Below are 288358 nucleotides of genomic sequence, written 5' to 3' on the forward strand. Positions count from 1 at the left end.
CCAAAATACCCAAGAGAAAGAGAATATTTTGTGCATAAATGTATCAAGATACTTGCCAAAAGAAAAAGAGGAAACAAATTTCCTCTATGAGGAAACAAGGAGAATCGGCCAAGGCAACCAAGAAGGGAAACAAAAGAGGAAACTAATCCCTTGTGGATTGTATGAGATGGGCGCCTACATTGATATGTATGGGTAATAAAAGATTGCTCATAAAGGCTTGGATAATAAGAGGAAACTACTTCTTTCCAAGGCCAACCCCTCTCCTATAAATAGGACCCTCATTCCCTTCATTTTATTCATTCAACATAAGTTAGAGATTGAGAGACTCTCTCTCTAGACATTGTTGGCCGAACTCCTCTCTCTCTCTCTAGTTTATTTTCGATTTTTTCTTGTCTTGGCACCTAGTTCCTCACTCGACCTAGTGTTTAGCTCTGCGACTTCGAGACTAGTTCTTAAGTCGTAGCGTTTAAAAGTGCCCACTCACTGATTCCTTCTTTTCGAGTGATTTAGTGATAGAAACTTTCGTGGTTGCTCGAGGTGCCGAGGAAAGAAAGACAGACGTGCTGCTAGGGGAGACGAGCGTTCCGAACTTTCCAAAAGCTTCTTCAAATTTCAAGCTTCAAGAAAGGTTAGTAAACTCTTAGCTCATATTGGTTTTTAATTACATGTACTTGCACTTGTCTAGGTTAGTAAAAACTGTTTTACTTGTAAAAGAAATTTTTTAAAATTCCACCGCTTACCGAAGCGTTAATTATTTTCTCAAACCCTAGATCGATTCCAACAAATGGTATCAGAGCTATGGTCAAAGATTAGCATGTACATGTTTTTAAAATTATGAGCTTGAAAATCGTTTTCGAAAGTTTACTAATTTTGTGACAAGTTAGAATTGTAATCTTAGATTTTTTTTTAATTTAATGCTCTTGTCTTTAAATTAAAAAGCATGTTGATTTTCTATGAGTTTCGGATGTTTTTAAAACACGTTAGAATCAGTTCTAAAAGTTTTTAATTTTTTATATTGAAAAACGTGTTTTAAAGGTTTGAGAAATTTCGAGTAAAATTTTGTGACTAGTTTTGATATCTTGCTAGTTTCTTATTTCTTTTATTCTATGTTATTACCCTGCTAATAAAACAAAAATAAAAGCTTTAAACAACATCTTAAAACGTTCCGTTACACTCGATTCTTTTTCGCACCTAAAAAGGACCAAGCTTTAATTTATTTCTTTTTCTTCGAGCTGGAGTAAACCCGCATTAAAAGTGGCATAACTCTCTGCTCAGAAATCGAAATTTAATGATTCTTAAATCAAATTAAAGCTCTGTCTGTCCTCTGTCCAATTCCACTGGTTTCGGCTCAAAAGAACATCGGAGCCGCCAGATATGGCGATTTTACTCCGAGGTGCGCGGCTGTCTGAAACTCCAGTTTTTTAGAAATCCGGATTTTCAAACCCCACTACCATGAGTTATAGAACTCTAATGAGAAAATTTTCTTGAGCAAAAATGTTTTTCATATGATTATAAACATGATGTGTAAGATTAAAAGTTTTGATTTTTGAAAGATTAATTGAAATTGAATTTTACAAAACTAGTTTGAATTTTGAAAACCGTTTTCACTTTCAAACTTGAAAAATATTTTGTCATCCAAATCAAATAATCTTTCAAAATGTTTTCAAAACTATATCTATATCACATATGTTCAAAATCTATATGCTCTTGAAAATTTGAGTGGGAGGTCTCCTTGTAGACAAGCCGAAAAATAAAAGGATGTGTAATCTCAAACTTTCAAGTGTTCGAGTGAGTTGAAGTTCACACTTCCCTCACGCACTTTCCCGAAATAGAAAATAGGAAAAGATCGAGTATGTACCTTGCGCTTTTATGCACTAATACTGCTCTGAACATGTCGATCTAGGATTCTCTTCTAGTTGTCCGCTCTGTCGCTCTCTAACTAGGAAATTTGTTTCCGAACTTATAAGAGTCGATGAACCAACTCCAAAAACTAAGTGGGAGGGTTATATTCGTTGTTTGTAACCCACGATCCCCAACACTAGTGAAAGATGCAATAACGTGGGACTAAGAGCCGCTCTTGCGACCCTCACTTAAATGTGAGTACTCCAAGGCGTTATTGCTTCGATCATTGCTCAATGAGCTACGTCCGAGAGTGATGCAATGATGACAAGGCCTCCCCTTGGGGGATTGTTTTTCAAAGCTGATCTTTTGGACTAAGTGGTTGGTTACACACTTAGGCTCAATCCCTAGTAATCCTCCCTTGAGGCTCTGCGAAAGGATGTGAGTGATCAAACCAATTTAAAAGGTGGCTAGTCAAAATAGATGTATTGACATCTTGGCTTAGCATTAATGATGTGTCATTTACTTATAAATGGAGATTTTTTGCGGCCTTCTCTTGAGGGAGTAAATTATCGTTTGGTTTATAACACCTTTGGATTTTACAAAAGTCTTAATAAAACTTAAATCCTAAACCAAAGACTAATCGTAAACTTGTTTCAACTTTTATAGGCAATATGTCTCTCAACCCTCTCTCTACAATTCTTTCCTCGAATAAACTCGAAGGCGACAATTACGTCGACTAGAAACGTAACCTCGACATAGTCCTTACTGTCGACAAGCACAAATGGGTTCTCACCACCCCCTGTCCTCAAACGAATGATGATTCGACGCAAGAGGAGAAAGACGCCCTAGCGGCCTGGCTTCGATCCGATGAGATTGCGAGATGCTATATTTTGGCATCGATGAACAATGTGTTGCAACAACAACATCGTGATTACGAAACTGCCACCGATATGCTCTACAATCTCCATGAGATGTTTGGAGGGCAAGGACGTCAAGCTAGGCAACAAGCGGTCCGACAATTCATGAACTGTCGTATGAAGGCTGGAACTCCCGTTAGAGATCATATGATGCTGATCATTAGCTATCTAAACGAAATGGAGATTCTTGGATCTGAGATTGATGGAGAGACTAAAATAGATATGATCTTGGAAACTCTCCCCGAAACCTTTGATACCTTCAAATTGAATTATTCCATGAACAAGCTGGAGTACACTGTTACCGAGCTCATGAAGGAACTTCAAACCGCTGAGGCACTCACTAAGAAAAAGAGGGCTCAAGGAGAAGTACATGCTACTGCCTTTACCTCTGGATCTAAGAAGAGACCTCGCAATGCCGAGAAGAGGAACCAACCTAAGGTTCAAACGAAGAAGAAGGCGCCAAAGGCTCCGAAGGTGGACAAGTCTAAAGCAAGTGCCACCACTGCAACGAGCCTGGTCACTGGCGTAGGAACTGTCCCTCCTACCTCAAAACCAAAGCAAAAGGTATTGTACTTGTTACTGAAGCCTGTTTAGTAGCTGATAATGTATCATCGTTGATTATTGACTCCGCTGCTACTAACCATATTTGCTGCTCCTTGACTGGTTTTAGGAAAAGCAAAAGCTTAGAGGATGGCGACTTCTGCTTCAAGTGGGGTGATGAGAGCGTGGTGTCTGCGAAGACTGTGGGATCCGTGACGCTATCTTTTGAAGATCGAACTTTAAATTTGAATAATGTTTATTATGTTCCTTCCTTTGGGAAAAACCTAGTATCTATTGCTCAACTTTTCGAGCAAGATTATTATTTAAAGTTTATAAAGAATGGAATTCGTATTTCTTTTTCTAATTCTTTTGTCACTGATGCATGTATGAAGAATGGTCTTTCTTACATCTATCCCACTCAACCTTCTCTTTTAGACACCGAAATAGATAACGATCTAATTAGGGAGCCAAAGAGGATCAAACTTTCTGAATCCTCCGATCTAACAAAATCAACATACCTCTGGCACTTAAGACTTGGTCATATCAGTCTAGATAGGATTAAGAGACTTGTGAGGGATGGTCCACTCCAAGCCTCTGCAATAGGTTCACTACCTACTTGTGAATCCTGCATAGAAGGAAAAATGACTAAGCGACCTTTCTCCGATAAGGGTCGAAGAGCCACTGAGTTGCTGGAACTAATACATTTTGATGTATGTGGTCCGCTCAACCAACAGGCACGTGGAGGATACGAATACTTCGTTACCTTCACTGATGATTACTCAAGATATGGGTTTGTCTATTTGCTTAAACACAAATCCGAGACCTTTAACGTATTTAAGGTCTTTAGGGCTTTAGTGGAAAAGCAAACTGGCAAAGTGATCAAAACCCTTCGATCTGATCGAGGTGGTGAGTATATGTCTGGAGAGTTCGATGACTTTCTTAAAGAAGAAGGTATCGCTTCTCAGCTTACCGCACCTGGCACACCTCAACAAAACGGAGTGTCAGAGAGAAGAAACCGAACTCTTATGGAGATGGTTAGATCAATGATGAGTTACTCATCACTCCCGCTTTCCTTTTGGGGATATGCCCTCGAAATAGCCGCTTACATTCTGAACCAAGTTCCGTCTAAAACGGTTCCTGGTACTCCTTATGAACGATGGACTGGCCGTAAAGTGAATCTTGGCCGCATCCGAATTTGGGGTTGCCCTGCACACGTGCTGAGGCAAAAGACTAGCAAGTTGGCTAGTAGGTCAGAATTGTGCCTGTTTGTAAGATATCCGAAGGAAACCAAAGGTTTTACTTTCTATAGTCCCGAGGACGATAAGACTTTCGTTAGCACGAATGCTCGTTTCCTTGAGGAGGACTTTATGAAGGATGCGAAACCTAGAAGCAAAATTGTGCTTGAAGAAAAGTTGGGTGAGGAAGCTTCTACCTCATCTGTAAGAACTGTTCTTACCCCAACTGAAACACAACCTAACTCATCAGAATCTCGTCAAGTAGTACTTCGACGTAGTGGGAGGGCTGTTCAACAGCCTGACAGGTACATGTCTTATGGAGACTCTCTTGTAGCCGTCTCCGACATGGATGACCCTGTTTCCTATAGCCAAGCGATGGCTTGTTCTGAATCAAACCTTTGACTTGACGCCATGAAAGTTGAAATGCACTCGATGTATGTCAACAATGTCTGGAAACTTGTAGACCTTCCTGAAGGGATTAAACCCGTAGGGTGTAAGTGGATATACAAGAAGAAAAGGGGTCCTGATGGGAACGTTGAGACGTTCAAAGCACGACTTGTGGCGAAGGGTTATACCCAACAAGAAGGGATTGACTATGAAGAAACCTTCTCGCCAGTCGCGATGCTTAAATCTATCCGCATACTCCTATCCATAGCTGCAGCTCTCGACTATGAGATCTGGCAAATGGATGTCAAGACAGCCTTTCTGAATGGCAATCTTGACGAGCTCATTTACATGGCTCAACCAGACGGTTTCGTGGATAAAGGTCAAGAGACCACGGTTTGTGAGTTGCTTAAATCCATTTATGGAGTAAAGCAAGCATCTAGGTCATGGAATATTAGATTCGATGACACTGTAAAGAGCTTCGGCTTTGAACAGTCAATAGATGAGCCTTGTGTTTACAAGTTAATACACGAAGGCAAAGTTGTGTTTCTGGTACTATATGTCGATGATATACTACTCATTGGTAATGACGTGGGTAAGTTATCTGAGGTTAAGGTCTGGCTGGCAAAGCAATTCGATATGAAGGATCTAGGAGAAGCCGCATACATTCTGGGAATCCAAATCTTTCGAGATAGGAAAAACCGGAGCCTGTCGCTCTCTCAAGCATCTTATATTGATAAGGTGATGGATCGCTTCTCGATGCAAGACTGCAAGAGGGGTGAAACACCCTTTAGGCATGGAGTTTCACTCTCTAAGGACCAGTCTCCCAAGACTGCACAAGAGATTGAAGACATGAGGAAGATTCCTTACGCCTCTGCCGTAGGAAGCCTCATGTATGCTATGCTTTGCACTAGACCTGATATATGTTTCGCCGTTGGCGTAGTTAGCCGTTTCCAATCCAACCCTGGACCCGAGCACTGGATTGCTGTTAAGCATGTTCTTAAGTATCTTCGAAGAACTAGGAACTTGATGCTTACATACTCAGGTACTGACCTGACTATGACGGGATATACCGACTCCGATTTTCAAGCGGATAAGGATTCCAGGAAATCCACTTCGGGATCTGTGTTCATCCTTACTGGTGGAGCTGTTGTGTGGAGAAGTATTAAGCAATCTTGCATTGCTGACTCCACAATGGAAGCGGAATATGTGGCTGCTTGTGAAGCATCCAAGGAGGCTGTATGGCTTAGAAAGTTCCTTAAGTATTTGGAAGTTGTTCCAAACGTCGACGAGCCCATGACCCTTTATTGTGATAATAGTGGGGCTGTCGCTAACTCAAAGGAACCTAGAAGCCATAAGCGCTCTAAGCATATTGAGAGGAAATACCATTTGATTCGAGAGATCGTGCAGCGCGGAGACGTGGAAGTGAAGAAGATCTCAACGGTGGACAACCTCGCAGATCCATTCACCAAGGCCCTAGCGAACAAGGTCTTCGACCAACATCGTGAGGGATTAGGCACGAAGGACTACACACACCTTCTTTGAGTCGAGTGGGAGTTTGTTGTCAATGGTGCCCACAAGAAGAGTTGTAGTCTTTATTTTGTACATTTGATGTAATAAAGTCTCATGAAGACTCTTGCTTGTAATTGCCTATCTATTCATTAATAAAGTTGAAACGTTCATTCATTCTTTCTTTGTTTGAAGCTTTATGATAAAACCTTAGTCTTTTAGTCCATAAACAAACTTAACAACTTACGAAGAGACAAATGTAGATTTGCATGAACAAACTCTTCGTAGTTTGCTTAAAACGATATATTCGCAATCTTCGGGTCAAAGGACTATTGACCTCAGTATGATTGTTAGAAGAATCTATGATGTCTGGTTATGAGGCATTGAGAGTTTGGGACTCTATAGTTCTTCTAGGTATCTTTCGAAGATACTGAATTGACCAGTGCACTTCTAGAGACAATATAAGAACAAACCATTTAACCTCTTATGTCTCGAAATCACTATGTATGAATTGCATCATGCTTACCTTAATCCTGAAATGAGATATGTCATTTCACACCTTAGTATTCTCATTTGAGAAAGTCAAAGTTTGGACTCACTATGTGATTCCGAACAAGGCCTATTGGTGAAGTACTAAGTTATGAGTCTGTCATGAGTAACTTTGTGAAGTTCTCATAGATATGGAATTCATGTACAAGATTGCTGAAATGCAATGTATGTCACCTCATGCTTTGTTCCTTGGAGTGTGAATAAATGAACTGGCCAGTGTCCAAATTGAGTCCTGACTCTTTTGGATGAAACAATGTGACTTGTTAGCTCCTCGTCAATACATTGTTTCTAACTTATTCACAAGCGACAAAGGAGTTGAGGAAATAACAGCTAGAAGGTTAAAATGGTAATTTAGTAAATCCCGACTAGCTGATGACATTCATGAAGGGTAAACATAGATAATATTCAGTGGATCCGCTCATCATAATTAGGTCGAATTCTTGAGTAGAAAATAAATTCATTTGAACCGAGAGTTTTTCAGTGTCAGCTCTTTAGAGGAGTCAGTTGGCATTAAGCTAAACTTGGAAAAGGTTTGTGAACTTTTGAGTCCAAGTGTTTAGCTCAAGCTTTGTTCATTTGGGTCCATGAGGTCACTGTCACGAATCACATCGATAGGAATAGTTCAACTGGAAGCTAAGTCAAAACAAGAACGAAAATAGTTAAAAGGGTATTTTTGTCTTTTGAGACAAAAGGATGAAATGAATGTCAATAAATTTTTTGACAAGTTCATTTGATGACTTAATGTCACTCGGCCATAACTTGTTTATTGGGCCTTGTGGATTAATTTCATTTCATAAGAATTTTATTGAAAATTCTTAATGGGCTTTTCTCATGTTGTCATGAACAAATGAAGAAGCTTCTAGAAGCTCCTTCTAGATGAGAGATGGGCGCAAAAAATACCCAAGAGAAAGAGAATATTTTGTGCATAAATGTATCAAGATACTTGCCAAAAGAAAAAGAGGAAACAAATTTCCTCTATGAGGAAACAAGGAGAATCGGCCAAGGCAACCAAGAAGGGAAACAAAAGAGGAAACTGATCCCTTGTGGATTGTATGAGATGGGCGCCTACATTGATAGGTATGGGTAATAAAAGATTGCTCATAAAGGCTTGGATAATAAGAGGAAACTACTTCTTTCCAAGGCCAACCCCTCTCCTATAAATAGGACCCTCATTCCCTTCATTTTATTCATTCAACATAAGTTAGAGATTGAGAGACTCTCTCTCTAGACATTGTTGGCCGAACTCCTCTCTCTCTCTCTAGTTTATTTTCGATTTTTTCTTGTCTTGGCACCTAGGTCCTCACTCGACCTAGTGTTTAGCTCTGCGACTTCGAGACTAGTTCTTAAGTCGTAGAGTTTAAAAGTGCCCACTCACTGATTCCTTCTTTTCGAGTGATTTAGTGATAGAAACTTTCGTGGTTGCTCGAGGTGCCGAGGAAAGAAAGAGAGACGTGTTGCGAGGGGAGACGAGCGTTGCAAACTTTCCAAAAGCTTCTTCAAAGTTCAAGCTTCAAGAAAGGTTAGTAAACTCTTAGCTCATATTGGTTTTTAATTACATGTACTTGCACTTGTCTAGGTTAGTAAAAACTGTTTTACTTGTAAAAGAAAATTTTTAAAATTCCGCCCCTTACCGAAGCGTTAATTATTTTCTCAAACCCTAGATCGATTCCAACAGATCCACCACCAGGAACGACACGATGTGGATGACCTCGATCCCCAGAAGTCTCGAAGGTCACTGGGAGGTCGATGATACCCTCTGTCCTCACCATTTCCCTGGAGAACCTGAAGAGTGGGGTTAAGATTGAGGTCGGTCTTAGCCCGATTAGCTTCATCCTGTCCAAAGCTGATTTAACTATGATGTCGGCCGAGCTGCCGTTGTCAATCAGGATTCTTCGGATGAGGTTGTTAGCAACAGGTGCTGAGACGACTATCGCGTCATTGTGTGGGTGAAGCACTCGCACCACCTCGTGGTTGGTGAAAAACATGGACTCAATGAGGGTCGGAGGTGGAATCACGTACGTGTGGTTGATGTGGTGGGCTATTTTCCCATGAGAGACTTCTCGCACGTACTTCTTCCTCTGCGTACTTGAGTCCCCTAGCTCGGGTCCTCCCATGATCGAGCCCACAATGTGCATTTGTGAGCTTTCCAATTCGTTGCTTGCCATGCAGTCAGTAATGGTGACCGTCGTCTGACCCTTCTTTTCCTGCCCTTGGCGCTCCCCGCCTGTTGCGGCCTTCCCGATCGTTCTTAGGACGTATTCCTTCAATTTCCCATCATGGATGAGGGCCTCAATCTGACACTTGAGTTGGTAGCACTCAGACGTCAAGTGCCCGTGTGTTGGAATCGATCTAGGGTTTAAGAAAAAGTTTAACGCTTCGTTAAGCGGCGAAATTTTAAAAATTTTCTTTTTAAGTAAAACTAGTTTTTACTAACCTAGACAAGAGCATGTACATGTAAATAAAAACTAATATGAGCTATTAAAGTTACTAACCTTTCTTGAAGCTTGAACCTTGTAGAAGCTTTTGGAAAGTTGCAACGCTCGTCTCCCCTCGCAGCACGTCTCTCTTCCTTTCCTCGGCACCTCGAGCAACCACGAAAGTTTCTATCACTAAATCACTCGAAAAGAGGGAATCAGTGAGTGGGCACTTTTAAACACTACGACTTGAGAACGAGTCTCGAAGTCGCAGAGCTAAACACTAGGTCGAGTGAGGACCTAGGTGCCAAGACAAGAAAAAAATCGAAAATAAACTAGAGAGAGAGAGAGAGGATTTCGGCCACAAGTTCTAGAGAGAGAGTCTCTCAAATCTCTTAAACTTGGATGAATGAATTGTGAGGAAATGAGGCTCCTATTTATAGGAGAGGTCTCACCTTCAATAAGGTAGTTTCCTCTTCTATAGAATATCACATATTCATGAGAAAATATTGCCTTATTTCCTCATGAGTCACTCGGCCAAGGCAGCCTTCTAGAAGGCTTGGATTTGTTTCCTTTTTTGTTCCTTGCCTTGCCTTTGACTCACTTGGCCGAATTCCCTTAAGCATCCTCATGCAAATTTGTTTCCTCTTTTTCTTTTGGCAAGTATCTTGATACATTTATGCACAAAATATTCTCTCTTTCTTGGGTATTATGGGCGCCCAACATTTCTAGAAAAGACTTCTAGAATTTTCTTCACTTGTTCATGACAACATAAGAAAAGGCCCATTTAGAATTTTCAAATAAAATTCTTATGAAATGAAATTAATTCACAAGGCCCAATGATCAAGTCATGGCCGAGTGAAATATGTCACAAAATGACCTTGTCAAAAAATTTATTGACATTCATTTCATCCTTTGTCTCAAAAGACAAAAATACCCTTTTAACTATTTTCGTTCTTGTTTTGGCTTAGCTTCCAGTTTAACTATTCCTATCGATGTGATTCGTGACAGTGACCTCATGGACCCAAATGAACAAAGCTTTAGCTAAACACTTGGACTCAAAAGTTCACAAACCTTTTCCAAGTTTAGCTTAATGCCAACTGACTCCACTAAAGAGCTGACACTGAAAATCTCTCGGTTCAAATGAATTTATTTTCTACTCAAGAATTCGACCTAATTATGATGAGCGGATCCACTGAATATTATCTATGTTTACCCTTCATGAATGTCATCAGCTAGTCGGGATTTACTAAATTACCATTTTACCCTTCTAGCTGTTATTTCCTCAACTCCTTTGTCGCTTGTGAATAAGTTAGAAACAATGTATTGACGAGGAGCTAACAAGTCACATTGTTTCATCCAAAAGAGTCAAGACTCAATTTGGACACTGGCCAGTTCATTTATTCACACTCCAAGGAACAAAGCATGAGGTGACATACATTGCATTTCAGCAATCTTGTACATGAATTCCATATCTATGAGAACTTCACAAAGTTACTCATGACAGACTCACAACTTAGTACTTCACCAATAGGCCTTGTTCGGAATCACATAGTGAGTCCGAACTTTGACTTTCTCAAATGAGAATACTAAGGTGTGAAATGGCATGTCTCATTTCAGGATTAAGGTAAGCATGATGCAATTCATACATAGTGACTTCGAGACATAAGAGGTTAAATGGTTTGTTCTTATCTTGTCTCTAGAAGTGCACTGGTCAATTCAGTACCTTCGGAAGATACCTAGAAGAACTATAGAGTTCCTAACTCTCAATGCCTCATAACCAGACATCATAGATTCTTCTAACAATCATACTGAGGTCAATAGTCCTTTGACCCTAAGATTGCGAATATATCGTTTTAAGCAAACTACGAAGAGTTTGTTCATGCAAATCTACATTTGTCTCTTCGTAAGTTGTTAAGTTTGTTTATGGACTAAAAGACTATGGTTTTATCATAAAGCTTCAGACATGGAAGATTGAATGAACGTTTCAACTTTATTAATGAATGAGTAGGCAATTACAAGCAAGAGTCTTCATGAGACTTTATTACATCAAATGTTCAAAATAAAGACTACAACTCTTCTTGTGGGCACCATTGACAACAAACTCCCACTTGACTCAAAGAAGGTGTGTGTAGTCCTTCATGCCTAATCCCTCACGATGTTGGTCGAAGACCTTGTTCGCTAGGGCCTTGGTGAATGGATCTGCGAGGTTGTCCACCGTTGAGATCTTCTTCACTTCCACGTCTCCGCGCTGCACGATCTCTCGAATCAAATGGTACTTCCTCTCAATATTCTTAGAGCGCTTATGGCTTCTAGGTTCCTTTGAGTTAGCGACAGCCCCACTATTATCACAATAAAGGGTCATGGGCTCGTCGACGTTTGGAACAATTTCCAAATACTTAAGGAACTTTCTAAGCCATACAGCCTCTTTGGATGCTTCACAAGCAGCCACATATTCTGCTTCCATTGTTGAGTCAGCAATGCAAGATTGCTTAATACTCCTCCACACGACAGCTCCACCATTAAGGATGAACACAGATCCCGAAGTGGATTTCCTGGAATCCTTATCCGCTTGAAAATCGGAGTCGGTATATCCCGTCATAGTCAGGTCAGTACCTGAGTATGTAAGCATCAAGTTCCTAGTTCTTCGAAGATACTTAAGAACATGCTTAACAGCAATCCAGTGCTCGGGTCCAGGGTTGGATTGGAAACGACTAACTACGCCAACGGCGTAACATATATCAGGTCGGGTGCAAAGCATAGCATACATGAGGCTTCCTACGGCAGAGGCGTAAGGAATTTTCCCCATGTCTTCAATCTCTTGTGCAGTCTTGGGAGACTGGTCCTTAGAGAGTGAAACTCCATGCCTAAAGGGTGTTTGACCCCTCTTGCAGTCTTGCATCGAGAAGTGATCCATCACCTTATCAATATAAGATGCTCGAGAGAGCGACAGGGTCCGGTTTTTCCTATCTCGAAAGATTTGGATTCCCAGAATGTATGCAGCTTCTCCTAGATCCTTCATATCGAATTGCTTTGCCAGCCAGACCTTAACCTCAGATAACTTACCCACGTCATTACCAATGAGCAGTATATCATCGACATATAGTACCAGAAACACAACTTTGCCTTCGTGTATTAACTTGTAAACACAAGGCTCATCTATTGACTGTTCAAAGCCAAAGCTCTTTACAGTTTCATCGAATATAATATTCCATGACCTAGATGCTTGCTTTAGTCCATAAATGGATTTAAGCAACTCACAAACCTTGGTCTCTTGACCTTTATCCACGAAACCGTCTGGTTGAGCCATGTAAATGCGCTCGTCAAGATTGCCATTCAGAAAGGTTGTCTTGACATCCATTTGCCAGATCTCATAGTCGAGAGCTGCAGCTATGGATAGGAGTATGCGGATGGATTTAAGCATCGCGACTGGCGAGAAGGTTTCTTCATAGTCCATCCCTTCTTGTTGGGTATAACCCTTCGCCACAAGTCGTGCTTTGAACGTCTCGACGTTCCCATCAGGACCCCTTTTCTTCTTGTATATCCACTTACACCCTACGGGTTTAATCCCTTCAGGAAGGTCTACAAGTTTCCAGACTTTGTTGACATACATCGAGTGCATCTCAACTTTCATGGCGTCAAGCCAAAGGTTTGATTCAGAACAAGCCATCGCTTGGCTATAGGAAACAGGGTCATCTATGTCGGAGACGGCTACAAGAGAGTCTCCATAAGACATGTACCTGTCAGGCTTTTGAGTAGCCCTCCCACTACGTCTAAGTACTACTTGACGAGATTCTGATGAGTTAGGTTGTGTTTCAGTTGGGGTAAGAACAGTTCTTACAGATGAGGTAGAAGCTTCCTCACCCAACTTTTCTTCAAGCACAATTTTGCTTCTAGGTTTCGCATCCTTCATAAAGTCCTCCTCAAGGAAACGAGCATTCGTGCTAACGAAAGTCTTATCGTCCTCGGGACTATAGAAAGTAAAACCTTTGGTTTCCTTCGGATATCCTACAAACAGGCACAATTCTGACCTACTAGCCAACTTGCTAGTCTTTTGCCTCAGCACGTGTGCAGGGCAACCCCAAATTCGGATGCGGCCAAGATTCACTTTACGGCCAGTCCATCTCTCATAAGGAGTACCAGGAACCGTTTTAGACGGAACTTGGTTCAGAATGTAGGCGGCTGTTTCGAGGGCATATCCCCAAAAGGAAAGCGGGAGTGATGAGTAACTCATCATCGATCTAACCATCTCCATAAGAGTTCGGTTTCTTCTCTCTGACACTCCGTTTTGTTGAGGTGTGCCAGGTGCGGTAAGCTGAGAAGCGATACCTTCTTCTTTAAGAAAGTCATCGAACTCTCCAGACATATACTCACCACCTCGATCAGATCGAAGGGTTTTGATCACTTTGCCAGTTTGCTTTTCCACTAAAGCCCTAAAGACCTTAAATACGTTAAAGGTCTCGGATTTGTGTTTAAGCAAATAGACAAACCCATATCTTGAGTAATCATCAGTGAAGGTAACGAAGTATTCGTATCCTCCACGTGCCTGTTGGTTGAGCGGACCACATACATCAGAATGTATTAGTTCCAGCAACTCAGTGGCTCTTCGACCCTTATCGGAGAAAGGTCGCTTAGTCATTTTTCCTTCTATACAGGATTCACAAGTAGGTAGTGAGCCTATTGCAGAGGCTTGGAGTGGACCATCCCTCACAAGTCTCTTAATCCTATCTAGACTGATATGACCAAGTCTTAAGTGCCAGAGGTATGTTGATTTTGTTAGATCGGAGGATTCAGAAAGTTTGATCCTCTTTGGCTCCCTAATTTGATCGTTATCTATTTCGGTGTCTAAAAGAGAAGGTTGAGTGGGATAGATGTAAAAAAAAGACCATTCTTCATACATGCATCAGTGACGAAAGAATTAGAAAAAGAAATACGAATTCCATTCTTTATAAACTTTAAATAATAATCTTGCTCGAAAAGCTGAGCAACAGATACTAGGTTTTTCCCAAAGGAAGGAACATAATAAACATTATTCAAATTTAAAGTTCGATCTTCAAAAGATAGCGTCACGGATCCCACAGCCTTCGCAGACACCACGCTCTCATCACCCACTTGAAGCAGAAGTCGCCATCCTCTAAGCTTTTGCTTTTCCTAAAACCAGTCAAGGAGCAGCAAATATGGTTAGTAGCAGCGGAGTCAATAATCCACGATGATACATTATCAGCTACTAAACAGGCTTCAGTAACAAGTACAATACCTTTAGCTTTGGTTTTGAGGTAGGCGGGACAGTTCCTACGCCAGTGACCAGGCTCATTACAGTGGTGGCACTTGTCTTTAGACTTGTCCACCTTTGGAGCCTTTGGCGCCTTCTTCTTCGTTTGAACCTTAGGTTGGTTCTTCTTCTCGGCATTGCGAGGTCTCTTCTTAGATCCAGAGGTGGAGGCAGTAGCATGTACTTCTCCTTGAGCCCTCTTTTTCTTAGTGAGTGCCTCAGCGGTTTGAAGTTCCTTCATGAGCTCGGTAACAGTGTACTCCAGCTTGTTCATGGAATAGTTCAACTTGAAGGTATCAAAGGTTTTGGGGAGAGTTTCCAAGATCATATCTATTTTAGTCTCCCCATCAATCTCAGATCCAAGAATCTCCATTTCGTTTAGATAGCTAATGATCAGCATCATATGATCTCTAACGGGAGTTCCAGCCTTCATACGACAGTTCATGAATTGTCGGACCGCTTGTTGCCTAGCTTGACGTCCTTGCCCTCCAAACATCTCATGGAGATTGTAGAGCATATCGGTGGCAGTTTCATAATCACGATGTTGTTGTTGCAACACATTGTTCATCGATGCCAAAATGTAGCATCTCGCAATCTCATCGGATCGAAGCCAGGCCGCCAGGACATCTTTCTCCTCTTGCGTCGAATCATCATTCGTTTGAGGACAGGGGGTGGTGAGAACCCATTTGTGCTTGTCGACAGTAAGGACTATGTCGAGGTTACGTTTCCAGTCGACGTAATTTTCGCCTTCGAGTTTATTCGAGGAAAGAATTGTAGAGAGAGGGTTGAGAGACATATTGCCTATAAAAGTTGAAACAAGTTTATGATTAGTCTTTGGTTTAGGATTTAAGTTTCATGAAGACTTTTGCAAAATCCAAAGGTGTTATAAACCAAACGATAATTTACTCCCTCAAGAGAAGGCCGCAAAAAATCTCCATTTATAAGTAAATGACACATCATTAATGCTAAGCCAAGATGTCAATACATCTATTTTGACTAGCCACCTTGTAAATCGGTTTGATCACTCATATCCTTTCGCAGAGCCTTAAGGAAGGATACTAGGGATTGAGCCTAAGTGTGCAACCAACCACTTAGTCCAAAAGATCAGCTTTGAAAAACAATCCCCCAAGGGGAGGCCTTGCCATCATTGCATCACTCTCGGACGTAGCTCATTGAGCAATGATCGAAGCAAAAACGCCTTGGAGTACTCACATTTAAGTGAGGGTCGCAAGAGCGGCTCTTAGTCCCACGTTATTGCATCTTTCACTAGTGTTGGGGATCGCGGGTTACAAACAACGAATATAACCCTCCCACTTAGTTTTTGGAGTTGGTTCATCGACTCTTTTAAGTTCGGAAACAGATTTCCTAGTTAGAGAGCGACAGAGCGGACAACTAGAAGAGAATCCTAGATCGACATGTTCAGAGCAGTATTAGTGCATAAAGGCACAAGGGACATACTCGATCTTTTCCTATTTTCTATTTCGGGAAAGTGCGTGAGGGAAGCGTGAACTTCAACTCACTCGAACACTTGAAAGTTTGAGATTACACATCTTTTTATTTTTCGGCTTTTGTCTACAAAGAGACCTCCCACTCAAATTTTCAAGAGCATATAGATTTTGAACATATGTGATATAGATATAGTTTTGAAAACATTTTGAAAATTTATTTGATTTGGATGACAAAATATTTTCAAGTTTGAAAGTGAAAACGGTTTTTCAAAATTCAAACTAGTTTTGTAAAAATTCAATTTCAATTAATCTTTCAAAAATCAAAACTTTTAATCTTTACACATCATGTTTATAATCATATGAAAAACATTTTTGCTCAAGAAAATTTTCTCATTCGAGTTCTATAACTCATGGTAGTGGGGTTTGAAAATCCGGATTTCTAAAAAACTGGAGTTTCAGACAGCCGCGCACCTCGGAGTAAAATCGCCATATCTGGCGGCTCCGATGTCCTTTTCAGCCGAAACCGGTGGCATTGGACAGAGGACAGACAGAGCTTTAATTTGATTCAAGAATCATTAAATTTCGATTTCTGAGCAGAGAGTTATGCCGCTTTGAATGCGGGTTTACATTCCAGCTCGAAGAAAAAGAAATAAATTAAAGCTTCGTCCTTTTAGGTGCGAAAAAGAATCGAGTGTAACGGAACGTTTTAAGATATTGTTTAAAGCTTTTATTTGTGTTTTATTAGCAGGGTAATAACATAGAATAAAAGAAAAAACAACATGCATAAAACGATTCAAGTAAATAAACGAAACTAGCAAGAAAATAAAACTAGTCACAAAATTTACTCGAAAATTCTCAAACCTTTAAAACACGTTTTTCAATATAAAAAATTAAAAACTTTTAGAACTGATTCTAATGTGTTTTAACATCATCCCAAACTCATAGAAAAACAAAATGGTTTTTAATTTAAAGGCATGAGCAATAAATTAAAAAAAATCTAAGATTACAATTCTAACTTGTCACAAAATTAGTAAACTTTCGAAAACGATTTTCAAGCTCATAATTTAAAAACATGCACATGCATTCCTTTGACCATAGCTCTGATACCATTTGTTGGAATCGATCTAGGGTTTAAGAAAAAGTTTAACGCTTCGTTAAGCGGCGGAATTTTAAAAATTTTCTTTTTAAGTAAAACTAGTTTTTACTAACCTAGACAAGAGCATGTACATGTAAATAAAAACTAATATGAGCTATTAAAGTTACTAATCTTTCTTGAAGCTTGAACCTTGTAGAAGCTTTTGGAAAGTTGCAACGCTCGTCTCCCCTCGCAGCACGTCTCTCTTCCTTTCCTCGGCACCTCGAGCAACCACGAAAGTTTCTATCACTAAATCACTCGAAAAGAGGGAATCAGTGAGTGGGCACTTTTAAACACTACGACTTGAGAACGAGTCTCGAAGTCGCAGAGCTAAACACTAGGTCGAGTGAGGACCTAGGTGCCAAGACAAGAAAAAAATCGAAAATAAACTAGAGAGAGAGAGAGAGGATTTCGGCCACAAGTTCTAGAGAGAGAGTCTCTCAAATCTCTTAAACTTGGATGAATGAATTGTGAGGAAATGAGGCTCCTATTTATAGGAGAGGTCTCACCTTCAATAAGGTAGTTTCCTCTTCTATAGAATATCACATATTCATGAGAAAATATTGCCTTATTTCCTCATGAGTCACTCGGCCAAGGCAGCCTTCTAGAAGGCTTGGATTTGTTTCCTTTTTTGTTCCTTGCCTTGCCTTTGACTCACTTGGCCGAATTCCCTTAAGCATCCTCATGCAAATTTGTTTCCTCTTTTTCTTTTGGCAAGTATCTTGATACATTTATGCACAAAATATTCTCTCTTTCTTGGGTATTATGGGCGCCCAACATTTCTAGAAAAGACTTCTAGAATTTTCTTCACTTGTTCATGACAACATAAGAAACGGCCCATTTAGAATTTTCAAATAAAATTCTTATGAAATGAAATTAATTCACAAGGCCCAATGATCAAGTCATGGCCGAGTGAAACATGTCACAAAATGACCTTGTCAAAAAATTTATTGACATTCATTTCATCCTTTGTCTCAAAAGACAAAAATACCCTTTTAACTATTTTCGTTCTTGTTTTGGCTTAGCTTCCAGTTTAACTATTCCTATCGATGTGATTCGTGACAGTGACCTCATGGACCCAAATGAACAAAGCTTTAGCTAAACACTTGGACTCAAAAGTTCACAAACCTTTTCCAAGTTTAGCTTAATGCCAACTGACTCCACTAAAGAGCTGACACTGAAAATCTCTCGGTTCAAATGAATTTATTTTCTACTCAAGAATTCGACCTAATTATGATGAGCGGATCCACTGAATATTATCTATGTTTACCCTTCATGAATGTCATCAGCTAGTCGGGATTTACTAAATTACCATTTTACCCTTCTAGCTGTTATTTCCTCAACTCCTTTGTCGCTTGTGAATAAGTTAGAAACAATGTATTGACGAGGAGCTAACAAGTCACATTGTTTCATCCAAAAGAGTCAAGACTCAATTTGGACACTGGCCAGTTCATTTATTCACACTCCAAGGAACAAAGCATGAGGTGACATACATTGCATTTCAGCAATCTTGTACATGAATTCCATATCTATGAGAACTTCACAAAGTTACTCATGACAGACTCACAACTTAGTACTTCACCAATAGGCCTTGTTCGGAATCACATAGTGAGTCCGAACTTTGACTTTCTCAAATGAGAATACTAAGGTGTGAAATGGCATGTCTCATTTCAGGATTAAGGTAAGCATGATGCAATTCATACATAGTGACTTCGAGACATAAGAGGTTAAATGGTTTGTTCTTATCTTGTCTCTAGAAGTGCACTGGTCAATTCAGTACCTTCGGAAGATACCTAGAAGAACTATAGAGTTCCTAACTCTCAATGCCTCATAACCAGACATCATAGATTCTTCTAACAATCATACTGAGGTCAATAGTCCTTTGACCCTAAGATTGCGAATATATCGTTTTAAGCAAACTACGAAGAGTTTGTTCATGCAAATCTACATTTGTCTCTTCGTAAGTTGTTAAGTTTGTTTATGGACTAAAAGACTATGGTTTTATCATAAAGCTTCAGACATGGAAGATTGAATGAACGTTTCAACTTTATTAATGAATGAGTAGGCAATTACAAGCAAGAGTCTTCATGAGACTTTATTACATCAAATGTTCAAAATAAAGACTACAACTCTTCTTGTGGGCACCATTGACAACACCGTGATCCTAGTGGTACTCGCAAAACTTGCTTCGATCCCGCTTTGTAGGATCCTTTGTAAGAGGAGCGGGGCTTCTCAGCTTGTCGTGGTGGAAAGCTAGGATCTGTTCTTGCGAGGTGTTGAGAGGAGTGAATGTCGATAATTTTTGGAAGCTGTCAACATGCGAGGTCCTCGGCCCGGGGAAAGAGCGACCGTTAGGGGCTTGGCCTCCTTTATTCCTCCACTATCGAGGGTCAGGTCGATCCCCGTCGTGGTCGTCACAGCGGTGACCACCTTGTCCCCCAGCTTTCCGGCCATCCCATCCGTGGAGGTAGTCCTCGATCCCCATGTAAGTGCGGGCTCTCGACATGAGCTCCGCCATGTCCCTTAGGACTTTTCCGACTATGGACTTGAGGAAGTCGCTCGTGCGAGCTCCCTCAGTGAACCCCTCCACTTTCTGGGATTCCTCAGTGATACGGCCGAGATACTGTCTTAATATCTCATCTCTCTCTTGTCAGATGGACAGGACGTACTTCTTTGACTTCTTATGTGCCATAGAGTGGCGAATCGAGTGAGGAATGCTTCTCGAAGGGCTCAGAAGGACTGGATGCTTCCTAGCACAAGGTGGCATCAGATTGTCCCTGCATGGAAATCCACGTCTCATAGTGCTGGTTGTGGAAGTTTGGGTCCGTCTGCCCATCGTATGGAGGAATGGACGGAAGCTTAAAGTTTCCGACACACAACTGCGCCAGGATCTGAGCGGCGAATGGTGAGTAGGATTCTTCTATGCCGCCATAGGGTCTTTGGCCCCCTGACTCCCTCATTTCAATGATCTGATTCTGAAGGCTTTGAATCATTGTCACCATGTCGAGCCCGTTAGCTGGGCTGACGGCCGGAGCCACGAGAGTCACCGGTCAGCGTTCGTTGGACGCTTGGTCCTCAACGTTGGCCTGAGGCCGACCTAGAGTAGCGGCAGGCAATGCGTCCCTATGGGAGTTGAGCCTTTGGCAAAGGACCTTGCCTCGGGAGTTCCTCTGGGCCGTTAAGTGCTCCCGGAGGTCCCCGCTTCGTGCCTGGCGGTGAACGTCTCGGCTGTCGGCCCGATCATTGCCGAGGGCGGCTCTCTCCCCGGCAAGGGGCCGCATTTGGCTACCTCTTGAAACCAAGGGGAAGGCCCCTAAGAATGGGAGCGCGAGCATTGGCGTGTTGGTGGGGCCGGCCCGGTCGTGGCATCCCTTGTCCTCTCGAACCGGGAGCGTACGAGGCTAGGGGTTGTCTCATCGGTTCTCAACTCCCCCTCATAGTCGGGATCAGAGTCATCGTGGCTGGGACCACCCTCGACGGTGTAGCCGAGAAGGTTAGCAATGAGCGCACCATCCATGCCTGGTTGGTCTAGCCATACCTCAGGCTAATCGCTCCGGTGCCCGTGGATGTAGTTTAAATTTGACTCATCTTTCGAGAGTTGTAGTGATTGTAGAAAGGGAAGTTGGAAGGGAGTGTGTCGTCAAGGTCGCGAGATCCCGTCTTTCTAGCGCAAAAATGTTGACGCTCATTTTTGGACAACGATTTAACTCCCATAACGATTCGACCCAAGGCTTCGAGCGTCGAAAAGACTTACTATCCCAAGTCTTCTCTAGCAGTGATGGTGATTATACTCGTCGTTATACATGCAAGGGGGTAAACAAGAGGCTATCAAAGGAAAACAGAGGGGTTGCCTCTGTTTACCTCTCCGACGATGAACATTAGTGCGGTTGAGGTGGTTAAGAGGAGTTTAGTGTTTAGATGGCTAAAACTTGAGAGAAACAAGTGAAGTATGAGTTCAACAGTGTTTCAATACTCAATTTCGAATTACCTGATTCGAGAGATCGCACCTCATATTTATATGCGACCAAGGAGTGGTTTGAAGACTCATTGGCCGTATGAAAGCTAGGGTCGGCCATCGACCGGCTATGGCTTGGGCCGGCTGATAGTTGGGTGTGAGTCTGGCTCGGCCATTGGCCGAGGATCACCCGGGCCGGCCAGTGGCCGATGGTGACCCAAGGTCGGCCGACTGCCGAGGGAAGGACCTAAGGCCGGCCAATAGACGTAACTGGCCCTTGGGCCAGCCATTGGCCGAGCATGCCCTAAGGCCGACCAATGGTCGACGCAGGCCCCTAGGCCGACCATTGGCCGAGCATGCCCTAGGGCCGACCAATGGCCAAGGTAGGGCCGTTCATTGGCCGAGCATGCCCTAGGGATGGCCAATGGCCGAGGCAGGCCACTAGGCTGGCCATTGGCCGAGCATGCCCTAGGGCCAGCTAATTGCGGAGGCAGGCCCTTGGGCTGGCCATTGGCCGAGCATAACCTAGGGGCGGCCAATGGCCGAGGTAGGCCCTTGGGTCGAACGTTGGTCATCTTGTCCTCGTTTCACCGGACTGGAACGGGCCGGTAACACTCTTTATTCCCATCGTTTAGTGGGGCCGAGCCTCCTAGTGGCAGAGACGAACAAGTTGTATGCGAGTAGTTTTTTGTGCAAGTGTTTAGCGCATTGCATTCCTTAGGAGTTTCATTTCTTAACGCACTTGTCTTAGCACTTGTTTTTTAAGATTTTCCCCTTTTCGGCGCACTTGTCTTAACCCTTACTTTTATATGAATTTTGGAGCAGTTTCCCTTTATATGAAATATATATATATATATATATATATGATATTTTGAACAAGTCTTCTCATTTTGATCGTGCGTTCTTATTCCGATTAGCCATGGCGTGTCTCGGTAGGTATGCGTCCTTGTCGATTGTTTCGACAAGTCTTCTTCCTTTGCATGATTTAGCTCCCCTCCCCTTAGCGATTTGGCTCGTTCCCTTTGCGGGGTGCGCCACGTAGGCATCTTAACGTGCGTTGCATGGGCGTCTTTAGCCTGCATCTCTTGGATGTCTTATGGTGCGTCGCAGAGGCATCTTAGGGTACGCCATGTATGGCGACTTTAAGCCTTTATTCCCGTTTGTGTTCGGGTTGAGACTTAGGTTTTGTTTTGGTGGAGCATACTTTCTTGACGATTTTCTTATGTTGCTTATGTCACTAGCCCCCCAAGTTTTTGGCTTAACAAGCTATACCTTGATAACCAAAAAAACTTTGATAAAGTGGATTTTGAAAGGAAGACCTCGAACTTTATAAATATTGCTAAAAATTTAAAATCCTAAAACATTGGCTCGTAGGCCGTATTGAATGTGGGAAATCAAAGCAATAAAATGGGGGAAGTGCTAGCTACTAATAGTATTGCCCCAAGTGTTCCGCATTCCACGGGTGACGGATCGGGGTCATGTCCATGTATTCCATGTAATAGGTCCCGTCATGTATTACTTGGCAGATTCTGTAGGGTCCTTCCCAGTTTGGGCCAAGGATGTCGGCGCCTTATACTTGGGTATTTTGAAACACTTGCCTGAGTACAAGGCTTCTGATAGCAAAGGTTCGCCTTTTGAACTTAGAGTTGTAGTATTTTTCGACTTTGCGCTTTTGTGCAGCCAGGAGGGTAAGTGCCTCTGACCTCTTTTTGTCGATAAAGTCTAACTCTAGGTGCATGGCCTCATCATTATTTTCCTAGTTCAAAGTCTCAACTCGGAATGTGGGGATCTCTATTTCGACTGGCACCACAGCTTCAATCTCGTATGCGAAGGAGAATGGAGTTTCCCCAGTGGCATTCCGTGCGGTCGTTCGATAAGCCCACAGGACGAATGGTAGCTCTTCGGCCCAGGCGCCTTTCTTGTCTTTGAGCTTCTTTTTTAGATTGTTTTTAATAGTCTCGTTGACTGCTTCCACTTGGCTGTTGGCCTATGGATGACATGGCGAGGAGAACGTGTTATTGATGTTTAGTTGATCGAAGATATCTCTTATTCGTGCATTGTCGAATTGTGTGCCATTGTCGGTCGTAATCGAGGCAGGGATGGCATGCCGGTAGATCATGTTCTTCAAGACGAAGTTCATCGTATTTGCCTCGGTGATTTCAGAAAGCGGCTCGGTTTCCACCCATTTGGTGAAGTAGTCAATGGCGATGATGGTGTATTCGTATTGTCTTGGCGCCCTCGGGAGCTTGGCAATGATGTCCATGCCCCATTTAGCAAAGGGTCATGGAACGATGATGCTGCTCAGTGGAGTCGATGACTGTCTTGGGATTTCGAAGAAGCGCTAGCACTTGTCACAGCGCCTCGCCCATTCACATGCACCTTTCTTCATGGTAAGCCAAAAATAGCCTTGTTTATGTGCTTTGAGCGCAAGGGATATCCCAGCAGCGTTGTTCTCGTAGATGCCTTCGTGTATTTTGCGAAGGCTCTTGGTCGACTCGACGCTATTGAGGCATCGGAGCAGCGGCGTTGAGTAACCTCGCTAGTAGAGTATGTCATCTCGAAGCGTGTACTTGGATGCTATTACTCTCAATTTATCGGCTTCCTTACGGTCTTCAAGGAGTTCTTCTCTTCATAGAAATTCGATAATCGGGCTCATCCAAGTTGGCTGAGATGTATCCTCTATTGTTCCAACTTCGTCTCATGAGAATGATGGTCGTGGGAGAAATTGGATTGGGATAGTCCCTAATCCATATTCATCGATGCCAGATCCGACGCGAGCAAGAGCGTCAGCCTCCGAATTCTGTTGTCTTTGGAGAATCTCGAACCAAGAGAAGGCATCGAGTTTGGAGTTTATCTTTGCCAGGTTGGCGACCATGTTGGGCTCATTGGCGGTATAATCACCTTTACCCTGATTTACGATCAACTGTGAGTCGCACCGTATTCACAGGTTTTTGGTGCCGAGCTTTTGTGCTAGCTCTATCCCTATGATAAGGGCTTCATACTCGACCTCATTGTTGGAGGTCTGGAAACCGTAGTGGAAGGCGTACTGTAACTCTTCCCCATCGGGGTTAGTTAGTATGATTCTGGCGCAAGCCCCCGAGCATTAGATGCTCCTCCTATGTGCAATTCCCAGATGGGACCCGTTGGGTCAACCTTTCTCTTTCGTACCATCACGTCGTTGGTTGAGTCATTTTCCACTCTTCCCATATCGGGAGTGTAGGACAATTCTGCGACAAAATCGGCTAAGGCCTGACCCTTTATAGCCGCTCTTGGGTGGAACTCGATCCCGTACTCGCTCAATTCTTGGGACCAGATCGCCATGCAAGTCGATGTTCCCTTTCGAAGAACTTTACTGATCGAGTACTCAATTCGCACCGCGATAGGGTGAGCTTGGAAATATGGGCGCAACTTTTTAACTGCCTTCACGAGAGCTAGTGAAAGTTACTCTATCTCGGTGTAGCGGGTCTCTGCATCAAGTAAGGCCTTGCTCACGTAGTAGATCGGCCATTGGACCTTATCTTCATCACAAATATGAACGGTGCTTACGGATCTTTGGGAGACGGTGAGGTATATGTATAGCACCTCGCCCCTTTTGGTTTGGAGAGGAATGGTGGGGACCCGAAGTAGGCCTTCATCTCTTGGAATGCCTTTTCGCAGTCATCGGTCCACTCAAAGCCATTCGTCTTCTTTAGAGCTCTGAAGAATGTTTGACACTTGTCAGCTGCTTTTGACACAAAGCGCGTCAGTGCAGCAATCCGACCAGTCAGGCTTTATACCTCTTAGATCGATGATGCCTTCTGTCATGACTCTCTCCCCAATGAACCCAAATAAGGGTGTTTGGGTCGGAGTTGGGCGTAGCCCCCCGAGCTTCATGCGCTCTAGCGTGGTCTTGAAGATTATGTTGGTGGCACTGTCGTTGTCGATGAGAACCCTCTTCACCAGGTTATTAGCCACCTTTGCTTTGAGAACTATCGCGTCATTGTCTGGATGCACAACTCGCTTGGCCTCTTCATTGGTGAAGTACATCGTCTCTTGAGGCACGGACGGAGGTTCCTCGTAGATGAGGTTGATGTGCATAGCGGCGTCTTCTTGTCGGGCTGAGTCTCCACCTTGTGGACCACCCGGTATGGTGGTTACGACATGAAGCTATGGATTGGTCGCAGCAGTAGCTGTGGCTCGGTCGCCAGTAGCAGTTGCTCCTCCTCCTTTGCTAGATTGTGGTCTGCTTGATGTGGGGCCCGCAGTGCTAATCATGCGCAACATGAACTCTTTTAGCTCACCCCGTTGGATCAGAGACTTGATTTTCCTTTTGAGATTGTAGCATTCCAAGGCTAGGTGACCGTATTCCTAATGGAACTTGCAATATCTGGACCGGTACCGAGTTACGGGATCTTTCTTCATTGGAGCCGGAGTGGTGAACTTGCCACGTGCCAAAGCCAGGATTCAATCCGGCATTGTGTTCAACAGTGTGACGATGAGTAACCCTTAAAATCTTCCGCACGTCGCGGTTTTTGGGGCACAAGGGGTTGGCTATTAGAAGCCTGACACCCCTTATTTCACCTTTTGCGAGAGTCGCCTTCCTTGTGGCTAGGTTCGTCTTGACGACGAGAGCTTTGATCGTTGCTCTTGCAACCGTCGAGGTAATCTTACTCCCATGAAGGTCTTGGCTCGAGTCATTAACTTGTCCATGGTAACAGGGACACGGCCGACAATGGAGTTGAGGAAGTCACTTGTGCACAAGCCTTCAATGATGGCGCAAAATGCGTTACCATCGCAAAGCAGTCGACCTTATTTGATTCTTTAGTGAATGGGACGAGGTATCGCCTAAGTGTCTCGCAACTCTCTTGCCAGATCGACCACAAATACATCTTGGTCTTCGTTTGGACCATAGACGTACAGAAACGTTCCAGGAACATATCCTTCAGGTCTTTGAACGATTGGATGCTTTCCGGCCTTAAGTTCTTGAACCACTCGAAGCGGTGTCCGGCGAGTGTAAGACTAAAACCTTGGCACATGACGCCGGGAGCAACACCCTGCATTGTCATCCAGGTTTCATAATGCTGGATATGGTCAGTGGGATCCGTTTTCCAATCATAGGGAGTGAGGTTCGGGAGTTTGAAATTTTCCGTGCATACCTCAGCCAGTATCTGGGCCGTGAAAGGCGAGAAATTCTCCTCGACGACCCCATAGGCGCTTCCGCCTACTCCATACTCTCGGAGATCTCGTACTTCATTTCGAAGATTGTGGATCCTTGTCACCACAATGAGACCGGTAGTCGGAGTAACTCCCTATTCGGCAGGAGTCACTTGTTGCCTCTCATTGGACCCTTGACCCTTCCGGCGGTTCCCGTTAGTTGGGGTTATCGAGGAGATGTTTGGCCGAGAGCTTAGTCGCTCTCTTAGGTCATCGCCACGCTCGTTGCATTGGGCAGTAAGCTGATCCCTAAGATCCATGCTTGCTGCATGGAGGTGCAGGCTTCATCTAAAACGACGCGCTCTTTACATGCCCTGACTTTCCGCAACATTCTCCCTTTGACCAAGTCGGTCATGGGCCGAACATCTGGAGTTTCCCTCTTGGGAGGCTGGAGGTGCATCCCTTGTCTCGAATGATGGATCCGAAGGACCGGCTTCATTCACGGCGGGGAGTTCCCTTTCCTTTGTGAGAGAAGTCTCGATATCCTCCAAATTATCAGTGCCCTCGTAATCTGGGTCGCGGTCGCGACTTCCCTCATTGAGATTCTCGGGATCCCCATTGGGGATAACTGTGTTATGCGTAGGTCGTTTTGCAGCCAGGCGGTTGTGGTACCTCGCATTCTTTGCCTTAAGTCGGTGGATATTCTCTTCCAACTCCATGATGCAGTCGTCCCGGCTATATGGAGACATAGATGGTGAGCGGGTCGAGCTCTCTTCAGGGAGCGACTCTTCGTCATCATGCGCTTGGGAGCGCTAGAAATATTTTTTGGTCCCAGTAGCGTTATTAGGAATGCATGGGTTAATTACTCATCTTTTCTCAAGTCTGAGAAAGCCGAGTTATCATAAGAAAAGAAAAAGATGAATAGAAGGAATTTCGGGCTGTGCAACTCGGGAAGGCCCCTTCTTCTAGCACCAAAATGTTGTCACATGAAAATGAAGAATGATTTAAAGCATCGGGTGGTTCCACCCAGGGCCGGAGGCCGTACCCGAGCCTGGATGTGAACTCGAAAGTCTTGAGCTGAGGTTTCCTCCAGTCGGATCGAAGGGTTTTTGTTGGAATCGATCTAGGGTTTAAGAAAATAATTAATGCTTCGGTAAGCGGCGGAATTTTAAAAATTTTCTTTTACAAGTAAAACAGTTTTTACTAACCTAGACAAGTGCAAGTACATGTAATTAAAAACCAATATGAGCTAGAAGTTTACTAACCTTTCTTGAAGCTTGAACATTGAAGAAGCTTGTGGAAAGTTTGCAACGCTCGTCTCCCCTCGCAGCACGTCTCTCTTTCTTTCCTCGGCACCTCGAGCAACCACGAAAGTTTCTATCACTAAATCACTCGAAAAGAAGGAATCAGTGAGTGGGAACTTTTAAACACTACGACTTAAGAACGAGTCTCGAAGTCGCAGAGCTAAACACTAGGTCGAGTGAGGACCTAGGTGCCAAGACAAGAAAAATCGAAAATAAACTAGAGAGAGAGAGAGAGGATTTCGGCCACAAGTTCTAGAGAGAGAGTCTCTCAAATCTCTTAAACTTGGATGAATGAAATGTGAGGAAATGAGGCTCCTATTTATAGGAGAGGTCTCACCTTCAATAAGGTAGTTTCCTCTTCTATAGAATATCACATATTCATGAGCAATTTCCTTTTTTTTTCCCTTTGAGACACTCGGCCAACTCAAGGCTTCTAGAAGCCTTGATTTGTTTCCAATTTTGTTCAAGGCCTTGCCTTGTCTCTCACTTGGCCGATTCCCACTTTTTCTTTTGGCAAGTATCTAAATACATTTATGCACAAAATAAACTCTCTTTCTCTTAGGTATTTGGGCGCCCATTCTCATCTAGAAGGAGCTTCTAGAAGCTTCTTCATTTGTTCATGACAACATGAGAAAAGCCCATTAAGAATTTTCAATAAAATTCTTATGAAATGAAATTAATTCACAAGGCCCAATAATCAAGTTATGGCCGAGTGACATTAAGTCATCAAATGAACTTGTCAAAAAATTTATTGACATTCATTTCATCATATGTCTCAAAAGACAAAAATACCCTTTTGACTGTTTTCGTTCTTGTTTTGACTTAGCTTCCAGTTTAACTATTCCTATCGATGTGATTCGTGACAGTGACCTCATGGACCCAAATGAACAAAGCTTGAGCTAAACACTTGGACTCAAAAGTTCACAAACCTTTTCCAAGTTTAGCTTAATGCCAACTGACTCCACTAAAGAGCTGACACTGAATTTGTTTTCTACTCAAGAATTCGACCTAATTATAATGAGCGGATCTACTGAATATTATCTATGTTTACCCTTCATGAATGTCATCAGCTAGTCGGGATTTACTAAATTACCATTTTACCCTTCTAGCTGTTATTTCCTCAACTCCTTTGTCGCTTGTGAATAAGTTAGAAACAATGTATTGACGAGGAGCTAACAAGTCACATTGTTTCATCCAAAAGAGTCAGGACTCAATTTGGACACTGGCCAGTTCATTTATTCACACTCCAAGGAACAAAGCATGAGGTGACATACATTGCATTTCAGCAATCTTGTACATGAATTCCATATCTATGAGAACTTCACAAAGTTACTCATGACAGACTCACAACTTAGTACTTCACCAATAGGCCTTGTTCGGAATCACATAGTGAGTCCGAACTTTGACTTTCTCAAATGAGAATACTAAGGTGTGAAATGGCATGTCTCATTTCAGGATTAAGGTAAGCATGATGCAATTCATACATAGTGACTTCGAGACATAAGAGGTTAAATGGTTTGTTCTTATATTGTCTCTAGAAGTGCACTGGTCAATTCAGTACCTTCGGAAGATACCTAGAAGAACTATAGAGTCCCCAACTCTCAATGCCTCATAACCAGACATCATAGATTCTTCTAACAATCATACTGAGGTCAATAGTCCTTTGACCCTAAGATTGCGAATATATCGTTTTAAGCAAACTATGAAGAGTTTGTTCATGCAAATCTACATTTTTCTCTTCGTAAGTTGTTAAGTTTGTTTATGGACTAAAAGACTAAGGTTTTATCATAAAGCTTCAAACAAAGAAAGAATGAAAGAACGTTTCAACTTTATTAATGAATAAGCAATTACAAACAAGAGTCTTCGTAAGACTATATGACATCAAATGTACATAAATAGACACTACTACTCTTCTTGTGGGCACCATTGTAAACAGTTTCGATCAGTTTGCCAGTTTGCTTTTCCACTAAAGCCCTAAAGACCTTAAATACGTTAAACGTCTCGGATTTGTGTTTGAGCAAATAGACAAAACAATATCTTGAGTAATCATCAGTGAAGGTAACGAAGTATTCGTATCCACCACGTGCCAGTTGACTGAGCAGACCACAAACATCAGAATGTACAAGTTCCAGCAACTCAGTGACTCTTCGACCCTTATCGGAGAAAGGTCGCTTTGTCATTTTTCCTTCTATGCAAGATTTACAAGTAGGTAGTGAACCTATTGTAGAGGCTTGCAGTGGACCGTCCCTCACAAGTCTCTTAATCCTGTCTAGACTGATATGACCAAGTCTTAAGTGCCAGAGATATGTTGATTTTATTAGATCAGAGGAATCAGAAAGTTTGATCATCTTTGGCTCCCTAACTAGATCATTATCTATTTCGGTGTCTGATAGAGAAGGTTGAGTGGGATAGATGTAGAAAAGAACATTCTTCATACAGGCATCAATGACAAAAGAAGTATAAGGAAATGAAATACGAATTCCATTCTTAATGAGCTTTAAACAATAATCTTGCTCATGAAGACGAGCAACAGATATTAAGTTCATCCAAAAGGAAGGAACGAAATAAACATTATTCAAGTTTAAAGTGCGTTCTTCGAAAGACAGCATCACAGATCCCAAAGCCTTCGCAGACCCAGGCTCCCATCACCCCATTTGAAGCAGAAGTCGCCTTCCATTAAGCTTTTGGTTTTCTAGAAACCAGTCAAGGAACAACAAATATGGTTAGTAGCAGCGGAGTCAAGAATCCACGTTGATACATTTTCAGCTACTAAGCATGCTTCCGTAATTAGTACAATACTATGTTCCTTTGCTTTTAGATAGGCAGGACGGTTGTTCTTCTCAGCGGTGTGAGGTCTCTTCTTAGATCCAGAGGCGGAGACTTCGTGCTCGGTATCACGTGTCTCTCCTTGATTTGTCTTACCCTTAGTCCAACCTTCAGCAGTGTGAAGCTCCTTCATAAGCTCGGTAACAGTGTACTCTAGCTTGTTCATGGAGTAGTTCGGCTTGAAGGTATCAAAAAACTCAGGGAGAGTTTCCAAGATCATATCTATTTTGGTCTCCCCGTCAATCTCAGATCCTAGGATTTCCATCTCATTCAGATAACCGATGATCAGCATCATATGGTCCCTGACATGAGTGTCAGCCTTCATGCGACAGTTCATAAACTGTATGACTGCTTGTTGTCTAGCCTGACGCCCTTGCCCTCAAAACATCTCATGGAGATTATAGAGCATGTCGGTGGCTGTCTCAATGTCACAATGTTGCTGCTGGAGCATACTAGTCATAGATGCTTAGATATAGCACCTCACAATCTCATCGGAGCAAACAATCCACCGAGGGGAGGCCTTGTCTCATTGTCTCACTCTCGGACGTAGCTCATTGAGCAATGATCAGAGCAAAGCGCCATTGAGTACTCTCATTTAAGAGAGGGCCACGAGGGTGAGTCTTAGTTTGGAAACAATTACACTTTTCATTGGTGTTGGGGATCGTGGGTTGTAAAGAACAAGTATAACCCTCCCACTTAGTTTTTATAGTTGGCACATCGTCTCTAATACATTTCTGAAACATGTTTTCCTAGTACTTAAAGAAATAGAGTGGACTTCTAGAAAGGAATCCTAGATCTTCATGTTCAGTGTTAGTGCATAAAGGAACAAGGTACTGTTGGAATTGATCTAGGGTTTAAGAAAAAGATTAAACGCTTCGGGAAGCGGCGGAATTTTAAAAAATTTCTTTTCAAGTAAAAACAGTTTTTACTAACCTAGACAAAGAAGCAAGTACATGTAATTAAAAACTATTATAAGCTAAGATGTTTACTAACCTTTCTTGAAGCTTGAACTTTGAAGAAGCTTTTGGAAAGTTTGCAACGCTCATCTCCCCTCGCAGCACGTCTCTCTTCCTTTCCTCGGCACCTCGAGCAACCACGAAAGTTTCTATCACTAAATCACTCGAAAAGAAGGAATCAGTGAGTGGGCACTTTTAAACGCTACGACTTAAGAACGAGTCTCGAAGTCGCAGAGCTAAACACTAGGTCGAATGAGGACCTAGGTGCCAAGACAAGAAAAAATCGAAAATAAACTAGAGAGAGAGAGAGAGAGGATTTTCGGCCAAGTTCTAGAGAGAGAGTCTATCAAATCTCTTAAACATGGATGAATGAAAAGTGAGGAAATGAGGCTCCTATTTATAGGAGAGGTCTCACCTTCAATAAGGTAGTTTTCTCTTCTATAGAATATCATATATTCATGAGCAATTTCCTCTTTTTCCCTTGGAGACACTCGGCCAACACATGGTTTCTAGAAGCCTTGATTTGTTTCCTATTTTGTTCAAGGCCTTGCCTTGTCTCTCACTTGGCCGATTCCCACTTTCTTCTTGGAGGAAATTTGTTTCCTCTTTTTTCTTTTGGCAAGTATCTTGATACATTTATGCACAAAATAAACTCTCTTTCCTTGGGTATTATGGGCGCCTATTCTCATCTAGAAGGAGCTTCTAGAAGCTTCTTCATTTGTTCATGACAACATGAGAAAAGCCCATTAAGAATTTTCAATAAAATTCTTATGAAATGAAATTAATTCACAAGGCCAAATAATCAAGTTATGGCCGAGTGACATTAAGTCATCAAATGAACTTGTCAAAAAATTTATTGACATTCATTTCATCCTTTGTCTCAAAAGACAAAAATACCCTTTTGACTATTTTCGTTCTTGTTTTGACTTAGCTTCCTGTTTAACTATTCCTATCGATGTGATTCGTGACAGTGACCTCATGGACCCAAATGAACAAAGCTTGAGCTAAACACTTGCACTCAAAAGTTCACAAACCTTTTCCAAGTTTAGCTTAATGCCAACTGACTCCACTAAAGAGCTGACACTGAAAATCTCTCGGTTCAAATGAATTTGTTTTCTACTCAAGAATTTGACCTAATTATAATGAGCGGATCCACTGAATATTATCTATGTTTACCCTTCATGAATGTCATCAGCTAGTCGGGATTTACTAAATTACCATTTTACCCTTCTAGCTGTTATTTCCTCAACTCCTTTGTCGCTTGTGAATAAGCTAGAAACAATGTATTGACGAGGAGCTAACAAGTCACATTGTTTCATCCAAAAGTGTCAGGACTCAATTTGGACACTGGCCAGTTCATTTATTCACACTCCAAGGAACAAAGCATGAGGTGACATACATTGCATTTCAGCAATCTTGTACATGAATTCCATATCTATGAGAACTTCATAAAGTTACTCATGGCAGACTCACAACTTAGTACTTCACCAATAGGCCTTGTTCGGAATCACATAGTGAGTCCGAACTTTGACTTTCTCAAATGAGAATACTAAGGTGTGAAATGGCATGTCTCATTTCAGGATTAAGGTAAGCATGATGCAATTCATACATAGTGACTTCGAGACATAAGAGGTTAAATGGTTTGTTCTTATATTGTCTCTAGAAGTGCACTGGTCAATTCAGTACCTTCGGAAGATACCTAGAAGAAATATAGAGTCCCCAACTCTCAATGCCTCATAACCAGACATCATAGATTCTTCTAACAATCGTACTGAGGTCAATAGTCCTTTGACCCTAAGATTGCGAATATATCGTTTTAAGTAAACTACGAAGAGTTTGTTCATGCAAATCTACATTTGTCTCTTCGTAAGTTGTTAAGTTTGTTTATGGACTAAAAGACTAAGGTTTTATCATAAAGCTTTAAACAAAGAAAGAATGAATGAACGTTTCAACTTTATTATTAAATGAATAAGCAATTACAAGCAAGAGTCTTCGTAAGACTATATGACATCAAATGTACATAAATAGACACTACTACTCTTCTTGTGGGCACCATTGACAACAAACTCCCACTTGACTCAAAGAAGATGTGAGTAGTCCTACATGCCTAATCCCTCTCGAAGTTGGTCGAAGACCATGTTCGCTAGGGTCATGGTGAATGGATCTGCCAGAGATCTACTTCACCTCCACGTCTCCGCGCTGCGCGATCTCTCGAATCAAATGGTATTTCCTCTCAAAATGCTTAGAGTGCTTATGGCTTCGAGGTTCCTTTGAGTTAGCGACAGCCCCACTATTATCACAATAAAGGGTCATGGGCTCGTCGACGTTTGGAACAACTTCCAAATACTTAAGGAATTTTCTAAGCCATACAGCCTCTTTGGATGCTTCACAAGCAGCCACATATTCTGCTTCCATTGTGGAGTCAGCAATGCAAGATTGCTTAATACTTCTCCACACAACAGCTCCACCATTAAGGATGAACACAGATCCTGAAGTGGATTTCTTGGAATCCTTATCCGCTTGAAAATCGGAGTCGGTATATCCCGTCATAGTCAGGTCAGTACCTGAGTATGTAAGCATCAAGTTCCTAGTTCTTCGAAGATGCTTAACAGCAATCCAGTCCTTTGACCCTAAGATTGCGAATATATCGTTTTAAGCAAACTACGAAGAGTTTGTTCATGCAAATCTACATTTGTCTCTTCGTAAGTTGTTAAGTTCGTTTATGGACTAAAAGACTAAGGTTTTATCATAAAGCTTCAAACAAAGAAAGAATGAATGAACGTTTCAACTTTATTATTAAATGAATAAGCAATTACAAGCAAGGGTCTTCGTAAGACTATATGACATCAAATGTACATAAATAGACACTACTACTCTTCTTGTGGGCACCATTGACAACAGGTACATACTCGAACATTTTCCAATTTTCTATTCGGGAAAGTGCATGAGGGAAGTGTGAACTTCAACTCACTCGAACACTTGAAATTTTGAGATTACACATATTTATTTTTCGGCTCGTCTACGAGGAGATGTCCCACTCAAATTTCAAGATCATATAGATTTAAAACATATGTGATATAGATATAGTTTTGAAAACATTTTGAAAACTTATTTGATTTGGATGACAAAATATTTTCAAGTTTGAAAGTGAAAACGGTTTTTCAAAATTCAAACTAGTTTTGTAAAAATTTCAATTTAAGTAAATTTTTCAAAAATAAAAAAAAAAATTAATCTTTCACATTATGTTTATTATCTAATGAAAAACAATTTTTCTCAAGGAAATTTTCTTATTAGAGTTCTATAACTCGTGGAGGGGGATCCGAAATCCGGAATTCTAAAAAACTGGACTTTCAGAGCAGCTGAACACCTCGGAGTAAAATCTGCATAACTTGCGGCTCTGACATCCTTTTGACCTAAACTAAATTTCATTTGAAAGAGAACAAAGAGACCTTTAATTTGATTCAAGAAACATTAAATTTCAAATTTTGAGCAGAGAGTTATGCAACTTTTACTGTGGGTTTTTCTCGAGCTCGAAGAAAACTGGAAATAATTAAAGTTTGGATTTGAGTGCAAAAGAATCGAGTGCAACAGAATATTTTAGAGAGTTGATAAAGATTTTATATGTTTTTTTATTAACATGGTAATAACATAGTATAAAAGTAAATAACAACAAACGTAAAACGAAACGAGTAAATAAACGAAACTAGCAACACAATATAACTACTCACAAAATTACCCGAAATTTCTCAAACTTTAAAAACACGTTTTTTCATTATAAAAAATTAAAAACTTTTAGAATTTATTCTAATGTGTTTTAATAACATCCCAAGATCATAGAAAATCAACATGATTTTTAATTTAATGACATGAGCAATAAATTTAAAAAAAATCTAAGGTAACAATCCTAACTTGTCAAAAAAACGAGTAATCTTTCGAAAACGATCTTCAAGCTCATAGTTTTAATCACATGTACATTCTTATCTTTGACCATAGCTCTGATACCATTTGTTTGAATTGAGGTAGGGTTAAGAAAAGATTTAACACTTCGAGCAAGCGGCGGAAAATAAAAATTTTCTTTTAAACAAGTAAAACGATTTCACTAACCTAGACAATGAGCAAGCACATGTTATTATTAAAACTATCTAAGATCTTACGCGTTTACTAACCTTTATGAAGCTTGATCATTGAAAAGCTTGTGGAGGTTGAATCGCTCGTCTCCCCATGCAGTTCGTCTTTCTTCGTTCTTCGGGAACTCGAGTAACCACGAAAGTTTCTATCACATAAATCACTCGAGGTAAGAAGGAATTAGTGTATGGGCGCTTTTAAACACAAGGACTCAAGAACAAGTCTTAGAGTCGAAGAGCTAAAATAAAGGCTAGGTCAAACGTGGACCTATGTGCCAAAATAAAATTGGAAAGAGTTAGAGAGAGAGAGAGAGAGAAGTGGGCGGCCACAATGTCTCGAGAGAGAAGCTCTCAATCTCTTAATTGTGTGGGATGAGAAACAATGAGAATGAGGGACCTATTTATAGGAGAAGGATTATCTTCATAAAGGTAGTTTTCTCTTCTATAGAATATCACATATTCATGAGCAAATATTCCCTCTTTTCCTCTTATGCCACACAGCCAAGGCTTGTATGCAAATCCTTGGATTTGTTTCCTCTTTCGTTTTGCTTCTCTCTTGCCTTGTGTATGCCGCCCACTTTCTTTCCTCGTAGGGGAAATTTGTCTCCTCTTTTTCTTTTGGCAAGTATCTTCATACATCAATGCACAAAATTTGGTCTCTCTTCCTTGGGTTTGGACGTGCAAGCCTTCTAGAAGATGCATATAGATTTTTCTTCATTTGTTCATGACAACATAAGAAAAGCCCATTAAGAATTTTCAAGTAAAATTCCATGAAATGAAATTAATCCTCAAGGCCCAAATTCTTTAACTTGGCCATGTGGTTTAATTCATTTTCATCATATGACAATGTCAAAAAAAACTAATTTATTGACATTCATTTCGTCCTATGTCCAAAAAGACAAAAATACCATTTTGACAATTTTCGTAAAACTTGTCTTGTTCTTGTTTTGACTTAGCTTCTTGTTTGACTAATCCTACTCGAAATGACTTGTGACAGTGACCTCATGGATCCAGATGAACAAAGCTTGAGCAAACATACTTGGACTCAAAAGTTCACAAACCTTTTCCAAGTTTAGCTTAATGTCTCTACAAGTGCACTGGTCAATTCAGTACCTTCATAAGATAGCTAGGAAGAACTATAGAGTCTCGAACTCTCAATGTCCCATAACCAGACATCATAGATTCTCCTACCAATCATACTGAGATCAATAGCCCTTTGATCCTTAGACTGTGAATATACTGTTTTGAGCAAACCATGAAGAGTTTGTTCATGCAAATCTATATTTGACTCTTCATTTGTTGTTAGGTTTGCTTAAGGACTAAAGACTATAGTTTATCATAAAGCTTAAAACAAACAATGAAGAATGAATGAACGTTTCAACTTTTATTAATAATTCAGCAGTTACAAGCAAGAGTCTTCGTGACAACACAAACATCTAAGCCATCTATTGTACGGTGGCTAAGAATTAAATGGCCTAAGAAAAGTGCCTTATCTTCTTTGTTCAAAGTGGGAGATTGTTAGGAATATTGCCCACTGAAGATAATAAATAAACATTAATGAATACTGAATTGGATAAGAAGTTTACTTTATTAGCATCATATGATTAGTGGGTTCTTTTCTGAATCAAAATCAATAACAACTATTATCCATAACCTCCGCATTAAATTGAATCACATGCTAGGCATCTGAGTTTGGGAGGTGAGCTAAAACATAGTCGATGATTGATTCATGTCTGGGTAGCTAAATCTAAAATCATATATGTGGAACACAAGTGAAGGTTGATCACTTAGTTGGAGCATTCTTCACTTGTGGTAAATGTACAACCTGGACAGACTTTGGTTGTAGATGTGTCGTTTAAGTACCGTTATATCACACTAGCCGGGGTCGCTTATGATGGTCACAGTGAGACTTGATCTAAATCTTAAAGTGATCATAGACTTCTAGGTCATATCGCCGGGTTCTTTGACTCATTTCATTAAAGGCTATTGAGACGCTGATTAAACTTATGTCTTGGGAATACGGAATATGATATGAGCGCAAAATGATTCACAGATACGGAATCCAGCTTTCCTTAAAGAATGTAAATGTTCACTCACCTAAGAGTTGATTCCAGAACCAATAGATTGCGGGCCCTTCCGAAGTAAGTTACGTTCGACTGAATCTTTCGCTGGGGAAGCAACATGCTTGGGGTATATATGTATCGAGAAATGTATAACAGAATGATTGAATGAACTAACTAGATCAGTGGACACTCATCATGATGCGTAAATATAATTCTAGTAATAAGGAGAGTGCAGTCTTGGATTACTTTGTGGAGTACTGAACAAGAGAAATGACTATTTTGTCTTTCAATCAAATTTGTAGGAGCTTTTGTTACTAGGTCCATAGTCCCCGATTCGTCTTTGACTAAGGTGGATAAGAACTCTCTAGTAATAATAACGATAAAGATAATTTATTATTATTATAATCTCATGTTGGAATCGATCTAGGGTTTAAGAAAATAATTAACGCTTCGGTAAGCGGCGGAATTTTAAAAATTTTCTTTTACAAGTAAAAACAGTTTTTACTAACCTAGACAAGTGCAAGTACATGTAATTAAAAAACAATATGAGCTAAAAGTTTACTAACCTTTCTTGAAGCTTGAACTTTGAAGAAGCTTTTGGAAAGTTCGCAACGCTCGTCTCCCCTCGCAACACGTCTCTCTTTCTTTCCTCGGCACCTCGAGCAACCACGAAAGTTTCTATCACTAAATCACTCGAAAAGAAGGAATCAGTGAGTGGGCACTTTTAAACGCTACGACTTAAGAACGAGTCTCGAAGTCGCAGAGCTAAACACTAGGTCGAGTGAGGACCTAGGTGCCAAGACAAGAAAATATCAAAAATAAACTAGAGAGAGAGAGAGAGGATTTTCGGCCAAGTTCTAGAGAGAGAGTCTCTCAAATCTCTTAAACTTGGATGAATGAAATGTGAGGAATGAGGCTCCTATTTATAGGAGGAGGATTACCTTCAAAAGGTAGTTTCCTCTTTTCCTATTGCCTTGCACGTCCAACATGCCTCATGAAGGCTTAGGATTTGTTTTCTCATTTGATTTCCTCTTAGTTGGCCGAAAATGAACTTTCCTTCTTAAGGAAATTTTTTTCCCCTTTTTCTTTTGGCAAGTATCTTCATACATCAATGCACAAAATAAACTCTCTTTCCCACTATGGCATGAACGAAATTCAGCCTTATTTTCCTTGGGTTGGACGAAATTTGAGCTTCTAGAAGGAGCTTCTAGATGTTTCTTCATTTGTTCATGACAACATAAGAAAAGCCCATTAAGAATTTTCAAGTAAAATTCTATGAAATGAAATTAATCCTCAAGGCCCAATTACACTAATATGGCTGAGTAATATTTATTTCATTTGTCATCATATGACAATGTCAAAAAAATTTATTGACATTCTTTTCGTCCTATGTCCAAAAAGACAAAAATACCATTTTGACAATTTTCGTAAAACTGTCTCGTTCTTGTTTTGACTTAGCTTCCAGTTTAACTATTCCTATCGATGTGATTCGTGACAGTGACCTCATGGACCCAAATGAACAAAGCTTGAGCTAAACACTTGGACTCAAAAGTTCACAAACCTTTTCCCAGTTTAGCTTAATGCCAACTGACTCCACTAAAGAGCTGACACTGAAAATCTCTCGGTTCAAATGAATTTGTTTTCTACTCAAGAATTCGACCTAATTATGTTGAGCGGATCCACTGAATATTATCTATGTTTACCCTTCATGAATGTCATCAGCTAGTCGGGATTTACTAAATTACCATTTTACCCTTCTAGCTGTTATTTCCTCAACTCCTTTGTCGCTTGTGAATAAGTTAGAAACAATGTATTGACGAGGAGCTAACAAGTCACATTGTTTCATCCAAAAGAGTCAGGACTCAATTTGGACACTGGCCAGTTCATTTATTCACACTCCAAGGAACAAAGCATGAGGTGACATACATTGCATTTCAGCAATCTTGTACATGAATTCCATATCTATGAGAACTTCACAAAGTTACTCATGACAGACTCACAACTTAGCACTTCACCAATAGGCCCTGTTCGGAATGACATAGTGAGTCCGAACTCTGACTTTCTCAAATGAGAATACTAAGGTGTGAAATGGCATGTCTCATTTCAGGATTAAGGTAAGCATGATGCAATTCATACATAGTGACTTCGAGACATAAGAGGTTAAATAGTTTGTTCTTATATTGTCTCTAGAAGTGCACTGGTCAATTCAGTACCTTCGGAAGATACCTAGAAGAACTATAGAGTCCCCAACTCTCAATGCCTCATAACCAGACATCCTAGATTCTTCTAACAATCATACTGAGGTCAATAGTCCTTTGACCCTAAGATTGCGAATATATCGTTTTAAGCAAACTACGAAGAGTTTGTTCATGCAAATCTACCTTTGTCTCTTCGTAAGTTGTTTAGTTTGTTTATGGACTAAAAGACTAAGGTTTTATCATAAAGCTTCAAACAAAGAAAGAATGAATGAACGTTTCAACTTTATTAATGAATAAGAAATTACAAGCAAGAGTCTTCGTAAGACTATATGACATCAAATGTACATAAATAGACACTACTACTCTTCTTGTGGGCACCATTGACAACAAACTCCCACTTGACTCAAAGAAGATGTGAGTAGTCCTACATGCCTAATCCCTCTCGAAGTTGGTCGAAGACCATGTTCGCTAGGGCGTTGGTGAATAGATCTGCCAGAGATCTACTTCACCTCCACGTCTCCGCGTTGCGAGATCTCTCGAATCAAATGGTATTTCCTCTCAATATGTGTAGAGCGCTTATGGCTTCGAGGTTCCTTTGAGTTAGTGACAGCCCCACTATTATCACAATAAAGGGTCATGGGCTCGTCGACGTTCGGAACAACTTCCAAACACTTAAGGAATTTTCTAAGCCATACAGCCTCTTTGGATGCTTCACAAGCAGCCACATATTCTGCTTCCATTGTGGAGTCAGCAATGCAAGATTGCTTAATACTTCTCCACACAACAGCTCCACCATTAAGGATGAACACAGATCCCGAAGTGGATTTCCTGGAATCCTTATCCGCTTGAAAATCGGAGTCGGTATATCCCGTCATAGTCAGGTCAGTACCTGAGTATGTAAGCATCAAGTTCCTAGTTCTTCGAAGATACTTAAGAACATGCTTAACAACAATCCAGTGCTCGGGTCCAGGGTTGGATTGGAAACGGCTAACTATGCTAACGGCGAAACATATATCAGGTCTAGTGCAAAGCATAGCATACATGAGGCTTCCTACGGCAGAGGCGTAAGGAATCTTCCTCATGTCTTCAATCTCTTGTGCAGTCTTGGGAGACTGGTCCTTAGAGAGTGAAACTCCATGCCTAAAGGGTGTTTGACCCTTCTTGGAGTCTTGCATCGAGAAGCGATCCATCACCTTATCAATATAAGATGCTTGAAAGAGCGACAGGGTCCGGTTTTTCCTATCTCGAAAGATTTGGATTCCCAGAATGTATGCGGCTTCTCGTAGATCCTTCATATCGAATTGCTTTGCTAGCCAGACCTTAACCTCAGATAACTTACCCACGTCATTACCAATGAGTAGTATATCATCGACATATAGTACCAGAAAAACAACTTTGCCTTCGTGTATTAACTTGTAAACACAAGGCTCATCTATTGACTGTTCAAAGCCGAAGCTCTTTACAGTTTCATCGAATTTAATATTCCATGACCTAGATGCTTGCTTTAGTCCATAAATGGATTTAAGCAACTCACAAACCTTGGTCTCTTGACCTTTATCCACCAAACCGTCTGGTTGAGCCATGTAAATGCGCTCGTCAAGATTGCCATTCAGAAAGGCTGTCTTGACATCCATTTGCCAGATCTCATAGTCGAGAGCTGCAGCTATGGATAAGAGTATGCGGATGGATTTAAGCATTGCGACTGGCGAGAAGGTTTCCTCATAGTCAATCCCTTCTTGTTGGGTATAACCCTTCGCCACAAGTCGTGCTTTGAACGTCTCGACGTTCCCATCAAGACCCCTTTTCTTCTTGTATATCCACTTACACCCTACGGGTTTAATCCCTTCAGGAAGGTCTACAAGTTTCCAGACATTGTTGACATACATCGAGTGCATTTCAACTTTCATGGCGTCAAGCCAAAGGTTTGATTCAGAACAAGCCATCGCTTGGCTATAGGAAACAGGATCATCCATGTCAGAGACGGCTACAAGAGAGTCTCCATAAGACATGTACCTGTCAGGCTGTTGAACAGTCCTCCCACTACGTCGAAGTACTACTTGACGAGATTCTGATGAGTTAGGTTGTGTTTCAGTTGGGGTAAGAATAGTTCTTACAGATGAGGTAGAAGCTTCCTCACCCAACTTTTCTTCAAGCACAATTTTGCTTCTAGGTTTCGCATCCTTCATAAAGTCCTCCTCAAGGAAACGAGCATTCGTGCTAACGAAAGTCTTATCGTCCTCGGGACTATAGAAAGTAAAACCTTTGGTTTCCTTCGGATATCCTACAAACAGGCACAATTCTGACCTACTAGCCAACTTGCTAGTCTTTTGCCTCAGCACGTGTGCAGGGCAACCCCAAATTCGGATGCGGCCAAGATTCACTTTACGGCCAGTCCATCTCTCATAAGGAGTACCAGGAACCGTTTTAGACGGAACTTGGTTCAGACTGTAAGCGGCTGTTTCGAGGGCATATCCCCAAAAGGAAAGCGGGAGTGATGAGTAACTCATCATCGATCTAACCATCTCCATAAGAGTTCGGTTTCTTCTCTCTGACACTCCGTTTTGTTGAGGTGTGCCAGGTGCGGTAAGCTGAGAAGCGATACCTTCTTCTTTAAGAAAGTCATCGAACTCTCTAGACATATACTCACCACCTCGATCAGATCGAAGGGTTTTGATTACTTTGTCAGTTTGCTTTTCCACTAAAGCCCTAAAGACCTTAAATACATTAAAGGTCTCGGATTTGTGTTTAAGAAAATAGACAAACCCATATCGTGAGTAATCATCGGTGAAGGTAACGAAGTATTCGTATCCTCCACGTGCCTGTTGGTTGAGCGGACCACATACATCAGAATGTACTAGTTCCAGCAACTCAGTGGCTCTTCGACCCTTATCGGAGAAAGGTCGCTTAGTCATTTTTCCTTCTATGCAGGATTCACAAGTAGGTAGTGAACCTATTGCAGAGGCTTGGAGTGGACCATCCCTCACAAGTCTCTTAATCCTATCTAGACTGATATGACCAAGTCTTAAGTGCCAGAGGTATGTTGATTTTGTTAGATCGGAGGATTCAGAAAGTTTGATCCTCTTTAGCTCCTTAATTAGATCGTTATCTATTTCGGTGTCTAAAAGAGAAGGTTTAGTGGGATAGATGTAGAAAAGAGCATTCTTCATACATGCATCAGTGACAAAAGAATTATCAGGAAACGAAATACGAATTCCATTCTTAATGAACTTTAAACAATAATCTTGCTCAAGAAGACGAGCAACGGATATTAAGTTCTTCCCAAAGGTAGGAACAAAATAAACATTATTCAAGTTTAAAGTGCAGTCTTCAAAAGACAGCGTCACGGATCCCACAGCCTTCGCGGACACCAGGCTCCCATCACCCCATTTGAAACAGAACTCGCCTTCCTCTAAGCTTTTGGTCTTCTTGAAACCATTCAGGGAACAACAAATATGGTTAGTAGCAGCGGAGTCAAGAATCCACGTTGATACATTATTAGCTACTAAGCATGCTTCGGTAACTAGTACAATACTATGTTCCTTTGCTTTGAGATAGGCGGGACAGTTCCTTTTATCGGCCTTGTAAGGTCTCTTCTTAGTTCCAGAGGCGGAGGCTTTTTGCTCAGTAGCATGTGCCTCTCTTTGATTCCTCTTTCTCTTAGTGAGACCTACAGCAATGTGAAGTCCCTTCATAAGCTTGGTAACAGTGTACTCTAGCTTGTTTATGAAGTAGTTCATCTTGGAGGTATCAAGAGATGCGGGGAGAGTTTTTAAGATCATATCTATGATGTTCTTCCCATCAATCTCAGATCCTAGGATTTCCATTTTATTCAGAAAACTAATGATCAGTATCATGAAGTCTCCAACAGGAGTCCTAGCTTGCATATGACAGTTCATAAACTGTCGGACTGCTTGTAGCCTTGTTTGACGCCTTTGCCCTCCAAACATCTCAAGGAGATTGTAGAGCATGTCAGCGGCAGTCTCGATGTTACGATGTTGCTCTTTCAGCATATTGTTCATAGGTGCCAAGATACAGCACCTCACAATCTCATCGGATCGAAGCCAGGCCGCTAAGGCGTCATTGTCCTCTTGAGTCGATTCATCATTCGTCAGAGGAGGACACGGGGTGGTGAGTACCCATTTGTGCTTATTAATGGTAGGTATTATGTCGAGGTTACGTTTCGAATCAACGTAGTTTTCGTTTTCGAGTTTATTCGAGGAAAGAAAGATTGAGAGATGTTTGAGAGACATATTGCCTATATAAGTTGAAACAAGTTTATGATTAGTCTTTGGTTTAGGATTTAAGTTTTATTAAGACTTTTATAAAATCCAAAGGTGTTATAAACCAAACGATAATTTACTCCCTCAAGAGAAGGCCGCAAAAAATCTCCTTTTATAAGTAAATGACACATCATTAATGCTAAGCCAAGATGTCAATACATCTATTTTGACTAGCCACCTTGTAAATTGGTTTGATCACTCACATCCTTTCGCAGAGCCTCAAGGGAGGATACTAGGGATTGAGCCTAAGCGTGCAACCAACCACTTAGTCCAAAAGATCAGCTTTGAAAAACAATCCCCCAAGGGGAGGCCTTGCCATCATTGCATCACTCTCGGACGTAGCTCATTGAGCAATGATCGAAGCAATAACGCCTTGGAGTACTCACATTTAAGTGAGGGTCGCAAGAGCGGCTCTTAGTCCCACGTTATTGCATCTTTCACTAGTGTTGGGGATCGTGGGTTACAAACAACAAGTATAACCCTCCCACTTAGTTTTGGAGTTGGTTCATCGACTCTTTTAAGTTCGGAAACAGATTTCCTAGTTAGAGAGCGACATAGCGGACAACTAGAGGAGAATCCTAGATCGACATGTTCAGAGCAGTATTAGTGCATAAAGGCACATGGTACATACTCGATCTTTTCCTATTTTCTATTTCGGGAAAGTGCGTGAGGGAAGTGTGAACTTCAACTCACTCGAACACTTGAAAGTTTGAGATTACACACCTTTTTATTTTTCGGCTTGTCTACAAGGAGACCTCCCACTCAAATTTTCAAGAGCATATAGATTTTGAACATATGTGATATAGATATAGTTTTGAAAACATTTTGAAAACTTATTTGATATAGGTGACAAAATATTTTCAAGTTTGAAAGTGAAAACGGTTTTTCAAAATTCAAACTAGTTTTGTAAAAACTCAATTTCAATTAATCTTTCAAAAATCAAAACTTTTATTCTTTACACATCATGTTTATAATCATATGAAAAACAATTTTGCTCAAGAAAATTTTCTCATTAGAGTTCTATAACTCATGGTAGTGGGGTTTGAAAATCCGGATTTCTAAAAAACTGGAGTTTCAGACAGCCGCGCACCTCGGAGTAAAATCGCCATATCTGGCGGCTCCGATGTCCTTTTGAGCCGAAACCGGTGGCATTGGACAGAGGAAAGACAGAGCTTTAATTTGATTCAAGAATCATTAAATTTTGATGTCTGAACAGAGAGTTATGCCACTTTTAATGCGGGTTTACTCCAGCTCGAAGAAAAAGAAATAATTAAAGCTTGGTCCTTTTTAGGTGCGAAAAAGAATCGAGTGTAACGGAACGTTTTATTTTGTTAAAGCTTTTATTTGTGTTTTATTAGCAAGGTAATAACAAGGCATAAAAGAAATAACAACAAGCATAAAACGATTCAAGTAAAAAAGAGAAACTAGCAAAGCAATATAACTAGTCACAAAATTTTACTCGAAATTTCTCAACCCTTTAAAACACGTTTTTCAATATAAAAAATTAAAAACTTTTAGAACTGATTCTAATGTGTTTTAAAAACATCCCAAACTCATAGAAAATCAACATGCTTTTTAATTTAAAGACAAGAGCATTAAATTAAAAAAAAAAAAACTAAGATTACAATTCTAACTTGTCACAAAATTAGTAAACTTTCGAAAACGATTTTCAAGCTCATAATTTTAAAAACATGTACATGCTAATCTTTGACCATAGCTCTGATACCATTTGTTGGAATCGATCTAGGGTTTAAGAAAATAATTAACGCTTCGGTAAGCGGCGGAATTTTAAAAATTTTCTTTTACAAGTAAAAACAGTTTTTACTAACCTAGACAAGTGCAAGTACATGTAATTAAAAAACAATATGAGCTAAAAGTTTACTAACCTTTCTTGAAGCTTGAACTTTGAAGAAGCTTTTGGAAAGTTCGCAACGCTCGTCTCCCCTCGCAGCACGTCTCTCTTTCTTTCCTCGGCACCTCGAGCAACCACGAAAGTTTCTATCACTAAATCACTCGAAAAGAAGGAATCAATGAGTGGGCACTTTTAAACGCTACGACTTAAGAACGAGTCTCGAAGTCGCAGAGCTAAACACTAGGTCGAGTGAGGACCTAGGTGCCAAGACAAGAAAATATCAAAAATAAACTAGAGAGAGAGAGAGAGGATTTTCGGCCAAGTTCTAGAGAGAGAGTCTCTCAAATCTCTTAAACTTGGATGAATGAAATGTGAGGAATGAGGCTCCTATTTATAGGAGGAGGATTACCTTCAAAAGGTAGTTTCCTCTTTTCCTATTGCCTTGCACGTCCAACATGCCTCATGAAGGCTTAGGATTTGTTTCCTCATTTGATTTCCTCTTAGTTGGCCGAAAATGAACTTTCCTTCTTAAGGAAATTTTTTTCCCCTTTTTCTTTTGGCAAGTATCTTCATACATCAATGCACAAAATAAACTCTCTTTCCCACTATGGCATGAACGAAATTCAGCCTTATTTTCCTTGGGTTGGACGAAATTTGAGCTTCTAGAAGGAGCTTCTAGATGTTTCTTCATTTGTTCATGACAACATAAGAAAAGCCCATTAAGAATTTTCAAGTAAAATTCTATGAAATGAAATTAATCCTCAAGGCCCAATTACACTAATATGGCTGAGTAATATTTATTTCATTTGTCATCATATGACAATGTCAAAAAAATTTATTGACATTCTTTTCGTCCTATGTCCAAAAAGACAAAAATACCCTTTTGACAATTTTCGTAAAACTGTCTCGTTCTTGTTTTGACTTAGCTTCCAGTTTAACTATTCCTATCGATGTGATTCGTGACAGTGACCTCATGGACCCAAATGAACAAAGCTTGAGCTAAACACTTGGACTCAAAAGTTCACAAACCTTTTCCAAGTTTAGCTTAATGCCAACTGACTCCACTAAAGAGCTGACACTGAAAATCTCTCGGTTCAAATGAATTTGTTTTCTACTCAAGAATTCGACCTAATTATGTTGAGCGGATCCACTGAATATTATCTATGTTTACCCTTCATGAATGTCATCAGCTAGTCGGGATTTACTAAATTACCATTTTACCCTTCTAGCTGTTATTTCCTCAACTCCTTTGTCGCTTGTGAATAAGTTAGAAACAATGTATTGACGAGGAGCTAACAAGTCACATTGCTTCATCCAAAAGAGTCAGGACTCAATTTGGACACTGGCCAGTTCATTTATTCACACTCCAAGGAACAAAGCATGAGGTGACATACATTGCATTTCAGCAATCTTGTACATGAATTCCATATCTATGAGAACTTCACAAAGTTACTCATGACAGACTCACAACTTAGCACTTCACCAATAGGCCCTATTCGGAATGACATAGTGAGTCCGAACTCTGACTTTCTCAAATGAGAATACTAAGGTGTGAAATGGCATGTCTCATTTCAGGATTAAGGTAAGCATGATGCAATTCATACATAGTGACTTCGAGACATAAGAGGTTAAATGGTTTGTTCTTATATTGTCTCTAGAAGTGCACTGGTCAATTCAGTACCTTCGGAAGATACCTAGAAGAACTATAGAGTCCCCAACTCTCAATGCCTCATAACCAGACATCCTAGATTCTTCTAACAATCATACTGAGGTCAATAGTCCTTTGACCCTAAGATTGCGAATATATCGTTTTAAGCAAACTACGAAGAGTTTGTTCATGCAAATCTACATTTGTCTCTTCGTAAGTTGTTTAGTTTGTTTATGGACTAAAAGACTAAGGTTTTATCATAAAGCTTCAAACAAAGAAAGAATGAATGAACGTTTCAACTTTATTAATGAATAAGAAATTACAAGCAAGAGTCTTCGTAAGACTATATGACATCAAATGTACATAAATAGACACTACTACTCTTCTTGTGGGCACCATTGACAACATCTCACAGCTGTAAATTGTTTTAGCGGCATTCATTCAGAAATTTGTCTTTTTTTCCGAATTAAACATTTATTGTAGAATTAATTATTTATTGTTAGATCAAGTAAATAATTAATTGAATTTTAAGTTGGGCATTATGGATACTTTAAAATTCAAAATTCCTAAGCCCATGACCATGAAGTTGAGTGCCTACTATGGGTATTAATTACCTAATATTCTCTTTATAATTAGTTGCTAGATTTGTGGAAAATAACTCAGGTAACTAATTAAATAAGAGAGAGAATAATAATTGTTGAGATATTCTCTCTCCATTACGTAAGGAAATAAGATATTGTCCTTTATTTTCTCTCATAATTAATTTCCTAATATCAAAGAGAATAATAATCGTAGAGGAATTCTCTCCATTAAATAAGGAAATAAGATATTGTCCTCATAATTCTTAAATATCTAGATTCCTTAAATATACAAGAATAATAAGGAAATACAATATCCTAGATTCTGATCTGATGGATGAGAGAAAAAGAAGGATTTCTAATCAAGATCCAACGGTTCATGCTTAACTACAAAATAGGAAATAATAAAGGAGAATAAAATATCTCTAGGAGCTTCCTAGAATAACTCATTTCTACCGCTATAAATAGGGATCAAGGAGAACACAACATACACAGAGATGGATGAATTTTCTACTCTCTCCCTCCCCCTCTAAATATTGTGATTCCATTCTTATAAAAATAAGAGTAGATCTGAAACTCCAAAATCAGATCTTGTGAGATTAATAATGTGTGCCCACACTGTATTTCTTGTTCATCCAGAGATTATGTTTCAGAAGACTACGGAGTCATCCAAGTAGATTGAAGAGATTCATGGATATCCCAGAGATCAGATCGGAGCTCAAAGATTAGAGAGAAACCTATTCATAAACTTAAGGAGAAACCTGTAAGTTTTTTGATAACTCGTCCATTTAATTCGGTTGCTTGAAAATTGCTCTCATGATTTGATATTAAATTATTAGCTAAGTAGCTTAATTAATTTATTCTGCAAGGTTATTATGAGGTGAATAATCACCAACAAACACAACCATCAATCCTGAAACCCTAAGTCACAAGAAAAGCCCTAAATTTCATAATTCAAACCCTAAAATCTGGATTCAAAATTGGGGAAAAAATAATTTTCTCACCTAATTTCTTTTCGCCGGCTCTCTCATTCCTCTCTGGCGCTTTCTCGGTCCGGCGGCTCTGAGATTCAGTACTTTCCTTCTCGCACGAACCTCGTGAGTGGTTTCTCTTCGATCGGGACGCGCGCACAATGGAAGGAGCTCGGCTGCTTGAGGTCGCGCAAGAAAGTGGTTCAACGATCTGAAATCGTGGTGGTTTGCGAAGCTTGGTTGTGTAGTTGTTCGCAAGCTTGAGTTTTATGTTCTCTTTTTTTTCGTATAATCTATTCTTATAGGACTAAGTCGAAAAAGACGAGTAAAGAAGAAGAAGTAAAGTCAAAGAAGGAAAGTGTTATAAGAATCTATGATGTCTGGTTATGAGGCATTGAGAGTTGGAGACTCTATAGGTACCTTCCGAAGGTATTGAATTGACCAGTGCACTTTTAGAGACAAGATAAGAACAAACCATTTAACCTCTTATGTCTCGAAGTCACTACGTATGAATTGCATCCTGCTTACCTTAATCCTGAAATGAGACATGCCATTTCACACCTTACGTATTCTCATTTGAGATAGTCAGAGTTCGGACTCACTATGTGATTCCGAACAAGGCCTATTGGTGAAGTACTAAGTTGTGAGAATGTCATTGTTGTCAATGGTGCCCACAAGAAGAGTAGTAGTGTCTATTTATGTACATTTGACGTCATATAGTCTTACGAAGACTCTTGCTTGTAATTGTTTATTCATTAATAAAAAGTTGAAACGTTCATTCAATCTTCTTTGTTTGAAGCTTTATGATAACACCTTAGTCTTTTAGTCCATAAACAAACTTAACAACTTACGAAGAGACAAATGTAGATTTGCATGAACAAACTCTTCGTAGTTTGCTTAAAACGATATATTCGCAATCTTAGGGTTAAAGGACTATTGACCTCAGTATGATTGTTAGAAGAATCTATGATGTCTGGTTATGAGGCATTGAGAGTTGGAGACTCTATAGTTCTTCTAGGTATCTTCCGAAGATACTGAATTGACCAGTGCACTTCTAGAGACAATATAAGAACAAACCATTTAACCTCTTATGTCTCGAAGTCACTATGTATGAATTGCATCATGCTTACCTTAATCCTGAAATGAGACATGCCATTTCACACCTTAGTATTCTCATTTGAGAAAGTCAAAGTTCGGACTCACTATGTGATTCCGAACAAGGCCTATTGGTGAAGTACTAAGTTGTGAGTCTGTCATGAGTAACTTTGTGAAGTTCTCATAGATATGGAATTCATGTACAAGATTGCTGAAATGCAATGTATGTCACCTCATGCTTTGTTCCTTGGAGTGTGAATAAATGAACTAGCCAGTGTCCAAATTGAGTCCTGACTCTTTTGGATGAAACAATGTGACTTGTTAGCTCCTCGTCAATACATTGTTTCTAACTTATTCACAAGCGACAAAGGAGTTGAGGAAATAACAGCTAGAAGGATAAAATGGAAATTTAGTAAATCCCGACTAGCTGATGACATTCATGAAGGGTAAACATAGATAATATTCAGTGGATCCGCTCATTATAATTAGGTGAATTCTTGAGTAGAAAATAAATTCATTTGAACCGAGAGATTTTCAGTGTCAACTCTTTAGTGGAGTCAGTTGGCATTAAGCTAAACTTGGAAAAGGTTTGTGAACTTTTGAGTCCAAGTGTTTAGCTCAAGCTTTGTTCATTTGGGTCCATGAGGTCACTGTCACGAATCACATCGAGTAGGAATAGTTAAACTGAAAGCTAAGTCAAAACAAGAACGAGACAGTTTTACGAAAATTGTCAAAAGGGTATTTTTGTCTTTTTGGACATAGGACGAAAAAAATGTCAATAAATTTTTTTTTGACATTGTCATATGATGACAAATGAAATAAATATTGCTCAGCCATATTAGTGTAATTGGGCCTTGAGGATTAATTTCATTTCATAGAATTTTACTTGAAAATTCTTAATGGGCTTTTCTTATGTTGTCATGAACAAATGAAGAAACATCTAGAAGCTCCTTCTAGAAGCTCAAATTTCGTCCAACCCAAGGAAAATAAGGCTGAATTTCGTTCATGCCATAGTGGGAAAGAGAGTTTATTTTGTGCATTGATGTATGAAGATACTTGCCAAAAGAAAAAGGGGAAACAAATTTCCTTAAGAAGGAAAGTGCATTTTCGGCCAACTAAGAGGAAATCAAATGAGGAAACAAATCCTAAGCCTTCATGAGGCATGTTGGACGTGCAAGGCAATAGGAAAAGAGGAAACTACCTTTTGAAGGTAATCCTCATCCTATAAATAGGTGCCTCATTCCTCACATTTCATTCATCCAAGTTTAAGAGATTTGAGAGACTCTCTCTCTAGAACTTTGGCCGAACTCCTCTCTCTCTCTCTAGTTTATTTTCGATTTTGTTTTGGCACCTAGGTCCTCATTTGACCTAGAGTTTAGCTCTGCGACTTCAAGACTCGTTCTTAAGTCGTAGTGTTTAAAAGTGCCCACTCACTGATTCCTTTTATTTCGAGTGATTTAGTGATAGAAACTATCGTGGTTGCTCGAGGTGCCGAGGAAAGAAAGAGAGACGTGCTGCGAGGAGACGAGCGTTGCAAACTTTCCAAAAGCTTCTACAAAGTTCAAGCTTCAAGAAAGGTTAGTAAACTTCTATACTCATAATAGGTTTTAATTACATGTACTTGCTCTTTGTCTAGGTTAGTAAAAACTGTTTTTACTTGAAAAGAAATTTTTTAAAATTACGCCGCTTCCCGAAGCGTTTAATCTTTTTCTTAAATCCTAGATCAATTCCAACAAATGGTATCAGAGCTATGGTCAAAGATTAGCAAGTACATGTTTTTAAAATTATGAGCTTGAAAATCGTTTTCGAAAGTTTACTAATTTTGTGACAAGTTAGAATTGTTATCTTAGATTTTTTTTTTAATTTATTGCTCTTGTCTTTAAATTAAAAAGCATGTTGATTTTCTATGAGTTTGGGATGTTTTTAAAACACATTAGAATCAGTTCTAAAAGTTTTTAATTTTTTATATTGAAAAACGTGTTTTAAAGGTTTGAGAAATTTCGAGTAAAATTTTGTGACTAGTTTTGATATCTTCCTAGTTTCTTATTTTTACTTGAATCGTTTTATGCATGTTGTTATTTCTTTTATTCTATGTTATTACCCTGCGATTAAAACACAAATAAAAGCTTTAAACAACATCTTAAAACGTTCCGTTACACTCGATTCTTTTTCGCACCTAAATAGGACCAAGCTTTAATTTATTTCTTTTTCTTCGAGCTGGAGTAAACCCGCATTAAAAGTGGCATAACTCTCTGCTCAGAAATCGAAATTTAATGATTCTTGAATCAAATTAAAGCTCTGTCTGTTCTCTGTCCAATGCCACCATTTCGGCTCAAAAGGACATCGGAGCCGCCAAATATGGCGATTTTACTCCGAGGTGCGCGGCTGTCTGAAACTCCAGTTTTTTAGAAATCCGGATTTTCAAACCCCACTACCATGAGTTATAGAACTCTAATGAGAAAATTTTCTTGAGCAAAAATGTTTTTCATATGATTATAAACATGATGTGTAAGATTAAAAGTTTTGATTTTTGAAAGATTAATTGAAATTGAATTTTTACAAAACTAGTTTGAATTTTGAAAAACCGTTTTCACTTTCAAACTTGAAAATATTTTGTCATCCAAATCAAATAAATTTTCAAAATGTTTTCAAAACTATATCTATATCACATATGTTCAAAATCTATATGCTCTTGAAAATTTGAGTGGGAGGTCTCCTTGTAGACAAGCCGAAGAATAAAAAGATGTGTAATCTCAAACTTTCAAGTGTTCGAGTGAGTTGAAGTTCACACTTCCCTCACGCACTTTCCCGAAATAGAAAATAGGAAAAGATCGAGTATGTACCTTGTGCCTTTATGCACTAATACTGCTCTGAACATGTCGATCTAGGATTCTCTTCTAGTTGTCCGCTCTATCGCTCTCTAACTAGGAAATTTATTTCCGAACTTATAAGAGTCGATGAACCAACTCCAAAAACTAAGTGGGAGGGTTATATTCGTTGTTTGTAACCCACGATCCCCAACACTAATGAAAGATGCAATAACGTGGGACTAAGAGCCGCTCTTGCGACCCTGACTTAAATGTGAGTACTCCAAGGCGTTATTGCCTCGATCATTGCTCAATGAGCTACGTCCGAGAGTGATGCAATGATGGCAAGGCCTCCCCTTGGGGGATTGTTTTTCAAAGCTGATCTTTTGGACTAAGTGGTTGGTTGCACACTTAGGCTCAATCCCTAGTATCCTCCCTTGAGGCCCTGCGAAAGGATGTGAGTGATCAAACCAATTTACAAGGTGGCTAGCCAAAATAGATGTATTGACATCTTGGCTTAGCATTAATGACGTGTCATTTACTTATAAATGGAGATTTTTTGCGGCCTTCTCTTGAGGGAGTAAATTATCGTTTGGTTTATAACACCTTTGGATTTTCAAAAGTCTTAATAAAACTTAAATCCTAAACCAAAGACTAATCATAAACTTGTTTCAACTTATATAGGCAATATGTCTCTCAACCATCTCTCTGTCTTTCTTTCCTCGATCAAACTCGAAAACGAAAACTACGTAGATTCGATAAGTAACCTCGACATAATACCTACCATTAACAAGCACAAATGGGTACTAACCACCCCGTGTCCTCCTCTGTCGAATGATGATTCAACTCAAGAGGACAATGACGCCTTAGCGGCCAGGCTTCGATCCGATGAGATTGTGAGGTGCTGTATCTGGGCATCTATGAACAATATGCTGAAAGAGCAACATCATGACATCGAGACTGCCGCTGACATGCTCTACAATCTCCTTGAGATGTTTGGAGGGCAAAGGCATCAAACAAGGCTACAAGCAGTCCGACAGTTTATGAACTGTCATATGCAGGCTAGGACTCCTGTTGGAGACTTCATGATTCTGATCATTAGTTTTCTGAATAAAATGGAAATCCTAGGATCTGAGATTGATGGGAAGAATGTCATAGATATGATCTTAGAAACTCTCCCCGCATCTCTTGATACCTCCAAGATGAACTACTTCATAAACAAGCTAGAGTACACTGTTGCCAAGCTTATGAAGGGACTTCACACTGATGTAGGTGTCACTAAGAGAAAGAGGAATAAAGGAGAGGCACATGCTACTGAGCAAAAAGCCTCCGCCTCTGGAACTGTGAAGAGACCTTACAAGGCCGATAAAAAGAACTGCCCTGCCTATCTCAAAGCAAAGGAACATAGTATTGTACTAGTCACCGAAGCATGCTTAATAGCTGATAATGTATTAACGTTGATTCTTGACTCCTCTGCTACTAACCATATTTGTTGTTCCTTGAATGGTTTCAAGAAAACCAAAAGCTTAGAGGAAGGCGAGTTCTGTTTCAAATGGGGTGATGGGAGCCTGGTGTCTGCGAAGGCTGTGGGATCCGTGACGCTGTCTCTTGAAGACCGCACTTTAAACTTGAATAATGTTTATTTTGTTCCTACCTTTGGGAAGAACTTAATATCCGTTGCTCGTCTTCTTGAGCAAGATTATTGTTTAAAGTTCATTAAGAATGGAATTCGTATTTCGTTTCCTGATAATTCTTTTGTCACTGATGCATGTATGAAGAATGCTCCTTTTTACATCTATCCCACTCAACCTTCTCTTTTAGACACCGAAATAGATAACGATCTAATTAGGGAGCCAAAGAGGATCAAACTTTCTGAATCCTCCGATCTAATAAAATCAACATACCTCTGGCACTTAAGACTTGGTCATATCAGTCTAGATAGGATTAAGAGACTTGTGAGGGATGGTCCACTCCAAGCCTCTGCAATAGGTTCACTACCTACTTGTGAATCCTGTATAGAAGGAAAAATGACTAAGCAACCTTTCTCCGATAAGGGTCGAAGAGCCACTGAGTTGCTGGAACTAATACATTCTGATGTATGTGGTCCGCTCAACCAACAGGCACGTGGAGGATACGAATACTTCGTTACCTTCACTGATGATTACTCAAGATATGGGTTTGTCTATTTGCTTAAACACAAATCCGAGACCTTTAACGTATTTAAGGTCTTTAGGGCTTTAGTGGAAAAGCAAACTGGCAAAGTGATCAAAACCCTTCGATCTGATCGAGGTGGTGAGTATATGTCTGGAGAGTTTGATTACTTTCTTAAAGAAGAAGGTATCGCTTCTCAGCTTACCGCACCTGGCACACCTCAACAAAACGGAGTGTCACAGAGAAGAAACCGAACTCTTATGGAGATGGTTAGATCGATGATGAGTTACTCATCACTCCCGCTTTCCTTTTGGGGATATGCCCTCGAAACAGCCGCTTACATTCTGAACCAAGTTCCGTCTAAAACGGTTCCTGGTACTCCTTATGAACGATGGACTGGCCGTAAAGTGAATCTTGGCCGCATCCGAATTTGGGGTTGCCATGCACTTGTGCTGAGGCAAAAGACTAGCAAGTTGGCTAGTAGGTCAGAATTGTGCCTGTTTGTGGGATATCCAAAGGAAACCAAAGGTTTCATTTTCTATAGTCCCAAGGACGATAAGACTTTCGTTAGCACGAATGCTCGTTTCCTCGAGGAGGACTTTATGAAAGATGCAAAACCTAGAAGCAAAATTGTGCTTGAGGAAAAGTTGGGTGAGGAAGCTTCTACCTCATCTGTAAGAACTGTTCTTACCCCAACTGAAACACAACCTAACTCATCAGAATCTCGTCAAGTAGTACTTCGACGTAGTGGGAGGGCTACTCAAAAGCCTGACAGGTACATGTCTTATGGAGACTCTCTTGTAGCCGTCTCTGACATGGATGATCCTGTTTCCTATAGCCAAGCGATGGCTTGTTCTGAATCAAACCTTTGGCTTGACACCATGAAAGTTGAAATGCACTCGATGTATGTCAACAATGTCTGGAAACATGTAGACCTTCCTGAAGGGATTAAACCCATAGGGTGTAAGTGGATATACAAGAAGAAAAGGGGTCCTGATGGGAACGTCGAGACGTTCAAAGCACGACTTGTGGCGAAGGGTTATACCCAACAAGAAGGGATTGACTATGAAGAAACCTTCTCGCCAGTCGCGATGCTTAAATCCATCCGCATACTCCTATCCATAGCTGCAGCTCTCGACTATGAGATCTGGCAAATGGATGTCAAGACAGCCTTTCTGAATGGCAATCTTGATGAGCGCATTTACATTGCTCAACCAGACGGTTTCGTGGATAAAGGTCAAGAGACCAAGGTTTGTTAGTTGCTTAAATCCATTTATGGACTAAAGCAGGCATCTAGGTCATGGAATATTAGATTCGATGAAACTGTAAAGAGCTTTGGCTTTGAACAGTCAATAGATGAGCCTTGTGTTTACAAGTTAATACACGAAGGCAAGGTTGTGTTTCTGGTACTATATGTCAATGATATACTACTCATTGGTAATGACGTGGGTAAGTTAACTGAGGTTAAGGTCTGGCTGGCAAAGCAATTCGATATGAAGGATCTAGGAGAAGCTGCGTACATTCTGGGGATCCAAATCTTTCGAGATAGGAAAAACCGGACCCTGTCGCTCTTTCAAGCATCTTATATTGATAAGGTAATGGATCGCTTCTCGATGCAAGACTCTAAGAAGGGCCAAACACCCTTTAGGCATGGAGTTTCACTCTCTAAGGACCAGTCTCCCGAGACTACACAAGAGATTGAAGACATGAGGAAAATTCCTTACGCCTCTGCCGTAGGAAGCCTCATGTATGCTATGCTTTGCACTAGACCTGATATATGTTTCGCCGTTGGCGTAGTTAGCCGTTTCCAATCCAACACTGGACCCGAGCACTGGATTGCTGTTAAGCATGTTCTTAAGTATCTTCGAAGAACTAGGAACTTGATGCTTACATACTCAGGTACTGACCTGACTATGACGGGATATACCGACTCCGATTTTCAAGCGGATAAGGATTCCAGGAAATCCACTTCGGGATCTATGTTCATCCTTAATGGTGGAGCTGTTGTGTGGAGAAGTATTAAGCAATCTTGCATTGCTGACTCCACAATGGAAGCAGAATATGTGGCTGCTTTTGAAGCATCAAAAGAGGCTGTATGGCTTAGAAAATTCCTTAAGTATTTGGAAGTTGTTCCAAACGTCGACGAGCCCATGACCCTTTATTGTGATAATAGTGGGGCTGTCGCTAACTCAAAGGAACCTAGAAGCCATAAGCGCTCTAAACATATTGAGAGGAAATACCATTTGATTCGAGATATCGCGCAACGCGGAGACGTGGAGGTGAAGTAGATCTCTGGAAGATCCATTCACCAAGGCCCTAGCGAACATGGTCTTCGACCAACTTCGAGAGGGATTAGGCATGTAGGACTACTCACATCTTCTTTGAGTCAAGTGGGAGTTTGTTGTCAATGGTGCCCACAAGAAGAGTAGTAGTGTCTATTTATGTACATTTGACGTCATATAGTCTTACGAAGACTCTTGCTTGTAATTGCTTATTCATTAATAAAAAGTTGAAACGTTCATTCAATCTTCTTTGTTTGAAGCTTTATGATAACACCTTAGTCTTTTAGTCCATAAACAAACTTAACAACTTACGAAGAGACAAATGTAGATTTGCATGAACAAACTCTTCGTAGTTTGCTTAAAACGATATATTCGCAATCTTAGGGTCAAAGGACTATTGACCTCAGTATGATTGTTAGAAGAATCTATGATGTCTGGTTATGAGGCATTGAGAGTTGGAGACTCTATAGTTCTTCTAGATATCTTCCGAAGATACTGAATTGACCAGTGCACTTCTAGAGACAATATAAGAACAAACCATTTAACCTCTTATGTCTCGAAGTCACTATGTATGAATTGCATCATGCTTACCTTAATCCTGAAATGAGACATGCCATTTCACACCTTAGTATTCTCATTTGAGAAAGTCAAAGTTCGGACTCACTATGTGATTCCGAACAAGGCCTATTGGTGAAGTACTAAGTTGTGAGTCTGTCATGAGTAACTTTGTGAAGTTCTCATAGATATGGAATTCATGTACAAGATTGCTGAAATGCAATGTATGTCACCTCATGCTTTGTTCCTTGGAGTGTGAATAAATGAACTGGCCAGTGTCCAAATTGAGTCCTGACTCTTTTGGATGAAACAATGTGACTTGTTAGCTCCTCGTCAATACATTGTTTCTAACTTATTCACAAGCGACAAAGGAGTTGAGGAAATAACAGCTAGAAGGGTAAAATGGTAATTTAGTAAATCCCGACTAGCTGATGACATTCATGAAGGGTAAACATAGATAATATTCAGTGGATCCGCTCATTATAATTAGGTGAATTCTTGAGTAGAAAATAAATTCATTTGAACCGAGAGATTTTCAGTGTCAACTCTTTAGTGGAGTCAGTTGGCATTAAGCTAAACTTGGAAAAGGTTTGTGAACTTTTGAGTCCAAGTGTTTAGCTCAAGCTTTGTTCATTTGGGTCCATGAGGTCACTGTCACGAATCACATCGAGTAGGAATAGTTAAACTGAAAGCTAAGTCAAAACAAGAACGAGACAGTTTTACGAAAATTGTCAAAAGGGTATTTTTGTCTTTTTGGACATAGGACGAAAAAAATGTCAATAAATTTTTTTTTGACATTGTCATATGATGACAAATGAAATAAATATTGCTCAGCCATATTAGTGTAATTGGGCCTTGAGGATTAATTTCATTTCATAGAATTTTACTTGAAAATTCTTAATGGGCTTTTCTTATGTTGTCATGAACAAATGAAGAAACATCTAGAAGCTCCTTCTAGAAGCTCAAATTTCGTCCAACCCAAGGAAAATAAGGCTGAATTTCGTTCATGCCATAGTGGGAAAGAGAGTTTATTTTGTGCATTGATGTATGAAGATACTTGCCAAAAGAAAAAGGGGAAACAAATTTCCTTAAGAAGGAAAGTGCATTTTCGGCCAACTAAGAGGAAATCAAATGAGGAAACAAATCCTAAGCCTTCATGAGGCATGTTGGACGTGCAAGGCAATAGGAAAAGAGGAAACTACCTTTTGAAGGTAATCCACCTCCTATAAATAGGAGCCTCATTCCTCACATTTCATTCATCCAAGTTTAAGAGATTTGAGAGACTCTCTCTCTAGAACTTTGGCCGAACTCCTCTCTCTCTCTAGTTTATTTTCGATTTTGTTTTGGCACCTAGGTCCTCATTTGACCTAGAGTTTAGCTCTGCGACTTCAAGACTCGTTCTTAAGTCGTAGTATTTAAAAGTGCCCACTCACTGATTCCTTTTATTTCGAGTGATTTAGTGATAGAAACTATCGTGGTTGCTCGAGGTGCCGACGAAAGAAAGAGAGACGTGCTGCGAGGAGACGAGCGTTGCAAACTTTCCAAAAGCTTCTACAAAGTTCAAGCTTCAAGAAAGGTTAGTAAACTTCTATACTCATAACAGGTTTTAATTACATGTACTTGCTCTTTGTCTAGGTTAGTAAAAACTGTTTTTACTTGAAAAGAAATTTTTTAAAATTCCGCCGCTTCCCGAAGCGTTTAATCTTTTTCTTAAACCCTAGATCAATTCCAACAATCATGACTAAGTTTGTGAAGATCTCATAGATATGGAATTCATGTACAAGATTGCTGAAATGCAATGTATATCACCTCATGCTTTGTTTCTTGGAGTGTGAATAAATGAACTGGCCAGTGTCCAAATTGAGTCTTGACTTTTTTGGATGAAACAATGTGACTTGTTAGCTCCTCGTCAATACATTGTTTCTAACTTATTCACAAGCGACAAAGGAGTTGAGGAAATAACAGCTAGAAGGGTAAAATGGTAATTTTGTAAATCCGGACTAGCTGATGTTATTCATGAAGGGTAAAAACTGATAATATTCTGTGGATCCACTCATTACAATTAGGTTGAATTCTTGAGTAGAAAATAATTTCATTTGAACCGAGAGAATTTCAGTGTCAACTCTTTAGTGGTGTCAGTTGACATTAAGCTAAACTTGGAAAAGGTTTGTGAACTTTTGAGTCCAAGTGTTTAGCTCAAGCTTTATTCATTTGGATCCATGAGGTCACTGTCATGAATCACATCGAGTATGAATAGTTAAACTGGAAGCTTAGCCAAAACAAAAACGAGATAAGTTTTTCGAAAATTGTCAAAAGGGTATTTTTGTCTTTTGAGACATATGATGAAATGAATGTCAATAAATTTTTTGACATGGTCATTTGATGACAAGTAACACTCGGCCAAAATTAGATTTATTGGGCCTTGTGGATTAATTTCATTTCATAAGAATTTTATTGAAAATTCTTAATGGGCCTTTCTCATGTTATCATGAACAAATGAAGAAGCTTCTAGAAGCTCCTTCTAGAGAGCATGATAGGCGCCCAAATACCCAATAGAAAGAGAGAATATTTTGTGCATAAATGTATCAAGATACTTGCCAAAAGAAAAAGAGGAAACAAATTTCCTCTAAGAGGAACAAAGAGAATCGGCCAAGGCGACTAAGAGGGAAACAAAAGAGGAAACTAATCCCTTGGGGATTTGCATGAGGTGGGCGCCCATTTTGGAGAAATGGGTAATAAGGGATTGCTCATAAAGGCTTGGAAAATAAGAGGAAACTACTTCTTTCCAAGGTCAACCCTTCTCCTATAAATACCCCACCTCATTCCTCTCATTTCATTCATTCCACATAAGTTAGAGATTGAGAGCTTCCCTCTCTAGACCTTGTGGTGGCTGATTCTCTCTCTCTCTCTCTCGTTATTTTTTGTTTTTGTTTTGTCACCTAAGTCCTCATTCGACCTAGCGTTTAGCTCTGCGACTTCAAGACTTGTTCTTAAGTCGTAGTGTTTAAAAGTGCCCACACACTAATTCCTTTTCTCTCGAGTGATTTAGTGATAGAAACTTTCGTGGTTGCTCGAGTTGCCGAGGAAGGAAGAGAGACGAGTTGCGAGGGAGATGAACGTTGCAACCTTTTCCAAAAGTTTCTCAACGTTCAAGCTTCTAAAAAGGTTAGTAATCTTTAATGCTCATATTAGTTTTTATTTACATGTGCTTGCTCTTTGTCTAGGTTAGTAAAAACTGTTTTACTTGAAAAAGAAAATTTTTAATTTTCCGCCGCTTAACGAAGCGTTAAACTTTTTTTAAACCCTAGATCAATTCCAACATGGTGTGTATATGTAAATTGAAGAACTCAATATACGGACTTAAACAAGTATCCTGTAAATGGTATCTCAAGTTCAACAATACCATTCCATCTTTTGGAGTTCATGAAAACATTGTTGATCGATGTATATCTCTAAAGATCAGTGGGAGTAAGTTTATTATCTTGGTTTTGTATGTTGACGATATCTTGCTTGCTACTAATAACCTTGGTTTATTAGATCAAACCAATGAGATTCTCTCTAACAACTTTAAAATGAAAGATATGGGTGAGGCATCTTATGTGATCAAGATATACATATTGTTGTCAATGGTGCTCACAAGAAGAGTAGCAGTCTCTATTTATGTACATTTGATATAATATAATCTCACGAAGACTCTTGCTTGTAACTGCTGAATTATTAATAAAAGTTGTCACATTCATTCATTCTTCCTTGTATGTTTTAAGCTTTATGATAAACAATAGTCTTTAGTCCTTAAACAAACCTAACAAAAAATGAAGATTCAAATATAGATATGCATGAACAAACTCTTCATGGTTTGCTTAAAACAATATATTCTCAATCTAAGGATCAAAGGACTATTGATCTCAGTACGATTGTTAGGAGAATCTATGATGTCAGGTTATGGGGCATAGAGAGTTGGAGACTCTATAGTTTTTCTAGGTATCTTCTGAAGGTACTGAATTGACCAGTGCAATTCTAGTGACAGGATAAGAACAAATCAATTAACCTCTTATGTCTCGAAGTCACTACATATGAATTGCATCGTGCTTACCTCAATCCTGAAATGAGACATGTCATTTCATAGCTTATGTATTTTCATTTGAGAAAGTCAGAGTTTGGACTCACTATGTGATTCTGAACAAGACCTATTGGTGAAGTACTAAGTTGTGAAGATGTCATGAGTAACTTTGTGAAGATCTCATAGATATGGAATTCATGTACAAGATTGCAGAAGTGCAATGTATATCATCTCATGCTTTGTTCCTTGGAATGTGAATAAATGAACTGGTTTCCAAATTGAGTCATGACTCTTGTTGTCGGTCGTTTTCGGAAAACCCGAGACGCCAAGAAGGCACGTCGCTCAAAGGGCCGATGGTCAGCCGGAGGTCCTGAGGAGCGGCAAATCTTCAAGCCCTCGCCTAAACTCTTGACTCCTCGAGTCGAGCTTCGCTCCTCGAGTCGAGCCTTGAGTCAATCTCCTCGAGTCGAGCTTTGCTCCTCGAGTCGAGTCTTGAGTCAATCTCCTCGAGTCGAGCTTCGCTCCTCGAGTCGAGCCTTGAATTGTTTCTCAAGTCGAGCCTCGAGTCATTCTCGAGTCGCTCCTCGAGTCAAGTCGCTAGTCGCTCTCGTCGAGTTGAGCCTTGCTCCTCGAATCGAGTCACTCTCATCAAGTGGAAATCTTCATATTTCACATGGAAAGAATGATATTCGAAGGCCCGCAAGAACCCGACAAGACGAGCCGTTCATCACGTACACAACACGCTACGCCGGCCAGCCGTGCAGCAGACGGCGCGCCGCGCCCGATGACCCTCGCGCCGCGCTCGGTGACCCGCGCGCCGCGCGCCGCGCTTTGTGCGCCGCACGCGCCGTGTGCCTCCACTTAATGGCATGCGCGTTCCTAGTCCCACATGGACGAAAAAGGGACCTTCTAAGGCTCCCAAACACCTATATAAACCCCCTCCCATTGAGGGGAAAGCCATCCAATAATTTCTATTCATCTCTGAACGACACGCTCGATTTCTTACTCTTCTCTGCTTCTCTGGATGCCATATTTGGCCTGAAGCAGATCTCTTCTCCCTCCCTCGTTCTCAAAGGTTCCGAAGCACTCACGGGGACTTCCCGGACGTCGCTCCCTTTGACCGAACATTCTCCAGTGCTCAAGCACGCCCCTAGGGTTCTCGACTAGAGTTCCCCTCGCGCGTCTAACACACTAGACGCGTACGCGATCTCCGAAGTTTTGAGACGCTGCCGAGGACTCCTCGCGCCCCGTCTCCTTCGTCGAGCACGCCTCTCCACCAAGGCTCCGCGCCTCATACTGCGTCCTACACGCTAAAACTACGTTCTGACCTGATCCCACGCACGTGTACGTAGGCAGCCGACAACCAAGGCACGGTCACTCCTCCTCCTCACCCCCTACCTCTCCTGAGAGGCGGGTTGATTGGAGAAAACCCTAGCTCGAGACTATCGAGTTCACACTCTTGGCCCGGGTGCGATCACTTGGTCCGGCCTTGGATCGAACCGCTCGAGGTTTTAAATAGTTGTTCATTTTCGTGCGACAACATTTTGGCGCTAGAAGGAGGGGACTTCCCGACCTATTCAGCCCGAAATCCCTTCTATTCATCTTCTTCTTTTCTTCTGCGAACTCAACCTTCTCGAACTTGAGAAACGATGAGTAGCCAACCACCCGTACGTTCTGAGGGCGTGAACAACCCCGAAAACGTCGCTAGGACCAAGAAATACTTCTTGCGCTCCCGAGCGCATGGTGACGAAGAGTCTCACCATCTCCATCTCCTGATAGCAGGGACAACCGCATCGTGGAGTTAGAGGAGAGTATCCGCCGACTGAAGGCGAAGAACGCAAGGTACCACAGCCGACTGGCTGCGAAGCAACCTATGCGTGACACGACGATCCCCAACGGGGATCCTGAGAACCTCAACGAGGAAAGCCGCGACCCTGATTATGAGGGTACTGGTGGGTCGGAGGATATCGAGACTTCTCTCACGAAGGACGGGGGACTCCCCACCGTGTTTGAAGCCGGTCCGTCGAATCCCTTACCCCGAACAGGCGATGCGCCGGTAGCTTCTCAAGAGGGGAATTCTCGACGTTCGGCTCTCGACCGACTAGGTCCGAGGGAGAATGTTACGGAAAGTCAGGGCGCGCGGAGAGCGCACCGCCGCAAGCAAAGCCGGCGCCTCCGTACGGCCAGCCCTGATCTTAGGGACCACCTCACTGCTCAACGCATTGGGCGTGGCAATGATCTGAGAGAGCGATTAAGCTCCAGACCCAATATCCCGCTGGCAGCCCCAACTAACGGGAACCGCCGCGCAGGACAAGGGTCTAACGAGAGGCTACAGGTGACTCCTCCCGATCAAGGGGTTACTCCAACGACCGGTCTCGATGTGGTCACTATGATCCACAACCTTCGAAATGAGGTACGAGATCTCCGAGAATTCATCACCTTTCACTACTCAGATACTGGCTGAGGTTTGTACGGGGAATTTCAAGCTTCCGAACCTCGCTCCCTATGATGGGAAAGCAGATCCTGCTTACCACATCCAGCACTATGAAACCTGGATGACGATGCAGGGTGTTTCTCCTGGTGCCATGTGCCAAGCTTTTAGTTTGACCCTCGCCGGACCCGGCTTTGAGTGGTTCAAAAACTTAAGGCCAGGAAGCATCCACTCGTTCAAAGACCTGAAGGACATGTTCCTAGCACGGTTCGCTACGTCTATGGTCCAAAAGAAGACCAAGATGTACCTGTGGTCAATCAGGCAAGAGAGTGGCGAGTCTCTTAGACGATACCTCGCCCGATTCACAGAAGAGTCAAACAAGGTCGACCGCTTTGACGACAGTGACGCAATTGCCGCTATCATAGAAGGCTTGCGCACGAGTGACTTCCTCAAGTCTGTCGTCGGCCGTGTCCCTTCCACCATGGCCGAGTTAATGACTCGAGCTAAGACCTTCATGGGAGTCGAAGACTACCTCGACGGCTGCAAGAGCACTAATCAAAGCTCTCGCCGCCGAGAAGAACCTAGCCGCGAGTAGAACGAACCTCGTAAAAGGCAAAACAAGGGGAACCAGGTTCCTAGCAACCAACCCCCTGTACCTCAGAAACCGCGACTTGCGGAAAACTTCAAAGGGTACTCGTCATTCACGCCGCTGAACACAGCGCCGGAAAGGATCTTGGCTCTGGCACGTGACAAGTTCACGCCCCCGGCTCCAATGAAGAAGGATCCCGCAACTCGCGATCGATCCAGGTATTGTGAGTTCCATCGGGAATACGGTCATTTGACCTCGGAATGCTACAACCTCAAAAGGAAAATCGAGGCTTTGATCCAACGGGGTGAGCTGAAGGAGTTCGTGTTGCGCATGATTAGCGCTGCGGGCCCCACCGCGAACAGACAGCAGTCTGGTCAAGGAGGAGGAGCAGCCGCTTCTGCCAACCAAACCACGGCTACTGCCAACGCCAACCCGCAACTGCACGTGGTAACCACCATACTGGGAGGTCCACAAGATGGGGATTCGGCCCGACAACGGAAGAAATTCCTTAGGGCCGTGTCTCAGGAAGACGCTGCTATGCACGTCAACTTCACATATGAAGAACCTCCGTCCGTGCCTCACGAGACGATGTATTTCACCAATGAAGAGGCCAAGCGAGTTGTGCATCCGCACAATGACGCGATCGTTCTCAAAGCCCAAGTGGCCAATAACTTGGTGAAAAGGGTTCTCATCGATAACGGCAGCGCTGCCGATATACTTTTCAAGTCCACCCTAGAGCGCATGAAGCTCGCGGGGCTGCGCCCGACTCCAACCCAAACGCCATTGTTTGGGTTCACTGGGGAAAAAGTTATGACCGAGGGCGGGCATCATCGACCTGCCGGTCACCTTTGGGACCTCTGGAGGAATCGAAGCCGTTCACATGGTCCCATTCCTAGTGGTCGATCAGGAGTCGCCTTACAACTTAATCATCGGGCGACCCACGTTGAACCAGCTAAGGGCAATCACTTCCACGTATCACCTACTGGTGAAGTTCCCCACCGAAGGAGGAATTGGCATTATGGCTGGAGACCAATCCCAAGCCAGAATATGCTACGTGCAAGGAGTTGATGGCAAGTCCGCGGGAAAAGCGGTCAACACAATCTTCCAACTGGAAGACGATTACCCATGCAACCCAAGGGATGCAAGGAAGTTCGGAGAACTTGACCCCCGTGATGAAATCGAAAGACTTAAGGTGGAAACCTCCGATGATCTTGTGCCAATCGTCCTGGACGAATCGAAGCCTGATCAGGTTGTAAAAATCGGCACCCGACTTCCACTCGCCATCAAAACTCAGCTTACCGCCTTCCTTAGGGAGTTCAAGGATGTTTTTGCATGGACTCATGCGGACATGCCCGGAATCGATCCCGAGGTAATAGTGCACCGACTGAACGACGACCCAAAGGTCGCCGAAAAAGTGCAGGCTAGATGAACGTTCAACCCAGAACGATACCTGGCCATAAATGAAGAGGTCGAGAAACTCCTCACCGCAAACTTCATTCGAGAAGCTAAATACCCCAAGTGGGTCGCCAATGTGGTAATGGTAAAAAAGCCCAATGGGAAGTGGCGAATTTGTATAGACTACAAAGATCTTAACAAAGCCTGCCCTAAGGACTGCTTTCCACTCCCGCGCATCGAACAACTGGTGGACGCCACGGCCGGCCATGAACTTCTAAGCTTCATGGATGCCTATTCAGGCTACAACCAGATTCGAATGCACGAGCCCGATCAAATTAAGACGACCTTTGTCACCGATCGAGGTCTCTACTGTTACAAGGTCATGCCTTTCGGCCTTAAGAACGCGGGAGCAGCGTACCAACGCTTGGTAAATCGGATCTTCGCCGATCAAATCGGCAAGACGATGGAAGTGTACGTGGACGACATGCTCGTTAAAAGCCTACTGGCAACCAATCACGTACGCGACCTTAGGGAGATGTTCACAATCCTCCGCCGATATAAAATGAAGCTCAACCCCAATAAATGCGTATTCGGGGTTGAATCCGGAAAGTTCCTCGGTTATATCGTCAGCCGACGAGGCATAGAAGCGAACCCGGAAAAAATCAAGGCACTCCTTGAAATGAAGTCGCCAAGACGAGTTAAAGAGGTACAAAGCCTGACCGGTCGGATTGCCGCTCTGACACGCTTCGTGTCTAAAGCCACCGACAAGTGTCAACCGTTCTTCAAAGCTCTGAAGAAGACGGACGGCTTTGAGTGGACGGACGAATGCGAAAATGCCTTCCAAGAAATGAAGGCTTACTTTGGGTCCCCACCATTCCTCTCTAAACCGAGAGAGGGCGAGACGCTATACGTGTATCTCGCCGTCTCCGAAAGAGCTGTAAGTGCTGTCCTTGTCCGCGAAGAAAACAAGGTCCAGTGGCCGATCTACTACGTGAGCAAAGCCTTACTCGACGCGGAAACGCGCTACACCGAGATTGAGAAACTTTCTCTGGCTCTCGTAACGGCAGCTAAGAAGCTACGACCGTACTTCGAAGCTCACCCAATTGCGGTGCGAACTGAGCATCCAATCGGTAAAGCTCTTTAAAAGGGAACATCGACTCGCATGGCGATCTGGTCCCAAGAATTGAGTGAGTACGGGATTGAGTTCCACCCAAGAACGGCTATAAAGAGGCAGGCCTTAGCCGACTTCGTGGCAGAATTCTCCTACGCTCCCGATATGGGAAGAGCGGAAGCCGACCTTAGCGACGATACGCTAACTCGGAAAAGGAAGGTAGACCCAACGGGTCCCATCTGGGAGTTATACGTAGACGGAGCATCTAATGCTCGGGGGGCTGGCGCCGGAATAATCCTGATTAATCCCGACGGGGGAAAACTGCGATACACCCTTCACTACGGCTTCCAAGCCTCCAACAATGAAGCAGAATACGAAGCGCTCATTGTAGGGATAGAGCTGGCACAGAAACTCGGCTCCCATAACCTGCGAATACACTACGACTCGCAGTTGATCGTAAACTAGGTTAGAGGAGATTACACCGCCAAGGAACCCAACATGATCGCGTACCTGGCTAAGACAAACTCCAAACTCGATGCCTTCTCTTCGTTTGAGATTCACCAAATCCCGAGAGAACAAAATTCGGAGGCTGACGCGCTTGCTCGCCTCGGATCTGGCATCGACGAAGACGGATTGGGGACCGTACCCATTGAATCTCTCCCACGACCATCCGTCTCCCGAGACGAAGTCGGGACCATAGAGATGGCATCTCAGCCTACTTGGATGGACTCAATTGTCGAGTTTTTGCGAAGAGGGGAACTCCCCGAAGACCGCAAGGAAGCCGGTAAACTGAGGGCCTTAGCATCCAAATACACGCTCCGTGAAGGCACACTCTATAAGCGCGGTTACTCGACACCGCTGCTCCGATGCCTCGATAGCATTGAGTCAACCAAGGTCCTCCGCGAAATCCATGAGGGCATCTGCGGAAACCACGCCGCTGGAACTTCCCTTGCCCTCAAAGCGCTTAAGCAAGGCTATTTCTGGCCTACCATGAAGCGAGATGCTTGCGAATGGGCAAGGCGCTGCGATAAATGCCAGCGCTTCGCGGAAATTCCGCGACAGCCCCCGACCCCGTTAAGCAGCATCGTTGTCCCACGTCCCTTTTCTAAGTGGGGCGTGGACATCATTGGCAAGCTCCCTAGAGCGCCAAGGCAATACGAGTACGCCATTATCGCCATCGACTACTTCACTAAGTGGGTAGAGGCCGAGCCGCTTGCCAGAATAACTGAAGCAAACACGACTAACTTCATATGGAAGAACATCATATGCAGGCACGGTATACCCACCTCGATTGTGACCGACAACGGAGCACAATTTGACAACGCGCGAGTAAGAGATATCTGCGATCAACTGAAGATCAGCAAGACCTTCTCCTCGCCGCGTCATCCTCAGGCCAACGGCCAAGTCGAGGCAGTCAACAAGACAATCAAAAGCAACCTGAAAAAGAAGCTCGAAGACAAGAAAGGCGCCTGGGCCGAGGAATTGCCATTCGTCCTATGGGCATATAGGACAACCGCGCGAAACGCCACCGGCGAGACGCCATTCTCCCTTGCATATGGGGTCGAGGCCGTGGTTCCAATTGAAACCGAGGTACCCACGTTCCGAGTCGATACATTCGACGAAGCGGACAACGACGAGGCCATGCGCCTTGAGTTGGACCTGATCGATGAAAAGAGAGCGGAAGCATTCAGACGCCTCGCCGCACAGAAGCGCAAGGTCGAAAGATACACACAAGGCGAACCTTTGCCGTCGGAAGCCTCGTCCTCAAACGAGTGTTCCAGAACACACAAGTCCAAGGCGCCGGCGTCCTAGGCCCGAACTGGGAAGGCCCTTACAGAGTCCGCAAAGTCATTCACGACGGGACATACTACATCGAGCACACTGACGGAACTCCGATTCGCCACCAGTGGAACGCGGAGCACTTGAGGCATTACTATCAGTAGCTAGCGTCCCCCGCTTTTTTATCGCTTTTATTTCCCATTTTCAATAAGGCCTACGAGCCAATGTTTTAGGATTTTAATTTTCTCGCAAGTTTTTTCGCAAAAGCAATAAAACTCAAGTTTTCCGTTCTAAATTTTGTTTTATACAAGTTTTCTGGTTATCGAACAATTAACTTATAACCCAAAAACTTGGGGGGGCTAGCTATGGTAAGGAAACTCTCAAAAGAACACGCTCCACCAAAAAACCTAAGACGCCTACACGGCGCACGTAAGACGCGTAAAGGCACAGCCCGTAAGACGCCTACATGGCGCAACCTAAGACGCCTACATGGCGCACGTAAGACGCGTAAAGGCGCAACCCATAAGACGCCTACATGGCGCAACCTAAGACGCCTACATGGCGCACGTAAGATGCGTAAAGGCGCAGCCCGTAAGACGCCTACATGGCGCAACCTAAGACGCCTACATGGCGCACGTAAGACGCGTAAAGGCGCAACCCGTAAGACGCCTACATGGCGCAACCTAAGACGCCTTCATGGCGCACGTAAGACGCGTAAAGGCGTAACCCATAAGACGCCTACATGGCGCACCTAAGACGCCTACATGGCGCACGTAAGTCGCGTAAAGGCGCAACCTGTAAGACGCCTACATGGCGCAACTTAAGACGCCTACATGGCGCACGTAAGACGCATAAAGGCGCAGCCCGTAAGACGCCTACATGGCGCAACCTAAGACGCCTACATGGCGCACGTAAGACGCGTAAAGGCGCAGCCCGTAAGACGCCTACATGGCGTAATCTAAGACGCCTACATGGCGCACTTAAGACGCCTACATGGTGCAACTTAAGACGCCTACATGGCGTAACCTAAGACACCTACATGGCGCACTTAAGACGTCTACATGGCGCACTTAAGACGTCTACATGGCGCAACCTAAGACGCCTACATGGCGCACGTAAGACGCGTAAATGCGCAGCCCGTAAGACGCCTACATGGCGTAACCTAAGACGCCTACATGGCGCACGTAAGACGCGTAAAGGCGCAGCCCGTAAGACGCCTACATGGTCCGTGTAAATGTCGCAGTGTACTCCATACAGATAATGCCTCCAAAGTTTGAGTGCAAAAACCATAGCTGCGAGCTCCATATCATGCGTTGGATACCTTGTCTCGTAGTCCTTGAGCTGTCGAGATGCGTAGGCGATCACCTTGCCCCGTTGCATCAGCACTGCTCCTAGGCCTTGTTTCGATGCGTCACAATAAATTGCAAAACCTTCAGTTCCTTGTGGGATTGCAAGGATTGGAGCTATCGTTAGGCGCTTCTTTAGATCTTGAAAACTGCTTTCACACTTGTCTGTCCATTCAAACTTGGTTCCTTTTCGCGTTAATTGCGTCAGAGGCATGGCTAACTTAGAAAATCCTTCCACGAATTTCCTATAGTAGCCAGCTAAACCTAGGAAACTTCTTATCTCCGTTACTGTTTTCGGCCTATTCCAGTCCTTAACTGCTTGGATCTTCGCTGGGTCGACCATAACTCCTTCCTTCGAAATGACATGACCCAAGAAGATTACTTTGTCAAGCCAAAATTCACACTTCGAGAACTTGGCATAAAGCTGTTTTTCTCGGAGTTTCGCTAGAACCATTCTTAAATGCTGCTCATGATCCTCCTGAGTCTTCGAGTATATGAGGATATCGTCTATGAAAACGATCACGAACTTATCCAAGAACGCCTCAAACACTCGGTTCATTAGATCCATAAATGCTGCAGGAGCATTCGTCAATCCAAAGGACATGACTAAGAACTCATAATGCCCATATCGCGTTCGGGACGCTGTCTTCGGAATGTCTTCACCTCGGACCTTAAGCTGATGATAGCCCGAACGTAGATCAATCTTCGAGAAAATTTGCGCTCCTGCTAATTGATCAAACAAATCGTCGATACGAGGAAGCGGGTATCTATTCTTGATAGTCACCTGGTTCAATCCTCGGTAGTCGATGCATAATCTTAGAGAACCATCTGCTTTCTTCACGAATAACACCGGCGCTCCCCACGGAGAGTGACTTGGACGGATGAAACCTTTATCCAACAACTCTTGTAACTGCGTCTTAAGCTCTTTCAACTCTGCTGGAGCCATCCGGTATGGGGTCTTCGATATCGGTGCAGTTCCAGGAATCAATTCTATGCAGAATTCGATCTCCCGATCAGGTGGTAATCCTGGTAGATCTTCAGGAAATGCGTCTAAAAACTCCTTTACGACTGGAATATCCTTCGGCTCTACCTTCTGTTCCTTCGATACATCTCTTACGCTTGCTAGAAATCCTGCACATCCACTCTGTAGCATCCTCAAAGCTCTCATAGCTGACACCATTGGAAGGGCTGGTTTCCGAGATGATCCATGAAAGTAAAACGATTCACTCCCAGGAGCTTGAAACTTAACCTCCTTCTTATTGCAGTTAATCACTGCGTGATGCTTGCTTAACCAATCCATCCCGAGTATAACATCATAGTCAACCATTTCAAGTTCAATCAGATGAGCCATCAGCTCTCTACCTTGAACGTGAATTGGTACGTTTTTGAACCATAACTTAGATTCGAACAGATCTCCTGCCGGACTGACAGTTATGAACGGGTAGGAAAAATTCAACTTTTCACTTCCTAACTTTTCAGCTACTCTAGATGCAATAAATGAATGCGTAGCACCTGAATCCATGAGTACATAAGCTGAAAGATTTCCCACAGAAAGCTGACCTGTAACTGCAGTAGACGTTCCTGCACGCACATCATCTTCACGAATAGTGAACACTCGAGCATTGGCTTTCGGTGGGGCCTTGGCTGGTACATCTCCTTGTCTCGGGTTTGGACAGGTCCTGGAATAATGTCCCACTTGGCCACAATTGTAACAAGTAACATTATTGGCTCGGCACTCGCCTGAATGTCGGTTCCCACACTTCGCACATTGAGGGATGTTCTGATTGTCAGGTCTGGCGCGCTTGTTATCGACGTTCTGGTCACCTTTCTGGAAGCGCTTACCTTTTCCATACGAGTTTCCGTCTCCCGACTGATTCCTCTGTTGAGGCTGATTTCCATAGTTCGTCGGATTACGGCGTCCTGACTGCTGCTGGAAACGATTCCTCTTGAACTGATTCCCTGTATTCGAACCAGCTTGTGGTGGCGGCACTATAGTAAGAGGAGTTGGAGCAGAAACTGCCACGTCTCCATGCCAAGCGTCGATCCTCAACGCCCTTTGAACCGCACTAGCGTAGGTTCTTGGCCCAGTGTCTCCGCTCTCTACCAGCTTCACGATTCCAACGTTCAAACCATGCATAAACTTCGTCTTCCGTGCTTGATCGGTCGGAACCACGGACGGAGAAAACTTTGCCAGCTCGTCGAACTTCGCAACGTATTCCGCTACTGGCATCTTCCCTTGACGCAGATTCATGAACTCTCGAATCTTGCCGGATGTGCTTGCCTCGCTCAGGTATTTCTCATGGAAGAGGTTGATGAAGTGTACCCATGTCATAGTCGTTACATCCTCTGACATGACAGTTACCTCCCACCAGCTTCGAGCCTCAGAGGTCATCTGGTAGATCACGCAAGCTACGCGCTCCGCGTTGGACAATTGCATATAGCTGACGATCTGTTGGATCTTCTTGATCCAATTCTCAGCCGTTACAGGGTCTGGACCTCCTTCAAACACTGGTGGCTTCTGCTTCCGGAATCGTTCGTACACTGGCTCTCCTATAACAGGGGCTACATCAGGAATACGGTAGTTCAGCTCCTCCGCTCTCACTACCGGTAAGGCTGGAAGAGGTTCTTGAGGTTGGTTCTCGGCAGCTAGAGGAGGATCCGGTGGAACCTGCTGATCCATTCGCTCAAGCAGCAATGCCATCAAACGATTCTGTCTCTCCGTTTGCTCATTCCTTTGCTGCGCTTCTCTAGCCTGTCGTTCCAACGATTGCTCTATCCTTGCGATACGAGCGTCAAGACTTTCCCCTTCTTCCGCCATTACTTCCAGATTCTAAAGGAATCACATGACAATAGCCAGGTCAGAAACTGAACGACGCCAGAAAGCTCAAGATAGCATAACATATACTTCAACGAATCCAAACAGGAAACACAGCACACCGACACATTGATACCCTCATACTCCTAGTAACCATAAAAAAAAAGTCACACATGTAGACACTCAGACCGTAAACAAGATGCTCAGTCAACTAATAGATCTCACAGTCTACAGAAACGACTAAACCTGTGGCTCTGATACCAAAAACTCTGTCACGACCCGCAGGACACCTGTCGCCCTCGGATCGCGACCTTACTCGTAACATTTTCATAACCATTTATATTTTCAAACGAAATGAACATAAAACATTTTCAAACGTCATTTACAAAACATTTATTAAACAAACAGCGGAAATAAAATTAATTTACATATAAGGAATAACAAGGGTTCCTAGAGCTAGTCCGCTAAAAACTGGTAAAATTTTTCGCTTTTAGAAGAGTTACAAAAATGCGGACTACCCTAGCTTGCTATCCATAAGCACAGGCCCATAATCGTGCTAACCGAGTTTCAAAACGTAAAAAGAGGTTCGGGCCGATTATCTAAACGTTATGATATAATAAAAGATCTTTCAAAGCTATATAAAACTTTCACGAGCATATAAGCTCGGTTTTCAAAAACCTGATACCCATTTCCCAAAAAGATATTTCCTATGCCACAGGTCGTCATGAGATCTACCTTGACTAGCACTCCTGCTTCGCCTGAGCTTTTCCTTTATCTACAAGGAGAGGGATTTAAGGGGTGAGTCACACCGACTCAGTAAGCAGGATATCTAACCTAGCACTACATGAGATGCATGGTTGCAGATGATAAAATGCAGATAACAGCAGGTGATAAATTCAGAAGAATAAAGAAGTTCAATCATTCAAACAGGATAACAAAAATATCATTCAAACAACATAGACATATTCAGTTTTAGAACCCCGTTCTAAAACAATCAAACACATAATCATATAGGAATCCGGCTAACAACCGTCTTCCTAGAAACTCATCCATCTCGCTCATACCGGCGCCTTACATCAGTGGACTGGCCAATCAACACTTCAGTCCGCAGCCGTTCATGAGAGATGAGTAAACCATTCTGAGAACTTGAGCCTAGTCCTCAGAAGGCCGAAGTTTTAATGTCTGGGATCCACTAGCACATGTAGGAGGGCCTTGACGCGCGTATGGTAGAGGGGAGCAAACCCTCACCAATCCCTGGTTGGTCCAGGGTTTCATATTTCCCTCAGGACAGGTAAGCCACTCATCGACTTACCTGAAGCCACTCATCGACTTCCCATTAAAGGGCCTTCAGGAATGCCACTCGCTACATTGCCGACAAGAGTTCGTTATGTTTTACAGGAGCTGTCTACAGCCTACCTGCCTATCTTAATACAGGAGGAGATCTTATCGGGATAAAGCCCGTCATTAACATTATTAATTTCACTGTATGGCTCTTTAAGTATTTTACAAGGAGTTGTCGACAGCTGTGAGGCTGGACCTTCTCCTAGAACAGTTCCTCTCGGGATTGAATCCTGAGGACACCGTCTTTCCTCCTCCTGTTGTCCTCTTCATCAGGACGAAGGGGTAAAACCTATAACAGAAGCTCAACATAGCTTAAAAGGCTTCAAGGTTCTTAACCCGCTAACCGTTTAACCCTATCATTTTATTATCTTATTAGTTAGTGGCCGAAGCCTTATTCGGTCATCTTGTCTAACTGAGGGTTTCTCTTTGTTTTAGGATTAAACGAAGAAACATAAACAATTATTCTACTAGGCACCATTCCCCTTTTTGGCGCCTCAAACTTAAATCCCACTTACCCGGAATAGTTCGTCGGAGAACTCGATGAATTCCGGAGGACACTTTGCTTTACACGCTTCCCGAGACCTTTAGCACGTCCTGGAGCGTCGAGAGAAGAGTTAATCGAGCTTTAATTTCGATAACTCTTTCTTAGAATCTTCAAAACCGGCTTCGTCGCCTTCGCCTCGTCCGGTTTCCGTTCGTCCGTCTAGATCTGTAATCAAGTCATCGAATCCGATAACGAGTCAATTTCACAATTTCAAACTCGTACCAAAATTCCCAAACTTGTCAACAAACCAAATAACTTGTCACAAAATCCACATTGACTCAAACCTGAACCAAATCAAGTCGAATCCACACTAACCAAAAACCGTTCTCAACAAACCGGAAAATTCAGCATCTCATACACATCATCACAGCCTCATAACAACATAAAATCCAGGATTCAAACCACAATATTCAACAACCACACGGCTATGTTCACATAAACACCAAAATTCGTCCAAAAATTATTTCAATTCCAACAGCGATTCTCAAACAATTCCTGGACATCAACTTGCTAAAAAAAACGTCTCAGAATCACTAAACAACCTTCGAAAATTCAAGAACCCAAACTTAGATCTTCAAACCCTAGCTTACGGGATTTTCGGCCAAAATCAACAAACCCAGAAATCCGAATTCAAAACTTCAAATTCAGGTCATATACATCAACAATCGAGTCCAATTAACGTATGAAACCAATCAATTTCACTAAAATCCTCATTGAAATCGAAAACCCCCAAATTTTCAATTTCAAAAACCCTAAATCTCAAAAATCAATTCGGGTTTAGCTTTTCTTACCGAAATTCTTGCGAATCCGGAGTCCTCGTCGTTGTAACTCTCGTTCCCGGCGTCTCTTCCTCAGGCGGTGGTCACGGCGAGCTCGCGGCGGCGTCACTTCGCTCGGTCGAGGCGCGCGCGATGGCTCGGCACCACGTGACGTGCGAAGGCGAGAGAGAGAGAGAAAGGGAAAGAGCGAGAGACGGTGGCGGCGTGGGTTGAGCGACCGAGAGAAATGGCTCAGTGATGGTTGTCTGGGTTTTTTTTTTCGTCTGGTTCGGCTGAGAGAAACGCGAAGAAGATGAGGGAAAAAGAGAGAGAGAGAGATCGAAAATGAGAGTGAGAGAGAAGGAAATGAAATCCACGTGGCAAGTCCCTCTTGAGCCACATATAGACATGTGGCCCACGTCCTGATGGCCACGTATCTCTCCAGACAACCCCTCAGCAAGATTTTCTTTCAGTTTCGTCCCTCAAAACGTTGCACATAAGTCCTTTCAAAATAAAACTTCACAACTTCGTCCTTGATTAATTGAAAATAATCTCGAAAAATAACCGAGAAAATTCTCATTAATTCTCGTTACCTTGAATATATTTAAGGGATTTCAGAATTTATTTTCACTCTTGAGATTTTTAATCTCCGAGTACATTCCGAGTAATTTTATTCAGAAAATAATATCCGGTTTACTCGAATATCTTTATTCCGAAATTTCATCACCCTCAAATATTATTTCCTTCGTTCTCAAGCACTTAACTTTATTCCAACATTCATGCTTTCAAAAATCTCTTTCCTTATATTCGGATTATCGAAACTCACCATTTCCTTATTGTGAATTCTTATAATTCATTCAACACGGAGAGAGAAGAAAATTTCCTTTATTTATTGATAAGAGGAAATTTTTACAGAAGCTGACGTGTACAAAAGTCGGGTCTCACAACATGGCACACGTAAGACGCGTAAAGGCGCAGCCCGTAAGACGCCTACATGGCGCAACCTAAGACGCCTACATGGCGCACGTAAGACGCGTAAAGGCGCAGCCCGTAAGACGCCTAGATGGCGCAATCTAAGACGCCTACATGGCGCACTTAAGACGCCTACATGGCGCAACTTAAGACGCCTACATGGCGCAACCTAAGACGCCTACATGGCGCACTTAAGACATCTACATGACGCACATAAGACGCCTACATGGCGCAACATAAGACGCCTACATGGCGCAATCCAAGACGCCTGCATGGTGCGCTTAAAACGCCTACCTAGCGCGGCCTGATACGTCCACTTGACGCAATCCGGCACACGTAAGGCGCCTACGTAGCATGGCTGACCCGCAGTTGAAAATACTTAAAAACGCGATTCCAACTGACGTCGAAGGTCCCGCGCTTCGCTCCGGAAGACCTCCGTCGATCGAGTCGCCACTTCGAGGGCTTGACGTTCCGTCGTTAGCTCCTCAGCCATCTTCGCCACCGCCGCCTGAGCGCGGTCGCACTTGCCGCGGGTAACTCCCTATTCCACGCGAGCATCCTGAAGCTGCTCGCGGAGACTCGCAAACTCCGCCTTTGAGTGAGAACCTTGCTCGGCGTGGGCCAGCTGAGACTTCGCTTGAGCAAGCTCTTCCTGGGCACGGCTCATCCGCCTGATGAGATCGTGAAGGATCTTCTCGCCCCGGGTCGCTCGAGCAAGCACCTGAGAAGGCAAAAAGATAATTTAGCAAAAGAAAGGTTCATCACAAACGAGGCAAGGGAAACTTACTCTCTGTGCATCGGAAACGCCGTGACGAAAGAACTCCACGTCGCTGCTAGCCACGACGCTCTTCCACATCTTCATCAAAGATTGAGCGAGGCCCAGGGAACATTCCCCCCTAACCTTCGCAGCCTCCACGTCAACCATCGAGTTTACGCGCTTGGAGTCCGAAGACGTGTCGGGTAAAGCCGAGGAGGAGGGTCGCTTCAAAGAAGCGCGAGGACCACTCCCCGTCCGATGATCGGTATCGGGTTTCTCCCGACCGTTCCGAGCGGCAATCCGGCAACGGACCGCCGCCAACGACTTCGGGTCCCGAGAAGCCTTCGCTAGGCGCGCTCGAGCCCTTGCCCTAGCCGAAGAGACTACAAAAGCAACAAAAGTCAAAGACCTAAGCTAAAAACAAGAAGCAAGAAGTGTGAAACGTCGACATACCTTGCGGATCGCCACTCGAGAGAGATGAAGCGGCACTGGGGGCACTCTCGGTCCGTTGGCTAGGTGGAAATGGCGGGAACCACCCGGTAGAAGCCATCAGCTCAGGGGAACGAAATCGTTCGACGGCTTTCCGAGCCTCCGATATTCCCCGGATCTCCTTCACAAAGTCGAGGTCATCGGCCCCTACGTTAGCAGAAAACTCGGCCAAGGGGCCGAACCGGAGCGGCGCGTCGCCAAAAGCCTCCGCCGAGACCCACACCCATGGTCGTCGATTATACTTCTCTGAATCGACGATCAGCTTAGTATTCCGGCGATCGCGGGCCACAAAGAAACTGGGTTGCCCGGGCGCAGGGAAGACCGCGATGAGGTTGCGAAAATCACTCACGGTCATTACCCGCTCAGTCTGGCAATGCCACTCCATGTGGCACATCGCCACTATACGGTAGAATGCCGGGCTCATCTGACATGCGTGCACCCCCAGACGGGCGAGAAGCTGCTGAACGATGGGTTGAAACAGCAGCCGTAACCCGCAGTTGAGACTTGCAACTGAAACTGCGGCAAATCCACGACGAGGCCGGAAAGGACGGTCGTCCTGTAAAGGACGGAGAAGCGCCATGGACGACGGAATGGCAAATGCCTCCCGGAGACCAACGAATGTCCGGTAGGTGAGCGAGCTCGAAGCATCGACCCCCGAACAATCGAAGTCCTCGGGAGCAGCAAGGCCCTCCTCGGGATACCACTACGTCCTAGCAAGCGACCTCGCCGATACTAACGCCTCAGCGTCAGGGGTCTCGGGCTGAGAACCCCCTGGCTCCACGGAAGGGTCCCTGCCCTCCGACACGACCGCGGCAGCTACCGACAGTACCTCGGGACACTCCGATGCGAGGCCTTCGGCCCCCGAACGTGTCTCTGACTCACCTTCGGGATCTTCAGACTCGGGACCAAAGTCGTCCACGCAGTCTATCTCGTCGAGAACCGACTCTAGCGGAGTCACCGCATCCGCGTCCGTAATATCTCCCGGCACGCCTTGAAAGTCCAAGTCGGACTGCGGCACGTCGAAGCGAACTTTGTCGCGAACCCCCTCGCCAACTAAGTTGATCACGAGGTGAGGGGCAGGCTCCCCGGACGTGGGATGATCAAACTCCCCACCTGTATCGCCCCAGTTGGCGCGCACTCTTCAAGAGGCTGAGCAGCGGGAACGGTCGCACCCAGCTCGCCTTCCTCCAGCCACTGCTCTACTCCGCTTGGATTTTCTTCCACGTGCAGAGGAACTTCCCTTAATCCCGCGAAGAGATCATCCTCTGCGTGTTCAGAACCCTGAAATAAGAGAGAGAAATCAATCTCGGGACTCTCAGCTGAGAAAAGGGGAGGGACACCCATAATGCAAGCGTAAAAAAAGAAAACAAGCGTAGAAAAAGAGAAAAAATAAAGTGAGGAATAAAGGGAAGGGGGAGGTCTATTTATAGACTTCTAGGGGGGTAGGAGTCGAATTCCTACTCCCACAAGGAGCAAAATCGGAGTAAAAACTCCAAAAAGTCGGAGTTCTCCCGCGCGGGGCGAACCAGCCCCGCGCCGCGCGCCAAGCCCGCGCGCCGCACGGGTCATGCAGCATTGACCGCGCGCCACGCCGTCCAAGGCGTGCGCCGCGCCGTCCAGGGCACGCGCCGCGCCGTCCAGGGCACGCGCCGCGCCGTCCAGGGCGCGCGCCGCGCGGCCCTCGAAAAAAAAAAAAGAAAAAAAAAAGAGAAAGAGAAGAGGAAAAGATTTTTCCTAGGGGTCACAAGACACGGGAAATATTTTCCTCAAACACCCAACTAGAAGAATAAAAAGTTCATCGCTGGGACGCCTCCCGAGCGACGAACTTGGGGGGCTAATGTTGTCGGTCGTTTTCGGAAAACCCGAGACGCCAAGAAGGCACGTCGCTCAAAGGGCCAATGGTCAGGCCGGAGGTCCTGAGGAGCGGCAAATCTTCAAGCCCTCGCCTAAACTCTTGACTCCTCGAGTCGAGCTTCGCTCCTCGAGTCGAGCCTTAAGTCAATCTCCTCGAGTCGAGCTTCGCTCCTCGAGTCGAGCCTTGAATTGTTTCTCGAGTCGAGCCTCGAGTCATTCTCGAGTCGCTCCTCGAGTCAAGTCGCTAGTCGCTCTTGTCGAGTTGAGCCTTGCTCCTCGAATCGAGTCACTCTCATCAAGTGGAAATCTTCATATTTCACGTGGAAAGAATGATATTCGAAGGCCCGCAAGAACCGACAAGACGAGCCGTTCATCACGCACACAACACGCTACGCCAGCCAGCCGTGCAGCAGACGGCGCGCCGCGCGCTCTATGCGCCGCGCGACCTGCGCCGCGCCCGATGACCCTCGCGCCACGCCCGGTGACCCGCGCGCCGCGTGCCGCGCGTTGTGCGCCGCACGCGTCGTGCGCCTCCACTTGATGGCATGCGCGTTCCTAGTCCCACATGGACGAAAAAGGGACCTTCTAAGGCTCCCAAACACCTATATAAACCCCATCCCATTGAGGGGAAAGCCATCCAATAATTTCTATTCATCTATGATCGACACGCTCGATTTCTTACTCTTCTCTGCTTCTCTGGATGCCATATTTGGCCTGAAGCAGACTCTCTTCTCCATCCCTCGTTCTCAAAGGTTCCAAAGCACTCACGGGGACTTCCCGGACGTCGCTCCCTTTGACCGAACGTTCTCCGGTGCTCAAGCACGCCCCTAGGGTTCTCGACTAGAGTTCCCCTCGCGCATCTAACACACTAAACGCGTACGCGATCTCCGAAGTTTTGAGACGCTGCCGAGGACTCCTCGCGCCCCGTCTCCTTCGTCGAGCACGCCTCTCCACCAAGGCTCCGCGCCTCATACTGCGTCCTACACGCTTGAACTACGTTCTGACCTGATCCCACGCACGGGTACGTAGGCAGCCGACAACCAAAGCACGGTCACTCCTCCTCCTTGTTGGAATCGATCTAGGGTTTGAGAAAATAATTAACGCTTCGGTAAGCGGCGGAATTTTAAAAATTTTCTTTTACAAGTAAAACAGTTTTTACTAACCTAGACAAGTGCAAGTACATGTAATTAAAAACCAATATGAGCTAGAAGTTTACTAACCTTTCTTGAAGCTTGAACTTTGAAGAAGCTTGTGGAAAGTTTGCAATGCTCGTCTCCCCTCGCAGCACGTCTCTCTTTCTTTCCTCGGCACCTCGAGCAACCACGAAAGTTTCTGTCACTAAATCACTCGAAAAGAAGGAATCAGTGAGTGGGCACTTTTAAACACTACGACTTAAGAACGAGTCTCGAAGTCGCAGAGCTAAACACTAGGTCGAGTGAGGACCTAGGTGCCAAGACAAGAAAAAATCGAAAATAAACTAGAGAGGGAGAGAGAGGATTTTCGGCCAAAGTTCTAGAGAGAGAGTCTCTCAAATCTCATAAACTTGGATGAATGAAATGTGAGGAAATGAGGCTCCTATTTATAGGAAAGGTCTCACCTTCAATAAGGTAGTTTCCTCTTCTATAGAATATCACATATTCATGAGCAATTTCCTCTTTTTTCCCTTTGAGACACTCGGCCAACTCAAGGCTTCTAGAAGCCTTGATTTGTTTCCTATTTTGTTCAAGGCCTTGCCTTGTCTCTCACTTGGCCGATTCCCACTTTCCTCTTGGAGGAAATTTGTTTCCTCTTTTTCTTTTGGCAAGTATCTAAATACATTTATGCACAAAATAAACTCTCCTATTTCTCTATTAGGGTAGGCGCCCAAGTCTCTCTAGAAGGAGCTTCTAGAAGCTTCTTCATTTGTTCATGACAACATGAGAAAGGCCCATTAAGAATTTTCAATAAAATTCTCATGAAATGAAATTAATTCACAAGGCCCAGTTAATCATATTATGGCCGAGTGACATTAAGTCATCAAATGAACTTGTCAAAATTTATTGACATCCATTTCATCCTTATGTCTCAAAAGACAAAAATACCCTTTCGACAATTTTCGTTCTCGTTTTGGCTTAGCTTCCAGTTTAACAATTCCTATCGATGTGATTCGTGACAGTGACCTCATGGACCCAAATGGACAAAGCTTGAGCTAAACACTTGGACTCAAAAGTTCACAAACCTTTTCCAAGTTTAGCTTAATGCCAACTGACTCCACTAAAGAGCTGACACTGAAAATCTCTCGGTTCAAATGAATTTATTTTCTACTCAAGAATTCGACTTAATTACGATGAGCGGATCCACTGAATATTATCTATGTTTACCCTTCATGAATGTCATCAACTAGTCGGGATTTACTAAATTACCATTTTTCCCTTCTAGCTGTTATTTCCTCAACTCCTTTGTCGCTTGTGAATAAGTTAGAAACAATGTATTGACGAGGAGCTAACAAGTCACATTGTTTCATCCAAAAGAGTCAGGACTCAATTTGGACACTGGCCAGTTTATTTATTCACACTCCAAGGAACAAAGCATGAGGTGACATACATTGCATTTCAGCAATCTTGTACATGAATTCCATATCTATGAGAACTTCACAAAGTTACTCATGACAGACTCACAACTTAGTACTTCACCAATAGGCCTTGTTCGGAATCACATAGTGAGTCCGAACTTTGACTTTCTCAAATGAGAATAGTAAGGTGTGAAATGGCATGTCTCATTTCAGGATTAAGGTAAGCATGATGCAATTCATACATAGTGACTTCGAGACATAAGAGGTTAAATGGTTTGTTCTTATATTGTCTCTAGAAGTGCACTGGTCAATTCAGTACCTTCGGAAGATACCTAGAAGAACTATAGAGTCCCCAACTCTCAATGCCTCATAACCAGACATCATGGATTCTTCTAACAATCATACTGAGGTCAATAGTCCTTTGACCCTAAGATTGCGAATATATCGTTTTAAGCAAACTACGAAGAGTTTGTTCATGCAAATCTACATTTGTCTCTTCGTAAGTTGTTAAGTTTGTTTATGGACTAAAAGACTAAGGTTTTATCATAAAGCTTCAAACAAAGAAAGAATGAATGAACGTTTCAACTTTATTAATGAATAGATAGGCAATTACAAGCAAGAGTCTTCATGAGACTTTATTACATCAAATGTACAAAATAAAGACTACAACTCTTCTTGTGGGCACCATTGACAACAAACTCCCACTTGACTCAAAGAAGGTGTGTGTAGTCCTTCATGCGTAATCCCTCACGATGTTGGTCGAAGACCTTGTTCGCTAGGGCCTTGGTGAATGGATCTGCGAGGTTGTCCACCGTTGAGATCTTCTTCACTTCCACGTCTCCGCGCTGCATAATCTCTCGAATCAAATGGTATTTCCTCTCAATATGCTTAGAGCGCTTATGGCTTCTAGGTTCCTTTGAGTTAGCGACAGCCCCACTATTATCACAATAAAGGGTCATGGGCTCGTCGACGTTTGGAACAATTTCCAAATACTTAAGGAACTTTCTAAGCCATACAGCCTCTTTGGATGCTTCACAAGCAGCCACATATTCTGCTTCCATTGTGGAGTCAGCAATGCAAGATTGCTTAATACTTCTCCACACAACAGCTCCACCATTAAGGATGAACACAGATCCCGAAGTGGATTTCCTGGAATCCTTATCCGCTTGAAAATCGGAGTCGGTATATCCCGTCATAGTCAGGTCAGTACCTGAGTATGTAAGCATCAAGTTCCTAGTTCTTCGAAGATACTTAAGAACATGCTTAACAGCAATCCAGTGCTCGGGTCCAGGGTTGGATTGGAAACGGCTAACTACGCCAACGGCGAAACATATATCAGGTCTAGTGCAAAGCATAGCATACATGAGGCTTCCTACGGCAGAGGCGTAAGGAATCTTCCTCATGTCTTCAATCTCTTGTGCAGTCTTGGGAGACTGGTCCTTAGAGAGTGAAACTCCATGCCTAAAGGGTGTTTGACCCCTCTTGCAGTCTTGCATCGAGAAGCGATCCATCACCTTATCAATATAAGATGCTTGAGAGAGCGACAGGGTCCGGTTTTTCCTATCTCGAAAGATTTGGATTCCCAGAATGTACGCGGCTTCTCCTAGATCCTTCATATCGAATTGCTTTGCTAGCCAGACCTTAACCTCAGATAACTTACCCACGTCATTACCAATGAGTAGTATATCATCGACATATAGTACCAGAAACACAACTTTGCCTTCGTGTATTAACTTGTAAACACAAGGCTCATCTATTGACTGTTCAAAGCCGAAGCTCTTTACAGTTTCATCGAATCTAATATTCCATGACCTAGATGCTTGCTTTAGTCCATAAATGGATTTAAGCAACTCACAAACCTTGGTCTCTTGACCTTTATCCACGAAACCGTCTGGTTGAGCCATGTAAATGCGCTCGTCAAGATTGCCATTCAGAAAGGCTGTCTTGACATCCATTTGCCAGATCTCATAGTCGAGAGCTGCAGCTATGGATAGGAGTATGCAGATGGATTTAAGCATCGCGACTGGCGAGAAGGTTTCTTCATAGTCAATCCCTTCTTGTTGGGTATAACCCTTCGCCACAAGTCGTGCTTTGAACGTCTCGACGTTCCCATCAGGACCCCTTTTCTTCTTGTATATCCACTTACACCCTACGGGTTTAATCCCTTCAGGAAGGTCTACAAGTTTCCAGACTTTGTTGACATACATCGAGTGCATTTCAACTTTCATGGCGTCAAGCCAAAGGTTTGATTCAGAACAAGCCATCGCTTGGCTATAGGAAACAGGGTCATCCATGTCGGAGACGGCTACAAGAGAGTCTCCATAAGACATGTACCTGTCAGGCTTTTGAGTAGCCCTCCCACTACGTCTAAGTACTACTTGACGAGATTCCGATGAGTTAGGTTGTGTTTCAGTTTGGGTAAGAACAGTTCTTACAGATGAGGTAGAAGCTTCCTCACCCAACTTTTCTTCAAGCACAATTTTGCTTCTAGGTTTCGCATCCTTCATAAAGTCCTCCTCAAGGAAACGAGCATTCGTGCTAACGAAAGTCTTATCGTCCTCGGGACTATAGAAAGTAAAACCTTTGGTTTCCTTCGGATATCCTACAAACAGGCACAATTCTGACCTACTAGCCAACTTGCTAGTCTTTTGCCTCAGCACGTGTGCAGGGCAACCCCAAATTCGGATGCGGCCAAGATTGACTTTACGGCCAGTCCATCTCTCATAAGGAGTACCAGGAACCGTTTTAGACGGAACTTGGTTCAGAATGTAGGCGGCTGTTTCGAGGGCATATCCCCAAAAGGAAAGCGGGAGTGATGAGTAACTCATCATCGATCTAACCATCTCCATAAGAGTTCGGTTTCTTCTCTCTGACACTCCGTTTTGTTGAGGTGTGCCAGGTGCGGTAAGCTGAGAAGCGATACCTTCTTCTTTAAGAAAGTCATCGAACTCTCCAGACATATACTCACCACCTCGATCAGATCGAAGGGTTTTGATTACTTTGCCAGTTTGCTTTTCCACTAAAGCCCTAAAGACCTTAAATACGTTAAAGGTCTCGGATTTGTGTTTAAGCAAATAGACAAACCCATATCTTGAGTAATCATCAGTGAAGGTAACGAAGTATTCGTATCCTCCACGTGCCTGTTGGTTGAGCGGACCACGTACATCAGAATGTATTAGTTCCAGCAACTCAGTGGCTCTTCGACCCTTATCGGAGAAAGGTCGCTTAGTCATTTTTCCTTCTATGCAGGATTCACAAGTAGGTAGTGAGCCTATTGCAGAGGCTTGGAGTGGACCATCCCTCACAAGTCTCTTAATCCTATCTAGACTGATATGACCAAGTCTTAAGTGCCAGAGGTATGTTGATTTTGTTAGATCGGAGGATTCAGAAAGTTTGATCCTCTTTGGCTCCCTAATTAGATCGTTATCTATTTCGGTGTCTAAAAGAGAAGGTTGAGTGGGATAGATGTAAAAAAGACCATTCTTCATACATGCATCAGTGACGAAAGAATTAGAAAAAGAAATACGAATTCCATTCTTTATAAACTTTAAATAATAATCTTGCTCGAAAAGTTGAGCAACAGATACTAGGTTTTTCCCAAAGGAAGGAACATAATACACATTACTCAAATTTAAAGTTCGATCTTCAAAAGATAGCGTCACGGATCCCACAGCCTTCGCAGACACCACGCTCTCATCACCCCACTTGAAGCAGAAGTCGCCATCCTCTAAGCTTTTGCTTTTCCTAAAACCAGTCAAGGAGCAGCAAATATGGTTAGTAGCAGCGGAGTCAATAATCCACGATGATACATTATCAGCTACTAAACAGGCTTCAGTAACAAGTACAATACCTTTTGCTTTGGTTTTGAGGTAGGCAGGACAGTTCCTACGCCAGTGACCAGGCTCGTTGCAGTGGTGGCACTTGTCTTTAGACTTGTCCACCTTCGGAGCCTTTGGCGCCTTCTTCTTCGTTTGAACCTTAGGTTGGTTCTTCTTCTCGGCGTTGCGAGGTCTCTTCTTAGATCCAGAGGTGGAGGCAGTAGCATGTACTTCTCCATGAGCCCTCTTTTTCTTAGTGAGTGCCTCAGCGGTTTGAAGTTCCTTCATGAGCTCGGTAACAGTGTACTCCAGCTTGTTCATGGAATAATTCAACTTGAAGGGATCAAAGGTTTCGGGGAGAGTTTCCAAGATCATATCTATTTTAGTCTCCCCATCAATCTCAGATCCAAGAATCTCCATCTCGTTGAGATAGCTAATGATCAGCATCATATGATCTCTAACGGGAGTTCCAGCCTTCATACGACAGTTCATGAATTGTCGGACCGCTTGTTGCCTAGCTTGACGTCCTTGCCCTCCAAACATCTCATGGAGATTGTAGAGCATATCGGTGGCAGTTTCATAATCACGATGTTGTTGTTGCAACACATTGTTCATCGATGCCAAATATAGCATCTCGCAATCTCATCGGATCGAAGCCAGGCCGCCAGGACGTCTTTCTCCTCTTGCGTCGAATCATCATTCGTTTGAGGACAGGGGGTGGTGAGAACCCATTTGTGCTTGTCGACAGTAAGGACTATGTCGAGGTTACGTTTCCAGTCGACGTAATTGTCGCCTTCGAGTTTATTCGAGGAAAGAATTGTAGAGAGAGGGTTGAGAGACATATTGCCTATAAAAGTTGAAACAAGTTTATGATTAGTCTTTGGTTTAGGATTTAAGTTTTATTAAGACTTTTGTAAAATCCAAAGGTCTTATAAACCAAACGATAATTTACTCCCTCAAGAGAAGGCCGCAAAAAATCTCCATTTATAAGTAAATGACACATCATTAATGCTAAGCCAAGATGTCAATACATCTATTTTGACTAGCCACCTTTTAAATTGGTTTGATCACTCACATCCTTTCGCAGAGCCTCAAGGGAGGATACTAGGGATTGAGCCTAAGTGTGCAACCAACCACTTAGTCCAAAAGATCAGCTTTGAAAAACAATCCCCCAAGAGGAGGCCTTGTCATCATTGCATCACTCTCGGACGTAGCTCATTGAGCAATGATCGAAGCAATAACGCCTTGGAGTACTCACATTTAAGTGAGGGTCGCAAGAGCGGCTCTTAGTCCCACGTTATTGCATCTTTCACTAGTGTTGGGGATCGCGGGTTACAAACAACGAATATAACCCTCCCACTTAGTTTTTGGAGTTGGTTCATCGACTCTTATAAGTTCGGAAACAAATTTCCTAGTTAGAGAGCGACAGAGCGGACAACTAGAAGAGAATCCTAGATCGATATGTTCAGAGCAGTATTAGTGCATAAAGGCACAAGGTACATACTCGATCTTTTCCTATTTTCTATTTCGGGAAAGTGCGTGAGGGAAGTGTGAACTTCAACTCACTCGAACACTTGAAAGTTTGAGATTACACATCTTTTTATTTTTCGGCTTGTCTACAAGGAGACCTCCCACTCAAATTTTCAAGAGCATATAGATTTTGAACATATGTGATATAGATATAGTTTTGAAAACATTTTGAAAATTTATTTGATTTGGATGACAAAATATTTTCAAGTTTGAAAGTGAAAACGGTTTTTCAAAATTCAAACTAGTTTTGTAAAAATTCAATTTCAATTAAACTTTCAAAAATCAAAACATTTTAATCTTACACATCATGTTTATAATCATATGAAAAACATTTTTGCTCAAGAAAATTTTCTCATTAGAGTTCTTTAACTCATGGTAGTGGGGTTTGAAAATCCGGATTTCTAAAAAACTGGAGTTTCAGACAGCCGCGCACCTCGGAGTAAAATCACCATATCTGGCGGCTCCGATGTCCTTTTCAGCCGAAACTGGTGGAATTGGACAGAGGACAGACAGAGCTTTAATTTGATTCAAGAATCATTAAATTTAGATTTCTGAGCAGAGAGTTATGCCACTTTTAATGCGGGTTTACTCCAGCTCGAAGAAAAATAAATAAATTAAAGCTAGGTCCTACTTAGGTGCGAAAAAGAATCAAGTGTAACGGAACGTTTTAAGATGTTGTTTAAAGCTTTTATATGTGTTTTATTAGCAAGGTAATAACATAGAATAAAAGAAATAACAACATGCATAAAACGATTACGGTAAATAAAAGAAACTAGAAAGACAAAGTAACTAGTCACAAAATTTACCGAAATTTCTCAAACCTTTAAACCACGTTTTTCAATATAAAAAATTAAAAACTTTTAGAACTGATTCTAATGTGTTTTAAAAACATCCCAAACTCATAGAAAATCAACATGCTTTTTAATTTAAAGACATGAGCAATAAATTAAAAAAAAATCTAAGATAACAATTCTAACTTGTCACAAAATTAGTAAACTTTCGAAAACGATTTTCAAGCTCATAATTTTAAAAACATGTACATGCTAAACTTTGACCATAGCTCTGATACCATTTGTTGGAATCGATCTAGGGTTTGAGAAAATAATTAACGCTTCGGTAAGCGGCGGAATTTTAAAAATTTTCTTTTACAAGTAAAACAGTTTTTACTAACCTAGACAAGTGCAAGTACATGTAATTAAAAACCAATATGAGCTAGAAGTTTACTAACCTTTCTTGAAGCTTGAACTTTGAAGAAGCTTGTGGAAAGTTTGCAACGCTCGTCTCCCCTCGCAGCACGTCTCTCTTTCTTTCCTCGGCACCTCGAGCAACCACGAAAGTTTCTATCACTAAATCACTCGAAAAGAAGGAATCAGTGAGTGGGCACTTTTAAACACTACGACTTAAGAACGAGTCTCGAAGTCGCAGAGCTAAACACTAGGTCGAGTGAGGACCTAGGTTCCAAGACAAGAAAAAATCGAAAATAAACTAGAGAGAGAGAGAGGATTTTCGGCCAAAGTTCTAAAGAGAGAGTCTCTCAAATCTCTTAAACTTGGATGAATGAAATGTGAGGAAATGAGGCTCCTATTTATAGGAGAGGTCTCACCTTCAATAAGGTAGTTTCCTCTTCTATAGAATATCACATATTCATGAGCAATTTCCTCTTTTTTCCCTTTGAGACACTCGGCCAACTCAAGGCTTCTAGAAGCCTTGATTTGTTTCCTATTTTGTTCAAGGCCTTGCCTTGTCTCTCACTTGGCCGATTCCCACTTTCCTCTTGGAGGAAATTTGTTTCCTCTTTTTCTTTTGGCAAGTATCTAAATACATTTATGCACAAAGTAAACTCTCCTATTTCTCTATTAGGGTAGGCGCCCAAGTCTCTCTAGAAGCTTCTTCATTTGTTCATGACAACATGAGAAAGGCCCATTAAGAATTTTCAATAAAATTCTCATGAAATGAAATTAATTCACAAGGCCCAGTTAATCATATTATGGCCGAGTGACATTAAGTCATCAAATGAACTTGTCAAAATTTATTGACATCCATTTCATCCTTATGTCTCAAAAGACAAAAATACCCTTTCGACAATTTTCGTTCTCGTTTTGACTTAGCTTCCAGTTTAACAATTCCTATCGATGTGATTCGTGACAGTGACCTCATGGACCCAAATGAACAAAGCTTGAGCTAAACACTTGGACTCAAAAGTTCACAAACCTTTTCAAAGTTTAGCTTAATGCCAACTGACTCCACTAAAGAGCTGACACTGAAAATCTCTCGGTTCAAATGAATTTATTTTCTACTCAAGAATTCGACTTAATTACGTTGAGCGGATCCACTGAATATTATCTGTGTTTACCCTTCATGAATGTCATCAACTAGTCGGGATTTACTAAATTACCATTTTACCCTTCTAGCTGTTATTTCCTCAACTCCTTTGTCGCTTGTGAATAAGTTAGAAACAATGTATTGACGAGGAGCTAACAAGTCACATTGTTTCATCCAAAAGAGTCAGGACTCAATTTGGACACTGGCCAGTTTATTTATTCACACTCCAAGGAACAAAGCATGAGGTGACATACATTGCATTTCAGCAATCTTGTACATGAATTCCATATCTATGAGAACTTCACAAAGTTACTCATGACAGACTCACAACTTAGTACTTCACCAATAGGCCTTGTTCGGAATCACATAGTGAGTCCGAACTTTGACTTTCTCAAATGAGAATACTAAGGTGTGAAATGGCATGTCTCATTTCAGGATTAAGGTAAGCATGATGCAATTCATACATAGTGACTTCGAGACATAAGAGGTTAAATGGTTTGTTCTTATATTGTCTCTAGAAGTGCACTGGTCAATTCAGTACCTTCGGAAGATACCTAGAAGAACTATAGAGTCCCCAACTCTCAATGCCTCATAACCAGACATCATAGATTCTTCTAACAATCATACTGAGGTCAATAGTCCTTTGACCCTAAGATTGCGAATATATCGTTTTAAGCAAACTACGAAGAGTTTGTTCATGCAAATCTACATTTGTCTCTTCGTAAGTTGTTAAGTTTGTTTATGGACTAAAAGACTAAGGTTTTATCATAAAGCTTCAAACAAAGAAAGAATGAATGAACGTTTCAACTTTATTAATGAATAGATAGGCAATTACAAGCAAGAGTCTTCATGAGACTTTATTACATCAAATGTACAAAATAAAGACTACAACTCTTCTTGTGGGCACCATTGACAACACTCCTCACCCCCTACCTCTCCTGAGAGGCGGGTTGATCGGAGAAAACCCTAGCTCGAGACTATCGAGTTCACACTCTTGGCCCGGGTGCGATCACTTGGTCCGGCCTTGGATCGAACCGCCCGAGGTTTTAAATAGTTGTTCATTTTCGTGCGACAACAACTCTTTTGGATGAATTAATGTGTGACTTGTTAGCTCCTCGTCAATACATTGTTTCTAACTTATTCACAAGCGACAAATGAGTTGAGTAAATAACAGCTAGAATGGTAAAATGGTAATTTTGTAAATCCCATCTAGCTGATGATATTCATGAAGGGTAAACATAGATAATATTATATGGATCCACTCATCACAATTAAGTTGAATTCTTGAGTAGAAATAAATTCATTTGAACCGAGAGATTCTTAGTGTGAACTCTTTAGTGGAGTCAGTTGACATTAAGCCAAACTTGGAAAAGGTTTGTGAACTTTTGAGTCCAAGTATATTAGCTCAAGCTTTGTTCATTTGGATTCATGAGGTCACTGTCACAAGTCATTTCGAGTAGGATTAGTTAAACTAGAAGCCAAGTCAAAACAAGAACTAGACAAGTTTTACGAAAATTGTCTAATGGGTATTTTTGTCTTTTTAGACATAGGATGGAGTGAAGGTCAATAAATAAGTTTTATGTGAAAATTCTTAGTGGGCTTTTCTTATGTTGTCAAGAACAAGTAAGACATCTAGAAACATGTTCTAGAAGCCCTATGAAACCATCCAACATAGAGAGAATAAGAGACTTATTTTGTGCATTGATGTATGAAGATACTTGCCAATAGAAAAAGAGGAAATAAATTTCCTCTACAAGGAAATGGTTTTGGCGGCCAAGGCTAAGGGAGAAGCAAAAGAGGAAACAAATCCAAGGCCTTCTAGAAGCCTAACGTTGCATCTTCCCAAAAGCTTCTCAACGTTCAAGCTTCTAAAAAGGTTAGTAAATTTACAATGCTCATAATAGTTTTTACTTACGCGTACTTGCTCTTTGTCTAGGTTAGTAAAATTGTTTTACTTGTCAAAAGAAAAATTTTAAAATTCCACCGCTTACCCGAAGCGTTACACTGTTTCTTAAACCCTAGATCAATTCCAACATATTAAACACACAATTAAGCAATCATCAATAGAATAAAGATCAATCGATTTGACGTAAAAATCATGATAAAAAATGGGTCCATAAAAGAAAGATAAAAGGAGAGAAAGAAAAATTAGTTGCGATGAAGACAGTGAATCTATCTCAAGCCATCAATCAACTGTCTCATTCTCGAGAGTGCTTTAAGAATCCCCTTTTCACCCAAACACATCTAAAGTTATATCTTACTCCAAATTTTATGTTAGGTCATACCCATGTTTTTCGATGCGCCCGGTCCATAAACTATATACTTTCTCAATTTTCATCCCAATTGGTAGTTAAAACAAAAATCTCGACATAGAAGCAATAGGTGGGCAATGTATCGCGTGACAGGCGATAACGATGCAATGTATTGTCATGTGTTCTATAAGCAACATTTTACTTGCGCCTTTAAGCTCACAGAAGTCTTTTAAGTGTACTATCTCTAACGTTTTTATTCTTTTGCTTGGAGTACATTATCCTTATTCTTTCTCAAAATCTTGTGATCAATGTGTTCCTAGCTGAGTTCATCAAAACAATGATTCAAGTTGACTAAAATGAAACAATTAAATTCATCGTTAACTTTCATCAATCCTGAAAAAAAATACTCCCAAAACAAGATAAGATTGTGATAGATAAATGAGAATTTTACATGCTTATACACGCCAATCTCTGTGAGTCTTAGCGTTAAAAAAACTGTAATAAAGTTTTGAGAACAAAGTACTACGGTATGATATTTTTCAAAGAGAGTCTCTCTTGCTCTGCTATGGTCAAGTATTGAACAAAACATAACATACTGCACACCCAAGAGAAGAAAAATCTGAAACAATTGTCAACAATAAAAAAAACGTAATTCAATATTAGACAATACTTATGAATAGTGGTAGATATGTATGTTAGGAAATATTTCCTATGATACGATTGTTGGGTTAGTGCCTATAAGTAGATGTAAATTATGTATTTACTTAACTGTAATTAGATTTTATTCAAAAGCCATTTTATGTAAAGTTGAATTCATATCAATAAAATGAAACATTCGTTCTTATTAATTATGTCATGAAACAACTTACAGCATGCAAAGATTCAAATACAAATCTGCATAATATCTCTCTTAATGATTTTGTAAAAGTAATATTCATAATCTTATGAACAAATGGACAATTGATTCTTATAGATGATTGTTAGGAGAAATCACGATATTTGAGTCCCATATAGAGTTGGGACTCTATAATTCTTCCTAGATACCTTATGAAGATATTGTATATGATCAGTGCACTTTTTAAGACTTAAGCCATGATCATTTAACAGGTAGAGTCTCAAAATCACTATGTATATGAATACACTCAAGTTAACTTAAATCCTAAAAGAGAAATAATAACTTATTATTAGTCATATTCATTTGATGATTCAATGATCAAGGTTCTTCTTTAAGAATTTATGATTAGGCCGTTGGTGAAATGCAGTCATTTTGGGGTAATGAGTTCTATATAATTAAAATTTATGAACAAGTTGCTAAAATGCAATGTATATCACATCATGCTTTGTTCTTTGTGTTGGAAAATAAATTGGTATCAGACAAGAACAATCGCTCTGATACCAATTGTAGGATAATTACATCCATAAAGGTTTAATTACGGTTCTCATGTATTGAACACGAAAGATCGTTTCAATTTTACTGGGTTACAAATCTCTTAACCCTAGAATATGTTCACAAATGCATAATAAATGAATACATGAACAAACACTATTCTTTAACATAAATAATAATAACCCTGATACTCAAAATTATTCAATAACAACAAATCTAATATTTGAAAAAACACAATCAACACATTACCATAAGAGGATTTCGGATTACATACCTTTCGGCTCAGCTACAGATACTCTATGAGCCTAACTTTCTGGATCTTCACGCTCTCGGATTATTTGACTGCTCCTCTTTCTCGGATCGTCGAGTCCTCGATTGCTCAGGCTGATCGATACTGTAATCTTCCAAGATGTAATCTCCGGAAGGATAGAGACCAAGGTGTGAGGCAACTCTTTACTCACTAATTATTTCAACAAGGTGTTAGAATAATTATTTCTTTATTTGGGAAGTGGGTTGAACAAATTCTCAACTACAGGAAGAGAGAGAAAACGTCCAAGCCAAGGGGAGATGGGAGGTGCGAATTCCAAGAGTGGAAGTCACTGTATTGGGTGTTTTCCTGTTACTTTAAGCCTCTATTTATAGATTTCAAGCTTACCAAATAGAATATGCAATTTCCTCATTTGATTTTATCTTATTCTATTTAATATGAGATAATTATTCTCTGAATAGAGCAAATCAAATATCTTCAATATACTTTAATAAATAAAATATTCAGATCCTGTCTAATATTTATTTACTACTTGTATTATAATATATCATTCAGGAAACTGAACAGTATAGAATATCTCCAAGATATTCTCATTAAATAATATAATTAATATATTCTTTGTTTCTCACAATAAGATATATTATTCTATAATTAGAATAGTGGATAATACCTTCATAATATTCTCATAAATAGTTACTATATTAAAGACTCACCAAATCGGATCATATTTAATATATAATATTACTTTCCTATTTAAAAAAAAGCTCCAATACTATCGGGCTCTAATCAAACAAATCCAATGTCCATGTACTCTATTGTACACGTCTACCACAAGTCTTACTGGGCCTTCTGAGAAGATTTAAATTGTTCATGAACAAGTCCATTTAAATTTTAGTAATATTCAAAAGTTACTTAACAATTAATAACTTACTCGTAAAGTGCTTTATTACGAATGCGAAAGATATTGCAACCATGTTGCAGTAGTGAGTGTATAGTCAAGTTCACATATTTACTACAAGAGTATTCTAACTCATTATACCAGAGTCGACTCGGAGAATACGTACCTAATAACTCAAAGCTAGACGAACAATGTTACCTCTCTTCTTTCGTTTCATCATATCTTGGTGATATTCCACAAAAATTCCAAGACTGAACCTCTCGAAGTTATCAGAATTATATGTACTTGATCATTAAAGATAAGTGTTCACTTATATAGTCAGTACGTAAGTATCTACCCTCCAGGTTCAACTCGTGACATGGTATACCCTTGAATTACTTTTGAGCCCTGAGTTCCACTGATTCCGTAGCAAAAGATTTATTTGCTGCTCAAAGCACAAAGGTGTCGACAATCGATCAATTCTAGATATAGCTATCAGATGAGCAAACATTGACTTTCTTTATTGAGAGCTGGATTCCACTTTTGATGTTTCCATTCCATCACTAATTATACCCCAGTGTCTCAAAACATAAGTATATAAGCATCATTGTAGCTGTGAACTTATGAATCAAAGAGCCGAGTATATAACCTTGATTTTCAAGAGCACCTCGGGATTTAGGTTGATGCATATTGTGACCATCATTTATACTTGTGATACGTCTTATCATAACGATTGCTTAAACGATGTACTTAACTGCAACATGTCTATATCATGTATGGTACCCCATACAGAATGCTCATACCTGTCAGATCCAATCTACATCGAGCTGCCTATGTGATTTTCTATCAAGCTACCCAGGCATAGACTAACCACAGACCAATTTAAGCGCTCCACTAAAGACTTATATCTTTCTCATATCTGATGTAGAGATATAATCTCATTTAATGCAGAAGGATATTGATAAGTCGAATGTTGCTACTTATTCAGGTTTGCAACTCATCTTTGATATAATTGACTATGAATTTATATTTTTTTTAATATTAAGCTTTAGGTAATTACAATAATACCTTAAGGTTGATTATGATGTTGTCAATGGTGCCCACAAGAAGAGTAGTAGTGTCTATTGATGTACATTTGATGTCATATAGTCTTACGAAGACTCTTGCTTGTAATTGCTTATTCATTAATAATAAAGTTGAAACGTTCATTCATTCTTTCTTTGTTTGAAGCTTTATGATAAAACCTTAGTCTTTTAGTCCATAAACAAACTTAACAACTTACGAAGAGACAAATGTAGATTTGCATGAACAAACTCTTCGTAGTTTGCTTAAAACGATATATTCGCAATCTAAGGGTCAAAGGACTATTGACCTCAGTATGATTGTTAGAAGAATCTATGATGTCTGGTTATGAGGCATTGAGAGTTGGAGACTCTATAGTTCTTCTAGGTATCTTCCGAAGGTACTGAATTGACCAGTGCACTTCTAGAGACAAGATAAGAACAAACCATTTAACCTCTTATGTCTCGAAGTCACTACGTATGAATTGCATCATGCTTACCTTAATCCTGAAATGAGACATGCCATTTCACAGCTTAGTATTCTCATTTGAGAAAGTTAGAGTTCAGACTCACTATGTGATTCCGAACAGGGCCTATTGGTGAAGTACTAAGTTGTGAGAATGTCATGAGTAACTTTGTGAAGTTCTCATAGATATGGAATTCATGTACAAGATTGTTGAAATGCAATGTATGTCACCTCATCCAAATTGAGTCCTGACTCTTTTGGATGAAACAATGTGACTTGTTAGCTCCTCGTCAATACATTGTTTCTAACTTATTCACAAGCGACAAAGGAGTTGAGGAAATAACAGCTAGAAGGGTAAGATGGTAATTTAGTAAATCCCGACTAGCTGATGACATTCATGAAGGGTAAACATAGATAATATTCAGTGGATCCGCTCATCATAATTAGGTCGAATTCTTGAGTAGAAAATAAATTCATTTGAACCGAGAGATTTTCAGTGTCAACTCTTTAGTGGAGTCAGTTGGCATTAAGCTAAACTTGAAAAAGGTTTGTGAACTTTTGAGTCCAAGTGTTTAGCTCAAGCTTTGTTCATTTGGGTCCATGAGGTCACTGTCACGAATCATATCGATAGGAATAGTTAAACTGGAAGCTAAGTCAAAACGAGAACGAAAATAGTCAAAAGGGTATTTTTGTCTTTTGAGAGAAAGGATGAAATGAATGTCAATAAATTTTTTGACAAGTTCATTTGATGACTTAATGTCACTCGGCCATGACTTGATCATTGGGCCTTGTGAATTAATTTCATTTCATAAGAATTTTATTGAAAATTCTTAATGGGCCTTTTTCATGCTGTCATGAACAAATGGAAAAGCTTCTAGAAGGCCTTTCTAGAGCATAATAGGCGCCCACTACCCAAAGAGAAAGAGAGTTCCTTTTGTGCATTAATGTATGAAGATACTTGCCAAAAGAAAAAGAGGAAACAAATTTCCTATTCAAGGCAATGGGAATTTCGGCCAAGACAAGTCAAGGGAGAAGAAAAATAAAAGAGGAAACAAATCCAAGGTGTCATGAAGGCTTATGTGGCCGTGTGACTTGGATAGGAATGGGAAATAAAGGTTTGCTCATAAAGACTTGGAAAATAAGAGGAAACTACTTCTTTCCAGGTCAACCCTTCTCCTATAAATAGGACCCTCATTCCCCTCATTTTATTCATTCCACATAAGTTAGAGATTGAGAGCTTCTCTCTCTAGAACTTGTGGTTTCCGAACTCCTCTCTCTCTCTCTAGTTTATTTTCGATTTTTCTTGTTTTGGCACCTAGGTCCTCACTCGACCTAGTGTTTAGCTCTGCGACTTCAAGACTTGTTCTTAAGTCGTAGTGTTTAAAAGTGCCCACTCACTAATTTCTTTATTTCGAGTGATTTAGTGATAGAAACTTTCGTGGTTGCTCGAGGTGCCGAGGAAAGAAAGAGAGACGTGCTGCGAGGGGAGACGAGCGATGCAAACTTTCCAAAAGCTTCTTCAAAGTTCAAGCTTCAAGAAAGGTTAGTAAACATCTTAGCTTATAATAGTTTTTAATTACATGTACTTGCTCTTTTGTCTAGGTTAGTAAAAACTGTTTTTACTTGTAAAAGAAAATTTTTAAAATTCCGCCGCTTACCGAAGCGTTAATTATTTTCTTAAACCCTATATCGATTCCAACAAATGGTATCAGAGCTGTGGTCAAAGATATGCATGTACATGTATTTTAAAATTATGAGCTTGAAAATCGTTTTCGAAAGTTTACTAATTTTGTGACAAGTTAGAATTGTTATCTTAGATTTTTTTTTTAATTTATTGCACTTGCCTTTAAATTAAAAATCATGTTGATTTTCTATGAGTTTGGGATGTTTTTAAAACACATTAGAATCAGTTCTAAAAGTTTTTAATTTTTTATATTGAAAAACGTGTTTTAAAGGTTTGAGAAATTTCGAGTAAAATTTTGTGACTAGTTTTGTTGTCTTACTAGTTTCTTAACAGATATGGCGATTTTACTCCGAGGTGCGCGGCTGTTCCGAAACTCCAGTTTTTTAGAATTCTGGATTTTCAGCCCCACTACCATGAGTTATAGAACTCTAATGAGAAAATTTTCTTGAGCAAAAATGTTTTTCATATGATTATAAACATGATGTGTAAGATTAAAATGTTTTGATTTTTGAAAGTTTAATTGAAATTGAGTTTTTTACAAAACTAGTTTGAATTTTGAAAAACCGTTTTCACTTTCAAACTTGAAAATATTTTGTCATCCAAATCAAATAAATTTTCAAAATGTTTTCAAAACTATATCTATATCACATATGTTCAAAATCTATATGCTCTTGAAAATTTGAGTGGGAGGTCTCCATGTAGACAAGCCGAAAAATAAAAAGATGTGTAATCTCAAACTTTCAAGTGTTCGAGTGAGTTGAAGTTCACACTTCCCTCACGCACTTTCCCGAAATAGAAAATAGGAAAAGATCGAGTATGTACCTTGTGCCTTTATGCACTAATACTACTCTGAACATGTCGATCTAGGATTCTCTTCTAGTTGTCCGCTCTGTCGCTCTCTAACTAGGAAATCTGTTTCCGAACTTATAAGAGTCGATGAACCAACTCCAAAAACTAAGTGGGAGGGTTATACTTGTTGTTTGTAACCCACGATCTCCAACACTAATGAAAAGTGCAAGTGACGCCAGACTAAGAGTCACCCTCGTGGCCCTCTCTTAAATGAGAGTACTCAAGGACGCTTTGCACTGATCATTGCTCAATGAGCTAAATCCGAAAGTGAGACAATGAGACAAGACCTCCCCTCAGCGGATTTTTTTTCAAAGTCATTCTTTTGGACTAAGTGGTTGGTTACACACTTAGACTCAATCCCTAGTAATCCTCCCTTGAGGCCCTGCGAAAGGATGTGAGTGATCAAACCAATTTACAAGGTGGCTAGTCAAATTTTGGTGTATTGACATCTTGGCTAAGCATTAATGATGTGTCATTTACTTATAAATGGAGATTTTTTGCGGCCTTCCCTCGAAGGAGTAAATTATCGTTTGGTTTATAACACCTTTGGATTTTATAAAGTCTTAAACAAACTTAAATCCTAAACCAAAGATTAATCATAAACTTGTTTCAACTTTTATAGGCAATATGTCTCCCAACTCTCTCTCTTTCATCCTTTCCTCGAACAAACTCGAAAACGAAAACTACATAGACTCGAAACTTAACCTCGACATCATCCTTGCCATTAACAAGCACAAATGGGTACTCACCACCCCGTGTTCTCCTCTGACGAATGATGATTCAACTCAAGAGGACAAAGACACCTTGGCGGCCTGGCTCTGCTCCGATGAGATTGTGAGGTGCTATATCTTAGCATCAATGAAAAATGTGTTGCAACAACAACATCGTGACATCGAGACTGCCGCCGACATGCTCACCAATCTCCATGAGATGTTTGCAGGGCAAAGGCGTCAAGCAAGGCAAAAAGCAGTCTGACAATTTATGAACTGTCGCATGAAGGCTAGGACTCCTGTTGGAGACTATATGATATTGATCATTAGTCATCTGAGTAAAATGGAAATCCTAGGATCTGAGATTGATGGGAAGAATGTCATAGATGTGATCTTAGAAACTCTCCCCGCATCTCTTGATACCTCAAAGATGAACTACTCCATTAGCAAGCTAGTACACTGTTACCAAGCTTATGGAGGAACTTCACACTGCTGTAGGTCTCACTAAGAGAAAGAGGAATCAAGGAGAGGCACATGCTACTGAGCAAAAGGCCTCCGCCTCTGGAACTGTGAAGAGACCTTACAAGGCCGATAAAAAGAACTATCATGCCTACCTCAAAGCAAAGGAACATAGTATTGTACTAGTTACCGAAGCATGCTTAGTAGCTGATAATGTATCAACATGGATTCTTGACTCCGCTGCTACTAACTATATTTGTTGTTCCTTAAATGGTTTTAAGAAAACCAAAAGCTTAGAGGAAGGCGAGTTATGTTTCAAATGGGGTGATGGGAGCCTCGTGTCTGCGAAGGCTGTGGGATCCGTGACGCTGTCTTTTGAAGACCGTACTTTAAACTTGAATAATGTTTATTTCGTTCCTTCCTTTGGAAAGAACTTAATATCTGTTCCTCGTCATCGTGAGCAAGATTATTGTTTAAAGTTCATTAAGAGTGGAATTCGTATTTCGTTTCCTGATAATTCTTTTATCACTGATGCATGTATGAAGAATGCTCTTTTCTACATCTATCCCACTCAACCTTCTCTTTTAGACACCGAAATAGATAATGATCTAATTAGGGAGCCAAAGAGGATCAAACTTTCTGAATCCTCCGATCTAACAAAATCAACATACCTCTGGCACTTGAGACTTGGTCATATCAGTCTAGATAGGATTAAGAGACTTGTGAGGGACGGTCCACTCCAAGACTCTGCAATAGGCTCACTACCTACTTGTGAATCCTGCATAGAAGGAAAAATGACTAAGCGACCTTTCTCCGATAAGGGTCGAAGAGCCACTGAGTTGCTGGAACTAGTACATTCTGATGTATGTGGTCCGCTCAACCAACAGGCACGTGGAGGATACGAATACTTCGTTACCTTCACCGATGATTACTCACGATATGGGTTTGTCTATTTGCTCAAACACAAATCCGAGACCTTTAACGTATTTAAGGTCTTTAGGGCTTTAGTGGAAAAGCAAACTGGCAAAGTGATCAAAACCCTTCGATCTGATCGAGGTGGTGAGTATATGTCTGGAGAGTTCGATGACTTTCTTAAAGAAGAAGGTATCGCTTCTCAGCTTACCGCACCTGGCACACCTTAACAAAACGGAGTGTCAGAGAGAAGAAACCGAACTCTTATGGAGATGGTTAGATCAATGATGAGTTACTCATCACTCCTTCTTTCCTTTTGGGGATATACCCTTGAAACAGCCGCCTACATTCTGAACCAAGTTCCGTCCAAAACAGTTCCTGGTACTCCTTATGAACGATGGACTGGCCGTAAAGTGAATCTTGGCCGCATCCGAATTTGGGGTTGCCATGCACACGTGCTGAGGCAAAAGACTAGCAAGTTGGCTAGTAGGTCAGAATTGTGCCTGTTTGTGGGATATCCAAAGGAAACCAAAGGTTTTACTTTCTATAGTCCCGAGGACGATAAGACTTTCGATAGCACGAATGCTCGTTTCCTTGAGGAGGACTTTATGAAGGATGCTAAACCTAGAAGCAAAATTGTGCTTGAAGAAAAGTTGGGTGAGGAAGCTTCTACCTCATCTGTAAGAACTGTTCTTACCCCAACTGAAACACAACCTAACTCATCAGAATCTCGTCAAGTAGTACTTCGACGTAGTGGGAGGGCTACTTAAAAGCCTGACAGGTACATGTCTTATGGAGACTCTCTCGTAGCCGTCTCTGACATGGATGATCCTGTTTCCCATAGCCAAGCGATGGCTTGTTCTGAATCAAACCTTTGGCTTGACGCCATGAAAGTTGAAATGCACTTGATGTATGTCAACAATGTCTGGAAACTTATAGACCTTCCTGAAGGGATTAAACCTGTAGGGTGTAAGTGGATATACAAGTAGAAAAGGGGTCTTGATGGGAACGTCGAGACGTTCAAAGCACGACTTGTGGCGAAGGGTTATACCCAACAAGAAGGGATTGACTATGAAGAAACCTTCTCGCCAGTCACAATGCTTAAATCCATCCGAATACTCCTATCCATAGCTGCAGCTCTCGACTATGAGATCTGGAAAATGGATGTCAAGACAGCCTTTCTGAATGGCAATCTTGACCAGCGCATTTACATGGCTCAACCAGACGGTTTCGTGGAAGAAGGTCAAGAGACCAAGGTTTGTGAGTTGCTTAAATCCATTTATGGATTAAAGCAAGCATCTAGGTCATGGAATATTAGATTCGATGAAACTGTAAAGAGCTTTGGCTTTGAACAATCAATAGATGAGCCTTGTGTTTACAAGTTAATACACGAAGGCAAAGTTGTGTTTCTGGTACTATATGTCGATGATATACTACTCATTGGTAATGATGTGGGTAAGTTATCTGAGGTTAAGGTCTGGTTGGCAAAGCAATTCGATATGAAGGATCTAGGAGAAGCCGCGTACATTCTGGGGATCCAAATCTTTCGAGATAGGAAAAACCGGACCCTGTCGCTCTCTCAAGCATCTTATATTGATAAGGTAATGGATCGTTTCTCGATGCAAGACTCCAAGAAGGGCCAAACACCCTTTAGGCATGGAGTTTCACTCTCTAAGGACCAGTCTCCCAAGACTGCACAAGAGATTGAAGACATGAGGAAAATTCCTTACGCCTCTGCCGTAGGAAGCCTCATGTATGCTATGCTTTGCACTAGACCTGACATCTGTTTCACCGTTGGCATAGTTATCCGTTTCCAAACCAACCCTGGACCCGAGCACTGGATTGCTGTTAAGCGTGTTCTTAAGTATCTTCGAAGAACTAGGAACTTGATGCTTACATACTCAGGTACTGACCTGACTATGACGGGATATACCGACTCCGATTTTCAAGCGGATAAGGTTTCCAGGAAATCCACTTCGGGATCTGTGTTCATCCTTAATGGTGGAGCTGTTGTGTGGAGAAGTATTAAGCAATCCTGCATTGCTGACTCCACAATGGAAGCAGAATACGTGGCTGCTTCTGACGCATCCAAAGAGGCTGTATGGCTTAGAAAATTCCTTAAGTATTTGGAAGTTGTTCCAAACGTCGACGAGCCCATGACCCTTTATTGTGATAATAGTGGGGCTGTCGCTAACTCAAAGGAACCTAGAAGCCATAAGCACTCTAAGCATATTGAGAGGAAATACCATTTGATTCGAGAGATCCCGCAACGCGGAGACGTGGAGGTGAAGTAGATCTCTGGCAGATCCATTCACCAAGGCCCTAGCGAACATGGTCTTCGACCGACTTCGAGAGGGATTAGGCATGTAGGACTACTCACATCTTCTTTGAGTCAAGTGGGAGTTTGTTGTCAATGGTGCCCACAAGAAGAGTAGTAGTGTCTATTGATGTACATTTGATGTCATATAGTCTTACGAAGACTCTTGCTTGTAATTGCTTATTCATTAATAATAAAGTTGAAACGTTCATTCATTCTTTCTTTGTTTGAAGCTTTATAATAAAACCTTAGTCTTTTAGTCCATAAACAAACTTAACAACTTACGAAGAGACAAATGTAGATTTGCATGAACAAACTCTTCGTAGTTTGCTTAAAACGATATATTCGCAATCTAAGGGTCAAAGGACTATTGACCTCAGTACGATTGTTAGAAGAATCTATGATGTCTGGTTATGAGGCATTGAGAGTTGGGGACTCTATAGTTCTTCTAGGTATCTTCCGAAGGTACTGAATTGACCAGTGCACTTCTAGAGACAAGATAAGAACAAACCATTTAACCTCTTATGTCTCGAAGTCACTACGTATGAATTGCATCATGTTTACCTTAATCCTGAAATTAGACATGCCATTTCACAGCTTAGTATTCTCATTTGAGAAAGTCAGAGTTCGGACTCACTATGTGATTCCGAACAGAGCCTATTGGTGAAGTACTAAGTTGTGAGAATGTCATGAGTAACTTTGTGAAGTTCTCATAGATATGGAATTCATGTACAAGATTGCTGAAATGCAATGTATGTCACCTCATGCTTTGTTCCTTGGAGTGTGAATAAATGAACTGGCCAGTGTCCAAATTGAGTCCTGACTCTTTTGGATGAAACAATGTGACTTGTTAGCTCCTCGTCAATACATTGTTTCTAACTTATTCACAAGCGACAAAGGAGTTGAGGAAATAACAGCTAGAAGGGTAAAATGGTAATTTAGTAAATCCCGACTAGCTGATGACATTCATGAAGGGTAAACATAGATAATATTCAGTGGATCCGCTCATCATAATTAAGTCGAATTCTTGAGTAGAAAATAAATTTATTTGAACCGAGAGATTTTCAGTGTCAACTCTTTAGTGGAGTCAGTTGGCATTAAGCTAAACTTGGAAAAGGTTTGTGAACTTTTGAGTCCAAGTGTTTAGCTCAAGCTTTGTTCATTTGGGTCCATGAGGTCACTGTCACGAATCACATCGATAGGAATAGTTAAACTAGAAGCTAAGTCAAAACGAGAACGAAAATAGTCAAAAGGGTATTTTTGTCTTTTGAGAGAAAGGATGAAATGAATGTCAATAAATTTTTTGACAAGTTCATTTGATGACTTAATGTCACTCGGCCATGACTTGATCATTGGGCCTTGTGAATTAATTTCATTTCATAAGAATTTTATTGAAAATTCTTAATGGGCCTTTTTCATATTGTCATGAACAAATGGAAAAGCTTCTAGAAGGTCTTTCTAGAGCATAATAGGCGCCCACTACCCAAAGAGAAAGAGAGTTCCTTTTGTGCATTAATGTATGAAGATACTTGCCAAAAGAAAAAGAGGAAACAAATTTCCTATACAAGGCAATGGGAATTTCGGCCAAGACAAGTCAAGGGAGAAGAAAAATAAAAGAGGAAACAAATCCAAGGTGTCATGAAGGCTTATGTGGCCGTGTGACTTGGATAGGAATGGGAAATAAAGGGTTGCTCATAAAGACTTGGAAAATAAGAGGAAACTACTTCTTTCCAAGGCCAACCCTTCTCCTATAAATAGGACCCTCATTCCCCTCATTTTATTCATTCCACATAAGTTAGAGATTGAGAGCTTCTCTCTCTAGAACTTGTGGTTGCCGAACTCCTCTCTCTCTCTCTCTAGTTTATTTTCGATTTTTCTTGTTTTGGCACCTAGGTCCTCACTCGACCTAGTGTTTAGCTCTGCGACTTCAAGACTTGTTCTTAAGTCGTAGTGTTTAAAAGTGCCCATTCACTAATTCCTTTATTTCGAGTGATTTAGTGATAGAAACTTTCGTGGTTGCTCGAGGTGCTGAGGAAAGAAAGAGAGACGTGCTGCGAGGGGAGACGAGCGTTGCAAACTTTCCAAAATCTTCTTCAAAGTTCAAGCTTCAAGAAAGGTTAGTAAACATCTTAGCTTATAATAGTTTTTAATTACATGTACTTGCTCTTTTGTCTAGGTTAGTAAAAACCGTTTTTACTTGTAAAAGAAAATTTTTAAAATTCCGCCGCTTACCGAAGCGTTAATTATTTTCTTAAACCCTAGATCGATTCCAACATATGATAACTCTTTTGTCGGCAACATTCCTAGCAGAAGCACCCCAGCTGCAGCACGACATTGATCCAACTTGTGCTAGATCCTTGCTCTCTTCTCCGAAGCTGCAAGGTAAGCCTGGTACTTGGAGATGACGCTCTTGTACTTCGCTATGGTGGCCTTCCGCCCTGAGCGGATTCCTTTATCCTTGATCATCCCGGCACTTCAGTGAAGTTTGGCGACGTTTGCATTCACCATGCCAAGCTCGCCTTTGACACTGACCACATTAGCCGAAATAGCCATGTTCGCTTCTTCGAGTTGAGAAACTTGGCCTTTGAGCTCGTCGACTTGACCCACGGCTATCTTCAGCTCACGAACTTTGCCTTCCATCTGACCCTCCAAAGTCATATCCTAAAACATTTGATGATCAACCAAGGCCTCTTTGAGATTGGTTTCTTTTTTAGCGAACTCAACCTCACATTTCTTGACCATCTCGTCCATCATGGTGTTCTCTTAGCCATCTTGTGGACCTTATTCTCGGCCTCGCGGGCCTTATGCTCATAAGCATAGATGTCATTTTTAATTTCAGCCACGAACTGAGCATAAAGAAAATGGCATAGTTAAGACTTTTGCAAGCTTCAAAATATATATAGAAACACTTGGAAAACATTTAACAAATTTACCTTAGTAATGGCACCAGACATGCCCTTGTACGAGTTCACCCCTACTTGCGATCTCACATTGCCAAAAGGCATAGCGGGACATACAGACCATGATCCCGCCCGAAATGAATTATGATCTTGTTCCGTTTCAAGTTCAAAATTGACCCTGAACCATCTCAGGATGGTTCAAACAAGTCGATGCACCACCCTTTGATGGCGCATCTGACAGAGGCGCTCCTTGAGGGATTGATCTCGATAGGATCAGACTCGGTAGACATTTATATTTTGCCCTTCTTCTTCTCTTCATTCTTTTTTTCTCCTTTCTTTCTTCTCTCTCTTGTCTTCCCTTCATTTTCCTTTCTTTTTCTTCTTTCTCTCCATCTTTTTTTCTCTTTATTTTCCTCTTTCTCTTCTTTTTCATTCCCCTTGTCTTCCTAGGATTTATCCTTTTTTTCCTTTGGTTTCTTCGCCGCCGGAACGGACTCGACTCCCGAGGTCGAATCTCACCGGAGTAATATTCATCTTCAGCACTATCTTAGGTTGAGCCTTGGGCGCCGAAACCTCAGAGTAAATAGCCTCCCCATCTTGGTCACCCCGACATTAGCATCGTATGCGGACGGCGTCGCGCCTGCCTTGAAGAAAGTTCGGCCTCGTCTAAGCGGTTCTCCGACGAGGCCGCATGGTTTCTCCGAGCTCGATAGACCAAGTTCCGCTATTCCTATCAGGATTAAGAAGATTGGAGATGAACTCGGCATTTCGCCCGACGTGGAGCTTCGTGTGCCCCAAGTTGGGGAAGTCCCAAGCAGTCCACCGGAGGGCTTCATCGCCATTGATCTTGATAATTTGCGAAATGGCATGGGACTCCCTCTTCAGCCCATCATGCAAAGTCTTCTCGTCGCGCTGGGTCTGCACCCCTTACATTTGAGCCCGGCTTGCTATCGTTATTCCGTAGTGTGCCACGTAGCATGGTACAAAGAATGACGGGTGTTTACTCCGCTCGGGATCGTTCTGGAGGTTCGTTTCTTAGAGATCATCCTTTGAAGATTTCCAAAGTATGGAGATCTGAGTGGGTTTAGACGTCTGATCAGCTTTTGGGGGTCTCTCCTAGATAGTTCAGCGTGATGGTCGACCTCAACTCTTGCGAGAGCACGGTCGGTGTTGAGGAGTTCGTCAGACATTTTACGGAGTTGTCCAAGAATGGTCACAAGGGTGCCGCATATTTGTGTACCGAGCGGTGGGCCATTTCGGGATGGTTCCCATTTCGCGGGTCCGTCCCTCTCGACACGTCGGCGACCGGTGGTTCGTCGACTTCTCTCCCCATCCCGGTCGACCTGAGGTTACTTCTAGAGTCTGCGTCGCCCTCTGCTTCGTCATCGCCTCTCGGGGGTTCCTCGATGCCCTCCATGGTGTCGCCGATTCGGGTTTCTCCGATTCGAGTATCATTAGGGGAGACGTCCCCCTTGAGTTCTTTAGAATCCACCCCTTCGTCATCTCCGTGGACCCCAGCCCTTTCGACAGCTCTTATCGATTCGTCGGCTACTTCAGTGTCGTCGGAGGCGTGGGATGGTAGAACCTTGCTTGTTTTATTGTTTTGTTTGTTTTCTTAACGAGATTTTTCTTCGCTTGCTTATTTTTTTTATCTTTGTTTGTCATTGATGGAGTTTGTTTTTTGGTATAATGGTATGGCCCCTAGAGACCATCGCGAGAGGAGGAAGTTCACATCCCTCCCGGATCCTCATGCCGGCCCTCGTGTCAACGCTGACACTCACGAGCCCAACTTGGCGTCTACTTCTTGTGCCCCAAGCAAAAGAATGAGGTTTTCTCCTTCGCTGGACTTGCCCGCGGCTTTCCAAAACCTGTCAGGTGTCCAAGGCCCAGACGTGACTCATGCCCTTAACACCCATGCCCTTCCCCGATCGAAGTGTGACGAGGGTTCGTGGCGTCCTGCCTTTGGCACCAATTTTCCACCGGCGAAGAGGCAGCACGGTCCTACCCATCAGACTCTCACCGAGCTCATGGATGACCTCGGCGAACACTATGTTTCCAACCTGAAAGTGACAAGGATTCGAGACCTCAAGTTAGTGATTGAGAAAGGCGAGCTCGATTCCATGCATCATGCGGCGACTTTCTCTCACACGGTGAGTCTTCTTCCTTTTCTCGTCTGCTTCGCAATATTTTGCTTGTCCTTGCATTTCATGCCTTGTCTTATTTTGTAGCTCTTTATCGCGAGTACGTATAACTCCCAGTTGCTCCGCTCTTCTCGTGATCTCGTAAGGAAGATGGGAGATGACAAGAGGGAAGTCTCCATGGAGAGAAACTCCCTTCACGAGGAGGTGGGTCGGCTGAGGCTTGAGGTCCAGGCCGCGCGGGACATCGATTTCAAGGAGGGTTAAGAGGCTTCTCGCGTTGAAGTGGAAGGAATTGGACGAGCGTACCTCGGAGCTGAAGGCGTTAATGTTGACCTCTGACGAGCAGGCTCTCGAGGTGGCTAGTGCCCGTCACAAGATTTCTGACTTCAAGGGGCACGTGACATCCCTCCGGGCCGAGGCGAAGCTTAGCGCTGAAAGGCTTGACTCTCTATGAGTTCAACTTGGAGATGGTGAGAAGATGATTGTGTCTCTTCGCGACAGCCTGGCAGATGCGACCACGAATGTTACCCGGCTTGAGGGGTTGGCCGAGGAGATGCTGGAGGCGACCAACGCGGAGTGGGAAGAAGCTTCTGACAAGATGTTCTGGAAGGGAGTCGCATTGTGGCATCGTGGTTTCCTCTAGGAGAACGCGTGTTTTTATCTTACTTACGCATTCCTTGATGTCGAGGGTACTCATGAGGAGTTTCGTGCAGCTCAGCCTACGGTTGTCGTGCCTGACGCCGCGCTCATTCCTCCCAACCTTCTTCATACGATTCTCGAGGATCCGACCAAGCCATCCACGGCCGCTGCCCCGGAGGATCATCAAGATGGTCCTTCCGAGAGCGAGGCGCAAGTGGATTTGGGGGATGGGTGTAATGGGAAGGACGTTCAAGACGGTGACTTCGACGATGAAGACTGATGTAGTGTTTATCTGACCTCCCTTGTTTGAGGGGTTTTTCTTTTGTGTGGTGCAGTCTGTTGTGCACCTAATTAGCTTCTGACTTTTGGGGGTGATGCGTTGGTTGTGCACCTTGCTAGATACTTACCCAAACTCTCTTTTGTGGTGTTCAAATGGTGGAATGAGAGTGTTATCTTTTAGACCTGTTTTTTTCTACTTTTTTTTTACTTCATGTTTGCTGTATGGGAATGCTTGAGCTTGTGTGGGGCTCTTGCTTCCTTACTTGAGTGCCTTCAGGGTAAGGGAGTGGCCTGCAGAGTGATTTCCACAAATTCCTTCATGGATTTTCCTCATGATGTAGTCGGCCTCGGCCTCGTCCAAGCATCGGAGGAGCGGCTGTGAGTATCCTCTCTTGTAGAGCGTGGATCCTCGCCAAATGTACTTGTACGCGTGATATTTCACCCTCTTAGCTTCGGCTTGATCGGCGGGGAGGGTGTTGTCACGGAGGTATTTGATAATCGACATCATGTAGTTCGGTTGAGGCTCTTCTTCTATCAAGTTCACTTCTTCCTTGTTGATGGACGGGAGCCTCAAGGTCTTGACGGGTACCTTTCCTAATTTTTTGTGGTTGCCACCTGATGCCATCCTAGCCAAGGCGTCGGCCTCAGCGTTCGAATCCCTGGGGACCTGTATTATCTTGTACCAAGAGATTGCTTCCACTCGGAGCTTGGTTTCCTCTAGGTATGCCACCATGTTCTCTTCGTTTTCCTGGTACTCCCCCTTGACTTGGTTGACGATGTGGAGTGAGTCGCAGTGGATCTTGAGATTTTCGACTCCGAGCTTCCTGGCTATGTCCAGTCCGGCAAGGAGGGCTTCATACTCGGCCTCATTGTTCGAGGCTCTAAATTGGAAGTGGATGGCAGATTTGAGCTTTTCTCCGTCCGAGTTGAGGAAGACGATTCCTGCTCCGGACCCGCGAACGTTGGATGCTCCGTCCACGTGCAGACTCCAGACCGGCCCGTCGGGGACGGCCTTCCTTTTCTTTTTTAGGTCCTTGTCCCCCGCGGTCTTTTCTTCCTGCTTGTCTCCGTCGTCTTGGTACAAATTCACATCGTAAGTGAATACGGCGATGAAGTCGGCGACGGTCTGTCGCTTAATCGCGACCCTTGGCTGGAACTCCACTCCGTATTCTCCTAGCTCCTACGACCAGACGACCATTCTCATTGAGGTTCCCTTTTGCAGAGCTTTCTTGAGTGGGTACTCGGTCCTCACTATTACTTGGTGTGCTTGGAAATATGGCCGAAGCTTTCTCGCGGATATTGTCAGGGCGAGGGATAGCTTCTCTGTCTCTGGATATCGCGTCTCAGTGTCTAGGAGAGCCTTGCTCACATTGTACATAGGCCATTATGTTCTTTCTTCTTCCCGAACGAGGACCACGCTAACTGCCCTCGTGGATACGGAAAGATACAAGTAGAGGATCTCGCCATCTTTTGGCTTTGCCAGGAAGTGGTGGTGTTGCGAAGTATGTCTTCAGGTCTCGGAACGTGGCCTCGCACTCATCGGTCCAACTGAAGTTGGCTCCCCCTTTGATGGCTTGGAAGAAGGGCTGACATCGATCGATGGCCTTGGAGACGAACCGACTCAGCGCGGCCACGCCTCCAGTAAGGCTTTGGACCTCATTCACCTTGGTTGGAGACCTCTATCCAGGAGGGCTTGTATTTTTTCGGGGTTGGCTTCGATTCCTCGTTGATTGATAATGAATCCCAAGAACTTTCCCGACTCGACGCCAAACGCGCACTTGTTCGGGTTCAACTTCATCTTGTATTTTCGAAGGAGAGCAAAGGTCTCCTCCAAATCTTTGACGTGGTCCAGTGCCCTGACGCTCTTGATAAGCATGTCATCAATGTAAACCTCCATCGTCCTCCCGATCTGTTTAGCAAACATCTAGTTTACCATGTGTTAGTAGGTGGCTCCGGCATTCTTTAGCCCGAACGGCATTACCTGGTAGAAAAGCAGTCCTCGATCGGTGGTGAATGTGGTCTTTAGTTTGTTCGGTTCATACATTCTAATTTGATTGTATCCCGAGTAGGCATCCATCAAACTCATGAGTTCGTGCTCTGCGGTGGAGTCGACCAGTTGGTCGATCCTCGGCAGGGGGAAGCAGTCCTTCGGGCAAGCCTTGTTGAGGTCGGTGTAGTCGATGCAGATTTGCCACTTTCCGTTCAACTTCTTCACCATGACCACGTTGGAGACCCAACTAGGGAACTTGACTTCGCAAATGAATTTGGTGGAGATCAACTTCTCGACCTCCTAGTTGATCGCAAGATACCTTTCGGGGTTAAATGATCTTCTCTTCTGGATCTTTCTCTTCTCTCTAGGGAGCATGTTGAGCCTATGGGTGATGATCTCTAGGTCGATTCCCGCCATGTCTGCGTGTGTCCATGCAAAGACGTCCTTGTGTTCCCGGAGGAATGCTCCGAGTTGGTCCTTTAATTCGGTCGGCAGGTGTGCTCCGATCATGATGAACTATTCGGGCTTGGCGTCGTCGAGTGTTACGGGCATCAGGTTGCTCGATGCTTCCACTTTTTTGGTGTTGGCTTCCTCCCTCAGGTCCACGTCCTCGAATGTCTGCACCTCACCGATCTCGGTGGTGTGGTCATCTCCGACCTGACATATCGTCTCTATCATCGCATCGTCTCTCTTACCGCGGGACCCTTGGACATGGCACATCCTGGAGTCGGCTTGACTCCCTCGCATCACTCCTACCCCTGTCGATGTCGGGAACTTCATGAGGAAGTGGTACGTCGAGGTGACCGCGTGAAGCTTGTTGAGCGTCAACCGTCCTATGATCACGTTGTGGGCGGAAGGTCGGTCCACGATGAGGAAGTTTACCAAACGCATGGTTTGGGCTCCCCCCCTTCTATCCAAAGGTGACTGGGAGGTTGATGGAGCCTTCCGTGTAGACGCATTTTCCTGCAAAACCGAAGAGTGGGGTTTTGACTGGTGTCGGGTCGCCTTGAACAGGATGTCGGCCGAGCTCTCATTGTCGATGAGGACCCTTTTTTTATCATATTGATGGCATCGTTATGCAGGTTCATTACTTGACGAGCCTCATCTTCTGTGAAGTGAATCGTCTTGTATGGCGTGGTCGGTCACTTGCTTTGGGTGAGATTGATGTGGAGGGAAGGGCCCTCTCTGGCCACCGTTCGCGTGTAGTTCTTTCGCTCGTGCGCGGTATCTTCCACCTCGGGTCCTCCGAAAATGGTGGTCACGAGGTTCAGCGGGGTGTTGGCTATGTCGCCTTGGCCACTGTCATTACTGCTTCCCCTCGCCATGACCTCCTTCCCATGGTCTTGCCATCTGTCGTCTTGGAAAGCCTGCCTTCTTGGCACGGGTTTGGATTGGTGACCATCGCCATCACGAATTCCTTCAGCTCGCCGTTCTAGATGTGATTTTCGATTTGCCTCTTGAGCTGGATGCACTCGATGGTGAGATGGATGTGGTCCTTATCGATGGCCGTTCTTATTGCGCTTTGACGTATCTTTCGCCAAGGGTCGGGACTCGGTGAACATATCTCCATGCATGGCCAGGATTCAGTCCGGCATGGTCTTAAGTGGTGTGAAGTTAGCGTTTCTCTGGAACTTCTCGACTAATATGGGTCTTTGTTTCGGTGGGGTTGGACGTTCGAGGCCGCGACACTGGAGTTTCGGCTTTTCTTCCTTCGTTAATCTTTGTCGCCCCCGTCCTCGTCTCTCCGACGGTTTCCCCTCTCTCAGACTCTTCGGCTTTCGTATTACTCCTCGACCGAGATGTGCTGGGTGGCCTGGAAGATGAATTCCGTCATCGTGGTGGGTCGCTGCTTCACCAACGACGTCAAGAGATCGCAAGCTCGCACGCCATCAATGAAGGCGTAGATAGCGTCAGTGTCCTCATAGTCATCCACCTTGTTTGATTCTTCGATGAATCGGTTAAGGTAATGCTGGAGCGTCTCAGAGCCGCCCTGCTTGATCGTCAAGAGATAAGACTTTTCCTTCCTTCGCACTCGCGATGCGGAGAAATGAGTGAGGAATCTCTCTTGGAGATCCTCGAACGAGTGGACCGACCCACATCCGAGCCTTTGGAACTACTCGAACGCGGTGTCAGTGAGTGTGAGGCAGAACGCCTGACACATTGTTGATGGTGACTGTCTAGCCATCCTCATGTTGGTTTGGTATTGCTGGATGTGGTAGAGGGGGTCTGAGCTCCCGTCGTAGATTGGCATGGCGGGTGAGCGAAAATTCTACTAGGGGGGTAGGAGTCCAAATCCTACTCCCACAAGGAGAAAAACGGAGGAAAAAGTCGGATTTCCCCGCGCGGAGTGAACCAGCCCCGCGCACGGGGCGCGCCGCGCACCAAGACCGCGCGCCACGCGGGTCACACCGCGCGGGTCGCGCCGCTCAAACCGCACGCCGCGCCACCCAGGGCGCGCGCCGCACGGCTACAAAAAAAAAAAAAAAATTCCCTGGGCGACGGGATTTTAAAAATATTTTCCTCAAACACCCAATGGGAAAGACAAAATGTTCATCGCCGGGAACCTCCCGAGCGACGAACTTGGGGGCCTAATGTTGTTGGTTGTTTTCGGAAAACCCGAGACGCCAAGAAGTCACGTCGCTCAAAGGGCCGATGGTCAGGCCGGAGGTCCTGAAGAGTGGCAAGCCTTCAAGCCCTCGCCCAAACTCTTGACTCCTTGAGTCGAGCCTAGCCCCTCGAGTCGAGACTTGAGTCGGCTCCTCGAGTCGAGCCTCGCCCCTCGGGTTGAGACTTGATTCAGTCTCCTCAAGTCGAGCCTCGCTCCTTGATTTTAGCCTTGAGTAAGTCTCCTCGAGTCAAGCTTCGCTCCTCGAGTCGAGCCTTGAGTCAGTCTCCTCGAGTCGAGCTTCGCTCCTTGAGTCGAGCCTTGAGTCAGTCTCCTCGAGTCGAGCTTCGCTCCTCGAGTCGAGCCTTGAGTCAGTCTCCTCGAGTCGAGCTTCGCTCCTCGAGTCGAGCCTTGAGTCAGTCTCCTCGAGTCGAGCCTCGCTCCTCGAGTCGAACCTCGACTCGGATTCTATCCGTCAAATAGCTACATTCATGTCACAAACCCAACATGCAAAGCCCACATAGCGCAACGGGCCCGGAAACAAGACGATCGCGAAAAGCCCGCAAAGACAAGGCCCGGCGCACGCCGCGCCCGGACAAGGCTGCGCCGCACGCTGAGCGGCGCAGACCGCGCCCCGCGGGTTGCGCGCCGCGGGTCACGCGCCGCGCGTGGTGCGCCGCTGCCTCTTGTGCACCTCCACTTGTAGAGGTGCGCGCCCCCAGTCCCACATGGACGACGAAGGACCTTCCTAAGGCTCCCAAACACCTATATAAACCCCCTCTCATTGAGGGGGATGCCATCCATTCATCTCCTATCGATACGCTCGATTTCTCACTCTCCTCTGCTTCTCCTGATGCCATATTTGGCCTGAAGTATTCTCGCAAGTCTCTCTCGTTCTCAGAGGTTCTGAAGCACTCACGGGGACTTCCCGGACGTCGCTCCCTCTGACCGAACGCCCCCCGGTGCTCAAGCACGCCCCTAGGGTTCTCGACTAGAGTTCCCCTTGCGCGTCTAACATGCTAGACGCGTGCGCGATCTCCGAAGTTCCGAGACGCCGCCAAGGACTCCTCTGCGCCTCGTCTCCTTCGTTGAGCACGCTTCTCCACCAAGGTTCCCACGCCTCATACTGCGTCTTGCACGCTTGAACTACATTCTGACCTGATCCCACGCACGGGTACGTAGGCAGCCAACACCCGAGGCACGGTTACTCCTCCTCCTCACCCCTTTCCTCTCCTGAGAGGCGGGTTGATCGGAGAAAACCTAGCTGGAGACTTTCGAGTTCACACTCTTGGCCCAGGTGCGATCACTTGGTCCGGCCTTGGATCGAACCGCCCGAGGTATTCAATAGTTGTTCCTTTTCGTGCGACAACATAAGGATCTTAGATCTTCATGTTCAGGGAAGAGCAGTGTTAGTGCATAAAGGCACAAGGTACATACTCGGACATTTTCCTATATTCTATTCGGGAAAGTGCATGAGGGAAGTGTGAACTTCAACTCACTCGAACACTTGAAAGTTTGAGATTACACATCTTTATTTTTTCGGTTGGTCTACGAGGAGACCTCCCACTCAAATTTTCAAGAGCATATAGATTTTGAATATATGAGATATAGATATAGTTTTGAAAACATTTTGAAAACTTATTTGATTTGGATGACAAAATATTTTCAAGTTTGAAAGCGAAAATGATTTTTCAAAATTCAAACTAGTTTTGTAAAAAATTAATTTCAATTAAATTTTCAAAAATCAAAACTTTTTAATCCTTCACTTTATGTTTATTATCTTATAAAAAAAATTCTCAAGGAAATTTTCTTATTAGAGTTCTATAACTCATGGAGTGGGGTCCGAAATCCGGAATTCTAAAAAAACTGGACTTTCGGAACAGCCGTGCATCTAGGAGTAAAATCGTCATAACTGCGGCTCCGACATCCTTTTGACCTAAAACCAATTACATTGGAAAGAGGACAAACAGACCTTTAATTTGATTCAAGAATCATTAAATTTCAAATTCTGAGAAGAGAGTTATGCCACTTTTACTGCGGATTTTTCTCTAGCTCAAAGAAAACTGGAAATAATTAAATTTCGGAGTTGAGTGCAAAAGAATCGAGTGTAACGGAACGTTTTAGAGAGTTGTTATAAAATTACCAGCAAGATAATATAACTAGTCATAAAATTACAAGCAATTACAAGCAAGAGTTTTCGTGAGATTTTATTACATCAAATGTACACAAGTAAAGACTATTACTCTTCTTGTGGACACCATTGACAACAATAGAAGGCTATAATTAGTATATTGTACTATTGAGTTTTAGTTTGGGCTATTTACTTAAACTCATAATTGAGATATTATTTTAAAAGGAGAAAATGGCGACAAAAATACCTAAGGGCCCGTTTGGTAGTTAACTCAAAAAGTTTTTGTTTTATATTTTCTAATTTTTGTAGTTGTACTGAAAAATTATTTTGCAGTTGTTTTCAAAAAGCTGTTTGGTACAGTTTTCATTTTTGTTTTTGAGAAATTGAATAAACTGAAAAAACTGTTTGGTACAGTTTTCATTTTTGTTTTTGAAAAAATGAAAAAAAATGAAAACTATTTGGTACACCTTTTGAAAAAATGAAAAAAAAATGAAAACTATTTGGAGGCGATGGTGAGGCTCGGTGGTGATTGAAGAAGATGGTCGGATTTTTATTTTATTTTTTCAAGTCTTGCGCACGGGTGAGGAGAAGGAGGAGAGGAGAATAATTTTTTTTCCAAAAACACATTTTATTTGTTTTCAGTTTTCTTTACTTTTTTACAAAACAACTTCAAATTTTTTAAAAAAAATTTTCCGAAAACACCTTACCAAACACATTTTTCAGTTTTGTTTCCTATTTTCACTTCTTGAAAAGTCAAAAACTTTTTTCAAGTCTGTAACCAAACACACCCTAAAGTTTTATGGTGGATACACTTAAATACCCATTCTTTTTTTTCGGCGGCTAAAATACCTAATTTTAAATTTTGGTATCACCGTTACTACTTTAACCGTTATCTTTGACGGAAGTCACATATGGCGCAATCCGATTGGTTTCAGATTTTAAATGAGATATTTAATAAAAAGAAATTAAAATAAAAACCAGAAAAATAAAATAAAGTAATAACAATCAGATATTGAAATAAACAAAAGAAAAGAAAATAGAGCAGAGGTAAAGATAAGGATGGAGATTGCGGAATTGGTGGAGGGATTCGAAGAGCTTAATTGGCGGAGGCGATTCGTAAAGCTCCGTCAGATGAAAGACGGCGATTTGTAAACCGACGCGGAGAGAGTTTCGATCGCCGCCGAAGAAGAAACGGAAAACCCGTCGTCGACGTTGTCGTCGCGGCAAATTTTTATTACTTGCCGCTGGACCGACGCAGTGGAGGACGATCGTCTCCTCATCTTGGAAATCAAAAGTGACTTCTACGAGCTCTTCCTCAAAAACCGATGACGATTTAGCTCTGGGAGAAAATCCGTCACTCATGCTAGCTGAGACTTAGAGAAGAAACTGATCGGGATAGCCTCTCATTAGATAAGATTGCCTTTTGTACCAGGCAGATTTTGAATATTTCATACTCAGACTTAGAGAAGAAACTCAGCGACATTGTTTAGTGACAGTCATGGATTCATCTGTGATTTTGGTGTTCATTTCCTAGATTAATCTATAATCATCCCTTATTTTTAGGATAAATTACACTCATGCCCCCTGAACTCGGAGGTCGGTAACAACTCACCCCCTGAACTTGAAATTTCCACAAAAACTACTCTGATCTTTCAATTTTTTTGAATTGTGCCCCTTCCGTCTATTATTTGCCGTTACCATCCATGACAAACCCACGTTTTCGACACGTGACCCATCAGCGAGGTCAAATTATGATAATACCCTTCAGTAACCAAATTATATATAGAAATCCCTAACCCTAAAATCAAAATCCCGCACTTGGATCTGATGTGATCTCTGCAAACTCAAATCGATGGCGTCTTCTTCGAAATGTGGAGCTATCGGCTTCGATGAAGGAGAGTCCGTCGATAAACGTCGGATTCCTCGCTGCTACTGTCGTGTATTGTGCGTCGAGCGAACGACCTGGACGTGTGACAACCCAGGAAGGAGGTTTTATGGCTGTTCAAGGTTTGAGGTACGTTGTTCTTTGTTTGTATTCGCCGCTGCTATTCCTCGCTGTTTGTTTGTATAAAGAGCAAATAATGTTGGGGGTTATTTACAGAAGAACAGGGACAGGGGTTGTGGTATGTTAGAGTGGATTGATCCACAAATGTGTAAAAGGTCTTTGCAAATTATTCCTGGATTATTGAAGAAAATTAACAAGCTAGAAGCACGGGAAACAGAAGATGTGTCGGAGACGAACATGAATAATGAAGTTGACATTGAGCTGAAGAAGCTGAGGGAAAAAATAGGGGATGAATCGCGCAAACTGAAGATGTATATGATGGTATTATGTATTGGTGTAGGTTTTATTTTGATGTTCAAATAAATCATGTTTGTACTTAACATTTTGTATGTGTGCAATTTGGACGAGTTTTATCAATGTAATATGTAATGTGGACAAGTTTTATCAATGAAATTTGGTTTGTTGTGGTGTTAGTATCCTTATGAGTGTTACTTAGTTCAAATAGTATTTAAATTGGACAAAATGAATGGCATTTAAACTGACTGTAGTTGTTAGTTTAAATGGACAAAAGTAATTACAATAGAAACATGAATGGACATCAAAACATTGAAATGGACAAAAGACCAACCTGTTCAGTTTTAGATTCCAAAATGGACAAAATATGTTCAGTTTACAACCACAGTTATGCTACCACATACATTTTTTCCTACCAATTTCACCCAAAATAGTACCACATACAGTTTTAGCTACTAATTTAATGCAAAAGAGTTCCACATATTTCATATCAACCACAGTTATACACAAACACATAAGCTAAAATAAATTTCTCGGGCGCAGTACATTCTTTCTTGTTGGAACCTTGTTCAGTCTCGGACTGCGCTGTAATTTCAAACATTACAAATGGTTAGATAAAGTAATGATGGTTGATACTGACTTAAAAAGTTAGCAACTAACCCTCAGCTGTGGTTGTGGATTGACTTGGTGATGTCCACGTTGAGCCGGTCCCTGTTGAGGGGGAGGTTGTTGAGATTGACCCTGTTGAGTTGGTCCACGTTGAGCTGGACCCTGTTGAGCTGGAGGTTGCTGTGATGGACCCTGTTGAGCTGGAGGTTGCTGTGATGGACCCTGTTGAGCTGGAGGTTGCTGTGATGGACCCTGTTGAGCTGGAGGTTGCTGTGATGAACCCTGTTGAGCTGCAGGCTGTTGAGCTGGAGCACGTTGAGTTGGAGCGCCTCTACTAGCCTGTTGTGCATCTCTAGCCGCTCGCTGTTCAGTTCTCTGCACGATTAGTTTAATGGATTAGATAGCAAGATATCATGACTTTAAATTTAGCACATTAAGCTTACCAATGCATCTTGCTGCCTTCTAAAACATGTTTTTAGGTTGTGTCCATGTTTTCCACATCCAGAACATCGTACTGTGACGTATTTACGACTCATTCTGGTTCCACCACGTGGAACTACCTCATCATGCTCCACCCTCCTCCACTTTTTAGGTCTCCCTGGCTCGGCTCTATTCGGTGGCATTCTAATCGGTTCTAGCCCTGTTTTTGGCCATTGCTCGATAGGGTTCAGCGGACTGATCATGTATTTGTATGCACTCATGTAAGCGGCCTTCTTGTAGCAATCATCCACATACATTTCCAGTTGCTGATGTTTTTTCCAAATACATGCAATGGCATGAGCACATGGAATCCCTGAAAAGTCATACAAAATTAGACACGCCATACTAAATTATCTGAGTAATGAGTGAATTGAGTACCTGACAAGTCCCAACAATTGCATGAACATGTTCTTCTATTTAAATCAACCGAGTACATACTCCCATACATGTTCTGGACTCACACTGCCCTAGTACCATTAAAGGACTCACACAAGTTGTTTAGTAAGATGTCACACTTGACAGTTGTTCTGAAGTTGCTCCTAGCCCAGTGTACTGGATTCTTTTCGCACAACCAATTGTAAGCCTCTTCATCCTCTGCCTTGATCATATCCATTTCTTGAGAGAATTTGTGTTGAGAATACGCCTTTGCTGCTGACATTACCTTTTGTTTCAAAAATTGTCCCTTGAAAACCTGCTCAGGAGGTTCAAATATAAGTAAGAAATAAGTAACATGGTTTCATTGTTAGACTTTGAGTGAGAGTATTTATAGCTACCGATCTAGAGAAGGAAATAAACGACAACAAGTAGAAAGAGACGTAAACGACACGCAACAGATAAGACACGCTATCTATATAACAAAAGTCTCAAGGATTCCTCAGCTCGCTCGCTCCTCAGTGCAGCTCGCTCCTCAGCTCGCTCGCTCCTCAGCGCAGCTCGCTCCTCAGCTCGCTCGCTCCTCAGCTCGCTCGCTCCTCGGCGCAGCTCGCTCCTCAGCGCAGCTCACTCCTCGGCGCAGCTCGCTCCTCAGCTCAGCTCGCTCCTCAGCTCGCTCAATACTAACATTCATACATAGTGGTATATTATTGTAAGACATTACCTTCGTGAAATTGGATTGCAAGTGCCTTGCACAATGTCGGTGTTCTGCGCCTACAGAACCGGCTTCCCACAGTCCATTCAGGGCTTCCTTTAACCCTTTCTGTTTGTCAGTTATAAATGTCCAGTGATGTCCATTGTGTATTTGCACATCGTCTTTCAAATAGTTTAAAAACCACGCCCACGAGGATTTGCATTCTGACTCCACCACCGCAAAAGCGACTGGAAACATGCTGTTATTGGCATCGATGCCAATGGCTGTCAATAGTTGACCTGTGTGATGTCCTTTGATGTGACATCCATCAAGCCCGAGCACAGGTCTACAACCCTCGTTGAAGCCAGATTTACAGCCGGAATAACAAATGTATAGCCTTTTAAATATAGGCCTACCTTGTTCGTCGGCCTCAGTCAGGAATTCGACAGTTGATCCTGGATTAGATCGCTTGATCTCTGCACCATAGTCCCACAAAGACGCATACTGTTCTTCGTACGTGCCTTCAATCACTTTGGTCGCAAATTTTTTTGCTCTATAAGCCTTCATCTTTGAACAGTCTAATACAAAGTCCTTTTGTACTTTCTGCATGAAGTTGGTGGCTGACCAATTGTCATTGTCTTTGAAAGTATCCATGTACTTGTTAGACAACCATCGTGAAGTGGCGAACCTATTCTTGTTTGTTCTGGCGCAAGTGTGCTCAGGCACATAGGTCTTTATTGCAAATGTGGTCATCTTACCTAGTTCTGATGCATAACAAAGCCAGTTACAGTTCGCATCTTTGCAAACTGCTCGCACTCTATTCGGGTCGTTGACCTTGAAGCGAACTTCCTTCCCTGATCTGATAGAGTATTCTCGGATGGCATCTTTGAATACACTTCCACTAGGGAATACTAGGCCCAATTTGAGCTGAGGACAACCCATGTCGGTGTCTTGTCTGAACTCTTGAAACTTTGGCAGAACCTTCTTCCAAACCAAACCACCCTTGTCTTCATCTTCGCTAGACGACTCATGGTGTAAGTTGATGTTCTCTTCGTCGTTGTAGTCACTATCTGCAGCCGACACTGGTTCATCATCACTTAAAGGTTTTTTTTACCTTTGCCCTTTAAACAACGCTCTACAGTCACCCCGTCCACGGCCACCTCATCTTCACTCTTCTCAAATCCACTATCTTCCTCAACAACTTCAGCGTCCTCATCATCCTCTGCTTCTGCTTCACCATCTTCTTGAATTTCTGGCTGGCTGAAGGGCTGTTGACTGTCATCAACTTGGCTGAATGGCCGTTGACTCTCATCCACTTGGCTGAATGGCTGTTGACTCTCATCCACTTGACTGAATGACTGTTGACTCTCATCCACTTGGCTGAATGGCTGTTGACTCTCATCCACTTGGCTTTGTGGGTCTTGACCCTCATCGTGTTGACTGAGTGGCTCTTCAATAACAGCAGGTTGACTTTGTGGCTGTTGACTCCCATCCACTTGACTGAGTGGCTCTTCAATAACAGCAGGTTGACTTTGTGGCTGTTGACTCCCATCCACTTGACTGAGTGGCTCTTCACTACCATTAGGCTGACTTTGTGGCACTTGAATTTCATCTACCTGGCTTTGTGATTGTTGACTCTCATCCAGGTTAAGTTCAGTCTCTTCAAATTTAGCTTGACATTCTTGAAATACAAGTTCAGGATCTTCAACTATAGTCTCACCCACTTCAACATCTGGAACGTCAACTGTTGGATTTGAGTCTTCTACCAGAAGAAGAGTATGCCCTTCTTCAACTCGGTGATCACAATACAGAGGCAGTAGAAATGTCCTCTCAAGTAGCTTTCCTACAACACTTAACAACGTACTATCTGAGTCAAGAAATAGAAACTCAGTAGCGTCAGCAGGTACCATGTAATACAGCCCTCCAACAAAGTATCCCAAGTCTTTCTTCAAAATCGCGTCCAACTCCAGTAACGACAACCGGTCAATGTCCATGTGGTCCACATAGTCCACTTTAGAGTCCACATAAGACAGCCGGTCATTCACCAATTCCATCCTACCCCCATGGTGAACTTCGTACGTAAATTTTCCTGACCCAGTCACTGCAGCAACAAAACAAGAAAAAACGTGCCAAAAACAAAAACAATTACTCCACCATACAACTGGTCCCTACACTGGTATTTAAAGTCTGAAATCAAAATATCGAAACCCCCAAAACCAGACAACGACAACAAAAGTGGTCCCTTTATTAAAAAACAAAGCATAACAAATACCAGCAGTGGTCCCAACATTTCACTTTCATAAATACTTACCCACCAACACCCGACATCCTGGATTTATTTATATTTAATCTTGAAATAAAGATCCTCACCATATGGTGGTAAGCGCACCGATGCGTTACTTTGGGAATCGCATTCTTGTTCTTGGACGGAGATTTACGAGCGGTCTTCTTCGTCGGAGACGATTTCTGCTTCTTCTTCGCCGGAGATTGATTTCGCGAGGGTTTCCTACCAGTTTTCACCATTTCGAAATAAATGTCCAATTTTTTCCGAAAATGATTCAACCCGCTTGAAATTAATCATTTAAATTATCTTTAATTCATATCCATGAGAGAATACCAAATACACCCCTCGCTGATGGGTCACGTGTCGAAAACGTGGGTTTCTCATGGATGGTAACGGCAAATAATAGACGGAAGGGGCGCAATTCAAAAAAATTGAAAGATCAGAGTAGTTTTTGTGGAAATTTCGAGTTCAAGGGGTGAGTTGTTACCGACCTCCGAGTTCGGGGGGTATTCTTGTAATTTATCCTTATTTTTAATTCTTATTATTAATGGTTTTAATTGTTCGAGAAAAAATTCGTTATGATATGATGGACAAAAAAAATACTTTTTTGCTTCCAAAAATGTATTTTTTTTTTCTCGTTACAAGGTATCTGGTTATGGATTTATGGTGGAGAGAAAAAACTTTTTTTTAGTTTTAATTTTTTTATTATTAGATAATAAAAAATTATTGTTAAATCTGGACCGTTCATTCTAAGTAGGTAGTAAATGTGATACTAAAATCTAATATTAAGTGTATCCAACCTAAAATTTTAGGTATTTTTGCCGCCAAATCCTCTTTTAAAAGAGAGTGGTATGGCTAGATAAGCTAACTTTTTATGAAATTTCATTAATTAAGCTGCAAATTTATAGAATGATAGATAAAACAAAGTATAATTAAAATAAAAATTATAGTATTTTAGTGGTAACTAGCTTGGTCTAGCGGTAATCTCACACACACCTCGACGGAGAGGTCATGGGTTCAAGCCCCCATGGGATGCAGAAATGCATGGCCCATAGGATTTATTGTAATAACTATGTAATCTTGGCCGATAGTGCCACCTGCGCTTTGCACTGCTGATATATCATGTAATCCTGCCCGATAGTGCCTCTGCTAAAAAAAAAAAAATTATAGTATTTTAATAATAACCACGTCCTTTCCTAAAAGTTTGGTGTTTTTTTTTTTTTTTTTTTTTTTTTTTTTTTTTTTTTTGTTTTGGAAAAGCCTAAAAGTTTGGTTTACTCTAACGTAAAGCACGACAAACAAAATAAATCTACATTTTGATCGAATTAAAAAACAAATAAATCTATTATTTACCCACACTGAACAAAAAAAATTATTTAATAAAATAAAATCCTTTACATTTCTTCTCCCAAAAGATTTAGAAATATATGAGAGAGAGAGAGAGAGAGAGAGAGGCATTTAGTCGTTCGTTAAAAATAGCAAAACCGAAGAAAAAAGAGAAGCGAGAGAGAAAATGTGTGATCAGATCTGGAAATCGAGCTTCGCAACTTTGGCTTTGTTGTTGTTGTTCTTCTTCTGTTCAGTTTTCGCCGAAGATGTCGTTGTACTCACAAACGACAACTTTGAGAAAGAGGTTGGCCAAGACAAAGCTGCTCTTGTAGAGTTCTATGCTCCTTGGTAATTTTTTTTTTTTTTTTTTTTAAAGTTAATTTATTTATTCTTTCATATGTGTCGATCTGATTGTAAGTGAATTGAAGAAGAAGATGAAAAAAAACGTTACCGCGTGGATTGTGATTTTGATGGAGTCTTGTGTTGTTCGATTTATTTGATTATGGAAAAGCTTCGATCGTTTATAAAGTTACTATCGTCTATTGCTTTCAATTTTATGATGATTGAAATCTGTGTGGCTATGGAAGGTGTGGACACTGTAAGAAGCTAGCTCCGGAGTATGAACAGCTCGGTTCGAGTTTCAAGAAGGCCAAATCGGTTTTGATTGGAAAGGTTTGTTTTTCAATTGCATTTCTATTTCGCTGCAAATAACATCATATAATCACGGAGGCAGTTTTTGTGAATTCGATTCCATTGAGTTTGTTAAGTTGTGAATCATATTATAGATTGATTGTGATGAGCACAAGAGCGTGTGTAGCAAGTATGGCGTTTCTGGTTACCCAACAATCCAGTGGTTTCCCAAAGGATCTCTAGAACCCAAAAAGTAAGACCTTTTCGTTCATATCTTTTCCTTTTTTAATACCATTTTTTTATTCAATTTCAAAGACATTTGATCTTGAATAATAGACTTGTGATGAGTTCCGAAAATGCTCATAATTAGCGTTTGATGTTTCTCAGGTACGAAGGACCGCGAACCGCCGAATCACTGGCCGAGTATGTCAACAGCCAAGGAGGTAGCTGCTTGAGTTTTTTTGTTTTATATTTTTTATATTTTATTTTATCATGTTTTTCATTTTTATGTTCCCGCTCTTTGATAAGAAAGTTGGTGATTCATTACTCAAAATTGGAAAATAGAAATATAGTGACAAGTGTTTTGAGAGGCTTGATCTCAATTAAAGGAATCAACCCAATTTTTACTCAAATCTGCTTCTCCTTTGCCTTCCATTTTCTCTTATTTATAGTAGTCGTTAGTTCATTTTAACTGAATACTAATTTCTAATTACAATGTTTCCTTGATGAATCCTAACACTCTCTTTTCCTTTTGTTATTCTAAAGGAACAAACGTCAAGATTGCCTCTGTTCCTTCTTCCGTGGTGGAGCTAACTTCTGAGAACTTCGAACAAGTCGTTCTCGACGAAACCAAAGATGTTTTGGTTGAGTTTTACGCACCATGGTATAATAGTAGTCTTTAAGACTTTTTTTCTCAATAAAAAAAAAGTCTCAAGTTTCTTACTCATTTTTGTGCTTCTTCTAGGTGCGGTCACTGCAAAAGCCTCGCTCCGGTGAGTCATTTATTCGTCAAAAAAGTCAAAACACATCTTTGTCCTTGTTTTCAAGTCGGCGCTTATTAGTTATGTTTATCTATTGATTGCAGACCTATGAAAAGGTAGCGAATGCTTTTAAATCAGAGGAGAGCGTCGTGGTCGCTAATCTCGATGCCGACAAGTACAGAGACTTAGCCCAGAAGTAAGGGAAAAAAATAAAATAAAAATGCTATAATCTCCTACACCGTAGAAGTCAGTAAAGATGTTAGCTGAGTACCATTTTTCTTTTATAATAATTATTTAATAGATATGATGTCGGCGGATTTCCCACTCTCAAATTCTTCCCAAAAGGCAACAAGGGAGGTGAAGAATACGAGGGAGGTAGAGATTTGGACGACTTTGTGAACTTCTTTAACGAAAAGTGTGGAACCAGTCGGGATGGTAAAGGACAACTTACCGAGAAGGTGACTAAAACTGAGCCAAATACTTACATTTGTAATAAATACTTGATAAAAAAGAAATGTAATAAATAGCAGTAGTAACGGGGTGAGTTTTATAATATTAGAAAGGATAAATGTAGATTAAATAGGCAATAGCAATAGTGAGAATATGAGTGAAAGTAAGTCCAACAAAGTCTACTTTGTATTGCATTGTGGTATTGGGTTCATTAGGCATATAGCCATATTTATAGTTTCACATTGCTATATAGCCGACGTTTCGTAAATCTTAGGTAAATAACCACATCCATGTATTGACACGTGTAAATTGACGTAAATAGCCCACCATTTTACTTAAATGAAAGGACAAATCTAGAATGCAACATCATCTTTATGATTATTTACCTAAGATTTACGAAACGTTGGCTATATAGCAATCTCAAACGTTTTAGTTGGCTAATTACCTAATTTTTTGCTTATAATATTAGTTATATATATATATATATATATTATATTATATTATATGTGTGTGTGTGTGTGAAGAAGATAGGTTTATATATATATATATATATATATATATATATATATATATATATATATATATTGTGTGTGTGTGTGTGTGTGTGTGAAGAAGATAGGTTTTCTGTGGAGGATATAGACACAATAATAGTGAGAGTTTGAGTTGAAGGAAACTCCTGCAACGTCAACTTTGTGTTTGTATTGCATTTTTGTTGTATATTTCGGTAGTACTATAAATATTCATATCATGGTACAATAGGAGGAATAAAAAAATAAGTGTACCCTCTTATATAATGTGGTTCGTTAATGGCGATGAGAGGTTTTTTTAGGCTGGGATAGTTTCGAGTTTGGACGCTTTGGTGAAGGAGTTTGTGGCTGCCACCGAGGAAGAGAAGAAGATTGTCTTCTCCAAGATTGAAGAAGAAGTTGAGAAGCTCACAGACTCTGCTTCGAGGTACATTATTGATCTCTGTATCTTAAAGGGACGTGATAGCTGAAAGAATACAATGAAAACTTTGCTTTCATGGGTTTTTCAGATACGGAAAGATGTATTCGAAAATGGCCAAGAACTGTATGGCTAAGGGTTCGGGTTACGCTAAGAAAGAGATCGAGCGGCTCCAACGAATGCTCGAAAAGGTATGTGGATTTCCAAGACTATTTCAATTTTTGAGATAAGATGAGTGTTTTCCTGCTTTATATTCATGTTCCTAGAAAGTAATATGAACTCTGAGGCAGTTTAAGGTCTGCCAATCATGTTAAATAAATATCTCTAGATCTCAAGTTTGACACTTGAATTCTAATACATCGCTTTTTTATTTTTCCTTCTTTCCTTTTTATTTCAGTCGATCAGCCCGGCTAAGGCGGATGAATTCACCCTCAAGAAAAACATATTGTCTCTGTTCGCCTGAGATCTCGACCAAGTCTTTATCGACTCCCCGGGGATGATATTTCTGTTCATCCCCTCGTTTTTTCGGAGTATTTATGCGATGGGCGGTTTTTTTTTATCATGCTTAGTTTTGGGCTTATTATTAGCTTTGATAAAAAGAAAATGTAGAAGACGAATTTTGTTACATAGAAAACAAAAGTGACCCAATAACTCTCTTTTTTTTTTTTCTTACCTTTTTGTCTTTAGAAAGAATAAGAAATGGAGCTTATGAAATCTTTTTAAGCACAGCAGATCATCAATGGCTTTTGTTTGGTCCGTTCTTGAATAGAAATCAAACAGAGCCCAAGTTTGTGATTTGAGTGTCGAAATTACAGTAGTAATCTACGAAGACAAGTGTCAATCAGCGGAAGAGGAAGTATGATCATTCGGTTTCACATCCATATGCAAAACCCTTGACGACTTATCAGCAACTATTGGAGAACAGTCGATGATGCGATACTCATCGTGGTCTTCTTCGTCGACGGCCATGGACTTGATGGCATACTGGCAGGGGCGGTCCTCCTCGGCCTCCATGCAGCTGCCGTGGTGGTGGTGGTGGTGGTGGTGAGACCTCATCTGCACCGACCGCAGCAGAGCCGCCCGCCGCAGATCGGCCGAGTGACAGATGTCGCTCGGAGACGACGGGAACCGCCCCTCCGATGACGTCTCGCAGCTCCGCGATCGCTGCTGCTGCTGCTGGTAATGGCTGTGGTTGTTCCGGTACGGCGACACCGGGCTCGACGGACCGCTCTCGCCTCCGCTCATCACCGCCGCTGTCGCCGTGGAAGCATCGCAGAATCGTGAGTCGTCCGAGTCTTCCGACATCGGCGAGTATTGCTGCCATGAGACATCATCCCTGAAGGAAAAAGAAACAAAAATAAGGACTCGGTATCATCTTAGTTGTCGTTGGGTCGAAGCAAGAAATGACCTTGGATACGACACCATGGCTTCAGACCTCGCCGGAGATTCCAACAGGCTCTCCGGAATCGGATCTCCGACAGTCAGTCCGTTCAAACTTGACGCCATTATCTATTTCACACCACAAGAACAAGCATAACCAGCTCAAAGAATTGTGGGTGATTTTATTTCTACAAGAACAGGCGTTACCAGCGTAGTGTCACAGGCAAAGAAAACGATTGAAAGTTTGAATTAAATAGTACAAAGATAGCATTTTTATACTCGATACATCCCACAGTCACACTAGTAAATATAAATGTCCTTTTGCTTCCATTTTGTCGTTTCCTTAATGACCGAGTTTACAGAGCAGCATGAAGAAAAAGACCCGAAATGAAAAAACAAATAAAAAGTTTAGAGACAGACCTCTGTGAGGTAACGCTTGTGAGAGTACAAATTGTCGATATAAACCTCATCTTCAGGGTCTCTGCTTCTCTTTGCCGATGGAGACGAGGTCGTTGAAGACGAAGCCGAGGAGGAAGAAGAAGCTGAACACCCCGTCTCTGTTCCCATCAAAGCCCAATCCAAAATCCTCAAGCCAAATTTTGATGAAGATACATTGATCGACTTCGCTTTTGTGTTGATTGAAGTCCGAGAGAGAGAGAGAGGGGTTAACTCTGTGTGCGTGTCGTTCGGTTGGTTTTTGGTTGATGCCCGATGGACCGAAACAAACAAACGAACAACCAACCACGTATCAGATCGGGACCACGTTGTGGCTCGGGTACTTTCGTTATTTGATACCTATGCTTAAAACGATGTCGTTTGACTTGAATGCAAGTACTTGGCTTATATTCCTACTAAACTGCAAGTAGGATAATTAAATTATGAAGAAAAAAAAACGCTTTATTGAGAATAATTGCCTTGGAATTAGGTATACACACAATACATAGAGACTGAGAGACATAAATAACACATACAAAGAAACTAGCCTATAAATTCATTCAACAAAATACTTGCACATTGATTTCGCCCAAATTTTCCAGTCACTTTATTATACTCTGTTGTAAATTGTGCTCAGTCAATTAACATTATCACTATCATCAATGGCGATCGAGACTATCGGCAACTCAGCTACCGAATTAGAACCAGAGCTTTTACAACGACGATCTAGGGTTTATCGAAAACCCTAATTTTTTTGTAATCAAGGTTAAAAAAACCCTATGACTTAGACGAATATCAATCAATTTATCAACTCGAATAAAATACGGAAGTCAAATAGGTTAACGAACCTGCACCGACGAGAATGGTCAGCTTCCCGAGAGTGATAGCCATGGCCGTGGCCGCCGATAGTCGAGCTGTCAATTTATATATAGATAGATATAGCTTGTGTGTGTGTATATATATATATATATATATATATATATATATTATTTATCGCCGATATTGCTGCTGAGCAAATCAGCACCGGAACCTATTGAAGTTTGAAGCCAAACGCAAATAGTTGGAAATCGAAAGCCAAATAAGAAAGGGAGCCTAAAAACAACGAAATATCTAGACCGTTAAGTTTGATGGAAAGACATGCGATAGCCTCAGAATTAATGAAAAGTTAATATTTTTCTTCAAACTAATAAATATTAATTATATAATTTTACAGTACAAAAGTTTTTCTCATTAATATATACAAATTATTAATGTTGACTTAAAAATAAATAAAAATTAATTATATCATTTTATAATCCATAAAAAAATATAAAAACCATCTCTCATGATAAAAAAAATTATTATGATAAATTTTTTAATTAGTTGTAATAAAAATAAGGGATAAAATTTTTGTATTATAAAATAATATAATTAATTTTAATTCTTTTTAAGAAAAATTATTCTTAATTTTTTTGGTATTATAAAATGACATAGTTTATGTTTAATTAGTTTTAAGAAAAAATTATTAGAAAAAAATTGTATTCTAAAATGATATAGTTAATGTTTTATTAATTTTAAGAAAAAAATATGATTTTTGTATATTGATGAGGAGATATATTTTTATTTGTTTTATTATAAAATTATGTAATTAATATTTAATTAATTTTAAGAAAACGTATTATTTTTTTATTAATTTTGAGGCTGTTACATATCTTTCCATCCAACTTAACGGCTTATATTTACAGTGCAACTAAAATGTAACATTAGATATATAAGTATGATTTTGTGAAAACATTATATTTTTTTCCCTTTTTTTATGTCCTTCATTTCCATATTTACATATAATTTTACATTTTTAATTGAGGATTGATTTAGAAAACTTTGAATGAGATATTTAGCTAAATAGAATAGGGCAACTGTGTCTAAATTTCCATGAAAGAAAGTGATAAAAGAAGAGCGAAAAAATTAAATTAAACATCACTGTGGGGCATAAAATTTGTAAATATTTATTATTTATTGGACTTTGGTTCGGCCAAAGCCCAATAAATGATTCAGCCCGGCTCCGAGCGAGGAGTCCAAGCCCAGGTCGCTGAAGATAATAGATCGCCCGCGTTGAACCAGTCGAGTAGCAAAGTCGTGGTCAAGCTGAGTAATCGTCGAGAAGACCGGATCTGAGAATTGACCGACATGTGACGTGGCGAGGGCGAGCTGATCAACACGTGTCCAAGAGATTATTATTTCTTCGCCTATAAATAGCAACTGTTGTATTCATTTTTACGCACGTATAAGCCGAGACCCAATCCTTAATATCTGTAGTCGAATTCTTTGATCTTTGTTGAGTTCGCCATCTCGATCTCGACACTTCGCCCACTGTAGTTATTTCATTACTAATAAAAGTTTATTCTTCTTATATTTTGCATCAATATTCCTTTTTAATTAAATTGAGATTTCATTTTTGTTTCTTATATGAAGTCTTCTGAGACCTATTATTAAATAAAATAAATATATTATACAAATATTTGTGATTGTTGACAATCCCGAAATCAACATCAACCATTTGGCGCCGTCTGTAGGAAATTTCAGAAAGACCAACGTCGAAAGAAAAAGCTTTTCCAAAAATAAAATATCATGTCTTCCACCCCGACTCATTACAAATCAGGAGAGGAAATCCCTCCGAGGATCAGGGCAATCTTGGATATGCTAAACAAAAAGTTGGAAATCTAGGAAGAAACCAACCGAGCTTTCAACGCTAGGTTGGACTCCCTCACGACCCCTCTAAATACTCCGGATCCGCGATCTGGATCAGGCGAGATGACTGCCTCTGAATCGGCTCGTAACGCGGCGTCAGCTGCACAAACGGGCTGAACTCTCCATCTAGGCATCCAGTTGGATTTTACCGAGATTCAGGTCTCCCGAGGGATAGATCAAATCCCCTGCCCGAACTTCTAGCTGGGCGGGACTTCAAACGAGGACGCCCCGGAGACTCGGAATGATCCGATAGATCTGCCCCCGCCCCCGTCGGCAGGAGCACCCTTCGGGTCCTTCCTAGCGAACTCTGGACCTCGTCCCTCGATGACCTCACAGACATTCACCACTCGAATCCCGGGCGAGCTGAATTAGACCACGACTACTCCGGTCGAAGTCACAACTATCGCACCTCTGCGCACGGGATTTCGTTGTTCTCAGAGTGACGAACCAAGCATGAGGGAATTTGAAAAATTCAAAGAATCCATGGCAGCCGAACTGAGAGCTGTCCATTCAAAATTCCACAACGCTACCAACTCGGCCCCTGAAATAGATCGACTCGTCACTGAGACAGGAAGGACCCTGCTCGCTAAAAACATAACCGACGTGTTCATTGGAGACGCCAGGAAAGTCCGTCTCCCACGCTATAATGGCCCTCAAACCCAAAGTCCTATATTCTGTCTTTCAGAATAGCTATGGGACGAGCTATGCTGACAGAGAGAGAGAGAGAGAGAGAGAGAGAGAGAGAGAGAGAGAGAGCGAGAAGCAGGTTACTACCAACTGTTCGCAGAAAGCCTATATGGATCCGCACTAGAGTGGTTTTCCAGACTAGAGACTAACTCCATTGATAGTTTTGCAAAGCTATCTGCAGCATTCTTGAAACATTACTCGATGTTCGTCGAGGATGAACTAACAATGGCAGACCTATAGGAGGTCCATAAAAAAATGAACCTTTGAAAGACAATTTATGGTCCGTTACAAGGAGGTATTATCCAAAATATTGAACGTCAATCCCGAATCTTCCATGACCGCTCTGAAGAACGGATTATGGCATGAATCGAGATTCAGACTAGAGATGACCATTAATCGACCCCTCACCTTAGAGGATGCCATCCATAGGGCCGCAAACTATGCTAGAGCCGAAGAGGAACTCGTCTCTTTGGCCAAACAGCATAAGGTCGAAAAGAAACCACCCTCGAACACATGGGTACGACCTAGAAACGGCGGAAATAACCCTCGAAAGGTTAATCCCCAAGACGCTGGACCGCATGCTAGGAAACAACACGCCCCTCTCGGTTTTGCTTTCAACAGTGGAGACGAAAGAAGGGAGGAGGACCCCAAACGAAAAAATAGACGAGGGATCCGAACGAGTATTGCGAATTTCATCAAAGCAATGGCCACGCGACGATAAATTGCGAGACTATGCGTAAAGTCTTGGCCGAAAAATACACAAAAAAGGAACTAAAGAATGTCGACTTAGGACCCCCGCCTAAAAAGAAGATCTTTAACAACGGAGGGAGAGGTAATCCCTCACCTAAAAGGTCTAGACCAACAGAAGAAGGGAACCCGATTCCCCGCCAACCGTAGTAAAACATCGAGTAGACTTCATAATGGGTGGCTCAAAATTTTGTAGCAACTCGGTAAACTCGATCAAGGCTCATTAGCGACGGTTGATGAATAAGACCACTCGGCCCAGAGTAGAATAGGATGTCCATATCTCGTTCTTAGAAAACGAAGCACCCGGGTAATAGACCCACACAACGACGCGCTCGTTATTACAATCGACGTGTCCAACTGTGAAGTCGCTAGAGTCCTAATTGACAGAGGGAGTTCTGTGGATCTTATCTTCAAGGACATCCTAATGAGAATGGGGATAGAAGAGTTGGAGAACGAAAGGGAACAAACCCAACTCATAGGCTTCAACGGGATAACTACTCATTCGATAGGAACTATTAAGCTACCTGTAAAGACAGAAGGAATAAACAAAATAGTAGAATTCCAGGTTCTGGAATGTCCCTCCCCATACAACATAACACTAACAAGGTCATGGATACACAGAGTAAGGGTAGTACCTTCGACATTCCATCAGTGTATCCGGTTTCCTACACCCGAATGAGTGAGGGAAATCAGAGGGAACCAAGCAATTGCTCGCAGTTGCTACCTCACAAGTCACAAGATAAAAACTGAGACGTCTGGTGAAAAACAATAGCAATTAATGAACATCGAGCCGGCTCACGAAGAAGACCCAAAAACAGAGGAGTCGGATTCCCCAAGCACCGAGATGACAGTAAAAGTACAGCTCGATGGCCTTGATCCCACCAAATGCGTAGGGATCGGAGCCGGGCTTAAAGGAAAAATACGGCTGGAGTTGATTTGCTATCTAAAACGAAACAAATCCACCTTCGCCTGGACGACAGAAGATATGCCGGGAATCAGCATCGATGTTACATTTCACCAGCTCAACGTTGATCCTAGTTTCAAACCCGTAAAACAAAAGAGACGCAAGCTCGGCGCCAACAGAGCACGAGCAGTCAATGACGAAGTAGACAGGCTCCTAGCCGCAGGCTCCATCCGTGAAGTAAAATACCCGGATTGGTTGGCCAACACTGTCGTCGTCAAGAAGAAAAATGGAAAAAGGAGGGTGTGCATCGATTTCACCGATCTAAACAAGGCATGCCCAAAAGACAGTTTCCCCTGCCACACATCAACAGACTAGTCGAAGCAATAGCGGGACACAAAATCCTGTCATTCATGGACGCGTTCTCAGGATACAACCAAATCTTGATGCATCCCGACGACCAAGAAAAAATGGAATTTATAACAGACTGAGGCACATACTGCTACAAAGTCATGTCATTCGGACTAAAAAACGCTGGCGCCACCTATCAAAGGCTAGTCAACGAAATATTCGCCGAAAAAATAGGAAAAACTATGGAAGTGTATATCGACGATATGCTCGTAAATTTGGAAGAATGTTTCAAAGTACTCAACAAGTATCAAATGAAGCTTAACCCAACCAAATGTTCATTCGGAGTCTCATCCGGTAAGGTCCTCGGATACTTGGTGACCCAGCGAGGAATCGAGGCAAATCTGGATCAATTGCATGCCCTAAGAGAAATGCCTTCACCTCACCACAGGCGCGAGGTGCAAAGATTGACAGGCGGAATCGCCGCTCTCAATCGCTTCATCACTCGATCTACGGATAAATGCCTCCCATTCTATCGACTCCTTAAAGGAAATAAAAAGCTCGAATGGGATGAAAAATGCGAAGAAGCATTTAAAGAGTTATAAACATACTTGTCGACACCCCCCATCCTCGCAAAACCTGTTGAGGGAGAACAATTCTACCTATACGTCGCTGTGTCCCAAGCGTCGGTTAGCGGAGTGCTTGTCAGGGAAGAGCAAGGGGACCAACGACCGATATTCCATGTAAGTAGTTGTTAGTCGACGCAGAAACACGATACCCTATTATGGAAAAACTGGCATTGGCCATCGTTTCCGCTGCACGGAAACTCCGACCATACTTCCAATCCCACACCATAATAGTAATGACGACCCAACGGCTTAGGAGCTTCCTACACAGTCCCAACCAGTCGGGGAGACTGACCAAATGGGCCGTGGAACTAAGCGAATACGACATCGAGTACCGAATTAGGACATGAGCCAAATCACAAGTTCTGGCAGATTTCCTAGTCCAGCTCCCCAGAAAAATCCCGCCGATGCAGAAATTGACAGCACTTGGATACTAAAAGTAGACGGGGCGTCATCAAAACAAGGGGCATGAGTAGGAATCCACCTAACATCCCCTCACGGCGAAATAATCGAACAATCATTTTGACTCGACTTCTCGTGTCTAACAACGAAGCCGAATACAAAGCGTTAATAATCGGGATACGATTAGTCACAGCTGTCGGGGCAAAGCAAGTCCAAGCTTTCAGCGATTCACAGCTCGTAGCTAATCAGTATTCCGGTGAGTACGAAACGCGAGACGAGCGAATGGAAGCCTATCTGAAGGTCGTAAAAGACCTCACGGCGTAATTCAAGCAATTCACTCTAACACGAATCCCTCGAGGTGAAAATACATCCACAGACGCTTTAGCCGCATTAGCATCCACTTCGGATCCAGACCTGAAAAGAGTTATACCAGCCGAGACAATCAAGCAACCTTCTATAGCCACTACCGTTGCGGCGGTAGTAACTATAGAAGGGGGGATTGAAGAGATAAAATCATGCATTACATCACCACGGGTACAACCCTGACTGAAAAATGGCAAAACGCAAACTCATACTATGAAGTGCAAGATTTTGCATTATAAGCAGAAGCCTGTTCAAAAGAAGATTCGCAAGACCATACCTCAGATGCGTCGGATTAGCCGAATCTAAACGAATCCTCGAAGACGTACATGAGGGGAAATGCGGAAACCATGCGAGCGAAAGAGCACTCGCCATAAAAATAAAACGACAGGGCTACTTCTGGCCCACAATGTTAGTCGATTGCGAGGCACACTCACGCCATTGTGACTTGTGCCAACGACATGCCCAAAATGAAATTGTATAAAATATTAAGAATAATCCAAATAACATAGGGGTACCTAATTGTCGGCCTGTAATTGTTTCAAAATGAATAAAAATTCTTCCCAAAACAAACGGGCCCAAAAGAATTACTGGAAATTAAAAGATAAAAAATGGATTTCTTGCTGGCGACTGGAGAAGGGCTCAGGCTTGATCTCGGGGCTCGACCTCGGCATCTCACCGCTTCGGAGTAGGCGTGAACGCCGCCACATCTTCATTCCCCTCTGGGATCAAGTTGAGAACTTCGTCAGTACGATCGAGCATCGAACCATGCTCGTCGATGACTGCGGCCTCAACTTCGGTCACGGAGGCGTCGGCAGGAGATCGGTCCGAATACGGAGTGAAGGGGATGTCCTCAACCTTGGGAACGATGATGGCCGCATAATCGGCCTCATACTGAGCAATATCATCCTCAGTATCCTTCATCTCGGCTGCCCAGTCTGAGATCTCGCCCTTCATGGCCTCCGAAATCAATTCCTTGTTCTCTCGGCACTGTTAGAGCTTTTTCAAGACGAGGACAGCCTCGTTCATCTTCTCCTTCTGCGCACAATACCTAAGTATTTGCTCCTGATACTTTAGTGAATTTTCCTTCTTCACCGCATGAACAGCCCGGTCCCGCGCTGCCTTTGTCGCCCTCTTCGTCCGGGCGAGCTCCTCTAGAGCCTCTTTCAGCTCTTTGTCCCGAGCCGCCAGATTCTCCTTCTCCCTTTGGAGGCTGTCAGAATGAGCCGCCCATCCCTCGATCTTTTTCTTCTTGTCATCGAGGTCAACCGATAAGAATTGAACTTTGCTGGCGAGGCGTTCAATCTTAACGTTCGACCTCTCCAAAAGAGCATCCTTGGCTAGGAGGTCGTCTTGAAGGACGACGAACTTGTTTTTCATCTCCTTGAGCTTGGTCTGGAGGGAATTTGTCCCTTGCTGAACCTCGGCCAGCTGATCCCGCTCGGCCTTAGCATCACAAATGCATTTTTCATAACGAAACACACCCCGGTTCAGCTGTGGAGAAAGCTGAAATATTCTGAAATTTTCATCAGTTCGGCTACTAGATAATTCAAAAGCTTGAAATTTCACTAAGTATAACAGATCGATTACTTAATAATAATACACGAAAAAGGTACTTACCCAGTGATGGCCGAAGCCATCATTCTGTACCAATCCGCCACGGCGAGCTCGGGTACCTTAGGGAGGCCCATGTCTGGGCAGGTCAACTGACGGAGGAATCCCGCCGAAGAATAAATATCGTCGCACATCATGTAATTTTGCGCATAGTGGAAGTTGACGATATTCTTCTTCTTCCGAGATGCCGACGGGGCGGAGTCAGCTCGGCCACCAAACCTCGACTATGAGGAGGCCCTGCTTCCTTCGGCGACTACCTTGCCCTTGTCGGCCCGGGCCACCAGCGGGCTCATTTTCCTCCCTTCCGACGGGGTCCGGGACTTGGTCCCTCTTCTTCTTCTTCTTCTTCCTCTTCTCCCCTTCTTCGGGTACTCCGCCCTCGGCATTTCGGTTCGTCGGCGTCTTTCTTTTCTTAGGTGCCGCCACGATCTCGGCACCCCAGTGACGCGACCCTCGTCGACCTCGGGGGCTTCGGCTCCCCGGACGACCGCCTGCGTAGTTTTGGTCGGTTCAGGCACCTCATCCGAAGGCACCGGGACGACCGGGATCTTGGATGTCACCCGGACCGTGGTCACTTCAACCTCGGGATCAGTGACGGGCACCGACGGGGCCGGGGTCGAAGTCGAGGCAGCGCTCCCCTTCTTATTTTTTTTCTTGCCTCGCGAGCACTAACTGGGGTGTTCATGTTATCCCCTACATCTAAAAAAAAGACTTAGCCAAAATGGCGAAAAAAAAGTATGTGTGAAAAAATAAAAAGAAGAAGGACGAACTAACCTTCTTCGAAGTCTCCTTCTAAAACGGTCGGGGGATGCGGCCAAAGTTTAGCCGAAATGAATCGATAGGAGGTGAAGCTCGGCCAATCTCCAAGGCCCCTCTTGCAACTTTGAGAGTTCTTGGCGAACTCTTCTCCTTGAGATGGTGCCCTGATCTTTCCTGAAAAAAAAAATAAACAAACTTTAGCCCACTTCGCTAATTGCTAAAATAGTAAGGATAAGATAATGAATCCAAGCATACTCGGTGAGCTCACCCACTTCGACGAGAAAGAATGAGCTCGGTTCCCGAGGAAATGCTCATTGATGACGAAGTAAAAATAACGCCTTCCCCAATACTTGTCATTCGAAGGCAGGTCTGAGATCACTCCCCTGCCCGCAGCCTTCGATAGATAGAAACAGTTCGGATCGTGTTTCGAGTTCGCCTGAACAACACAAAGACTGACTAAGTCCATCAGTGTGAGTTCGACGTTTTGTTCGTACGCTAAAACTATTAGACCCAATACCATTCTAACAAAGTTCGGGCACATTTGAGGCAAGGTCAACCCAAGAGCCTGGACGAAATCGAACAAAAGTGGATGAATCTGAAATCTCAGCCGCACTTTTCCAACCATATCTCATATGTACAACAAAAACCCTCCACAACGGTGTCGGTAGTGGCTCCGAGAGAGGGAAGAAGGATTTTAATTTCTTGGGGTATTTGGTACTTTTCATTAATTCCCCTAAGGTCGACATAGGTTACGGTAGAGGGTAAAAGAATATCCTCGTTTCCTAAAGGTTGAGACCCCGAGAGATGAACTCCTGAGTCCGACATCTAAAATTAAAGTTTTTAAAGGTATGAACTTGTTTGAGTTCGCTAGTCGAACTGAGAACGAAAAACAACCGAAGTCTAGATAAATTCAAAGAACGAAAAACAGTTCGAAGTAAGAGAGAAGAAAGAAAGAATTACCTTTTACCGCAAAATGACGAAAATATAAATGAAAGGAAGCGACTCTTCGGTGCGCTTATTTATATAACTCTATGTTTAACCGAATCCTGTGAAAATCTAATGATTTCGAATAAAATCAAATCAAATCGAAAATATTCCCTTGATATCTTCGAAGATATCAACAGACGCTCACGACTCTTCGACTTCGACTTTTGAAGTGCAATCATATCGCACCACGTGTTATGAAACACGTCTCCACGCGATGCCACGTGTCGAAAAATAAATAAAACCTCTTTTTAAATTCGAGGTAGTTCGAATTATCCGCGGTAAATATTTTCAAAATATTCAGAATATTTTGGAAATATTTGGGGGCTAATTGTGGGTGTTGTCGCACGAAAATGAACAACTATTATATACCTCGGGCGGTTCGATCCAAGGCCGGACCAAGTGATCGCACCCGGGCCAAGAGTGTGAACTCGATAGTCTCGAGTTAGGGTTTTCTCCGATCAACCCGCCTCTCGGGAGAGGTAGGGGGTGAGGAGGAGGAGTGACCGTGCCTTGGGTGTCGGCTGCCTACGTACCCGTGTGTGGGATCAGGTCAGAACGTAGTTCAAGCGTGAAAGACGCTGTATGAGGCGCGGAGCCTTGATGGAGAAGCGTACTTGACGAAGGAGACGGGGCGCGAGGAGACCTCGGCGGCGTCTCAGGACTTCAGAGATCGCGAGCGCGAGAGAGAATGTGTGTTTTCTCTCTTTTGGAGACGTGGAAGACTCTAAGTCAAGAGTTCCTTGTTGTGGCGGAGATTTCGGACGCGTAGGCGATTCCTAGTCGGAAATGTCGGACGCGTAGGCGATTTCTTGTCAGAAATGGCGGACGCGTCTAGGGTGTTAGACGCGTAGGCGATTTTCAGTAGAAAACCGTTAGAGCACTCGTGGGCTCAAGATTAATCGCTCGATCAAGAGAGGCGGCACTCGGGAGTCCCCGGAAAGTGCTTCAGAATCTCCGAGAGCGAGAAATCGTGGAGAATCCGCTTCAGGCCAAGGATGGCATCTAGAGAAGCGGAGAGAAGTCTCAAGTTCCTTGAGAAAGAATGGGATCGCTTTCCCCTCAATGAGAGGGAGTATTTATAGGTGTTTGGGGGCCTTAGAAGGCTTCTTTTTCGTCCATGTGGGACTAGGAACGCGTGCGGCATCAATTGGAGGCGCACAGAGCGCGCGGCGCACAACGCGCGGCGCAGGGGGCGCGGCGCGCGGGTCGTCTGGCGCGGCGCACGGGTCTCTGGACGCGGCGCAGGATGCGCGGCGCGGGCGTGTCTTGGCGCGGCGCGCGCCTGCCCGGCGCGGCGCGCGGCTTGCTGCATGGCTGGCCGACGCGGCGTGCTGTGCGCGCGGCGAATGGCTCATCTTGCCGGACTCTTGTGGGCCTTTAGGGGTCTTCGAATACCATTCTTGCCATTTGAAATATGAAGGTTTCCACTTGAGGAGAACGACTCGAGGCTCGACTCGAGGAGCGACTCGAGGAGCGACCCGAGGCTCGACTCGAGGAACGACTCAAGGCTCGACTTGAGGAACGACTCGAGGCTCGACTTGAGGAACGACTCGAGGCTCGACTCGAGGAACGACTCAAGGCTCGACCCGAGGAGCGACTCGAGGCTCGACTCAAGGAGAACGACTTGAGGCTCGACTCGAGGAACAACTCAAGGCTCAACTCGAGGAGCGTGAGGATTTGGCACGAGGACTTGTCAGTCGACTCGTGACAGAAGGCTTGCCGCTCTTCAGGACCTCCGGCCTGACCATCGGCCCTTTGAACGGCGTCTCTTCTTGGCGTCTCGGGTTTTCCGAAAACGACCGACAACATTAGCCCCCCAAGTTTATCGCTCGGGAGGCCCCGGGCGGTGAACTTTTAGTTGTTTCCGCCGGGTGTTTGAGGAAAATTTTATCTCCCAGGGCTTCGCTGTCTTGAAGCTTTTGTGAACATAGAGAATATTATTGCAAATGCTAGTGCTCTCTCTCGCTTTTCCGTCTCTCTCGACACGAGTGTGTGATTAACACGTGGAAGAGGATCCAAGCGGATAGGAGACATAGCTCGACGTGGGCGAGGCAGACGCGTTTGTGTCCATCGCTCTAGCCCCGCAGCAAAGGGGACATGCGTGGGCAGGCGGGACACGCATTTATGTAGAAGCGTACCGGCGTGTCGCGGCTCGTTGATCTTGTGGCGAAGTCATGCCCAAGTCTTTCTTCGATGGCATTTTGCTTGATAATATCATCAATCCGGAGTCCATGGGACTCGACGGTGACTACGAGGGCGACGATTGTGTAATCGTGACTTATTAGGGGAAGATCATGGCTTCCGTCTCGGCCAGCTTGGAAGGCGACTGCACTTTTGCATTTTGCAAAGGCGTGCTCATTCCGAGGTCTCGAAGACGGAGGTTGATGCTGCGGGCTGATGCTTCGAGAAGACGGAGTGGCACCTGGCGGAAGGCTCTGCCGCACCGGAGGGCTTCGACTGCTCGGGGATAAACGCTAAAGGTTTGACCACGCATCAAGCATAAGTCGGCCTCACAGGGCATCCGCCATTCCCGCCTTGGTGACGCTTCTTCGTCTGCGTTAAGAAGATCGGCCCTTATTCCCCAGGCGCGAGCGCGGGTCTCTACTTTGGCTGACCTGTTCTTCAGGTCGCTCCAGGTGTTTGTTCGAGGAGCGGAACTCGACTCGAGGAGACTGACTCAAGGCTCGGTTCGAGGAGCGAAGCTCGACTCGAGGAGACTGACTCAAGGCTCGACTCGAGGAGCGAAGCTCGACTCGAGGAGACTGAATCAAGTCTCAACTCGAGGAGCGAAGCTCAACTCGGGGAGCCGACACAAGTCTCAACTCGAGGGGCTAGGCTCAACTCGGGGAGCTTGGCTGGACTTTAAGGAATATGACTCGGGTCGCTCCAGGTGTTTGTTCGAGGAGCGGGACTCGACTCGAGGAGACTGACTCAAGGCTCGGTTCGAGGAGCGAAGCTCGACTCGAGGAGACTGACTCAAGGCTCGACTCGAGGAGCGAAGCTCGACTCGAGGAGACTGAATCAAGTCTCAACTCGAGGAGCGAAGCTCAACTCGGGGAGCCGACTCAAGTCTCAACTCGAGGGGCTAGGCTCGACTCGGGGAGCTTGACTCGATTAGAGGGGCGATGCTCGACTTGAGGAGACTGACTCGGTGAGAGTGACTCAACTCGAGGAGCAGGGCTCAGCTCGAGGATAATGACTTGACTCAAGTAGCAAGGCTTGACTCGAGGAGAATGAATCGACTCGAGTCGCGGGGCTCGACTCGAGGAGAATGATTTGACTTGGGGAGCAGGGCTCGACTTGAGGAGAATGACTCGACTCGAGGAGCGAGGCTCGACTTCGAGGAGAATGACTTGACACAAGGAGCGAAGCTCGACTCTAAGGAGAATGACTCGACTCAAGGAGCAAAGCTCGACTTCGAGGAGAATGACTCGACTCAAGGAGCGGGGCTCGACTCGAGGAGAATGATTCGACTCGAGGAGCAAAGCTCGACTTGAGGAGAATGACTCGACTCAAGGAACGAGGCTCGACTTGAGGAGAATGATTTGACTCGGGGAGCAAGGCTCGACTCGAGGACAGTGATTTGACTCGAGGAGCGAAGCTCGACTCGAGGAGAGTGACTTGTCTCAAGGAGCGAAGCTCGACTCGAGGAGGATGACTCGACTCGGGGAGCGAAGCTCGACTCGAGGAGAGTGACTCGACTCGAGGAGCATGACTCGACTCGAGGAGCGAAGTCTCAGCTAGTTCAGGCTGAGCGAGGTTCTTGCTCAGAGGCAGGGTTCGCGAGGCTTTGCGAGCAGCTTCAATTGGCTCGCACGGAATGGGGAGTCTCCTAAGGCGAGTATGATCGCACTCAGTTAGCGGTGGCGGAGATAGCATGAACTGTGCCTAGTGTGGCGGTTCAGGTGCGTTGCGGTTAGTCATCATATGCGATGCCTTGTGGTGACTTAGAGCGCGTCGTTAGAGACGGCTCTGTACGTTGTTTTAGGCATCGTAGCCACATTGTGAGGGATGGCCTAGATGCGGCATGTAGGTCACTTAGGTGCGTCGTGAGGGATGACTTGGTTGCGCCATGTGGGTGTCTTAAGTGCGCCATGTAGGCGTCTTAGGTGCGTCGCGCAGGCATCTTAGATGCGTCGCGAGGGACGACTTGGTTGCGCCATGTAGGCGTCTTACGTGCGCCATGTAGGCGTCTTGGGTTACACCATGTAGGCGTCTTAGGTTGCGCCATGTAGGCGTCTTAAGTGCGCCATGTAGGCGTCTTAGGTTGCGCCATGTAGGCGTCTTACGGGTTGCGCCTTTACGCGTCTTACGTGCGCCATGTAGGCGTCTTAAGTGCGCCATGTAGGCGTCTTGGGTTGCGCCATGTAGGCGTCTTACGGGTTGCACCTTTACGCGTCTTACGTGCGCCATGTAGGCGTCTTAGGTTGCGCCATGTAGGCGTCTTACGGGTTGCGCCTTTACGCGTCTTACGTGCGCCATGTAGGCGTCTTAAGTGCGCCATGTAGGTGTCTTAGCCTGCATCTTTGGGATGGCTTATTACGCGCCGTGGAGGCGTCTTAGCCTGCATCTCTGGGATGGCTTGTGGCGCGCCGCGGAGGCGTCTTAGCCTGCATCTCTGGGACGGCTTATGGCGCGCCGCGGAGGCGTCTTAGCCTGCATCTCTGGGATGGCTTATGGCTCGCCGCGGGGGCGTCTTAGCCTGCATCTCGGAGATGGCTTACGGCGCGCCGCGGAGGCGTCTTTAGCCTGCATCTCGGGGATGGCTTATGGCGCGCCGCAGAGGCGTCTTTAGCCTGCATCTCGGGGATGTCTTACGGCGCGCCACTGAGGCATCTTACGTGCACGCTTGTTCCCGTTTTATGTTCGGGTGTTTTGTTTTGATGGAGCGTGCTTTCTTTTTGTGGAACGTACTTTCTTGAGGATTTTGAGCGTACTTACCATTGCCTATGTCACTAGCCCCCAGAGTTTTGGGTTTACAAGTGTAATCTTTGATGGTTGAAAATCTTTGATAAAGTGGATTTTGAAAGAAAAACCTCGAACTTTATTAATATTGCAAAAATTTGAAATCCTAAAACATTGGCTCGTAGGCCTTATTGAATGTTGGAAAGCAAAGAAATAGAATGGGGGGAAGCGCTGGCTACTGGTAGTACTTTCTCAAGTGTTCCGCATTTCACAGGCGACGGATCGGTGTCCGTGTATTTGATGTAGCGTATCTCGTCATGTATGACTTGGCAGACTTTGTGGGGTCCCTCCCTGTTTGGGATGAAGACGTCGGTGCCTTGCACTTGAGTGTCATGCAGAGGTCTTCGTGGATTTCGCGGAGGACCTTGGTCGACTCGACGCTATCTCTGAATTTGGAGATCGTGTTAACCGTCTTTCTAGCGGTCTTTCCATCGATTCCTTGGATGTAGAATACTCTGGCTTGGGATTGGTCTCCAGCCATGATGCCGATTCCGTCCTCGGTGGGGAACTTCACCAGTAGGTGGTATGTTGAAGTAATGGCCCTTAGTCGGTTCAACGTGGGTCGCCCAATGATTACATTGTAGGGCGACTCTTTATCGACCACTAGGAATGGGACCATGTGAACGACTTCAATGCCTCCGGGAGTTCCGAAGGTGACCGGTAGATCGATGATGCCTTCGGTCATGACTCTCTCCCCAGTGAACCCGAATAAAGGTGTTTGGGTCGGAGTTGGGCGTAGCCCCCCGAGCTTCATGCGCTCTAAGGTGGACTTGAATATTATGTCGGCAGCACTGCCGTTGTCGATGAGAACCTTTTTCACCAAGTTATTAGCCACTTGGGCTTTGAGCACGATCGCGTCATTGTGCGGATGCACAACTCGCTTGGCCTCTTCATTGGTGAAATACATCGTCTCGTGAGGCACGGACGGAGGTTCTTTATACGTAAGGTTGACGTGCATAGCAGCGTCTTCTTGAGCAACGGCCCTTAGGAATTTTTTCCGTTGTCGGGCCGAATCTCCATCTTGTGGACCTCCTAATATGGTGGTCACAACGTGGAGTTGTGGATTAGCATTGGCAGTAGCCGTGGTTCGGTCGGCAGAAGCGGCTGTTCCTCCTCCCTTGCCAGACTGTGGTCTGTTTGTGGTGGGGCCCGCAGCGCTAATCATGCATAACACGAACTCTTTCAGCTCACCCCATTGGATCAATGCCTCGATCTGCATTTTAAGACTGTGGCACTCGGAGGTCAGGTGATCGTATTCCTGATGGAACTCGCAATATCTAGACCGGTCGCGAGTCGCGGGGTCTTTGCTCATTGGAGCTGGGGGAGTGAACTTGTCACGCGCCAAAGCCAGGATTTGATCCGGCGTCGTGTTCAACGGTGTGAACGACGAGTAGCCCTTAAAGTCTTCCGCAAGTCGCGGCTTCTGGGGCATCGGAGGTCAGCTATTAAAAGTCTGACCTCCTCTGTTTCGCCTTTTACGGGAGTTTCCTTGCTCGTTGCTAGGCTCGTCTCGGTGGTGAGGGCTTTGATCATTGCCCTTGCGACCATCGAGGTAATCTTTGACTCCCATGAAGGTCTTGGCTCGAGTCATTAACTTGGCCATAGTAGAAGGGACACGGCCGATGATGGACTTAAGGAAGTCACTTGTGTGCAAGCCTTCAATGATGGCATTGATTGCATCTTTGTCGTCAAAGCGGTCGACCTTATTCGATTCTTCAGTGAATCGGGCGAGGTATCGTCTAAGAGACTCGCCATCCTCTTGCCTGATTGACCATTAACATCTTTGTCTTCTTTTGGACCATAGATGTAGCGAACCGTGCTAGGAACATGTCCTTCAAGTCTTTGAACGAGCGGATGCTTCCCGGCCTTAAGTTCTTGAACCACTCGAAGCCGGGTCCGGCGAGGGTAAGACTAAAAGCTTGGCACATAGCGCCGGGAGTGACACCCTGCATTGTCATCCAGGTTTCATAGTGCTGGATATGGTAAGCGGGATCCGCTTTTCCATCGTATGGAGCGAGGTTCGGGAGTTTGAAATTTCCCGTACACACCTCGGCCAATATCTAAGCCGTGAAAGGCGATGAACTCTCCTCGACGACCCCATAGGCACTTCCGCCTATTCCGTGTTCTCGGAGATCTCGTACTTCATTTCGAAGATTATGGATCATAGTGATCACATCGAGACCGGTAGTCGGAGTAACTCCCTGTTCGGGAGGAGTCACCTGTCGTCTTTCATTTGACCCTTGACCCGTGCGGCGGTTCCCGTTAGTTGGGGCTGCTACGGGGATGTTTGGCCGAGAGCTCAGTCGCTCTCTTAGGTCATCGCCACGCTCAATGCGTTGGGCGGTGAGGTGGTCCCTAAGATCAGGGCTGGTCGTACGGAGACGCAGGCTTCGTCTGCGACGGCGCGTTCTCCGCGTGCCCTGACTCTCCGCAACATTCTCCCTTTGACCTAGTCGGTCGAGGGCCGAACATCGGGAATTTCCCTCTTGAGAAGCAGCCGGCGCGTCGCCTGTCCGGGGTAGGGGGTTCGAAGGACCGGCTTGAAACACGGCGGGGTGTTCCCCGTCCTTCGTGAGAGAAGTCTCGATATCCTTCGAATCGCCAGTACCCTCGTAATCAGGGTCGCGGTCGCGGTCGTGGCTTTCCTCGTTGAGGTTTTCAGGATCCCCGTTGGGGGTCATTGTGTCATGCGCGGGTTGCTTCGCAGCCAGTCGGCTGTGGTACCTCGCGTTCTTCACCTTTAGTTGGCGGATATTCTCCTCCAACTCCATGATGCGGTTGTCCCTGCTATCAGGAGATGGAGATGGTGAGCGGGTCGAGCTCTCTTCGTGGAGCGACTCTTCGTCACCATGCGCTCGGGAGCGCAAGAAGTATTTCTTGTTCCCAGTGACGTTTTCGGGGTTGTCCACGCCCTCAGAACGTACGGGTGGTTGGCTACTCATCGTTTCTCAAGTTCGAGAAAGTTGAGTTCGCAGAAGAAAAGAAGAAGATGAACAGAAGGGATTTCGGGCTGAATAGGTCGGGAAGTCCCCTCCTTCTAGCGCCAAAATGTTGTCGCACGAAAATGAACAACTATTATATACCTCGGGCGGTTCGATCCAAGGCCGGACCAAGTGATCGCACCCGGGCCAAGAGTGTGAACTCGATAGTCTCGAGTTAGGGTTTTCTCCGATCAACCCGCCTCTCGGGAGAGGTAGGGGGTGAGGAGGAGGAGTGACCGTGCCTTGGGTGTCGGCTGCCTACGTACCCGTGTGTGGGATCAGGTCAGAACGTAGTTCAAGCGTGAAAGACGCTGTATGAGGCGCGGAGCCTTGATGGAGAAGCGTACTTGACGAAGGAGACGGGGCGCGAGGAGTCCTCGGCGGCGTCTCAGGACTTCGGAGATCGCGAGCGCGAGAGAGAATGTGTGTTTTCTCTCTTTTGGAGACGTGGAAGACTCTAAGTCAAGAGTTCCTTGTTGTGGCGGAGATTCCGGACGCGTAGGCGATTCCTAGTCGGAAATGCCGGACGCGTAGGCGATTTCTTGTCATAAATGGCGGACGCGTCTAGGGTGCTAGACGCGTAGGCGATTTTCAGTAGAAAACCGTTAGAGCACTCGTGGGCTCAAGATTAATCGCTCGATCAAGAGAGGCGGCACTCGGGAGTCCCCGGAAAGTGCTTCAGAATCTCCGAGAGCGAGAAATCGTGGAGAATCCGCTTCAGGCCAAGGATGGCATCTAGAGAAGCGGAGAGAAGTCTCAAGTTCCTTGAGAAAGAATGGGATCGCTTTCCCCTCAATGAGAGGGAGTATTTATAGGTGTTTGGGGGCCTTAGAAGGCTTCTTTTTCGTCCATGTGGGACTAGGAACGCGCGCGGCATCAATTGGAGGCGCACAGAGCGCGCGGCGCAGGGGGCGCGGCGCGCGGGTCGTCTGGCGCGGCGCGCGGGTCTCTGGACGCGGCGCAGGATGAGCGGCGCATGGAGCGCGCGGCGCAGGATGAGCGGCGCATGGAGCGCGCGGCGCAGGCGCATCTTGGCGCGGCGCGCGCCTGCCCGGCGCGGCGCGCGGCTTGCTGCATGGCTGGCCGACGCGGCGTGTTGTGCGCGCGGCGAATGGCTCGTCTTGCCGGACTCTTGTGGGCCTTTAGGGGTCTTCGAATACCATTCTTGCCACGTGAAATATGAAGGTTTCCACTTGAGGAGAACGACTCGAGGCTCGACTCGAGGAGCGACTCCAGGAGCGACCCGAGGCTCGACTCGAGGAACGACTCAAGGCTCGACTTGAGGAACGACTCGAGGCTCGACTCGAGAAACGACTCAAGGCTCGACCCGAGGAGCGACTCGAGGAGAACGACTCGAGGCTCGACTCGAGGAACAACTCAAGGCTCGACTCGAGGAGCGTGAGGATTTGGCACGAGGACTTGTCAGTCGACTCGTGACAGAAGGCTTGCCGCTCTTCAGGACCTCCGGCCTGACCATCGGCCCTTTGAACGGCGTGTCTTCTTGGCGTCTCGGGTTTTCCGAAAACGACCGACAACAGTGGGGGTATAAAATTTTTAAATATTTATTATTTATTGGGTCTTGGTTCGGACAAACCCAAATAAATGATTCAGCCCGGTTCCGAGCGAGGAGCCCAAGCCCAGGTCGCCGAAGAGAACAGATCGCCCGCATTGAACGAGTCGAGTAGCGAAGTCGTAGTCAAGCTGACTAATCACCAAGAAGACCAGATCTGAGAATTGACCGACCTGTGACGTGGCGAGGACGAACTGATCAACACGTGTCCAAGAGATGATCATTTCCCTGCCTATAAATAGTAACTGTTGTATTCATTTTTACGCACGTATAAGCCGAGACTCAATCCTTAATATCTGTATTCGAATTCTTTGATCTTTGTTGAGTTCGCCATCTCCACATCGACACTTCACCCACTATAGTTATTTCATTACTAATAAAAGTTTATTCTTCTAATATTTTGCATCAATATTCCCTGATAATTAAATTGGGATTTCATTTCTGTTTCTTATACGAAGTCTTCAGAGACCTATTATTAAATAAAACAAATATATTATACAAATATTTGTAATTGTTGACGATCCCGAAATCAGCATCAACAACGGTCACTACTTTCAAGATGGTAAAATTTTGTGCCCTTAATATATTTCTTTTCGTTCCACATTTATATAATGCTTAATACTATAAAGAGCATTGATTTGGAGATGGACTAAACATGCCAGATAAAATTCGCCCAAATAGATGATAATTTGGGGATCAAAAGTGAGGAACGATAAAAACATTAGTATAAGTGATAAGTGATATATATATATATATATATATATATATATATATATATATATATATATATTGTGAAATCTCAAATTTGAAGTTTAATTAAAAGGTTAAAATATTTGTGTTCGAGTGGCGTTAGTATTTTTTTTTAGTAATGTAGTAGTGAATAATTTATTTATATGATAGGTTTTGAAGTTTTTCTTTTATGTGTGTTTTAGTGTATTTTTTAATTTAATATACTCTTTAGATTATAAAAGATGGATATACTATGTATAACGTATATATTATAAATAAATTATGTGTATATATACATACTTTACATATATTATTATATAAATATATATATATATATATATATATATTATAGTTATAAATTAAAAGTAGTGTATATGTACGTAAATAATATATATATATATATATATATATATATATATACATATTACGTAATACATATACATATTACGAAATATACATATATATTATAGTAAGTAATATATATATATATATATATATACGTATTACGTTATCTTATATAATATAATATAACATAATATTAATACATACATTACTTTCAGCGTATGTGTATATGTTTATATTTAATAATAATAATAATAAAAGTGATAATTAATATTTTAAGAATAGAAATAGGATTAGGTTTGGGCTTTTAGGGTTTGGGGTTTTTATAGTTTAATCAAGTCCTATATATAACATCCAATCATTTTTAAAGTTCAACCAGCTGGCAAGATTATGCCATCACCTCGTTCTGACCGAGTCAGGAAGAGTTCGAAGGATGATGGTAATGTTCCGACCAGAACTAGCTCTAGTAATTAATAGTTGAAGTCATCCACCATCCACTATTGCAGACTGTCTCAAACGTGCAATACATGCTGAATACCATTTGGTTCAAGTGAAGGAGGAGCGAGACAAGGCACGGAAGGAAGAGAAGACTCAACGTAGAGGAATATGTTGGAATCGATCTAGGGTTTGAGAAAATAATTAACGCTTCGGTAAGCGGCGGAATTTTAAAAATTTTCTTTTACAAGTAAAACAGTTTTTACTAACCTAGACAAGTGCAAGTACATGTAATTAAAAACCAATATGAGCTAGAAGTTTACTAACCTTTCTTGAAGCTTGAACTTTGAAGAAGCTTGTGGAAAGTTTGCAACGCTCGTCTCCCCTCGCAGCACGTCTCTCTTTCTTTCCTCGGCACCTCGAGCAACCACGAAAGTTTCTATCACTAAATCACTCGAAAAGAAGGAATCAGTGAGTGGGCACTTTTAAACGCTACGATTTAAGAACGAGTCTCGAAGTCGCAGAGCTAAACACTAGGTCGAGTGAGGACCTAGGTGCCAAGACAAGAAAAATCGAAAATATAAACTAGAGAGAGAGAGAGGAAGGGGCGGCCAAGTCTAGAGAGAGAAGCTCTCAATCTCTAAAACTTTGGAATGAATCAATTGTGAGAAAAAGGGGCTCCTATTTATAGGAGAGGTCTCACCTTCTATAAGGTAGTTTCCTCTTCTATAGAATATCACATATTCATGAGCCAATTTCCTCTTTTCCCACTTGAGATGCTCGGCCAAGGATGCCTTCTAGAAGGCTTGGATTTGTTTCCATTTTTGTTCCTTGCCTTGCCTTGTTCTCTCTTGGCCGATTACCCTAATGCATCCTCATGCAAATTTGTTTCCTCTTTTTCTTTTGGCAAGTATCTTGATACATTTATGCACAAAAATATTCTCTCTTGGTTGGGTATGTTGGGCGCCTATGTCCTTCTAGAATGGGCTTCTAGAAGCTTTTCCATTTGTTCATGACAACATGAAAAAGGCCCAATAAGAATTTTCAATAAAATTCTTATGAAATGAAATTAATTCACAAGGCCCAATGATCAAGTCATGGCCGAGTGAAACATGTCATAAAATGACCTTGTCAAAAATTTATTGACATTCATTTCATCCTTTGTCTCAAAAGACAAAAATACCCTTTTAACTATTTTCGTTCTTGTTTTGACTTAGCTTCCAGTTTAACTATTCCTATCGATGTGATTCGTGACAGTGACCTCATGGACCCAAATGAACAAAGCTTTAGCTAAACACTTGGACTCAAAAGTTCACAAACCTTTTCCAAGTTTAGCTTAATGCCAACTGACTCCACTAAAGAGCTGACACTGAAAATCTCTCGGTTCAAATGAATTTATTTTCTACTCAAGAATTCGACTTAATTATGATGAGCGGATCCACTGAATATTATCTATGTTTACCCTTCATAAATGTCATCAGCTAGTCGGGATTTACTAAATTACCATTTTACCCTTCTAACTGTTATTTCCTCAACTCCTTTGTCGCTTGTGAATAAGTTAGAAACAATGTATCGACGAGGAGCTAACAAGTCACATTGTTTCATCCAAAAGAGTCAGGACTCAATTTGGACACTGGCCAGTTCATTTATTCACACTCCAAGGAACAAAGCATGAGGTGACATACATTGCATTTCAGCAATCTTGTACATGAATTCCATATCTATGAGAACTTCACAAAGTTACTCATGACAGACTCACAACTTAGTACTTCACCAATAGGCCTTGTTCGGAATCACATAGTGAGTCCGAACTTTGACTTTCTCAAATGAGAATACTAAGGTGTGAAATGCCATGTCTCATTTCAGGATTAAGGTAAGCATGACGCAATTCATACATAGTGACTTCGAGACATAAGAGGTTAAATGGTTTGTTCTTATATTGTCTCTAGAAGTGCACTGGTCAATTCAGTACCTTCGGAAGATACCTAGAAGAACTATAGAGTCCCAACTCTCAATGCCTCATAACCAGACATCATAGATTCTTCTAACAATCACACTGAGGTCAATAGTCCTTTGACCCTAAGATTGTGAATATATCGTTTTAAGCAAACTACGAAGAGTTTGTTCATGCAAATCTACATTTGTCTCTTCGTAAGTTGTTAAGTTTGTTTATGGACTAAAAGACTATGGTTTTATCATAAAGCTTCAGACAAGGAAGATTGAATGAACGTTTCAACTTTATTAATGAATAGATAGGCAATTACAAGCAAGAGTCTTCATGAGACTTTATTACATCAAATGTACAAAATAAAGACTACAACTCTTCTTGTGGGCACCATTGACAACAGAATATGCAACAATAAGAAGTCCGATTAGCCTCCCTTAAACAACCAAGTCGGCAAGGCGTAATATCTCGAGAATGAAAATGGGAAGAAGATGAGCCATTCTGAAAATAGTGATAATGCTCATTACAAAGTCAAGACAGAAAATGGGTCATTTCCAAAGTGCAACATATGTGGGATGATGCACCCAGGAGAATGTAAGATGGGTTGTATACTTTGTTACAAGTGCGGTCAGCCATGACACATCTTCAAAGATTGTCTGAAGCAGAACTTTGAGTAGAACAATCAGATTGGGCGACTCAACTGTTGGAATTGATCTAGGGTTTAAGAAAAAGATTAAACGCTTCGGGAAGCGGCGGAATTTTAAAAAATTTCTTTTCAAGTAAAAACAGTTTTTACTAACCTAGACAAAGAGCAAGTACATGTAATTAAAAACTATTATGAGTATAGAAGTTTACTAACCTTTCTTGAAGCTTGAACTTTGTAGAAGCTTTTGGAAAGTTTGCAACGCTCGTCTCCTCGCAGCTCGTCTCTCTTTCTTTCCTCGGCACCTCGAGCAACCACGATAGTTTATATCACTAAATCACTCGAAATAAAAGGAATCAGTGAGTGGGCACTTTTAAACACCACGACTTAAGAACGAGTCTCGAAGTCGCAGAGCTAAAATCTAGGTCAAGTGAGGACCTAGGTGCCAAAACAAGAAAAATCGAAAATAAACTAGAGAGAGAGAGAAGAGGGGCGGCAACCACAAGTTCTAGAGAGAGAAGCTCTCAATCTCTAACTTATGTGGAATGAATAGAATGAGAGGAATGAGGGTCCTATTTATAGGAGAAGGGTTGGCCTTGGAAAGAAGTAGTTTCCTCTTATTTTCCAAGCCTTTTTGAGCAATCTTTTATTGCCCAAATCCCCTAAATGGGCGCCTACATCAAACACATCCCCAAGGGATTAGTTTCCTCTTTTATTCCATGCCTTGCCTTTGACTTTCTCTTGGCTTGTTTGGCCGAACATCTACTTTCCTCATAGAGGAGATTTGTTTCCTCTTTTTCTTTTGGCAAGTATCTTGATACATTTATGCACAAAATAATCTCTCTTTTCCTTGGGTACTTGGGCGCCTATCCTCATCTAGAAGGAGCTTCTAGAAGCTTCTTCATTTGTTCATAACAATATGAGAAAAGCCCATTCCCATCCAAGTCACACGGCCAACATGTGCCTTAATGACACCTTGGATTTGTTTCCTCTTTTATTCCTTGCTCTCTCCTTGCTTGTGTGGCCGAATTTCCTTATGGCAAGCATAGGAAATTTGTTTCCTCTTTTTCTTTTGGCAAGTATCTTGATACATTTATGCACAAAATATTTTCTCTCTCTTTGGGTATGTTGGGCGCCTATGACCTTCTAGAAAGGCTTCTAGAATTTTCTTCACTTGTTCATGACAACATAAGAAAAGGCCCATTAAGAATTTTCAATAAAATTCTTATGAAATGAAATTAATCCACAAGGCCCAATGATCAAGTCATGGCCGAGTATTATTAAGTCATCAAATGAACTTGTCAAAAAAAATTATTGACATTCATTTCATCTTTTGTCTCAAAAGACAAAAATACCCTTTTGACTATTTTCGTTCTTGTTTTGACTTAGCTTCCAGTTTAACTATTCCTATCGATGTGATTCGTGACAGTGACCTCATGGACCCAAATGAACAAAGCTTGAGCTAAACGCTTGGACTCAAAAGTTCACAAACCTTTTCCAAGTTTAGCTTAATGCCAGCTGACTCCACTAAAGAGCTGACACTGAAAATCTCTCGGTTCAAATGAATTTATTTTCTACTCAAGAATTCACCTAATTATAATGAGCGGATCCACTGAATATTATCTATGCTACCCTTCATGAATGTCATCAGCTAGTCGGGATTTACTAAATTACCATTTTACCCTTCTAGCTGTTATTTCCTCAACTCCTTTGTCGCTTGTGAGTAAGTTAGAAACAATGTATATGACGAGGAGCTAACAAGTCACATTGTTTCATCCAAAAGAGTCAGGACTCAATTTGGACACTGGCCAGTTCATTTATTCACACTCCAAGGAACAAAGCATGAGGTGACATACATTGCATTTCAGCAATCTTGTACATGAATTCCATATCTATGAGAACTTCACAAAGTTACTCATGACATACTCACAACTTAGTACTTCACCAATAGGCCCTGTTCGGAATCACAGTGAGTCCGAACTCTGACTTTCTCAAATGAGAATACTAAGGTGTGAAATGGCATGTCTCATTTCAGGATTAAGGTAAGCATGATGCAATTCATACATAGTGACTTCGAGACATAAGAGGTTAAATGGTTTGTTCTTATCTTGTCTCTAGAAGTGCACTGGTCAATTCAGTACCTTCGGAAGATACCTAGAAGAACTATAGAGTCTCCAACTCTCAATGCCTCATAACCAGACATCATAGATTCTTCTAACAATCATACTGAGGTCAATAGTCCTTTGACCCTTAGATTGCGAATATATCGTTTTAAGCAAACTACGAAGAGTTTGTTCATGCAAATCTACATTTGTCTCTTCGTAAGTTGTTTAGTTTGTTTATGGACTAAAAGACTAAAGTTTTATCATAAAGCTTCAGACAAGGAAAGAATGAATGAACGTTTCAACTTTATTATTAATGAATAAGCAATTACAAGCAAGTGTCTTCGTAAGACTATATGACATCAAATGTACATAAATAGACACTACTACTCTTCTTGTGGGCACCATTGACAACATCAACTTCATTCAAGCTGAAATTGAAGGGTCATAGATTTTCCAGGGCCGACTAGAAGCTTCACCAGCAACTCAGACACCACAACCACCTCAAGGTCGCATCTATGCCTACACCAATGTCGATGTCCTAGCCAGCACCTCGGATGTAGTAGCAGGTCCGTTATGACGCCTTTGTATTGTTTGACTCTGGTGCTACTCACTCTTTTTTTTGTTGGAGTTGGAAAAAAAAAATTAGGCTATAGTCTAGAGAAAACTAGAAAAATTTTATGCACGGCCATACCGTCCGGTAATGCTTTATTGTTATCATAGTACTGCTTAAAAAATGTACCGATTATTGTCTACCAAACGGTTCGACCCAAGGCCGGACCAAGTGGTCGCGTTCGGGCTTGAGCGTGTCAGACTCATTGTCCCGAGTCTTCCCTTAGCTGTGGTTGGTGTTCACCTCGTCTCGATACCTGAAAAGCAGTAGAGGATACGTGAACTACAAAGGGGAAACAGAGGGGTTGCCTCTGTTTACCTCTCCGACGCTCAACATTAGTAGGGTTGAGGTAGATTGTAGAGAGTTTTGGTGTTTAGAGGACAAGACTTGAGAGAATCGAGCGAGGTACGAGTTCGACAGCGTTTCAGTACTCAAATTCGGATTACCTGGACCAAGGGAGGGACCCTCGTATTTATAGGCGACCAAGGGACGCTTTGAAAGTCCCTTGGCCGAGTGAGGCTGAGTCGGCCATCCGCCGAGTGAGACTCAGTCGGCCGATAGCCGAGTGAAGTTAGGCCGTCGAGTAAGATTCACTCGGCCATTGGCCAAGTGAACGCTGGATGAGGTTCACTCGGCCATTGGCCGAGTGAACGTGGGCCGCCGAGTGAGATTCACTCGGCCATTGGCCGAGTGAACGCTGGATGAGGTTCACTCGACCATTGGCCGAGTGAATATGGGCCGCCGAGTGAGATTCACTCGGCCATTGGCCGAGTGAACGCTGGATGAGGTTCACTCGGCCATTGGCCGAGTGAAAGGCCTGGTGCCGAGTGAGGTTCACTCGGCCATTGGCCGAGTGAACACTGGGCGAAGTTCACTCGGCCATTGACCGAGTGATAGGCCTGGGCCGAGAGAGGACTCACTCGGCCATTGGCCGAGTGAGTTGTTGGGCCGGCAGAGAATGGGCCGGCTTGAGGATTTCACTTGGCCATTGGCCGCGCGAGCTCGTCCGGCCGCCCGAAACGCCGATTCCGTCGTCGGACCTCGGCGGGCCGATAACATTAGCCCCCCGAGTTTGGCGTCGAGCGTAGCCCGTGCGGTAAACTCAAGCAATCTTTGTCTTTCCTCGCCTTGTCGGACCGTCCCATCATCAATTGGTAAGCCCGCTCCTTTAATTATTATTTTAATGTTTTCCGGCGACGTGCTCGTCGTTACACGTGCCGATGGGGTCCCCCAATCACATGCCGACTAATGGGCCCCCCGAGGATCTCATCTCCCTCGTTCTTGACGACCCTTGTGAGACCTTAGACGATTTCTTAGGTCGATTTTCACCGCCCCCGGTCGACCACCAGTCTCTCTCAAGCTTGGGCTTGATTTTTCTGGATCGAGTGACGATGAACATGGACGACCGGGACTTTTCCACGGTGGACAATTGGCTAGCGGGTGAGGATGATCACCCAGCGGCCGAGGGGGCCAATCTCGGCTTGGAGGGCGAGCGCGCGACCGGCGCGGCCACCCAGGGAAACCCCACTGGGCCGCGCGCGGCGACCCTGGCCGAGGGCAGCGTTGGCACGGCTGGGGCGAACGCCGGCAGGGCCGAGGCGAGGGTTGGTGGGGCCGAGGCGGGCGCTGGCGACGCCGAGGCGGCCGAGCGGGCCGAGGTGGGTGCTGGCGTGGCCGGGGCGAGCGCTTGCGGGGTCGAGGCGGCCGAGCGGGCCGAGGCGGGCGTTGGCGTGGCCGAGGCGAGCGCTGGTGGGGCTGAGGCGTGCGCTGGCGGGGCCGAGGCGGCCGAGCGGGGTCGCGCCAATGCGTGGGGAGCCAGGAGTGGCTGGGTCGACCCTGTCTGCCTCGGACCCAGCCCCGGTGGGGCGTTTGCTGACCCGCGCGCGACGATCCCGGCCGAGAAGAGCGCCGGCGGGGCCGATGGGGCCGAGAGAGGCCACGCCACCGTCGGGGAAGCCTTGACCGGCTGGGTCGGCGTCGTCTGTAGCGGGCCAAGCCCTGGAGTGGCGCTTGAGGAGGTGCGCGCGATGAGCCCGGCCGTGAGGCACGCCGACAGGGCCGGGGGGGCCGACGCCGGCGTGGAAGGGACCGTGCCCGGCCGGGCCGGCACCGTGGACGACCCCACCCCCTCGGGTGGGGCTATGTTGCAGGTGGACGGAGGCCGTGGTGGCTCAGGTGGACCAGCCCCAACCGTGCTGGGGCGCGCGCGCGATGGGAGAGCGCCGCCGGCAGCGGCCGGTGCCGCAGGCGGAGGCGCCGGCGCCGGAGACAAGGCGCGCCGGCCGTCCATCGCCGGAGGGGAAGGGGCGGCCAGCTTGGATCCCTCACAAACCCTAGGGCCCGTTGGGCCGGGCCTAGGTGGGAGAGACTTGGATTCCTCACAAACCCTAGGGCCCATTGGGCCGGGCCTAGGTGGGAGAGACTTGGATCCCTCACAAACCCTAGGGCCCATTGGGCCGGGCCTAGGTGGAAGAGTCTTGGCTCCCTTGCAAATCCTTGGGCCGGATCACGTACCTGGGCCGGGCGCACACCACGAAGGTCATATGGCCGGTCCATCGTCCGACACGCGTCACGGGCCCGCGACCGGGCCGGACGCGCCGACAGGGCCGAGCGCGCACACTACGGCTCGAGCGACCCATTCCAGCGAGCATCACGAGGGACTCCTTGGGCTGAGGGTTGCTCATAACGCCGAGGGCTCGGGCGAGACGTCGAGTCGCCGTGTTTTATCGACCGCCCCAATTAGCTTGACCGCGCAGGAAGAGGAATGTGCCTCGTTGTTTCCTATCGGGGAAACAGTGATTCGAGATGGCTTCGAGTGCTCCGGCGTGGACTTCCCGAGCTCTCTCTCACTTGCCAGCTTCAAGGGCTTGAGAAAGCGTTTTCGCATTCCACCGGCCGTATCGCTATTGCGACCGCTGCCCGAGGATCTACCAACTCGCCCTCGGAAGGGGTACGCCGCTGTTCACGAGGCGAGTCTCCGCGGGGGGTTGCGATTGCCTTTTCAGCCTGTGATTCAGGATCTTCTGGTTCGTCTCAACATCCACGCAGCCCAGATGTCTCCATCCTTTTACCGTATGGTGGCCGCCTGCCACATGATGCTACATCGAGCGAAAGGCCGGGCCGTGATGGCTGACGACATAAGGAACCTCGTGGCCGTCTTCGATGGTCCCGGGAAATCTGGCTTCTATAAGGTTCAGCATCGGAAACGGTTTCCCATCCTTACTAAGCTAACCTCTAAGCATCACTACCCTTGGGTGTAGGTGTCCGAGTTTGCTTTCGGGACGGCGCCACTCACCTTTGGTCCCGTGGCCGACTTCCCGGCCGACCACGGTATCGAGAGCTCTGAACTTGCGACCGTGATCGGAGCGGTACCAGATTTGAGGCGACAGGGGTCGCTTTTTGAGTCCCCGGATCTCATGGCGACCACCGGGTGGTTTGTGCCTACCGACGAAGATCCCCCGTGCTCCGGACCCGAGATGGAGGCCGTGGAGGACCCGGAGTCCGAGGCAGGGGGTTCATCTGCTCCTTTACCCGATGCCGGGGGTACTAATCGCATATGTGCCTCCGTGTTATTGTTGTTTTCCACTGTCTGCGTCTATTATTATGTTCTAATCGACTGACACACTTTCCCTTTTGCAGATACAATGGCCCGACGACATCGACCGCGTACGCAGGTGCCGAGAGGGGTGCCTACCGCCGAAGCCACGACCGTGTTTCGTCCCCGAGCCAAGATTCGCCACAGGGGGTCGCCATCGCAGGCGAGGAACGAGGCGATCTCTTCAAACAAGCGACCGTCATCGTCGACCTCCTTCGGATCACCGTCCGGCAATAAGCGCGCTCACACATCGACGGTGCCGGATAGCATGGATTCGATGCTCCTAGCAGAGGCGGCAGAGCTGAGGGACCAGTGCTCTTGAGGAATCCTTGAAACCTCCCTGCGGGATTTCAAGGGTCTACTGATGACGAGCGATCTTGAGCATTTCCAGAACGGGATCGGAGACGCCCGGAAGGTATGATTCGTTTGCCCGTCTCACGCACAGTCGTTATGCTCATTCTGATTATGCGTACATAACTTGTTCCCGCAGATGCTCGCATGCCAAGAGTGAAGTGATCGCATTCTCCGAGACCTGTTGCGGCGCATGCAGATAATGGAGAAGGACAGGGAGAGCGCGGCGGCCGCCCACGCCGCTGCCCTAGCGGAGGTTCGTACCGTCCGAGAGTTTCGAGCGCTCGAGGAAGAGCTGGAGCGAGTTCGTGGGGAATTGGCTGCCGAGAAGTCGCTTCGTATGGCCGAGCAGGCGTCGCGGGAGAAGGCGGAGCAAGCGGCTGACACCTTCTTAGGGGAGACGAAGAAGCTCCAAGCGGCACTCTCGAGCCGAGATGAGGAGCTGAGCATCGTCCACGCTCGACTATCGGTGAGCGAGATCTCTCGGGTCAAGGTCGATAGGGAGAGGATTCTTTGCGGGCGGAGGTGCAGACCCTCGTCGAGGAGAAGGACGACGCCGTGTGATCCAAGACGGATTTGGAGGACGACTGGGACCTCGCCGTACGAGGCAGCCATACGGGTCCGAGACGCGACCGCGAATGAGAACACGTCTCGTGGGACCACGTTTTCCTTCTTTGACGCCATGTTCCCTCCTTTGGATGACGAGCCGCAGGAGGACGACCTGCGTCCTCGAGTCCCTGCGGAGGCCACCCAGTCGACGAACCGCCAGCCTGACGGAGAGGCGACCGACGGGTCGGGAGCCCTCCGTCCTGAGGATGAAGAGCAGATCGAGTTCGGCTCTGATTAGCCAATTTTCGCGCACTTGTTTAGCGCTCGCACTACATTTCCTTTCGGATATTCGTTACGTTTCTTTTGCTTGACATTCGGTGTGTTTTTCCTATTGAGTCGTTTATGTGATGTTGTTTGCTTCGGTTGAAAGTTTTTCTTATCTATTATGCGTCTTATTTTCTCGACTCGCCATGCTTTAGCACAATCGATTCGCGCAATTCAATTAGTGCGCGTCTTACGAACTCGGCTTACTATATCTAGCATAACCGGTTTGCACGACTTAGTGTCGCACCTAGCGGCGAGGTTTTCCACGGACGCTGGCTAGACCAGTTTCGTCGAGCGGATGCGAGTTCTTGCCGTTCATTTGTGACCCGCGGCCTATCGGCGTGTGCGAGCTGAACAACTATCGCGCCCTTCTTCCGGCGAGTGCGCTACCTATCGGCGTGCGCATTATGCGTCGGGATGGGCTTGCCATACACGCAGTTTCCAGTGAGCGTGGTACCTGCCGGTACGCGTGCCACGTTTTGGGTTTTGACTGCTGGGATTGGCGGTGCGGTGCGCGGACGCGATCGAGCCGACGCTCAATTACCCATTGGTACGAGGGGCATCGGATTGTGCGAGAGCGTCGCATGATGCGAAAAATGTGCATGTTATCCTCATTAGCCCCCCGAGTTTCTTGTGTACTCGTAGAGGAGACTAGAAATTATAACGCAGTAGGATAAAATCTTCGAATTGAAATGTAACTCAATTATTATAAAAATAGTTAAAGATTACATTCCCAAGCCGTTGGCTTTTCTTGAAACTGAAAATTGTTTGTTGCAAAATTTGAAAACAAGATGAAAATAAATGAATGTCGGGGAAGCAATGCCTCTATTGATAGTATTGCCGCAGATGTTCCGCGTTCCACGGGTGTGTGAACACAAGGCCTTCCAGGTTCTCGAGCTCGTAGGTGCCGTTGTGGATGGCTCGGCGTACGCGATATGGGCCTTCCCAGGTGGGACCCAAGACTCCCGCTCCTTGGACTTTGGTGTTTTGGAACACCCTTCTAAGAACGAGGCTTTCGTTGGCGAACTTCCGCAGCTTGACCTTGGAGTTATAGTACTTCTCGACTTTCCTCTTTTTAGCAACAAGGCGGGTGATCGCGTCAGCCCTCTTCTCATCTATGAGGTCTAGCTCGAGCCTGACTGCATCGTCGTTGGTAGCTTCCTCATTTTCTTCAATGCGCAGGGTCGGCAGCTTGGTTTCGACAGGTACCACGGCCTCGACGCCGAACGCGAGAGCGAAAGGGGTTTCGCCGGTCGCGCTTCGTGCGGTGGTCCGGTATGCCCACAAGACCATGGGAAGCTCGTCGGCCCAAGCCCCCTTCCTTTCCTCCAGCTTCTTCTTCAGGTTCTCTTTGATCGTTTTGTTGACCGCTTCAACCTGACCGTTGGCCTGCGGATGACGGGGAGAAGAGAAGGTCTTGCTAATGCCCAACTGTTCGCACATTTCCCGGAGGCGCGCATTGTCGAATTGTTTTCCATTGTCGGTCACAATTGACGCGGGGATCCCGAAGCGGCAGACAATGTTCTTCCAGATGAAGTTCGTCGTGTTCGCCTCGGTGATCTTTGCGAGCGGTTCAGCCTCTACCCACTTTGTGAAGTAGTCGATTGCCATGATCGCATGCTTGTATTGCCTTAGGGCCATGGGTAGCTCACCGATGAGGTCGATTTCCCATTGCACGAAGGGTCGCGGCACGACGATCGGGCATAACGGGGCCGGCGCTTGGCGCGGGATGTGGGCGAACCTTTGACATTTGTCGCATTTTTTGGCCCACTCGTGGGAGTCCTTTTTCAAGGTCGGCCAAAAATATCCGAGCCTCAGTAGCTTTAGTGCCAGAGATTGTCCGGCGGCGTGGTTCCCGCACACCCCTTCATGCACCTCGCAGAGTGCTTTCTTCGTCTCGACTTCGGTCAGGCAGCAGAGAATGGGCATGGAGTAGCCTCTCTTGAACAAGTTGTCCTCCCTCATCGTGTATTTCGGCACCAAGCTTCTCAGCTTTTTGGCATCTTCTTTGTTTTCGGGAATGACTCCTCGTTTGAGAAATTCCACGAGCGGCGTCATCCATGAGGGAGGCGGAGTCTCATCAACTACTCCCACGTCGCCTCTCGAGACGTAGGGTCGGGTCAATACTTCAATCGGAACGCTGCCTTCTCCCTCCTCATCTATGCCGGACGCAAGGCGTGCCAGGGCGTCAGCGTCGACGTTCGCCTCTCGGGGAACTTGGACGATCTCGAACCAAGACAGGGCCTCTAGATTCCTCTGGGTCTTGGACAAATACGCGACCATGTTTGGCTCTTTAGCGGCGTAGTCGCCCTTAACCTGGTTCACAATCAACTGCGAGTCGCAGTGGATGCGCAGGTTTTGGACGCCTAGCTTGTTCGCCAGCTCCAAGCCAACGATCAGAGCCTCGTACTCTGCCTCGTTGTTGGAAGCCTTGAACTCAAACCGCAGTGCGTATCTCAGTTTTTCCCTATCGGAATTTGTGAGCATAACGCCGGCGCCAGCCCCCCGGGCGTTTGACGCGCCATCCACGTGCAAGTCCCAGACCGAACCTATCGGGCCGTTGGTCCTCTTCTTCGACGACTCGTTGTGGTCGTTCTCCTTGTCTTCGTTGTTCTCACCATCTTTGTCCCCCCCGTCGGTTGAGGGTGCGCTTGTGAACTCGGCTATGAAGTCGGCGAGGGCTTGGCCCTTGATGGCGGTTCTCGGTTGGAACTCGACCCCGTACTCGCCCAGCTCTTGGGACCATATAGCCATTCGAGAGGAGGTCCCTTTTTGCAGGGCCTTCTCGATGGGATGTCCCGTGCGTACCACGATGGGGTGCGCTTGGAAGTAGGGCCGAAGCTTTCTCGCACTCATGACAAGGGCGAGGGACAATCTTTCGATTTCCGGGTATCGGGTCTCGGCGTCGAGGAGCGCCTTGCTAACGTAGTAGACCGGCCATTGCACCTTGTCTTCTTCGCGTATGAGAATCGCGCTCACGGCCCTATCGGAAACCGCGAGGTACATGTACAAGGTCTCGCCATCCTTCGGCTTTGCGAGGAACGGGGGGGAGGTGAAATAGGCTTTCATTTCGCGGAACGCTTCCACGCACTCCTCCGTCCATACAAACCCGTCGGTCTTCTTTAGTGCTTTGAAAAACGGTTGGCACCTATCGGTGGCCTTGGAAACGAATCGCGTCAGGGCGGCGATCCTTCCCGTCAAACTTTGAACTTCTTTTACTTTTTGCGGCGACCTCATCTCTAAGATCGCCCTAATTTTCTCTGGGTTAGCCTCGAACCCGCGACGGCTGACCATGTAGCCCAAGAATTTTCCTTACTCGACCCCAAAAGCGCACTTGTTGGGGTTGAGCTTCATCCTATAGCGCCGTAGGATCGTGAACGTTTCTCTAAGGTCTCGAACGTGGTCGTGGGCTCTGAGGCTTTTGAATAGCATATCGTCCACGTAGACCTCCATAGTTCTGCCAATTTGATTGGCGAACATTCGATTCACCAGTCTTTGATACGTTGCTCCCGCGTTTTTGAGGCCAAAGGGCATTACCTTGTAACAGTAGAGTCCGCGGTTTGTAACAAAAGTGGTCTTGATCTGATCCGGCTCGTGCATGCGGATCTGGTTGTAGCCTGAGTAGGCGTCCATGAAGCTCAACAACTCGTGGCCTGCCGTGGCGTCCACAAGTTGCTCGATCCTCGGGAGAGGGCTGTCTTTCGGGCAGGCTTTGTTGAGATCTTTGTAGTCGATACAGATCCGCCACTTCCCGTTTGGCTTCTTGACCATCACCACATTGGACACCCACTTGGGGTGTTCCGCCTCCCTGATGAAGTCGGCGGCGAGAAGTTTGTCAGCCTCTTCACCTATGGCTTGGTACCTCTCTCCGCTGAACGCCCGTCGTGGTTGAACGCGCTCGGTCACTCTCTTCTCGTCGTTGAGACGGTGGACCATTATCTCGGGGTCGATCCCCGGCATGTCGGCGTGTGTCCACGCAAAGACATCCTTGAACTCGCGGAGGAAGGCGGCGAGTTGTGTTCGGACCTCGGATGGGAGTTGGGCGCCTACCTTGACTACTTGGTCAGGCTTGGCGTCGTCCAACACGACGGGAACGAGTTCGTCCGGTGTCTCCACCTTTCGACGCTCGACATCGTCCCTTTGGTCCAGCTCTCCGAAGGTGCCTACTTCCTCTATCTTGCATGGGAGCTTGTCCCCGAGCTGGAAGCCGGTGTTCACCATCTTTCCCTTTTCTTTCCCGTCCACGCCTTGAATGTAACACATTTTTGCCATCGATTGGTCGACCAACATCATGGCTATTCCCTTGTCAGTCGGGAATTTCATCATTACGTGGTAAGTAGACGTAATGGCCTTCAATCGGTTGAGGGTCGGACGGCCGATTATGATGTTGTAAGCTGAGGGCTGGTCCACGACCAGGAACGACACGATATAGGTGACCTCGAGCCCCCCCGGTGTCCCGAAGGTGACCGGGAGGTCGATGGTTCCCTCCGTCATGACCCTCTCCCCGGAGAAGCCGAAGAGTGGAGTCGAGATCGGGGTCGGTCTCATCCCGGATAGCTTCATCCTGTCCAGCGCCGACTTGAAGATTATATCGTCGGAGCTCTCATTGTCGATTAGGATTCTCCGGAATAGGTTGTTGGCGACCGGGGCCGAGACGACTATCGCGTCATTGTGCGGGTGGAGGACTCGCGTCGCCTCTTGGCCAGTGAAGAACATGTACTCGAACGGGGTCGGGGGAGGAGCCTCGTACGTGTGGTTGATGTAGTGCGCTATTTTCCCTTGGGAAACTTCGCGCACGTACTTCTTCCTTTGTGTGGCCGAGTCTCCGAACTCCGGACCGCCCATGATCGAGCCCACGATGTGTAGTTGTGAGCTCTCTGGTTCTTCGATTGCTGCCCGGTCCGTGACGGTCACCGTCGCCGGACCCTTCCTTTCTTGCCGGGGGCGGTCTCCGTGCGCCGCGGCCGTCCCGACCGTTCTCAGGACATATTCTTTTAACTTCCTATCCTGAATTAGGGCCTCGATCTGACGTTTGAGTTGGTAACATTTGGACGTCAGATGCCCGTAATCTTGGTGGTACTCGCAGAACTTGTTTCGATCCCTCTTCGCGGGATCCTTTGTGAGAGGAGTCGGACTTCCTAGCTTGTCGCGGTGCAGAGCTAGGATCCGCTCTTGCAGAGTGTTCAGAGGGGTGAACGTCGAGAACTTTCAGAAGCTATCGATGTGTGACGATCTCGGCCCGGGGAGGGAGCGACCGTTAGGGGTCGGGACGATCCTGGCCTCCCTCGTTCCTCTTCTTTCAAGGGTCGGGTGTTGGAATCGATCTAGGGTTTAAGAAAAAGTTTAACGCTTCGTTAAGCGGCGGAATTTTAAAAATTTTCTTTTTAAGTAAAACTAGTTTTTACTAACCTAGACAAGAGCATATGCATGTAAATAAAAACTAATATGAGCTATTAAAGTTACTAACCTTTCTTGAAGCTTGAACCTTGTAGAAGCTTTTGGAAAGTTGCAACGCTCGTCTCCCCTCGCAGCACGTCTCTCTTCCTTTCCTCGGCACCTCGAGCAACCACGAAAGTTTCTATCACTAAATCACTCGAAAAGAAGGAATCAGTGAGTGGGCACTTTTAAACACTACGACTTGAGAACAAGTCTCGAAGTCGCAGAGCTAAACACTAGGTCGAGTGAGGACCTAGGTGCCAAGACAAGAAAAAATCGAAAATAAACTAGAGAGAGAGAGAGGATTTCGGCCACAAGTTCTAGAGAGAGAGTCTCTCAAATCTCTTAAACTTGGATGATCGAATTGTGAGGAAATGAGGCTCCTATTTATAGGAGAGGTCTCACCTTCAATAAGGTAGTTTCCTCTTCTATAGAATATCACATATTCATGAGCAAAATAACCCTTATTTCCCATTCCTCTTAGGCGCCCAAGGCAGCCTTCTAGAAGGCTAGGATTTGTTTCCTTTTTTGTTCCTTGGCTTGCCTTTTACTCTTATGGCCGAAATTCTATATGCATCCTTATGCAATTTGTTTCCTCTTTTTCTTTTGGCAAGTATCTAAATACATTTATGCACAAAATAAATTCTCTCTCTTTGGGTATTTGGGCGCCTATGACTTCTAGAAAGCCTTCTAGATTTTTCTTCATTTGTTCATAACAACATAAGAAAAGCCCATTAAGAATTTTCCATAAAATTCTCATGAAATGAAATTAATTCACGAGGCCCAATGATCAAGTCATGGACGAGTGAAACATGTCATAAAATGACCTTGTCAAAAAATTTATTGACATTCATTTCATCCTTTGTCTCAAAAGACAAAAATACCCTTTTGACTATTTTCGTTCTTGTTTTGGCTTAGCTTCCAGTTTAACTATTCCTATCGATGTGATTCGTGACAGTGACCTCATGGACCCAAATGAACAAAGCTTTAGCTAAACACTTGGACTCAAAAGTTCACAAACCTTTTCCAAGTTTAGCTTAATGCCAACTGACTCCACTAAAGAGCTGACACTGAAAATCTCTCGGTTCAAATGAATTTATTTTCTACTCAAGAATTCGACCTAATTATGATGAGCGGATCCACTGAATATTATCTATGTTTACCCTTCATGAATGTCATCAGCTAGTCGGGATTTACTAAATTACCATTTTACCCTTCTAGCTGTTATTTCCTCAACTCCTTTGTCGCTTGTGAATAAGTTAGAAACAATGTATTGACGAGGAGCTAACAAGTCACATTGTTTCATCCAAAAGAGTCAGGACTCAATTTGGACACTGGCCAGTTCATTTATTCACACTCCAAGGAACAAAGCATGAGGTGACATACATTGCATTTCAGCAATCTTGTACATGAATTCCATATCTATGAGAACTTCTCAAAGTTACTCATGACAGACTCACAACTTAGTACTTCACCAATAGGCCTTGTTCGGAATCACATAGTGAGTCCGAACTTTGACTTTCTCAAATGAGAATACTAAGGTGTGAAATGGCATGTCTCATTTCAGGATTAAGGTAAGCATGATGCAATTCATACATAGTGACTTCGAGACATAAGAGGTTAAATGGTTTGTTCTTATCTTGTCTCTAGAAGTGCACTGGTCAATTCAGTACCTTCGGAAGATACCTAGAAGAACTATAGAGTCCCAAACTCTCAATGCCTCATAACCAGACATCATAGATTCTTCTAACAATCATACTGAGGTCAATAGTCCTTTGACCCTAAGATTGCGAATATATCGTTTTAAGCAAACTACGAAGAGTTTGTTCATGCAAATCTACATTTGTCTCTTCGTAAGTTGTTAAGTTTGTTTATGGACTAAAAGACTATGGTTTTATCATAAAGCTTCAGACAAGGAAGATTGAATGAACGTTTCAACTTTATTAATGAATGAATAGGCAATTACAAGCAAGAGTCTTCATGAGACTTTATTACATCAAATGTTCAAAATAAAGACTACAACTCTTCTTGTGGGCACCATTGACAACAAACTCCCACTTGACTCAAAGAAGATGTGAGTAGTCCTACATGCCTAATCCCTCTCGAAGTTGGTCGAAGACCTTGTTCGCTAGGGGCCTTGGTGAATGGATCTGCCAGAGATCTATTTCACCTCCACGTCTCCGCGCTGCGCGATCTCTCGAATCAAATGGTATTTCCTCTCAATATGCTTAGAGCGCTTATGGCTTCTAGGTTCCTTTGAGTTAGCGACAGCCCCACCATTATCACAATAAAAGGTCATGGGCTCGTCGACGTTTGGAACAACTTCCAAATACTTAAGGAATTTTCTAAGCCATACAGCCTCTTTGGATGCTTCACAAGCAGCCACATATTCTGCTTCCATTGTGGAGTCAGCAATGCAAGATTGCTTAATACTTCTCCACACAACAGCTCCACCATTAAGGATGAACACAGATCCTGATGTGGATTTCCTGGAATCCTTATCCGCTTGAAAATCGGAGTCGGTATATCCCGTCATAGTCAGGTCAGTACCTGAGTATGTAAGCATCAAGTTCCTAGTTCTTCGAAGATACTTAAGAACATGCTTAACAGCAATCCAGTGCTCGGGTCCAGGGTTGGATTGGAAACGGCTAACTACGCCAACGGCGAAACAGATGTCAGGTCTAGTGCATAGCATACATAAGGCTTCCTACGGCAGAGGCGTAAGGAATTTTTCTCATGTCTTCAATCTCTTGTGCAGTCTTGGGAGACTGGTCCTTAGAGAGTGAAACTCCATGCCTAAAGGGTGTTTGACCCCTCTTGCAGTCTTGCATTGAGAAGCGATCCATCACCTTATCAATATAAGATGCTTGAGAGAGCGACAGGGTCCGGTTTTTCCTATCTCGAAAGATTTGGATCCCCAGAATGTACGCGGCTTCTCCTAGATCCTTCATATCGAATTACTTTGCTAGCCAGACCTTAACCTCAGATAACTTACCCATGTCATTACCAATGAGTAGTATATCATCGACATATAGTACCAGAAACACAATTTGCCTTCGTGTATTAACTTGTAAACACAAGGCTCATCTATTGACTGTTCAAAGCCGAAGCTCTTTACAGTTTCATCGAATCTAATATTCCATGACCTAGATGCTTGCTTTAGTCCATAAATGGATTTAAGCAACTCACAAACCTTGGTCTCTTGACCTTTATCCACGAAACCGTCTGGTTGAGCCATGTAAATGCGCTCGTCAAGATTGCCATTCAGAAAGGCTGTCTTGACATCCATTTGCCAGATCTCATAGTCGAGAGCTGCAGCTATGGATAGGAGTATGCGGATGGATTTAAGCATCGCGACTGGCGAGAAGGTTTCTTCATAGTCAATCCCTTCTTGTTGGGTATAACCCTTTGCCACAAGTCGTGCTTTGAACGTCTCGACGTTCCCATCAGGACCCCTTTTCTTCTTGTATATCCACTTACACCCTACGGGTTTAATCCCTTCAGGAAGGTCTACAAGTTTCCAGACTTTGTTGACATACATCGAGTGCATCTCAACTTTCATGGCGTCAAGCCAAAGGTTTGATTCAGAACAAGCCATTGCTTGGCTATAGGAAACAGGATCATCCATGTCGGAGACGGCTACAAGAGAGTCTCCATAAGACATGTACCTGTCAGGCTTTTGAGTAGCCCTCCCACTACGTCTAAGTACTACTTGACGAGATTCTGATGAGTTAGGTTGTGTTTCAGTTGGGGTAAGAACAGTTCTTACAGATGAGGTAGAAGCTTCCTCACCCAACTTTTCTTCAAGCACAATTTTGCTTCTAGGTTTCACATCCTTCATAAAGTCCTCCTCAAGAAAACGAGCATTCGTGCTAACGAAAGTCTTATCGTCCTCGGGACTATAGAAAGTAAAACCTTTGGTTTCCTTCGGATATCGTACAAACAGGCACAATTCTGACCTACTAGCCAACTTGCTAGTCTTTTGCCTCAGCACGTGTGCAGGGCAACCCCAAATTCGGATGCGGCCAAGATTCACTTTACGGCCAGTCCATCGTTCATAAGGAGTACCAGGAACCGTTTTGGACGGAACTTGGTTCAGAATGTAGGCGGCTGTTTCGAGGGCATATCCCCAAAAGGAAAGCGGGAGTGATGAGTAACTCATCATTGATCTAACCATCTCCATAAGAGTTCGGTTTCTTCTCTCTGACACTCCGTTTTGTTGAGGTGTGCCAGGTGCGGTAAGCTGAGAAGCGATACCTTCTTCTTTAAGAAAGTCATCGAACTCTCCAGACATATACTCACCACCTCGATCAGATCGAAGGGTTTTGATCACTTTGCCAGTTTGCTTTTCCACTAAAGCCCTAAAGACCTTAAATACGTTAAAGGTCTCGGATTTGTGTTTAAGCAAATAGACAAACCCATATCTTGAGTAGTCATCAGTGAAGGTAACGAAGTATTCGTATCCTCCACGTGCCTGTTGGTTGAGCGGACCACATACATCAGAATGTATTAGTTCCAGCAACTCAGTGGCTCTTCGACCCTTATCGGAGAAAGGTCGCTTAGTCATTTTTCCTTCTATGCAGGATTCACAAGTAGGTAGTGAACCTATTGCAGAGGCTTGGAGTGGACCATCCCTCACAAGTCTCTTAATCCTATCTAGACTGATATGACCAAGTCTTAAGTGCCAGAGGTATGTTGATTTTGTTAGATCGGAGGATTCAGAAAGTTTGATCCTCTTTGGCTCCCTAATTAGATCGTTATCTATTTCGGTGTCTAAAAGAGAAGGTTGAGTGGGATAGATGTAAAAAAGACCATTCTTCATACATGCATCAGTGACGAAAGAATTAGAAAAAGAAATACGAATTCCATTCTTTATAAACTTTAAACAATAATCTTGCTCAAGAAGTCGAGCAACGGATATTAAGTTCTTCCCAAAGGTAGGAACAAAATAAACATTATTCAAGTTTAAAGTGCGGTCTTCAAAAGACAGCGTCACGGATCCCACAGCCTTCGCGGACACCAGGCTCCCATCACCCCATTTGAAACAGAACTCGCCTTCCTCTAAGCTTTTGGTTTTCTTGAAACCATTCAAGGAACAACAAATATGGTTAGTAGCAGCGGAGTCAATAATCCACGATGATACATTATCAGCTACTAAGCATGCTTCGGTAACTAGTACAATACTATGTTCCTTTGCTTTGAGATAGGCGGGACAGTTCTTTTTATCGGCCTTGTAAGGTCTCTTCACAGTTCCAGAGGCAGAGGCTTTTTGCTCAGTAGCATGTGCCTCTCCTTGATTCCTATTTCTCTTAGTGAGACCTTCAGCAGTGTGAAATTCCTTCATAAGCTTGGTAACAGTGTACTCTAGCTTGTTTATGAAGTAGTTCATCTTGGAGGTATCAAGAGATGCGGGGAGAGTTTCTAAGATCATATCTATGATATTCTTCCCATCAATCTCAGATCCTAGGATTTCCATTTTACTCAGATGACTAATGATCAATATCATAAAGTCTCCAACAGGAGTCCTAGCCTGCATATGACAGTTCATAAACTGTCGGACTGCTTGTAGCCTTGTTTGACGCCTTTGCCCTCCAAACATCTCAAGGAGATTGTAGAGCATGTTAGCGGCAGTCTCGATGTCACGATGTTGCTCTTTCAGCATATTGTTCATAGATGCCATCATATAGCACCTCACAATCTCATCGGATCGAAGCCAGGCCGCTAAGGCGTCATTGTCCTCTTGAGTTGAATCATCATTCGTCAGTGGAGGACACGGGGTGGTGAGTACCCATTTGTGCTTGTTAACGGTAGGTATTATGTCGAGGTTACGTTTCGCATCTACGTAGTTTTCGTTTTCGAGTTTGATCGAGGAAAGAAAGATAGGGAGATGTTTGAGAGACATATTGCCTATATAAGTTGAAACAAGTTTATGATTAGTCTTTGGTTTAGGATTTAAGTTTCATTAAGACTTTTGTAAAACCCAAAGGTGTTATAAACCAAACGATAATTTACTCCCTCAAGAGAAGGCCGCAAAAAATCTCCATTTATAAGTAAATGACACATCATTAATGCTAAGCCAAGATGTCAATACATCTATTTTGACTAGCCACCTTGTAAATTGGTTTGATCACTCACATCCTTTCGCAGAGCCTCAAGGGAGGATACTAGGGATTGAGCCTAAGTGTGCAACCAACCACTTAGTCCAAAAGATCAGCTTTGAAAAACAATCCCCCAAGGGGAGGCCTTGCCATCATTGCATCACTCTCGGACGTAGCTCATTGAGCAATGATCGAGGCAATAACGCCTTGGAGTACTCACATTTAAGTGAGGGTCGCAAGAGCGGCTCTTAGTCCCACGTTATTGCATCTTTCACTAGTGTTGGGGATCGTGGGTTACAAACAACGAATATAACCCTCCCACTTAGTTTTTGGAGTTGGTTCATCGACTCTTATAAGTTCGGAAACAAATTTCCTAGTTAGAGAGCGACAGAGCGGACAACTAGAAGAGAATCCTAGATCGACATGTTCAGAGCAGTATTAGTGCATAAAGGCACAAGGTACATACTCGATCTTTTCCTATTTTCTATTTCGGGAAAGTGCGTGAGGGAAGTGTGAACTTCAACTCACTCGAACACTTGAAAGTTTGAGATTACACATCTTTTTATTTTTCGGCTTGTCTACAAGGAGACCTCCCACTCAAATTTTCAAGAGCATATAGATTTTGAACATATGTGATATAGATATACTTTTGAAAACATTTTGAAAATTGATTTGATTTGGATGACAAAATATTTTCAAGTTTGAAAGTGAAAACGGTTTTTCAAAATTCAAACTAGTTTTGTAAAAATTCAATTTCAATTAAACTTTCAAAAATCAAAACATTTTAATCTTACACATCATGTTTATAATCATATGAAAAACATTTTTGCTCAAGAAGATTTTCTCATTAGAGTTCTATAACTCATGGTAGTGGGGTTTGAAAATCCGGATTTCTAAAAAACTGGAGTTTCAGACAGCCGCGCACCTCGGAGTAAAATCACCATATCTGGCGGCTCCGATGTCCTTTTGAGCCGAAACCGGTGGCATTCGACAGAGGACAGACAGAGCTTTAATTTGATTCAAGAATCATTAAATTTCGATTTCTGAACAGAGAGTTATGCCACTTTTAATGCGGGTTTACTCCAGCTCGAAGAAAAAGAAATAAATTAAAGCTTGGTCCTACTTAGGTGCGAAAAAGAATCAAGTGTAACGGAACGTTTTAAGATGTTGTTTAAAGCTTTTATTTGTGTTTTATTAGCAGGGTAATAACATAGAATAAAAGAGATAACAACAAGCATAAAACGATTCAAGTAAAAATAAGAAACTAGCAAGATATCAAAACTAGTCACAAAATTTTACTCGAAATTTCTCAAACCTTTAAAACACGTTTTTCAATATAAAAAATTAAAAACTTTTAGAACTGATTCTAATGTGTTTTAAAACCATCCCAAACTCATAGAAAATCAACATGCTTTTTAATTTAAAAACAAGAGCATTAAATTTAAAAAAAAATCTAAGATTACAATTCTAACTTGTCACAAAATTAGTAAACTTTCGAAAACGATTTTCAAGCTCATAATTTTAAAAACATGTACATGCTAATCTTTGACCATAGCTCTGATACCATTTGTTGGAATCGATCTAGGGTTTAAGAAAATAATTAACGCTTCGGTAAGCGGCGGAATTTTAAAAATTTTCTTTTTCAAGTAAAAACAGTTTTTACTAACCTAGACAAGTGCAAGTACATGTAATTAAAAACCAATATGAGCTAGAAGTTTACTAACCTTTCTTGAAGCTTGAACTTTGAAGACGCTTTTGGAAAGTTTGCAACGCTCGTCTCCCCTCGCAGCACGTCTCTCTTTCTTTCCTCGGCATCTCGAGCAACCACGAAAGTTTCTATCACTAAATCACTCGAAAAGAAGGAATCAGTGAGTGGGCACTTTTAAAGACTACGACTTAAGAACGAGTCTTGAAGTCGCAGAGCTAAACACTAGGTCGAGTGAGGACCTAGGTGCCAAAACAAGAAAAATCGAAAATAAACTAGAAAGAGAGAGAAGAGGGGCGGCAACCACAAGTTCTAGAGAGAGAAGCTCTCAATCTCTAACTTATGTGGAATTAGAAAAATGAGAAGAATGAGGCTCCTATTTATAGGAGAGGTCTCACCTTCAATAAGGTAGTTTCCTCTTCTATAGAATATCACATATTCATGAGCCAATTTCCCTTTTTCCTTCATGAGGTGCACGGCCAAGACATATCAAGTAAGTCCTTGGATTTGTTTCCTCTTTTGTTTGCTTCTCCCTTGACCATACTTGGGCGCCCACATTGTGCATCCATATGCAAATTTGTTTCCTCTTTTTCTTTTGGCAAGTATCTTGATACATTTATGCACAAAATATTCTCTCTCCCTATGGGTATGTTGGGCGCCTATTCTAATACTAGAAAGACCTTCTAGAAGCTTTTCCACTTGTTCATGACAACATGAAAAAGGCCCATTAAGAATTTTCAATAAAATTCTTATGAAATGAAATTAATCCACAAGGCCCAATGATCAAGTCATGGCCGAGTGACATTAAGTCATCAAATGAACTTGTCAAAAAAATTTATTGACATTCATTTCATCCTGTGTCTCAAAAGACAAAAATACCCTTTTAACTATTTTCGTTCTTGTTTTGACTTAGCTTCCAGTTTAACTATTCCTATCGATGTGATTCGTGACAGTGACCTCATGGACCCAAATGAACAAAGCTTGAGCTAAACACTTGGACTGAAAAGTTCACAAACCTTTTCCAAGTTTAGCTTAATGCCAGCTGACTCCACTAAAGAGCTGACACTGAAAATCTCTCGGTTCAAATGAATTTATTTTCTACTCAAGAATTCGACCTAATTATGATGAGCGGATCCACTGAATATTATCTATGTTTACCCTTCATGAATGTCATCAGCTAGTCGGGATTTACTAAATTACCATTTTACCCTTCTAGCTGTTATTTCCTCAACTCCTTTGTCGCTTATGAATAAGTTAGAAACAATGTATTGACGAGGAGCTAACAAGTCACATTGTTTCATCCAAAAGAGTCAGGACTCAATTTGGACACTGGCCAGTTCATTTATTCACACTCCAAGGAACAAAGCATGAGGTGACATACATTGCATTTCAGCAATCTTGTACATGAATTCCATATCTATGAGAACTTCACAAAGTTACTCATGACAGACTCACAACTTAGTACTTCACCAATAGGCCTTGTTCGGAATCACATAGTGAGTCCGAACTTTGACTTTCTCAAATGAGAATACTAAGGTGTGAAATGGCATGTCTCATTTCAGGATTAAGGTAAGCATGATGCAATTCATACATAGTGACTTCGAGACATAAGAGGTTAAATGGTTTGTTCTTATATTGTCTCTAGAAGTGCACTGGTCAATTCAGTAACTTCGGAAGATACCTAGAAGAACTATAGAGTCCCCAACTCTCAATGCCTCATAACCAGACATCATAGATTCTTCTAACAATCATACTGAGGTCAATAGTCCTTTGACCCTAAGATTGCGAATATATCGTTTTAAGCAAACTACGAAGAGTTTGTTCATGCAAATCTACATTTGTCTCTTCGTAAGTTGTTAAGTTTGTTTATGGACTAAAAGACTAAGGTTTTATCATAAAGCTTCAAACAAAGAAAGAATGAATGAACGTTTCAACTTTATTATTAAAGAATAAGCAATTACAAGCAAGAGTCTTCGTAAGACTATATGACATCAAATGTACATAAATAGACACTACTACTCTTCTTGTGGGCACCATTGACAACATTTAGAAGCCCCAAACGGTTCGACCCAAGGCCGGACCAAGTGGTCGCGTTCGGGCTTGAGCGTGTCAGACTCGGTGTCCCGAGTCTTCCCTTAGCTGTGGTTGGTGTTCACCTCGTCTCGATACCTGAAAAGCAGTAGAAGATACGTGAACTACAAAGGGGAAATAGGGGGTTTCCTCTGTTTACCTCTCCGACGCTCAACATTAGTAGGGTTGAGGTAGATTGTCGAGAGTTTAGGTGTTTAGAGGCCGAGACTTGAGAGAAACGAGTGAGGTACGAGTTCGACAGCGTTTCAGTACTCAAATTCGGATTACCTGGACCGAGGGAGGGACCCTCGTATTTATAGGCGACCAAGGGACGCTTTGAAAGTCCCTTGGCCGAGTGAGGCTGAGTCGGCCATCGGCCAAGTGAGACTAGGTTGGCCGATGGCCGAGTGAAGTTGGGCCGCCGAGTGAGATTCACTCGCCCATTGGCCGAGTGAACGCTGGATGAGGTTCACTCGGCCATTGGCCGAGTGAATGTGGGCCGCCGAGTGAGATTCACTTGGCCATTGGCCGAGTTAATGTGGGCCGCCGAGTGAGATTCACTCGGCCATTGGCCGAGTGAACGCTGGATGAGGTTCACTCGGCCATTGGTCGAGTGAATGCCGGACGCCGAGTGAGATTCACTCGGCCATTGGCCGAGTGAACGCTGGGCGAGTGAACACTGGGCGAAGTTCACTCGGCCATTGGCCGAGTGCTGGGCCTGGGCCGAGAGAGGACTCACTCGGCCATTGGTCGAGTGAGTTGTTGGGCCGGCAGAGAATGGGCCGGCTTGAGGGTTTCACTCGGCCATTGGGCGCGCGATCTCGTCCGGCCGCCCGAAACGCCGATTCCGTCGTCGGACCTCGTCGGACCGATAACACCGATAATAATTAGTGGTCAGAGCGACTGATCGATTTCATCATCTTGGATTAAAGATTTCGATGACTTTTTTTAAAGAGACTTAGTATTTCCAATTAGGAGTTTTTATTGTTCTTCTCAACTTCTTTGTTAATTTTCGGGACGAAAATTTTAATAAGTAGAGGAGATTGTGAAATCCCAAATTTTAAGCGTAATTAAAAGACTAAAATATTTGTGTTCGAATGACGTTAGTATTTCTTTTTTAGTAATGTAGTAGTGAATGATTTATTAATGTGGTAGTTATTGAAAAAAAAAATTATGTGTGCTTTAGTGTATTTTTGAATTTTTAATATACTCTTTAGATGATAAAATATGGATATAATATATATAAGCTATATATTATAAATAAATTATGTGTGTATATATATATTATAGTTATAAATTAAAGGTAATGTATATGTATGCAAGTAATATATATATATATATATATATATATATATATATATATTACGTAATATACATATATATATTATAGAAAGTAATATATATATATATATATACATATTACGTTATCTTATATAATATAATATAACATAATATTACGTAATACATACATTACTTTCAACTCAGGTTTAAATGTCTTCTATATAAATCATTAATCGAAAAAATATTTTTATGAAATACAGTATATTTTCCAATTATTTTCAAATCAGTGCGCAGTCCTGATTCACTGGTCTAGCCTATTTCCGATTTTCAGACTTTAAAACGTTTACCATGGATTCAAACATTATTATTTTGCGTTGATTATTTTTGTAAACGCTATTTTTACATATCTTCTTTTTAAAAAAATAATCGAAAAATATTTTCATGCTATACGTAATATTATCTGATTATTTTACGATCGATCCGCAGACTAAGTTTTTCACAAGTTTTTAAAGTAAGATGTTATACTTGTTTTATTTTTAAGAAATAGTTAAGGGATGATTTTGGCGATGATGCATTTTCAAAAAGTTCTCATAATCACGTTTTATAGTTATTTGAATTTTTATAAAAGTTTTACCAGTGTTTTAGTTTTTCCCCGAAACCCTAATAGCAAATGGTATTTTCGGAATTTCACGTCGAATCTCATTCGGAAAATTTCCAGAACCTAAAGTATGTTTTGAATCCTTTCCTCAGTTGATCCCCGGTAGCATTTTATCTCTTTTATGTTCCGAGTCGTTTTGAGCATCCAATTCCTTCGACGATTTACGATCGTAACCTCCGATATCTAGATGAGAATAATCTCACTGCAACATAGATTAGTTCACAAAAATAAAATACGATAATTATATGATCTGAATGAGTTTATAATATTTTTTTTATATTTTTATTGTGTGATTGTTTGACATATGTGTGCTATGGTATGATAAATTATGAATGATATGTTATGATATGCTGAGTTTATGATATGATATGGTATGGTATGATAAATTATGAATGACATGTTATGATATGCTGAGTTTATGATATAATATGGTATGGTATGTTATGTGATTATATGATGTGGCATGGTATGTGTTGGAATAGATCTAGGATTAAGAAAAGTTTAACGCTTCTTCAAGCGGCGAAATTTAAAAATTTCTTTAAACAAGTAAAACGATTTTCACTAACCTAGACAAAGAGCAAGCACATGTTATATTAAATTAAAACTATTGAAGAGCAATTACTCATTTACTAACCTTTACGTAGCTTGATCGTTGAGAAGCTTGTGGAGGTTGAATCGCTCGTCTCCCCACGTAGCTCGCCTTTCTTCGTTCTTCGAGAATTTGAGTAACCACGAAAGTTTCTATCATATGAATCACTCGAGAGAAGAAGGATTTAGTGTGTTGGCACTTTTAAACACGACGACTCAAGAACAAGTCTTAGAGTCGAAGAGCTAAAACAAAACGCTAGGTCAAATGTGGACCTAGGTGCCAAAACAAAAAGCTAGAGAGAGAGGGAGAGGAATTTCGGCTATCTAGAGAGAGAGAGAGAGCTCGAAAATATGGGATGAGAAACAATGAGAATGAGGGCTCTATTTATAGGAGAATGATTACCTTCAAAAGGTAGTTTCCTCTTTTCTATAGAATATCACATATTCATGAGCAAATATTTGCTCCCCCTTCCTCATGCCACACGTCCAAGGCATCTTCTAGAAGGCCTTGGATTTGTTTCCTCTTTTGTTTGCTCTCTCCTTGGCCGCCCCCTATACATTCCTTGTAGAGGAAATTTGTTTCCTATTTTTCTTTTGGCAAGTATCTTCATTCATCAATGCACAAAATAAACTCTCTTTTCTTTTGCTATGTTGGACGAGTTTTTGAGCTTCTAGAAGGAACTTCGAGATGTTTCTTCATTTGTTAATGACAACATAAGAAAAGCCCATCAAGAATTTTCAAGTAAAATTCCACGAAATGAAATTAATCCTCAACGCCCAAATGCTTCATTATGCCCAAGTGAATCAAATTCATTGTCATCATATTTATTGACATTCATACCATCGCATGTCCAAAAGGACAAAATTACCCTTTAGACAATTTTCATAAAACTTGTCTAGTTCTTGTTTTGGCTTAGCTTCTATTTTTAACTATTCCTACTCTAATTACTTGTGGTAGTGACCTCATGGATCCAAATGAACAAAGCTTGAGCTAGTATACTTGGACTCAAAAGTTAAGAAACCTTTTCCAAGTTCTAGCTTAATGTCAACTGACTCCACTAAAGAGTTGACACTGAAATCTCTCGGTTCAAATGAATATATTTTCTACTCAAGACTTCTATTAATTGTAATTAGTGGATCCATTGAATATTATCTATGTTTACCCTTCATGAATATCATCAACTAGATAATATTTACAAAATTACTATTTTACCCTTTTAGCTGTTATTTTCTCAACTCCTTTGTCGCTTGTGGAGTTGAGAAACAATGTATTGACGAGGAGCTAACAAGTCACATTGATTAATCCAAAAGAGTCATGACTCAATTTGGACACTGGCCAGTTCATTTATTCACATTCCAAGGAACAAAGCATGAGGTGATATACATTGCATTTCAGCAATCTTGTACATGAATTCCATATCTATGAGATCTTCACAAAGTTACTCATGACATATTCATAACTTAGTAATTCACCAATAGGTCCTGTCTATATCACATAGTGAATCTAGAACTCTGACTTTCTCAAATGAGAATACGTAAGCTATTAAATGACATGTCTCATTTCAGGATTGAGGTAAGCACGATGCAATTCATACGTAGTGACTTCGAGACATAAGAGGTTAAATGGTTTGTTCTTATTCTGTCTCTAGAAGTGCACCGGTCAATTCAGTACCTTCAGAACATACGTAGAAGAACTATAGAGTCCCCAACTCTCAATGTTTCATAACCAGACATCATAGATTCTCCTAACAATCATATTGGGATCAATAGCCCTTTGACCTCAGATTGCGAACATACTATTTTAAGCAAACCATAAAGAATTTGTTCATGCAAATCTACAATGGACTCTTCATTTGTTATTAGGTTTATTTAAGGACTAAAGACTATAGTTTATCATAAAGCTTCAAACAGACAAGGAAGAATGAATGAACGTTTCAACTTTTATTAATGATTCAGCAGTTAGAAGCAAGCGTCTTCGTGAGACTTTATTACATCAAATGTACATAAAAAAAGAAAGACTACTACTCTTCTTGTGGGCACCATTGACAACAGTATGTTATGTGATGACAAGATATGGTATGGTATGTTATGTGATGATATGTTATAAATTAGAATGTGTTGTTGCTGTTTTTCGGACAAATATTTAGAAGCCCCAAACGGTTCGACCCAAGGACGGACCAAGTGGTCGCGTTCGGGCTTGAGCGTGTCGGACTTGGTATCCCAAGTCGTCCCTTAGCTGTGGTTGGTGTTCACCTCGTCTCGATACCTGAGAAGCAATAGAGAATACGTGAACTACAAAGGGGAAACAAAGGGGTTGCCTCTGTTTACCTCTCCGACGCTCAACATTAGTAGGGTTGAGGTATATTGTAGAGGGTTTGAGCGTTTAGAGGCCAAAGATGAGTGAAACGAGTGAGTTATGAATTCGACAGCGTTTCGGGGCTCAAAATTGGATTACCTTTGGGAGAGGGCGGACCTCTCTATTTATAGGTGACCAAATGGTGTTTGGAGAACCCCTTGGCCGAGTGAGCTTCTTGGGTCGGCCATTGGCCGAGTTAACTTTTTGGAGGGTTCACTCGGCCATTGGCCGAGTGAAGTTCATGGCCGGCTGAAGGTTCACTCGGCCATTGGCCGAGTGAACTGCTGGAAGGTTCACTCGGCCAATGGCTGAGTGAACTACTGGAAGGTTCACTCGGCCATTGGCCGAGTGAACTGCTAGAAGGTTCACTCAGCCAATGGCCGAGTGAACTTTTGGGTCGGCCATTGGCCGGTTGAATGGTTGGGCCGGCCAATGGCCGAGTGACCCTTGGGTCGGCCATTGGCTGGCCAAGGGCTTGGGCCGGCCAATGGCCGAGTCAACCTTGGGCCGGCCATTGGTCTGGGCCGGCCAATGGCCGAGGCTAGGTTGGGCCGGCCGCTAGTTTGGGCCGGCAAACGGCCGGGGCAAGGACTTGCTGCCCGGTTCCCGTTCGAGGCTTCGCGCCGGTCGTGTGGGTCGAAGTGACGCTCTTGTCCTCGTCGGTCCGAGATGGGCCAACAACATTAGCCCCCCGAGTTTACGGTCGAGCGTATGTCGAGTGGAAACTCAATACTTACGCTGATGCGCGGACGTGGGGCGAACGCTCTCGGGATCGCGAGCGTGCCGCAAAAGGGCTTTTAATGCATCACGAGGAACGGCCTCTGTGCGTCGCGAGGGACGGCTTTCGATGTTTTTCGTTTTACGTGTCTTATGTTCTCGACATACTATCGTAGTCGACTCGCACGGTTTTGTCGGTGAGCGTCTTATTTTCTCGGTTTGCCGATGAGGGCGTAACCGATTTGCACGGCTTGGGCCTCGGTGTCACGTTTGTGTGACCGGGTTTTCCGTGGACGCTGGCTAGACAAGTTACATCTGGCGAGCGCAGGCCTTTGAAACCCATTTGTGACTCGTTACCTATCGGCGCACGAGCTGGGCGGCAAGCGCGGTGCCACATTCGTGTGGCCAGGTTTCCCGTGGACGCTGGCTAGACCAGGTACGTCCGGCGGATGCAAGCCTTTGAAACCCATTTATGACTCGCTGCCTATCGGCGCACGAGCTGGGCGGCCAGCGCGGTGCCACATTTGTGTGGCCAGGTTTCTCGTGGACGCTGGCTAGACCAGGTACGTCCGGCGGACGCAAGCCCATTTGTGACTCGCTGCCTATCGGCGCACGAGCTGGGCGGCGAGCGGCGGTGCCACATTTGTGTGGCCAGGTTTCCCGTGGACGCTGGCTACACCAGGGCAAGCCCTTGAAACCCATTTGTGACTCGCTGCCTATCGGCGCACGAGCTGGGCGGCGAGCGTGGTGCCACATTGGTGTGGCCAGGTTTCCCGTGGACGCTGGCTAGACCAGGTACGTCCGGCGGACGCAAGCCTTTGAAACCCATTTGTGACTCGCCGTCTATCGGCGCACGAGCTGGGCGGCGAGCGCGGTGCCACATTGGTGTGGCCAGGTTTCCCGTGGACGCTGGCTAGACCAGGTACGTCCAGAAGACGCAAGCCTTTGAAACCCATTTGTGACTCGCCGCCTATCGGCGCACGAGCTGGGCGGCGAGCGTGGTGCCATATTTGTGTGGCCAAGTTTCTTGTGGACGCTGGCTAGACCAGGTACATCCGACGGACGCAAGCCTTTGAAACCCATTTGTGACTCGCTGCCTATCGGCGCACGAGCTGGGCGGCGAGCGCGGTGCCACATTTGTATGGCCAGGTTTCTCATGGGCGCTGGCTAGACCAGGTACGTTTGGCGGACGCAAGCCTTTAAAACCCATTTGTGACTTGCTGCCTATCGGCGCACCAGCTGGGCGGCGACCGCGGTGCCACATTTGTGTGGCCAGGTTTCCCGTGGACGTTGGCTAGACCAGGTACGTCCGACGGACGCAAGCCTTTGAAACCCATTTGTGACTCGCTGCCTATCGGCGCACGAGCTGGGCGGCGAGCGCGGTGCCACATTGGTGTGTCCAGGTTTCCCGTGGATGCTGGCTAGACCAGGTACGTCCGGCGGACGCAAGCCTTTGAAACCCATTTGTGACTCGCCGCCTATTGGCGCACGAGCTGGGTGGCGAGCGCGGTGTCACATTGGTGTGGCCAGGTTTCCCGTGGACGCTGGCTAGACCAGGTACGTCTGGCGGACGCAAGCCTTTGAAACCCATTTGTGACTCGCCGCTTATCGGCGCACGAGCTGGGCGGAGAGCGCGGTGCCACATTTGTGTGGCCAGGTTTCCCGTGGACGCTGGCTAGACCAGGTACGTCCGGCGGACGAAAGCCTTTGAAACCCATTTGTGACTTGCTGCCTATCGACGCACGAGCTGGGCGGCGAGCGCGGTGCCACATTTGTGTGGTCAGGTTTCCCGTGGACGATGGCTAGACCAGGTACGTCCGGCGGACACAAGCCTTTAAAACCCATTTGTGACTCGCTGCCTATCGGCGCACGATTTGGGCAGCGAGCGCGGTGCCACATTCGTGTGGCCAGGTTTCCCGTGGACGCTGGCTAGACCAGGTACGTCCGGTGGATGCAAGCCTTTGAAACTCATTTATGACTCGCTGCCTATCGGCGCACGAGCTGGGCGGCGAGTGCGGTGCCACATTTGTGTGGCCAGGTTTCCCGTGGACGCTGGCTAGACCAGGTACGTCCGACGAACGCAAGCCTTTGAAACCCATTTGTGACTCGCTGCCTATCGGCGCATGAGCTGGGCGGCGAGCGCGGTGCCACATTTGGGTGGCCAGGTTTCCCGTGGACGCTGGCTAGACCAGGTACGTCTGACGGACGCAAGCCTTTGAAACCCATTTGTGACTCGCTGCCTATCGGTGCACGAGCTGGGCGGCGAGCGCGGTGCCACATTTGTGTGGCCAGGTTTGCCGTGGACGCTGGCTAAACCAGGTACGTCCGGCAGACGCAAGCCTTTGAAACCCATTTGTGACTCGCTGCCTATCGGCGCACGAGCTGGGCGGCGAGCTCGATCATACCCCCTCATGAGCGTGGTAGTCTTGGGTGTGCGTGTCATATGATAGGCGGGGTTAGGTGTAGACTTGATCCCCCGGCGAGTGTGGCACCTTAGTGCAGTGGTCCCGTTTTCGGGTTTAGTCTCTTGGGTCGAGTCTTGTGCCCTTGTGAATGTGATGCCATGGCGTGCACGTCACGATTGGGGAATCAATTGGGTCATTAACTCTCTCACGAGAGCGTCGTGGAATGAATTTTGATGCACCGTTAGGGGCGACTTAAACACGTTGTTGGGGACGGTTTTTGTGTTGCTTGCATGAGAGCCCGCCGTTAGGTGAGTCAAGCAGTTGTGCATGTCTGACATGAGGACTTACAAGTCGAGACTCGCGGAATAGACCCAACCTGAGGAGCTATGCGCGAGGTCGACTCGAGGGTTGGTCATGTGTAGAATCGGCACGAGGACTTATCAGTCGACTCGTGGACTTGGAACCCAGCTTGAGGAGCGAACTCAACTCGAGGATCATGTAGAGTCGGCACGAGGAGTGAACTCAACTCGAGGAGTCGTGTGTAGACTATTTCTCTTCGGGACCTCCGGCCTGACCATCGGCCCCTTGAGACTCTGCTATTACTTTTGTTTTGTTTTTTAGAGTGAATTTTAGTTTTATTGAGCATGGTTCCCCATTTGCCCCCCGAGTTTCTTCCGTACTCGTAGAGGAGACTAGAAATTATAATGCAATAGGATAAAGGTTTCGATGTGAAAATGTAACCTGATTACCACGTCAAAATAGTCAAAAATTACATTCCCAGGCCATTGGCCTTATTTTAAATAGTCTTAAAACCGGAAATAAAATGACAACAATCAGGCATAAAGAAGACGTGAGTGGGCTTCTGTGGGTAGTCGAGGCTCGACCTTGTCTTCGAGTTGGAAGATGGTGCTCACCATCTTTCCCTTGCCTTTCCCGTCCACGCCTTGGATGTAGCACATCCTTGCCATCGATTGGTCTCCCAACATTATGGCAATTCCCTTGTCATTCGGGAACTTCATCATCAAGTGGTAGGTGGACGTAATGGCCTTCAACCGATTGAGAGTCGGGCGGCCGATGATGATGTTGTACGCCGAGGGTTGGTCCACGACTAGGAATGATACGATGCGAGTGACCTCGATCCCCCCCCCGGTGTTCCGAAGGTGACGGGGAGGTCGATAGTGCCCTCCGCCATGACCCTCTCCCCGGAGAAGCCGAAGAGTGGGGTCGAGATTGGGGTCGGTCTCAACTCGGTCAGCTTCATCCTGTCCAGCGCTAATTTGAAGATGATGTCGGCAGAGCTGCCGTTATCGATCAAGATTCTTCGGACGAGATTGTTGGCGACCGGGGCCGAGACGACTATCCCATCGTTGTGTGGGTGGAGAACTCGCGCCGCCTCTTGGCCGGTGAAGAACATAGACTCGAACGGGGCCGGAGGAGGAGCCTCGTACGTGTGGTTGACGTAGTGTGCTATCTTCCCCTGGGAGACTTCTCGCACATACTTCTTCCTTTGCGTGCTCGAGTCTCCGAACTCCGGGCCGCCCATGATCGAGCCCACGACGTGTAGCTGTGACCTCTCCGGTCCTTCGATTGTTGCTTGGTCCGTAACGGTTACCATCGTCGGACCTTTTCTTTCTTGCCGCGGCCGCCCTCCGTGTGTCGCAGCCGTCCCGATTGTTCTAAGGACATACTCTTTCAATTTCCCATCCTGAATGAGGGCTTCGATCTGGCGCTTGAGCTGGTAATACTCGGACGTCAAGTGCCCATGGTCTTGGTGGTATTCGCAGAACTTCCTTCGGTCCCGCTTCACGGGATCCTTTGTGAGTGGAGCGGGGCTTCCTAGCTCGTCGCGGTGCAAAGCTAGGATCCACTCTCGTGAAGTGTTCAGAGGGGTAAATGCCGAAATCTTTCGGAAGCTATCGATATGCGGGGGTCTAGGCCCAAGGAGGGAGTGACCGTTAGGGGTCTGGCCTCCCTTGTTCCTCCTCTTTCGATGTGTTGTCGCTGATTTTCGGACAACAATTTAGGAGCCCAAAGTGGTTAGACCCAAGGCCAGACCAAGTGGTCTCACTTCGGCTCGAGCGTGTCGGACTTGGTATCCCAAGTCGTCCCTTAGCTGTGAATGTCCCTTGAGTTCGTAAGAGTACCTGAAAAGGAGTAAAGAACAGGTGAACTAGGAAGGGAAAACAGAGGGGGTGCCTCTGTTTACCTCTCCGACGCTCAACATTTGTAGGATTGAGGTGGAGTATAGAGGTTTTAGAGGTGGTGAGAGGCCAAAGATGAGCGAAACGAGTGAAGTACGAGTTCGACAGCGTTTCGGGACTCAAAATTGGATTACCTGGACTAGGGGAGCGGCCCCTGTATTTATAGGCGGCCAAGAGGTGGTTTGAGGACCCCTTGGCCGAGTGAGCATGCTTGAGTCGGCCATTGACCCCCTCAATGGTTGGGTCGGCCAATGGCCGAGTGAACATGGTTGTGAGGTTCACTCGGCCATTGGCCGAGTGAAAAGCTTGGGCCGGCTGAGGTTCACTCGGCCATTGGCCGAGTGAAATGCTGGAGGGTTCACTCGGCCAATGGCCGAGTGAACTGCTGGGCCGTCTGTAGGGTTCACTCGGCCATTGGCCGAGTGAACAGCCTGGCCGGCTGAGGATTTCACTCGGCCATTGGCCGAGTGAACAGCCTGGCCGGCTGAGAGTTTCACTCGGCCATTGGCCGAGTGAACAGCCTGGCCGGCTGAGAGTTTCACTCGTCCATTGGCCGAGTGAACAGCCTGACCGGCCGAAGGTTTCACTCGGTCATTGGCCGAGTGAAGGAGTTGGACCTTCGGCCGGCCATTGGCCGGCTGACCCTTGGGTCGGCCATGGCCGGCTGAACCTGACCCTTGGGCCGGCCATTGGCCGGCTGAGCCTTGGGCCGGCCATGGCCGGCCGAGCCTTGGACCGGCCATGGGTTGGTTGGGCCGGCCAGTGGCCGAGGCAAGGTTTCGCCGTCCGAGGCCTCGCGCGGGTCGAAGTGACACCTTTGTCCTCGTCGGCCCGAGACGGGCCGATAACACGATGGTCGGGACGATCTTCGTCTTGATCGTCGTGGCGGCGACCGCTTCGGCCCCCCGACCTTCGGCCGTCTCGGTCGTCGAAGTAGTCCTCGATTCCCATGTAGGTGCGGGCTCTCGACATTAGCTCCGCCATGTCCCGCGGGACCTTTCCAACAATAGACTTGAGGAAGTCGCTTGTGCGAGCTCCCTCGGTAATCGCCGTGATGGCGTCCTTGTCGTCGAATCCTTCGACCTTGTGAGACTCCTCGGTGAAGCGAGCGAGGTATTGTCTCAAGGTCTCGTCTCCCCCCTGCCGGATCGACAGGAGGTAGGTCTTTGACTTCTTTTGCGCCACGAGAGTGGCGAAGCGGGCAAGGAAGGCCTCTCGCAAGCCCCGGAAGGACGAGATGCTTCCCGGCCTCAGACTTCGAAACCACTCAAATCCTGACCCTGTGAGGGTCAGGTTGAAGGCTTGAAACAGGGTGGCGTCTGACTGTCCTTGCATCATCATCCACGTCTCATAGTGTTGGATATGGAAGTTTGGGTCTGTCTGTCCGTCATAGGGAGGAATGGATGGCAGTTTGAAGTTCCCCACGCAAGGCTGTGCGAGGATTTGAGCGGCGAAGGGAGAGTACGATTCCTCGATCCCTCCGTACGGCCTTTGCCTCCCTGATTCCCTCATTTCGATGATTTGGTTTTGGAGGCTTTGAATCATCGTGACCATGTCAAGCCCGTTAGTTGGGCTGACCGCCGGGACCGCGGGAGTCGCCTGTTGGCGCTCGTTGGACGCTTGGTCCCCGGCGTTGGCCTGAGGGCGGCCGAGAGTCGTGGCGGGGAGCGCGTCCCTCCGAGAGTTGAGCCTTTGGCGGAGATCCTCCCCTCGGGAGTTTCTCTGCACCGTTAGGTGCTCTCTAAGGTCCACACTCGGCGCATGGCGGGGAGAGGTCGCCCTTGGCCGGATTATCCAGCGAGCGTTTCGGCTATCGGCCCCATCGTCCCCTAGGGTCGCTCTCTCCCCGGCGAGGGGCCGTGTCCGGCCGCCTCTTGAAACCGAGGGGGCGAGTCCCCGGGAGTGTGACTGTGCCTGTTTTCGTGTCATGTGCGACGGTCCAGCCAAGGCACCATTCGTCCTCTCGGACCGTGAATGGGCAAGGCTAGGAGTTGCCTCGTCGGTTCTCGACTCCGCCACATAGTCGGGGTCGAAGTCGTCTCGGGCGGACCTATCCTCGACGTCGTAGCCGAGGAGGTTGGCGATGAGCGTGCCATCGATGCCGGGACGGTCTAGCAGCTCCGCGAGCCTTCGAGCTGTGTCCTCTTGGAGCGCGGCCTCGGGGTCGTTCATCGGGTCTTGGGGCTGGCTCTCGTTATCACGAGGTTGCCCTTCAAGACGGTGCGCGAGGCTTCGAAGACCGTATCTCGAGCTCGTCGCTCGAGTGCTTGTAGAGGTAGCGGGAATGTGACTCATCTTTCGAGAGTCGTAGATGTTATAGGTGAGAGGAATGGAAGGGAGAGCGTTGCTCGGGAGATCCCCTCCTTCTAGCACCAAAATGTTGTCGCTGTTTTTCGGACAACTATTTAGAAGCCCCAAACGGTTCGACCCAATGCCGGACAAAGTGGTCGCGTTCGGGCTCGGGCTTGAGCGTGTCGGACTTGGTATCCCAAGTCGTCCCTTAGCCGTGGTTGGTGTTCACCTTGTCTCGATACCTGAGAAGCAATAGAGAATACGTGAACTACAAAGGGGAAACAGAGGGGTTGCCTCTGTTTACCTCTCCGACGCTCAACATTAGTAGGGTTGAGGTAGATTGTAGAGGGTTTGAGTGTTTAGAAGCCAAAGATGAGTGAAACGAGTGAGTTATGAATTCGACAGCGTTTCGGGGCTCAAAATTGGATTACCTTTAAGAGAGGGCGGACCTCTCTATTTATAGGTGACTAAGGGGTGTTTGGAGAACCCCTTGGCCGAGTGAGCTTCTTGGGTCGGCCATTGGCCGAGTGAACTTTTTGGAGGGTTCACTCGGCCATTGGCCGAGTGAAGTTCATGGCCGGCTGAAGGTTCACTCGGCCATTGGCCGAGTGAACTGCTGGAAGGTTCACTCGGCCAATGGCCGAGTGAACTTTTGGGTCGGCCATTGGCCGGCTGAATGGTTGGGCCGGCCAATGGCCGAGTGACCCTTGGGTCGGCCATTGGCTGGCCAAGGGCTTGGGCCGGCCAATGGCCGAGTCAACCTTGGGCCGGCCATTGGTCTGGGCCGGCCAATGGCCGAGGCAAGGTTGGGCCGGCCGCTAGTTTGGGCCGGCAAACGGCCGGAGCAAGGACTTGCTGCCTGGTTCCCGTTCGAGGCTTCGCGCCGATCGTGTGGGTCGAAGTGACGCCCTTGTCCTCGTCGGTCCGAGATGGGCCGACAACAGAATGTTTATATCATGTTCTTTTTCTAGTCATGTTATCATGTATATTTTTTGTCATATGTCATATCAGTATGTAACGTGATTTTAAAAGTGAAAAGATAAAGATAAGAAAGGGAGTCGTATCGCCACGAGAGGTATTAAGAACAAGTTTCCCGGGCCGAAGCTCAAATGGGGAACTTTCTCGGGCCGAGGCTCTAATAAGTTTAAAAGATAGAACGAAGTGTGGGACTTTATAACCCCCATGTCTTTATATCTAAAGTGTGCACTGAAATTGGTACAACTACCCTCTGAAATTGGTACGACTACCCTAGGGGCACCCCGAAATAAAAGTTGATAGAATCAAGAGAAAGAAAGATCAAGTCATCAATTAGTTTTAAAATACTAATTACCGGTTCATGCATTGCATTACTCTTTTTATTTTGTGAGCTTTATATTATTCTAGCTGAGCGTAAGTTCATTTCTTCGAAAAAAAATATACATATGTGTTGTAGGTAAACAACCTGCAAGGAACTAAGCAGGGCGGACTAGTGGCATCGATAGCGAGAGGGTTAAGTTATAGTTTTTCATTTACAGAATAAGTCTTCCGCTACATGTCTTTTAGAAATAAAATTTTAAAGTTTTTATTTTCAATTGTTTCAAAGTTATGAAGTTTCAAAGAGTTTTCTAATTTAGTTGAGACTTAGAGTATGGATTATGTTTTAGTATTTTTGCCGCTATGCTTAGTTTTAAATTTGTATTTTCAATTTTTGTTAAGTACTTCTCATGAAATGTTCGATATGCAATCTTCATATTTTTCTTAAATGCTTTTGTTTCTTTTTAAGATCTTTAAATTTTTGGTTCCCCTTTATTCGATGTATTTTAAAAAAAAATCCTCCAAGTTTTCTAAAGTTTAAAAAGTAAGATAAGTAAGACGGTCCGAAAAGTCGGATCGTCACATATATATAATGGAGGGCATAAGTCACATATTTAGATGTCTAACCAAAGAATAATATATAATTAACTAGACCATTCTAAACATTTGGATTGATGTATAGCTAGTGTTTCTCCATTGTTTAATATATATATATATATATATATATATATATATATATATATTGTATAAAAAGCTCTTCAAAATAATATATTGATAAAAGTCAAAGGCTTATATTACAATAATAGTACAAAAGAAATTCAAAATCTTCTACAGTAAGATAAAAAGTGGACCACAAACAATAAAAAAAATACAACAATATAATATGAAGGTTACCCGTCTATGTAGATAACTATACAAATCACGAGTGGAAACGTCGGCCTTCACTTTTTGCGGATTACAGTTTTGTATTGCCTGACTAAGATCCACGCCCAAAGATCGAGCAGTACAAAAGCCAGATTAAGGGTTAAAGAAGTAACTAGACATCAAATTAAATTCATAATAATATCATACACTTTTAAATGGTTTAATTCCCACGTATTACAGAGTAGTTATTTTATAGAATCAATTGAGTTTCTTGGGCAATAATTTTTTAACAATGAAATACGGTCTCAGAATTTCATTTGAACATTTGATCGTGATCTCACTAGGTTTTATCAACCTCGCATCTTTTCGTTCAAATTTCGTAAACATTCTAGTAAGTTTTTTTATACTCTTTAATTTTGTACAGTCGTGCAGCTATTATTCTTATAATCGTTTCTCTTTGTTTTCGGGAAAGACAAATTTTGGATTTTGTGTTCGTATTTGTTTGTGTGTGTGTATGTGTGTGTTAGGTTAGTGAATATATATGTGTTTGAAAATTTCATTCATACATCTCTCTCTCTCTCTCTCTCTCTCTCTCTCTCTCTCTCTCTCTCTCTCTCTCTTCTTTTTCCAATGTAATCTATTTCTTTTTCAATGTATGTTTGAGCATATGAGGATCGAGGGTTGAGATTCGAACTCGAAGAAGAACTATAATTTTTTATCAGGTTTGGAGAATTTCGGATGATGTGGAGATTGAAGAAGACGATTGGAAATGGCGTGGCTTTGGATATGTTATTCAAAAGATGAATCAATCATGTATTTAGTAATGTATTTATGCTTGGTGTCAATTTTTTTTATTATTATTATATGTTGTTACTATGAAATTCAGTGTACTATATGGTCAATAGAATATGATCTTGAAAAATGAGTTTTACTATTAGATTTCAAATAAAGAACATAAAATTTACCAATTCGAGAGTAAATAAAAAAAAACATTCAGCTATGTTTATCAATCTGCAAACTTTATTTACCAAAATTATCAACAATAAATCTTTATAAACACGTAAGATAGACCAAGAAATTTCAGTTATTTGTTAATATGATGATTGCAGAATATGGAGAGAGAGAGAGAGAGAGAGGGAGAGAGAGAATTCAAAAATAACTGATTGCTAAAATCGTGAGTGCGAATTAACTAATTGGTAAATAATTTAAATAAATAGCACTTACTGATTGCTTTTTCATGTATAATATAAGTGAAAAAGAGCTTCAACTAAGCCACATAAAATGCTGAAATCGTATTATACACAACGTTTCAACATTCTTTACAAACTAGCCAAATCGATGATATTGCAATGAGTCTATTTTTTCCAATTTTATTATTGTTAATTATTTATTTGAAATCGTTTTATAAAAAAATCTTTCTAATGAAAAAAAATTCAAAAGTCTTAAATATTTAGTTATTATTGTGATATGTTGTATTATTAACTGTTGGATATGGTCCCTAAATCAACACATCAAAACAGGAAATAGAGAAAGAAAACTTTACTAAAAAAATAAAGAGCAAGTCTCGGAAGGTTTTTTTCATTTCTTTCTGAATTTGTATTGTTACACAAACACTTGGTGTGCCTTTTTTTATAACAAAACGTAACAAGCTCATATCCTATAATTACTCATCTACTGATCACCAAGTCCACGATCCTATAAACACTCCCACGTTATTTGACTACCCATAACATAATAATAATCAGTCAAAGCACAATAATTAAATAAAGCAACATACCAAGTCTTGATTAAATGCAACAAATTCTCCCATAATCTAGACTTGACTTCGATACCCTTATCTAGATCCGAGGTGAGGGTCTTCTTCTTGCACATTGACTACAAAAGCGTCGGTTCTTCATCGGCATCCAAAATGAGGTTGGCCCCCTCCTCTTGATCACAATGGGGGTTTGGGCACTCCAACGCATAGTGACTGTACACTGCACAATTAAAGCACTTGATCTAACTTTTATCGCGATCTCAACCATGGCTATCACCACCATTTCCACCACTCCTCTTCATCCGCAACACCCACTCCGACTGTGTGAGAAGCAAATTTCCTTCTTCCTTCTCGTTGTAGCCACGAAGCCTCTATTCGTGAACCTTAAGATGATCTATCATCTCTTCCATGATCATGGTCTTGAAATCGCCAAATTGCTCGATAGACGTCACGATCTGCAAAAATTTTGGCGGCATGACTCGGAGAAGTTTCTTGACGACGTAGACCTCTTCTACTTTGTCGCCCAATGCTCGGCTGCCGTTGACAATCGCCGTCAACCTCATGGAAAAATCAACCACCTACTCGCCATCTCTCATGCGAAGCACCTCAAATTCACTCTTCAAGGTTTGCACATTCGCCTCCTTGACGCGCTCCGTGCCCATGTGCATCGTCTTGAGCATCTCCCATGCTTCCTTAGCCGAGTCCTTCTCAGCCAACGTTAGGAGCAAATCTTCCGGGACTCCTTGATAGATGGCGGCGAAAGCCAATCTATCCGTGCGGTCATCAACTTCTTCGTGCTCGATAGCCTCCCACACGCCTTGAGCCTGCAAGTTGACCCGCATCTTGATCGACCACGCGCCGTAGTTGCTCCGTGTGAGCAACAGATATTGAAGCGTCATGACTCGCTCTCTTCCGCCCTTCTGCATCGCTACATCCGCGATGACCCGGCTCGGCGACGGCATTTGCTTCGGCATCCCTAGCGCTCTGATACCACTTGTTGGATATGGTCCCTAAATCAACACATCAAAACAGGAAATAGAGAAAGAAAACTTTACTGAAAAAAAATAAAGAGCAAGTCTGGGAAGGTTTTTTTTTTCATTTCTTTCTGAATTTGTATTATTACACAAGCACTTGGTGTGCCTTTTTTCATAACAAAACGTAACAAGCTCAGATCCTATAATTACTCGTCTACTGATCACCAAGTCCACGATCCTATAAACACTCCCACGTTATTTGACTACCCATAACATAATAATAATCAGTCAAAGCACAATAATTAAATAAAGCAACATACCGAGTCTTGATTAAATGCAACATTAACCTCTCTCTCTCTCTCTCTCTCTCTCTCTCTCTCTCTCTCTCTCTCTCTCTCTCTCTCTCTCTCTCCGCATGTGTTGTTTCATATGAATCTGAGTCCTATAAGATATTCCTTTCATATATGCAATTTGTTATTAATGCATATATTGAGTTTTACGCATGAATAGATGCATATATTGAGTTATTAATGCGATCTGTTTTTATATGTGCATGAATAAATTTCAAGTTCAAAGCAAAAAAAAAAGCAGAAAAAAGAAAAAGCCATGAGGCGATCTTCATCTTTCAGCAAATCTGATCCGTCTCCTTCGTCGGCCAAAGAAGATCAGAAGACGAAGAAAGTCAAGACACGCGCAAAGCCATATCCTCGATCTTCCTCTCCGCCACGGCCAAAGCCTTGCCGAAATTCCCCAACGCCGATCTCAGGAACAACTCCACGGCCTCGACCAGGCTCCCCGTCTGACTCAACGAGGGGTTTGGCGATTGGCTCACCGGATCATGTCGATGCCTCAAAATGCTAACCCTAATGAACCAGATCCAGACCGAGCGGCCTTCCATCACTCGAAGAGGCTAGGGAATTCGAATTCAAAACCAATAGGTTGTTTTGCTGCTATTTTTTGTTGCTGAATTTGTGTGTTAAGGTCTATGTAAATTTATGTTCATGTAAGTATGTTTTTGTTTATTTGCTGGTAAATTTGTTATAGAATGTCTACGTAAATTTGTGTTTGTCGATATTTTTGTGTTTATGTGTGTTGATGTTGGTAAATGTGTTACAGAAATAAACTTTCGAACTCCACGATGAAGCTCTTTTGATCTGTCAGATCGGTAGTGAAGATCTCAATATATGTTTAGTGATTTTTGTAAACATAAATTCAATTTGTTCAATCAAATAGTAAATGATATCCAATCGAGCTCTTTCATTTCCTAGTTCATACTTTATATTAATTTTATGTTTTCCAATTAGAGCACTTAGAATTGCTATATTGATGAAAAAAAAACACTTCATATATTAATTTTAAATATAAATATGCATTAATAAAATAAACACTTATAAAATAAAGAAATTAAATCTAATAAATTATAAATTAATCACAACTACGCATCGGAATGAGCATATTCATCCCACAATTATTCATTTTGAAGTGCTCTTATTTTAGGGAGTAATCAACTATTGAAATCATGTATAATATCCACCATTGTTTCAACATATTGATGATGTTTCTCTCACAACTTTGATGATTGCATTGAGATCATTTTTATCCCCGATTACCAGTTATTTTTGTGCATAACTACAGTGATGGAGCTAGAATTTGTAGCCAGAGGGGGGCAAATTTGATTAATTTTTCGTTTTTTTTATAAATTCTAAGGGGTGTGTAAGAAAAAAAAATGGGAGAATGAGCATACTAGCCCAATTAGCCTACCAATATTAGTAGAGTAGCCCAAGTTTGAATAAATTAAGGGAATAGCCCAATTAATAATTGACAACCCAAATTACCCTCGCACTAAATTTACCCAACCCTAAACCTAAACTCGTCCGGTCCTTGTCCTCATCCATTTCACGCCACCACGAGACCAATCTCCACTGATCCATTCCACGCCGATCCATTCCACACCGCCGCCGATCCATTCCACGCAGCCGCGTCGTCGCCGATCGTCGTCCATCCAACCAGTGCCTCTCTCTCGGCAACACGTGCAGAGCCCTTACGGTGGTACTCCAATTGCTGACACTCTTCGCGAAGGTCAGATCGGCAACAAGGTCAGATCGCGAAGGTCAATCTCATTTGCAAATTCATCAAGGTCAGCTGCTTCCTCGCCGGCGGAGTCCTGTACCGCTTCGAGTACGCCGGAGGAACCGGGCGCGGTGGACCACGGCGTGAGCCGGGTCGGAGTCCGCCAGCGTGCAGGTCCTGCCGCGGGGAAACAAGACAAAGAAGGGAAGGCGATCTGCTGCTTGGCGGCGCAAGGAAGGTACGGATCTCGACGGCGACGACGACTCAGATTGACTCGAAAATCGGCGGGGGGAGAGGAATCGGCGGCGGCGAGGAAATCGGCGACGATGGAGGGGATTGAGGAGAGACACTTTCTAAATTCGCGAATCGGTTAATTTAATTAACCTACTGGAGTGAGTTAGGTTAATTAATTAACTGATTCGTGAATGATTTGAAATTCACAAAAAATTTACAAAAATCATAACTTAAGTCAATTGATATTCAAAGCATCCAATTAATTAACCTAATTTCGAATTCAGAGGAATCAGCGGCGGAGAGGAAATCGGTGGCGATGGAGGGGATTGAGGAGAGACACTTTATAAATTCGCGAATCGGTCAATTTAATTAACCTACTGGAGTGAGTTAGGTTAATTAATTAACTGATTCGTGAATGATTTGAAATTCACAAAAAATTTACAAAAATCATAACTTAAGTCAATTGATATTCAAAGCATTCAATTAATTAACCTAATTCCGAATTCAATCATTTAGTAAATTAACTTTACTCACAAAAAAAATCAGAACCTAATAAACTAATATTCAACCAATAAGTTAATTAATTAACCTAACTCATTCTAGTAGGTTAATTAAATTAACCAATTCGCAAATTTGCCAAGGGCATTATAGTCTAAGCCGAAAAATATGGGCTATTTGCTTAATAAAATGAAACTTGGGCCATTCCCCCAATAAGAATGACAAACTTGACTAGTTACAACAAATTTCACAAAAAAAAAAATATTCAAGAGAGGTAAATATGAAAAAAAAAAATTATATAGTTTTGGGCTGAAAATGTAAAAATTTTGGGTAAAAGTTGTAAATTTATAAGGGGCTAAGAAAAAAAAATTATTCAGGAATGAAAAATATGAAAAAAAAAAAAATTATATAATTTTTGGTTAAAAATATTAAGGTAAAATATATAATTTTTAAAAAATTCAAGTAGGCATTGGCCCACCCTAGACCTAATCAGCCTTCGCTCTTTATTATATATTTAGTTATTATATATTATTGCAAGTGGCTTTTTAAAATCTTGTCAGTCCTACTACAATTTCGTGTTTTCTATACGCTTTTTGCTTTATTGTAAAAAAAAATTTTAAAAAAAATCTGCCATGCAGCCCTTGAATAGTTTGTACGTCATATTATACTATTTTAAGGTGGGAAGACTTCTAACACATTGAAATCATTGTTTTGTATGGTGTGCTAAAATAAGCATGTCATATCCAAATACAATAATATGCTTCAACCTCGAGTGCAATTATAAGTTTATGCAACCCGTATATTGTGCAGCTCATTCCGATAGGATAATATTCCAACTTCCACTGCAAACAATTCAAATTTTCCAAATTTCTTGGAAAACCATGTTGTTGATCACATAAAGAACTCTAGCAGCATAATTATAATTGATTCTCCTATCTTAACGTACATGTCTCTGCCATGTGTTGATGGTCGTATGCAAACATTTGAAAAGCAACTATTCTTTAAGAGAATGAGTTTTTGCCAGCGCAATATGTATAAGTAGTTGGCATGACACTGCATCCAATATGTGGAGGAATGACGAGTGAGAAGTTCAATATCTCATGAAACATGACGTCAATGTACAATGTGGGATATGGAGAATAGCCGTTGGAAAATCAAAATTGTACACTTTCTGGATCACAATTGATAAAGCATGTCTTAGACTTGAGCCTCGTAAGTTTACAAGATTGTTTTATTGACAAAGAATATGATGTATCGCGATATTGTTATTGGTAGCACAACACATTACATTTCCCTCTTCTTCAAAACTAATGACAATGTCATCATCAGACGATGAGGAGGAGGGTAAATGTACTAACATTCATTTTGAGAGAAAGAATGAAAGATGTTGTACGGGAATGATAGAGACTGTATACAGATGATAATGATGAGGATGAGGAGGAGGGAAATGTACTAACATTCATTTTGAGAGAAAGATCGAAAGATATTGTATGTGAATGATAGAGGTTGCGTACGGATATCCATTAAATTTCATGATAACTTAGCATTTATAGAGAGACCGTAGGTTATACAAAGAAAGTGGTTGACAAGCGTCAGAATCTTGTAAGGGATGGAGTGTTGCATGGTCAAATTATTTCGTAAGTGGTTGAGAAGTGTGAGAATTTTGTAAGTGTTGCTCTATTGAGTGGTCAAATCCATTCGTTAGCGATCGACAAAAGTGAGAATATTGTCAGTGTTGCATCATTAGGTGATCAAATCTATCTAGAAATGTTTGAAAGCCGCGAAAATATATTTGATTGATTGATCAAATCTGATGTGAATTGTCTTTTAAAAAATGTATTTTATTCATATAAAACAATTACAGCTACACATTACTCACTCTTTTCAAGCAAAAAAAAATTACGTATTACTAAAAAAAATGTTTAACCGAGCTTCAACGCCTGGGTTGTTAACCATCGTTCAATACTAGAGCATGACCATGAGCGAAGGCAACGAAGCCTAGAGCAACACCCAAATTGAAAGAGTTCTCTAATTCTTCATTTCAAAGAGTTTTCTAATTATTATATTTTTGGGAGATGAACTTCAACTGAATTTGAGATTTATACTCTCAGTGTCACTTTTTATATAGGAAATTGATCACAACTATCATGATTCATTTAAACTCGCATACACAATGTTTTGTTTATATTTCTTGGCTAGTGGAAGAAGAATAGCCTGCAGTAATTTCGTGTGTTTAAATGTAAAACGGTGGTGGTTAGCGTAGTCTAGTATTAATTTTACGCTACCCCCCAAATAGAGGTCGCGGATTCGATCCTTACCGACATCAAACGTCAGTGAAAAAAAAAAAAAAGTAAGTAAAACGGTATATATTTAATATATTCATGAACTTCAATAAAGTCTAAGAAAATGATATTATGAGTTTGGTTTCACAATCACCACCGGGCACTTGACATGTTTGGCACAGTGATCGCTCACGCTTCCGAGAAGAGTCCTGCAGATTGTATATCAAAACATTTAGCAAAAATAACCTAACAAAAACCACAATTAAAGATATTAATAATTAATACTAAGAAAACACATATACAAGGGAGAGAGAAAAAAAGCTTCACCTCTTGAAGAAACCATAGCCATGGCTTCCCATCACCAACTTGTCCGCGTTAAGCTTCTCCACGGTGTGACATATCACATCCTTAGCATCTCCACTCCCAACCCTTTTCTCGATATTAATCTGCATAAAAAATTAAATAAATATTCCGTATCAAAACTAAATTTTTCAATCAAAACTATGTCACATAAGTGAAATATAAAAGGTACTTCCATAAAATATTTTTTAGTAGATATATTACATTTTTTCCAAAGCGTTTATAGACATCTCCGGCTTTGTCCATCACCGAGCGCACGAGGTCGTTTTTATACTTCTCCATCGCCCCGACTACGTCCTTAGTAAACAAATATCCTTCACAAGAAAATTCGTATCAATTATTTACGGATTTTTTTTTTGTGGTACCTAGGCTAACCTAGTGGTAATTCCACACCTGTGTGTAATGTCGTAGGTTCAATCCCACTTGCTGCCTTCGAAAAAAAAAAAAAATTTACGGATTTTTTTTTTTTAATATTATATATATAGTATATTTAGTTATTAATGATTTAAATAAGTAGAGACAAACCTGCGGCGTCAAAAGTGGAGTAGATCGGAGGCGGCGGTTTAACATAGAGAAGAACAACAGTGGTGTTTGGGACAGCGTTTTGGGACACTAAATTTCCGAGGCACCACGATAGTGCTTTCATGCTCTCTTCGCTCTCGTCCACTGCCACCACGACTTTTTTCTCGCTCTTCTTCGAAATCTCTGTTTCCATGTCTACTAAGATAATCTATATTTTTCAAGTTTCGGATCAAGCCTAAAATTATTTGAAAAGTGGAGAGGCAATATGTTAGCTTTGAGCCAACTTCTTCGCCTTTTAAGAGAACATCATTTACGCAAAACATGTAAATATCTGGAAAAATAAATAAATATTTTCGTAATTGAGATATTTTATAAGTTTGAATTTATCTAGCCACCACTTGGGCATCCATCAGGAGGCCTATCCATTTATTTATCCAATACAGATATTTATGGTTGAATCCATTATTTTGTTGCCAATCAATAATTCGTAAAGGAAAAATGAAGACTAGATAAAGAACAATATAATATCGCAATTTTTTTTTCTTAAAGATTGATTTTTCTGTATGTGAAGAGATCCTATCAATTCCATTTAAGATTCCTTACGCCACAAAATTCAATAGTAGACCCCACAAGTTATGGCAGTCACAACCTAATTTTGAGCAAAGAATAATTGAAAGGTTGGTCACTATACAGTTACATTGGAGAAAATTGCCAATAATTTGCAATTGAATTATTTATGTACTAAATAAAAAATTTAAAAAATGGGCCTATACTCGGACATGTAAAATGGAAGACCTAATATATTATATAGACTTGGACATAATATATATAACAAGGAATACCTTTTTTTTTTTTTGAAACAGGGAATGGATTTAATAGGGAGTAAAACTACTAATAAATAATCGATTGTAGTAAACATATAACAAATCAAATGGAAAACAAAGGAAATTAACATTTAACGAACATATATTTAGTGGGCCTTTTAACGAACATTTGACCCAATTAATAGGGAATGACAAGACACGTATGGTTGGTTTAAAGTGGGCCACATCGTGGGGTTTTCCTTTGTTGCTTATGCGATTTGCAAAGCAAACAACCATTAAGATAAATAGAGGGGATTGGGCAGATCAAATGTGGAAATTACTTCTGATAGCCGTTTTATGTATTTTATCACGAAAGTAACATACTTAAACTCTTTTAGTACAAAAATAGCTGTTTTAAATTGTAAACAAATATTTTTCTTGATGTTTACCATCTTTTTAAAAAGCTTTATGTACTATTTTTTACTCTACTTAACTTTAGTTATCGTTAACAATTTGATTTAAAAGGAAAATAATTGTATACTTTATGAAGAAAAGTTATTTTTGAAAATATTTAAAATAGCCGCTATTTTTGAAATATTAAACTTAAAAACAGAATTTCCCCCAAATAAATAGAAGATTTTAACCAAAACATAAACAAAAAGCTTCTATATTTTTTTACCCTTGTTCCTTGCTTCTTTCCTTTTCCCATCTTTTATTCTCTTCTCCGAGCTTGAGCCTAGTCCTTCTGACTTCGAGGTGGGCTCTCTCATCGCCGGAATCCAGCACATGGCAAAGCTGTCTTCGATCTCAGTGCAGCGATGGGGTCAACATTGAACTTGCGCTGCATTTTCAGTAAAAGATTCGCCATATGGAGGAGGGTGATGGTGCAGCTCATGCCATTCTGCGTCAAGGATGTTTACTTTTTGGCGAAGAAGATGGAGAAGGAGAAGGCGAGGCTTAGGTTTTGGTGGACCCAGGGAAGAGAACTTAGTCGTGATAAAGGAAAGGAAAAAAAAAAACAAAATTGAAATCAAAGGGTAAGGATATATATTTACTTGTCCGATTCAGATAAATGGAATATTGCATGGACTAGTTTTCGATATTTTTTTTAATGGAAAAAATGGAAATTTATATTTTTATTCCGAATTAATACTTCTTTTTCATGACAAACTCATCGTAATGTCATAAATGCTTTCGTACTATTCATTTGAATTATAAAAAAAATACATTTGTTTCCACAATTTTTTACAAATTATTGGAGAACGTATTATTTCTTTTTATTTTCCGAAATAGATACTATTAGTAATTTAAAATATTTGATACAAATGACATAAATAAGGTTTTTTTTTTCCTACGTAATCCATCAAATCATATCACATAGTGTGTACTACTATTGAATGTTGAATTATGGTATTCAATGCACTTTGATTTCATCTCAATCCTAGAAGGATGACTATATTCTTATAATAATCAATAATGGAGTGTAGACTTATAATATTTTGAGTTTAGCAAACTAGCGATGGTCTAAAACATCATTGTCATCGTTTGATTTGATCTATAAATTTAGCAATAACTTGTGTAGCCAAATTCATAAGTTGTCCTAACTAGCACCAATATATAGCTTATTACTCTCTTTTTAAAATTATTCATGGGTCCACTTATCTAGTTCCGAAAATATTATTTAGCCATTGGATTTTTTTTTTTTTTTTAGTTGCGGAACATCTAAGTGTTATTCATTTATATTGTTAAGGTACTTCTAATCATATCACGTGCGAGAAATATTTGCTTATTTGGTATTAACTATTTTACTACGCAAAATTATTTTCAGTGATTACGATGGAATAAAAAAAATATTAGCATACTATACATTCATCGTAGTTGCTCAAATAATGACGATTTATTTATTGTGTATCAGTTGATTTCGGCAATAAATATTGAAGAATATGTTGAGGCTGCTTTATCAATGACTCAACATTCATGGTTATCTACAACAAAGCAATAGGCTTCAATAAGACCATATAAGATTCTTGTATTTATTATTATCTTTTTCTTGATCAAAGATTCACACTGTATACGTGGAAACCATGAGCCGAAGTGAACAAGTTGTTCAGGCAAGTGTATAACATATACTATTTATTTTTTTTAAAAAAAAGTGTATAATATATACAGGATAGTGGGGTCAAAACAATATAGGAAAATTTTAGAAACTACTATACAAAATTAAAAAATCATATTAAATATTTAAAATTTCGGCAATGTATATTTTTATTTGAATACCTTTAAACACATACTTTTAGAATTTCAATATCTTCTCACTTCGCTTAAAAAAAGATCTCATACTTTTTTTTCCTATCTCTTTCCGCTCTTTTCCCTCGCTCGATTCTCTCCTCTCTTTAAACGACTACATGTCACCGCTGTACCTCTGACACCAATTAAGGCTGCCTCAACCAAGAAAGTTGTGCAAACAGATTTTATGATCTTGGCCCACAGCCCGGATGGGAGACTCAAGACGACGAACGAGTACAAGGATTTGGTCATTGGTCATGAACGTCGAATTCAAAAAATTCCAAGAAACTTGCAATGCTTTCAACACCAATGTTGTGGAGTTTCTCCATAATTGAAAATGGTTTATTGACTTATAATGAATCTTGTTGGAATATACTTTGTTAATATATTTGTTGGACAAAAAAAAATAAACCACCCTCTTGTTGGATCATAATTATAAGTCAAGAAGTAACAAACTCGGGCACTCAATCAAAATTCCCAAAACTCTCACAAAAACAAAACATCGAACGTCTTGCCTTCACTATCACAACTATAATAAAACTCATTTAATTGTCTATGTGAAACCCGACTCCTAACTCACAAACAACCTCCCACACTTTATGCGTAACCGACATTACTAATAGTCGGTTACCGCACCCACGCCGCACGCCTAACATTACTGGTAACTCGCGTTTGTTCGTCTGAGGTATATTGTAATTTTTTTCTTATATTTTATGAAGGATATTATCGTATGAAGAAACTATATAAAATAGTCAAAACGACTATTCTCAATTAAAATTATAACTCAATTATTCAAATATTAAGAAAATTGTTCAACTCATACCTATCTCTCGCATAATATAGCGTATATAAACGCAACGGATCTAAAATGGTCGTATACCTAATTCTTTCAATATTTTTTTTATTAAAATTTGAAAATTAATAAAAAAATATGTGTAATATTTCTGAAAATTAAAAAAAGAATCGTTAAACACGTATATTACCTTTCATATTTTTCTACGATTATATTATTGCTTAAAGCGTTGGAAGGAAAAAAAAAATCAAATCACTTTAATTACCGATTTTTCTATTTTGTTCTTTTTTTAGAAGTGACACTATTGACAAATATTACATGATATATTTGCAGTGCATGAACAAATAACACTATTACCTAAAATTACATGATATTTTAGCAAGACAAGAATATGTAGTAGTATTGACCAAAATTACATAATTTAGTACACCAATTTTTTATCCATTTTGTTACACCACAAAAATAATCAAATAATTATTTTTCATCAAATTATAAGTCCAAGTATGGTGTGCGCGCGCGCGTGTACGTGAGAGAGAGAGAGAGAGAGAGAGAGAGAGAGAGAGAGAGAGAGAGAGAGAGAGAGGATAAGGCCTCTGAGAGATAAGCACAAATGTCAGCATCTAAACATAAATAACAAAAAGAAAGTCCAATTAAATCTATTATTATTACTATAATTTATGTCTCTCTAAAATTATACTAAAAAGAAAACCTTACTTATTTATGTATAAATATCCGAAAATGACCCAAATCTTTTGAAATTTTTATAAAAAAAAATATCATGGATACCCCAGATTTTAATGATGAAAATAGATATTTATATTTTTCCGATTAGTAACAAAAGCACAAGTATCTTTTGTTTAACTTTAATCAAAATGAAAAAAATATGTCTCTTGCCTTCAAATTTAATAAAATTATTTGCTAAAAGAATCATACTTTTGACGTTTTTATACATTATATTATTTACTCTTTTTTATTACATTTATCATCCTCTACAAAATTTATTGATGTTTTTCCACAAGTTTGTAGTTTTTATCTATTTCAAATACGTGTACATAACCGCTTAAATGTAATGTAAAACAGAAAATTTTAGATGAATTCAGTCTTGTTGGAATTATAAACTAACCAACATTTTCAAGTTAAAAAAAAAAACAGCAAAAGAGTGTGAGGTGGCAATTTGTGTAGATGGTTTTTTTTTTTTTGAAACAGCGAAAATTCATTAACAGCAGTCATACAAAACTGCATTTTTCACCTCATTCGTTACATCATTAATTGAACAAAACCCAGCAGCAATTCCCATTCCAGTGCTCTTGCATAGGCCATGGGCCACTGTATTCCTGCTTCTTGGGACCCAACCAAATTTGACAGCAACAAATGAATTAGCAGCTAATATAATCTGATCAAAGAGAGGCTCCAAGCTCCAATCTGGGCACCCATCCCTGTCCTCAAGGGTGTCCATGATTTGCTTGTTATCCCCCTCAACTACTATACGCTGCACGTTGCGGAATTTAGCCACCAACACTGCTAAATAAACTCCTATCAGTTCGGCTTCCATAGCCGTGTTTGCCGTGATAGAGTTCCGCCATATCCACAAAACTCTTCCTTCCTCGTCACGAGCTACCATCCCCACATAACTTCCCGCTCTTCCAAAGCTCGCGTCAACATTCACCTTTATCTCTCCCGGGAGTGGTTTTTGCCATCTAAGGCCGTTAGTACCCCTGCTGTCCTCTCGTTTTTCCTCCACACCAGCGAGCTTCCTGCTGTCCCAGAATTCCTTGGCTCTTCCTCGAATCTGATGCACCTGGGCCTCCGTTACATCCCTTCTCCCTTTAAAAATAATTTCATTTCTCCAATGCCACACACACTCCATAATAGTCGCAACCAGCAGTAAAAACCATCCTGTATCGCACCCCATTCCTTCGGCCTCTTCATTGCGCTTCAGGATCTCACGAACCCACTCCAAGCCGCTCTTCACCCCCGTACTCTCCCATCTGCATCCATAGGCCTCAGCCAGCCAAAGCCCCCTCACAAACGGGCACTCGAAGAAGATATGTTGAGACGTTTCGCTTTCATCTCCACAAAGCACATAGGCTTCATCAGCTATCGCGAAGCACCGCCCCAACCTCGCTCGCGTAGGCAAGCAATTCTTAGAAACTCGCCACAGCAGCACTTTTAACCTTTCTGGGAGTTTGGAATTCCAGATTTTCCTCCACACCTCGTCCTTTGAATTGAAGGTTGCTCCTGCCACAGCCCAATATGCCGATTTGAGCTCAAAATTTCCTTTAGGGGTACCCGTCCACACCAGGCGATCGTCCTTTGGATCTTTCAAGACACGTAGCTCCGCTGCTCTCGCTCCCAAATCTTGACCAAGCCATTCCGTCAGCTTTGCCGTATCCCAAGCTCTCGAATTTGGTATAAAAAAATCACAAACCCTCCTTGGCCTCAGTCCTCTTCCCTGCCGCAGCCTCCATATCTCCGCATGCTTCAACCAATTCGCGCCAATAACATGAATCATTCTACCGGTTCCAATTAGATAGCACGAGTTAGCTCGGATGATTTGTTGGGTGGCCATAATATCTCTCCATCCACCCGAGTCTCCCGGCCTAGGCTCGCATTGCAAAAAATTTTGGTTTCCACAATATTTCTCCTTGAGGATGTCAACCCACCACAGCCTCGAGTTAGCCGCCATATGCCATCCTAGCTTGCAAAGAAGCGCCATATTGATGTCCTCGAACTTGCGGAATCCCAATCCCCCATGGGTTTTGGGTTGACAAATAGAATTCCAGCTTGTAAGTGCTAAGAATCTTTCCTCATCATTCTTCCCGGTCCACCAAAATTTCCGGGCAGCCTTGTCGAGAGATTGACAAAAGGATTTCAGAAGACGGAAGGTGGCCATTGCATAAACCGGGATACTTTGAATCACGGATTTCACAAGCGTTCCTCGACCGGCCTTCGATATAGTCTTCGCCATCCACCCTTCCAACCTACTAAACACCTTTTTCTTTAGCATGCCAAAGATGGCTCCGCGATTCCGCCCGAGGAATAGGAGGTTTCCAAGATAGGTGATCTCCTTCTCACACTCCTCCATTCCCAAGAAGTTAGAAATCTCTCTCCGGTGGAACTCCGAGCTATTGTTGGAGTAGATTAACCCGGATTTTTGAACATTTACTCTTTGCCCCGACCAATCTTGGTATTTTTGGAGGCATCTCCAAACCGCTCTCACTTCATTCCCCCGGGCTCTACAAAAGAGCATGGTGTCATCCGCAAACATCAAGTGGGAGATACGAATCCCATTTCTTCCAATGTTGATCCCGTGGAAATTTCCTTGACCTTCTTCGCGCACAAGCATCCTACTCAACACTTCGGTTGCCAAAATGAATAGGTACGGGGAGAGAGGGTCTCCTTGTCGGAGCCCTCTCGCCGGAGTTTTTTTTCTCCAAAGGACTCCCATTGAGGAGGATAGCATACGAGGCCGTGGTGATACATTGCTCTATGAGCCCTACAAACTTTTCCGAGGCTCCGAAGCACCGAAGGACTTGAAGGATGAAACTCCACTCCATCCTATCATACGCCTTGCTCATATCTATCTTGATTCCAAGTAAGCCTCCCAGTCATTTCTTCTTCTTCAACTTCGACACCACTTCTCTAGCCACTATTGTGTTTTCCGCTATCCACCTCCCGGGGACAAAGGCGGATTGAAATGGGGAGATCATTGCGTCCAAATGCCTCCTAAGTCTTGCCGTAATAATACGGGTGATAACTTTAAAACTAAAGTTGCAAAGACTTATTGGTCTAAAATTTCCAAACGTCTCGGCTCCTTCGACCTTTGGGATAAGCACAACGTGGGCAAGGTTGATGATCTTGAGCAACTTCCCATTCCGGAAAAATTCTTGAACAAATCTTATCAACGAGCCTCCGACGACATCCCAAAATTTTCGATAGAAAGCCCCTTGGAGTCCATCCGGTCCCGGAGCCTTTGAAGAATTCATGTACCACACCGTCTTCTTTATTTCTTCCCCCGTGGGCATCGCAACTAGCCTCTCATTGTCCTCCTCTCCTAGTACCGGAGTTATCAAATTTTCCAAATCCGATGGGAAAGAAGGATTTGAGGAATTAAAAAGTTCCGTATACTTGAGATTTAGAAACTCACCTATTTCTTCCCGGTTGTGAAGATAGTTGCCATCGTCATCCAACATTCTTCCGATATGGTTCCTCTTGCTTCTTACCACGGTGGAAGTGTGAAAAAACCGGGTGTTCCGATCTCCCTCCTTGAGCCATGTTTCCCTCGACTTCTGCCGCCAGACTGACTCTATTTTCCGGTTAAGCTCCAAAATCTCGAGGCTAACACTCGCTTCTTCCTCCAAGCCTTCCCTCGAAATCCCACTGTTTTGGATTTCCACCAACCGATCTTCGCACTTCTTGAGTTTGGCTCTTACACCGTTCCACCGCCTCGTTTACCACTCTTTGAGCTCTCGCGCCACCTCCCTGGTCTTGACATGGAGTTTCCAGCTATGAAAGCCCGAGGCTTCCCTCTTCCACACCTCCTCGACCTTGTCTTTGCACAGTGGTTCCTCCGCCCACGCCTCGTAGAACCGAAAGGGAATGCGACGTCGCTCCTCCTTCAAAAAACAATAAAGTAAGATAGGGCCATGGTCCGACCCCAGAATGGGGAGATTCCGAACCCCCGCCTTACTATACCTCCTGATCCACCCCGGGCTCACTATAGCCCTATCTAGTCTCTCCAAGATTCTTTTTTTAACTCCCCTCCCATTAGACCAAGTGTATTTCCCTCCTGTGGCACCTATATCTATACCCCCGGTCTCTTGAAGAAAGTCCCTTAAAATTTTCCCGGTGCCCCAAGTGACCGCCTCTCCCCCAACTTTTTCCTCCGCCGTTCCTATAAGTTTCAGATCACCCAAAAGAGCCCAATCTCTTCCCGACGAACCCACTAATCTCCTTAACCCTTCCCAAAACCCCGACCTATTTTTAACTTCCGGCGGCCCATACACCCCCCATATGTCCCAATCCAAGTCCCTAGACTTCCCCCGCACAATGCCCCACACGTAATTTTTTTAGACTCTCCAAATGTCCATGTGAATCCCTTTCCTCCACCACAAGCACATACCCCCCGAAGCACCTTGTACCCCGACTCCTAATCCTCCCCAAAACCCCATCCTTTCCCTAACCTTTTGCATCCTACCCTCACCCATTTTCGTCTCCAAAAGAACCACAATATCCGGATTATGTTTACGAATGAGGCTCCGGAGTACCTCATTCGTATGGTCTCCGTTGAGACCGAAACAATTCCAAGAGAGGACTAACATTTAGGAGGTAGGGGGTTGTTAAGGCCCGCCTCCTCGGCCAAAGATAGGGAGTAATCCTCAGCAACAATCTCCACCGATCCAACTCCCTCGTTACTCGTCGGTGTTGCTCCTCCACGAGATACATTACCCTTCGTGCTTTTCTTTCTTGGCTTGACCACTTTTCTTTCTTTTTTATCCACTTTCCCTTCATCTCCCAGCCCTTGAGCAAAAGCCCATTGAAGATTTTTTTGCCATAGTAAAAATTTCGCTGTTCTCCGATGCGACTCTGGCATTTGGTTCAATTTTTTTCTTTTTTCCTGTGTCGCCACACGCTGCGTGTTTACGCTTTGAGGCACTTCCCCCGTTTGTCTCACTCTCCTCAGAGATATCGATAGGGCAGTCTTGTTGGCCCACAATTGATAATTTCCCTTCAACCGGGCTGGGCCTTAAGCAGCTCTTCTCTTGGGCCTTGACCGTACTTCCCGAGGCCTGGTGTTGAAGACTGCGCACTCCTGCTGTAAGCGCGTGAAGCACCATCGCGCCTTCCGCGCTTTGTCTGTTGAGCGTCCCTTTGTGGTCCCCTTTCCTGTCATCCTCTGCCCTGCACCGCCTAGTGTTGTTACGCTCCTCGACCTCGCCACTTTCTGGCCCTTTGGCACCTGGAACAAACATTCCTCGACCATCTGACGTTTCCTTCCCCGGCCTTCTGACATCAGCGCCTTGTGCCATCCTCTTGTCATTCTCCCTGTCTGCAAACTTCTCCTGAGAATTATATTTGCCTAGAGACCCCGCCGGAACATCCTGTGACCTTCCTGGATGTCCTTGAGCCCTTCCTGGAGACATAGTCACCATTCTACTCAGTTGGTGTTCTATTCCCCTTTGTGGCGGTGGTGATGCCGCTTCAGACTTTGAGATCCTTCCAATCAGCTTCTCTACACCATAAAAACATGAATCCGTCGCCGATTCAGCGTACAACCAGCCCCCATACATATGCACCATAGGCGAATGTGTTGATCTGACCATCGCCCAGCTCTTTCTCGCACATTCGTCATGCTCATGCCCAATTATCCCACATTTGAAGCAAAAACGCCCCAACTTCTCATATTTGAATTGAATCCATAGCGGGCTCAGGTCTTCCCTCTCCAAGAAAAACCCCGCCTTGATGGGTTTCGCTATGTCCACCACCACTTTCAGCCTCATCGACGTTGCGTCTCTCCCAGTATAGCCAATGACCCTGCCTGCCATGGTCGCCATTTGCCTTCCACTTCTTTCATTCAAATATCCAGGCGGGAGACCCGTCATACATATCCAAAACGGTGATGTATCGAACACCATTTCTTCGATCATCATCATCTCAGGCCAAACTTGAATCACGAGCTGAGCTCCCTTACATGTCCAAGGTCTTCCGTCTAGGACTCTGTCAGCGTCCTCTTTCAGCTCAAACCTCAACTGAAAAATTCCTGGTTTTATCTCCTTAATAGTCCAGGGTCTTTTACATCTCCAGACCACGCTAAACACGTCATATATCTGCTTTGCTCTCACTGGCCGACTCGCTAGGATCTTCCCCGTTAAAAAGTACGCAGTTCCCTTCACCGCCTCCGCCGCTGTGGCCGGTGAAATGTGCAGGTTGCTCGCCATAAAGGACGTCGCCATTTCTAGCTCATCCTCTTCCCCTCCAAGGTCCGTCGTTGGTGATGTGTGCTCCTCCATTGCCGGACTGGAACACTCAAGACAACCCCTGTGAAACCCTCCCCTCTTCCTCTCTCGTGAACCCCCAATTCAACCCCTGTGATACCCTGCCCTCTTCCACACTCGTGTTTCCCTAACCCCACCCACAAACTCAGAGCGAAACCCAACCCTCAAAACCCAGAACAAAACAGAGCCTTTCACCACACACCTCACACCCCCCTCTCCGACCCTCGCTCTAACTACCCCCAAGATCCGACCAAGAGTCCAAACCTCCCCACAGCCAAGAAAGGCGAGAACTTTCACACTTGAACAACACGAAACCCAGAAAGGCACCACCCAAACCTAAGGCAAGCTGATGACCAAGGGATAAACCCCACTAGTACGGAGAGAAAAACCCCACTGTACGGAACGTCTTTGGCTAGTAGTGTCCCACGTGACTCGGAAACTTTGGCAATTTGTGTACATGTATTATGCCCCGACTGATTCTACTATACATGTCAACGATATACAATAAATTCCTCCGAAAACAGCTTACAATTTTAATCACATTGTGCTCTCCAAAGAGCTATACAATTTAACATTCTATTTTTTTAATTTGGAATATAATTTGTATCTTAAATATTCTTTACTTTCCATTTTTATATGATTCAGTTACTCTCTCTCTCTCTCTCTCTCTCTCTCTCTCTCTCTCTCTCTCTCTCTCTCTCTCTCTCTCCAGTGAAATTATGCGTAGGAACTTAGTGTGTCATGTTTATTTCAGATTCTTATGTGTTTTAGTGTGTCAAAATCTTAGGGGTCGTTTGGTTTAGTATTCTAAATTTATTTTTTGTTTTTAAATTTTGTTTTCTGATACTAATTTTAAATTTAAAAAATAGATTTAAAATTACGTTTCAGAATATTTTAAAATGTTGTTTGGTTATGTTTTACATTCAATGGTTTTAGAGTTTAATTTAAAATATAAGAGAGATAAAATAGAAAACACATTTTCATTGTTTTATGTTTTCTAAACAAATTTCAAAGAAAAAGAAACATGATTCTAAATTTGTTTTCTAAGTATTATAACCAAACATGTTTTTCTAAAATTTAGAATTAGAAAACAGAAAACAAATTTGGAATCACAAACCAAACAACCCCTTATTTTCTTTGACCAAATCAAATATATTTGAGTAATAGTTGAGTCAATCATGTTATCATTTTCTTTAGCAAATATACTAAAATTAACCATTTTGTACAATATGTTTATTTATACTTGGTATTTAAAAGTTCTGACAGACAAAGAAATTTTCAAGAAAGCTCAACCGCTTTTGGTGATGTGATGATGTTGACGAGACGATGATGATTTATTCCTCCAACTTTGTTCCTAGGATATTAACCGTTGGCTATTAGAGTTAAAGAATAATTCTTTAAATCTTTTTTAATATGTTTTTTTTTTTCATATTTGTTATTGGTTTTTACGTTCTATATAAACTATTATAAATAACCATAAACCGTTCATATTTGTGTTAAGTTCTTGATTTCGATGTTTGACCCGTTAAAATTAACCATTATTAACAATTATAAACATATTAAATGGGCTACAAAATGTCTGTTTTTTTAAGAAGGAGAAGAAGAAGAAGACATTTTTTTTTCAAATAACTACTTACTAAATTAAAGAAACTAAGTGTCAAAATAAATTAAATGTAATTTAAAAAAATTAAGAATTTTTCATTGATGTTTGAATATCAACGCATTGAAAAGTCAACAAAAGTAAATATCTTCATTTCAAATGTTTTTTGTTCGTAATATTGAGTATTAACAACTATTTGAGGTGTGTTATATTTATTTTATTGACGGTTTCTTTAAATTTAACCACTATAAACCATTATAAACATTTAGAATCGATTAAGTAATTTTTAATATGATGATTCGAAAATGATATATATATATATATATATATATATATATATATAATATATATATATATATATATATATATATATATATATATATATATATATATATATATAGTGAGAGAGAGCTATACCGATTGTTTTAATCTAATATGAATACAAGTGTACAATTTTATTTCAATCTTCTAATATAAATTAACTTTGGCATCAATCTCACGTTATGAATAGTAACACCTCAATATATCATCTCAAACTAAACATGATGAATTATGTTTATTTTGGATAAAGTGAGCCTCAGTCTCTATAATCAAGAGACCGAGAATCCATGTTATCGCTGTGGAAATCCAACTCAAAACCAATTAGTATTAAGTGGAGAATCTCAATCAATATATAAACACATGCTCATTCACACACACAACCAATGTGAGACTCATTTTCCACTTCAATACCCTCCCTCACGCGTAGCGTGGTCGGGCAGGGCAGAAGAGCAATCCCCCTCACGCATGAGTGGGGCCAAATATGTGTATGAACGGTCAAGGCTCTGATACCATGTGGAAATCCAACTCAAAACCAATTGGTATTAACTGGAGGGTCTCAACCAATATATAAACACATGTCCATTCACACACACAACCAATGTGAGACTCATTTCCCACTTCAATAATCACATCATATAATTATTGGTGCTCAATCATGGAGAACTCTCAGCTAAGTGAACAATGCTTATTATAGCTATATAATCTCAGTTTTGAGTGATGACAAAACCTTGTTTTATAGAGTGGACAAGCTACGACTTCTTACTTCTTTAAAGCCCATGAAATAAGAGTGTTGCCAAGAAAGACACACGCATTTCACTTGTTGACCTACTTTTATCAACGTAGTGAGCCATCATCCAAAAAGGCTAACGACTTCACTCTTTTGGATGTTGTGAAGCAAAGACGATAACTAGAAAGCTATCAAGATGGCTATTAACGTGAAATTTTTCACCCATCAGAAAGTCTCAAACTTCGAATAAAAAGCACGATTTGAATTTCTTTTGAATTGGGCTTCCAATTTCCATCAAGAGATTTTTAATCAATTTTGTAAAATATATATCATAGACTAATAAATTAAATAATATGATATTAGAAATAACGAAATGCGAGACATGAAGTGAATAATAAATTATTATATACTATGATCATATCACAATAGTAAAGAGAATATAATTGATTGAATTATGTGCGTATAAAGAAATAGATCATCTTTAGAATTGAATAGGTCTACTTATACTGCGACAATAGGATTTAAAGCTCTGAATCTTGCTAAGAAAATGTCTTCGAGCAGGAGGCTTCATTTTTCTAGCTCATGATATGTGTTTAACTCAATCTAAATTTTACATGAAATATTTGGAAAATACAAAAAATGGTAGAGTATATTCTACGAGATGACTCGTTAACTCGGAGACCCGAGCTGAAATAAAACGATAAATATATGGTTTTATGCATTTATTTCAAAATATATGTTTTTTTTTATTACGTTAAATTTAATAGAAAATATGGATCCATGTGCCATGCTTCTATTTGACTAATCTAAACTAAATCGTTATGGTTTAGCGGTTATACAATATTTTTCTTGTTTCTCATGAAATTCTTAGGATTTGGGGATTAGTTCAAGGAAATCAAGGATTAAACACGAAATCATTGTGAATCGATTCGATATGACGCTATAAGAATTTAAGAATCTCCTCTGAGGAAAAATTAGCCCTTGATATGCTCTAACTAGCATTATTTCATTTGGAAGTAGAATCGGACTCCGTCTCAAAGGCCATGGACTTTCAGGATGGTAAGAAAGTTACTTTAGTAGAAGAAAGAAAAGATGCAGAGGAGAAGCTCGCTGCATAGTATTAGGAATGTTGCTCACATAATAATATTGTTGTCGCACGAAAATGAACAACGATTAAATACCTCGGGTGGTTCGATCCAAGGCCGGACCAAGTGACCGCGTCCGAGCCAAAAATGGGAGCTCGTAGACCGAGCTGCACCCTCCAGACCCTGAGGTGTGTTTTGGGGGGTGTGACCGTGCCAAAGGTTGGCTGCCTACGTACCCTTTAGTCGGGATCAGGTCAGAACGTAGTTCAATTTGCGTATTGGGGGCTATCTTGGGCTCGGAGGCTTGAGAATCCAAGGCTTTAGAGTAGGACCCGACTCGTAGCTTCTGTTGAAGACTTTAGAGGGGCCGCGTGCCTCGTAGCTCGGAGTTCTAGCTCAAGGGCCAAGAAGCAGGAGAGCAGTGTGAACTGCAGAAGCTCGGGTCGCAGAAAAGGAGCGCGCTCCATCTCGTGGAGGGGGGTCCTTGTATTTCTGAGCCGAGGAAGGAGGAGCGCGCGCTCTTGGAATGTCACAAGAGCGCGGGAGAGGAGAGAATTCTCGAGTGGGAGAGAGGAGTCGTGTGAATTTCCCAATGAGAAAAGGTGTCATTCCCTCCCCCTAAGGGGGGGTATTTATAGCATTTGGAGGAGGCCTTGGGCCGCCGCCCTTGAGGCCCACCGGGTGGCCGGGAGCGGGGCGCGCGAGGCTGGGCGGCCGGGAGCGCAGGCGCGCGCGCGGGCCGGAGGGTCGGGGCGCGAGGAGCGCACGCGGGCCGGAGGGTCAAGGCGCGACGAGCGCACGCGGGCCGGAGGGCCGGGGCGCGAGGAGCGCACACGGGCTGGAGGGCCGGGGCGCTGGGAACGCACGCGGGCCGGAGTGCCGGGGCGCGAGGAGCGCACACGGGCCGGAGAGCCGGGGCGCGAGGAGCGCACGCGGGCCGGGGGCGTGAGGGCGCGCGCGGCCGACTGTGCGAGGCGCAGGGCGACTGAGGGCGCGCGCAGCCGACTGCGCGGGGCGCAGGGCATGCGCGGGCCGGCGGCGTAGGGCATGCGCAGGCTGGAGGAGAGAATGTAGAGAAAATGTACTCTAGGAAATTCTCTTGAGAGAAAGTTGTGTCTTCCCCCTCAAGTGAGAGGGGGTATTTATAGGATTGGGGAAGGCCATGGGCCGACCGACTTGGAAGCCCACGGAAGGGCAAGGCGCGGGGCGCGCATGGCCGGCAGGGCGCGGAGCGCGCATGGCCAGCCGGGCGCGGGACACGCATGGCATAGCCGGCAGGGCGCGGAGCGCGCATGGCCGGCAGGGCGCGGGGCGCGCATGGCCGGCAGGGCGCGGAGCGCGCATGGCCAGCCGGGCGCGGGACACGCATGGCATAGCCGGCAGGGCGCAGGGCGCGCATGGCCGGCAGGGCACGGGCGCGCATGTCTGGCAGGGTGCGGGGCGCGCATTGCCGGCAGGGCGCGGGAAACGCATGGCCGGCAAGGCGCGGCCGCGCATGGCCGGCAAGGCGCAGGGCGCGCATGGCCGGCAGGGCGCGGGGCGCGCATGGCCGGCAGGGCGCGGGGCGCGCATGGCCGGCAGGGCGCGGGGCGCGCATGGCCGGCAGGGCGCGGGGCCCGCATGGCCGGCAGGGCACGGGCGCGCAAGTTTTGCAGGGCGCGGGGTGCGCATGGGCCTAGGCGGCCGGGGCCCGTTGGGTGATCCGGCCGGCGATGCTCGGCCGGTCTCAAATTGTTTTTAGATTTCCGGTTTACCGAAAACGACCGACAACATTAGCCCCCCAAGTTCATGGCTCGTGAGTCACGAGTCGTGAACTTTAATTTCTCAAGGGCGTTTGAGGTCTAGGCTTGCCCAAGTCGATCGTGGTTCTCACTCGAGGGTGGAACTCCAGACGCTTTGGGACCGACTTCGCGAGACAAAGGTGGAACTCTAGATCGCCCGAGATCAGCGCGATGGAGCCCAGATGTCGGCGGCCAAGATGGCGGGGGAGCTGACCGAAGAACGGCGAGCTTGCGAGGTGGCGTCCCGATCAGCGAAAATTTTTCGCACTGAGGTTACCGACCTTCGGAGGCAGCTGGATGCTCGATCCGATGCTTTGGAGACGTCGCACCGCCAGCTTACTTCGAGCGAAGCGGCGCGTGTTCAGGCGGAGCGCGAGCGCGACTCTCTGGCGGAGGAGAATGCTCGCCTCTCATCCCAGCTTACTGAAGCGGAGCGAAGAGCGTCCGACTTGCAGGATGACTACGACATAGGGACCGAGGAGGCCCATCGTGCCGGAGCGGTGGAATGTCGAGATGCGACCGCGACCGAGAACGAGGCCCGGGGGGTCACCATTGACTTCTTCGACACTCTGTTTCCCCTACTAGATGAGGGTGATGTGCGAGCCGTGTGGCTCCTTTTTAGCGCACATGTTTGGCGCTTTACTTTCTTTTCCTTCTTTTAGGATTTTATTTATTTCCCACACACTTTTCTATTCAGCACGTGTTCGTTGGATTTAGAACTACGGCTCTTTTTATTTATGAGATATTTTTGTTGCTTTCATGTTGAATGCTTATCTCATTTTTCGAGCAATCTTACTCGTATATGCCTTCTTTGCGGGCAAGCGTGGCCCGAAGGGCTTGTATTCTTACCAATAGTCTTGGCAGATTTTGCGTCCTTAACTGGGGTTCGTCCTCCGCTCATTTCATCGTTACAACTCATCATCGTTTAAACGTTCGATGTGAGGGGGCGTTTGTGCCCGGTTAGGCGATTGGCCGACCCGTGTTTGAACGGTGGTATCGGCCTGTCGGGTTAGACCGACGATTCAGTGTGCCTAATGTGGTTGTGGCCCAGCGACCTCGCTTCGTGCCTTTTGACGATCGAAGAGGTCATACCGGGTAGTTCCCGGGGGCTCTGCGTCCGTGCCATTGGTGACTGGACGTGCATGTCGCGCCGGGTCAGGCCGGCGGCCTTTGAGTTCGCGCCCAAGAGCAAGCGAACGTAGATTGCGCCGGGTAAGGCCAGCGTCTTAGGAGCTTGTGCTTTTGAGCGACTGAGCGTAGGTTGCAGTTGCGCCGGGTTAGGCCGGCGTCTTTATGGGTTCGCTCACCCTGGAGCAAGCGAACGCGGGTGCGTCGGGTTAGGCCGACGTCTTTTTGGGTTTGATCACCCTGGAGCAAGCGAACGCGGATTGCGCCGGGTTATGCCGGCATCTTGTGGGCTCGCTTGCCCTGGAGCAAGCGAACGCGGGTGCGTCGGGTTAGGCCGACGACTTTTTGGGTTCGCTCACCCTGGAGCAAGCGAACGCGGGTTGCGCCGGGTTATGCCGGCGTCTTGTGGGCTCGCTTGCCCTGGAGCAAGCAAACGCGGGTGCGTCGGGTTAGGCCGATGTCTTTTTGGGTTCGCTCACCCTGGAGCAAGCGAACGCAGGTGCGTCAGGTTAGGCTGACGTCTTTTTGGGTTCGCTTGCCCTGGAGCAAGCGAACGCGGGTTGCGCCGGGTTATGCCGGCGTCTTGTGGGCTCGCTTGCCCTGGAGCAAGCGAACGCGAGTGCGTCGGGTTAGGCCGACGTCTTTTGGGCTCGCTTGCCCTGGAGCAAGCGAACGCGGTTGCGCCGGGTTAGGCCGACGTCTTTTACTCAAACCCTATTGCGCCGGGTTAGGCCGGCGTCTTTGGTGTTCGTGCCCTGAGACTAGCGAACATTTGTTTGGCTCAAATTTGGCCTTTTTAGGGTTTAAGGCAGCGCCTTTACGCGACTTACATGCGTCCCGGGAGACGTCTTTCACCTGCGCCTTTACGCGTCTTACGGCATGCCGGGAAGGCCGACGTTTTACTCGAACCCGTATGCACGAAGGGCCGTCGGGGTCCGAGCTTCCTAAGTCTGTAACCCCGTGGGGGACTTAGGCATGGGTAGAAGTGTTCGTGCTGTTGAGCGACCGAACTTATGTGTTGCGTCGGGTTAGGCCGACGTCTTTGAGCTCGTGGGTTGAGCGACCGAACTTTTGTGTTGCGTCGGGTTAGGCCGACGTCTTTGAGCTCGTGGGTTGAGCGACCGAGCATATGTGTTGCACCGGGTTAGGCCAACGTCTTATCTCAAACCCGTATGCTTGACGAGCCGTCGGGGTTCGAGCTTCTTAAGCCTCTATATCCCATGAGTGGGGGCTTAAGGTTTTTTTTGTATGCCGTGATTTTTCGGGTGTACGTCGCAGGACCCATAGCCCCCCCAAGTTTTTAGTTTACAGGTCGTGCCATGATGACTAAAAACTTTGATAAAGTGGGTAAAAAGACCGTAAACTTTATTTTTGTTTATTAATTTTTTTTTTGCTAACAGGGAACATCCTCAAACAGTGGCGCGTAGGCCTTATTGAATAAGGGAAATCAGAGCAATAGGGGGGGACTCAGTCACTGGTGGTACTGCCTCAAGTGTTCGGCGTTTCACGGGTGCCGGATTGGCGTTCCGTCCGTGTGTTCGATGTAGTAGGTTTCGTCGTGTATGACTTGTCGAACTCTATACGGTCCTTCCCAATTCGGGCCCAGGACCCCGGCGCCTTACACTTGGGTGTTCTGGAACACGCGCCTGAGTACAAGGCTGCCGACGGCGAAGATCCGCCTTTTGACTTTGGCGTTGTAGTATCTTTCAACCTTTCGCTTTTGTGCAGCGAGTCTGGTGAGGGCCTCAGATCTTTTTTCGTCGATTAGATCCAGTTCGAGGCGCATGGCTTGACCATTTTCTTTCTCGTCGAAAGTGTCGACCCGATAGGTGGGGACTTCTATTTCCACGGGGACTACCGCTTCAATCCCAAAAGCTAGGGAGAAGGGGGTCTCTCCGGTGGCGTTTCGAACGGTCGTTCGATAGGCCCATAGGATGAAAGCCAGTTCCTCAGCCCAGGCGCCTTTTTTGGTTTCGAGCTTTTTCTTGAGGTTGCTTTTAATCGTCTTGTTGACGGCTTCCACTTGGCCATTAGCCTGTGGGTGTCGCGGGGATGAGAACGTCTTGCTTATCCCTAGTTGGGCGCAGATTGCTCTAACCCTCGCGTTGTCGAACTGCGCACCGTTATCGGTCACGATCGACGCGGGGATGCCGTGGCGACATATTATGGACTTCTAGATGAAGTTCGTAGTGTTGGCCTCGGTGATCATGGCCAGAGGCTCGGCTTCGACCCACTTAGTGAAGTAGTCGATAGCGACGATGGCGTATTCGTATTGCCTCGGAGCTTTAGGAAGCTTGCCGATAATGTCCACGCCCCATTTCGCAAAGGGACGTGGGACGACGATGCTACCCAGGGGAGATGGCGGCTGTCGTGGAACGTTAGAGAAACGTTGACACTTGTCGCACTTTCTCGCCCAGTCGTAGGCGTCTCTTTTCATCGTCGGCTAGAAATAGCCTTGTCGAAGCGCTTTCAGCGCAAGGGACCTCCCAGCGGAGTGGTTTCCGCAGAGGCCTTCGTGAATTTCGCGGAGGACCTTAGTCGACTCGACGCTGTTGAGGCATCGGAGCAGCGGGGTTGAGTATCCGCACTTGTATAGGGTTGTTGGAATTGATCTAGGGTTTAAGAAAAAGTTTAACGCTTCGTTAAACGGCGGAATTTAAAAATTCTCTTTTTCAAGTAAAACAGTTTTTACTAACCTAGACAAAGTGCAAGCACATGTAAATAAAACTAATATGAGCATACTAAATTTACTAACCTCTTTAGAAGCTTGAACGTTGAAAAGCTTTTGGAAAAAGGTTGCAACGTTCGTCTCCCCTCGCAGCACGTCTCTCTTCCTTTCCTCGGCAACTCGAGCAACCACGAAAGTTTCTATCACTAAATCACTCGAAATAAAAGGAATTAGTGTGTGGACACTTTTAAACACTACGACTTAAGAACGAGTCTTGAAGTCGCAGAGCTAAACACTAGGTCAAATGAGGACCTAGGTGCCAAAACAAAAATCGAAAATTAACTAGAGAGAGAGAGAGAGAGGAGTTCGGCCAACAATGTCTAGAGAGAGAGTCTCTCAATCTCTAACTTATGTTGGATGAATGAAATGAAGGGAATGATGCCTCTATTTATAGGGGAGGTTTTACCTTCAATAAGGTAGTTTCCTTTTTCATTGAATATCACATATTCATGAGCAAATACTGTTGTCAATGGTGCCCACAAGAAGAGTAGTAGTGTCTATTTATGTACATTTGATGTCATATAGTCTTACGAAGACTCTTGCTTGTAATTGCTTATTCATTAATAAAAAGTTGAAACGTTCATTCAATCTTCCTTGTCTGAAGCTTTATGATAAAACCATAGTCTTTTAGTCCATAAACAAACTAAACAACTTACGAAGAGACAAATGTAGATTTGCATGAACAAACTCTTCGTAGTTTGCTTAAAACGATATATTCGCAATCTTAGGGTCAAAGGACTATTGACCTCAGTATGATTGTTAGAAGAATCTATGATGTCTGGTTATGAGGCATTGAGAGTTGGAGACTCTATAGTTCTTCTAGGTATCTTCCGAAGGTACTGAATTGACCAGTGCACTTCTAGAGACAATATAAGAACAAACCATTTAACCTCTTGTGTCTCGAAGTCACTATGTATGAATTGCATCATGCTTACCTTAATCCTGAAATGAGACATGCCATTTCACACCTTAGTATTCTCATTTGAGAAAGTCAAATTTCGGACTCACTATGTGATTCCGAACAAGGCCTATTGGTGAGGTACTAAGTTGTGAGTCTGTCATGAGTAACTTTGTGAAGTTCTCATAGATATGGAATTCATGTACAAGATTGCTGAAATGCAATGTATGTCACCTCATGCTTTGTTCCTTGGAGTGTGAATAAATGAACTGGCCAGTGTCCAAATTGAGTCCTGACTCTTTTGGATGAAACAATGTGACTTGTTAGCTCCTCGTCAATACATTGTTTCTAACTTATTCACAAGCGACAAAGGAGTTGAGGAAATAACAGCTAGAAGGGTAAAATGGTAATTTAGTAAATCCCGACTAGCTGATGACATTCATGAAGGGTAAACATAGATAATATTCAGTGGATCCGCTCATTATAATTAGGTGAATTCTTGAGTAGAAAATAAATTCATTTGAACCGAGAGATTTTCAGTGTCAGCTCTTTAGTGGAGTCAGTTGGCATTAAGCTAAACTTGGAAAAGGTTTGTGAACTTTTGAGTCCAAGTGTTTAGCTAAAGCTTTGTTCATTTGGGTCCATGAGGTCACTGTCACGAATCATATCGATAGGAATAGTTAAACTGGAAGCTAAGTCAAAACAAGAACGAAAATAGTTAAAAGGGTATTTTTGTCTTTTGAGACAAATGATGAAATGAATGTCAATAAATTTTGACAAGTTCATTTGATGACTTAATGTCACTCGGCCATAATATGATTAATTGGGCCTTGTGGATTAATTTCATTTCATGAGAATTTTAATGAAAATTCTTAATGGGCCTTTTTCATATTGTCATGAACAAGTGGAAAAGCTTCTAGAAGGCCTTTCTAGAATAGGGATAGGCGCCCAACACACCCAAGGAAAGAGAGAATATTTTGTGCATGAATGTATGAAGATACTTGCCAAAAGAAAAAGAGGAAACAAATTTCCCCTAAGGGGAAAGCAAGGTAGGCGCCCAAAAGAGTCAAGAGAGAAGCAAATAAAAGAGGAAACAAATCCAAGGACTTACTTGCTTAGTCTTGGCCGTGTGTCTCTTTGAAGGAAAAGGGAAATTGGCTCATGAATATGTGATATTCTATAGAAGAGGAAACTACCTTATTGAAGGTGAGACCTCTCCTATAAATAGGAGCCTCATTCCACACTTTTCATTCATGCAAAGTTTTAGAGATTGAGAGCTTCTCTCTCTAGACTTGGCCGCCCCTTCCTCTCTCTCTCTCTAGTTTATATTTTCGATTTTTCTTGTCTTGGCACCTAGGTCCTCACTCGACCTAGTGTTTAGCTCTGCGACTTCGAGACTCGTTCTCAAGTCGTAGTGTTTAAAAGTGCCCACTCACTGATTCCTTCTTTTCGAGTGATTTAGTGATAGAAACTTTCGTGGTTGCTCGAGGTGCCGAGGAAAGAAAGAGAGACGTGCTGCGAGGGGAGACGAGCGTTGCAACTTTCCAAAAGCTTCTACAAGGTTCAAGCTTCAAGAAAGGTTAGTAACTTTAATAGCTCATATTAGTTTTTATTTACATGCACATGCTCTTGTCTAGGTTAGTAAAAACTAGTTTTACTTAAAAAGAAAATTTTTAAAATTCCGCCGCTTAACGAAGCGTTAAACTTTTTCTTAAACCCTAGATCGATTCCAACAAATGGTATCAGAGCTATGGTCAAAGGAATGCATGTGCATGTTTTTAAATTATGAGCTTGAAAATCGTTTTCGAAAGTTTACTAATTTTGTGACAAGTTAGAATTGTAATCTTAGATTTTTTTTTAATTTATTGCTCTTGTCTCTAAATTAAAAACCATGTTGATTTTCTATGAGTTTGGGATGATGTTAAAACACATTAGAATCAGTTCTAAAAGTTTTTAATTTTTTATATTGAAAAACGTGTTTTAAAGGTTTGAGAATTTTCGAGTAAATTTTGTGACTAGTTTTATTTTCTTGCTAGTTTCGTTTATTTACTTGAATCGTTTTATGCATGTTGTTATTTCTTTTATTCTATGTTATTACCCTGCTAATAAAACACAAATAAAAGCTTTAAACAACATCTTAAAACGTTCCGTTACACTCGATTCTTTTTCGCACCTAAAAGGACAAAGCTTTAATTTATTTCTTTTTCTTCGAGCTGGAATGTAAACCCGCATTAAAAGCGGCATAACTCTCTGCTCAAAAATCGAAATTTAATGATTCTTGAATCAAATTAAAGCTCTGTCTGTCCTCTGTCTAATGCCACCGGTTTCGGCTCAAAAGGACATCGGAGCCGCCAGATATGGCGATTTTACTCCGAGGTGCGCGGCTGTCTGAAACTCCAGTTTTTTAGAAATCCGGATTTTCAAACCCCACTACCATGAGTTATAGAACTCTAATGAGAAAATTTTCTTGAGCAAAAATGTTTTTCATATGATTATAAACATGATGTGTAAAGATTAAAAGTTTTGATTTTTGAAAGATTAATTGAAATTGAATTTTTACAAAACTAGTTTGAATTTTGAAAAACCGTTTTCACTTTCAAACTTGAAAATATTTTGTCATCCAAATCAAATAAGTTTTCAAAATGTTTTCAAAACTATATCTATATCACATATGTTCAAAATCTATATGCTCTTGAAAATTTGAGTGGGAGGTCTCCTTGTAGACAAGCCGAAAAATAAAAAGATGTGTAATCTCAAACTTTCAAGTGTTCGAGTGAGTTGAAGTTCACACTTCCCTCACGCACTTTCCCGAAATAGAAAATAGGAAAAGATCGAGTATGTACCTTGTGCCTTTATGCACTAATACTGCTCTGAACATGTCGATCTAGGATTCTCTTCTAGTTGTCCGCTCTGTCGCTCTCTAACTAGGAAATTTGTTTCCGAACTTAAAAGAGTCGATGAACCAACTCCAAAAACTAAGTGGGAGGGTTATACTTGTTGTTTGTAACCCACGATCCCCAACACTAATGAAAAGTGCAAGTGTCGCCGGACTAAGAGTCACCCTCGTGGCCCTCTCTTAAATGAGAGTACTCAAGGGCGCTTTGCTCTGATCATTGCTCAATGAGCTACGTCCGAGAGTGAGACGATGATGACAAGACCTCCCCTCGGCGGATTGTTTTTCAAAGTCAATCTTTTAGACTAAGTGGTTGGTTACACACTTAGACTCAATCCCTAGTAATCCTCCCTCGAGGCCCTGCGAAAGGATGTGAGTGATCAAACCAATTTACAAGGTGGCTAGTCAAAATTGATGTATTGACATCTTGGCTATGCATTAATGATGAGTCATTTACTTATGAAAGGAGACTCGTTGCGGCCTTCCCTCGAAGGAGTAAAGTGTCATTTCGTTCATAACACCTTTGGATTTTATAAAGTCTTAAACAAACTTAAATCCTAAACCAAAGACTAATCATAAACTTGTTTCAACTTTTATAGGCAATATGTCTCCCAACTCTCTCTCTTTCATTCTTTCCTCGAACAAACTCGAAAACGAAAACTACATAGACTCGAAACGTAACCTCGACATAATACCTACCGTTAACAAGCACAAATGGGTACTCACCACCCCATGTCCTCCTCTGACGAATAATGATTCAACTCAAGAGGACAATGACGCCTTAGCGGCCTGGCTTCGATCCGATGAGATTGTGAGGTGCTATATCTTGGCATCTATGAACAATATGCTGAAAGAGCAACATCGTAACATCGAGACTGCCGCTGACATGCTCTACAATCTCCTTGAGAGTTTTGGAGGGCAAAGGCGTCAAGCAAGGCAAAAAGCAGTCCGACAGTTTATGAACTGTCATATGAAGGCTAGGACTCCTGTTAGAGACTTTATGATACTGATCATTAGTTTTCTAAATAAAATGGAAATCCTAGGATCTGAGACTGACGGGAAGAATCTCATAGATATGATCTTAGAAACTCTCCCCGCGTCTCTTGATACCTCCAAGATGAACTACTCCATAAACAAGCTAGAGTACACTGCTACCAAGCTTATGGAGGAACTTCACACTGCTGTAGGTTTCACTAAGAGAAAGAGGAATCAAGGAGAGGCACATGCTACTGAGCAAAAAGCCTCCGCCTCTGAAACTGTGAAGAGACCTTACAAGGCCGACAAAAAGAACTGTCCCGCCTATCTCAAAGCAAAGGAACATAGTATTGTACTAGTTACCGAAGCATGCTTAGTAGCTGATAATGTATCAACGTGGATTCTTGACTCCGCTGCTACTAACCATATTTGCTGTTCCTTGAATGGTTTCAAGAAAACCAAAAGCTTAGAGGAAGGCGAGTTCTGTTTCAAATGGGGTGATGGGAGCCTGGTGTCTGCAAAGGCTGTGGGATCTGTGACGCTGTCTTTTGAAGACCGCACTTTAAACTTGAATAATGTATATTTTGTTCCTACCTTTGGGAAGAACTTAATATCCGTTGCTCGTCTTCGTGAGCAAGATTATTGTTTAAAGTTCATTAAGAATGGAATTCGTATTTCGTTTCCTGATAATTCTTTTGTCACTGACGCATGTATGAAGAATGCTCTTTTCTACATCTATCCCACTCAACCTTCTCTTTTAGACACCGAAATAGATAATGATCTAATTAGGGAGCCAAAGAGGATCAAACTTTCTGAATCCTCCGATCTAACAAAATCAACACACCTATGGCACTTAAGACTTGGTCATATCAGTCTAGAAAGGATTAAGAGACTTGTGAGGGATGGTCCACTCCAAGCCTCTGCAATAGGTTCACTACCTACTTGTGAATCCTGCATAGAAGGAAAAATGACTAAGCGACCTTTCTCTGATAAAGGTCGAAGAGCCACTGAGTTGCTGGAACTAATACATTCTGATGTATGTGGTCCGCTCAGCCAACAGGCACGTGGAGGATACGAATACTTCGTTACCTTCACTGATGATTACTCACGATATGGGTTTGTCTATTTGCTCAAACACAAATCCGAGACCTTTAACGTATTTAAGGTCTTTAGGGCTTTAGTGGAAAAGCAAACTGGCAAAGTGATCAAAACCCTTCGATCTGATCGAGGTGGTGAGTATATGTCTGGAGAGTTCGATGACTTTCTTAAAGAAGAAGGTATTGCTTCTCAGCTTACCGCACCTGGCACACCTCAACAAAACGGAGTGTCAGAGAGAAGAAACTGAACTCTTATGGAGATGGTTAGATCGATGATGAGTTACTCATCACTCCCACTTTCCTTTTGGGGATATGCCCTCGAAACAGCCGCTTACATTCTGAACCAAGTTCCGTCTAAAACGGTTCCTGGTACTCCTTATGAAAGATGGACTGGCCGTAAAGTAAGTTTGGGCCACATCCGAATTTGGGGTTGCCCTGCACATGTGCTAAGGCAAAAGACTAGCAAGTTGGCTAGTAGGTCAGAATTGTGCCTGTTTGTAGGATATCCGAAGGAAACCAAAGGTTTTACTTTCTATAGTCCCGAGGACGATAAGACTTTCGTTAGCACGAATGCTCGTTTCCTTGAGGAGGACTTTATGAAGGATGCGAAACCTAGAAGCAAAATTGTGCTTGAAGAAAAGTTGGGTGAGGAAGCTTCTACCTCATCTGTAAGAACTGTTCTTACCCCAACTGAAACACAACCTAACTCATCAGAATCTCGTCAAGTAGTACTTCGACGTAGTGGGAGGGCTACTCAAAAGCCTGACAGGTACATGTCTTATGGAGACTCTCTTGTAGCCGTCTCTGACATGGATGATCCTGTTTCCTATAGCCAAGCAATGGCTTGTTCTGAATCAAACCTTTGGCTTGACGCCATGAAAGTTGAGATGCACTCGATGTATGTCAACAAAGTCTGGAAACTTGTAGACCTTCCTGAAGGGATTAAACCCGTAGGGTGTAAGTGGATATACAAGAAGAAAAGGGGTCCTGATGGGAACGTTGAGACGTTCAAAGCACGACTTGTGGCGAAGGGTTATACCCAACAAGAAGGGATTGACTATGAAGAAACCTTCTCGCCAGTCGCGATGCTTAAATCCATCCGCATACTCCTATCCATAGCTGCAGCTCTCGACTATGAGATCTGGCAAATGGATGTCAAGACAGCCTTTCTGAATGGCAATCTTGACGAGCGCATTTACATGGCTCAACCAGACGGTTTCGTGGATAAAGGTCAAGAGACCAAGGTTTGTGAGTTGCTTAAATCCATTTATGGACTAAAGCAAGCATCTAGGTCATGGAATATTAGATTCGATGAAACTGTAAAGAGCTTCGGCTTTGAACAGTCAATAGATGAGCCTTGTGTTTACAAGTTAATACACGAAGGCAAAGTTGTGTTTCTGGTACTATATGTCGATGATATACTACTCATTGGTAATGACGTGGGTAAGTTATCTGAGGTTAAGGTCTGGCTAGCAAAGCAATTCGATATGAAGGATCTAGGAGAAGCCGCGTACATTCTGGGGATCCAAATCTTTCGAGATAGGAAAAACCGGACCCTGTCGCTCTCTCAAGCATCTTATATTGATAAGGTGATGGATCGCTTCTCGATGCAAGACTGCAAGAGGGGTCAAACACCGTTTAGGCATGGAGTTTCACTCTCTAAGGACCAGTCTCCCAAGACTGCACAAGAGATTGAAGACATGAGGAAAATTCCTTACGCCTCTGCCGTAGGAAGCCTTATGTATGCTATGCTTTGCACTAGACCTGACATCTGTTTCGCCGTTGGCGTAGTTAGCCGTTTCCAATCCAACCCTGGACCCGAGCACTGGATTGCTGTTAAGCATGTTCTTAAGTATCTTCGAAGAACTAGGAACTTGATGCTTACATACTCAGGTACTGACCTGACTATGACGGGATATACCGACTCCGATTTTCAAGCGGATAAGGATTCCAGGAAATCCACTTCGGGATCTGTGTTCATCCTTAATGGTGGAGCTGTTGTGTGGAGAAGTATTAAGCAATCTTGCATTGCTGACTCCACAATGGAAGCAGAATATGTGGCTGCTTGTGAAGCATCCAAAGAGGCTGTATGGCTTAGAAAGTTCCTTAAGTATTTGGAAATTGTTCCAAACGTCGACGAGCCCATAACCCTTTATTGTGATAATAGTGGGGCTGTCGCTAACTCAAAGGAACCAAGAAGCCATAAGCGCTCTAAGCATATTGAGAGGAAATACCATTTGATTCGAGAGATCGTGCAGCGCGGAGACGTGGAAGTGAAGAAGATCTCTGGAAGATCCATTCACCAAGGCCCTAGCGAACATGGTCTTCGACCAACTTCGAGAGGGATTAGGCATGTAGGACTACTCACATCTTCTTTGAGTCAAGTGGGAGTTTGTTGTCAATGGTGCCCACAAGAAGAGTAGTAGTGTCTATTTATGTACATTTGATGTCATATAGTCTTACGAAGACTCTTGCTTGTAATTGCTTATTCATTAATAAAAAGTTGAAACGTTCATTCAATCTTCCTTGTCTGAAGCTTTATGATAAAACCATAGTCTTTTAGTCCATAAACAAACTAAACAACTTACGAAGAGACAAATGTAGATTTGCATGAACAAACTCTTCGTAGTTTGCTTAAAACGATATATTCGCAATCTTAGGGTCAAAGGACTATTGACCTCAGTATGATTGTTAGAAGAATCTATGATGTCTGGTTATGAGGCATTGAGAGTTGGAGACTCTATAGTTCTTCTAGGTATCTTCCGAAGGTACTGAATTGACCAGTGCACTTCTAGAGACAATATAAGAACAAACCATTTAACCTCTTGTGTCTCGAAGTCACTATGTATGAATTGCATCATGCTTACCTTAATCCTGAAATGAGACATGCCATTTCACACCTTAGTATTCTCATTTGAGAAAGTCAAATTTCGGACTCACTATGTGATTCCGAACAAGGCCTATTGGTGAGGTACTAAGTTGTGAGTCTGTCATGAGTAACTTTGTGAAGTTCTCATAGATATGGAATTCATGTACAAGATTGCTGAAATGCAATGTATGTCACCTCATGCTTTGTTCCTTGGAGTGTGAATAAATGAACTGGCCAGTGTCCAAATTGAGTCCTGACTCTTTTGGATGAAACAATGTGACTTGTTAGCTCCTCGTCAATACATTGTTTCTAACTTATTCACAAGCGACAAAGGAGTTGAGGAAATAACAGCTAGAAGGGTAAAATGGTAATTTAGTAAATCCCGACTAGCTGATGACATTCATGAAGGGTAAACATAGATAATATTCAGTGGATCCGCTCATTATAATTAGGTGAATTCTTGAGTAGAAAATAAATTCATTTGAACCGAGAGATTTTCAGTGTCAGCTCTTTAGTGGAGTCAGTTGGCATTAAGCTAAACTTGGAAAAGGTTTGTGAACTTTTGAGTCCAAGTGTTTAGCTAAAGCTATGTTCATTTGGGTCCATGAGGTCACTGTCACGAATCATATCGATAGGAATAGTTAAACTGGAAGCTAAGTCAAAACAAGAACGAAAATAGTTAAAAGGGTATTTTTGTCTTTTGAGACAAATGATGAAATGAATGTCAATAAATTTTGACAAGTTCATTTGATGACTTAATGTCACTCGGCCATAATATGATTAATTGGGCCTTGTGGATTAATTTCATTTCATGAGAATTTTAATGAAAATTCTTAATGGGCCTTTTTCATATTGTCATGAACAAGTGGAAAAGCTTCTAGAAGGCCTTTCTAGAATAGGGATAGGCGCCCAACACACCCAAGGAAAGAGAGAATATTTTGTGCATGAATGTATGAAGATACTTGCCAAAAGAAAAAGAGGAAACAAATTTCCCCTAAGGGGAAAGCAAGGTAGGCGCCCAAAAGAGTCAAGAGAGAAGCAAATAAAAGAGGAAACAAATCCAAGGACTTACTTGCTTAGTCTTGGCCGTGTGTCTCTTTGAAGGAAAAGGGAAATTGGCTCATGAATATGTGATATTCTATAGAAGAGGAAACTACCTTATTGAAGGTGAGACCTCTCCTATAAATAGGAGCCTCATTCCACACTTTTCATTCATGCAAAGTTTTAGAGATTGAGAGCTTCTCTCTCTAGACTTGGCCGCCCCTTCCTCTCTCTCTCTCTAGTTTATATTTTCGATTTTTCTTGTCTTGGCACCTAGGTCCTCACTCGACCTAGTGTTTAGCTCTGCGACTTCGAGACTCGTTCTCAAGTCGTAGTGTTTAAAAGTGCCCACTCACTGATTCCTTCTTTTCGAGTGATTTAGTGATAGAAACTTTCGTGGTTGCTCGAGGTGCCGAGGAAAGAAAGAGAGACGTGCTGCGAGGGGAGACGAGCGTTGCAACTTTCCAAAAGCTTCTACAAGGTTCAAGCTTCAAGAAAGGTTAGTAACTTTAATAGCTCATATTAGTTTTTATTTACATGCACATGCTCTTGTCTAGGTTAGTAAAAACTAGTTTTACTTAAAAAGAAAATTTTTAAAATTCCGCCGCTTAACGAAGCGTTAAACTTTTTCTTAAACCCTAGATCGATTCCAACAAATACTGCTCTCCTTCCCTTAGAGTCACACGGCCAAACAAGCTTCTAGAAGCCTTTGGATTTGTTTCCTCTTTTGTTCCCTTCCTTACTTGGCCGAAATTCCCATTACCATGCATAGGAAATTTGTTTCCTCTTTTTCTTTTGGCAAGTATCTAAATACATTTATGCACAAAATATTCTCTCTTTCTTTGGGTATGTTGGACGCCCAAGGCTTCTCTAGAAGGAGCTTCTAGAAGTTTCTTCATTTGTTCATGACAACATGAGAAAGGCCCATTAAGAATTTTCAATAAAATTCTTATGAAATGAAATTAATCAACAAGGCCCAATTAATCTGATTTGGCCGAGTGACATTAAGTCATCAAATGACCTTGTCAAAAAATTTATTGACATTCATTTCCTGCTATGTCTCAAAAGACAAAAATACCCTTTTGACAATTTTCGTTCTTATTTTGACTTAGCTTCTTGTTTAACTATTCCTACTCGATGTGATTCGTGACAGTGACCTCATGGATCCAAATGAACAAAGCTTGAGCTAAACACTTGGACTCAAAACATCACAAACCTTTTCCAAGTTTAGCTTAATGTCAACTGACTCCACTAAAGAGTTGACACTGAAAATCTCTCGGTTCAAATGAATTTATTTTCTACTCAAGAATTCAACCTAATTGTAATGAGTGGATCCACATAATATTATCAGTGTTTACCCTTCATGAATATCATCAGCTAGTCCGGATTTACAAAATTACCATTTTACCCTTCTAGCTTTTATTTCCTCAACTCCTTTGTAGCTTGTGAATAAGTTAGAAACAATGTATTGACGAGGAGCTAACAAGTCACATTGTTTCATCCAAAAGAGTCAAGACTCAATTTGGACACTGACCAGTTCATTTATTCACACTCCATGGAACAAAGCATGAGGTGATATACATTGCATTTCAGAAATCTTGTACATGAATTCCATATCTGTGAGAACTTCACAAAGTTACTCATGACATTCTCACAACTTAGTGCTTCACCAATAGGCCCTGTTCGAAATCACATAGTGAGTCCGAACTCTGACTTTCTCAAATGAGAATACGTAAGATGTGAAATGGCATGTCTCATTTCAGGATTAAGGTAAGCACGATGCCATTCATACGTAGTGACTTTGAGACACAAGAGGTTAAATGGTTTGTTCTTATCTTGTCTCTAGAAGTGCACTGGTCAATTCAGTACCTTCAGAAGATACCTAGAAGAACTATAGAGTCTTCAACTCTCAATGCTCCATAACCAGACATCATAGATTCTCCTAACAATCATACTGAGGTCAATAGTCCTTTGACGCTTAGATTGCGAATATATAGTTTAAAGCAAACTACGAAGAGTTTGTTCCTGCAAATCTACATTTGTCTCTTCGTAAGTTGTTAAGTTTGTTTATGGACTAAAAGACTAAGGTTTTATCATAAAGCTTCAGACAAGGAAGATTGAATGAACGTTTCAACTTTTATTAATAAATAAGCAGTTACAAGCAAGAGTCTTCGTAAGACTATATGACATCAAATGTACATAAATACACACTACAACTCTTCTTGTGGGCACCATTGACAACAAGGGTTTCGCCTCTCAACACGTACTTAGATGCGAGGGCTTTCAGCCTTTCGGCTTCCTTGCGGTCTTCGGGAAGTGCCCCTCTTCGCAAGAAGTCCGTAAGCGGGGTCATCCAAGTTGGATGAGCGGTGCTCTCAATCGTTCCAACCTCATCACGTGAGACGGATGGTCGCGAGAGAGACTCGATCGGGATAGTTCCCAACCCGTCTTTATTGATACCGGATCCGAGGCGAGCTGGGGCATCAGCCTCGGAGTTCTCTTCTCGTGGGATCTGGATGATCTCGAACCAGGAGAAGGCATCTACCTTGGCATTTGTCTTTGCCAAGTAGGCGATCATGTTAGGTTCTTTGGCAACGTAGTCGTCTTTAACCTTATTTACGATCAACTGCGAGTCACAGTGTATTCGTAAATTCTGTACGTTGAGCTTTTGAGCGAGCTCTAGCCCTACGATGAGGGCTTCGTACTCGGCCTCATTGTTGGAGGCCTGGAATCCGTAGTGGAGGGCGTAGCGTAACTTTTCCTGGTCGGGATTCGTTAGAATCACGTCGGTGCCTGCTCCCTGGGCATTAGATGCCCCGTCTACGTGTAGTTCCGAGATGGGACCCGTAGGGTCGACCTTTCTCTTTCGAGCCGACAAGTCGGTCGAGTCGTCTTCTACTCTTCCCATGTCGGGAGTGTAGAAGAATTCTGCCATGAAATCAGCTAAGGCTTGAGCCTTTATTGCTGGTCTCGGGTGAAACTCGATGCCGTACTCGCTCAATTCTTGGGACCAGATCGCCATGCGAGTCGATGTTCCCTTTTGAAGAGCTTTACCGATGGGGTGCCCTGTTCGGACAACAATTGGGTGAGCCTGGAAGTAAGGGCGTAACTTTTTGGCGGCTACGAGGAGAGCGAGAGAGAGCTTCTCTATCTCTGTGTAACGCATTTCGGCGTCAAGTAGGGCTTTGCTTATGTAGAAGATGGGCCATTGAGCCATATCTTCTTCACGGATCAGCACAGCACTCACAGCTTGCTCGAAGACGGCGAGGTAGATGTAGAGCGTCTCGCCTTCTTTTGGCTTGGAGAGGAACGAAGGTGTCCCGAAGTAGGCCTTCATTTCTTGAAAGGCCTTTTCGCACTCGTCCGTCCATTCAAAGCCGTCCGTCTTCTTTATTGCTTTGAAGAACGGTTGACACTTGTCGGTTGCTTTGGCCACAAAACGTGAGAGGGCGGCAATCCGACCGGTCAGACTTTGGACTTCCTTGACACGTCGCGGAGATTTCATGTCGAGGAGTTCCTTGATTTTCTCGAGGTTCGCTTCGATACCTCGACGGCTAACTATGTAGCCTAGGAACTTCCCGGATTCGACCCCGAACACACATTTATTGGGGTTGAGCTTCATTTTATACCGGCGGAGGATTAAAAACATCTCCCTCAGGTTGTCTACGTGATTGGTAGCCAGTAGGCTTTTAACGAGCATGTCGTCCACGTAAACTTCCATAGTCTTGCCGATTAGGTCGGCGAAGATCCGGTTTACCAATCGTTGGTAAGTAGCTCTTGCATTTTTAAGGCCAAAAGGCATGACCTTGTAGCAGTAGAGGCCGCGATCAGTGACGAAGGTCGTCTTGATCTGATCGGGCTCATGCATTCGTATCTGGTTATAGCCCGAGTAGGCGTCCATGAAACTTAGCAGTTCATGTCCTGTCGTGGTGTCGACCAGTTGTTCGATGCGTGGGAGTGGAAAGCAATCTTTTGGGTAGGCTTTGTTAAGATCTTTGTAATCTATACAAATGTGCCACTTCCCATTAGGCTTTTTTACCATGACCACATTGGCCACCCACTTGGGGTACTTGGCTTCTCGGATGAAACTAGCGGAGAGAAGCTTTTCGACTTCCTCGTTTATCGCTAGGTATCGTTCGGGGTTGAACGCACGTCTAGCTTGTACCTTTTCATCGATAGTTTTATCGTCATTCAACCGGTGCACAATCACATCGGGGTCTATACCGGGCATGTCTGCATGTGTCCACGCAAAGACATCCTCAAACTCCCGAAGGAAGGACGCGAGTTGAGTTTTGATAGCGAGAGGGAGTTGTGCACCGATCTTCACTACCTGGTCAGGTTTAGCTTTGTCTAGAACGATCGAAGTAAGATCGTCGGGGGTGTCAACTTTCAACCTCTCGATATTGTCACGGGGGTCTAGCTCCCCGAATTGCCGTGCGTCTTTTTGATCACACGGGTAGTCGTCTTCTAGTTGGTAGATCGTGTTAACCTTTTTTTAGCGGGCTTGCCGTCCACGCCTTGGACATAGCATATCCTTGCTTAGGTTTGATCACCAGCCATGATGCCGATCCCCTCCTCGGTGGGGAATTTCACCAGTAGGTGATATGTGGATGTGATGACCCTTAGTCTGTTCAACGTGGGTCGCCCAATGATAACATTGTAGGGCGACTCCTGGTCAACCACAAGAAAGGGGACCATGTGAACGACTTCGATACCTCCGGTAGTCCCGAAGGTGACTGGCAAATCAATGATTCCTTCAGTCATGACATTTTCTCCCGTGAACCCAAACAGAGGTGTGTGAGTTGGGACAGGGCGGAGACCCCCGAGCTTCATGCGCTCTAGGGTGGTCTTAAAGATTATATCGGCGGCGCTGCCGTTATCAATAAGAACTCTTTTTACCAAGTTGTTGGCCACCTGGGCTTTAAGGATTATAGAGTCATTGTGCGGGTGCACAACTCGCTTGGCCTCTTCATTGGTGAATTGTATCGTCTCGTGAGGTACGGACGGAGGTTCCTCATAGGTGAGGTTAACTTGCCCGGTAAGGCCTTCTTAAGAGGCAGCTCTGAGGCGTTTTTTCCTTTGCCGAGCCGAATCCCCGTCTTGTAAGCCACCTAGGATGGTGGTGACAACGTGGAGTTGCGTATCGGCCGTAGCCGCGACCGCAGCGCGGTCGGTATTGGCGTTGGCCCCTCCGCCTTTCTCAGGCTGTGGCCTGTTGTCGGCGGGGGCTGCCGCTCCTACCATGCGAAGGACAAACTCTTTGAGTTTGCCTTTTTGGATTAATGTCTCAATTTGTCTCCTAAGATGGAAGCATTGAGCGGTCGTGTGACCGTAATCCCAGTGGAACTCACAATAGCGAGACCGGTCGCGAGATGCGAGGCTGCCCTTTATCGGAGCCGGAGCGACGAACTTGTCACGCGCAACAGCGTAGATTTGCTCTACTGGGGCGTTCAAGGGAGTGTAACTCGAGTAGTCTCTAAAATTGCTCGCAAGACGCGGCTTTTGAGATGCAGGGGGTCGGCTATCGGAAGCTTGACCTCCCTTGTTCACCCTCTTGCGGGGGTTGCCAGGCTCGTTGCCGGACTCATCCCGACGGCGGGAGCTTTGGTTGCTGCTCCTGCGACCGTCGAGGTAATCTTCTACCCCCATGAAGGTTTTGGCTCGGTTCATTAACTCGGCCATCGTAGAAGGGACTCTGCCAACGATGGACTTTAAGAAGTCTCCGGTGCGCAAGCCCTCGATGATGGCTGTAATTGCGTCACTGTCGTCAAAGCGGTCAACCTTATTTGATTCTACGGTGAATCGGGTGAGATACTGTCTCAAGGACTTGTTGTTCTCTTGCTTGATTGACCATAGGTACATCTTGGTTTTCTTTTGGACCATAGATGTAGCAAATCGTGCTAGGAACATGTCCTTTAGGTCTTTGTATGATTGGACGCTTCCTGGTCTTAAATTCTTAAACCACTCAAAACCGGGTCCGGTGAGGGTAAGACTAAAAGCTTGGCATAGAGCCCCAGGTGAAACGCCCTGCATCGTCATCCAAGTTTCATAATGTTGGATGTGATACGTGGGACCAGTTTTCCCATTGTATGGAGGGAGATTCGGAAGTTTGAAGTTTCCCGTGCACACCTCAGTAAGGATTTGGGCAGTGAAGGGCGAGGAATGTTCTTCTACGACCCCGTACGCATCACCGGCCAAGCCGCCTTCACGCAAGTCACGTACTTCGTTACGAAGATTGTGAATCATGGTGACGACATCGAGGCCAGTGTTAAGGGTCACTCCTTGTTCAGGAGGAGTCACCTTGCGCCTTTCATTCGACCCTTGAGCCATGCGAGGGTCCCCATTGATTGGGGCCGCAGGGTTGTGACCCTTGCGAGCACTTAGCCTCTCCCGGAGGTCTTCGCCACGGTCGTTCCGTTGGGCGGTAAGTCGATCTCTAAGATCCGGCCCGGCGGTATGGGGGCGTGAGCTTCGAGCCACACGCCTCACTCGCCGAGTTGTTGGACCTTCCCTGGCATTGCCTCTTTGACCGAGTCGGTCATGGGCTGAACGTCGGGAGGTCTCTTCTTGAGAGGAGATCGGTATTGCCTTTGTTTAAGGCGGTGGGATTGACGGACCGGCTTCGATCTCGACAGGGAGTTCCCCGTCTTTGGTGAGAGAAGTCTCGACATTCGCTGAAATTTCCAAGCCTTCATAGTCGGGGTCATAGTCATGCCCCTCGTCCATGAGGTCCTCGGATTCCCCGTGGGGGGTGCCTTGCGCAGGCGCCTTGCCCGCCAGTTGGCGGTGGTACCTTGCGTTGGCTATCTTTAGTTGGCGGATTTTCTCCTCCATCTCAAGGATGCGGTCGTCCCGACTGTCCTGAAGAGGAGGGGGCGAGGGAGTGTGACTCTCGTCGTTGAGAGACTCCTCGTCGCCTTGCGCTCGGGAGCGTAGGAAGTATTTCTTCACTCCGGTTGCGTTTTTGGGGTTATTCACGCCCTCAGAACGAACGGATGGTTGATCACTCATGTCTTTCTCGAGTCCAGAAGAAAGGGGTCGAGCTGTAGAAGGGATTTCGGGCTGTTTAAGTCGGGAAGTCCCCTCCTTCTAGCGCCACAATGTTGTCGCACGAAAATGAACAACGATTAAATACCTCGGGCGGTTCGATCCAAGGCCGGACCAAGTGACCACGCCCGGGCCAAAAATGGGAGCTCGTAGACCGAGCTGCACCCTCCAGACCCTGAGGTTTGTTTTAGGGGGTGTGACCGTGCCAAAGGTTGGCTGCCTACGTACCCTTTAGTCGGGATCAGGTCAGAACGTAGTTCAATTTGTGTATTGGGGGCTATCTTGAGCTCGGAGGCTTGAGAATCCAAGGCTTTAGAGTAGGACCCGACTCGTAGCTTCTGTTGAAGACTTTAGAGGGGCCGCGTGCCTCGTAGCTCGGAGTTCTAGCTCAAGGGCCAAGAAGCAGGAGAGCAGTGTGTACTGCAGAAGCTCGGGTCGCAGAAAAGGAGCGCGCTCCCTCTCGTGGAGGGGGGTCCATGTATTTCTGAGCCGAGGGAGGAGGAGCACGCGCTCTTGGAATGTCACAAGAGCGCGGGAGCGGAGAGAATTCTCGAGTGGGAGAGAGGAGTCGTGTGAATTTCCCAATGAGAAAAGGTGTCCTTCCCTCCCCCTAAGGGGGGGTATTTATAGCATTTGGATTAGGCCTTGGGCCGCCGCCCTTGAGGCCCACCGGGTGGCCGGGAGCGGGGCGCAAGAGGCTGGGCGGCCGGGAGCGCAGGCGCGCGGGGGGCCGGAGGGCCGGGGCGCGAGGAGCGCACGCGGGCCGGAGGGCCGGGACGCGAGGAGCGCACGCGGGCCGGAGGGCCGGGGCGCGAAGAGCACACTTGGGTCGGAGGGCCGGGGCGCTGGGAGCGCACGCGGGCCGGAGGGCCGGGGCACAAGGAGCGCACCCGGGCCGGAGAGCCGGGGCGCGAGAAGCGCACGCGGGCCAGGGATGTGAGGGCGCGCGCGGCCGACTGCGCGAGGCACAGGGCGTACGCGGCCCTGGGTGCGCGGCCGAGGGCGCGCGCAGCCGACTGCGCGGGACGTGCGCGGGCCGGCGGCGTAAGGCATGCGCAGGCTGGAAGAGAGAATGTAGAGAAAATGTTCTCTAGGAAATTCTCTTGAGAGAAAGTTGTGTCTTCCCCCTCAAGTGAGAGGGGGTATTTATAGGAGTGGGGAAGGCCAAGGGCCGACCCACTTGGAAGCCCAAGGAAGGGCAAGGCGCGGGGCGCGCATGACCGGCAGGGCGCGGGCGCGCATGGCCGGCAGGGCGCGGGGCGCGCATGGCCGGCAGGGCGCGCATGGCCGGCCGGGCGCGGGACTCGCATGGCCGGCAGGGCCCAGGGCGCGCATGGCCGGCAGGGCACGCCGCGCGCATGGCCGGCAGGGCATGGGCGCGCATGTCTGGCAGGGTGCGGGGCGCGCATGGCCGGCAGGGCGCGGGACACGCATGGCCGGCAGGGCGTGCCGCGCGCATGGCCGGCAGGGCGTGGGGCGCGCATGGCCGGCAGGGCACGGGCGCGCATGGCCGACAGGGCACGCCGCGCGCATGGCCGGCAGGGCACGGGCGCGCATGTCCGGCAGGGCGCGGGGCGCGCATGGCCGGCAGGGCACGGGCGCACAAGTTTTTCAGGGCGCGGGGTGCGCATGGGCCTAGGCGGCCGGGACCCGTTGGGTGATCTGGCCGGCGATGCTCGGCCGGTCTCAAATTGTTTTTAGATTTCCGGTTTCCCAAAAACGACCGACAACAAATATTATAGTAATTACTTTCAAGGGTATTATTATAATGACCTAAAGATTACTATTAAATCAAATATAAATAATAATTAATGATATCAAGATTAGTTCCAAACCTTTATAAGCAACAACATCCAACTTATCCATAGCCATCTGCATTAACTGAGATTATATATGTACATTTGATATGAAAAATATAAGTCTTGGGTGAAGGGCATAAGCTAGTTAGTGATTAGTCTATGCCTGGGTAGCTAGACAAGAAATTACATATGGAACTCGATGTAGATTGATTCTTCTGACAAGTGGGAGCATTCTATATATGGTATCATACATGACCGAAGGGTTGCGATTAAGTACATCGTTTAAGCAACTGTTACGATAGAACTCATCTTAATCACAAATGATGGTCACCGTATGCATCAACCTAAATCTCAAGGTGCTTCTAGAAATCAGAGTTATATACTTGGCTCTTTGATTGATTCTTTCGTAGCTACAAAGATGCTTATATACTTATATATATTATGAGAGATCGGGGTATAATCAGTGATGGAAAGGAAACATCAAAAGTGGAATTCAGCTCATAATAAAGAGAGGCAATGTTCACTCACCTGATAGATGAATCCATGATCGATCGATTTTCTACAACTTTGTGCTATGAGCAACAAAGGAATCGTTCTCTAGGGAATCAGTGGAACTCAGGACTCATAAGTGACTCGAGGATATTACAATATATTTAACCCATGAGTTGAACTTGGAAGGATACTTATGTATTGGCTATATTAATGGATCGACACTTATCTTTAAGGACCAAGTAAATATAATTCTGATAACTTCAAGAGGTTCAGTCTTAAGATTTTAGTGGAATATAACCAAGATTTAATGAAACAAAAGAAGAGAGGTAACATTGTCTACGGTCTTGCTCGTGTCCATCTAACTTTGAGTTATTAGGTCCATAGTTCCCTAGTCGTCTCTATCAAAATGAGTTAGAATATTGTACAAAAACTTGGTTGCAATATCTTTCACATTCGTAATAAAGTACTTTACGAATAAGAATTATTAATTGTTAAGTAACTTCGGAATATCAATGAGATTTAAATGGGCTCATAAAAAATAATTCAAATCAGCCCACAAGACCCGATTGGGCTTGTGGTAGGTGGTCGGGAAATTTCTCTAGACAGTTTTGCAAGTGTACGAATCGACAAGTAATATACGGGCTAAGCACGGTTCGATCCAACGAAGACTAGACGCTCGATAACTTGATTCTCTTAACTTTTATTTAATTCAAATTTATAAAAATAAAACCATAAAAAAGGGGTTATTGATGTTTATAGTGCAAAAAGTATCAAACAAGTGAACTAAAGTTTTAAACGATTATGGTAAAAATAAGGGACATAATTCCGTTGGTTCAATGATGTGGTTTGTTATTGAGTTCCCATTTAGATCAGGTCAGAACGGGAAACTCAATATCACCCCTCGGAATTATCCACTAATCTCTCTTGAGTCTTTAGGGCCCTAGTTGGGTGACAAACTTACTTACACCTCTTTGGCTTGGGTCCTATTAAAACACACAACCTCAATACACTCGGGGCTCAAACTATTACACTTATCTCTTAGTCTTTCTATATATCTATGTGGATTTGTGATGGGTATTAGCATATATATAATATATTAGTCATTATTATTATTATTGTATTTAGGATTATTTCCCTTTTTCTTTATTTCCCTTTTTTGTTGTATTAGGGTTATATATACCCAGACTATTCTATTCTGTAATTCATCATTCAGACTTCCTCTTTTTCTCTGAATCTCTAAATCTTCATGGTATCAGAGCCATCTTCTCCATTCATGGCTTTTGTTAATTGATTGAAGAAAGTTAATATACCAAGCACGGTGTTCGAGGATCAAACTCTGCGGTGAGTTCGTTGGGGGGTTACAGGGGGCATCGCACCCCCGTCTTGGCGAGTCGAGCTACGTTTTTCGTCCGTATCATTGGTATTTTCACCTCCTTTTCTTGATTTGTGGATGTCGTGATTGGTTGAGTGATTGTCCTGTTCATCAGTTCGGTGCTGTTTGGATGCGTTGTTGATTTCGTTTTCGGATTTCGATTTGGGGGTTTCTATCTATTTGTTTGGATTTCGTTTTTTTTTTTGGAGTGTTTGGATTTGTGTTTTTTCGATATGGCGGGTCGTAGAGATGATTCCCTTCAGGCAATTGGTGTTCAACTGGATGGCAAAAATTACTCATATTGGAGTTATGTTATGAGAATTTTTTTGCGTGGAAAATCGATGTGGAGTTATGTGACGGGTGTGCGTCGTAAGCCTACCGATGAGAAGGCTGAAGATTTTGCAACTTTGATTGATGTTTGGGAGTCTGACAACGCGAAAATTATCACGTGGATTAACAATTCTGTTACCCACTCGATCGGTGCTCAGTTGGCGAAGTACGAGACTGCGAAGGAGGTCTGGGGACATCTAGAGAGACTCTATACTCAGTCTAATTTTTCCAAACAGTATCAGTTGGAGACGGATATTCGTGCGCTTCGGCAAAACGGTTTGAGTATTCAAGAGTTCTATTCTGCCATGTCCTCATTGTGGGATCAGTTGGCATTGACTGAGTCGGCTGAATTGAGGGCAGTGGCGACTTACATCTCTCGGCGTGAAGAGCAACGATTGGTTCAGTTCCTGATGGCCCTTTCGTGACAACTTTGAGGGATTGCGTGGTGCGATTCTTCACCGCAGTCCTCTTCCTTCTATTGATTCTGTGGTCATGGAGCTGCTGGCCGAAGAGGTTCGTCTCAAGTCCAAGATCGACAAGGAGAGTCCATCACCCGCGGTGCTTGCTGTCCTTGTTGCCCTGTACCGTTCTCCTGCTAGTAGTACGCCCAGGTCATCACTCCATCTGGATAAATGTGCCTTCTGTAAAGAGAAGGGACATTGGAAGGCTCAGTGTTCGAAGTTAGGAAGGGACAGAGCACAGCCGCAGTAGCAGCAGCAACAACGCCCAACCCAGCCTCAGTCTCGCCCGACGGCTTCGTGGGCACCCCGTCCGATGGCTCCGTGGGCACCTCATGCACCAGCTCCTTGGGCACCTCGTCCGACACCTCCGTGGACACCTCCGCCCACCAACGATGTTGCTGCCCCATCTGTGGACCCGTACATGTTTGAGCAGTTTCAGCAGTTTCTTGCCTCTCAGCCTCATGCCATGTCAGCCTCTTCCTCTAAAGGTTTGTCTTCATCGTCAGTCCCAGGTATACCATCCTCCATTTGGATACTTGATTCGGGTACTTCTAACCATATGTCCCCTCATTTTTCATCTTTTGTGTCTTTGTCTCCTCACTCGTCCATACCCATTATGACCGCCGATGGCACCCCTATGCCATCAGAGGGTTTTGGTTCTGTTGTTACATCTCATATTTCCATTCATGATGTCTACTAAATTCCTAGTCTTGCTTTAAATCTTGTGTCTGTTAGTCAATTGACCGATTCTGGTTTCGTAGTCACTTTTTCTTCTTCATCTTGTTGTGTTTAGGATCCGCGATCTCAGATGGTGATTGGGACAAGCCGTAAGCAGGGGGGACTCTATGTCTTGGATGAACTTAAAGTAACGGATGTGGCTGCCTCTAGTGTGGATTTATCTTCTTTTCATTTGAGTCATTTGTCGTCTGACTTTTATTTGTGGCATTCTCGTTTGGGTCATGTTTCAGCGTCTCGTTTGCGTTTTTTGGTTTCTACGGGAGTTTTAGGAAATTTGAACTCCCAGGATATTTCTGATTGTAGTGGTTGTAAACTTGCAAAATTTTCAGCTTTACCTTTTTCATAAAAGTGTTTCGTCTTCTCTTGCTCCGTTTGATCTTGTGCATTCTGATGTGTGGGGACCTGCTCCCGTGTCTACTAAGGGTGGTTCTAGATACTACGTTTCATTTAATGATGATTTGACTTGTTACACTTGGGTTTATTTAATGAAGCGTTCTGATTTTTTGAGCATTTACCGTCATTTTAGAGCCCTCGTAAAAACACAACATTTTGCTGTCATTAAATGTTTTCATTGTGATTTAGGGGGTGAATATACTTCTAACGATTTTTTCCAGTTACTTGCTTCCGATGGGACTATCTGTCAAACCTCATGTACTGACACACCTCAACAAAACGGTGTAGCTGAAAGGAAACATCGTCACCTTGTTGAGACTGCTCGCTCATTTCTCCTGTCTACCGAGGTTCCTAGTATTTTTTGGGGGGAAGCTATCCATATCGCTGCCTATGTCATAATCATAATCGCAACCTCTCATAATTCAGGTTTGTCCCCTTTCGAAAAGTTGTTTGGAAAAGTCCCTGATTATGCATGTTTGCGTGTTTTTTATTCCACTTGTTTCGTTCTCCGACCTCACGTCGAGCGCGATAAATTGTCTCCTAAGTCTGCCTTGTGTGTCTTTTTGGGATATGGTGTTGGTCAAAAGGGATATCGTTGTTTTGATCCGGTCAGTCAGAAATTGTATGTCTCTCGTCATGTTGTGTTTTTAGAGCATATTCATTTCTTCTCTGTTCCCGCTAGTTCTCATAACATGACTCAGAATGATCTTATTCGCACTGATCCTTTTGATATTGACACCGATGAGGCTGTACACACTGATACTTTTGTTCCTGAGACACACACGCCTCTGACTCCTCCTGCTACGACTGCTCAGCCATCACTTGAGATTGCGGATCATCCTCCTCTGTGTCAGTCCACCCGTCCTCATAAGTCCACTAAACTTCCCGATTTTGCCTATTCTTCATACTCTACCTCTTTTGTTTCCTTTCTCGTGTCTCTTCACTCTTTGTCTGAGCATTTGTCCTATAGAGAGGCTTGTGTTGACCCCCTTTGGCAGACTGCTATGGCTGAGGAACTTACTGCTCTACATCAAACCCACACTTGGGACTTCGCACCGTTGCCGTCAAGGAAGCGGGCCATCGGTTCTCGTTGGGTCTATAAGATCAAGACCAAATCAGATGGGTCCGTGGAGCGGTACAAGGTTCATCTTGTTGCTAAAGGCTATTCTCAGGAGTATGGTATGGATTACGAAGATACTTTTGCACCAGTCTCAAAGATGACGACGATCCGCGCTCTGATCGCTGTGGCTTCCGTACATCGTTAGCAGATATCTCAGATGGATGTGAAGAATGCCTTCTTGTATGGTGATCTTCTCGAGGAGGTCTACATGACACCCCCTCCTGTTGTCGCGCACCAGCCCGGTCATGTGTGCAAGCTGCGCAAAGCCCTTTATGGTCTCAAACAAGCTCCCCGAGCTTGGTTTGAGAAGTTCTCCACTGTGATCACCTCCCTTGGTTTCATTCCTAGTCAGCACGACTCCACTTTGTTCGTCAAGCATACAAGTACAGGTCGTATCCTCTTGTCCTTGTATGTTGATGACATGATTATTACCGGCGATGATTATGATGGGATTGAATCGTTGAAGTCTGACTTGGCTCGGTGTTTTGCTATGAAAGATCTGGGTTGGTTGCTTTACTTTCTGGGTATAGAGGTGGCTTTTTCTCCGAAGGGCTACCTTTTATCTCAGTCAAAGTATATATCAGATCTCTTTGAGCGCGCTCGTCTCACTGACAACAGAATCGTTGATACTCCTCTTGAAACCAATGCACGCTACTCTCCATCTGATGGGTCTCCTCTGCCCGATCCCAGTCTATACCGCACGATGGTTGGAAGCTTGGTTTATCTCACGGTTACTCGTCCTGATATTGCGCATGCTGTTCATATTGTCAGTCAGTTTGTCACTGCTCCTACCACAGTTCATTGGGCTGCTGTTCTGCGCATTCTCAAGTATCTTCGTGGTACTCAGTTTCAGAGTCTATTATTGCCCTCCTCGTCTTCATTGGAGTTGCGCGCTTACTGTGATGCTGATTCGGCTGGTGATCTTACGGATCGCAAGTCCACCACTGGATTCTGTGTTTTCCTTGGAGATTCACTCATCTCTTGGAAGAGCAAGAAGCAGGATGTTATTTCTCGCTCTTCCACTGAAGCTGAGTATCGCGCTATGGCTACGAGTACATGTGAGATTGTTTGGTTACGCTGGTTACTTGCTGATCTGGGTGTCACTCTTCATCATCCTACGTCGTTATAATGTGATAATCAGAGTTCCATTCAGATTGCTCGTAACTCGGTCTTTCATGAGCGAACCAAAAATATTGAGATTGATTGTTATTACACCTGTCATCATCTACAGCTTGGTACAATCACAATACCATATGTTCCCTCTTCACTTCAGATTGTCGATTTATTCACGAAGGCTCATTCCATTTCGCGCTTCCGCTTCTTAGTTGACAAACTCTCAATGCTTATTGCTGTAGCATCGTGATTTTGAGGGGGGATATTAGCGTATATATATAATATATTAGTCATTATTATTATTATTATTGTATTTAGGATTATTTCCCTTTTTCTTTATTTCCCTTTTTTGTTGTATTAGGGTTATATATACCTAGACTATTCTATTATGTAATTCATCATTCAGACTTCCTCTTTTTCTCTGAATCTCTAAATCTTCAATGGGAAGGGTAGATCTCGCATGTTTATTACCTCTCGGTTTCAAAACTTTCCTAAGGATTCACTATTTAGTTAGCTACTGTAATTAGAGATAATACACATATTTCCATAGACTTCTTCTTCTTTGCCTCATGAAATTCAACTCTATTCCTAAGGCTATGAACCAACTATCATCAAATCTCCAACTACATCATGTCCCTTTACAAATCTAGCTACTCATAATGGAAATCAAACAAAGAAAAATAACAATAAGCAAAAGTAATAAAGCTAGAAAGTAGAGAGACATGATATTCAAATAAAACTCAAAATAAACTCTATTCAATATTCACAATCCAAGATTCAACGCCAACAATACTCAAATGAACATAAAAACAAAATCAAAGGATGTAATTACAAAAACTCAACTCAAAACTAAGATCCAAATCTTAAAAGTATCAAAAGCAAGAAAGAAACTTAGAAAACAAGTAAAGATTTTTCAGTAAGCAAGAAATAAAGAAAGGAAGAGGAAAGAGGGATAACAAAGAGTGAAGTTGATTATGATGATGATGAAGCGGGTCCTCCTCCTTCTCCTCCTCATCCTCACTCCAAGAGATCTCCAATGGATTTTCTCTCTAAAAAAATGGGTCTTTAGATCTAAAACCTTGGAGTAGTGTGTAATGTATATTATAATGATGAACATAGCCCTGATAAGATTTTGTGGCATCCAAAGAGATATTTTCAGAGCATTATGAGCCCTTGGATGAGATCCAAGGGTTAGGATTAGCTATTGAAAGAGCTCTATAAAATTCTGTCTCCGTCACTTTGCGTGTCGCACACAGGCTTGAGCACGTTTCTGCACCACGCGTGGACGTCAGCGCGGCCATCGCACGAGGTTCCGTAACTTTTGGTGATGCTAGCGCGTCGCGCTTCTCTGAAGTCTACCAACGAATCGCGCTCTGAGGCATGCATGATGCACGAGACATGATTGACTTTTCTCCAGCTTTGACTTTGGCTACCAGGGGTCGCTTCTTATGCATTTAAGTCTCGATTCCGCTCGTTTTGGCACCATAATCCTCTTTTGCTCTCTTGTACATGAAAATCACTAAAAACTATATAAAAAAATATCAAATAGTCTAAGAACTAACATAGGTTATTGTATAAAAGAGCTGATAAAAGTGTGAATGAATCGCACTTATCAGTAGGTGTGTACAGCTATGTACATGGTCGTTTGTTTGAACAAAGCCAAGTAGGATTTGGGCTTTTCTCAAAGAAGAAATAAATATTATATATTAAATATAATCCGATTTGGTAATTATTAAATATGATAATTATTTATGAGAATATCATGAAGAAGATGTTCTTTACTATTCTATTTGTATAATAATATATCTTATTGTGAGAAACAAATAATATACTAATTATATTATTTAATGAGCATATCATTGAAATATTCTATATTATTCACTTACCTAAATTATATATTCTATAAGAAGAAAATAAATATTAGATATGATCTGAATTTCTTATTTATTAAAGTATAAATATTTGATTTGTTCTATTTATAGAATAAATATCTCATATTAAATAAAATAAGATCAAATCAAATCGGGAAAATGCATATTTTTTATTTGGGTAAGTTTGAAAACTATAATTAGAGGATTGAGGCATGAGGAAAAAGGTCTAATAGTAGGGTTTCCACACTTGAAAGCTGTGCCTCCCTTTCCCCTTGGTGTGGACATGTTTTCTCTCTCCCGGAGTTGAGAAATCGGTTCCTACCACTTCTTAAAGAAAGAAGGAATTTTTTTGATATGTCGTTGAAATAATTAGTGAAGCAAATAGTTAGTCCACACCTTGGTTCTATCTCATTCGGAGAAACGGCTTGGAAGACTTGGTGTCGATCCGACTCGAGGAACATGAAGAACCCGAGGAATGCGAAGAACCCAAAGACTGTCAAATGGCATGGAAATTCAAGTAGCTGGGTATTATGTAAGTCTTCTGATCTCGTTATGTGTTTATTTTTTTTATTATTGTTTTGTTAGTCATACATTCATCTAGATTAGTTATATTTTCTCGAGGGCTAAGAGGACTATAAAAGTTAAAAGTATTTTTGAATTAAAATGTTTTGAACTCAATTTTGATGATAGACCAGTTGCTCTTATCGCCAACTCTTCATGCATGTAACGTCAAGGAGGAATACGACAAGTGAGTGATGGTTACATGCTCGCGAGTATGTTTGATATATTGTGAACGAAGAAGGAAGACATGGATACTGTGGATATCCATGACGCTTTGCCAGCCATGTTTGGCATGCAAAACAAGCAAGCCTGCATTGAGCTCATTTGAAAGTGCACTAGCACTAAAATGACTTTGGGAACTCCTGTATATCGATCGTGAATGGGGAAGTGGTGCCATCAATCATGTTCTTTACGGCTAGAATACGGGTCTGTGCCGCTTGCAACTCTCGAACTTTGTCTCTGAGCACGTTGAGCATTATGGTTAGAATACGGGTCTGTGCCGCTTGCAACTCTCGAACTTTTTCTCTGAGCCCGTTGACCATATCGATCGTGAATGGGGAAGTGGCGCCATCAATCATGTTCTTTACGGCTAGAATACGGGTATGTGCCGCTTGCAACTCTCGAACTTTGTCTCTGAGCCCGTTGAGCATTATGGTTAGATATTCCTCTCCATGAGCTCACTGTCACGAATCACATCGATAGGAATAGTTAAACTGGAAGCTAAGTCAAAACGAGAACGAAAATAGTCAAAAGGGTATTTTTGTCTTTTGAGACAAAGGATGAAATGAATGTCAATAAATTTTTTTGACAAGCTCATTTGATGACTTAATGTCACTCGGCCATGACTTGATCATTGGGCCTCGTGAATTAATTTCATTTCATAAGAGTTTTATTGAAAATTCTTAATGGGCCTTTTTCATGTTCTCATGAATAAATGAAGAAGCTTCTAGAAGCTCCTTCTAGAGACATGTTGGGCGCCTACCCTATAGAGAAATAGGAGAGTTTATTTTGTGCATAAATGTATTTAGATACTTGCCAAAAGAAAAAGAGGAAACACATTTCCCATACATGCTTGTAGGGAATCGGCCAAGTTGAGAAAAAGGAAGGCAAGGAACAAAAATGGAAACAAATCCAAGCCTTCTAGAAGGCATCCTTGGCCGAGTATCTCAAAGGGAAAAAGAGGAAATTGGCTCATGAATATGTGATATTCTATAGAAGAGGAAACTACCTTATTGAAGGTGAGACCTCTCCTATAAATAGGAGCCTCATTTCCTCACATTTCATTCATCCAAGTTTAAGAGATTTTAGAGACTCTCTCTCTAGAACTTTGGCCGAAACTCCTCTCTCTCTCTCTCTAGTTTATTTTCGATTTTTCTTGTTTTGGCACCTAGGTCCTCACTCGACCTAGTGTTTAGCTCTGCGACTTCAAGACTTGTTCTTAAGTCGTAGTGTTTAAAAGTGCCCACTCACTGATTCCTTTTATTTCGAGTGATTTAGTGATAGAAACTTTGGTGGTTGCTCGAGGTGCCGAGGAAAGAAAGAGAGACGTGCTGCGAGGGACACGAGCGTTGCAAACTTTCCAAAAGCTTCTTCAAGGTTCAAGCTTCAAGAAAGGTTAGTAAACTTCTATACTCATAATAGTTTTTAATTACATGTACTTGCTCTTTTGTCTAGGTTAGTAAAAAACCGTTTTTACTTGTAAAAGAAAATTTTTAAAATTCCGCCGCTTACCGAAGCGTTAATTATTTTCTTAAACCCTAGATCGATTCCAACATGATGTTCAATCCCTTGGTCAAAAAAAAATTGTCTAAACCTTTTATATATGAACTGGGAGCCATTGTCGGCAACGATTTCTCTTGGAGCGCCGTGTCGGCAAATTATGATTTTTTAGACAAAGGCCTGGACGTCAGCATCTTTTACTAATGGGAAAGCTCCTGCATCGACCCCATTTGGAGAAATAGTTTATTATGACTAAGAGGTATCTTAGCCCGTCAGGGCGGTGGGCATAGATCCTATGATGTCTATAGACAATTTCATAAATGGGTACGGAGCCGAGATTGAAGATAGTTCTTTGGTGGGTAGCCTGATGTTTGGGGCATTCTTTTTACATCGATCACAATATCGCAAATGCTTTTCGCAATCTTTGACCATTGTGGGCCAAAAGTAGCATTGTCTTTTTATTTTTTTGCTTGTCCTTTGGTGCGTCTCCATTTATGATAAATCTAAAGATCTCGTCTCTCTAGTCCCCCTTTTCTATTGTCATTATTGAGTTAATAGGAATGGAGAAAGAAGGTTGTTTGATGACTTCGACTGGAATGACTCATGTGAGTTCAAGATCCGAAGTCGATGTCAACGCAGCCAATGCGTAGGCTAAAGTATTATCCCCTCTACATTCTGGTGAGTTCGAAGGTATTGATTTTGTTTTTCCAAATCTCGTACAATCTTGACATAGGCTTCCATGCGATCATCTCGTGTTTCAAATTCGCCGCCAAACTAGTTGGCGACAAGATGCGAATCACAATATACATTGATCTGATTTGCTCAACAACCTTTCCCCTATTGCGTTCATGCAATGAGAGCTTCGTACTCGGCATCGTTGTTGGAAGCGGAGAAGTAGAGTCTAAATGATTGTTTGATGACTTCACCGTGGGGTGATATCATGTGGATTCCTACGCCGGCTCCTTGTTTCGAGGAGGCTCTGTCCACATTCAGCGTCCAAATTCCATTTTCGGATTTTGTTTTGGGTTCGTCCTGTGGTAGTTCTTTGAGGAAATCGGCTAGGACTTGTGATTTCGCACAGGTTCTAACACAATATTCGAGGTCATACTCGCTGAGTTCAACTGCTCACTTAGTCAGTCTTCCTGACTCATTGGCTGTGAAGGAAAGCTCTCAGTGGTTGAGTTGTCAATACGATGATCGTGTGTGACTTGAAAAATGGTCTTAGCTTCCGAGCGGCCGTGACCATTGTGAGACTTGCTTTTCCATTGCGGGATATATATTTTCGGTGGACGAGAGACCTACTGATGTAGAACACCGACTTTTGGTCACCTCGATCTTTCCTGACTAGTACACTGCTTACTGCTGCGTGTGACACTGTGAGGTACAGGTATAAGGGTTCCCCATTTACGGGGGTTGTTGGTATCGACGGAGTTTCCATATAATCTTTTAGTTTTTCAAAATCTTCTTCACACTTCTCATTCTATTCGGCCTTTTTATTCTCCTTTAGCATACTATGTCGTTCACGAGTATTACCGATTTTCTCGATGAACATTTCGTCTATGTAAACCTTCATGGTCTTACCAATTTTCTTGATGAACATTTTGTTCACGAGTCTTCGGTAGGTTGGAGCTTGCTCCAACATTATTTAGTTCGAAGAGCATTATCTTCTAGCGATAGTGAATATTGTTTTCTCTTGGTCTTGAGAATTCATCAAGATTTGGTTGTACCCGAAAGTGCAACCATGAAGGATGTCATTTTTATGTTTATTTGTGTTAATTTCGGTAAATTTGTTACAGAAACGCAGACTAAATAAATTTGTGAGACTACGATGCAACCTTCGAGCGTCATGGTGACGCTCTCATCTTCAGTTAGTGCAATGAAGATAACTGTATATTTTTCCAAATTTTTAAGGATATTTGTAATTTATAATAATATGAGTTATTTTTTGTCGTGTTGTATTATTTTTGTCATTTAATTTTTTATTTTTGTTAATTAATTTATATTTGATAATTGTTTACTTCATGAGAAATATTTTCATTTTTAATGATTGTTTATTTTGATTAATTATTGTGCAATATAAATCAAATGTTAACTATTAGTAAATTCTAAATTTTGTAATATGTTTTAATAATAGTTAAATAGCTACACCGCCCATTTTTTAAAGCATAGATGTATTAATGTCGCGTTTCATAAATATATAAGTTTTTATCTTTTTTTTTTTTTTTTTTTTGAGAAATAAAAGTTACGATTATTTTGAAATAATGTTTATATGAGGAAAGAGGCCATCATCGAGCTCCTTAGTTGGGTCCCACGTTCACAGCTTTCCTTTGCTTGCCTTTTTCGGTGACCGCGTTTCTCAGTTTTTTAAAAAAATTATCTCCCTCGAAAGTGGGACCCATTAAGTCAAAATTTTGGCAATTTAAGCCGTTCATGCTTAATCTAAGGGTTCAGATTCAAACTTGGTAATAGAATTTTGAATCAGATAAAAAAAAGTGTCAAAATAGTAATAATATATTGATGCACTAATCAGTATCGGTACTTAGCAAATTGCAATGATATTGGTATTATAGACAGTAAAAGCTAAAGGACTATATTACCCTCGCGACTCTAAAATAACACTAGGAATTCATTGTAGTAATTATAAATCCACGCAGAACCATCTTATGAAAAAAGGGTATAAAAAAAATCCTTAAAAGCAATAAATATGGAAATATTAAAAAAGGAAGTAGAGGGGGAAGTAAATGTTAGGTTGGGTATTTCAATTTCATTCCCTTTTTCATGAATATAATAGAACGCAGATAAATTAGGAGGCATATTTTGTTATCAAAATCAGTGCTGTCGGAAATCTTTTTCACAATTAGAAAATCAACCTTTTATTGAAAAAAGTACTATCATATTTAACAATGATGCTTTTTAAAATCATAAAAATTGCAATTTTACAGAATATCATTATCTATTAACAAATCAATCTCTATTTTTGTTATCACAACAAAAATAAAACATGTGTTTGATATTAATAATGCAATGAATTGGGTTGGAAATCATTACTACGAACAAACCTACATTAAACTAGCTTGTCAATAATAGTAACAATAATAACCAAACGTTTTAATCCAAATCATTATCTTTGTTAGAGAAAACCTTCCCATCACCACCTTTTTCCTCATATCTGCCAAGATTTCTTAAGCGCACTATAATTATTGCAAGCTCATCAAAAAAGTAAATATTTTATTCATAAAATGGTAAATCTTGTTTTAGGTATTCTAAACAAATTGAATAAATGATATTGGAGATAAGGTATTTCTTAGAATCTAAGTTTCAAATATTGGGCAAACCGCGTGGATTTAGCCCTTCAAAATGGTTCGCTTCATTTTATTTAGTCGTCCATAGTCCATGCCTTGGGACAAAAAACAAAAAGGGTGTTTTAGTAATTTCTCGCTCTTTTCATTTATATTTATGACTCTCAGCTTTCTTTGTTCCTATCGTTCGAGTGAGGATCAAAGAACAAAGGAAGAAAGAAACAAAGAAAAAACAGAGTCGATTCCTGGTCAAATAAAAGCGAGAGATTTTCTCTATTTTATTAGGTTGGGTTTTCATTTCTAATCTCTATCTACTGTGAAAGAGAGAAAGCAAAAATAGAAAAGAAAAAGATAGAGAGAGATACGAACAAAGCTGTGGAAAAATATGGGAGATGTTATATTGTTCGTGGATGATTTAAAACAGAGTTTTTGGGTTTCAGAAAACTGTAGAATTTGCCATGAAGATTGTTTCGAAAACTCTCTCGGTTTAGAAGCTCCTTGTGCTTGCTCTGGAACTGTAAAGGTATTAATCATATAGCAGTTATAACGAATGTTTTTCTTTTCTTTTCTTTTTTCCCTTTTTAGCTCTATTATTTTGAATTATTGATTATAATCGTTTCTTTCTTTCTCTTTCTTTTGGATATTCTTAGTTTGCGCACAGAGATTGTATACAGAGATGGTGTGACGAGAAAGGAAACACAACTTGTGAAATTTGTCTTCAGGTAAATAATTTTATTTATTGATTTATTTTTTAGTTTTAGTTTTTCGGAGTTTCTTTTTTTCCTTCTGTTTTGGGTTTCATGATTAATTGGAATTTGGAATTGAGTTGATATGATATCGAACCATATTTATTTAAGTCGTCTCTATCTTATGTTCCTTCGAATTTGTCTTTTCGATCAACTTTTTTTTTATCGTCTCAAAAAGTCTCTCCTTTTACGTCTCTCTCTTCTTCACGTTTCTGTTATTATTTGAAAAACTGTAATTGTTCTCTTTTTACTTATTCGGATGGTAATTTGGTAAAGTCGAAACCTTTATTTCCATATTTGATTTTTTTTTCTTCCAAGTTAAATATATCTTTTTTTAGTGAAAGATATTTTACTAAATAATTATTTTTCCTCGTCGAACTGTTTAATCAATTGACGTGTTGTTTTTTAGTTAGCGTGTCTTAGTACTAACGTGGCACATCATTTTTAGCCCCTTAATCAAATAGATTATTTTTCTCATTGTTTTATAATAACCTGACACACACTCGTGATGTTTCTTTTTTTTTTTTTTTTTGAAAAGAAATAAGTGGATTATATATGTATTCGAAAATTTATATGTTCTTTTTATCGCAGAATTACGAGCCAGGTTATTCAGCACGACCAAAGAAGTCTCCTATTATTGAGGCCGCAGTGACAATTAGGTACTTTTATTATTTATTTTCAAATATATTTTTATTAATTAAAAAATGGTATACAGCTATAAGGACACTCAGAAAAGAAAAATTAGAAGAAGCTAAGAGTGCACTATTTTCAAACACTCACTCACGTCACACACAAGAAAATTCCACGTTACATGTATCATCAATAATTCAATATATATAGTTATATACACATATGTCATATATTGATAGGTTTTACTCTTCTATGATCCACTCATTAATATTTCCACGTAAGCAAAATATCTAAAAGTATATAGTTAGCATTTAATGCCTTTTATGTTGGGCATTAGTATTACTAGTTGGAGTAAATATCCATAAAGCCACTTGATTGACATGTATAAAATGTGTCACACTCAGGGATAGCCTTCAAATTCCAAGAAGAGAAGAGGACGGAATAGTAATTTTATCATCATCTCAAGAAGAAGAAAACTCAGGCGAGTCTGAATCCACGTCCGCGGCCGATAGGACCGTATCTCGTTGTCGATCTCTGGCGATACTTGTAAGATTGTTTCCTTAACTCATAATCCGAATTTAATTAATTAAGGAATAAAATCTCATTATCTAGTCGAGCCAACGTGTCATTCATTCATGTGGGGTCAACTCAATTTAGTAGAATTAACATCATTTCTGAAAGGCTTATTTGCATTACCGGTCCCTGAATTTTATGGATTATTATGAACTGCTCCCTTTTTAACGACCATGCCTAAACTTTTAAAATTTAGCACCTGTGACTTTTGCGAGCTCAGAGACTCTGGGTAGAATACAAAAGAATGAGGACCAACATGTTAAGGCACCTAAAATTTAGGAACCACAAGTGCAAATAAGGTTTTTTAAAACGTGGGAAGGATAAAGTTAAGCGTGTTATTGCATTAATAATTGGGTTTTATTATGGCCAAGGATTTAGATATTACGGGGTAACCATTATCTGTCATTTGACCATTTGGCTAGTCTTGTGAGTTGTGAGGTACCATTATCTCTCACTTGCCTAAATGGTTTACCATTTCCCTACTCTTGTGAGTTGAGACCACCACATGCCTCGCCATCTTTCTTTTTCTTTTTTTTTTCATTTTACATTGACTCTTGAAAAATCAATGGTGTTGCTACTACTCGAAGGATTTGCAATTAATGGTGTGCTTATTCAAAGCTCATATATAGGCTATACCTTTCAATTCAAAGTTCAAACCTAATAAACAAACTGTTCTTTTTGACGATTCGGTGCGTCTAAGGGCACCAATGTGGGGACAAAATAGTGTTTTCATATCCCTTTTAGTACGTTTCAATTAAATGTGAAATATAATATTTTTGGTGCTTCTGAATTATTTTATGTAGGTCACAGCAATCTTACTTGTGAGGCATTTGTACATAATTCTTTCCGGTGGAGTAGAAGAATACCCTTTCACGCTATTAACGGTAAAGTAATAGTTGTGAGACATTTGCAAGTAGTTGCTTTATAATTTTTTTTGTTCTTAATCGTGTTTATTATATTTAGCAGGTAATCATTTTAAGGGTAAGTGGAATTATTTTCCCGATGTACATATTGGTTCGAACAATCACGGCTCTCCAACGCAGTGCTACACGGCAGAGACATTATCAGGTAATATATATTTTTTTTTCTCATCGCATAATTCATAATTACCCTATGTTTAATTGTAAAATAATTTTGAATTATTTCTACAGAATCCCGACGATGACGATGATGACTTGAGCTCGGAAGATGAGGACGAAGAAGAAGAAAGCGATCGGCAGCGACAACATATAATTTAAGCAATTTCACTATATTATTTCTAATCTTTCTAATGAATACGTTATAAAAGAGCATCAGTTTGATGATATAACTGATAAAATATTCTTTCGATAAGATTCATGTTGTAAAAAAAAAAAAAAGCTTTTACCTTTTTTACGGATATTGGGAGAGACTATCCAAATCGACCACCCGCCCAACCACTGAATATTATATAAAAAAAAAAATAAATAAATAAATAAATAAATAAATAAATTTTGCCATTATAAACCTATATTATATTTTTAATTTTTTACTGGATTTCTGGTTGATAAGCAACCAGACATAGTAGTGGCCCATGTTGACTTTGAAATCAAGTCAAGTGTGAAAAAGCAAAATTTGTTACATTCTGATAGCGCCATAGCTGATAAACTAGAATAAAATAATCTAGTTAAGAAAATGAGCGAGATTATCCAAAAGAATACAGTCACCCTCAACCACCAGCTGAGAAATAAATTTATCTGGTGGTTGTAATTTTGCTATACCAATCCAGGAAAATTAACACATAAAAAAAGAAATGAGATATGTAACTACTTTTAGTTAGGCCAGAGCTGGTCTGGTCCAATCCCTTCATTTATCAACTTGTATTTTCCAGACCTAAATCATAAATAGTAGTAAGTAGTGTCATCATTATCTATTTGGAATTTCGGAGCAAAATAATTATGTAAAAATAAGTCCCTATCATCATTACTTTGAGTTCTATCTTTCTCATCCTCAACTAAATATTATCAAGGTGATTTCTCATCCTCCATATTCTAATAGAACAAAACAATTTATAGTTGCCAACAACTATTTTCAATGGAACAAAACTGCAAACCAAATTTGCATGGACTCACTTCATCTTGAACAAAAGTCAACCATTTTTTCCATGTTTAATCCTATGATTGGATTTGGAAATGCATGGCTGACAATTTCCAATACATTTATGACAGCATATAGTGTCGTGAGGGACAAAAGTTCTATATGTTACAACTAAGCTTAAAAGACGACAATGAAACTCCAAGACAAGAAATTGAATACGATACTAATATTTGAAGATATTATAGGAATCTGAAAAGAGTATAAAATCTGCACGCAAAAGCAAACGTATAGGACAGAATATTCATTTCAGACTAAATAAAAATCTATCAAAATATTCGGATACCATGCATGGGAATATAATGCTCTAATACTTCATGCGTACCTCTTTGCATTTACCTTGGAGAACAAGGGATGACAAAATGGCAAGTTTCAATATGTATTATATACAAATAGAACAATTCATGGCTGCCAATTAAACAATCCCAGAAAATATATTTTGAGCCGTATGTTATATACAGGTGCAAAAATTGCTCAAAAAACTAAATGGAATATCGAAATTCTGACATACCACTCCAAAAAAGCGTTTGAACTGAACAAATCACTCATCCTGGTCGAATCAAAGGCCACATCAGCGAACTCCTAACACTTGTTTAGCCATTTTAAATTTGTTATGTGTCAAGTCAACTTGAATTAGCTTCACAGAGCATTCTCGCTTCACGCTGAAGATCGGCAAGTCTGGCTTTGATATGGGCCTCGGGCGACTTATGACACCTCAAATTTGTTACAACGCCGTTCAACTTTTGGACCAGAGCTAACATTTCCTCGGCCGAGTTCTTTTCAAAGGCGCTCTTCTTTTGTGACTTTCGGTGTTTACCATAAGTTTTCTCAAACTGTCTAGACTTTGCTACGGCTTTTTGGAGCACAGAATCGGGAAGTCCTGAATAAGAAATTACATGTGCAAAAATCAAATCTAAACCCCAAAAAAACTAGCATCATTCCGATGTTTTTACGGTCAAGCACGGTAATAATAACACTGATTTCATATCAGATAGCTAAGGTGACAATTATGAGACTAGGTATTTTTGTAATCATTTATTATTAATTTTATTCATGATTATAATTTCATCTGAGATTTGTTATATATACCAAGCTTCTAATCACCTTTGGGGCTATGAGAAGAATTGGTCCGTGTTAGTGTTTTAATTACTTATTTTTGGAGTAGCTAAAACAATTATCTAATGAAATAACATAGTGGGGAAGTGAAAACGGATCATATCAGACCAATCAATAATTTAGGTAGACTCTAGATTATACTGATTAATATATAGAAAAAATAAGAGGCAACAGAAGCAAAAAAATCCTCACCTGCAAGCCGTGCAACGTTGACTCCGTAGCTTTTAGGACAAGCACCTGGGGTCAATCTGTAAAGAAATGTTACTTCTTCCACGCCCGTAGAGCCACTGCCAACCTGGCATGCCATGTGGCTGAGCAAGACCTGTTGAGGATGAATGAAACCAATAAAATTAGCATACACTAATTTAATTATAAATTTTTATTAAGAAATAAGTAAACCAGGCAAACCTTGGGATCTTCTTGATAATCTACAGCTAATCGATGGTAGTGCGTTGAGAACATTCCTCGGCATTGTACATTGTGAACAAAATGCTCGAGAACCGACTCTCTGCCAGGAAAAAGCATGAAAGGTAGGGTTAGATAATCGATGGAATTTTGAATCCTCGGCAGAGTGGGAAAAACATAATGACACGTACGCAATGGCTTGTCCGTCAGAAGTTGAAGTCCCACGTCCAAGTTCGTCGAGTGCCACCAGTGAATTAGAAGTTGCCGAAGACTGTCCAAAAACAATATATGAAAATAATCAAATAAAAAAAATAAATCAATGGTCTTATAGATTAAGAATGTAAATAGATACTTTTTTAGATTATAAACTTGGTGATTACACCAAATCGGCACTCTATCAATGCCATCATAAACCCTAATGACCCACCTGAATGATATACCTACACTAAAATATTGTTATATAAATAAAATTACTAATTTGCCCCTCCCCATAACCTCAAGAGTCTTAACAAAATCATATAATGTGATGAAGTTTCACCGAAATCTCACCAGCATCACTGCAGTCTCAGAAAGTTCGGTTAAGAACGTACTTTGTCCAGCCATAATATGATCTTTGGCACCCATTCGGACAAATATTCTGTCAACAGGCGAGAGCTCAAATCTTTCCACGGGAACATCTGCTCCCAGCTGTTAAAGAAAAATGTTAGTTTCAGAGATTGGGTGAAAGAAAAGAAAAGTGATGCTTTTATAATTGATTACACTTTGATCCTCCACAAAATCAGGAGAGAATAATCAGTTAGCTAACTGGAAAAATCAAAATCTAATATAATTAAAGCTGATTAATACGAACATACTCACGTCATAATTAGGATTGTTTTACAGAAAGTAAACATCAACTAAACTAGCTAGAAAGTACACATCCAATAACGAAAGAAACTTTCAAAAAAGCACAAACTGAAAAGAGTACTAATAGTGAGAAGAATAGCCAATAGTTAAACAAATGATAATACTTGCCTGAGCCAAAATAACAGATAAGCACACTTGGCGAAGTAGAGTTGACTTTCCACCCATATTAGGACCGGTTAAGAGAATAAAGCTGGGGTTGCCTGGACCTCCCATTGTAATATTATTTGGAACAAATGAACCGTTGCTGAAGGAATCACTTCTCAAAACTGGATGGCCCAAAGATTTTGCGGCGAATATAGGCTCTTTGTCTGTTGACGAACTCAATATGACTGGCTGACAAGTTGGGCTTTCATAATAGTCGCTTGCAATAGCAAGACTGATCAAAACATCCAGCTCTACAGCAATTAAAATTTGTGTCCGGGCATGTCAAAAGAAAAAAGTTAGCCATCTTATATATACACAAACATTTTTTAAATTAGGAATTAAATCAGGTGTTTCATCATGATCCCATTGATATTGTTTATGAAAGCTAATATACAGGACTTTTAAGGCAAATTTTGTAACTGCTCGTACCAGATTTGACACTTATTTTATGATGAGGAAGTTAAATTCTCTAATCAAGCGAGGAGAATCAGAAGAAACAACGAACTTCTGCTTATAGAGGAGAGAATCTACAACCTGCAGTGGTAGACACCAATTGTCTCCATTTCATGTGATGCTCACAGAAACGTCCGATCAATCTCTGCAAAATGTTTTTCAATGATACCTCCTTCTCGCTTTCAGCTAGAGCAAGCTCTCCCAGCAATTTCTTAATACTCGGCGTCCAGTATCTGAAAAATCCCTGCACAAGCCAAAATTCAGAGGAAAAAAATATAAGTCAGATATTACAACGGAGAAACAAACACAAGTAATCGCACATCGAATTTCTTTTACTAGAGAATGCTTCTAATGCATATTAATAGCTAGACATAAATCAACCACAGTTTTGTAGTAACCTTTTTGGATGATCGCAGCTCATAGTCCCGCGGAATAGAACCTCGCAGACTTTCCGGGACCTCTAATAGGTGTGATTCCTTTCCAATGGTAACATAGGATATCTGCAACAATGCAACAGGACAACATTTTTTTATATGTTCTTTGCAGTATCTATACTACACATGCACTCTATAAGTTCAAATATCATTCTCAGGTAATTCTTACTGATGTGTCTCCTAGTAATCTCCGTTGTTCTTTGAGGAATTTTGCCAAGCTAGATTCAATCTCCTTAATCCTTTTGCTGGCAGAATCATACTCTAAATCAACACCTTCATGGGGTATTATACGACCAGAACTATTAGCTTCAATCCAATCAAATGCGTCCTTGAAATCTGCTAAGACTTTATTGATATCTGGAAGTCCTGAGCCTACAAATACATACGAAATAGCCAAAAGAAAATGTTTCAGCATATTGCAGAACAAAAACAAAACAAAAGGGAACCATGAGCAAGAGATTGAAATAAGATCTATTTATGTATCAAATAGTTAATACCAGGCGTTAGCAAATGATGCAGTAGTCTGGATTCAACACTATTTAAAATGGGACCAAGTGAAGAGCAAGCTTGAGCCATTAATTCACAGCCATATAGAGCCTGTATAAACTCCTGAAGTTGTTTCTTGGCTGCATCCTCATACAGAACCACTTTACTAGCGTTTCTCCCATTTGCTTCACTGCACTCAGTCAAATAGCCTTTCATTAATAAGAGACACATGAAACAACACAGTATTATTTGCTCAACACAGCTTACCTAATAGTAAAAATGCGTGCAAGCATCCTCTCCATGTCAGGCAACCTGGATAACGTTTTTCGATATTCCAAGGAAAGATGTAGATTATCCCCCTAATAAACAAAACCACACATCAGAAAATAACTAGAAGTATAATAAGCAATCCATTAATGTACCAAAGTTACTGCGACAAGTATAGAACATAGAATACGAATTGGGTATAGGAGATCACAGCAAATATGAAGTTTACCCTTAAACCTGCAACAGCTTTCTGGCGTTCCTTTATTGACTCCACATGATACAAAGGTCTCGCAAGCCACGTTTTAAGCAGCCTCTTTCCAAATGCAGTCACACAGTGGTTCAATTGTGCATAAAGCGTCCTTGAGATACATCAAATAATCTCATAATGCGGCTAAATAAAAAGTTGAAATAAAATGAAGAAAAGAAGAGTTTACCCTGAAGAGTCGCCGTTTCTACTGTTCTCAAATATCTCAAGGTTTTCAATTGCAGCTGCGTCAAGTACTAAGTATGGTTTTGATATAATGTCGCTAAAACCAGAAGTTGGAAGCAACTCATATTTTGCATATCTAATCAACGTCTCATCCAAAAAGGCCTGTTTGAGATAGAAAAGGGTGCCTCCAAGTGCTGAAAGTGCATAGCTACCATCCTCGCCAGCTCTGACTAGATCTGCTAAAACATCTGGCAAATATTCCAGACTGTCATCTGCATATTCTCTATCCGGAGAACCCCAAGCTGATTTATCAGAAGTACGTTCATAGACGCATTTAACTTCACTGACTGTTTTCTCAGCACCCCAGAACTCCAGGACTGGAACTAATTCATTCACTAGAGGCGATCTTGTATGTCTCAGCAGTACTTTCTCAGTTTCTAGTCTAAGTTGTTTAGCAGGTTTTATTATTTCAACTGGTCTCAACTCAGACAAGAGACAGGACAGAGAACTGCACTCTGAATCATCAGAAAACTGCAAGGAAAATTATCATAAATCAGTAAAAAGGATTAATAAAAAATGGGGGGAAAATTAGGGGTTTTTTTTTAAGTACAAAGAGAGAAGGTCCCTTGACACACTCCTTATCATACTCATGCAATTCATGTAAGATACAAAGCAACTACAAAAAAATAATAGTCTGTTGTATGTGCAACGATATATGTAGGAAAACAATGTCAAATATGAATGAATTTAAGGTTATAAACATCATATTCTCACCTGTCCAAGAATGATCCTGCTGGTAGCAACATCAACCATACAGACGCCAAAAATTCTCTCCTTACAATGACTACTCAAATTCAGACTGCTCTCGGTTATTGCCATTATATATGAAGCATCTGGATTTGCTGACATCATTTCTCCCTCAGTCAGTGTTCCTTTAGAAACCACCGCACATATTTCGCGTCTCACAACCTATAAATACATGACAAAACAGTCACAAATCTAGAACTTTCAGCATACGGAAATCTATACCAAAGTTTTGCATTTAACTTCTTTACTATCAGTCTCCAAAGACTACAAGGAAGAGAAACTCAGTGGTGATTATTTTTACTAACTTTATCTTTGGAACCCTTCTCTCTGCGGCGGATCTCCAACTGATCAGGTGTTTCTGTCTGTTCCACGACAAGCACTCGATAGCCCTGTTCTTTCAAGGTCAAATTAAACTTGGTACACCCGAATAAGATATAGAGTATAAAAACACACGAAAGTAAGGAATGTAAAAATGGCATATCCCCCCAAAAAGGAATGTCCACCCACCTTTCTAGCCAATTTCTCTACATTCATTGAAAAATTCTTCTCTGGAAATCCACAGTGAGGTTGATCTCCCTAAAGAAGACATAGAAATAAATCGGCAATATGTTATAAATAACCAAAATATGAAAAAGACACTGCTAAACTGATAGTGACGCGTAGCTTGAAGGTGAAGATAAAACCTTTACAATTTTGTTCCTTTTCTTAATTTCAAATATTACTTGCAACAAATTCGAATTGGGCATATCCAAACACTGTATGAAATAGGTAACCATAAAACAAACTTGGCTCACATAAGCAGTGATTAATGATAAATAACAGAGTCAATGGATCGGCGAATAAAAACAAGTAAATACCTTCATGTATTGCAACTCAAGCTCTTTTGTTCCAATGTGCGCATCCATTTCAAAAAGTTCATAGAATTTGCCCATCTACACAAGCAACAATGAAATAGCATTTAACACCTGGACCACTGAAATTAACATTATTTCTCCAACATTGAAAACCGTGGATGAAATTCTCACCTTGAAAAATAAGACTTTGTCCATATGCTTTGACTTGAATTCCCACCATTGTTTCTGAAATGCGTGCCACGAAAAGAGATAAGTATCACAAGGGAAAAAGCCGAATTTCCGAAGTTTTAGGCAAAAGACATACCTGGCCATCTGATAAACTCTTCACAAAAAGAGGAGGCAAGTACACCGTTTTTGAATCATAATTGGGATCCCCAGGAAGTCTCCTTTTTGCATCTCTACGTTCCCTACAAGATAAAGTAGGGTTTAAGCAAAAAAAATGCTAGGAATATAAAATTATTAATTCCGATATACGTGGAAATGCGAAGATTGTAAAGAGTTATCATTAAAGTTTAAACCAACAAATATATCTGATAGACATGGAAATGATCAGCTGTAGCTTCGAGGATTCAAACGAGAACTTACTTCCCAAGGAAGCTTAATTTGTTCATTTCCCGTAGGCTAAACCGATCATAGGTATCGCCAGTTAGAGTAACAGCCATAGCATCAGACGCCTTTCCATCTGCAATTAAGGAACTCAAAATCAGTACCCAATAAAGAAAAAGAAAACATTAGTTGGTGCCATTTCATTTATTGAGCACCAGAGATATCTTGTAGATAACATAAAGCAGTAACATATTTTCATAAAAAATCAAAAACATAATTTCTCGAAATGCTACAATCACCAGAAAAGTACACATTTGCAGTGTTCGAGTTCAAATGATAACCCAAAAGTAAAAACAATCACTTACTCTCGACAGCGCTCGTAGCTTCCACAAATGAAACCTTGGAGTCTTCACAGTCCTTGGCCTTCTTCACAGACCCCAACTTCACTTCTCCACCGATCTTCCGCTTCATTGAATTTCTCAATTTCAGCACTGACAATGGTACATTCTCTACATCTTCCCCATCCAATTCCATAGCGGCAATTGTTGGAAATTTGTCATTTCCATCATCATTGTCTTCCTCGAGTTTCTCAATCCCCTTCTTCTCACCGACCTTCCGCTTCCTTGAATCTTGTTTCCCTACTGGTTTATCTTCTTCCTCGACATCAAATTCCATAGCATCATCGTCGGAGTCTTTCTCAAGTTTTTCAATCCTCTTCTTCTCGGCACTCTTGCCCCAATCTTCATCGCTCGAATCGTCACCACCGGCGTTTCCGTTCCCATTCTCCTCATCATCGTCCTCCAGATTCTCCGGTGAATCTCCATCCTCTTCGATCACCATCTTCGTGACACTCGCTGTAACTCCCCGCCTGAGCCGCCTGAACTTTGTCGTGCTCCGCTCGATCCACTCGATCTTCTCCTTAGCCAAATCTAGTGATTCCTCTTCCGCATCATCATACTGAACCAAATGCTTTCCAGAGCCACCGTCAAAACACTTGACAGACCCTTCATACCAGCTCTTATCCAGCGGCCAATAGACCTTGACCCTCTTTCCGATCACCTCGCTTCCGATGGGCTTCTCGTCCCTCTCCGGCTTCTTTCCGATGACAAGGATCGGCTTCTTTGACTTGGACTGGAGAGGCGAGGGAGTGCTGGGGCTGGGACTAGGGCTTCGACTGGTGCTTTTAGGGTTAGGGTTAGGGTTGGAGAGAGGGGAGGGCTTGGTAGGGATTTTGTTGGGGGTGATCGGAGATGAAGAAGATGATGGTGATTTGGAGAAGAACGAAGTGATTTGGCGTTGTTGGTTTACTAACGGCGATCGGCCGTTGCTATGGCGATGCGACGATGCCATTGTTAGGGTTTCAAAGCTCTCCGAAACTGAAGAGAGAGAGAGAGAGAGAGGTGATGATAAAAGGGAATTTGGGAGGCGGGAAATGGAGAGAGTGGTTCGTTTCCCGGGGGACCTATTTGGCGGGAATTTTGGTGAATGGTTCTTGCCCCCCAGCTTCTCATCATCTTCCTTTTATTTTTTTACAATTTTTATTATTTGAAATAATTCGATATTTATCACATAATTAGTTAATTTAATAAAAAAAAATAGTTAAGATTCTGATTTTTTTTTAACAAAATAGTTTGTTGTATCGGCTGGAACGACCACCAGTATTGATATCATACCATTGTTAGTGAAATTTAGAATGCAAGCTCGTAAACTTTGGTACATGATAGAAAAAACTAATATATGAGGACTCAATATATGTAACTTTGGACCGTAATTTATAGCCTTTTCAACCTTCTATGCTCTGTCTAATACGGTAGACAAATTGTGGTTGAATTAATTTCACTAACATGCTCGCGGTGCGTGTCATCTCAGTCCAAAATAAGCGAAGTAGTTTGACCAATTGATGTGATTAAGTTGGTCTTCTGCAAAAGATGCACCCTTCTTGACAGTATACTTATCTCAAAGCTTCGGACTCGAAGCATCCAAACCCGAGCTTTGTAAGCCGACCTCCATCTTCGCAATGGATCAAACTCAATGATCCTAGCATTGGTTCATGATATATAATAATTGTTGTATTTCTTTTCTAGCATTAACAGTTTGGTACTAAAAAAGAGGGGGGTCAACGTTGAAGTTCAATGGAGAGTTCGTCGGCACAACCAAAGTCTGAAGTGGAAGGCGATCCTCAAAATGATGATCACGAGCAGATCGAACATCACAACATGATTCTTCCACTAACTGCCGAAGAGACTGCAGAGATGCTCCCACAACCGAGCTTGCCGGAAGTGTTCAAAAAGATGCAAGAGCATCTAACACAACTGGAGAAGAAGAATAAGGAATTGAAAGAGCAAATCAGGGCTAGGCGTGTCATAGTTCGTAGCACTATTATGATCTCTGATGATGATCACCCCCGTCAATGGCAGGGAAAAGAGATCGACGATAAAGAAGATAGGTCTAAGAAGACAAAAAAACATGCCAGAGATAAATATGAAAAAGAAGGAATCAGTGAAGATACCGACAGTACCAACCACCAAACTACTCGAAGGTTTGAGGATAGATATCAACCATCCGATAGAGATCCACAACTTAAGAAGGCTAAATATAAAAGCATTCGGACATCAAGATTAGAATCCAATACCGAAGAGTCAGGAAGTACAACCCACACAAATTTCCAAAGGCTAGAACACCGAATTGAAGAAGTTGTTATGGGCCAGAGAAAGCAACCTAAAGGAGAAGATATCGCCTCACCATTCACGCAAGGGTGTTAGAACATCTTCCACACCATGGCTTTAAAATGCCGAGCATTCCTCCATACGACGGAAAATCAGATCCGAGGGACCACCTCGACACGTATAAGTCTTGGATGGCACTGCAAGGAGCCATCCCTAAGGTGATGTGCCAAGCTTTTTCCATAACTCTAACTAGTACTGCTAAAAAATGGTATCAGAAGTTGAGACCGAATTCAATCGGTCCAGGTAACAAATGTGCGAAATTTTCATGGATCAGCTCGTGCGATCTCGAGTAAGGAAAACACCGAAGGAAAGACTATTGACTATCTGGAAGCGATCAGATGATACATACAAGAGTCGGACCCAACACAATCGAGGCCCAAAATACGGTACATACAAGACTCGGACCTAACACAATTGAGGCCCAAAACAACCAACTTACAAGACTCGGGCCCAACACAACCAAGGCCCGAGATAATCAACACACATAAGACATGCCACACAAAATATCACAATCCACATCAAAGAAAGGCGATAAATGCGAGACGAAACAATCCATATCAAAAAATCTCCAAAAGAAGTTGAAATCACCAAAATGAGGGCCCCGCAGAATAACGGGCATTAAAGGCGTATCACATACCATGCCAAAAAAAAAAATGTCTGAAAGACGTACAAAATATAAAGAAAGGTGAAAAAAGACATCACCGATAAATAAGAGAAGGAAGGCCGAGAATCTACGAGGACTCACTACCCTTGAAAGACGCCCGCTCCGCGCCAGCCTCTAAAGGAGGGACCTCCTCATGCGCTTCAGGTGGAGGTGCCTCCTCGTCCGCCCCCGGAAGAGGAGCCTGATGAGTGGTATTTTACGTGCGAATTCGCCCTCATTTGACTTGAATCGAGCTAGTCCTTCAGTGTTTTCAACGGTTATCGCGAGTTTTTGCAATATATTTCAGGAAAATAGTGTTATTTGAGAGCTGCAGAGTATTTGATGACAAACAGAAGTTTTCATGACAAAAAAGAGTCAAAATGAAGCAAAGAAGACTTAGAAGACGAATTTTGGAAATCCTCGTACCACGACAAAATTTCCTCACGCCGCGACCTTCTTTCGGCTTTTGGCGGAACTTCTCCAGCAGACTTCCTCACGCTGCAACCTTCATTTCTCACGCCACGACCTCCTCCAGAAGAAATCCTCGCGGAGTGACGTTCATTCCGCGCGACGCGCATGTCTTCGATTTTGACGTAACTACTTTCCGCTTTTGAAGATTTTGGGCCAAATCAACTCAACCAAAGGCTCATTTGAGCTCCGAAAAACACCATGGTTCCTATATAAACCACTCATGTAACCTAGAAACAGATCGTATCTTTTTTTCAATTTCCTTATTGCTTTTAGGTTATTTTTTAGAGCTTTGCTAGGAGAGAGAGAGAGAGAGAGAGAGAGAGAGAGAGAGAGAGAGAGAGAGCGTTCTTCGTTGGGATCGACAACTCCGGCGAATCACTTGAACTCACAACTATTGTTTCTCCTTCTTCCTTTACTTATATTTTATTGTTATCTCTAAAATCTTGTTGAACATCGTTTAAATTTCAATATGAACTTATTTTTGCTTTCCATGTTCACCTTGTTGCTTTTAATTATTTTTCTTTGCATTTTGATTATTATGGGTTCCATTAGCGGCTAGATTCTTATGGGGTTACGATGTAGCTAGGGTTGACAATAGAAGGGGGGTTTTGTTAGGTTAGATTATGCTTGTTTACTCCATCTAGTAAATCGCTTGTCATGAATCATGCTTAATGCTCTCTAGTGCTTGATCACCATTAGAACTGTTCTCCAGGATTGTTTATTACTCTAGAGAGAATAGATAATCGTGCTTTTATCTGTGACTTCATAGTTGATCCTAGATTAGAAAATCTAGGCAATTTATGTAATCGTTTGAATTCTTGTTTTATTGCATGTGATTGTTTTAATAGGATTAGAAGCCAAGAGGGTGATAATCCATCAATTGCATAGGTTTGCTAGATCACTCGAGAGAGGCTAGTGAATAATTTCGAAAGAGTGAGATTAGCGTTTATAGGAGTAGATATGTTGTTCGAACCCGAAACCCTCCGACCTAATTAGCTCTGATGAAGTCGTTGTTGGAATTGATCCAGGGTTTAAGAAAAAGATTAAACGCTTCGGGAAGCGGCGGAATTTTAAAAAATTTCTTTTCAAGTAAAAACAGTTTTTACTAACATAGACAAAGAAGCAAGTACATGTAATTAAAAACGAATATGAGCTAAGAGTTTACTAACCTTTCTTAAAGCTTGAACTTTGAAGAAGCTTTTGGAAAGTTTGCAACGCTCGTCTCCCCTCGCAGCACGTCTCTCTTTCTTTCCTCGGCACCTCGAGCAACCACGAAAGTTTCTATCACTAAATCACTCGAAAAGAAGGAATCAGTGAGTGGGCACTTTTAAACACTACGACTTAAGAACAAGTCTTGAAGTTGCAGAGCTAAACACTAGGTCGAGTGAGGACCTAGGTGCCAAGACAAGAAAAAAATCGAAAATAAACTAGAGAGAGAGAGAGAGAGGATTTTCGGCCAACAATGTCTAGAGAGAGAGTCTCTCAATCTCTAACTTATGTTGAATGAAATGTGAGGAAATGAGGCTCCTATTTATAGGAGAGGTCTCAACTTCAATAAGGTAGTTTCCTCTTCTATAGAATATCACATATTCATGAGCTAATTTCCCTATTTCCTTTATTGAGTCACACGGCCAAACTAGGCTTCAATAAGCCTTGGATTTGTTTCCTATTTTGTTCCATGCCTTTGACTCTCTCTTGCTTGGCCGATTACCCTAGTGCATCTACATGCAAATTTGTTTCCTCTTTTTCTTTTGGCAAGTATCTAAATACATTTATGCACAAAATAAACTCTCTTTCCTTGGGTATTATGGGCGCCTATTCTCATCTAGAAGGAGCTTCTAGAAGCTTCTTCATTTGTTCATGACAACATGAGAAAAGCCCATTAAGAATTTTCAATAAAATTCTTATGAAATGAAATTAATTCACAAGGCCCAATAATCAAGTTATGGCCGAGTGACATTAAGTCATCAAATGAACTTGTCAAAAAATTTATTGACATTCATTTCATCATATGTCTCAAAAGACAAAAATACCATTTTGACTATTTTCGTTCTTGTTTTGACTTAGCTTCCAGTTTAACTATTCCTATCGATGTGATTCGTGACAGTGACCTCATGGACCCAAATGAACAAAGCTTGAGCTAAACACTTGGACTCAAAAGTTCACAAACCTTTTCCAAATTTAGCTTAATGCCAACTGACTCCGCTAAAGAGCTGACACTGAAAATCTCTCGGTTCAAATGAATTTTTTTTCTACTCAAGAATTCGACCTAATTATGATGAGCGGATCCACTGAATATTATCTATGTTTACCCTTCATGAATGTCATCAGCTAGTCAGGATTTACTAAATTACCATTTTACCTTTCTAGCTGTTATTTCCTCAACTCATTTGTCGCTTGTGAATAAGTTAGAAACAATGTATTGACGAGGAGCTAACAAGTCACATTGTTTCATCCAAAAGAGTCAGGACTCAATTTGGACACTGGCCAGTTCATTTATTCACACTCCAAGGAACAAAGCATGAGGTGACATACATTGCATTTCAGCAATCTTGTACATGAATTCCATATCTATGAGAACTTCACAAAGTTACTCATGACAGACTCACAACTTAGTACTTCACCAATAGGCCTTGTTCGGAATCACATAGTGAGTCCGAACTTTGACTTTCTCAAATGAGAATACTAAGGTGTGAAATGGCATGTCTCATTTCAGGATTAAGGTAAGCATGATGCAATTCATACATAGTGACTTCGAGACATAAGAGGTTAAATGGTTTGTTCTTATATTGTCTCTAGAAGTGCACTGGTCAATTCAGTACCTTCGGAAGATACCTAGAAGAACTATAGAGTCCCCAACTCTCAATGCCTCATAACCAGACATCATAGATTCTTCTAACAATCATACTGAGGTCAATAGTCCTTTGACCTTAAGATTGCGAATATATCGTTTTAAGCAAACTACGAAGAGTTTGTTCATGCAAATCTACATTTGTCTCTTCGTAAGTTGTTAAGTTTGTTTATGGACTAAAAGACTAAGGTTTTATCATAAAGCTTCAAACAAAGAAAGAATGAATGAACGTTTCAACTTTAATAATGAATAGATAGGCAATTACAAGCAAGAGTCTTCATGAGACTTTATTACATCAAATGTACAAAATAAAGACTACAACTCTTCTTGCGGGCACCATTGACAACAAACTCCCACTTGACTCAAAGAAGGTGTGTGTAGTCCTTCATGCCTAATCCCTCACAATGTTGGTCGAAGACCTTGTTCGCTAGGGCCTTGGTGAATGGATCTGCGAGGTTGTCCACCGTTGAGATCTTCTTCACTTCCACGTCTCCGCGCTGCACGATCTCTCGAATCAAATGGTATTTCCTCTCAATATGCTTAGAGCGGTTATGGCTTCTAGGTTCCTTTGAGTTAGCGACAGCCCCACTATTATCACAATAAAGGGTCATGGGCTCGTCGACGTTTGGAACAACTTCCAAATACTTAAGGAATTTTCTAAGCCATACAGCCTCTTTGGATGCTTCACAAGCAGCCACATATTCTGCTTCCATTGTGGAGTCAGCAATGCAAGATTGCTTAATACTTCTCCACACAACAGCTCCACCATTAAGGATGAACACAGATCCCGAAGTGGATTTCCTGGAATCCTTATCCGCTTGAAAATCGGAGTCAGTATATCCCGTCATAGTCAGGTCAGTACCTGAGTATGTAAGCATCAAGTTCCTAGTTCTTCGAAGATACTTAAGAACATGCTTAACAGCAATCCAGTGCTCGGGTCCAGTGTTGGATTGGAAACGGCTAACTACGCCAACGGCGAAACATATATCAGGTCTAGTGCAAAGCATAGCATACATGAGGCTTCCTACGGCAGAGGCGTAAGGAATCTTCCTCATGTCTTCAATCTCTTGTGCAGTCTTGGGAGACTGGTCCTTAGAGAGTGAAACTCCATGCCTAAAGGGTGTTTGACCCCTCTTGCAGTCTTGCATCGAGAAGCGATCCATCACCTTATCAATATAAGATGCTTGAGAGAGTGACAGGGTCCGGTTTTTCCTATCTCAAAAAATTTGGATCCCCAGAATGTACGCGGCTTCTCCTAGATCCTTCATATCGAATTGCTTTGCCAGCCAGACCTTAACCTCATATAACTTACCCACGTCATTACCAATGAGTAGTATATCATCGACATATAGTACCAGAAACACAACTTTACCTTCGTGTATTAACTTGTAAACACAAGGCTCATCTATTGACTGTTCAAAGCCAAAGCTCTTTACAGTTTCATCGAATCTAATATTCCATGACCTAGATGCTTTCTTTTATCCATAAATGGACTTAAGCAACTCACAAACCTTGGTCTCTTGACCTTTATCCACGGTACCGTCTGGTTGAGCCATGTAAATGCGCTCGTCAAGATTGCCATTCAGAAAGGCTGTCTTGACATCCATTTGCCAGATCTCATAGTCGAGAGCTGCAGCTATGGATAGGAGTATGCGGATGGATTTAAGCATCGCGACTGGCGAGAAGGTTTCTTCATAGTCAATCCCTTCTTGTTGGGTATAACCCTTCGCCACAAGTCGTGCTTTGAACGTCTCAACGTTCCCATCAGGACCCATTTTCTTCTTGTATATCCACTTACACCCTACGGGTTTAATCCCTTCAGGAAGGTCTACAAGTTTCCAGACATTGTTGACGTACATCGAGTGCATTTCAACTTTCATGGCATCAAGCCAAAGGTTTGATTCAGAACAAGCCATCGCTTGGCTATAGGAAACAGGATCATCCATGTCAGAGACGGCTCAAGAGAGTCTCCATAAGACATGTACCTGTCAGGCTTTTGAGTAGCCCTCCCACTACGTCGAAGTACTACTTGACGAGATTCTGATGAGTTAGGTTGTGTTTCAGTTGGGGTAAGAACAGTTCTTACAGATGAGGTAGAAGCTTCCTCACCCAACTTTTCTTCAAGCACAATTTTGCTTCTAGGTTTTGCATCCTTCATAAAGTCCTCCTCAAGGAAACGAGCATTCGTGCTGACGAAAGTCTTATCGTCCTCGGGACTATAGAAAGTAAAACCTTTGGTTTCCTTCGGATATCCCACAAACAGGCACAATTCTGACCTACTAGCCAACTTGCTAGTCTTTTGCCTCAGCACGTGTGCAGGGCAACCCCAAATTCGGATGCGGCCAAGATTCACTTTACGGCCAGTCCATCGTTCATAAGGAGTACCAGGAACCGTTTTAGACGGAACTTGGTTCAGAATGTAAGCGGCTGTTTCGAGGGCATATCCCCAAAAGGAAAGCGGGAGTGATGAGTAACTCATCATTGATCTAACCATCTCCATAAGAGTTCGGTTTCTTCTCTCTGACACTCCGTTTTGTTGAGGTGTGCCAGGTGCGGTAAGTTGAGAAGCGATACCTTCTTCTTTAAGAAAGTCATCGAACTCTCCAGACATATACTCACCACCTCGATCAGATCGAAGGGTTTTGATCACTTTGCCAGTTTGCTTTTCCACTAAAGCCCTAAAGACCTTAAATACGTTAAAGGTCTCGGATTTGTGTTTGAGCAAATAGACAAACCCATATCGTGAGTAATCATCGGTGAAGGTAACGAAGTATTCGTATCCTCCACGTGCCTGTTGGTTGAGCGGACCACATACATCAGAATGTACTAGTTCCAGCAACTCAGTGGCTCTTCGACCCTTATCAGAGAAAGGTCGCTTAGTCATTTTTCCTTCTATGCAGGATTCACAAGTAGGTAGTGAACCTATTGCAGAGGCTTGGAGTGAACCGTCCCTCACAAGTCTCTTAATCCTATCTAGACTGATATGACCAAGTCTCAAGTGCCAGAGGTATGTTGATTTTGTTAGATCGGAGGATTCAGAAAGTTTGATCCTCTTTGGCTCCCTAATTAGATCATTATCTATTTCGGTGTCTAAAAGAGAAGGTTGAGTGGGATTGATGTAGAAAAGAGCATTCTTCATACATGCATCAGTGACAAAAGAATTATCAGGAAACGAAATACGAATTCCATTCTTAATGAACATTAAACAATAATCTTGCTCACGAAGACGAGCAACGGATATTAAGTTCTTCCCAAAGGTAGGAACAAAATAAACATTATTCAAGTTTAAAGTGCGGTCTTCAAAAGACAGCGTCACGGATCCCACAGCCTTTGCAGACACCAGGCTCCCATCACCCCATTTGAAAACAGAACTCGCCTTCCTCTAAGTTTTTGGTTTTCTTGAAACCATTCAAGGAACAACAAATATGGTTAGTAGCAGCGGAGTCAAGAATCCACGTTGATACATTATCAGCTACTAAGCATGCTTCAGTAACTAGTACAATACTATGTTCCTTTGCTTTGAGATAGGCAGGACAGTTCTTTTTATCGGCTTTGTAAGGTCTGTTCTTAGTTCCAGAGGCGGAGGCTTTTTGCTCAGTAGCATGTGCCTCTCCTTGATTCCTCTTTCTCTTAGTGAGACCTACAGCAGTGTGAAGTCCCTTCATAAGCTTGGTAACAGTGTACTCTAGCTTGTCTATGAAGTAGTTCATCTTGGAGGTATCAAGAGATGCGGGGAGAGTTTCTAAGATCATATCTATGATATTCTTCCCATCAATCTCAGATCCTAGGATTTCCATTTTACTCAGATGTCTAATGATCAATATCATAAAGTCTCCAACAGGAGTCCTAGCCTTCATGCGACAGTTCATAAATCGTCGGACTGCTTTTTGCCTTGCTTGACTCCTTTGCCCTCCAAACATCTCATGGAGATTGGTGAGCATGTCGGCGGCAGTCTCGATGTCACGATGTTGTTGTTGCAACACATTGTTCATTGATGCTAAGATATAGCACCTCACAATCTCATCGGAGCAGAGCCAGGCCGCTAAGGCGTCATTGTCCTCTTGAGTTGAATCATCATTCGTCAGAGGAGGACACGGGGTGGTGAGTACCCATTTGTGCTTGTTAACGGTAGGTATTATGTCGAGGTTACGTTTCGAATCTACGTAGTTTTCGTTTTCGAGTTTGTTCGAGGAAAGAAAGATAGAGAGATGGTTGAGAGACATATTGCCTATATAAGTTGAAACAAGTTTATGATTAGTCTTTGGTTTAGGATTTAAGTTTTATTAAGACTTTTATAAAATCCAAAGGTGTTATAAACCAAACGATAATTTACTCCCTCAAGAGAAGGCCGCAAAAAATCTCCTTTTATAAGTAAATGACACATCATTAATGCTAAGCCAAGATGTCAATACATCTATTTTGACTAGCCACCTTTTAAATTGGTTTGATCACTCACATCCTTTCGCAGAGCCTCAAGGGAGGATTACTAGGGATTGAGCCTAAGTGTGTAACCAACCACTTAGTCCAAAAGATCAGCTTTGAAAAACAATCCCCCAAGGGGAGGCCTTGTCATCATTGCATCACTCTCGGACGTAGCTCATTGAGCAATGATCGAAGCAATAACGCCTTGGAGTACTCACATTTAAGTGAGGGTCGCAAGAGCGGCTCTTAGTCCCACGTTATTGCATCTTTCATTAGTGTTGGGCATCGTGGGTTACAAACAACGGATATAACCCTCCCACTTAGTTTTTTGGAGTTGGTTCATCGACTCTTATAAGTTCGGAAACAGATTTCCTAGTTAGAGAGCGACAGAGCGGACAACTAGAAGAGAATCCTAGATCGACATGTTCAGAGCAGTATTAGTGCATAAAGGCACAATGTACATACTCGATCTTTTCCTATTTTCTATTTCGGGAAAGTGCGTGAGGGAAGTGTGAACTTCAACTCACTCGAACACTTGAAAGTTTGAGATTACACATCTTTTTATTTTTCGGCTTGTCTACAAGGAGACCTCCCACTCAAATTTTCAAGAGCATATAGATTTTGAACATATGTGATATAGATATAGTTTTGAAAACATTTTGAAAATTTATTTGATTTGGATGACAAAATATTTTCAAGTTTGAAAGTGAAAACGGTTTTTCAAAATTCAAACTAGTTTTGTAAAAAAAAATTAATTTCAATTAATCTTTCAAAAATCAAAACATTTTAATCTTACACATCATGTTTATAATCATATGAAAAACATTTTTGCTCAAGAAAATTTTCTCATTAGAGTTCTATAACTCATGGTACTGGGGTTTGAAAATCCGGATTTCTAAAAAACTGGAGTTTCAGACAGCCGCGCACCTCGGAGTAAAATCGCCATATCTGGCGGCTCCGATGTCCTTTTGAGCCGAAACCGGTGGCATTGGACAGAGGACAAACAGAGCTTTAATTTGATTCAAGAATCATTAAATTTCGATTTCTGAGAAGAGAGTTATGCCACTTTTAATGCGGGTTTACTCCAGCTCGAAGAAAAAGAAATAAATTAAAGCTTGGTCCTTTTTAGGTGCGAAAAAGAATCAAGTGTAACGGAACGTTTTAAGATGTTGTTTAATGCTTTTATTTGTGTTTTATTAGCAGGGTAATAACATAGAATAAAAGAAATAACAACAAGCATAAAACGATTCAAGTAAAAATAAGAAACTAGCAAGATATCAAAACTAGTCACAAAATTTTACTCGAAATTTCTCAAACCTTTAAAACACGCTTTTCAATATAAAAAATTAAAAACTTTTAGAACTGATTCTAATGTGTTTTAAAAACATCCCAAACTCATAGAAAATCAACATGCTTTTTAATTTAAAGACATGAGCAATAAATTAAAAAAAAATCTAAGATAACAATTCTAACTTGTCACAAAAATAGTAAACTTTCGAAAACGATTTTCAAGCTCATAATTTTAAAAACATGTACATGCTAATCTTTGACCATATCTCTGATACCATTTTTTGGAATTGATCTAGGGTTTAAGAAAAAGATTAAACGCTTCGGGAAGTGGCGGAATTTTAAAAAATTTCTTTTCAAGTAAAAACAGTTTTTACTAACCTAGACAAAGAAGCAAGTACATGTAATTAAAAACGAATATGAGCTAAGAGTTTACTAACCTTTCTTGAAGCTTGAACTTTGAAGAAGCTTTTGGAAAGTTTGCAATGCTCGTCTCCCCTCGCAGCACGTCTCTCTTTCTTTCCTCGGCACCTCGAGCAACCACGAAAGTTTCTATCACTAAATCACTCGAAAAGAAGGAATCAGTGAGTGGGCACTTTTAAACACTACGACTTAAGAACAAGTCTTGAAGTCGCAGAGCTAAACACTAGGTCGAGTGAGGACCTAGGTGCCAAGACAAGAAAAAAATCGAAAATAAACTAGAGAGAGAGAGAGAGAGGATTTTCGGCCAACAATGTCTAGAGAGAGAGTCTCTCAATCTCTAACTTATGTTGAATGAAATGTGAGGAAATGAGGCTCCTATTTATAGGAGAGGTCTCAACTTCAATAAGGTAGTTTCCTCTTCTATAGAATATCACATATTCATGAGCTAATTTCCCTATTTCCTTTATTGAGTCACACGGCCAAACTAGGCTTCAATAAGCCTTGGATTTGTTTCCTATTTTGTTCCATGCCTTTGACTCTCTCTTGCTTGGCCGATTACCCTAGTGCATCTACATGCAAATTTGTTTCCTCTTTTTCTTTTGGCAAGTATCTAAATACATTTATGCACAAAATAAACTCTCTTTCCTTGGGTATTATGGGCGCCTATTCTCATCTAGAAGGAGCTTCTAGAAGCTTCTTCATTTGTTCATGACAACATGAGAAAAGTCCATTAAGAATTTTCAATAAAATTCTTATGAAATGAAATTAATTCACAAGGCCCAATAATCCAGTTATGGCCGAGTGACATTAAGTCATCAAATGAACTTGTCAAAAAATTTATTGACATTCATTTCATCATATGTCTCAAAAGACAAAAATACCCTTTTGACTATTTTCGTTCTTGTTTTGACTTAGCTTCCAGTTTAACTATTCCTATCGATGTGATTCGTGACAGTGACCTCATGGACCCAAATGAACAAAGCTTGAGCTAAACACTTGGACTCAAAAGTTCACAAACCTTTTCCAAGTTTAGCTTAATGCCAACTGACTCCACTAAAGAGCTGACACTGAAAATCTCTCGGTTCAAATGAATTTGTTTTCTACTCAAGAATTCGACCTAATTATGATGAGCGGATCCACTGAATATTATCTATGTTTACCCTTCATGAATGTCATCAGCTAGTCGGGATTTACTAAATTACCATTTTACCCTTCTAGCTGTTATTTCCTCAACTCCTTTGTCGCTTGTGAATAAGTTAGAAACAATGTATTGACGAGGAGCTAACAAGTCACATTGTTTCATCCAAAAGAGTCAGGACTCAATTTGGACACTGGCCAGTTCATTTATTCACACTCCAAGGAACAAAGCATGAGGTGACATACATTGCATTTCAGCAATCTTGTACATGAATTCCATATCTATGAGAACTTCACAAAGTTACTCATGACAGACTCACAACTTAGTACTTCACCAATAGGCCTTGTTCGGAATCACATAGTGAGTCCGAACTTTGACTTTCTCAAATGAGAATACTAAGGTGTGAAATGACATGTCTCATTTCAGGATTAAGGTAAGCATGATGCAATTCATACATAGTGACTTCGAGACATAAGAGGTTAAATGGTTTGTTCTTATAGTGTCTCTAGAAGTGCACTGGTCAATTCAGTACCTTCGGAAGATACCTAGAAGAACTATAGAGTCCCCAACTCTTAATGCCTCATAACCAGACATCATAGATTCTTCTAACAATCATACTGAGGTCAATAGTCCTTTGACCTTAAGATTGCGAATATATCGTTTTAAGCAAACTACGAAGAGTTTGTTCATGCAAATCTACATTTGTCTCTTCGTAAGTTGTTAAGTTTGTTTATGGACTAAAAGACTAAGGTTTTATCATAAAGCTTCAAACAAAGAAAGAATGAATGAACGTTTCAACTTTATTAATGAATAGATAGGCAATTACAAGCAAGAGTCTTCATGAGACTTTATTACATCAAATGTACAAAATAAAGACTACAACTTTTCTTGCGGGCACCATTGACAACAGTCGTGACCCATACCTTCTCATCCTTGCATAACTCATCTTTAATTCTCTGTTTTAATTTTGTTTACTTTACTCTTGTTACACACACCTTCTCAACTTGCTTGGAGTTAATTAGCATCAGATTTTAGGAAATCGTTGTTTTTCCGGTCTGTGTGGGTACGATACTCGAATTTACATTCTATATTACTTGAGCGACACGCGTACGCTTGCGTGCGTGGATTATTTTGCAACAAGTGTTTGGCGCCGTTGTCGGGGACTAGTCTACAATAGTGATTGAATTTAATTGCTCTTGCTATTTAATTTCTTAATTTTGTTTTCTAACTTTTTTGTCACTTTCTTTCTTTTGAAGGTGTATGCGAAAAGACGGGTCATCAATTCTCGTTCCAATCAACCCCGAGATCGAAATTTTTTACAGGAAGAATCGAAAAGAATATAAGGAACAAGCAATGGAAGGAAACGGGAACTGTTGGAATAGATCTAGGATTAAGAATGATTTATCGCTTCTAGCAAGCGGTGGAATATAAAAAATTCTTTAAAACACGTAAAACGATTTTACTACCTAGACAAAGTGCATGAACATATAATTTAAAATCAATAACTGTAAAGAGTTTTCACTCGGTACCAACCTCGCTTGAAGCTTGAGCGTTGAGAAGCCTTTGGAAAGGTTGAATCGCTCGCCTCCCCACTTAGTTTGTCTCATTGCATCTTCTTGAATCCAAGTAACCACGATAGTTTCTATCACCGGAGTCTTCGAGTTTAAAAAGGATTTAGTGTGTGGGCACTATAAAACACAATGACTCAAGAACTAGTCTTAGAGCCAAAGAGCTAATACAAAACGCTAGGTCTAATGAGGACCTAGGTGCCAAAATAAAAGAGCAAGGGGAGAGAGAGAGAGAGAGAGAGAGAGAGAGAGAGAGAGAGAGAGAGGGGGGGGGGGGGGATGAGAGGCCAAGCTTGAGAGAGAAGCTCTCAATCTCAAAAACTTGTGTATTCAACATTGTGAATGAGGTGTGGTATTTATAGGAGGAGGGATTGCCTTGAAGAGGTAGTTTTCTCTTTTCTATTGAATATCACATATTCATGAGTACAATCTTTATTTCCCATTCCTATCAAAATAGTAAGGTTGGAAATTTGTTTCCCTTTTTCCTAGTCTTGGTTGTTCATACCATATAGCCATGTGCTTTGTTTTCTCTTTTCCTTCTGACAAGTATCTTCACACATCAATGCACAAAATAATTTCCCTCTTTCTTTTATGATGGTGGACGAAATTTTCTTCTAGAACAAGCTTCTAGATGTTTCTTTATTTGTTCATGACAATACAAGAAAAGCCCATGTAGAATTTTCACATAAAATTCCATAAAATGAAATTTAATCCTTAAGGCCCAAATACTATTGTTGGTCGTGTGGATTAATTTACATTGTCCTTATGGGCAAAACTACCATTTTCGTAAAATTCGTCTAGTTCAACACTTGAACTTGTTTTGACTTAGCTCTAGTTTAACAAATCCTACTCTAATGACTTGTGGTAGTGACCTCATGGATCCAAATGAACAAAGCTTGAGCTAACATGCTCGGACACAAAAGTTCACAAATCTTTTCCAAGTTCTAGCTTAATGTCAACTGACTCCACTAAAGAGTTGACACTGAAAATCTCTCGGTTCAAATAAATATGTTTTCTACTCAAAATTCTACTTAATTTTGATGAGTGGATCCATTGAATATTATCGATGTTTACCCTTCATGAATATCATCAACTAGATGGGATTTATAAAAATTACCATTTTACCCTTCTAGTTGTTATTTCCTAAACTCCTTTGTCACTTGTGAATAAGTTAGAAACAATGTATTGACGAGGAGCTAACAAGTCACATTGATTCATCCAAAAGAATCATGACTCAATTTGGACACTGGCCAGTTCATTTATTCACATTCCAAGGAACAAAGCATGAGGTGATATACATTTCATTTCAGCAATCTTGTACATGAATTCCATATCTATGAGATCTTCACAAAGTTGGTCATGACATCTTCATAACTTAGTACTTCATCAATAGGTGTTGTCTATATCACATAGTGAATCTAGAACTCTGACTTTCTCAAATGAGAGTATGTAAGCTATGAAATGACATGTCTCATTTCAGGATTGAGGTAAGCATAATGCAATTCATACATAGTGACTTTGAGATAGAAGAGGTTAAATGGTTTGTTCTTATACTGTCTCTAGAAGTGCATTTGCCAATTCGGTATCTTCAGAAGATACCTAGGAAGAACTATAGAGTCTCCAACTCTCTATGTCTCATAACCAGACATGATAGGTTCTCCTAAAAATCATAGTGAGATCAATAGCCCTTTGATCCTTAGATTGTGAATACGCTGTTTTAAGCAAACCATGAATAGTTTGTTCATGCAAATCTATATTTGACTCTTCATTTGTTGTTAGGTTTGTTTAAGGACTAAAGAATAAGGTTTATCATAAAGCTTCAAACAAACAAGGAAGAATGAATTAAAGTTCAACTCTTTATTAATTATTCAGCAGTTACAAGCAAGAGTCTTTGTGAGACTTTATTACATCAAATGTATATAAGTTATGACTACTACTCTTCTTGCAGGCACCAATGCCAAGAGGAACAACGCCAAGGAGCCTAAGACCCTATTCCAATATGGGTTGCCTCCGGGTGATGCCACGTAATCGGCCATCATTCTCGCGGTCCTCGCGGGTAATCAAAACTTCGAAATCAAGATCGGCGTGATCCACATGGTGCAACAATCCCAATTTTCGGGATCATTTACCGAAGACCCGCAAGACCATCTCACCAACTTCGTCGAGATCATTAACATGTTCAAGCTCCACAACGTCTCTAACGAAGCAATTTGCCTCTGCCTTTTCCCATTCTCTCTGTGGGACCGAGCCAAAACTTGGCTCAACTCGCTCCCTCCTGGCTCCATCACCTCGTGGGCCGAATTACGCATCAAGTTCATCTCAAAATTTTTCCCATTCAAAAAGATGCATAAGAGGTGTAAGGAAACCTATTCGTTCTCACAGTTCGATGGAGAGTCTTTATTTGAAGCTTGGGTATGCTTCAAGGAGCTGGAGCGGAGGTGTCCTAACCACGGCATCCAAGGGTGGATGATGGTGCAAATCTTCTACAGCAGCTTCTCTCCTTTGTCGCGCACCCTCGTCAACACCACTGCGGGAGGATCCTTCTTCCAAAAGACTGAGGACAAAGCCCATGTCATCCTCAAGGAGCTCGCGTACAACAACGAACAGTGCCTTTCCGAGCGAAGGATTCAGAAGCGCGAGCCAGTCACGCCAGAGATGGAGCTGATGAAAGCTTTCGCAACACAAGTGGCCGACCTCACTAAAACGCTCCACGAGCAGAAAGCCATGGTCCAGGCTGTCCAAGCCCCTCCACCGAGCCGTGCTTCTGGTGTGTCGGCCCTCATTCTAGCAACGAGTGCGCACACGGGGACAGTGGCCAAAAAGTGAACTACGTCAACAATAATCCCCCGACGTATCAAAACTACAACAACTACAATACGGGCACGAGGAACAAACACCCGAACCTCGTATGGCGGCTACCTCCGAACAACAACATGCCGATGCAATTAGCGCCTCCTCCGGCTCATCCCCACCCACCTCTGTATCAGCCTCATCACCGAGCTCAAGAGGAGAATTCCAATCTTGAGGACCTCGTGGCGCAAATGGCCACATCAACCAATGCGTTCATGACAGAGACTCAGACCGCGCTACAGAGTCAATCGGCTCAAATCCAAAATCTCAAGACGCAAATTGGGCAACTCTCCACCGCCTTACAAACTCTGGATTAACATCCCGTTCTCTGACGCCCTTGAGCAAATGTCGGCTTATGAATTTTTTTTAAGGACATCCTTTCTAACAAGCAAAAGATAGAGGATTGTAGTACAATCACCCTCACCGAAGAGTGTATTTTTTGGAATCGATCTAGGGTTTAAGAAAATAATTAACGCTTCGGTAAGCGGCAGAATTTTAAAAGTTTTCTTTTACAAGTAAAACCAGTTTTTACTAACCTAGACAAAAGAGCAAGTACACGTAATTAAAAACTATTATGAGCTAAGAAGTTTACTAACCTTTCTTGAAGCTTGAACCTTGAAGAAGCTTTTGGAAAGTTTGCAACGCTCGTCTCCCCTCGCAGCACGTCTCTCTTTCTTTCCTTGGCACCTCGAGCAACCACGAAAGTTTCTATCACTAAATCACTCGAGAGAAAAGGAATTAGTGAGTGGGCACTTTTAAACACTACGACTTAAGAACGAGTCTTGAAGTCGCAGAGCTAAACTCTAGGTCAAATGAGGACCTAGGTGCCAAAACAATAAAACGAAATTGACTAGAGAGAGAGAGGAGAGGGGCGGCCATAAGTTCTAGAGAGAGAGACTCTCAATCTCTAACTTATGTGGAATGAATAAAATGAAGGGAATGAGGGTCCTATTTATAGGAGAGGGGTTGGCCTTGGAAAGAAGTAGTTTCCTCTTATTTTCCAAGCCTTTATGAGCAATCTTTTATTACCCATTCCTATCAACATAGGCGCCCACCCCATTCAATCCACAAGGGATTAGTTTCCTCTTTTGTTTCCCTTCTTGGTTGCCTTGGCCGATTCTCCTTGTTTCCTCATAGAGGAAATTTGTTTCCTCTTTTTCTTTTGGCAAGTATCTTGATACATTTATGCACAAAATATTCTCTCTACCTATGGGTATGTTGGGCGCCCAAACTCATTCTAGAAGGAGCTTCTAGAAGCTTCTTCATTTGTTCATGACAACATGAGAAAAGCCCATTAAGAATTTTCAATAAAATTCTTATGAAATGAAATTAATCCACAAGGCCCAATTAATCATATTATGGCCGAGTGTTACTTGTCATCAAATGACCATGTCAAAAAATTTATTGACATTCATTTCATCCTATGTCTCAAAAGACAAAAATACCCTTTTGACAATTTTCGTTCTTGTTTTGACTTAGCTTCCAGTTTAACTATTCCTAATCGATGTGATTCGTGACAGTGACCTCATGGACCCAAATGAACAAAGCTTGAGCTAAACACTTGGACTCAAAAGTTCACAAACCTTTTCCAAGTTTAGCTTAATGCCAACTGACTCCACTAAAGAGTTGACACTGAAAATCTCTCGGTTCAAATGAATTTATTTTCTACTCAAGAATTCAACCTAATTATGATGAGCGGATCCACTGAATATTATCTATGTTTACCCTTCATGAATGTCATCAGCTAGTCGGGATTTACTAAATTACCATTTTACCCTTCTAGCTGTTATTTCCTCAACTCCTTTGTCGCTTGTGAATAAGTTAGAAACAATGTATTGACGAGGAGCTAACAAGTCACATTGTTTCATCCAAAAGAGTCAGGACTCAATTTGGACACTGGCCAGTTCATTTATTCACACTCCAAGGAACAAAGCATGAGGTGACATACATTGCATTTCAGCAATCTTGTACATGAATTCCATATCTATGAAAACTTCACAAAGTTACTCATAACATTCTCACAACTTAGTACTTCACCAATAGGCCCTGTTCGGAATCACATAGTGAGTCCGAACTCTGACTTTCTCAAATGAGAATACGTAAGCTGTGAAATGGCATGTCTCATTTCAGGATTAAGGTAAGCATGATGCAATTCATACATAGTGACTTCGAGACATAAGAGGTTAAATGGTTTGTTCTTATCTTGTCTCTAGAAGTGCACTGGTCAATTCAGTACCTTCGGAAGATACCTAGAAGAACTATAGAGTCTCCAACTCTCAATGCCTCATAACCAGACATCATAGATTCTTCTAACAATCATACTGAGGTCAATAGTCATTTGACCCTTAGATTGCGAATATACCGTTTTAAGCAAACTACGAAGAGTTTGTTCATGCAAATCTACATTTGTCTCTTCGTAACTTGTTAATTTTGTTGCACTAAAAGACTAAGGTTTTATCATAAAGCTTCAAATAAAGAAAGAATGAATGAACGTTTCAACTTTATTATTAAATGAATAGGCAATTACAAGCAAGAGTCTTCATGAGACTTTATTACATCAAATGTACAAAATAAAGACTACAACTCTTCTTGTGGGCACCATTGACAACAAACTCCCACTTGACTCAAAGAAGATGTGTGTAGTCCTTCATGCCTAATCCCTCAGGATGTTGGTCGAAGACCTTGTTCGCTAGGGCCTTGGTGAATGGATCTGCTAGGTTGTCCACCGTTGAGATCTTCTTCACTTCCACGTCTCCGCGCTGCACGATCTCTCGAATCAAATGGTATTTCCTCTCAATATGCTTAGAGCGCTTATGGCTTCGAGGTTCCTTCGAGTTAGCGACAGCCCCACTATTATCACAATAAAGAGTCATGGGCTCATCGACGTTTGGAACAACTTCCAAATACTTAAAGAATTTTCTAAGCCATACCCCCTCTTTGGATGCTTCACAAGCAGCCACATATTCTGCTTCCATTGTGGAGTCAGCAATGCAAGATTGCTTAATACTTCTCCACACAACAGCTCCACCATTAAGGATGAACACAGATCCTGAAGTGGATTTCCTGGAATCCTTATCCGCTTGAAAATCGGAGTCGGTATATCCCAGAATGTATGCGTCTTCTCCTAGATCCTTCATATCGAATTGCTTTGCTAGCCAGACCTTAACCTCAGACAACTTACCCACGTCATTACCAATGAGTAGTATATCATCGACATATAGCACCAGAAACACAACTTTGCCTTCGTGTATTAACTTGTAAACACAAGGCTCATCTATTGACTGTTCAAAGCCGAAGCTCTTTACAGTTTCATAGAATCTAACATTCCATGACCTAGATGCTTGCTTTAGTCCATAAATGGACTTAAGTAACTCACAAACCTTTGTCTCTTGACCTTCTTCCACAAAACCGTCTGGTTGAGCCATGTAAATGCGCTCGTCAAGATTGCCATTCAGAAAGGCTGTCTTGACATCCATTTGCCAGATCTCATAGTCGAGAGCTGCAGCTATGGATAGGAGTATGCGGATGGATTTAAGCATCGCGACTGGCGAGAAGGTTTCTTCATAGTCAATCCCTTCTTGTTGGGTATAACCCTTTGCCACAAGTCATGCTTTGAACGTCTCGACGTTCCCATCAGGACCCCTTTTCTTCTTGTATATCCACTTACATCCTACGGGTTTAATCCCTTCAGGAAGGTCTACAAGTTTCCAGACTTTGTTGACATACATCGAATGCATTTCAACTTTCATGGCGTCAAGCCAAAGGTTTGATTCAGAACAAGCCATCGCTTGGTTATAGGAAACAGGATCATCCATGTCAGAGACGGCTATAAGAGAGTCTCCATAAGACATGTACCTGTCAGGCTTTTGAGTAGCCCTCCCACTACGTCGATGTACTACTTGACGAGATTCCGATGAGTTAGGTTGTGTTTCAGTTGGGGTAAGAACAGTTCTTACAGATGAGGTAGAAGCTTCCTCACCCAACTTTTCTTCAAGCACAATTTTGCTTCTAGGTTTTGCATCCTTCATAAAGTCTTCCTCAAGGAAACGAGCATTCGTGCTAACGAAAGTCTTATCGTCCTCAGGACTATAGAAGATGAAACCCTTGGTTTCCTTTGGATATCCCACAAACAGGCACAATTCTGACCTACTAGCCAACTTGCTAGTCTTTTGCCTTAGCACATGTGCAGGGCAACCCCAAATTCGGATGTGGCCCAAACTTACTTTACGGCCAGTCCATCTTTCATAAGGAGTACCAGGAACCGTTTTAGACGGAACTTGGTTCAGAATGTAAGCGGCTGTTTTGAGAGCATATCCCCAAAAGGAAAGCGGGAGTGATGAGTAACTCATCATTGATCTAACCATCTCCATAAGAGTTCGGTTTCTTCTCTCTGACACTCCGTTTTTTTGAGGTGTGCCAGGTGCGGTAAGCTGAGAAGTGATACCTTCTTCTTTAAGAAAGTCATCGAACTCTCCAGACCTATACTCACCATCTCGATTAGATCGAAGGGTTTTGATCACTTTGCCAGTTTGCTTTTCCACTAAAGCCCTAAAGACCTTAAATACGTTAAAGGTCTCGGATTTGTGTTTGAGCAAATAGACAAACCATATCGCGAGTAATCATCAGTGAAGGTAACGAAGTATTCGTATCCCCCACGTGCCTGTTGGCTTAGTGGACCACATACATCAGAATGTATTAGTTCCAGCAACTCAGTGGCTCTTCGACCTTTATCGGAGAAAGGTCGCTTAGTCATTTTTCCTTCTATGCAGGATTCACAAGTAGGTAGTGAACCTATTGCAGAGGCTTGGAGTGGACCGTCCCTCACAAGTCTCTTAATCCTATCTAGACTGATATGACCAAGTCTTAAGTGCCATAGGTATGTTGATTTTGTTAGATCGGAGGATTCAGAAAGTTTGATCCTCTTTGGCTCCCTAATTAGATCATTATCTATTTCGGTGTCTAAAAGAGAAGGTTGAGTGGGATATATGTAGAAAAGAGCATTCTTCATACATGCATCAGTGACAAAAGAATTATCAGGAAACGAAATACGAATTCCATTCTTAATGAACTTTAAACAATAATCTTGCTCAAGAAGACGAGCAACGGATATTAAGTTCTTCCCAAAGGTAGGAACAAAATAAACATTATTCAAGTTTAAAGTGCGGTCTTCAAAAGATAGTGTCACGGATCCCACAGCCTTCGCAGACACCAGGCTCCCATCACCCCATTTGAAATAGAACTCGGCTTCCTCTAAGCTTTTGGTTTTCTTGAAACCATTCAAGGAACAACAAATATGGTTAGTAGCAGCGGAGTCAAGAATCCACGTTGATACATTATCAGCTACTAAGCATGCTTCGGTAACTAGTACAATACTATGAATAATGGTCCTATTTATAGGAGAAGGGTTGGCCTTGTAAAGAAGTAGTTTCCTCTTTTTCAAAGCATTCATGAGCAAATATTATTTCCTCTTTTTCCTTTGCCTTACACGTCCAACATAGGCTTCTAGAAGCCTTGGATTTGTTTCCTCTTTTATTCTCCCTCTTGCTTGTTGCCGCCCATCTCTTTCCTCATAGAGGAAATTTGTTTCCTCTTTTTCTTTTGGCAAGTATCTTGATATATTAATGCACAAAATTGGTCTCACTTTTTCTTTGGGTTGGACGGCCACCTCTTCTAGAAGGAGCTTCTAGAAGCTTCTTCATTTATTCATGACAACATAAGAAAAGGCCCATTAAGAATTTACAAGTAAAATTCTATGAAATGAAATTAATCCACAAGGCCCAATAAACTTGTTATGGCCGAGTGATAATATGTCATCATATATCCAAAAAGACAAAAATACACTTTTGACAATTTTCATAAAACTTATCTCGTTTTTGTATTGACTTAGCTTCTAGTTTAACTATTCCTACTCGATATGATTTGTGATAGTGACCTCATGGATCCAAATGAACAAAGCTTGAGCTAACACACTTGGACTCAAAAGTTCACACACCTTTTCCAAGTTTAGCTTAATGTCAACTGACTCTACTAAAGAGTTGACACTGAGAATCTCTCGGTTCAAATGATTTTTTTTATCACTCAAGAATTCAACTTAATTGTGATGAGTGGATCCACTGAATATTATCTATGTTTACCCTTCATGATTATCATAAGCTAGATGGGATTTACAAAATTACCATTTTACCCTTCTAACTGTTATTTCCTCAACTCCTTTATCGCTTGTGAATAAGTTAGAAACAATGTATTGATGAGGAGCTAGCAAGTCACATTGATTCATCCAAAAGAGTCATGACTCAATTTGGACACTGGCCAGTTCATTTATTCACATTCCAAGGAACAAAGCATGAGGTGATATACATTGCATTTCAGCAATCTTGTACATGAATTCCATATCTATCAGATCTTCACAAAGTTACTCATGACATTTTCATAACTTAGTACTTCACCAATAGGTCCTGTTAAGAATCACATAGTGAATCCAAACTCTGACTTTCTCAAATGAGAATACGTAAGCTATGAAATGACATGTCTCCTTTCATGAATGAGGTAAGCATGATGCAATTCATACGTAGTGACTTCGAGACGTAAGAGGTTAAATGGTTTGTTCTTATTCTGTGTCTAGAAGTGCACTGGTCAATTCAGTACCTTCAGAAGATACCTAGAAGAACTATAAAGTCTCCAACTCTCAATGTCCGATAACCAGACATCATAGATTCTCCTAACAATCGTACTGAGATCAATAGTCCTTTGATACTTAGATTGCGAATATATTGTTTTAAGCAAACCATGAAGAGTTTGTTCATGCAAATATACATTTGTCTCTTCATGTGTTGTTAGGTTTGCTTATGGACTAAAGACTAAGGTTTTATCATAAAACTTCAGACAAGGAAGAATGAATGGACGTTTCAAATTTTATTAATAAATAAGCAATTACAAGCAAGAGTCTTCGTGACACTTTATTACATCAAATGTACAAAAGTAAAGACTATAACTCTTCTTGTGGGCACCATTGACAACAAACTCCCACTTGACTCAAAGAAGATGTGTGTAGTCCTTCATGCCTAATCCCTCTCGATGTTGGTCGAAGACCTTGTTCGCTAGGGCCTTGGTGAATGGATCTGCCAGGTTGTCCACCGTTGAGATCTTATTTACTTCCACGTCTCTGCATTTCACGATCTCTCAAATCAAATGGTATTTCCTCTCAATATGTTTAGAGCGCTTATGGCTTCGAGGTTACTTTGAGTTAGCGACAGCCCCACTATTATCACAATAAAGGGTCATGGGCTCGTCGACGGTTGGAACAACTTCCAAATACTTAAGGAATTTTCTAAGTCATGTTGTCGCTCGTTTTTGGACAACTATTTAGGAGCCCAAAGCGGTTAGACCCAAGGTCAGACCAAGTGGTCTCACTTCGGCTCGAGCGTGTCGGACTTGGTATCCCAAGTCGTCCCTTAGCTGTGGATGAAGCTTACCC

The 288358-nt window shown here is 42.7% G+C and overlaps 7 protein-coding genes and 1 long non-coding RNA gene across 10 annotated transcripts; 2 read left to right on the top strand and 6 right to left on the bottom strand.

Moving 5' to 3' along the window:
• Positions 1 to 23898: 23898 nt before the first annotated feature.
• Positions 23899 to 106385, bottom strand: LOC149389884 (uncharacterized). The gene is made up of 4 exons (XM_089622753.1): positions 106233 to 106385; positions 77206 to 77251; positions 70676 to 73281; positions 23899 to 24108 (listed from the first exon to the last, which is right to left on the bottom strand). Exons 1-4 carry the CDS (start codon positions 106383 to 106385, stop codon positions 23899 to 23901), a joined length of 3015 nt encoding a protein of 1004 aa, XP_089478879.1.
• Positions 73963 to 76358, bottom strand: LOC149389885 (uncharacterized). Its single transcript, XR_016300516.1, has 3 exons — positions 76226 to 76358; positions 75406 to 75599; positions 73963 to 74324 (listed from the first exon to the last, which is right to left on the bottom strand). It is a non-coding gene; the product is annotated as an uncharacterized LOC149389885 (long non-coding RNA).
• A 3560-nt stretch (positions 106386 to 109945) lies between the features above and the next one.
• On the bottom strand, positions 109946 to 112093 carry LOC149389886 (uncharacterized). Its single transcript, XM_089622754.1, has 5 exons — positions 111996 to 112093; positions 111845 to 111923; positions 111351 to 111595; positions 111135 to 111234; positions 109946 to 110866 (listed from the first exon to the last, which is right to left on the bottom strand). Exons 1-5 carry the CDS (start codon positions 112091 to 112093, stop codon positions 109946 to 109948), a joined length of 1443 nt encoding a protein of 480 aa, XP_089478880.1.
• A 12461-nt stretch (positions 112094 to 124554) lies between these two features.
• Positions 124555 to 128309, top strand: LOC149389887 (putative protein disulfide-isomerase A6). Its single transcript, XM_089621978.1, has 11 exons — positions 124555 to 124827; positions 125067 to 125151; positions 125265 to 125362; positions 125497 to 125552; positions 125875 to 125992; positions 126074 to 126101; positions 126194 to 126285; positions 126391 to 126547; positions 127369 to 127493; positions 127576 to 127675; positions 127882 to 128309. The coding sequence occupies exons 1-11, from the start codon at positions 124664 to 124666 to the stop codon at positions 127945 to 127947; spliced, it is 1089 nt and encodes a 362-aa protein (XP_089478104.1). The 5' UTR covers positions 124555 to 124663; the 3' UTR covers positions 127948 to 128309.
• Positions 128310 to 128321: 12 nt separating this feature from the next.
• On the bottom strand, positions 128322 to 130387 carry LOC149389888 (pollen-specific LRR extensin-like protein). Of its 2 annotated transcripts, none has more exons than XM_089621979.1 (4): positions 130148 to 130387; positions 129285 to 129535; positions 128893 to 128993; positions 128322 to 128820 (listed from the first exon to the last, which is right to left on the bottom strand). In XM_089621979.1, the coding sequence occupies exons 1-4, from the start codon at positions 130188 to 130190 to the stop codon at positions 128322 to 128324; spliced, it is 894 nt and encodes a 297-aa protein (XP_089478105.1). In that variant the 5' UTR covers positions 130191 to 130387. The 2 variants fall into 2 exon arrangements, with proteins under 2 accessions (XP_089478105.1, XP_089478106.1); XM_089621980.1 differs by having other exon boundaries at positions 129285 to 129720.
• A 68048-nt stretch (positions 130388 to 198435) lies between these two features.
• LOC149389889 (universal stress protein PHOS34-like) lies at positions 198436 to 199832 on the bottom strand. The gene is made up of 4 exons (XM_089624588.1): positions 199265 to 199832; positions 198944 to 199053; positions 198707 to 198825; positions 198436 to 198588 (listed from the first exon to the last, which is right to left on the bottom strand). Exons 1-4 carry the CDS (start codon positions 199452 to 199454, stop codon positions 198510 to 198512), a joined length of 498 nt encoding a protein of 165 aa, XP_089480714.1. The 5' UTR covers positions 199455 to 199832; the 3' UTR covers positions 198436 to 198509.
• A 51929-nt stretch (positions 199833 to 251761) lies between these two features.
• On the top strand, positions 251762 to 254925 carry LOC149389890 (uncharacterized). 2 transcript variants are annotated; one of them, XM_089624734.1, is made up of 7 exons: positions 251762 to 252119; positions 252247 to 252318; positions 252934 to 253001; positions 253377 to 253518; positions 254349 to 254429; positions 254509 to 254613; positions 254697 to 254925. In XM_089624734.1, the coding sequence occupies exons 1-7, from the start codon at positions 251982 to 251984 to the stop codon at positions 254781 to 254783; spliced, it is 693 nt and encodes a 230-aa protein (XP_089480860.1). In that variant the 5' UTR covers positions 251762 to 251981; the 3' UTR covers positions 254784 to 254925. The 2 variants fall into 2 exon arrangements, with proteins under 2 accessions (XP_089480860.1, XP_089480861.1); XM_089624735.1 differs by having other exon boundaries at positions 254512 to 254613.
• A 965-nt stretch (positions 254926 to 255890) lies between these two features.
• On the bottom strand, positions 255891 to 264032 carry MSH6 (MUTS homolog 6). Its single transcript, XM_089623185.1, has 21 exons — positions 262871 to 264032; positions 262545 to 262641; positions 262264 to 262366; positions 262131 to 262184; positions 261963 to 262037; positions 261613 to 261681; positions 261411 to 261494; positions 261073 to 261267; positions 260303 to 260829; positions 260098 to 260227; positions 259869 to 259960; positions 259613 to 259791; positions 259285 to 259487; positions 259080 to 259181; positions 258763 to 258925; positions 258193 to 258479; positions 257728 to 257865; positions 257370 to 257449; positions 257182 to 257281; positions 256966 to 257095; positions 255891 to 256537 (listed from the first exon to the last, which is right to left on the bottom strand). Exons 1-21 carry the CDS (start codon positions 263853 to 263855, stop codon positions 256281 to 256283), a joined length of 4050 nt encoding a protein of 1349 aa, XP_089479311.1. The 5' UTR covers positions 263856 to 264032; the 3' UTR covers positions 255891 to 256280.
• Positions 264033 to 288358: the final 24326 nt, after the last annotated feature.

The sequence above is a fragment of the Urtica dioica genome, chromosome 8 (assembly GCF_054948205.1).
Source record: "Urtica dioica subsp. dioica isolate 48M chromosome 8, U.dioica_male_clone48M_v1_H2, whole genome shotgun sequence".
Taxonomy (NCBI): domain Eukaryota; kingdom Viridiplantae; phylum Streptophyta; class Magnoliopsida; order Rosales; family Urticaceae; genus Urtica; species Urtica dioica.

What these genes read in the sequence shown, in the direction of transcription:
- LOC149389888 (XM_089621979.1), bottom strand. Translation starts at nt 130,190, where the DNA reads ATGGCTATCACTCTCGGGAAGCTGACCATTCTCGTCGGTGCAG. An exon ending in GACCATTCTCGTCGGTGCAG is followed by an intron (nt 129,536 to 130,147) that starts GTTCGTTAACCT and finishes ACACGCACACAG; the next exon opens with AGTTAACCCCTCTCTCTCTC. An exon ending in ACAAGCGTTACCTCACAGAG is followed by an intron (nt 128,994 to 129,284) that starts GTCTGTCTCTAA and finishes GGTGTGAAATAG; the next exon opens with ATAATGGCGTCAAGTTTGAA.
- LOC149389884 (XM_089622753.1), bottom strand. Translation starts at nt 106,385, where the DNA reads ATGACTTTGGAGGGTCAGATGGAAGGCAAAGTTCGTGAGCTGAAGATA. An exon ending in GTCTTACGTGCGCCATGTAG is followed by an intron (nt 73,282 to 77,205) that starts GCGTCTTAGGTT and finishes CTGTTATAGGAG; the next exon opens with AGCCAGTGTACGAACGATTC. An exon ending in ATATGGAGCTCGCAGCTATG is followed by an intron (nt 24,109 to 70,675) that starts GTTTTTGCACTC and finishes ATCGTAAATCAG; the next exon opens with GGTAAAGGTGATTATACCGC.
- LOC149389889 (XM_089624588.1), bottom strand. Translation starts at nt 199,454, where the DNA reads ATGGAAACAGAGATTTCGAAGAAGAGCGAGAAAAAAGTCGTGGTGGCA. An exon ending in ATAAACGCTTTGGAAAAAAT is followed by an intron (nt 198,826 to 198,943) that starts GTAATATATCTA and finishes TTTTTTATGCAG; the next exon opens with ATTAATATCGAGAAAAGGGT. An exon ending in GGCTATGGTTTCTTCAAGAG is followed by an intron (nt 198,589 to 198,706) that starts GTGAAGCTTTTT and finishes TACAATCTGCAG; the next exon opens with GACTCTTCTCGGAAGCGTGA.
- LOC149389887 (XM_089621978.1), top strand. Translation starts at nt 124,664, where the DNA reads ATGTGTGATCAGATCTGGAAATCGAGCTTCGCAACTTTGGCTTTGTTG. An exon ending in AATCGGTTTTGATTGGAAAG is followed by an intron (nt 125,152 to 125,264) that starts GTTTGTTTTTCA and finishes ATCATATTATAG; the next exon opens with ATTGATTGTGATGAGCACAA. An exon ending in AAGGACAACTTACCGAGAAG is followed by an intron (nt 126,548 to 127,368) that starts GTGACTAAAACT and finishes AGGTTTTTTTAG; the next exon opens with GCTGGGATAGTTTCGAGTTT.
- LOC149389890 (XM_089624734.1), top strand. Translation starts at nt 251,982, where the DNA reads ATGGGAGATGTTATATTGTTCGTGGATGATTTAAAACAGAGTTTTTGG. An exon ending in GTCGATCTCTGGCGATACTT is followed by an intron (nt 253,519 to 254,348) that starts GTAAGATTGTTT and finishes TATTTTATGTAG; the next exon opens with GTCACAGCAATCTTACTTGT. An exon ending in CACGGCAGAGACATTATCAG is followed by an intron (nt 254,614 to 254,696) that starts GTAATATATATT and finishes TTATTTCTACAG; the next exon opens with AATCCCGACGATGACGATGA.
- MSH6 (XM_089623185.1), bottom strand. Translation starts at nt 263,855, where the DNA reads ATGGCATCGTCGCATCGCCATAGCAACGGCCGATCGCCGTTAGTAAAC. An exon ending in AGAGTTTATCAGATGGCCAG is followed by an intron (nt 262,185 to 262,263) that starts GTATGTCTTTTG and finishes CACGCATTTCAG; the next exon opens with AAACAATGGTGGGAATTCAA. An exon ending in CTGAGACTGCAGTGATGCTG is followed by an intron (nt 257,450 to 257,727) that starts GTGAGATTTCGG and finishes GTTTTTGGACAG; the next exon opens with TCTTCGGCAACTTCTAATTC.
- LOC149389886 (XM_089622754.1), bottom strand. Translation starts at nt 112,093, where the DNA reads ATGGCGGGAATCGACCTAGAGATCATCACCCATAGGCTCAACATGCTC. An exon ending in AGATCATTTAACCCCGAAAG is followed by an intron (nt 111,924 to 111,995) that starts GTATCTTGCGAT and finishes CAAGTTCCCTAG; the next exon opens with TTGGGTCTCCAACGTGGTCA. An exon ending in GATAGAGGTCTCCAACCAAG is followed by an intron (nt 111,235 to 111,350) that starts GTGAATGAGGTC and finishes AGCCAACTTCAG; the next exon opens with TTGGACCGATGAGTGCGAGG.